This window comes from Amyelois transitella, chromosome 28, assembly GCF_032362555.1.
Source record: "Amyelois transitella isolate CPQ chromosome 28, ilAmyTran1.1, whole genome shotgun sequence".
NCBI classification, from domain to species: Eukaryota; Metazoa; Arthropoda; class Insecta; order Lepidoptera; family Pyralidae; genus Amyelois; species Amyelois transitella.
In genome coordinates this window covers 2,572,716-2,831,100 of record NC_083531.1, presented here as the reverse complement: position 1 = coordinate 2,831,100, position 258,385 = coordinate 2,572,716, and the positions used below count along the sequence as shown (strand labels likewise).

The following is a 258,385-nucleotide window of genomic DNA, read 5'->3' as shown; positions in this document are numbered from 1 at the left end:
CGCTTCTTCATGTCACCTTCAAGCTCCTAAGGCGAACATGAGTTCTGTTAAGGAGAGTTGTAAAATTTGTAGACCGCAAATACCGAGATTGAATTCAGGCTGCGGGATTGGAAGCCTTACTTGCGCATAAATCAAGCACAATTACAACTTACAAGCCAAAATAGGTCTCATGTGACTAACTTGGAAGATCATGGAAGCGTCAATACGAGCAAAGGCAGGTCTAACGTGATTAACAACTATGAAGCTGGTGCAGAAGAACATCATGAAAGCGCCAATATGAGCCAAGACAGCTCCAACGCGATCTATGGAACTGTTGTAGTGGAAGGTCATGAGAGTGCCAATATGAGCCAAGACAGCTCTAACGCGATCTATGAAACTGTTGTAGTGGAAGGTCATGGGAGTGCCAATATGAACCAAGACAGCTCTAACGCCATATATAGAACTGTTGTAATGGACAATTATTTAGATATAAAACAAACAAATCCGCCTATGCATTATACAGCCAAATCACATGCATACATGTGACTTGGTCTATATGTAAATAGAGAGAGAGAGATACAATACCTAACATTGATCAACACAGAAACTCGAACCGTAATGCGAATAAACTCCCATCCAAACTAATACAAGTTTCATTTGTATATTAAACACGTACTAAACAAATCGAGAAAATAAGAAGAAAACTTGCTTAAAACACTTTTATTTCGATAAACTAAAAAATATGTGTCGTACGAATCAATCACACGAGGGCCCTGAGAGTGTCACACCGTCATGGTGTCACATCGTCTGTGCAAGTTTGAACATGTTCGCGCATAGAAGGCTACAATAGAGCATCTGCCCCGCCTTATCCACCCCACGCCACCCCGACTGGTTCGCATCTCCCCATATTAACCCTAGAATCCTGGGGTACATTTAAAAAAAAATATATTGAAATCGTTTGCTTAGGAACGAACTTTTTCGCGCGTTCGTGTATTTACGCAGGGTGAGGGGACGAGGGGACCTGTAGGCTTACTCTCGACTCACAATGACAATATACAATGCCAATCTTAATGTAAGAAACGTCATTTGGCACTCTTGAATTTCACACTAGCGCCACGTTGGGGCGAAATCGGGCGGATATTGAGTGAAGTAATTAATATTGAGATTGTGTTCTGGAACTTGGAATTCGTTACTCTTGAAGCCATTTTGACAGCTCGACATTGCGTTGAACTTGTGTTAGTCTTGGATATTTATTGTGATAATCACAATAAGGAAATAGTAACTTAGTGAAAATTGCGTATAAATTTTACTTGTAAAAAAGTGCATACAATGGCTCATTTGGTGTTGCAAAGTGTAATTTTCAGTGATGCCTGTAGAAAGGATTTGCGAGAAACGAGTAATTTGCGTAGGATTGCTCGGTACGCCGATATTGCACTTGCTATGAGTGATGACGAATTTAAGCGAAATTATCGTGTCAAGGCATTGTTCCATTATTTATATCAAGAGCTAAAACCCTTGATGCAAGCACCTAAAAGAAGAAAGGTTTTGGTCTACAGATACTAGTAGCACTTTCATTCTATGCAACTGGCAGCTACCAACGCCTAGTATAATATTCACTAGGTACTCCCATGTCAGCATTCAATCACCCGACAATCCTGCATAAATACATAAAATTTTCTCATACCGTTCAAGAACGCAATGTTTTTAAAAGAAGGTGTGTAAATTGTGTTTAAGACATGACAATTTATTTTATTTGGCAGATAAACGTGTGTTAATATCTGTGTTTGTTGTAGGTTTAATGAAAAATTTCGCATTCCTTGAGTAATAGGATGCATAGATGGAACCCATGTGGCAATAGTACGTCCTGCTGAAAACACTTATTTATTTATTTTTAATTTATTTTTGTTACAGATCTGTGACGCGGACTTAAATATATTAAGTGTAGATGCAGCATTTGGAGGTGCATCACATATGTTTTATCTGGAACCAGCATCCAATAAAAGATCATCTCATACAATTGATTAATGCTAGTGAATCTGTGGCTTTACTTGGTAAATATTTTTTTTTATATTGACATAGGTAAATTTACCATACTTTATTATGTACATTTTGTAAATAACACTATTATTTGAGGGGATTATGGGTATGCACAAAGGGAATATATGATGACGCCGATCATGGATGCTACTGCAGGTTCTCCAGAGGAGCATTATACTAAAATGCATGTGACAGCACGCAACACAGTTGAGCGAACTATTGGAGTGCTCAAAAATCGTTGTAGATGTTTGTTGGGGCATAGAGTATTATTACATTACCACCCTGATGTTGCAGCAAAAATCATAAATGCTTGCTGCGTGCTCCACAATATGTGTAACCGGGCTCGTTTAATAATGGAAGATGAGAACCCTGACAACATCAGCATACCGAGATTTGTTTTAGAACCTGCACAGCAAGAGAGAGGTGCAGTACCGGATTAGCAACGTAGCAAGTGTAGCAAATGCTACGGGCCCCGCGGTTTAATACCTGTCTGACCGTAAAAAATATCAATTTATAATACACGTACCTAAAAAAATACACGTATCTACCACGAGAAACGTTGGTATCAAAATCTACAACAATAATTTAAAATTTTACCACGTTTCTACAACTGAGCGCTGGCTACACCAAAAGTTGTGTTGTACTGCTTGCACTGCGCTACACGCGAAGTTGGTAGCACTGCAAAACTAACAGGGGAATCCCCTGATATTGTCATCGAACGAGCTAGTCGTAACAACCCGATCAAATAAAATAGGGTTCTATCGACTATTAAACAATAAGAAAAAAGACAACAGTAAAAAAGTTACATTTAATGTACACATAAACAGTAAAAACGTTACATTTAATGTCCTTTAAAAAAAATATTATTCCATGCAAAATTTTTGAATATTTTATTATTTTTATGTCGTATTAAATTTGATTTCTTTTATAAAACTTTTGTAAGTCATTTAATACAAATAAATAGCATTTGTCAAGTTATTTTTTTTTTATTTATAACTTTGGATAAATAAATGTACAGAGATAAACAATTAATTAAAAAAATATTTGTCTAACCGTAGGTAACACGAGCAGCAGATCTAGAGATACCGGTCGGCGCTATGCTTAGAGCAAAAGACGAAAAGGAAAAAAGAACGAAGCTGTTTTATCAAAAACACGTAAGCTGTTCGACTTTTTTAATATTCAGAGTGATGTTGCTGAATCTACTGAAAATAAAGCAAAACATACAGAAGTTGTATCTTCACTATACATATAATAGTGGTTGTCACGGCTCCCCAACATATGGGAGCCATTCCTAAGAGGGAAACACAGCGGGGGACACTGCGGGATGCGCGGGCGGAGACGACCTCGTAACACGGGAGTTAAGGGTAGTAAACCCCCTCAATTCAGACTACTAAGCAGTAAGAAATAAAGTAGTCGGCGTTATTCGATAATGTTGCGAAACAATGAAGTAGGTGACTAATTCAGCAGAATTGTAATATATAAGTAGTATTAAGTTGAATATTGTATTTTGAATCAATAAACAGTGCAGTTACTCTGCCGGTCGAAATTAAAGTTGTTTTTTTTTAAACCAACCCACTGGCCGCTACTTGACTCGCGCGGCTCGCATCGTCCACTTCTCTTTCTTCCGCTACAACAATCGGACATCGCCACGAGGTATATCACGGCGGATTCACATACAAGAAAATATTAGATGTCTACCCCGCTCTACAACCACGAAGACTTCAAAAGGCGGGCGTCGACAGTGGTACTACTACTGTTTCTAATGAAACCTAATTTTCTACAACTGGTGCTGTAGTTGAAGAGACAGCAATTTCTTCTAATTAAGTTATATCATGCTCTAGCCAAAGAGAAGTTAAAAGCACAGCCAGTCCTCTTGATCCAGTCGTCATGTTCAAGCCAAACAGTAGTCGATGGTATATTATTGCATGAATTTAATTTCACTACAGTTTCAAGTCTAAAACAAAACGAAAGTAAAATATACTCCAACGATATTGGTGAATGGCCGAGCAACTTCGATAGAGATTATGGGGTTGCAAAAGGAAGCAGCGAACTGCAACATATGCATAGTGATTTTTTGTCATTAAAGAAAATTTACGAAAAAGAAAATAAGCCACGATTCTGCCAAAAGTCATTTTTCAGCTATAAACATAAAATAACCAATAAAACTCACGTCAGAGACTGGTTGTGTTATTCGGAAAACAAAGGACGACTTTTCTGTTTTGTTTGCAAAGTTACGAATTCAGATACATCGTCACCACGGTTTACGAAAGATGGATTAGATGACTGGAAGAATGCGCACAATTTGTTGACAAGACATGAAGAAAGCACTCCACATAGTATGTAGACAAGCCATAATTTCGCAGGTAAATCTCAAAAACAACAATACGCGTGTTGATTCTCAACTTGTGAGCCAAATTGAGACTGAGCAAAATTATTGGAGGCTTATTAGAATTAATAGCCCAATTTGACGCTTTTATGGCTCAACATATTCAAAGTTATGCTAATAAAGGAAAAGGACATACGTCATATTTATCAACAAAAACTTGTGAGGAATTTATTCATCTAATTGCATCAAGCATACTGGATCAAATAATTTGCGAAATTAAGAGATGCAAATACTTCTCAGTTTCATTGGATTCTACTCCAGATATATCGCATGTAGACCAACTGACTCTGATAGTGCGCTATGTTCTACCATCTGGACCAGTGGAATGATTCGTTAAGTTCTTAGACATGGAAGGTCATACTGCTGAACAATTCGCTCAAAGTTTATTAGATTTCTTAAGTGAGAGTGGCATTGATTTCAAAGATTGTCGTGGGCAAAGCTATGATAATGCCAGCAACATGAGTAGGAAATACAGCGGCTTACAAGCACGAATTAAGGAAATAAATAAGTACGCAGAATACATTCTTCTTATTCTAATTCCTTCAAAAATAAGCTCAATAAATTATTTCTCGAGTCTTGAATTGGCTATGAAGTTAATTTAGAATACACACATGTTTATATACATATTTATAATGTACTCCTTTATTGAACAATAAAGCATTTACTTATTTGCATTCCCTGTCTTGCACATTCCTTAAATTTGGTTCACTGGCTCTACTACACTCGACGACTTTGTTGAAAATCAAACACCTGGACAACGTTTTGAAATTCAGGTGTTTATTGTTATTATTGATAACGTACTGTCTGCTTTAACTACACGTATGGAAGCATATCATAAAATAACTGGTGTTTTTTGGAATATTTCGACAGCTAAAATCCCTTACAACAGAAGAGATTTTGGAAAACGCCTCACGTATGGTCAGTGCTTACGAAGATGATTTGGAGAATAGCTTAGGCGACGAATTAGTGCAGTTCGCTGAACTGCTGAAAACAGATGTGACTACTGTTATTGATAGCAAAAAACCAAAGTTTCTGGAACTGCAATTTTATAAACTTTTATTAAATAATTCCTTAGAATCGTGTGTCCCAAGCGTAGAAATTGCCTTGCGCATTTACTTGTCTCTCATGATAACTAACTGCAGTGGCGAGCGTTCTTTTTCAACGTTAAAACGTATTAAAACGAGTTAAACACGATGGGCCAAGAACGTCTTAATCACCTTACTTTGATGAATATAGAGTATAATTTGCTTAAAGAAGTCGATAGTGAAAGTGTTATCTCTAAATTTGCCCATATGAAATGCAGAAAAGTTTATTTGTAATAGTTTTGTTTTATTTAATACCCTTCAAATTGAGAAACTATAGCAAACCTCTTGACAGAATTTGCTACAGGCCCCGAGCTGGCTTAATCCGGCACTGGAGAGGTGGAGCTTCTATAGAGCTGCAAAGGGGTATAGAAGCTAGAGCAAACCTCGTGAGACAATTGTGGGCAGCCCGTGGTGGGCGGTAGATGATGTGTAGCAATATCATCTCAGGAGTAAAGGCTGTTGACACACACCGGCTGCGTATGCAGCACGACACGACGCATTTCATTTATATTTTATTAATATAATAGCCTTGTGTAGTTCGCGAACGACCTAGTTCGGAAGAGCGATATGATGGACGAACTGCGGGAACTAGTTCGCAGACTCGTCGCTCCTTAGTTACGGCGCTCGGTCGGAGCGGCACTACTGTATTGTTCACCACTGAGCGCGCGTGGCGGTTTGGTGACGATACTCGTATTATAATTTATTGTTAACAGGTAAATGTATTTTGTAAATGTTTCTTTGGCTTGTATATTTATTTAGATTTTGGATAAGTGCAATTCAATTAAATATTGGGTAATTGTGTTGTGTTTTAGATTATAACCTAACCTAGTCTTACCTACAAAGATGTCAACAAAATGAAAACATAGTTTTTTTGTGTACTGTTCGACGTTAATAAGTATTGCAGGAGGCTCAAATGGAAACTTAAATTGGCACATGAAAACAAAACACGCTTTGATTCCATTAAAAGTTGAACGACAACCACAAATCCGTCAATTATATCAGTTTTAAATTCAGTTCAATCTAACCAATCCACATCCAATTCGGGTAACAATATTTCGTTTTCTTCCAACGTAGCAGAATCCCAACAAACAATGAATGAATACATTCGTAGACCACCGCCTATCCGAAAGGTTGAACAAATAGACAAACAAGTTGTCAAGATGGTTACCAAAGGTCATCACGCTTTGCGAATAGTAGAAGAAACAGAGATGCGAAAACTCATCGAATTGGTTTCTCATTGCCCAGGCTACCAACTCCCATCAAGAAAAACTTTATCAGAAAATTTAATATCGAGGATACATGAAGAAATAAAAGCCGATGTATTAAATAAAGTGCAAGCTGTAACTTTGTTCTCTCTCAGTACCGATGGTTGGACGTCTAAGAATAATGGAGGTTTTATAGCCATTGTAGCTCATTTTATAGATGAAAATACGAAACTTCAATCGGCAGTACTTGGATGCATAAATTATGATGAGCGTCATACGAGTGCAAACATATCAAATATATTAAAAGAAGAAAACAAAGCTTATGCCAGCACGTCCACAGACATGACAGAGAAATTTTTTAAATTTTTTTTGCTGAAAAGAATGGATTAGAACATGGTTTCAATAAAGAAAAAAAAAATGGCTGGTACAGAGTGGTTCCGACCATTTTTGAAACGGCACCCAGATTTGTCGTTACGAGCACCTACTTCCACCAGCGTCGCTCTTGCAATAGGCTTTAATAAGCCCCAATGCGATCGCTCTTTCGAAAATCTGGCGAAATTGTTAGACACATACAAGTTCCCACCTCATGCAATTTATAATATAGACGAAACCGTAATTTCCACAGTGCCAAATAAAGCTCCGAAGGTGATATCTATAAAAGGGAAGCGTTGCGTCAACAAGATTTCTAGTGCTGAATGTAGCATCAATGTAACCCTCGTGAATGCCGTTAATGCAGCAGGGAGTTTTATACCACCAGCCTTCATATTTCCACGCAAACGTGTGAAGGCCGAGCTTTTGGATGGAGCCCCACCTTCCTCTATAGGAATGGTGTCAGATTCAGTTCTTTATTTGTCGATTGGTTTTCTCATTTTAAAGACCACGCAAAACCTTGGAAAGATAATCCAGTACTACCCTTAAATGCATAAAGTAGTAAAACTGCAACATACCATTCAAATGACCATAAAATTATTAGTATGAGTTCAATGCATGCTGTTGCAGGATTATTACTATCATGGTGATATATTTAATCGAGTGGCAACACACTTTTTTTCTTCACGACTGTCAAATTTAAATTGATTTTGACAAATCAAAGCCGATCGTAATTTTGGAGCGGATGAAAATTGTGTATTTGCTTTGCAGTGTAATTATTTGGTTTTCGAAGGTACGTTTGTTATTACACAGTTTTATAGAGGTCACAGGGTTATTTGTGATTTTGATATAGTGAGGGTGTTGAAACGAATATCAAAAATGAGTAGAGTAACGCCATCTACTGTTATATTTGTGTATCTGTACCCTCTGTCTAATGTCTTTCAAATAAATTAGTCGTTCGTTAACTGTCAACTTACGTGTTTCATTTATATGAAGCTACAGCAAATGATCAAGTGCCACAGGTTCCATTCCCCTCAACAAGTCAAGCAACTATGAGAGGACTCGTATGGAAGGTAAAAAAAATTGTTTTGAATTCTGACCAGACAGCTTTTCATGGAGACACTACATACCCACCTGAACTGAAGGATGAGGCTACTACTGGTACTCCCTATAGTATTTTTTCACATTTTATTACATCAGAAATAGTTCAAAGGATTGTGGAAGAGTCTAATTTGTATTCCGTTCAAAAAATGTGACTAAACCATTAAATTTATCTGAAACTGAGGTAAGAAATTTATGGCGATACTGATATACATGTCTGTTATAAAATATCCCAATGTACGGCTATACTGGTCAAATACTGTAGGTTTTCAACCAATCAAGGACATAATGACTGTCAACCGATTTGAGACTATTCGTAGATTTCTACATTTCAACAATAACGAGAAACATTTACCCAAGGAACACCCACAACATGATAGGCTCCATAAGATAAGGCCTATAATTAGCCATCTAAATGAGAAATTTGCTTTAGTTCCTATGGAACAAAAACTCTCAATTGATGAACAGATGTGTGCCACAAAAGTGGCACACTTCATGAAGCAGTATTTACCTAATAAGCCCCATAAGTGGGGGTTTAAATTATATGTGATGTGCAGCGTGAAAGGTTATGCTCATAAATTTGAAATATATACTGGCCAAGAGAATGAACGGCTTCCAGATGAACCAGATTTTGGGCCAGTGGGAAATGTTGTAGTCCGGCTTGCTAGAGGTGTCCCAATGCATATAAATCATATAATTTATTTTGATAATTTTTACACCTCTGTACCTTTAGTTACCTATCTTGCCAAACAAGGAATCTATAGCCTAGGTACTGTGCAATCTAACAGGCTAGTGAACTGTAAACTGCCGGACAAAAAAACAATGATGAAGAAATCTGTTCCTCGTGGAACTTATGAAGAGCAGATGACTGAATTTTACGGTATTGATTTGACAGCAGTTACTTGGAAGGACAATAAAGTTGTAACTTTTCTATCTTCATCACAACCTTCAAGCTCAGGGCAACGTAGCAATTTACCTGTAAAAGGCAATTTTTTACTAGTTAAAGTTCATGACACCAAAAGGAAATCGTACCATACCTATGCGTGCATTGCTCAAGACGATATAGAAGACGACGGTGAAATTAAGGTAACATTTCTCAAATGCGTGAAAGGAGGAAATCCGTTTGTAATTAATGAGAATGACATATCGTACGTAGCTTATGATGATATTGTAAGGTAGTTACCCATGCCGGAGCTACAGTGTAAAAGAGGTATAAATTACTATAAATTTTCATCTAACGTTAACATTTTTGAGAAATAATTTAATTTTTAAATTACGAATACATGACTGATACATGAGGCTTGGGTTCAAATATTTTTTCAATATTGCTAGATGCAGATATTATAACTTAATCGAAATGTTTTTTTAACGAATTAGTAGATGAAAAATGAAAATAAGATGAGAAAGATATGAAAATTATGATTGTGTTCAAAATATTTTTAAGTCTGACTTAATTAGTTGTAAGCAAATTGATTCAAATGGTTGTGTTAATTATTGTTTACTAGATTATAAAAAGGTTGATAATAACTATGACTGATTCATACTCGTATAATATCTTTAACTTGACTAGTAGGTATAATACAGTCCAAAGGTTTTACGGATAAGAAAGTGATTATTGTTGTTAAACTTTGATTAAAATTGTTGGAAGGTAAAATATAATTTTGTTTTGATGAATTTCAAGTGTTTTATTATACCTAATTTTGATTAATTTCCTAATTATCTCTTCCTTTGGACAACCAATAAATTCACTGGACAACTATAATGTCCGCAAGAAAAGGACACAAATATATTTATTTTTAATAAATAATACTGGGAAATTGTTTGTTTATTTTTTATTCATGTGTAGTTAATTACAAAATAAACCAACAGTGTTGTTGGTTTTGAATTATTTGAAGGATTTAAATATTTTAATAAAACTTTTCACAAAATGCAAGAATGGTGGTTGTCCCAGAGACACTATTTCCTAAAATATTTGTCAAGTTAAGCGTGCAATAAAGAATGTCATGCTTAAAACTTGTAAAATGTACACTCTTTTACTTATTCATAGTGTTTGCTCTAACATTAAGTACATTTTACTATGTAAAAAAAATACTGAACTAGTCGTCCAGGTGACTGATTTAATAAGACTTCAGTGCAATTACAAGCCAAAAATCAACAAATAATAAGCAAAAGTGCATTGCTCGATGCTATGCTAAGACTTTTAAATAAGCAAAATAGTTTTCTTTTTTAAAACATGAAAAATTTGTGACTTGGACACTTAAAAGTTGATTGACCCATGTACATAAATACATATTTTATATTATTAACAGCGGAATTTAAGCATAACACAATAATTAACATAATTATAATCATACAGTGCATTTGTTTATCACGCATTTTTATCTAGCATTGCCTACAGACCTACAATTTTCTTATCACGCCGCGTGTTATGAGTTACATGTGTCCATGTACCTATAGCTTCTGTGTGCATATTTCATAGCAATTGCACATCTCATCCTAATCTTAACGACACGCGTGCATCTAGTTTGTATGTACAAGCTTATTAATCAAAATTTAATTTCTGAGTATGAAGTAATTCAAAATGAGATTGATGAATTGTCTTCTGACTTAGACAAAGAAATTGAAGAAAAAGACACTATAGAATCGCAGATTTTGTCATTGCTCGCAACAGGGCAAGCAATCCTGGACACAACCAACAACAAATCTGGTGCGGTTTGTGATATAGACAATCAGCCATAGTCACTCGAGTCCACAAAATGCAATCAAACTGCCTACTATTAAATTGCCTACATTTGATGGCAACTATTTAACATGGTTGAAATTTAAAAATAGTTTTGTGTCAATGATACACAACAATAATAATATTCCTTTGATTAATAAATTCCATTATTCTCAGCATTAGAAGGCAGCGCATCTGTAACTTTAAAAACTATTGAATTCACTAGTAACAATTATGAAGCTGCTTGGGAGTTATTGTGCAAACGTTTTAATAATAACAACATATTAATTAACAATCATTTGAGAGCTTTGCTCAACATAGATAACTCGCCAAGAGAGTCAAACAAATCATTAAAGTTTATAATTGGTCACGTTTCTAAACATTTGAGAGCGCTGAACACTCTCGGTCAACCAACTGATAAGTGGGACACACTCATAATGTACATAGTCTCTGCTAAGTTAGACTCCACAACAGCACACTTACTTGCCGAGGAGCATGAGGACACTACTGAGCTGCCTACATTGGATAATTTTTATTAATTTTTACGGTGCCGGGCAGATGTTCCAGAAACAGCTCATATCAATCGGTCTGACAAAGCCGAAAAATCTAATTTTAATCAATCTAGACATACGAGATCTTTCATATTATCATGTAAAGATAAATCTTATAATGATAAATGTCCTTGTTGTAATGAAAGTAAATGTGAAAGGCTAAAGGGCTTGACAATTGATGATAGGATTTCTGAAATTGCACGGTTGAAACTTTGCAAAAATTGCTTGCGCAGTGGCCATATTACTGCTATGTGTCATTCTAAAAGTTCATGTCGCATATGTAAAAGAAAGCATAATTCATTAATGCATAACACGTTAGATGCCATAGAAGAAATAATTTTATTTTTAAAAAATCTTTTTAATGTAATTTGGCGCGGAATATTAAGATCCCAAGTAACAATTAGGCGCTAAAGTAAGATTTATAATAAGTCTATAAAAGCGCTAACTAGATTCTAAAGTGGTTTATGGGTGTAACAAATTAGTGTTAGAGCGCGCTCTAACCCTACTTTACCCCCGAATTGGGCACAATTTTTATATTACTTAAGGTTGTATAATGACGGTATACAAGAGTTATGGTAATTGGCTAAGAGGTACAATTAGTGCTATAAGAAAGTTATTATAGCGGTAACAGGATCTCTTAGCGATACAAGAGGGGTAAATAAGCGTCAACTGACTCCTTAAGCGGTACAGTAGAGATACAAAGGCGTTAATTATATTTTCAAGCGCTAAAAGGGAGGTAAATAGGTGTTTTGTAACGGTCTGAACGCTATTCAAGATAATTAAACTAATTTTGTGATCTAATAATAAATAATTTTATTTTCAATGGCTATAAGTTTACGACTAATGATTTTTATATTAAACAAAAAAAAGTGATATTGTATGGTGAGAAAGGAAGCATATTTTTGCTGCGAAGGGAAGTACACTGTGAATATGTTACATATTTATTGGCAAATAATTCGAGCGCCCGATGTATGTTGTCTATTTACTGAAAACTTTTCCACGTATTTACAACAATTTTTGTTTATTTTGGTTGCGACGCCATTGTCAAAAACAAGTAGTCAATATAAGAAATTCAGTAGTGACCTTAAGCGCTATTACTTTACCTTTAGTCACAAAAAAGTAACAATAGACGCTATAGGATCTGTTATAGCGAAAAATTATACTCCTATTTGACTTAAGGTAATGCAAGAGAGTTTTGTATAACTTCAAGCATTTGGTTCTATATAAGATTAAATAAACACTATTGTAAGGCTGGTAGCGCTTATTAACGCTATTGTGCAACTTTAGGTTCTTGTAAAGAGTTTATTATCACCTGCATAGCACTTTTGGAGGTAGTAGCTAATTCTTATTCTTATTTAGATCTTAGAGTTCTAAGATTCACTTAAAGCTATAACACAAAATGCTGTGCATGTACAACAGTGTTAAGATTTGCCATAATACATCCATAACCTTTAAGCTCGCCTAATTGTCGCGCTTGTAACTCTGTATTATAAGTAGAAGTGATATACGTTACTTGGTACGCCACTTTATCGCCAATAGTCATAAGTGCTGCTACTGTAATGCCTTTGTAGCCCACTAAGTAACAAAATAAGCTCTAATCGTCGCCTAAATGTTTGTTGGGATATGAATGTATATCTAATTTAATGTGAAATCGGTTCGATAGTTTTTAAAATATTTTCGAAAAACCTGACGAGGTCACCGGTGACCTGCTTGGCGCTATTAAGCGAAAATATTAAAAACCGTTACGAAGGCGCCGGAGTGTCCGCAACCCCGGTCACCCGCTCCCCGCAGTCGTTTGCCTACACTGGAGGTGCGCGCACGTCGCTTTAGATAAGGTTTATATTGTCAGTTTTCTTTCGTTATTTCGTTATACCCAATACTTGTGAAATATGGATATTGAAACTTCAGATTTGGAAGATTTTACCCAAGAAGATTTACGTGACATCGATTTACTTGAAGCTAGTATTTTTGAAAAGATAAGACGGGATTGGGATTTGAATGAAAGACAAGATACAGATAGCGAAGAGGTTATTCATGTTCCGAGAAAGCGCAGACGTATTTTTATTACAAGTGATTCTGAGTCAGAATGCGATCCCGTGGAAAAGTTCGTTACAGAAAACATACCTAGTTTGAGTGGAAGTACATCACAAAAATGGGTTGAGCCAAAGGGGCACCAACCATCTGTTATCGCCTTTACAGAGCCAACAGGTAATTGTTTTTTTTTTTAGTTTTAGATTGCAACATTTATTTTAAAACAAACTTGAAAACGGAAATATTATATTAATTTGTTACGAATATATTCGATATCATTAATAAATTAATATATCATTACAGTCAAATGAAATGTACATATAATTTTCTATTATTTTATAGGAATGAAGGAACCATATGCTAGTCAACTGCGAAATGCAGCCCAAGGCCAATATTTCAGCCTTATGGTATCAGATGATATCTTTGAAGAAATCGCAGTTCAAACGAATTTGTTTGCAGAACAACGACAAAGAAGTGTAAAACCTTCGTCACGCTCGCATAAGTGGAAACCAACTACAAAAGATGAAGTAAAAAGATTCTTTGGCTTAATATTGTACATGGGTCTTGTGAAGTTACCAAAAATCAGTCTTTATTGGAGTACAGACCGTGTTTACAGGCAACATTTTCCTCCAACTGTCATGAGCCGAAACAGATTTGAAATATTATTGCAGAATTTGCACTTTACAAATAACGAAACAGCTGATACTAAAGATAGAATTTGTAAAATACGACCTCTCATCGACAAATTAAACGAGAACTTTAAAAAACACTATGGGCCTAAGGAAGACGTATGTGTCGATGAAACGCAGGTCCCATTCAGAGGCCGTATAATCTTTAGGCAATATAATAAGAGCAAAAGACACAAGTATGGAATGAAACTTTTTAAACTATGTACAATACCAGGCTATACATGCAAATTGCAATTGTATGCAGGTAAAAATAATGAGATACTAAATACCTCACCGACAAAAGTTGTGATGTCTTTATGTGATCACATATTAAGTTTGGGACATACTGTTGCAACAGATAATTGGTATACTAGTTTAGAGCTAGCAAACCAACTTCTTGACAAGGATACTCATTTGGTCGGAACCCTGAGGAAAAATAGGAAAGGTTTGCCCAAAGCAGTGGTTGAGGCTAAATTAAAACCAGGTGAATCTATTGCAATGGAAAATGAACGTGGCATATGTGTACTTAAATGGAAAGACAAACGGGATGTGTTGATGCTATCGACAAACCACTCAAAAGGGTTCTCTAAGGTTATTAAAAAGGGCAGGACGATTCGAAAACCAAGAATGATAATAGCCTACAATAAAGCAAAAGGAGCAGTCGATATGAGTGACCAGATGACTGCATATTCGTCGCCATTAAGAAAAACAGTAAAATGGTACAAGAAATTAGGAATCGAAGTTATTTTAAATACAGCTGTTGTAAATGGATGGATCATGTACACTGAAAATAAAAAAGTGAAAGAAAGTATAGTAGAGTACAGAAGGCAGTTAGTGGAGTATCTGGTAGATTCAGGAATGGATAATGAAAAACTTGAACATACTGAAAGACCAAAACGACTGAAGCACCAATTGGAAAAGCGAGAGGGCAATGTTAGAAACACAAGACGTTTCTGTTCAGTATGCTACAAAAAAAACACTGCAATGCTTGGTTATAAACTTGCCAAAAATAAAACAAAGAAAGTTGCAACATACTGCAAAGAGTGTCCAAATGAACCATACTTTTGTTTGACCTGTTTTAATAAGTTCCATCGCTATGTTTAAGTTTTTAATTCATCATTTTAATTTTATTTTTTATTGATACTTTTAAATAAAATAGTTTGCGCTGCGATTTTCATATGCTAAAGTAGTTTTATTTTCCCTTCAACAAAATTTCCAACCCTTATAATTCTCATATGTATGTGTAGAATATTTGAAATTGAATTGGTATTTTCTATTATGATATTATATAATCTATTTGATAAGTGTAATACAAAAATTGAACTATTTGATAAGTGACAAAAGCACAAACAAGTTGGTTTTCACTTATCACAAACTATCATGTTCATAATTTCAGAAGTATTTTCGAAAAAAAAAATAGTTAGGCAGGAACCACGCCGAAGATGTATTCTACAGTGCCACTCCGGTCATTTCAGTCCAGAAATTGTATTAGAAACGCGTCCTACGGCGCACAAATTCGTTCCAAAAACAAGTTTACCTTGAGGTCACCGGTGACCGCTATGGCGCGTAAATCTAGGTAGGGGCCCGGTCACCGGTGACCGGGGTGGCAGCTAACGTTATAAGTCTCAAGTTTCAACCTCGAAGGAACCTTCAGCTCATTCAGTTCCTGTTTCTTTTTCTGTTTTGTCACCAACAAATAACCAAGTAAATCAAGTTTTGTTGTGTACCACATTAATTAATATTGAATACAACAATAAAATTTATACAACAAGCAAAGTCTATTAGATATGGGCAGTCAGTCATCATTCCTTTCAGATGAATTAAGACAGCGAATGGGCTTAACTAGTTGTAAGGCTAACATCACTATTGCAGGCATTAACAATACAATATGTCCCATATCAGGAATGTGCAAATTAACAATAAGATCTCGGGTTAATTCATTTAATGCCAATGTTAAATTTTTATTTGTTCCTAGCATAACGGGAACTTTACCTAATGTGGAAGTCAATACTAAAGAACTTCATTTACCTAGCAATATTCAACTTGCTGATCCCACCTTTTTTAAGCCATCTAAGGTATGTTACTGAGATTTGATTTTTACTGGGACATTGTAAGTTCCAAACAAATAAAATTAGGTAATAATTCAACTACATTATTAGATTCACAATTAGGATGGTTGGTGGCTGGCCCGAAAGCAGAGAGGTCGGTACACCGCGTCATTTATTTTGTAATTTTACTCAAGAAATAAGGGATTCTTGTGAGCGTTTTTGGCAGATTGACGAACTGCCAAAAGTCAGGTCTCTTTCCCAAGAAGAAAAACAATGTGAAACTCATTTTTTAGGACATGGGAAAGGAGCCGCAGACGGCATTGGCGCGGTGTTGAAACGGTCAGCTGACCAAATGGTCCGCTTTGGTGAAGATGTTGGTAGTTTCATTCTGTTTTGTAATGTTTTAAACGATCGCATAGGGAATATAGTTATAAAATCCGTTGAAGAATCAGACGTGATAGAAAGAAAGAAGAAAATACCAAAAAATATAAAACCATTTAAAGAAACCCTTTCGGTTATCGAACCAAGTTATTTGGGATAAATTTCAAAGATTTACAACAATGCGGTCTATCAGTTATTTCTTATGCGATGCTGGTGAGATTTACCACCACAACAAACATCTGGGATTTATATATAATCAAAAAAAATAGTTTAGGATCCAGGGCATTTTGATTATATGATGTTATTACTTTATCACAATCTAAGCCAATAGGCAACAAAAACAATACAGATACGAAAACAAACAAAGAAAACAAAAATGATGTAGAAAACAAACCTTTTAAATATAATAACACTGAAAAAAAGAATACTAAATACTGGGTAGATATAATAAACAAATTTAAAAGAAAATAAAGAATTTTTGATCATTTCCAGCAACACAATGTCATTACCAACGCAAAAAAAAATTGTAAACTTGTTTTTTTCAGTTGTTTCTGCAGGAATTTCAATGTCTTATTCACACATACTTATTGCATCTATTATAGATTGATGTCCCAATATGCTGGTTTAAATTGAGGCCAAATTTTTAAAGGACAGAAAAAAGTGCAAAAAAATTAAAAATCGAAGTTACGTTACGTTAGTTCTCGAAATACTATCGCGCACAAAAATTTTGATTACAAAATGGTTTTACTTCAAGAAGTCAGAAAAATGGTTTATGACGTATATTGTTTTATGAAGAGAGAAGCTGATAATAATGTAGTTGATAATTTAAAACAAACGTACTGCAGCGGCAACAAAATGTTCCGAGTCTACAGTGAGACGGATTGTCAAAGGAACAAAAAATTCAGAATTCCTTGCTGTTTTCCGAACTCAAAAACAAACGAATAAAGAAAAAGCCCATAACAGACATTGACAACTTCGACCAGGGCGTTATAAAAAGAATCATTCACAATTTTCACATCACAGAAAAATAATTGCCTACTATTAGGTAGGTTGCAAAGGAAGCTAAAGGATGACCTAGATTTCCAAGGTTCTATAGCGAGTTTTAGAAGAATAATAAAAATTGGTTTCAAGTGGAAAATAACAGAAACCAATAGACAACTTTAGATTGAGCAGTCGAAAATTCGCTTTCCAAGAATTGAATATCTCAGAAAGATAAAACAATATAGAGAGGAAGAAAAACCTATTATTTACACCGATGAATCATACAGCGATAGTTCCCATGTATCTCACCATTCTTGGACAGATGATCCCACCAAAGGCATTAAAAAACCTCTATCTAAGGGCAACCGCTTAGTCATAATACACGCGGGTGGTTAAGATGGTTTTGTGCCGAACGCTCCGCTGACATTCAAAGCTGGAACAAAAAGCGACACGCCAATATGAATTATGAGAATTACGAGCGGTAGCTCCGTACTAAACTTATGACAAATTTACCTCCTAATTCAGTCGTGGTTGAGAATGTATCGTACCACAACAAACAATTTTATAATTCTCGGAATATAATTGATAATTGTATATTGAATAACTTGAATACTATCCTATCGAATTAAGTATATCTGTAATGATAGGTTAAGTTTGTGAAAAAATAAATAAATAAAATTCGATGCTGCACCAACGTCTAGTACAAAGAAAGCAGAAATGCAAAGCTGGCTTCGTCAAAAAGGAATTGAATTTTAAAAATTAATGCTAAAGCCGGAGTAGTATAATATAGTAAAGAAAAACAAAGAACAATTAAAGAAATTTAATATCGACGCCATATTAAACGAAGCAAGCAATTCTGTACTTCATTTGCACCCGTATCACCCGGACCTCAATCCTATAAAAATAGCCTGGTCGCAAATAAAGGGATATGTCGCCAGCAAAAATGTAAGTTGGAACCTTACACAGATAACTGACCTGGTTAATGAAAAAGTAAATTTAATGGGAGCATAATTTTCCCCATACTGTTGTAAAGTATGGGGAAAATTATGCTCCCATATGGAAAGGAAATAGAGGCTGATTATTGTAAAAGCCATCATGTTGATGACATGATGACAGAAACATTTATTATTCGGGTAGGGGATGATGATACTGAATCTAGTGATGATAAAAACTCAACGACGATGAAATAGCCACCTCAAGCACCAACACAACCTCCTCGTCTGGTCTTCACGTCACCGAGGACGATTTAATGGAAGGGGTTTCAACATTATTATAATTTTTTATCTTCTAGCATCATCCTAGTTCCACTTTACATGCGGTCGATAAAGTACCTGCTTATGTTACTTTATTTTATTTTGATTAAGCATTTTATACTGAACCAATAATTCTATCTTCTTTTTTTATTTCAACTAATAATCAATGGAAAGGCCGAGAGCGAAAGGTAAATATAAAAAAAACAATAGGCTACTACTTTCTTGCGCAAGTGTACCGATGCGCAAACATACCACCTTCCACTTTCTTCGAGCGTTCTTTTTAGATGACGCGACCTGTAAGTCCCGCCATTTTTGATTTATGGAGGTATGTTACGCCTGCGAGACGTCTGACTAGCCTGTGTGTAACTTTCAAAGTTTCAAACTAACTAAACACACTAAACTCCCCTTTTTTGTTTTTTAAAGATTTTATATATATGTATGGCTTTGTTTTAGATACAAGTTTGTCGCGATCTCAGAGACTAAATGATGACGATATATTAGCCATATTAGAGGCTCTTCTAATATGACTAATATAATCTAAGAAGAAAGTATTTTTTATGGCAGAATCAGCTTCGGAAGATGAAGACCACGAGGTTGTAGACGACGTTCAAAGCAATGATGAAAACAACTACGTGAATGAAGAGGTACCATTACACGAACCAACTCCAACTAATAATAAGGCTCAATTATCTCAACGAACTTCAACTATAAATGTAGTTCGAACCTCTCGAGGACCTACACGACCTGCAAAAATATCTTAAAACCTGCGCAGATCTTCCAGGTATTTATTACTGATGAAATCATATCCGAAATTTTTAAATGGACCAATATCGAAATGATCTCTAAACGCCAGGAAATAGGAAAAATTACAGCGACTCACAGAGACACCATAGATGTAGAACTCGAAAGAGTTGCTATTATGGGTGCAACCAAGTGTACGCTTAGGAGCAACAGATGAACTTTTTTTCAAACATGCAATATGATTCTACTATTGCTTTTGCAACAACAACCCAGGGAATTTTCAGTTAGAGCCAATGAAAACAACATTAACCTTCATACGGTCTTCGGGTCATTTTTGACCCATTTCAGGACTGAAACAAAGTTTTCTTTTTAAGTATTTTGTTTTGACATTTGATATTGCGTGACATTTTTCTTAATATAAATATATGAATATTTTATAAAAATATTTCAATACATTTATTTTTTTACTCTAATGGCCTTCGGGTCACATTTGACCATTAAGTATAGAATGATTGTAGTTTGTTTACTTTTGGTATCCTGTTACCCACTATTTATTGTATAATGCTTACATTGTTCTACCCACACCCCACATTAGTTTTACAACAAACATTGAACGAATGGAACCGAATGGAACCGTCAGTGTTACACAATCAAGTAATTGTTTCGTATTTGAAAATGAGGGAGTGATATTGAAAACTTTTGAACGAGGTGTCTGATGAGGAAGAATCGTGTTCTGAATTCGAAGATCATGTGGAGAATGCTGATTCATCTAACAGTAGTTCTAGTGAGAGTGAAAATTCATTTGTTCCTTCTGAAAGAATGTTGTCAAAGAATGGTCAAATAACTTACAGTAAAAACCATTTGGGAGCAGTTACGGAAGAGCTTCAAGGGAAACTATTATCAATATGATGCCAGGATTGACGCGACTTCATCAAGAATCACAGAAGTAGAAATGTCAAGTTTTGAATTATATTTTCCACCTCCACTGAATTATATACGAATATTGAGGGTAGACGTGTTTTTGATAAAGAAAGGACTGATATTGATAGTACTGAATTGTTCATGTTTATTGGTTTACTTTTGTTAGCTGGTGTGTTTCGTTCAAATAATGAAAGTACTGAAAGTTTATGGGATTCTAAAAAAGGCAGACCCATATTTGCAGCGACACATGTCACACAAGATCAGAGAAACTCGAAGCGAACGGCGATTATTAGCAGTAAAAAGTTTACTTCAAGAGCCATACAAATTGACTTTAGTTGGCTTAGTTCTAATAGGCGGGAAATCCCCAAAACAAACAAAAACTCCCCATCGCGGCCGGTGGGCACTTCCATGTTCTTGTAGCGGGAGCGATGATTCGGCTCGACCGCCACCAAAGGGAAGATCTTCCGCCAGGCTAGGTGTTATGCCTGGGGAAGATCTTCCCTTTGGTGGCGGTCGAGCCGAATCATCGCTCCCGCTACATTGGTGACCCCGACGTGATTGGAAGCAACCTTCTCCATCATCATCAACTCTCCAATCCTCAGTATCACTCCTCACTCTGCAAGCAGTCTCACAGCAAGCCAGCAACTGGGTATCGCAGCAGGTCCATCGCAGCCGACTCACCGAGCTTCCTGGTCCTGTTTCCACCCGCACTCACTCTCATCGACTTCAGCGACCGACGCATCTACCGCAGCCCACGCCTGGATCTCTTCGACGGCCGCTCTTCTCTCCAGCGTGGCAGCTCTGCACGATATCTACCGGCGCCAACAAGTCGACTTCGCTCTCTACTGTCTCGACTCACCGCAGACTACGAGCAACGCAACGGCTCACTCCTGACTCACTAGGACTTCGAGCAACTTCCGGCTCACTGGAAGACAACTGGCACTTGCAAGCTACTGAAGCACAGATTGCACAGAAAGATCTCAAGACTTCAGACCTCCGGTCTTGGGGGGGGGTACTGTGGCGACATCTCTACGCCATTCGTCACAACATCCAATCTCACAACAACTGTCAATCATCTCGAAGAAATTGACGCGCTTAACCAATAGCAGCGAAGAATCTAAATCGCGATTTCAGAGATTTCACGGATTGGAGCTATATATACAACCTCCGACACAACATCGTTGGAGCCGCGGTTCCCCCAATTTGGAGAGAGAGAGATTCTCCAGGGTTTGTAGTTAGAAAATAATACTCCGTTTCAGAAGGTGAGAATGGAAACTTGCTCCTTGTGTTCTCATATCCGAATCTGCAATAACCTTTAGAGTGCCCAGACAATACATTGGCCCACCTGATGCCCACCTGCATGGGAGAGTGCTTTGCAGTGTAAAAGCCATAGATTGGTGGATAAATGAGTCTCCAATACCTGAAGAGAAGGTACAGGACATAATCAAAGTGGTGTGTAGAAAGCATGACAAGAGTGTGGAAGAATACTACAAGATCAACTGGGATGGAGTGCAATTTCAATTCGGGAGGATCGAAATAGAGAGGATACATGTCAGGACCCAAACACCTATTTTGGAGATACCTGCATCCTTGAGAAATGAGGCAATAATTCAGGCCTTTTTACCAGACTCCACAATATGCCGCGAATACATAGATCCATCTGTTTTGTCAGAGCTCAAAATGAAAATGGGAGAGCTAACAACACCACACATGAGTTGGGCATCGCAATTGAGGATAATAAAATCACAACTAGATCCGAAGGTTCGATGCATGCCCAGCTTTAGTGGACTACCAGATAACTTGGTCGAGCTCAAACATGCTTTAGTGCATTACAACTTCAAAGCAACACGAATGCCCACCAATCAGTCGCCTATAAGTCACGGAGGACTCAGATTGGTGGCACAACACATTTGCAAAAGAATACGTTTCTCAAAATGTAAGAGAGAAGAGTTACTTGACTGCCTTGAATCCACAACAATAAATGGAAGGTCATTGAAAATGCTGCTGACTGACTCATCAACTCCCAAATGTGATCCTTTCATCAACTACTTGAAATGCATGATAGGAGTCCCTGTGTCAATGACAGCAATCATCGGTGGTGTAACCTTCTCCCCCTTTCCTTCGAGAATCGAGATAACAGAGAGATCCAACGCAAACAATGAAAAATATAAGATGTACATGGGAATAGAGAAGGTGTCTTTCAAATCAGAACATTGCAAGGGAAGCTTTGTACATGATGGGGCACTGCTTGTATCAATGACATCAAATGCACCCAATAAGTTGCATCTGCGAGACATGTTGGCTAGTGTTGCAGTTTATTGCAGATTCGGATATGAGAACACAAGGAGCAAGTTTCCATTCTCACCTTCTGAAACGGAGTATTATTTTCTAACTACAAACCCTGGAGAATCTCTCTCTCTCCAAATTCTGCTTTGATGGGCCGCTGACACTTGTACCCTACAAGCCTAAACCCGCAAAGATGGTTTACCTCTTATCATCCTGTGATGAAAATCTAGTAATTCATGACTCTAGTGGCAAGCCAGACATGATCCATTTCTACAACCAAGCAAAAGGAGGTGTTGACTCGTTTGACCAAATGTCCGCAAAGTGAACCAATTGGCTAATGGCTGTATTCTACAGCATTTTGAACGTGGCTTTTGTCAATTCTACTGTTATCTATTGTCTCAACATGATCAACCATAATAAAAAACCAATGAACAGAAAATAATTTATGAAACAACTCAGCAAAGTTTGATCCCACCTTGGATGGAAAAAAGACTAGAAGCACCAACTTTGAAAAGATCTGTACATGGGATAACATGAGCCAAATACTAGAAAAACCTTATAACCTAATTGTGACAAAAATATAATTTCGGCCTACAGATTGAAATTTATAATGTACGCCTCCGAAGCGTATGATTAGGCTTCATGTACCTCTAAAACAGATTAGGCTTCTAGGGCTAAATAGAGATAATATGGTTAGGTTAATTATTATTAAGTATTCAAAATTACTTACATTATTTTTATGGGTGACATTGACATGACAAACAAAATATGATGTTGGTCCGAGGGATGGCGCTTAATTACGCGTCCAGGTTTTGGGCTCTGGTTTTTATGTACAAGTACATAGAATCTTTAGCCCAAAATACTTGGAACAAGGTAAATAGTATTTTACTATGATGCACGCGCCTCGTACTTGAACTGCCAATCAGGGCTCAGCCCAAAATACTTGTATTTCCCTTAAAAGTATTTACTCTGAAGCCCTCAAACGTGCCTTGAATAAAAATTGATATTAACAATATTGGTTATGGTATTTTTACCAAGTATGATTAACGTGATGATTTATGAATAAGAAATTGAATTGACAGTACGTACTTTAGAATAAAAGTTTAAAAGACTATTAAAATAATTAATTAATATAGGTACAGGTTACTGTTTATTCTGCCAATGTGATTATGAAATACTTACCTATTTACGTACTAAAAAACAAAGCTATTAATGACCTGAAAAAAACCCACAATCAAAATCAAGTTGCGTCAACAGCTTGGTGGTTCTGTTTCAATCCAACGTCAAAGTTCACGATAATTAAACTCAACGTCAGTGTCAGTCTGGGGTTGGGACGGGAGTTTTGGTTTTGTTTGTTTGTTTATTTTGCTGGTTTTTTGTTGGTGTATTGCTCGTTTTGGTATTTTATTTTTTAAGAAATGGATGAAATCGAGATTAAGGATGAGTATAACACAAATAATCAATGCCAGACGTGTCTCAGTGTTGGTCGCAAATTGAAACCGATAGGGAAATACATTGCTATTTATAAGAAAATTGTTTCCGACTATCCACCAGATCATATGTTTCCAAACCAAGTAAGATATATAATATAATTTTTCGTCACTTCAGTTAGAAAAGTCCCATATTCTAGTATGTTATTTAAATCCTGTTACGAGGGGATCGTGACACGATTTAAATAACATACTAGATTTAAACTACACAGACTAAAATATGAGAAGAAAAAACTTTATCTAAAGAAGATATAACAAATCTACAAAATTAACATAGACTACGGAGTGGGAAGACCTAGACGAACGTATCTTGATCAAATTAAGGACGTCCTGGTAAAGGGTCAGGTCAAAAGTACCCGAAACTGCCGAGCTTGCATGAAGAGAGTTATGAATGTGGATGAAGCAAAGGAAGTATGCAGAGATCGTGGCAAGTGGAAAGAGGTTGTCAATGCCTACCCCTCCGAGAAAGAGGCGTGATTCTATGTATGTATGTAACACAGACTACTAATACTCTTGGATCAATATCTTCTGGATCTGGATCTATCTGGATAGGCATGTTACATCTTCGTCTTAATCGTCAGTCAGCGTCGTCGGCGAAAAATTCTAATTCCTGAGAACCATTGACGAAAAATTGAGTATAACTCCGAAAATATCGCATGCAGCGCATAAGTTCATATGACCTTAAGGGATGCTTTTGGTCATACCTAAGCCCTGGCTTCATAAAAAATAGGGCTTAATAGGACACAAAAAAATTGGCGAAATTTTCGAAGTTTTTGGCGAAGTCCCAAAAGTGCGCACCCTTCTGTATACCCTAACCTAATCGTCACTTACCATCATCCAATATTGGAAAAAATATGTATAATATTCCTGGATATATACACAGTAGCAAAAAGTGAAAATCCCTGGGCAAAAGTATTGTATGAAATTAATTGAAAGAGATGAGGCGTTTTTCACATTGATATCTTTTGCAGGATATTTTACAAGTCCTACTTTGTTGGGAGTGTGAGGCATTGCTAAGAAGAGCTCAACAGTTCCAGGAGCATGTGCGGAAGGTCAATGAACTGTTACAATTCGGACAGGTTATTTTTTTAATTGTACTGTTCTTGCATTACTGTTCTTGGTAAAGGTGTTATCTTTTTGCTTCTTTAAAGCTCTCTCATTCTCTCATTTTGGTGTGGATACCGGCACCAATAAAAAAAGAATAGGACTACTCCATCTCTTCCCCACGGATGTCATCAAAGGCGACTAAGGGATTGGTTTATAAACTTGGGATTATTTTTTTAGCCGATGGGCTAGCAACCTGTCACTATTTGAATCTTAATTCTATCAAGAAGCCAAACAGCTGAATGTGGCCTTTCAGTCTTTTCAAGACTGTTGGCTCTGTCTACCCTGTAAGGGATATAAACGTGATGATATGTATGTATGTAGTATTCTACTGCGCATGCGCTTTGGAAGCGGTCATAGACATAATTAGATTTAAGTGATGTGACGTCAAATAGTGATTGATACCTTGTATCCAATTTTGAAAATAAATCTATTCATAATGTTACAAAGCAAATAAATGATTGATTAGCAATGCCAGGTGAATTATATCAAGTGTGATTTTTTTTCAGATTTACCTTCACAGCAGTCTGTCAAACCTGACAACAATTTTACTTAACGAAACGCACCGTAATATAATTTATATCAATGAAACACATAAAAGCACAGATGAAAAATATAAAAGCACAGATGAAAAACATAAAAGCACAGATGAAAAACATAAAAGCACAGATGAAAAACATAAAACCTCAGATGAAAAAAATAAAAGCTCTGATATATCAGATGATGATTTTGATACAGAACAACTTGCTGTAATAAAATCTGAATTAAAAGAAGAGAACATTGATAAGAGGATCAAAAAGAGAAATAAATGGGCTCTGAAACGCGCTGAAAAGAATAAAAAGCCAAAATTTAGAATTATTGAAAATGTTAGCGAATGTTTTAGAATATTTAAAATGGATGATTCTGAAATTGAACATTCTATGCAAAGGAAAGCAGCCAAAGATATTGGTTTATCAGAATTTAATTGTAATACATGTTTGGTTAGTTTTGATGGGCATAGTTTGTTGACGAAACACCTAAAGAGATGTAAAGAGGTAACCTTTGTATTTTGTTATGTCTGTCTGTCACTCTTTTACGCCTGAATCACTGAACCAATTTTGATGAAATTCGGTACAGAGATAGAGTTGACCCTGAGGAAGAATACAGGCTATTTAACCGTAACGCGGATTAAGTCGCGAAAAAAAACTAGTCGTATCCATCATTTACATATAACATTTTTTATTTCAGTCTTCAAATTACTATGTCTGTGACATATGTAAAAAAAGTTATACAAACAAGCGCCATCTGTCGGCACACGTTGAGAAGCATTACTACAAGTACTCGTGTTTGGTTTGTGCCCTCGAGTTTTTAAAAAAGAAGGACGTTTCTGTACATTTAAAAAAGGAACACAAAAGAATTTTTGAATGTATTAAATGTTTACAAAAATTTGGGTAAGTCACATTGTTACAAGTACTTAACATAACATACTATGTAATAACATCTATATTCCTTGCGAGGTAGACGGAGTCAACAGTCATCAAAAGACTGAAAGACCACGTTTAGCTGTTTGGCTTAAGTAATTATAGAACGTCTATATCTAAACGCAAATTTTCATTATTTTCCGATTTACGCGGACTCTACGTAGCCTTATTCATTACTAGCGAACCGCCTCAACTTCGCACGTATTTTCTTTATATTCATAATTTTCCTCAGTTAACCCTTTATGCAACATAAACAACGTTACGAGATAAGCGCAATACAGACATACAGACAGAGAAAATAGGGACACTTTATTAATATTATATGTTAACTGAACACGATGTTTAATATGAATTTGTTGCAGGCACCGCCGGGAATTCTTCAAGCATTATAAAGACCGCCATGAGAAGTTTATTTGTGACTACTGTGGAGTTTCTTTCAAGATGCGGTACTGCATCAAAGATCACATAAGGTTAGTCAGGCATCATCCCGCATAAAAAAGGTCTTGGAAACAAATTCGCCCGCCCTTTCTAAAATGGATCTTTATATATCTATAACAACTAGCTGTCCCGGCAAACGTTGTTGTGCCATATAAAGAATTTTTAAGTAATTACTAGTTTAAAAAAAAAATTAAGGGGTATGAAAAATAGTAATATTAAATTATTCTGGATTATAACAATTCTGGTCAACGCATTTTATCACAGCAATACTGTCTCATCAGCGAATAAAACCATATTTTGCTTCATGTTCAAAGGCAAATCATTCATATAAATGGGGACAGGAATGGTCCTAGGACACTTCCTTGAGGAACGCCAAATCTGTTTACTTTATATTTTGACACATTATTTGTTTCTTGTTTTTTTTTATGACATAGACTAGTTAATTTTACACATTGGATTATATGGTGTATGTATATTTTTACAGGAAACAGCACTCTCCGTTTGAATGTAAGCCGTGCAACAAACGCTTCGCACGCTATGGCGGCCTATGGCTTCACAATAAAGTCAGGTGAATCCTACTAATATTATAAATGCGAACGTTTGTGAGTATGTCAGTATGGATGTTTGTTACTCTTTCACGCAAAAACTACTGGACCGATTACGATGGAATTTGGTATGTAGGTAGCTAAAGACCCAGAATAACACTAGGTATTACTTTTAATCCCGGAGGTCCCGCGGGATTGATTCCACGCGTACGAAGTCGCAGGCGGCCTCTAGTAATATATGTATATAAATATATAGAACAAGAGTACTACGACTTTTACAAGTCGTTTTGAAAATTCGACGGTTCAGAATAGCGCAACCCATCGCCGAATCAAACCGAATGAAATTTCAATAAACTAACGACCTTATTACAAGAACATTAAACTGAAAATACAATAACAAAAATGTCTCCTGCTATCTCGCTCGTAATAGTAGACAGTTGGATCGCGGGTTTAAATGGCGCGCTCTGATTGCTCCAACCGATCAAATAATTTCGTTCAAAGTAAATGATTATTGATCATTATTATTAAAATAAAATAATTAAAACATTTAAAAGCATTTCATAAGTAACAATTAAATCTCCTCCTAGTTACTGTATTAAATGCTCCTGTAGGTATATAATTTTGTGTAAATAAATAAATAATGTTGGTAGATAAATGTCATAACTTATAACGACATAATACACTTAGTTGATTTACACGAAACATCATACATTTACGTAGAAGGTAACTGCAGCGGCAGCTGTCAAAAACAAGATAATCGAATTGACAACGTGTAATAATCTGACAGTGATGTTTTTTTTTTCTCTAGGCACAGCACGCCCACCGCCGGGGCTTACTGCGTGGAATGCGACAAGAAATATGTGGACGTGTATAGATACAGGTGGCATTTGAACAACAGCGCGCGTCACAGACGCACCCAGGCGAAGAAGAGGTGAGCACTAAATACGTACATATATATGTAATAAAATTGTAACTTAGTAGTATTTGTACTTGATAGATATTGACAAATAATCAATTTGGGTTATCTAATTTAGACTAGCAGAAGTCAAAAATTTGATTTACAGAATTTCTGTATATTTCTACGTGAGTTTTAAATTAATGCCGTGTGATTCCCGGCATCAATACAAAAAAGAATAGGACCACTCCATCTCTTTCCCATGGATGTCGTAAAAGGCGACTAAGGGATAGGCTTACAAACTTGGGATTCTTTTTTAGGCGATGGGTTAGCAACCTGTCACTATTTGAATGTCAATTTTATCATTAAGCTAAATAGCTGAACGTGGCCATTCAGTCTTTTCAAGACTGTTCCCTGTTCCTGTTCCTATGTTACTGGCTCTGTCTACCCCGCAAGGGATATAAACGTGACATATGTATCTATGTATAAGTGTTAAATGCGGTGTTATGTGATTTAAAAAATATAAAAAAAATCTACCCCTCTATGGAGACAATACAGGGGTCGGCTTTTATGTATTGAGATTGTCAGCTATTGCAGCAGTTGATTGCTAACGAAGTCGCGGGCAACAGCTAGTACAAAATGCAGCGGGAGCTATGATTCGGCTCGACCGCCACAAAAGGAAGATCTTCCTGTAGGCTGGTGTGATGCCTGGGGAACCGCGCGACAGACGATGTTGAGTCGGAGGTTGTGTATATGCTCCAATTCGTCAAATCTTAGCTTGCGTGATTTAGCGTACGCCCTGTGATAGGCTTGGTGACGTTTGAGACGCCATCAACCAATAGCAGCGATATGTCTATCATTTCGCTGCTATTGGTTGAGCGCGTCGTATCAGCACTGTGATTGGTTGATGGCATGTGACGTTAGTGAATTAGCCACAATAACGTGAAAGTTTTAAATAAATAAATCTTTTCACTTGGCACATAACCGTCGATTCTTCTCGAGAATATGAGCTCTGTCTACGCTGTTAGACGTGATAAATGTATGTAAAATACCTCACCATACTTTCACAGAATTCCCTGTCCGAACTGCGAGAAAGTTTTCACTAAGAACATTTACATGAAAGACCATTATAATTTGGTTCATTTGAAGAATTTCAAATACAGATGCGAGGAGTGTGATAAGGTAAGCTTTTCATTTTGGTCGAACTGCGCCTCAAGCGGATTACTCTAACCTACTCGAATTAATTAGTGACACCCAAAATGGCGGCGAATGATGCTCTAGGCGCCATTAGAATAGAATAGAATTAATTTCAAAATTGGATACTAGGTATCACTGTATTGACGTCACATCACTTAAATCTAATTATAACTGCTACCGATTCCAATGCGCATGTGTAGAAGAAGCGGCGGAACAAACTGCACTGCAGCATTTTCATCGGACGTCAATTTACAATTAATCCAGTAGAGTTACTATATATAAAACAAGTCTGGGCAAACGTTGTTTTTCTATATAAATAATGTTTCAGGAAATTTCTAGTAAAAAAAATATGTTAAGGGTGGACAGCCCTTATCACTATAAAGGGTATGAAATAGATGTTGGCCGATTCTCAGACCAACTCAATATGCTCACAAAATTTAATGAGAATCGGTCAAGTCGTTTCGGAGGAGTGCGGGAACGAACATTGTGACACGAGAACTTTATATATGTATAAGATTAACTTGAAGTTACAACTTAACTGCAAAGTTTTGTAATTTTGCAGAATTTCATACGCAACGCAGACTTAGTGAAGCATAAACGGAGAGTGCACGAAGGCATTCTGCCGCCGAAAAACAAGATCTGCTTCATGTGCGGCCGCGGCTTTACCGTGAGTCGTGTATTCTCTCTTGTTATAACTGTATTACCAATTTTGTAAGTCGCATTGCCAATATTCGACGGCATAGAATTGCGTAACCTACCGCCGAATAAAAACACTACAACATCCTTATAACATATACAACATCCTTATAACATATACAACATCCTTATAACATATACAATAATCCTTATAACATATATTACATACATACATACATAAAATCACGCCTCTTTCCCGGAGGGGTAGGCAGAGACTACCTCTTTCCACTTGCCACGATCTCTGCATACTTCTTTCGCTTCGTCCACATTCATAACTCTCTTCATACAAGCTCGGCGGTTTCGGGTACTTTTGACCTGACCCTTTACCAGGACGTCCTTAATTTGATCAAGATACGTTCGTCTAGGTCTTCCCACTCCGACCTTTCCCTCCACACTCTCCTTGTATATCTGCTTAGTCAACCTGCTTTCATTCATCCTCTCCACATGACCGAACCATCTTAACATACCCTTTTCTATTCCTGTAACTACATCTTCTTTCACATCACAACATTCCCTTATCACGCTGTTCCTTATCCTGTCACTCAATTTCACACCCATCATACTCCTTAACGCTCTCATTTCCACTGCATTTATTCTGCCTTCATGCTTCTTTTGCCATACCCAACTTTCACTCCCATACATTAATGTCGGGACCAACACGCCCCTGTGCACAGCCAGTCGAGCCTTTTTGGATAGTTTCTGACTGCTCATAAAGGCATGCAAAGCTCCATTCACCATGTTCCCCGCGTTCACTCTCCTTTCAATATCACTATCATACTTGCCATCTGATGTAAACTTTGATCCTAGATATACAAACTCTTTCACTTGCTCCACTTTTTCTCCTCCAATCAAAATATTACATGCTGTCATTTCTTTCTCCATTTCAAAAACCGGTGTTTTAGTTTTACTTACGTTCACTTTCATTCCTTTCTCTTTTAAAGCTTCATGCATACAGTTTACCATCTCCTGTAACTCCTCCGCTGATGACGCCAGTATAACCTGATCGTCGGCATAGAGCAGACATTTGACGAGTAACTCATTCATCCTTAATCCACTTTTAGACTCTTTCAAATCTGTCAAACAGCTATCCATAAATAGGTTGAACAGCCACGGTGACGCAACACATCCTTGCCTAACGCCTTTCTCAATCTTAAACCACTCAGTGTGCGCTCCGTTTATCCTGACACAAGCACTCGAATCCTCATATAAGGATTTCAGTGCTCGTATTAAGAGACTGCTCACCCCATGCATAGAAAGTGCTGACCACAATTCATTCCTCTCAACTCTGTCATAGGCCTTTTCCAGATCTACGAATGTGCAATAGACTTTTTGACTCTTGGCCAAAAACTTTTCGGCTATGCACCGCAAGGAAAAGACCTGATCAGTACATCCCATTCCCTTTCGAAATCCCGCTTGAGCATCCCATATTTTGTCATCAGTTTCATTCCTGACTCTATTAATCAATACCTTAGCATACAATTTGCCGACGACGCTAAGCAGGCTTATACCACGATAATTTTTGCAGTCCAGCTGTGACCCTTTTCCTTTGTAAAGTGGCACGATAACAGCCTTACACCAATCTTTTGGTACTCGGCCGCTTCTCCAACACAAATTGAAAAGGCAGTACAACTGACTAGCTACTACGCCTTTTCCTGCTTTAAGCATCTCGACCGACACTCTATCACACCCAGCAGCCTTTCCCGCTCTCATACTCTTAAGTGCTTCCACAATTTCGAACATTTCAATTTCGCCTTCCATCTCATTCTCTTTTTCTTCGCTATAGCAGAAATCTTTCTTATTTCCTTCCTTTTTTCAAATAAACTTTCAAAATAGTCCTTCCATATCTTTAGTACACATTCTTCTCCTTTCACAACGCTACCATCCTGGCATCTGATCCTAGTCAGCTCTCTGGTTATAGTATTTCCTCGGGCTGACCTTACGGATTTCCAGAATACTTTCAGATTTGACTGAAAGTCTTCTGATAGCCTTTTATCAAAATCCTCTTTATACTCTTCCTTCTTTCTAATCACAGCTTTCTTAACCAAATCTTTCATTTTCTTATATTCCTTACGTGCTTCATTCACATCTTCATCTATAACCTCTTGCATTCTTAAGTTAGCTTTTGCTGCTAACAAATCCAGCCATGCTTTCTTCTTTAATCGCACAAGTTCTTGCACATCTTTACTCATCCACGCATTTTTGTGATTTTTTCCTTTCCTTCTTCTACTTACACCACACACTTCAACAGCTACTTTCACAATTCTTTCTTTAAATTCCTTCCATCCATCTTCAATATCGCTCATTTCATCTAAATCTTCAAATTCATCCTTCAGTCTATTAATATACTTCTTACCTACATCCATATCTTGCAAATTTTCTACTTTTACTCTTTCCAAAGCGCTGGTTTGCTCCCTTACCCTGTGCCGCCAGCGATTGAAGATACCCCTTATCCGGGATATCACCAGTAAATGGTCCGAGTCAATGCCAGCACCGCGATATGCACGGGTATCCAGCACTTTGTTCTTCAATCTTTCATCTACAATCACAAAGTCTATCATACTTTTTAAAATACCTTCCACTCTTGTGTAGGTGTGGATCTCTTTATGTTGAAACATTGAGTTCGACACAAAAAGATCCCACTCTAGACAAATTTCTAATACACTTCTTCCATTATCATTCACCTTTTCGTCACCAAACGCACCAAGCACCTTTTCATATCCATCACGCTTTACACCCACCCATCCATTAAAATCACCTAACATAATAATCTTCTCATTTGGCTTGGTAACTTTCAATACTTCTCTTACACTATTCCAGAACTCCTCGTTTTCGCTTTTTGCTGATGTTGTACCCCTCGAACCCACATCCCAAGGTGCATAAACACCTAGAACGAAGATCCGAGTGATTCCAACTTTCAGCCTAATCCATAGAAGACGAGGGCTGACACACTCATACTCATTCACGCACTCAGCCATTCGTGCAGAAAGAATTAGACCGACCCCTTGACAGCCTCGGCTGGTACTGGAAATTCCAGACCAATACGCCGTGTAAGGGCCGTGCTGCGTCGCGTCGCATCCTTTCCGCTTCGTTTCATTCACGCACAACACATCCAAACGTCTTTCATCCATCATCTGGCATACTTCCTCAATCTTATCCTTCATTCCTCCTCTTACATTCATCGTCGCAAAGCGGCTTTCAGCAGACCGCATACCGCTCCCGCCGGGAACGAGACGTGATGGGGTGCGGACACCATCGCCGCCATCTAGGTGCTCTTTCAAAAAATTTGCATCCATGCGATTCCCACGAGACGCTAGGGAAAAATTTTGTCCGCCCCAGCAGAGCCCCGCATGCCAGGGTAAGGCTAGCCATTACCTGGGGGTCGCCCAACCCCATGGCGGAAGTGGCACGCTCGAGACTAGGCTCGCCCCTAGCCATGCATCCATCGGCGCGGCAGACCTTAGATTGGCAGGGATTTACATTAAAGAGGAATCCCAAGTCTATCCCTTAGTCGGCTCTTACGACATCCGTGGGAAAGAGATGGAGTGGTCCTATTCTTTTGTATAACATATATGTACATTAAATTTAAAATTCAAAAACAAAATTACTCTATTTTCCATTGATCCTGGATTGGGTGAGCCAGGTTTTACAAGAAGCGACTCCCATCTGATCTCCGTAACCCTTGTAGGACATCATCCATATTGGATTGGATCATGGTTAAATAATTTTTCCACAAATAATGTTACTCCTAAACGTCTTATCTGTCTCTGGCAAAATTTCATCAAAATAGGTCTATTGGACCTTTTTATTTGTTTATTCGTTACAAACAAAAAAAAAACAAATATATTATCTTTGTATTATTAATCCAGATTATGTTTTTTAATTCTAGACACGCAAAATCCTGACGAACCACCTGCGCACGCACACCGGCGAGCGTCCGTTCGCGTGCGCGTGCGGCGCTCGGTTCGCGCAGCACGCCGCGCTCAATGCGCATGCGCGCGCACGAGGACATTATAACCTTAACACAAGACCGCCTACATGAGGATATAGACTGAATCTGTGTGGCATCTTCTCTAGGGATTTTGATATGAAATATCAGAGAAAATTACGGGCTTGTCGTACCAATTGAAGTAATAGTTCTTTTTTTTTTTTACAAAAAAGACGCGCTGTTTCATCTATTTGGCGCCATCTACATTCTTAATGTCATCAATAACATCGTCGGAGATGCGGTTCCCCAGGCATCTCACCTAGCCTGGCGAAAGATCTTTCCTTTAGTGGCGGTAAAGCCGAATCATCGCTCCCGCTATAAAAGTATAATTCAATAAAATGCGCATCAAGTTAAGAATATTATATTCAATTTTATGTTTATTTAAATTGCAATAAATAAGGTAAGTAGGTAAATAAGAAACATTTTTTTATTTCATATAAATATTTATTAAAGACAACGCATAACTCAAACCTCTGACCATAGTGATTTGAAATTTGGCATGTAGGCATCATGCAACCTATGTGGTCCAGATCGACACTTAGAGATTTTCCGAAATTCCCGCGAGGACGGGATTCTAAATTTTCAGTTGTACGAGAGCGGACCACGGGTCCTCGTAAATATTAAACATTATCAAAATGAAAAAGATTATTCACCAATTTTATTCATGATCAATTATGGTCATCAAGCCGGGAAAGAGGCGTGAGTTTATGTATGTATGTATGTATGTAAGCCAATATCTGATGGAAAAAAACAAGGGAACAACTGATCTATTGAACGAATGAAATTGAAACACTCCGGCCCCCCCGTCAATGTTATCGACAAACAAAATGTGACATTGACATTTACAATCTCGTGTTGTGGGAATTGGATTCTTCGTAGAAATATAATTTTTTCGATGTTTTTAATTTAAATTAAATTAATTTCCACGACTATATGACAATTTATTTGAATTCAGTAATAATATCAAAATGTTCGCTTGAATATTTCTTCTTTTAAATCTTTCAGAATGATTATGTGACTAAACTTGATAATAAGTTAGTTAATATAGGTAATAAAAATAATTTGTGCAAAAATTGTGTAAAATTATGGTTTGTCATCATAAACCATAGATTGTGGTCAATTCTCTCTCAAGAACATTTCATCAAACAGATTTACTCAAGAAATATGTATTCACTTTATGTAGACACAGCCAAAAATAATGTTTGTCATGGCTGTTTGTCTGTTGATCGTAATGTTACGTTTTTAGAGGCAAATGTGGGTTTATTCTATAGTTTACTAGAACAAAAACATGTATTTGTAAGTATTTTTTAAAAACTCTTCTGATAAAGTTTTTTTTTTCGATTCATTATAGCTTCTGTTATTGTTTTTTTTTGTTTCATTAATAAATTCCATACAAATTTAGTAAAACTATTTCACATGCTTATCAATCAACGTCTTTAATAATTGCGGCCTAGACAGAGCCAACGTTTTAGAAAAGACGGGAAGGCAGTGTGCAGCAAGATATCTTAAGAGATATCTCAAGATTTAGATAGTAACAAGTTGTTTATCTCCTAAAAGAAGATGAACAAACATACATATAGTCACGTCTATATCCCTTACGGGGTAGGCAGAGCCGTCTAGTCGCCGAATAGTCCCGAAAAGACTGAATGGCCATGTTCAGCTGCTCGGCTTCATGATGGAATTGAGATCCAAATAGTGAGAGGTTGCTAGCCCATCGCCTAAAAAAAAAGGATCACAATTTTATAAGCCTATCCTGAAAAGAAGATGAATCCCATGTTTATAAGCCTTAATGGCATACTTTTACACACATAAAGTTGTATCAACAAAGTAAGCAGGTGTAATGCTTTCAGGACACCAAAATAATGTTATGCTGGGAATGTAAAGCATTTCTGAGGAACACAGAGAAGTTTCAAAAGCGGATCCAAGAGGCGCAGTGTCTTCTACAGGATGCCGTTACAACTCTGGTAGGTTATTGATAATAATTTAATGAGAAAAATTGGTTTGATCTGGTCAGGTCATAATAGAAAAGAACTCATTCTGAATGGCCTGAGTCTAGGATGTGTATCTTAAGTATGTATTAATATAATATGTAGTATTATTAGGTTATTTTCTAATAACACAAGTTTATGGCTAGCTCAATCTGTGTAATTTTGTTTTGTGTAAATTTACATTTATTATTTACGTAGGTATATAATATATTTTTATATATATATGCTTCTAGAATTAAGTACACCAATTGTGGTATTATATTCTTTTGTATTTTGTACAATAAAGTTGTAATAAATAAGTATTAATTTAATATAGTATATTTTTCAGAATGAATTATGTGTAAATCTATCAACTCTGTCTTACACAAAGAAAGATGTCTACGACCACCTTATACAGTACCATGATGATAAAATCCTACAATTTGAAAATGAACCTGACCATAAAGAAGAACCTGTAAATTCAGAGAGTTTCAACGGTGACAATGAACAAACAAACATACACATTAAACAAGAAGTTGATGATTTTAACGATACAACATATGATAATGATTATCATAGCACAGACGGGGAGGAAAGAATTGAAGTCAAAGAATCAAAAAAACATATTAATACATATTTGGATAAGGTCATAATAACAAGTACTGATATTGATTCTGAGGATTTAAAGACATATTGCTGTAGAGTTACGTTAAATGATAAAGAAATAGATGAAATGCTTGATAAAAGTTATAGAGAGACACAGAAGTCAGTTACGCAGCGGAGGCCCTTTAAGTGTAAAGAGTGTAAAAACGAATACAAGAAAGAGTTGGATTATCAGAGGCATTATACTTTTAATCATATGAAAGTGAGTATGTTACATTTAGACTGCGGCTCCACTGAGGCGGAGACGAGCGGAGCGAAGAGGAGACGTGTGAGTATCGACTAATCATATTAAATGAAATCCACATTTTGTCTCCGCTCCGCTTCAATAGAAACAGTCAAGCGGATACGAGTGGCGAAGTGACGTTGTAGAAATCGACAGCTCTGCTCCTCAGCTCCGCTCGTCTCCGCCTCAGTGGAATCAAGTACCTCCTTTCACAGCTCTGCTCTTCTCAGCTCGCTCGTCTCTGCCTCAGTGGAGCCGCAGCCTTAGAATTGGTTTTTTAAGCTTAAAGTTACAACAGGTTAATTTAATGAATATACATACGTCCTAATCGAATCGGTAAGGTGACCGTTTAAAATGCGTGTACGCAGTAAGGCACAGTTTAAAATCCCAACTCGGCCATGTGCCAATGACTATTTTCAAAGTACATGCTTAACATTAGTTTGAATTATCCATCCATAAATAATTAATAATAAAATTGTAGATAACTGACCATATATTATTACCTACTTGAAAGATATTATATTGCAAAAAAACGATATGGGTGAGTGAATTATATAAGACCAGTAGAAGCCAAAAATGTGAGTTTTATAATTGCTGTCTGTATGTTTGTATGTTATGCAATAACACTCCATCTCATTCCCATGGATGTCGTAAAAGACGACTAAGAGATAGGCAATTAAACTTGGGATTATTTAAGGCGATATCCCAGCAACCTGTCACTATTTGAATCTCAATTCTATCATTAAGCCAAACAGCTGAACGTATCCTTTCAGTCTTTTCAAGACTGTTGGCTGTGTCTACCCCGCAATGCATATAGACGTGATTATTTTTATGCAAGGAACATGGCCCATCAGCCTTTTCAAGACCGTTGGCTCTGTCTACCCCGCAATGCATAAGACGTGATTAATTTTATGCAAGGAACATGGCCAATCAGCCTTTTCAAGACCGTTGGCTCTGTCTACCCCGCAATGCATATAGACGTGATTATATGCATGTGTGTATTTATACACCTCATGTACCGAAATGAAATATTTTGTAGCGCTCAGGCCGGGTAACGTGCAAACATTGTTGGATCTGTCTACCCCGCAAGGGATATAGACGTGATTATATGTATATATGTATTTACACAGCTCGTGTACCCAAATGAAATATTTTGTAGCGGTCAGGCCGGGTAACCTGCAAACATTGTTGGCTCTGTCTACCCCGCAAGGGATATAGACGTGATTATATGCATGTATGTATTTACACAGCTCGTGTACCCAAATGAAATATTTTGTAGCGCGCAGGCCGGGTGACCTGCAAACATTGCAAGAAGAGTTTCGCTTCGTACGACCGTTTAATACAACATTGGAATCGTCACATGAGATACTACAGGTGCACTATATGCGGTTGGACTTCGAATCTGCAAGTGGTCGTAATACAACACATAAATGTGGCACACACGAAGATCTTCACTTGCGTTAAATGTGAGATGAAGACTAGGTGAGTCTGGTATCGTACTATGATAACATATGTATGTAGGAAGTGTAGTTATAAAAGTTATTTATTACCACAGAAGATAGAAGGAGAAAAGTGGAGAGAAATAATCGAGTTTTAAAATAACTATATTATTAACATAAAAATTAGGAACATCTAACAATAAAAATTTTTTTTGACATATCTAATAAACAACATCATGGCAACCGTTGCTATGGCGTAGTAGACCAAGAAGGTTGCTTACAACATACATATGTACATAAAATCACGCCTTTTTCCCGGAGGGGTAGGCAGAGACTTCCACTTGCCACGATCTCTGCATACTTCCTTCTATAATAAAGAATCGAATAAAGTCTCTTATATGAATGTATGTCATACAATGTGCCGTGTGGTTCCCGGCACCAATAGAAAAAAAGAGTAGGACCACTCCATCTCTTTCCCATGGATGTCGTAAAAGGTGACTAAGGGGTAGGCTTATAAACTATAGATTCTCCTTTTAGACGATGGGCTAGCAACCTGTCACTATTTGAATCACATATCTATCATTAAGCCAAACAGCTGATCGTGGCATATCAGTCTTTACATATGAGATATAGACGTGACTATATGTATGTTTTATTCTCTTTCAGCACTGTAAAAGATTTCAAGAAACATTATAAAGAGGCGCATTTGCGAATAGTGTGCGACCATTGTGGAAAGAGCTTTATAAAGAAACGCTCGCTGGAGACACACATAAAGTAAGTATTCTCTCGTTCACATTCTATTCTAAGTTCGGATATTTGTGAAGTTGACATTGTTGAAGAAAATGCTGCAGTGCAGTTTGTTACCGCTTCTTCTGCACTGACGCCTTGGAAGCGGCAGTGAACTTAGTTTTAAGTAATTTATTTGACGTCAACCAATGTTGTAAAACTAAATTATTTGACAATTAATAAGCGATATGATAGTATCCTATAATAATGAATAAAAATTTTGAATGAAATTCAAATTGTATTATTCATTTGTATGTTACTGACAAGATTTCGCCCGCGCGAATTATATTAAAGAAAACAGGTTTTCAAATCCCACAAATCCCGCGGGAACTAAAGTTTTTACCTGAATGAAAGGTATCCTAAGTCCTTCTCCGTACACCACACTATATGCCTACGAAATTTCATGCACATCGGTTCAGTGGTTTAACTGTGAAGAGGTAACAAACACACATACTCACTTTCAAACATACATATGTATGGATTATGTTATTTCCGACATAAATAAAGTAAATGAAGATGATCATTTTTTTAAGGCGATGGCTAGCAACCTGTCACTTTTTGGTTCTCAATTATATCATAAAGCCTAATAGCTGAACGAGGCCTATCTGTCTTTCAAGACTGTTGGCTCTGTCTACCCCGCAAGGGATATAGACGTGACCATATGTATGTATGTATGTTTTTTTTTTTTATTTTGAGAACTGTATGATTTAATTTTTTTGTGCAATAAAGAGTTTACAAATAAACAAAGAAACTGTAACTATGAAAAATAAATTTCTTTTGATGCGGTCTTCAGGAATGTCTTAATTACACTAAGAAGATTGTTTCTAGAAATTTATCCGACTTCAGAAAAGGAGGATACGATGCTCTTTCTAACCGCCTTCAAAAAAAAAGCTGGTTCTCAGTTTGACCTGTATGTATGTATATGTCCGCGATTATCTCTCGTATCGCTGAACCGATTCCGATGCGGTCTTCAGCAATGTGTTTGTTACACTTTTAAATTTAACCGACTTCAAAAAAAGAGGATACCTATTCGAGGCGGTTCCCTTTTTTTTTGTTTGTTTGTATTATTTAAAAAAGTTATCAAAATTGCCGTACCGGTGCCATGTGGTTCCCGGCACCAATACAAAAAATAATAGCACCACTCCATCTCTTTCCCATGGGTGTAGTAAAAGGCGACTAAAGGATAGGCTTACAAACTTGGGATTATTTTTTAAGCCAGTTTAGTTTTTAGTTTTAACTAGCTAAATAGCTGAACGTGGCCATTCAGTCTTTTCACAACTGTTGGCTCTGTCTACCCCGCAAGGGATATAGACGTGACCATATTTATTGCAGACGCCATCACCTGCCGCCAACTTGCGAATTGTGCAACAAGACATACTCGCAGTACCACAATCTGGACAACCACTACCGGCTCAACCACCCGGAGTTGCTCAAGCTGGAGAACAAGGAGTTGGCGTACTGCGTGGAATGCAACAAGCAGTTCCCCAGCGTATACAAGTACAAGAGGCATTTGGCGAGCGCAGCGGTCCACACGCCGCCGAAAATCGAGAGGTAATGTCTGCAGATGGCGCTAGTGTTCTCAGTTTCGTTTTTCGCTCGCTAGATGGCAGCACAGAAAATGGAAAGGTATGTATGTAAAAACGTACGAAATTAAGTACACTTTTAATCCGTGACACCGATAGAAGTGATTAAATTACATCTTAAGTTCTATTCAATAAAGCTTGGTCAAATAACATCATTAATCCATGTGTTTGATTGTCTGACTAAAAGCTCTGTCTACCCCGTAAGAGATGAATAAGTGTGTGTATATGCAAGTACAAGAGGCATTTGGCGAGCGCCGCGGTCCACACGCCGCCCAAAATCAAGAGGTAATGCGTGGTTCCCGTGTGGTTCCCGGCACCAATACAAAAAAGAATAGGACCACTCCGTCGCTTTACCATGGATATGGTAAAAGGCGACTAAGGGATAGGCTTACAAAGTTGGGATTCTTTTTTAGGCGACGGGCTAGCAACCTGTCACTAGTTGAATCTCAATTCTGTCGTTAAGCCAAATAGCTGAACGTGGCCATTCGGTCTTTTCAAGACTGTTGGCTCTGTCTACCCCGCAGGGGATATAGACGTGACCATATGTATGTAGGTATGTAATGTCTGCAGATGGCGCTAGTGTTCTCAGTTTCTCTTTTCTCTCGCTAGATGGCAGCACAGAAAATGGAAAGGTATGTAAAACGTACAAAATAAATACACTTTTAACGTTGACGTGATTAAATTGGATCTGTACTTCAATTCAATCTAGTTAGGTCAAATAACATCATTAATCCATGCGTTTGATTGTCTGATTTAAAGCTCTGTCTACCCCGTAAGACATGAATAAGTGTGTATATGCAAGTATAAGAGGCATTTGCCTAGCGCCGCGGTGCACACGCCGCCCAAAATCGAGAGGTAATGTCTGCAGATGGCGCTAGTGTTCTCAGTTTCGTTTTTTCTCTCGCTAGATGGCAGTACAACAATTAAAAGGTATATAGTAACGTATAGACGTCAATCTACAAATATAAGAGATCTATATTAATTTGTAAATTGACGTTCGGGGAAAATGCTGCAGTGTATTTTGTTCCACCGTTTCTTCTACACATGCGCTTTGGAAGCGGCAGTAGTTATAATTAGATTTAAGTGATGTTACGTCAATAACTGATACCTTGTATCCAATTTTGAAAATAAATCTATTCTATTCTATATAGTATTTCATCTTTGACACCGCTATCGATCAAATCCAATCATGCTAGATCAAATTCTATCATTAATGTATCATACCGCTTAGTGTCTTTTATTTATATATTTTATATATATATAATTTTAATTCCAGCGTGCCGTGCCCAGAGTGTGGAAAGGTGTTTTCAAGGAAAATCCGAATGACTAACCACGTGATGTCCGTGCATAAGAAGAATACGAAACATAGATGCGATATTTGTAATAAGGTAAGTGCCGTGTGGTTCCCGGCATCAGTGTAATGAGAAATAGGAACACTCCATCTCTTTCCTATGGATGTCGTAAAAGGCGACTAAGAGGTAGGCTTATAAACTTGCGATTCTTCTTTTAGGCGATGGGCTAGCAACCTGTCACTATTTGAATCTCAATTCTATCAATAAACCTAACAGCTGAACGTGGTCTGTTAGTCTTTCAAGACTGCTGACACTGTCTACCCCGCAAGGGATATAGCAGTTGGCGAAGAAGAACTTTGTACTACAAACGTTGCATTATTTGCATAAATAAATATTTGTAATGTACTCCTTTAGTGAACAATAAAACATTTACTTACCGTTCATTATTATCAGATGTCTAACTAGTCTACATGTGTAAAATAACCCAGTTTAGGTAATGTTCGATATCATTAACCTTCAAAATATTTTTACAGATTGATAATTTGTTTTTTTTTTTGTGTATGTTGGTATATTCAGACATTCTGCTCGGCGTATTCGGCGCGTACGCATAGACAATGCGTTCACGAAAAAATACCGCTGCCGAAGAACAAGTACTGTGATATATGCGGGAGAGGATTCAGTGTGAGTATATTTGCTGCGCGCGCGACGCCATTTTTTAATGCGCTAAAACTATCGCCGTTCCGTTTCACGTTGTAATAAAAAGCGAAACGGCGAATTTTCGCGCGAGAAAATGGCTGGTACGAGTCCTAATGGTAGTGGAAGAGGTTAATTACTCTAGGTTTTCACCGAAGATCTATCGAGTTGTTTGCCGTGTGGTTCCCGGCACGAATAGAAAAGAAGAATTGGACTACTCCATTTCTTTCCAATGGATGTCGTAAAAGGCGACTAAGGGATAGGCTTTTTAATTTTGGATTCTTCTTTAAGGCGATGGGCTAGCAATCTGCCATTTATTTGAATCTCAATTCTACCATTAAGCCAAACAGCTGAACGTGGCCTATCAGTGTTTTGCAAGACTGTCGGCTCTGTCTACCCCGCAAGGCATAAAGACGTGATTATATGTACGTATGTATGTTTATATAGTTTCATTGATATTCAGCCATATTTAACAGCAAAATCTAGTGTATAACTTGTAACAGATCTGTTTCTACTATTTCTTTTTTATCTTATTATTATGTACTTAGTTGTATTCTGTTATGTATATAATAAATTAAATAAAATAAAATAAAAAACTCTTTGTACTTTCAGACGAACCGCATCCTAACGAACCATAGACGGACTCACACCGGCGAGCGGCCGTACCAATGTCCGCATTGTCCAGCCACCTTCGCTCAGAGGATCGCGATGAAAACACACGCCAAAACACAACACAAAAACCTTAGTATGGACATCGGGGATCTTAAAGACCCGACGGGAATGTAATGTGTAAAACACGTATGTGTAAATGTTGCAGGCGTGTAAATGTCACAAGATTTTAAATTTGATATATCGACTGTCGAGCCACCTTAGCGCAGAGAATCGCGATTAAACTCACGCCAAAACCTTAATATGGATATAAAAGTCCCGACTAGTCCGGTAGTCTCTGCCTGCCCCTCCGGGAAAGAGGCGTGATTTTATGTATGTATGTATGTTAGTCCCGACTGGAATGTAAAGTGTAAAACACAGATGTGTAAAAGTTGCAGACGTGTAAATGTGACAAGTTTGTAAATCTTGCAAATTTGTTAATGTCACAAGTCATATTTAAGTCGTAAATATGTTAAGACAATAAGGTGGAATCTGTCATAATCTAATCTCTTGCCGTGTTTTTGTTTTGAAATAAGTGACAGGCGTGTAAATGAAGATGGGTTAGTGTCATAAGATATATAAAAGTTGCAACACTGTCCCGACGCGAATGTAGAGCGTACGTGTAAATTTTTTATAGTTGTGTAAAAATTACAAGTTACAAGTGAGTAAAAGTGAAGATAGGTTGTATTTATAACCTATTGTAGGTGTGTACAGTTAAATAAGAACGTGTAACTTCCACAAGTTACTTTTACAAAGGTATGTAAATATTGCAGATGATATACATTACATATGTATGTAAGACTTGACAGACTAAAGTTTGTAAAGTTGAAGACGTGAAACGACTAAGAGTGTAATTTACAATTGTGCAAAAGCCATAAATATGTTTTTTGACTCTCGTCCGTAAACTAAAAATCCGGATTTTTAATCAGAAGTTAATATGTGAACAATATTATACCATTTATTTTTTATTATACAAATGAAATTTTTATTATTTATTAAAGCAATTTTTTTTTTTATTTTTGAAGGGGAGGTATAGGTTCATATGTAAATATTATTAAGTAAATCACAAAATTTGCAATTAATTTGTATGCACATAACTTGCATAAAAACCATCCACAAGGTGTGTAAATAATAAACTGTTTACAACTTAAATTATCTTTTATTTCATTTAAAAATTAGTATAATACATAATTATGTTCAGCCTTACGTCTTATTTATCATTAATATAATGAACAAAAATATATACTGTGGATCATATTCATGCCAGAACATTATCTTTTATTAATGTACGAAAATTATCAAACTTTCGAAGTGGGTATATAAGATGGTATGAAATATAGTTCCAACTGGATGTGATGACTTATTTAGTCGAACTATTGGTAAATCTAAGCAAATATACAATGGGAGTGTGAATCAGATTGGTGGAGTGGGAAAGCCTTGAACATAGACATTTTGGCAGAATATCAGTTCAAGAGTACCTGAAACTGACTATGTTGCAACTAGTAACTATTTTTTGTCCGTGCCTTCTCCTCCGGGAAAGAGAAATTTTTTATGATGTATTTTTTTATAGCAGGCCAATATGAATAGCTTTTTGAGTACCAATACATATAATCACGTCTTTGGAATTGAAGTTTTTGAGTTGATATCAAAATTTGGATTTGACAGTTAATAAAAGGGAAATGGCTATGCCTACAGCAGGCTTTTAAATATAATAATAAAACAATTCAATGCAAGAGTTGGTATTACCATACAAAATTGTATTTTATGTTTCAGTGATAAAATTTAAAGCTATTTGTTTTTAAATTATTCAACTTGGTATTAATAATACAAAGTTGAATAATTTTTAAAAATTGACTGTTAACTTTATTCTTAAAAAACCTTGATTCGAGTGAAAAATTATGGCTGCATTATCTCTTATGAATACATTATATAATAAAATTCATATAAAATGTCTGGGCTCATGCCAATAACATGTTTCATACAGTAATGTATAGTTACAACAACAATATTTCCTGATAAAATACTAGCATTTCTATTAATCAATGAGATTTCTTGTATTTTGTTTGCAACTATCCTGATTCTACTCAGGCACCTTGGTTTAGTTTTTAAAAAAAAACAAAAAAAAGGTGGTTGTCAGTTTGACCTGTATGTATGCTTGTCCGCGATTATCTCACGTTTAGCTGAACCGATTTCGATGCGGTTTTCAGGAAAGTGTGTAACACTTAGGTTTTAGAGATTTAACTGACTTCAAAAAAGTAGGTTATCGATTGGAGGCAGTTCTTTTTTTACAAAAGTTTAAAATAGCAAACACTAATTCTTTAGTTTGCTTTAACTTCAAATGCATGTAAACTAATAATTGTGTGAATTGAAATCTTCTTCTTCAGCATAAATTCGCCCACTCCTGGGTATATTCCTCTCCTTTATCTTTCCACCTAGCTCTATCAAAGGCTTTTCTGGCCCAGATTATATGGTTATCGCAGCATGATTTTTTATGTTGTCAGACCAGCTGGTTATTGTTCTTCCAGTATTCCTCTTTCCAGCTCTTGGTTGCCATTCCAGGACGGATTTGCTCCGTCAAGCATCTCCACTCAGTACGCTAGCCCACGGCCACTTGAGTTTAGCAAAGTGGTGACCTACATACTCTACTCTGGTGCACTCCAATAAACGGTGGACGAACAGATTTTCGAGCGTAACTCATTTAATGGCTTGTTGAGTAACATTTAGTTGGTGTGCCAGTTTTGATGTTAGTGACGCAAGTTTCGCAGGCGTATGTCTCTAAGGAAATAAGGCCTGTTAATGTGGACATTACATTCATGTATTAGATGTGGATGAGAACTAAATGCTGTAGCCTACATCTAAATTTGAATGTTAAACCTTCAAGTTCAAATTGAATCTTTAACCCACATCTACAATGTCCAACTTAACATATCTTTTACATCTGTCATCTTTCTATAAATCTTATAAATATGAAAACAGCTATATACTAATATGATACAGGCGGTACTTGTGGCATAAGGTTCGTGTAAACACAATGATTTTCCATAGGTTTCATTTGCTGCATTGGTGGATGCTGCATTGTATTTGGCATAGGCATTTGCTGAGGAGCCGGCTCTACTGGCTTTTTATTCTTTTTCTCGCATTTTTTAAACTTAATACCAAGCTTATTCAACAGTATAAGCCTAAGGGATTCTTTCCCCCCTCTGTAATTCAGTTCATGTTTAGCAGCGGCTAATATTTTCCCTAATGTTGGCACCTCTTTCCTATTAGAATAACCATTTACAATACCTCTTAATGCACATAACTGGAAATAATCAAGCTGCACTTTAGTTTTTCTAATTCTTTTCTTCTTCGGACCTGTCATTTTTGTATGTGTCGCTTCGGCGCGCAAACCGTCTCTCTTGATCCTTTTGATCGTACTCTCCGACAGCCCAGTAGCGGCGCAAGCTCTTTTAACAACATTTTCAACAGGAAATGCATATCCCCTATTTTGTTTTTCACTTTCGAAAAATTTTATGACCTTAAATATGATTTCCCGCGCTTGTCCGTCTATGGCCTCTTTCTTTTTTTTGTCCAATTTAGGCTTTCTCTCTTCGTGAGTTTGCTGTTGGGGTTGAGGTGGGGGCTGTGACTGGGACTCGGGGATGTGTTGTTGTTCAGGCGGTTCAGGGATGTGCTGCTGTTGCTGTATTATCTGAGACTCGTGTATCACCTGCTGCGGCGGCTGATGATGCATTGGAACTAACAAATTTAAAACTGGAACTTCTATTTCATGATGCATTTGTTGGTGGTGTATAACTGGTACTTCGTGTGTCGTCATTTTTATGTCACCTTATCTATAATGCCTCTGTACGAAATTAGGTAATTCTTCTATTTATTTATATTTTTAAGTCATTGGATATTGATAAACTTTATGACAACATTACGATAATCCAGAAAATACAATACAAAACTATATATTTATTATTGACTTGACATAACGACGCCATGTCAAAATTTAATGAAAAGATAGATTTGACTGATTTTGTGGGGATAACTTGAGGTCAGTAGGACGCCTGAATAACTGAATCTTTTATTCAGAGGTAGGACTTATAGTCTGTATCCACAGCCGTCAATATACGACTTAAAGAAATTTTAATAAAAAACTTAAAAGATAGTGTTGCCAAACTATCGATAGTATGACTATCGATAGTTAGCTTAAGCTTAGATTAATAAGCAGTAACTGTAATGCAACAGGCTATTTGACAAAGTTCTAAAAACTATCTTAGGGTATTTATTTGTTTATAAGGAGTCCTACAAAAATACTTTTCTGCCTTTGCTACAGCTATTTTATTAAAAAATCGAAAAAGAAAATGAAATATTCAAATATGCCGCCAAAACGCGACTTTTAGCAATATGGCGGCCATGGCACGCAGTGACGTAAATTTCGTGTAAATATCATACAAAGCTTGTTGGTGTTTCGAAAAGTTTTGATTTTCTCTTGTTTTATTTAACTTGTGCCACGTCATATGTGTGAAAATTATTAAAATGAGTTCCTATAAATGTTGAGCAGTGCCTCAATGCACTAATACAACAATAAAATCTCCTACGAAACTGTTTTTTTCTATGCAAATCCGTCGTTTGAATATTCGCAAGAAGTGGTTTCAGATCATGATCTAAGATCAGTGGTTACCAAGATATACTTACATTGATATTTTCACATTCCTCAGTTCGGCAGCATAGAAATCTGGATTGTCTTTGAAGAAGACAATCCAGATTTCTTCTTCCAACCATTTTGCGTCCACTTTTGGTAGGTTTCGACTGTCAGCTTTCGCGGAATTGGTTTCCATTATTAAATACCTATGTTATCTGAGTAATCCTGAGCGATCAAACACTTATAAAATCTTGAAAAATAATAGCGAACGCTAAGGAACGGTACGATCCACAGTCTGTTTATGGATAATTGACGTCATAATAGAAATAGCCAATCACGTTCGTTTTAGTCACGTGACAGCTGCATATAAAAACCTAATTTTCTGAGACGGATTTTGTTTAAATAATGCAATATTTTTATCTCGTGTTATTACAAATCGCTCCAAAAAAATAATATTAAGATTGATGACATAAAAGAAATGTATATTTTTAATACAGTCAAATAGCCTACTGATGTATTTTATAATATGCTGTAAAGATTTTGAATTGAATTGACCTCAGATAATCAGTGATATTGAATGACCATTTGACTGTCGATGGTACCGATAGGTATTCTTTGAAATATTACATAAAAACAATATTGTAATTTTAATTAAAAAACATGTTATTCACTCATTTCAATCAATTGTCTGTCATTTTACTTCTTTTAGTTTTTATAAAAAGTATTCATATTATAGCAACTTGCTTCTTTACTTTATGTAAAGAAAAATACGATTTACAAAATAAATATATATTGGATGCTATTTATACAATACACTAACATAAAAAATAATCGATGGAAAAATGTGAATGAAACAAAAAACTATCGAACAAAAACGCAACGAAATTCATAGAAGACTCCGCGATTTCAAAATAGCCGGGCGCTAGGTATTCTATTAAGAGACAGGACCGTATACTAGGGGCCGGACTCAGCAGAAACTTAAAAACGATACAATCTACAAATAATAAAAAACTTTAAATATTAATTATAAAACAAATTTTAAACTTAACCTAATACCCGCTACGATATCATCACAGATATCTGTCAGTAGTTTCGTAATATCAATAGTTACATTTATTCAATGGTTATCCCCATATATAAAAAAATTACGAATGTACTTGACATTCAGAGCCAATACTATCTATTGTACTACTATAAACTATAAATTAAATAGGTTATTTGATTGCGCCAAATCGGCTATTGATATTATCGATAACTGTTTGTTTTTTTTCTTTCCAGCTGTTGGTTAACTATTGAAATGCTATCGATATCGATAGTTCTCTAATCAGTGTCAATGTCAACAAGTACACCTATATTATTTTAATATTACGGTGGATTGCAAAAATAGTTCTTTTTATTAAAATAAAATTAAAATGTACACCAAATCAGGAATAAATGATATGTGCAAAGTTTGTTTATCAACAGGCAGGACTCTTACTCCATTGGGAAAATATTTATATTTATTTACGAAAATCTGTCGGAAGTTAAAGCCAGTTTATAAGTCTGCGGTAAGTTTTTAACGTTCATCATCATTCTGGCGTCAATCCCAGTTGCTGAAGTCCCTGATGAGGAGCCCAGGGACTAAAGCGATTCCCGTTTGAGCAGAGAAAGAAAGAAAAAAAAAATCTTTACTTGGCGCAAGATGTAACATAAAATTTTCATTTTCCACATAGAAATAAAAAAAAATACATGATGCGACCATAGGGACCTAACCCATAATAAAATCAATTTATCCAGACCAGTTTCATACAGAAGTTTTCTCACTATTATTTCCCTCACTTTCCCTCGTAAGAGCATCAGCATCTAGCCTAAAGTTCAGTAGACTCTTTGGTAGCATAGAATAGATTTATTTTCAAAATTGGATACAAGGTATCACTTATTGACGTCACATCACTAAAATCCAATTATAACTACTATATTATTATAATTTCAGTATTAGTACTTACTGTACTTATGGAACTATATGGATTAATATTGATAAATAATTTATTTTCTTATTCCAGAATCTTCTAATATGTTGGGAATGCCACAATTTATTGCAAAAGGTGGAAAAATTCCAACAGAAAGTACTTACAGCTCAGAATATCTTGCAAAATTTGGAAAATTCACTGGATGGGAATACACAGGTAATAAATAAATTAATGTATACAGGACAAATCACACAGATGAGACAGAGAGTTAACCGAGGCTACCCGAGAACGTAAGTTTCACACTTCGAGAAGTAAGTGTGAAACTTACTTTATGAAATAATCAAAAGTTTATTTCCTGTTCTCCTTACCAATGGTTATAAAATTATTTAACTTTCTTAAATCTAAATTGACGACATTTGCACATTGTCTACAATAAAAAAAATTGTGAATAAGCATAAATATGCTCATGACTCAGATAAGAGTCATGGATTCATGTCAGTCTTTATAAATACTAACAGTAAATCATTTTACATTTCAGTACAATTTTAGACTGTCAACATTACAATCAGTTTTGAACCAAGATACTAATTTCTATTTCTGTGAAAAAAGCACAGAGTCTCCTGTCACTGCTACCGTTGAAAATATAGCTTTTGATGCAATCAAAGAGGAGACTTATGCCTTAAAATGTGAACAAAATAACGAATGCGAAATAGAACTGAAACTTAACAATGAAATTAAGGATGAGAAAGTTGATTTAGAACAAGAAATATTAAATAATTTATTCGATGCCAACATAACTAACATTGATAATATCAAAGATGAAATTGAGGAAAGTGATCATCATTACGATGACTTATTGAATTTGGATGATTTTAATGAAGAAAATAAAAAGAAAGAAGTTAAAAGAAGAGAGAAACGCAGGAGGAAAGACTTCCGGCGTCCGTATAAAGTTATATACAAGAATGGTGATAATATATACGGTTTGTATGATACAGTGCCAGTAGAGTCCTCGGAGTTAAATTTGCTTAGAGAGAAACAGAGGTTGTCCAAGGATTATGTGAAAATGACGTATAAGTGTGAGTTATGCATTGTTGGGTATCCAAATAAGAATACATATTTACAACATTTGAGAAGTCATGATAAGGTTGGTCACATAATTATTTCACTTTAAGTTTATTTTGGTAACTATGATAATAAAGAAACGCTCTACACAAATTTTACTTATAAGACTTCTCTTTTTTGCACTGGGTGTTAAACTAAGAACACTCGCATTTAAATCACCTTTGATCAAATCGTTTTATTCTTTTGTGAGCTATGACCACACAGACAGAGAGACAAGTCAAACTGACAAAACCCCTCTTTTTTACCCGGTGGTATAAAAAATTTTTTTTTTTAAATCATTCTGTATCTTATTATGTAAGTTATTGTCTAAACATAATTCACTGAAAAATACTTTGGGACACTTTGGTCTAGATGAATCTGTACATCTGTCTGATTCGCGAATTGTAAGTTGGTATTTTTACGTAGGCTTCATTTATCGGACACTCGTTGGAGAACAAGCATAAGATATTACTCCTGTTAACAAAATATGTATATGAAAATTTTAGCCAGTAATTAAATTTTTTATATGGCAACACTAACCGGCACTTGTTGGTTTTGCCATAGTCTTTGTTTATATTTAGTGTGAATAATCCTGGCTGGACGTCACAAAACATGATATTCGAACCAATGAAGGCTGAGGAAGCCATAAAACTGGTCCAAGTGGAGAGAGAAAAGTCATAGTACTTAAATAAAATACTTATATGACTCTTTCTCTGTCATATAATGAAAAAAATATTGTTAATTATAAAATTATTATTATTATAAATTATAATTGTGGTTCTCGGCACTTTAGTTAGAATAGAATCAGTCCATATCTTTCCCACGAATGTCGTAAAAGGCGACTTAGGGATAGGCTTATTTTGTAGGCGATGATTTAACAACCTATCACTTTGAATTTCTGTTCCATCATTAAGCCATACAGCTGAACCTTTCAGTCTTTTCGATACAGCTAGGCTCTGTCCACCCCGCGAGGGATATAGTGTAGTATATACGTGGCTATATGTATGTATTAGTTGCGCCAGCGACTTCGTCCGCGTTCGGAATAGTTATTTTGGGCATCATTGAAGCCCTCAAGGATGAATAATTTTCCCCTTTTTTTTTCACATTTTCCATTATTTCTCCGCTCCTAAAAGTTGCAGCGTGATGTTATATAGCCTAAAGCCTTCCTCGATAAATGGTCGACTCAACACAAAAATATTTTTTGCAATTCGAACCAGTAGTTCCTATGATTAGCGCGTTCAAACAAACAAACTCTTCAGCTTTGTTATATTAGTATAGGTAATTATTTAAAAAATTTATGTTTTATTATTTTTAGTTCAACAAAAAATATGAATGTGACACCTGTCACCAAAGATTTGACGCGAAGAACTATCTGGTGAAACACTGTAGTACGCACTTGTACAAATATGTGTGTAAAATATGCAACGAAGAGTTCTTAAGGAAGCAATATGTTCAGAGACACGTGAGACATGAACACGATAGAGCGTATGAATGCAGATATTGCGGCAGACATTTCCAGTGAGTATACTACAGTATTAGCATCAGGTGCCGTGTGGTTCCCGGCACCAGTACAAAAAAAAGAATAGGACCACTCCATCTCTTTCCCATGGATGTCGTAAAAGGCGACTAAGGGATAGGCTTATAAACTTGGGATTCTTCTTTTAGGCGATGAGCTAGCAACCTGTCACTATTTTGATCTCAATTCCATCATTAAGCCGAGCAGCTGAATGTGGCCATTCAGTCTTTTCGGGACTATTGGTTCTGTCTACCCCGCAAGGGATATAGACGTGACTATATGTATGTATGTATCATCAGAGATCGGATATTCGGATGCATATTTACCTTAAGTTGGGGTGTTGGGTTAGTATGGAACGTACTTTTGTACCTCAAAAATTCCGGGATTCGGCATTGATACACTTAATGTTCTAATTATGGTCTGAATAACCTCAAAAAGTTTTTGTACTGACTAAAACATCACGCGGTGTTATTCTGGAATCCCGGTAAGTAGTTTATGTTTATAAAGGTTTTTGTTTTTAGCCTAAGTTAGCCTTAGCCTAGTTTATCATACCTAATATACGATAAGTTTCAATTTCTTGTTTAATAAAAGTTCCGGGAGTCAAATTAATTAGAAAATGATGAATGAATGAAAATGCTGCAGTGTAGTTTGTTCTGCCGCTTCTTCTACACATGCGCTTTGGAAGCGGTAGTAGTTATAATTAGATTTAAGTTATGTGACGTCAATAAGTGATACCTACCTTGTATACTATTTTGAAAATAAATCTATTCTATTCTAATCCGCCGTGATATACCTACCGTGCCGAAAAGCTGAACGTGGCCTGTCAGTCTTTTCGCGACTGTTGGCTCTGTCTAGCCCGCAAGGGATAGAGACGTGACTATATGTATGTATGTAGCAGGAGACATTATTTTTTTTTTTTTTTGTTTTAGGTGCAAAGTCGAAATCCTCTCGCATTTCAAAACACACATAGAGTTTGTATGCGACATATGTGGAAAGGTGGCTTTAAAAAAGAGTGTATTGGAACGGCATATGAGGTAAGATCTTGCAATTTTGATGAAGGTTACTCTTTCCTTTTTAACGTGTATATAAAATTTCACCTTATTCGGTTGAAAATAGCTATTTCTAAATTGTGTTCCATTCCACCCTAACATACAGTCAGCGCAAGTTGAATAATAAAATCTTTAAAGAAAATAGTTCGCTTAGCTCGTACTTTATCTTACAGACATCACGTACACGAATTACTATACCCCTCTTTTGCAGAGTGAGACACCTGCCCCACATTTGCAAGATATGCAATATCACGTTCAAAACAAAAAGAAGTCATCGTAGTCATATACAAAAGAAACATATTAAAAGTCGAACGGAAGACGCATTCTGCGTAGAATGTAACGTTCAATTTGACAACGTGCCTACGTATAAAATGCATCTGAACACGAGTGTCAAGCATAAACCTAAAAGTAATGTGAAGTGAGTATACTACATACATACATATGGTCACGTCTATGTCCCTTGCGGGATAGACAGAGCCAACAAGTCTTGAATGGCCACGTTCAGCCATTTGGCTTAATGATAGAATTGAGACTCAAATAGTGACAGGTTGCTAGCCCATCGCCTAAAAAAGAATCCCAAGTGTGTAAGCCTATCCCTTAGTCGCCTTTTACGACATCCACGGGAAAGAGATGGAGTGGTCCTATTCTTTTTTGTATTGGTTCCGGGAACCACACGGCAGTATTCTATTCTATTTTTATCGGGAGCTGGGATTCGGACTCGACCGCCTTTAAGGGAAGATCTTCCTGCAGGCTGATATGATGCCCGGGGAACCGCACGACAGACGAGTCTTAAGTTGTATTTATGCTCCGATCCTTTGATATCGCGATTTAGCCTGAGCGCTGTGATTGGCTGTTGGCGTGTGACGTTTGTGATGTCGCCACAGAGTCTTCGCTGTTATTGATTAAGCGCGGCGTATTCTTTGCTGTGATTGGTTGATGTCGTGTGACGTTTGAGCTGTCCACCACACTATTGAACGTTCAATATTTGTGCATGTATATGTTCTTCCTCCTGGCTTTAGTCCTGGTACCACCTAACGTCTCTGGAGAGGAGACTACTACTTTTATGGGGTAGCGCGGCTGATATACAAACTATTTTTATAATTCAGAAAAGGGCCGTTCGCGCAATTTACGGCTTAGGACCAAGAGACTCGTTAAGACAACTCTTTAAGAAAATAAACATACGTCCCAGTACATTTTTGATCTTATAATGTATGTTAGGAAAAATACCTCTTTTTTTCAAAAAGTTAGTGCCACAACTGATAGAACTGAAGAAATTTACGTAATAAACATAAATTAGTCATGCCGTTTCATAGGCTTAGCAAAGTCAGTAAATCATTTATGGGGAACTGTATACGATTTTATAATAGGTTGCCGGAGTCTGTTCTTGATATGCCCTACCGAAAATTCAAAGAGTATGTAAAGAAAGTACTTTGTGGGAAGGCTTATTATAGGACTGATGATTACCTTAATGATAAAAACATCTGGCTCGAGCTTGGCACAGGAACCTCGTAATTAATTGTAGTTTAATTTGAACTTAAATCAAAATTTCAGTACACTCTGTACATAAATCTTTTTAAAATTGGCAATCCATAATATATATATATATATTTTTCTTTTTTCAATATTAAATCTCATAAATATATAAATCTCCCGTGAACAATGTATTCTCCCGTCCACATTCTATTCTAAGTATAATTTAATATTGTGAAGTTGACGTTGTTGATGAAAATGCTGCAGTGCAGTTTGTTACCGCTTCTTCTGCACTGACGCCTTGGAAGCGGCAGTAAACTTAGTTTTTAAGTAATTTATTTGACGTCAACCAAGTTGTTAAACCATACGACAATTATTAAGCGATATAATAATATCCTATAATAATGAATAAAAATTTTGAATTTGAATTTGAATTTGAACTAGGGTGCGCCTTGCAAACCATAATCTTGGATTGGGTGATTCAGTTCATTCTTATCTGAACTTCGCAACCTTTGCAGAAGAACCTAACTAATATTTGAATAGACATACAGGTTTCCCTCGCCGTAAAAGATTCTGTTAGCACTGAAACTAATGTATTCATTAATGAGTCGTTAGTACATGGCCGAGGTAGAATGTGAACCTGTGTCCACGCGCATTACTTACACATTTTAGCCGGGCACCTTTACCGTTTGGCCATCGACGCTCTTGCGAAATATAGAATAGCAGTTTTAAAGAAGAAAAATGTTTGTTTGTTCGTAATAATCTTTATTGCATAGAAATTTACACAGTAACAAGAAAATAGTACATAGTTATAAAATAAACAAATCACTTGCAATGGCGGACTTATCCCATGAAGGGATCTCTTCCAGTTCCAGATGTTTGTTATCAATCTCGTTTTCAGATACCCGTGCCCGGAATGCCACAAGTTGTTCAATAAGAAAATGAATATGAAGTATCATTACAACTACGCACATATAGGCCGTACTAAATTCTATTGCGAGGCGTGTGCTAAGGTACGTAGTAATCTATATAGGTATACATACATACATACATAAAATCACGCCTCTTTCCCGGAGGGGCAGGCAGAGACTACCTCTTTACACTTGCCACGATCTCTGCATACTTCCTTCGCTTCGTCCACATTCATAACTGTCTTCATACAAGCTCGGCGGTTTCGGGTACTTTTGACCTGACCCTTTACCAGGACGTCCTTAATTTGATCAAGATAGGTATATACTAGTATATACTAGCTGACCCGGCAAACGTTGTTTTGCCTTATAAATAATATTAAATGACGATTGATCAGTTATCGACCGGTGATGAACAATGATTGAATTACTAAAATGGTTATTAAAAATAAGGGTTGGTGATAAGAGGGTAAAAATTTAGGGTTGTATGTATTTTTAATGCGACATAACAAAAAAAATTTAATTTAAAAAATGTCTAAAAATTTAGAAAAATATATTAAGCGTGGACAACCCTTAGCACTAAGGGGTATGAAAAATAAATGTTAGCCGATTCTCAGACCTACTCAATATGCTCACAAAATTTCATGAGAATCGGTCAAGCCGTTTCGGAGGAGTACGGGAACGTACATTGTGACACGAGAACTTTATATTGTCGCTGGAAAATTACAAAAACCTTCTATATTTAATGAAAATTATAAACTTCCTAAGAAATTTATAAACTAATTCGTAGGATTCTAAACGAGAGAATTGTATTATCTTGTGTCCAAAATTTTCGCAAATTTATCAGTTTACACCCTCTCGTGGTAAATTTATAAACTAAAGGGTGTCCATTCGTAAGATTCTAAACGGCCATTTACAGAATTTCGGCCCATTACAGAACAGAAGATAACTTGAAATATCGTAAGTAATGAACCTGAAGAAGGCTAAATTCTAGACCTGTGTCTTTGATGTTTATCTACATAAGTATTTATTACTAAATATAGTATCGTTGATTTAGTGCCGTGTGGTTCCCGGCACCAGGACAAAAAAAAGAGTAGGACCACTCCATCTCTTTCTCATGGATGTCGTAAAAGGCGACTAAGGGATAGGCTTACAAACTTGGGATTCTTTTTTTAGGCGATGGGCTAGCAACCTGTCACTATTTGAATCTCAATTCTATCATTAAGCTAAATAGCTGAGCGTGGCCTATCAGTCTTTTCAAGACCGTTGGCTCTGTCTACCCCACAAGGGATATAGACGTGACCATATGTATGTATGATTTAGTGTCTCGTAACACAAGTCTCGAACTAACTTCGAGGCTAAGTCAATTTGTGGAAATTAACCTACAAAAAAAATAAAAATGACGTTATGATCGTTTTGTTGGCAGTATTTCCTGAACAATTACCAACTGCGGCGGCACAAGGCGGCGTTCCACGATAAAATCAAGCCGCTAAAGAACAAGTTCTGCCCGCATTGCGGGAGAGGATTTTCTGTAAGTAACACTCTTAATCCCTTACTGATATTATTAATAGAGTCCAGTCTGTATTTAACCGTTTTCAAAATTAAAAATCCGCGCTCAAACATAGAATATATTTTTAAATCAACCCTTATCTTTTTCTGTCACTTTAAAATTAGGTCTGTTAGAAAGAGATGAAGAGGTGTGGAAAATATCAAAGTTATTTATTGATAGAACAACAGGGCCGGTTAAAAAAAAACTGTATTTCAAGCTACTAAGTATGTCCAGCATTTCGCAGATTCGCTTCCAAGTTTAGGCATTTTCAGCCGATTGGCTTTATGATAGAGTTGAGATCCAAATAGTGACAGGTTGCTAGCCCATCGCCTAAAAAAGAATCCCAAGTTAGCCTATCCCTTAGTCGCCTTTTACGACATCCATGGGAAAGAGATGGAGTGGTCTTATTCTTTTTTGTACTGGTGCCGGGAACCACACGGCACAATTGTAATAATTAATTTGTCCCGTATATATTTATTTATTACATACATACATACATAAAATCACCCTTTCATCATCATCTTTCCCGGAGGGGTAGGCAGAGTCTACCTCTTTCCACTTGCCACGATCTCTGCATACCTACATTTATTTATTTATTAATTAATTAATTATTTGTTCATTGACAGGAACGCAGGATTCTAAACAACCACATAAGAACTCACACCGGCGAGCGGCCGTTCGTGTGTGCTGTGTGCGGGGCGGCGTTCACGCAGGCCTACCCGCTCACCACGCACATGAGGTCTGTGCACAAGATCGGGACTAAACCTGTGTGTTCTGTTAAATAAACGTTCTTATTTTGAAAATTGTTTTTTTTTTTAATTTATATACCTACATACATACATATATACATAAAATCACGCCTCTTTCCCGGAGGGGTAGCCAGAGACTACCTCTTTCCACTTGCCACGATCTCTGCATACTTCCTCCGCTTCATCCACATTCATAACTCTCTTCATGCAAGCTCGGCGGTTTCGGGTACATTTGACCTGACCCTTTACCAGGACGTCCTTAATTTAAATCCCAACTAATAATATATGTTTATAATGACGTCTTAATCCCCAGCGGGGTTAACTCGGCCAACAGTCTTGTAAAGACTAATTCAGCTGCTTGGCTAAATTTACTAATATCATAAATGCGAAAGTTTATTTGTTTGTTTGTTACTTCTTATATAATGAATTAATTTTGTTGAAATATCACGTATATAGAATTTAGAGCCTGGAGAAGGGCATAGGGTAAGTACTTTCATCCCGGTAAAAACTAAAGATCCCATGGCATTTTTGAAAAATAGAGCTAATACAAAGTTAGTAAAATTTTAGTAAGTAAGTAAAATGTTAGTTTTTCAAATTAAAAAAAAAAAAATTTCAAATGTTCTGCATTAAATTACTAGCAACATTAACATTACAAGCAATTTAATTGGCTTGTAAAACTGGGTTTATTATACATACATACATAAAATCAGGCCTTATTCCCGGAGGGGTAATAGGTTTATTATTTAGTTTTCAAAGTTAACAATCGTTTGTGAAGCGGCGTACTCGCTTTAAATAAACGAAAACGGGGTTGAGATTGAAAAAAAAAAACAAAATACTGTAACAATTTTAATTAACAATATTCCATTAAAACATAATTCTTAAATTAAACTCGTGTATTTGCTGTATAAAAACAGACTTAACAATAAAATAAAAATAAACTTTACTAACATTTATTGCGTACGATAACATTATCGCGGAATTGCGAGAAAGAGATGGCACGGTTTCATTTCAACCTATATCTATACCATAAATGCGAAAGTGTCATTGCGAAAACACTAGGCTTACACGCGAAAGAAGTCGCAGTCAAATGCTAATAAAAAATACTTGTGAATATTATATATAACAATATTAAATATATTCGAAAGTTGTGGTTGTTTCATTCCCGCATACAATAAATTACTTATTAACTTAAGTCATTATATTTAAAAAAATCAAGACCAAATGTATAGAGATAACGAATTGGGCTGAAATTGATTTTAGTATTAAGAACACTAAATATCTTATTTGATATGCACTATACGATCAAATCACACAATAGTTTCCCTTACCGTTAGTAACAAAACTAATGTGCGTAACTTAGAAAAGTCCCACGGGTGGCCGCATTTTGGTTCAACTTATGCTCCCACGCTTTGCGACATATACACAAAGACTTAGCCATGAGAAAGATAATTTTAATACGTGATTTCAAGAATTTCTCATAGTAGCTCGTAAAAAACTATGTCCCTCATTATGTTTCAACATATGACTTCTCAAATTGGACTTATCTGCGAAGGGGCGTTGACAAAACGTACACTCATACGGTTTCTCACCTGTATGAGTTCTTATATGTATTTTCAACCTACCATTATCGCTAAACCTAGCCGGACATATACTACACTCATAAGGTCTCTCACCAGTATGAGTGCGTAAATGTACAAGCAATTTATTTCTATCGGCGAAAGATTTCTCACACAGATTGCATTCGTGCGGTTTCTCACCCGTGTGAGTCCTTATATGCCTTTGTAACACGGAGTTTCTCGCGAAACTTTTTTGACACACGTCGCATTGAAACGGTTTCTCGCCTGTGTGCGTTTTCAAATGCCCCTGTAGGTTACTGTTGCTAGTGAACCTGCTTCGACATACATTACATTCGTAAGGCTTTTCCCCGGTATGAGTTTTTGAATGTCTCTGTAAATGAGATTTCACTGCGAACCTGTTATGACACACGTCGCATTCGTAAGGTTTCTCACCTGTATGAGTTCGTTTGTGAATTTGTAACATACTAGAGTTGCTGAAGCGGCTTCCGCACATTTTGCATTCATAAGGTCTTTCTCCAGTGTGTACGCGCATATGTAGTTTCAGGTTTTTGGAGCGGGTGATGTATTTTTTGCAAACACAACACACGATGCCCTGGTCTTTTGATTTTGGGTTGTAATTGGAGTCTTGTTTCTTGGTATTTTGGTTCCCTTCATCTGGTTCTCGTTTCTCGGCTTCCCAATCTTGTGAGGCGGCATCTGTGTGAAAATTTGTTATATGGAAGAAAATTTGTTTTGATTACTTTTAAGACTTCTAACATGTCTCCTGGCTCGGGTCTGCTGAAAGAAATTTCTTTAGAAACAAGCAGAACTGATGTACTATTGTTTCTTGGGTTTATTTTATCATTTCAATCTTTCATTTAGTAACAACCTAACCTAACCTACCATTTCTCGAAATGTTCCGTGTCGTTTTTGGAAGTTTTGTTTGGATGGTGATAAAGAGTTTAATTTTTTAAGATCAGAAGAATTGCATCAGTATAATCATTAAATATAAAAATGTTGTATATCATAGATATTAAAGTTAAATAGACCTTACCCTCCCCGTCTGTCCATTCCTTTTCCACCTCTGTCACTTTGTAGACATCCTCTGCTGTGTTCAAATCAGTATTCAACATGTTAACATCCAAACTCATATTTGAAGACTGCCGTGCATGTCGAGTACCTGCAAAAAAAATATTATAATTTTCAGTCACAAATCTTGAAGAAGACTAAGTAGACTGAAGTAGTAAGTTATCAGAGTGTCGATGATCGAATTGATAAGGATTAGAAAGCTACAGAACCAACTCAGTCAGTCAATCAAGGAAAAGGCAAACTTGAGATCCTTGTTTTTGCCGATGGGCTAGTAACCCGATACTGGCGAATCTCAATGCCAAAACACGGTTGTGTTTTCGTTACTGAAGGATAAGTTGATATGCTGTTAACTGTACAATACCTTCTACATCTGCCGTTTGCGTCGGCTCGAGCAGTTTACTCTGCCGTTCCAACAAAAAGCTGGTCAACGGATCACTAGTCTCCTGATATGGTTCTGTATCGTTCTGCGCCCGAGACGATGCTGGTTGAGAATCTGAAATTCAAGAAGAATATGGAATTTTTGTGGAGGTCAGGCGAGAGGCGCTTCGTGGTTATAAAATATAACATATAGTATCATTGAGTTAGTATCTCGTTACACAAGTTCTCATCTTACTTCGAGGCAAACTCAATCTGCGTAATTTGTCTTGTATATATAATTATATTAGAGAGTGGTTGAGGTATAATTGTCTCATAAAGCTTATCTGTTACAAGGTACCAAGATTCGAATCCCAACAAGGCTATTTGAATCCCTTATATTAACATTGACTATGTTGAGTATCACAAATTAGTTGATAGTAAACTAATGCTCTGATGGTGAAGTATCGTGAGGAAATCTGCACATTCCTACAATTGGATATTATGTAACTAATAATTCAACGTTGGATTAGATCTCGCAGGGTTAATTTCATTCATTCGTTTATACATGACTATTTTTTGTCAAAGGATTTTATTTGTCACATATACTTTTAAATTATTCTTAAAAATTTGGCTAGTCTTTGAAAAGAAAAATAATCAGGGCATAGCTTTTTCTTAACCCAAAGACTCTAAAACTGTAGTAAGAATATCCTGTGACAAAAGATTGTAATGTTGCTGTTCTTACCGTCTTGGAAATTTTCCACCAACGGCTCTATTTTCACATCCACAGACTTAGGTTCAAACTCTGCTTTGACCACCCCACACTGCCACTGTTGGCAACCTGTAAAAATAATTTTAAACTACATTTCATTCCAATTTCATCAACAATACAATAAATATACATACATACATAATCACGTCCACATCCTGATAGGTAATGTTCAGCTGTTAGGCCTTATGATAGAATTGAGATTCAAATAGTGACAGGTTGCTAGCCCATCACCTATAAAGAAAAATCCAAGTTAATAAGCCTATCCCTCAGTCGCCTTTTACGATGATTTTATTTTTATTATTGGTGCCGGGAAAAATCAATCAACTGAATGTGGCCTATCAGCCTTTTCAAGACTGTTGGCTATGTCTTATCTTCTGTCTACCCTGCAATGTATATATTATATTCACAAAAGTAAGAACTACTATCAATACCTGCCTGGTCTCCTTGTTCGGTCTTGGTAGATACATTTGATATATCTGCATTCATCTCGCATTTCACATTGTATGGAGGTATGTATGTAAATTTCTCTACTTCTATGGTACCTGCAAATTTATATGCACAACTGAATATTATACAGTTTTTTTTTGTTGTCAGTCAAACTGTGGAATGTGGGCAGAGTAATTTATTATGGGCATTAATTACATTAGTTTGTATTTAACAAACAAACAAATAAACTCACATTCGCATTTATATTAGTTGGGATAATAAGACAAAATCTAAAAGAATTGTAATCAAAATACCTTCATAAAATTGCCGCTCACTTTTCAACAAAATATTTTGTTTGGATTCCATGTCACATTCACACGGTCACAATGACATAATATCTGCTTTGAATTTTCTTATATTCTCTTCTACTTATCTATACCAAAAGCGGCCACTGCTGTTTGATCAGCATCATTGTTAAGATCTCCCTTTATTTATGCAGTTACATAGGTCTGAATTCTGTCGGGTGTAATTTGATCAGTGTCGTAAAGAGTGAGCACTTTTTTGGGAAGTACATACATACAGTCATAAAGCTGAGTAAGGTGTACATTGAGCAAAACTGATGAGATTAATCTTCTGAACTTACAAAGATCTTGTGATCATGGTAACTTATATCTTGTCACATTGATGGTTGGTAAAAGTAAACTTTTAAATGGTAGTCCGTGCAAATTAACTGAGTTAAATCCTTCTTCCGAATATACGATAATTTTTATGTTCTCCTCGCTAGTATATGTGTAATTTTTTTTTAAATAAAACTACTTAATTTAAAGAATTGTTTTGTTTTGTTTGGATACATATTAGTTAGGTACTGACACCACGTATGACACATGATATGATGACATCAGATTTCATTATTTTTTGAAGTTGATTGATGAACTATTATTTTTAAGGTTATGAAGGAATTACACACGGATCAACGATACCGTCACTTGTCGGATCATCGTGTATTTTTCAAACTTGTCATTGGTTAAATCGTTTTGTTGAACGATGGAGCCATAACATTAAAAAGTATAGTGAAGTTATGAAGGAAACCTCAGATATAATATACGTGTATACTTTCTCTTTTACTTTTCTTAGTTTTGGCTTTTAAATTTCTTCATATGCTTATTTTAGCTCTTAAAACTATACAGAGTAAAGTTTTCTTTACATTTTAGCCAATTTTGAGTATTAATCTTGCCAGTATATAATATTTTACTAAGTTTTCGGACTTCGATTGTCATAAATGTCAGTTACTAAACGTCAAATGAGCCTCTGTCAAGCCGAGTACCCATGTTCACAGTTTGTTTTCTTTTCTTGAACACTCTGAATGAAAATGATTAAAGTTTCCTAAAAGATCTTCGTAATGTTTTAAGTAATCAATTAATTAATCGATAAGGAAACCACTGTCATCTGGTGCTATTTTGTGACTTATCGATGTGAAAAGCGTACGTTTATCACAAAATTTTAACATAAAAATATTTATTCTGCTTACTGTAGTCCCGGTTACGTCCTCTGGGAAGGAGCTTTTAGATCTACATCGGACCACCATGCAGAAATAGAAAAGCTTTGTTTTCATACATAATTGGCCCCTGATTTCAGTGACCATTTACGGTTTAGAGCTTGATTATTAGTTTTATTCTCTTAGTCATATGTTCTAGTGCTTTTATTCTTTAAATGCCAGAAATCACAAGGTCAAATGTATTCAATACACACGTTTATATGTTAAGGTGTTGTTAAGACTGTTGGCTCTGTCTACCTTGCAAGGGATATAGACGTGACCATATAATGTACAAAAGACCGCCTTATTGCATTATTCAATTCTTCTAGGCAACCAAAAGCAAATTTCGTGACAGAGAATTTGCTGCAAAAGGCAATTTATTGTGACATCACATAATTCAGATAATACAGTACAATACAAATTATCTTTATTGCCCATAAAAAATTACATATTATGAAGTAGAAACATACATTAGGTATATGTTGAGCAAAATACACAAAAATAACTACAATATGCTAATGTCATAACAAGTTCTGGCTCAGTGATACCCTAATCACATTCTTCAAATAGGGACAGGTTAGCTTACAAGAATCCCAAGTTCATTAGCCACTGCCTTAGTTGCCTCTTAAGACATCCATAGGAAAGATATGGAATGACTGAAACCATACAGTACCACAGTAACATGATTGGATTTGCAATTTTAGGTCTTGTGTCAGTTTTCAACATGGCGTCTGCTAGTCATATCGAAATTAAATGCGAACCAGATTTACATACTCTCGTGAAGACCGAGACTGATATTTCTGAAGGTTAGTAATAAGTTACATCTGATGATTTTTGTTTATACAAATTTTTTGACTGTTTTTATTTCTGCTGGTGCTGCTGCTGAAAGGCTGCTGGGTGTGATAGAGTGTCGGTCGAGATGCTTAAAGCAGGAAAAGGCGTAGTAGCTAGTCAGTTGTACTGCCTTTTCAATTTGTGTTGGAGAAGCGGCCGAGTACCAAAAGATTGGTGTAAGGCTGTTATCGTGCCACTTTACAAAGGAAAAGGGTCACAGCTGGACTGCAAAAATTATCGTGGTATAAGCCTGCTTAGCGTCGTCGGCAAATTGTATGCTAAGGTATTGATTAATAGAGTCAGGAATGAAACTGATGACAAAATAAGGGATGCTCAAGCGGGATTTCGAAAGGGAATGGGATGTACTGATCAGGTCTTTTCCTTGCGGTGCATAGCCGAAAAGTTTTTGGCCAAGAGTCAAAAAGTCTATTGCACATTCGTAGATCTGGAAAAGGCCTATGACAGAGTTGAGAGGAATGAATTGTGGTCAGCACTTTCTATGCATGGGGTGAGCAGTCTCTTAATACGAGCACTGAAATCCTTATATGAGGATTCGAGTGCTTGTGTCAGGATAAACGGAGCGCACACTGAGTGGTTTAAGATTGAGAAAGGTGTTAGGCAAGGATGTGTTGCGTCACCGTGGCTGTTCAACCTATTTATGGATAGCTGTTTGACAGATTTGAAAGAGTCTAAAAGTGGATTAAGGATGAATGAGTTACTCGTCAAATGTCTGCTCTATGCCGACGATCAGGTTATACTGGCGTCATCAGCGGAGGAGTTACAGGAGATGGTAAACTGTATGCATGAAGCTTTAAAAGAGAAAGGAATGAAAGTGAACGTAAGTAAAACTAAAACACTGGTTTTTGAAATGGAGAAAGAAATGACAGCATGTAATATTTTGATTGGAGGAGAAAAGTGGAGCAAGTGAAAGAGTTTGTATATCTAGGATCAAAGTTTACATCAGATGGCAAGTATGATAGTGATATTGAAAGGAGAGTGAACGCGGGGAACATGGTGAATGGAGCTTTGCATGCCTTTATGAGCAGTCAGAAACTATCCAAAAAGGCTCGACTGGCTGTGCACAGGGGCGTGTTGGTCCCGACATTAATGTATGGGAGTGAAAGTTGGGTATGGCAAAAGAAGCATGAAAGCAGAATAAATGCAGTGGAAATGAGAGCGTTAAGGAGTATGATGGGTGTGAAATTGAGTGACAGGATAAGGAACAGCGTGATAAGGGAATGTTGTGATGTGAAAGAAGATGTAGTTACAGGAATAGAAAAGGGTATGTTAAGATGGTTCGGTCATGTGGAGAGGATGAATGAAAGCAGGTTGACTAAGCAGATATACAAGGAGAGTGTGGAGGGAAAGGTCGGAGTGGGAAGACCTAGACGAACGTATCTTGATCAAATTAAGGACGTCCTGGTAAAGGGTCAGGTCAAAAGTACCCGAAACCGCCGAGCTTGTATGAAGAGAGTTATGAATGTGGACGAAGCGAAAGAAGTATGCAGAGATCGTGGCAAGTGGAAAGAGGTAGTCTCTGCCTACCCCTCCGGGAAAGAGGCGTGATTTTATGTATGTATGTATGTTTGTATGTATGTTTTTATTTCTTTCGATGATAAGGTTCTCCCGCAAAGGTTGCGGAGGTGAGATGGGAGTCGCTTCATGTAAAAACCTGACACACCCATTCCAGGATCATGGTCATAAAGGCAAACTCCAGGCACCTTTCCTGGAAACTGGATGTAACTGTCACTTACACCAGGAGGTATAAGAAGACATACACATGTATGCATAAGACTACCCCTCTGGGAAAGAGGTGTGACTTATACATATAATAGTAGCTAGAGACTATCTGAATATTTTTTTCTCTTCATAAACATTAATACTCTTCATACATTCAATGTTTCTTCAGGCTATATAAATATGTTTTTCATAATATGAAATTATTTACAGAAAATCAACAAATGAAGACAGTAAATGAAATAAAAGTGGAATATGAAATTGAATCACAATGCAACATTCCATTGAAGAGTTACAGCGTTGAGCAGCAATGCAAGGTTAAGACGGAGGAGCAATGCAGTGTGAATGTGAAAATGGAACCAATCAATGATGATGATGATGAAGGTAATATGAGTACAGGTCTACATATTACTTTGTACATACATACATACATATGGTCACGTCTATATCCATTACGGGGTAGACAGAGCCAACAGTCTTGAAAAAACTGAAAGGCCACATTCAGCTGTTTGGCTTAATGATAGAATTGAGATTCAAATAGTGAATAGGTTGCTAGCCCATCGCCTAAAAAAGAATCCCAAGATTGTAAGCCTATCCCATAGTCGCCTTTTACGACATCAATGGGAAAGAGGTGGAGTGGTCCTATTCTTTTTTGTATTGGTACCGGGAACCACACGGCACAATTATTATTTTGTAAACAGAGCAAACAGTCTTTTCAAGACTTAGGGCACGTTCAACTGTATGGCTTTATGATGAAAGTGAGATTCAAATAGTGACAGATCGCTGGCCCATCGCCTACAAGAGGAATCCCAAGTTTTTTTACTCTTTTACATATAAACATATAATCGTCTATATCCCTTGCGGGGTAGACAGAGCCAACAGTCTCGAAAAGACCATCAGGCCACGGCTAGCTCTTTGGCTTGATTATAGAATTAACATTCAAATAGTGACAGGTTGCTAGCCCATTAGTCTTTAGTCTAACTCAAAGATTTTAAGTTCTGTCCTTAATTTTGATCAAGAAGTATAATTGTGGAGGTATGGTAACATCCTACTTATATTATAAATGCTAAAGTTTGTGAGTAAATAACGTACAGTCAACAGCATAATAATATCAACCAATCTAAATTCACTGCATATTGGCCTCTATTACCGTGTACAGACAGTTTTATATGCAGAGTAACTTGATATGTGGTTACATACATATAATTAAGTTTATATCCCTTGCCCTCCCTTTATAAATAAATAAATAAATACGGGACAAATTACACAGATTGAGTTAGCGTCGAAGTAAGTTCGAGAGTTCGTGTTGCGCGATACTAACTCAAAGATACTACTGTATTATAATAAATACTTATATAGATAAACATCTAAGACCGAGGCTAATCAGAAATAGTTCATTTCTCATAATGTCTTGGCCGGGATTGGAAACCGGTATCACGTCACAGACAAGCGCACTGCCGCTGCGCCACAGAGGCCGTCAAATGATGGAATTAAGATCTAATAGTGACAGGTTGCTACCATATCGCGTTGGGATTTTACTCCTAAACCAGTGATCAATATTGGTTCAGTTGTTAAGGCGCAAAACGTAACAGATAAACAGAGAGACTGAGTTACTTTCGCATTTATAATATTACTATATTTTACCCGCAGCTTCGCCTGTACGAATTTGTAAGCCTACCTACTAAAGATATACTAGGTTATTATAAATCCCATAAGAACTATGTTTTTACCTATGTCCGTCTCTTAGGACTTTTAATTATTTATACGCGAAATTTCAAGAAGTAGATAACGCGTAAAGAGGTTACAAACAAATAAACTTACTTTATATTAGTAATTTAACATTTTTGTCGATAGATGGTGCTGTTCAGAAACCGGATACGTCGAAACTGAAAGAAGCCAACAATATGAATATACCGCCTCCAAAAAATTCAAGCGGTAAGACAGTTCTTTATTATATTTTAAATGTGTAACGAGTAAATAACAATCTATAGGTATTTTAATTTCATATTTTTTCATAATTTTATTTAAAAGATATCGGACCGGTTTAATTAAAAAGTCAATGGTTAAAAAAATATTGAAGAAGCCATTTAAATACAGTTTATGTCAAGATAGCTTGTTAGCCGAAATGTCAGTTTAGCAATAGATTTTGATGGGACACGACGTTGACGTTAAGTCGATTGTTGTTTTTGTTTAGTTTTTTAACAAATATTTACAATTATTAATTCATTATAAATTAAAATACAAATAAAATTGTCGATAAAGAAAATTGTAAAACTTGTGGTTCATAAAAGTGATAATTTCTCTATGTGAAAGTGATAACTTATCTTTTTCTGAAGCGGTAAGTCAATAAATGAAATATGTAAGCATTGAACATTCTTTATACGTTAGTCAGCAAAGTTACACAAGATTAACTAAAGTAATAATGAAATTGCAGTAAGGAATAACTTAGACTTGTCACGACTTTGTCTGGATTTTATCAGTTTTCAGAGATAAACAAGCAGTTCCGTCGAGACTTGGCCAGTTTTTTTTTGCAGAATGTTTTTGGTAGGAGTTCAATTCTTTTCGTAGAAACGTGGGCTTATTGATTTATTTTATTAGATATTCTTATTTGACACCGCCATACATACGCCAATAGAAGGGGGTATTACCACATTCCTAATATACCTGAGAACAGCTGAGGGTTCTTTATCAGATACCTTAGGCCGTCGATTTTTGATATCAATTGAAGCGGCCCACCAAGTTCAATATTTTTTGTAAAAGCGGTATATCGGTATCTCTAATAGTTTGGTTGGACTCTTGTGTTCTCTAATGAGGGTCACCGGTTACTCCAGATCTTTGATTCTTGTTCTAGCAAATTTTTTTTGAAGTTTTCCATTGAAATAACGATTGTTTATTATCCATTATTCATACACTGATTGACGTGCAGGTGGCGTTACTAACGGGAAATCAAAACGAGAAAATCGCTGTAAAAGCAGCGAGAAACGACGAGAAACAGAAAGAAAGGAAAGCCTCAAATGTGAATATTGCGACAAAACATTCGGCAGACTTCCCAATTTAAAGGCACATTTAAGGACTCATACCGGCGAAAAACCTTACGAATGTAGTTTTTGTAAGAAAAGGTTTAGTGATAGGAGGAATTTGAGAACACACGCGAGGCGACATACGGGCGAGAGACCTTTTCATTGTGAAGTTTGCAAAAGTATGTTTTCAAGGAAAGATCATTTGCAGCAACATATGAGATCGCATTCCGGTGAGAAGCCGCACGAATGTTTTGTATGTCACAGTCGATTTAGAGAGAAAAGTTCGTTGAATAGACACGTCAAAGTGGTACATTATAGATAGAATATATCAAACAATATCATTAAATATAATAAAACAGTAAAAAAAATTATCTGTTCATGGAGTATTCCTTGGGGTGGGATACTATACATATTATAATCACTACTCTTTCCCAGTAAGATTTTTTATAGACCATCTCTTGAGGCACTGAAGTAAAAATCTAAGTAGGTCTTTAATTGAAAAATACATTTATAAATTATAATATACTTAATAATATAAGTAATTTGTTACTATCCATGTAAAAAATGATTAATTAATGTTTAAAATTATACATGTTTTATGTTGAATGATGTTAGTTAGAATTTATCAAATAAACCTATTTTTATATTACGAATGACAACCGGTTTTATTGTAAATAAATTGTTTGTAAAACTAATTCGAATTGTTTTTACTTTTCATCTTACTTGCGTCACCTTACAATTTCATCTTGCTTATAAACAGATTGAGGTGAAAGTCACTCAAATTTCCAATAATAACAAGGCTTTCAGCTTAGGAAATTGCATTTTCCGTCATGTCTCTATTTTTTAATTTATTAAAAACTTTATTGAGCCTCAATAGTACAATAGGTAGACTTAATGCTAATAGAATTCTCTGTCATTCAACCGTTAGAAAAAAGCAAACAGACAGACAATATCAAAAAGATGAAGGGCACGTTCAACTGTATAGCTTAATGATGGAATTAAGGTTCAAATAGTGACAGACTAACCCATCGCCTAAAAAAAGGATCCTAAGTTTATTAGCCCTAATTTAATGGAAGTTTACTATTTATAATTTAGTGGAAGTTAAATGCAAAATAATGGTGCAGGTGGCGTTCAAAATTCGCAACAAGAACGGAAACGCGTCGAAAGAAACCCGAGAAACAAGAAGCCCGAGACTCAACGCGTTTCACAAAATGGCGAGAAACCCCACGAGTGTAGCGTCTGCCAGAAACATTTTAGCGAATTGAGTAAATTATTAGCACATTATACCACACATACTAGTGAGAAACTTATCATATGTAATATTTGTCAAAGGCAATTTACTAGAAGGAGCAATTTAAAAACGCACTTACGCTTGCATACAGGTGAAAATTTATATGTATGTACAGTGTGCCAAAGTAGGTTTACTTCCAAGAGTAAATTAGATTTACACATGAAAAGACATACGGGTGAGAAACCTTATGAATGCGATCTATGTAGAAGCAGATTCGCTGATAAATGTACTTTGAAAAGACATTTGAGAACTCACACGGGTGAGAAACCTTTTGAATGTACCGTATGTAATGTACGATTTTCTGAGAGGACCAGTTTACATGCACACTTGACAACGCATACAGGTAAGAAACCTTTCAAATGTAATGTTTGTCGGAAACTGTTTTCTCGCAAAGGTAACATGCAGACGCATATGAGACGGCATACGGGCGAGAAACCGTTTGAATGTAATGTTTGTAAGATAAAATTTACTGAGAAAAGTACGTTGATGAGGCATTCAAGAACTCACACAGGCGAGAAACCCTACGAATGTAATGTTTGTTTGAGTCGGTTTACGTTGAAGACTAAATTGAAACGACACTTAAAAAAACATGTTATAGATTAAGAATATAATAGAGGTAGTTTTTTAATCATCAGCCAATTAGAACTGGCTGTTGCCGGCGACTTCATACGCCGTAAAAGTTCACTCACCATCTCGATTTAATGCTGACCAGGGGGGTTAGGTAATTAGAATCGTGGAGATAATTTTTCGTATACCAGTTTTATGCTTTTAAGCCACATCTGAGAAAACCATATTCCAATCGGAGCAATAGTTTTCGCGTGATGCGAGTACAAACATACAGACAGACAGGCAGAAATTCTAGAATTCATATTTTTGGCTCCTATTGATCTTGTATAGATCTCCCATATAGCTTTTTGACGGTTTGTTCCTATTCAGTCACACCTCGATCTGTAACACTGTTACTCAATGGGAAAAAAATTCCCGTTGTGTAGCAGTGGTACACATTGCAACTATCGTTTTCCCAATGAGTAACACTGTTACACAATGGCACTTTGTATTCCCGATCAGTAACACTGGTTAAGAATATTTTTTATTAAAGCATTTCTAATGTTTGTTTAATTAGTTACTAATTGAAAAAGAATAAGAAATGTAACGAATAATTGTAGAAAATGTTTTTGACAATTTAAAGTACAGACATCGGTAAGTTACAATTTTATTATATAAATGGAAGTCTATAAAATGCTTTTTATTCTCTTATTATGTTACTGAAATATCTAAGCTATAGGAATGTCAATTTTCACAAAAACATGCACTTCCTTTAAAAAACTATTGTTTTTATAAAATTACTAGCGACCCGCCCCGGCTTCGCACGGGTGCAAAATTATAAATGTTATTATACATAAAAACCTTCCTCTTGAATCACTCTACCTGTTACAAAAAACCGCATCAAAATCCGTTGCGTAATTTTAAAGATTTAAGCATACAGACAAACAGACTAAAATAGCGACTTTGTTTTATACTATGTAGTGACATACGCGTTAGTAAAATCATTATATATTGCATATACTCGTATGTATGATGATTTCACTAACGCGTATATAATTATTTCAGATGAAATTAGTTGTATTTAAATTAGTAAAATATTTTATGTAGCATTTCTACAAATAGGTCATTAGAGGAGCGATTTTTTTTATTATTATGTAAAAGTTTTCTTACTTAGTTACTTATTTAATATGTTATACGTTATTCGATAAGTCTTCAATCTAGTCAACTAGAGAATTTTGTAATGAACGCCGTTTTTATCGCGCGAAAAGCTACAGTTTTGCTTCTCTTTTTATTATGACCTGAAACGAGACAGCGATAGTTTTTCGCGCTGTAAAAAACTGCGTCGCGCATGGTATGCTGAGTGGGCTGGCCTGATAGCGACGATAAACATAGTGTCTGCCAACTGCTTCTCTATCTGTGTGTCTTCTTCTTATTTAGCTAGCTGTCATGGCAGACGTTGTTTTGTCATATAAATAATTATTTAAGTAATTTCTAGTTAAAAAAAATGTTAAGCGTGGACAACCTTTATCATTAAGGGGTATGAAAAATAGATATTTGCCGATTCTCAGACCTACTCAATGTGCTCACAAAATTTCATGAGAATCGGTCAAGCCATTACGGAGGAGTACGGGAAGGGACATTGTGACACGAGAATTTTATATATAAGATTAAGAGAAAGGCTAATAAACTTGGTATACTTCTTTAAGATGATGCGCTAACAACCTGTCACTATTTGAATCTCAATTCCATCATTAAGCCATACAGCTAAACATGGTCTTTAAGTCGTTGTCAGACTGTTCGCTTTGTCTACCCAGTAAGGGATATATGTATATGTTATCAATACCAGTAGGGCAATGTACGAGCGGTATACGTCTTCTCTCTCTAGCTTAAAAATAGTGAGTGAAGACGTATGCCAATTCAAAGTTCGTGAATCACTATTTTTTCTAGTAGTAGGTCATGAAATTATATGTATAACTTTACTGATTTCCGTTTTTTTCTTAAATCATGGTATTTTTTTTAAAAAGGTTATGATAATTATTATAAATGCTACAGGTATTAAACGCGCACCTTTATTATATCCGAGATAAACGTTTCGAGTCATGTTACAATGATCCGTGATCAGAAAGAAAGAAAAATCATTATTTGGCGCAAAATGAAGCATTACATTGTCCATATCATAGGAATAAAAAAAAAAATTGGGATTATTTTTTAGGCGATGGGCTAGCAACCTGTCTATTTGAATCTCAATTCTATCATTAAGCCAAATAGCTGAATGTGGCCATTCAGTCTTTTCAAGACTGTTGGCTCTGTCTACCCCGCAAGGGATATAGACGTGACCATATGTATGTATGTGTAAAAAAATTACATGATGCAACCAAAAGGGTTTCCACTCAGCATATGCATGCGTTGTATGATATACTTATAATAGTTACATGATTTTCAGTGAAACCTAGTACGGAGGAGGCTTTGCCATTCAATATACAGTATAAATATTTAAAATAACAAGTAGACAGCGGTGCTAGGGAGTTTGTATAATCTGTCACTCAGTGGTGGGCGCGTTCAATATCTATACAATTTATAAAAGTTATAGGTTATGTTATTTATCCAAAACCTGTTTATTTTTTTCTTAAATTATGTAAAGGTGACGTAGAAAAAAAAAGAAGATTGATTTTGAAAAAGATGTGGTATTTAAGAAAATGTGATTAAATTTTTTATATGAATGGGTTTGTTTTCATAGGTGAAGTTTACTAGTCCAAAATAAACGAGAAAATTTCATATTGTAGTACTCTGTTCAAACTTGTTTTTTAGAGTTCAGCCTTTCAATCCCTGTCTCATGGATGAATTAAAAGAGGGCGAAGGGAATAGGTGCACATTCATCTAATGCAAGTTTCCATGCTAATCTGTTGGTAAAAACATAGTGTATGCTAGTGTAAAAGTCAATTAAACTTTCTCATTCTTAATTCTTTCCTTTTCATACAATTATTCACACTTAAGTTTAGACGAGCTTACCTTATTAGTAACTGTGCTTGTTAGAATCTTCTGGGCTTTTCGCCTGAATAATTTGGCTTTCCTCACAAAGGCGTTGCATTCCCAACATAATGTGAATTCACTACCACCTGGTAGCTGTGACATCAAAATCAAATACATTTTAGTACCTAGTTACAGGGGATTGCCGTGTGGTTCCCGGCACCAGTACAAAAAAGAACTCTAGGACCACTCCATCTCTTTCCCACGGATGTCGTAAAAGGCGACTATATATTTTAACACTTAACCAAATAAAGAAATAAATGACATTGGCAGAATCACCGAAAGTCTGGTGGAAGCCATAATATAGAAAAGAAAGAAAGAAACAAATATGTTTTAAAATAATTCATTCAATTATCATTTCACAAGTCAGTAACCAAAACAAACAAACCACAAAAATATAAACATTATCATGACATTATTATTTACCACTTAAGTGTTGCCAACTCTATATGACGGGATGGCGCTAAATTGTTACCAAAAAGCGATATCCGAGTGTTTCTTTTTCTTTTTGATTTAAGCATTGAGCGTTTTACAAATTCTGCTTTGGATATCACGTCATAGTCTCGACAGATTCACTTTTTGGTACTGATTTAGTGCCTTCTCGTCGTACAGAGTTGGCACCACTGTCGGTGTTTCTCGGTTTTGTTTTTGTCTTGTCACTTGTCATAGAGATTGTTTGGTTTATGTTTCAAATACATTAAGTATTTTATTCTAAAAAATAAGTCAAATTATAAGCAACGTATACTATGCATGATTCAGAAAATGTGTTAAGAACGATATGTTGTACTTGTTTGAGTCGTAAAAGGAAGTTATTTCAACTTTGTCGGCTTGCTGATGGAGTAAATAATTTATATTCACTGTTATCATACGATGAAGAGGCTTATAAGGTAAGGGAATATAGTAAATTTTAGTAATTTTGATAACTTGAGACATTCGCATACACCTATAAATCATGGCTATTTACTCTCAATTGGACTGTTGACAGATTATTAAAGTTTAATTAACTGTCTAACGACCAAGACCCAAAGTTTAAAAAAAAAAATTATGCACCTAACATTCACATTTTTATGACTCCACAAGAGGTCCACAGGATTGAAGTGAAAATGTCTTGTGAAAAATTAAATATGTAGTATTTTTTTTTTTACAGGAAGTATTCTACAAGGACACAGCCAGCCTGCACGTTTGCTGGGAGTGCAAGGCTGTGTTGTCTAAAATCAGCCTGTTCCGACACCAAGCCTGCTCCATACAGAAACAGCTGACAGATATTGCTGATGGACGGACAAATGTAATACATACATACATATGGTCACGTCTATATCCCTTGCGGGGTAGACAGAGCCAACAGTCTTGAAAAGACCGAATGGCCACGTTCAGCTATTTGGCTTAATGCTAGAATTGAGATTCAACTAGTGACAGGTTGCTAGCCCATCACCTAAAAAGAATCCCAAGTTTGTAAGCCTATCCCTTGGAATGTAATAGTTGAATAATATTTGTAACTGACTTAAATAATGCAAAATTTCTATATATTATGATATTTAGCAGAATGTGACCTTTCAGTCTTTTCAAGAACCTGTAAGAGATAAAGATCACTCCACCCATACATATAAAATTCTAAAACATTTATACAAAAAAATTGTATGCAATCATGAATTATACATACATATGGTCACGTCTATATCCCTTGCGGGGTAGACAGAGCCAACAGTCTTGAAAAGACTGAATGGCCACGTTCAGCTATTTCATGAATTATATACTTTGTTATTCTGCTTCTTTCAGATAGAAAATCTTAAACATGGTCTCTCAAATTTAATAACAACAACCAAGGACACATACGATGTAATTATCTCAAATCTGACTGATGAAACAGACAATTTTATCGATTGCGGTCCAGCCAGCAGTGATGATGATATACCTCTGTCAGAGTTGAATCCTAATTGTGTTTCAGATGATGATAGCTTTAATGAGGTAAACATATGTCACATTCATCATGTCTTTATCCCATTAAGGGTAGACAGAACCAACAGTCACAGACAGCAACAGACTATTTTGAACCTTGACCTCAACCTTTTACCAACAGTATTTGTAATAGATACTGTTGGTCAAAGTCTTTGTAACAGACATTTTACTTTCAAAAAGGCTAAGCTAGGGCAGGGCTTAATGATGGAATTGAGATTTAAATAATGACAGTTTGCTAGTCCATTGTCTAAAAGAAGAATCCTAAGTTTATTAAAGGCATCGGCATGAGGTAAATGTGCTATATTTTAATCCAGTTTAAATTTTACCATTTGTAGATAAAGAGTATCTTTAAGGTTGAAAGAAGGAATGGGATCCTCAATTGCACATTCAGGCAATAAAGGGATAGGTTCCCCTGAAATAATTATAGAAGTTAAACGGGTGACGCTTTGTAATCAACATGTATGACACAATACATTGTTAAGAAAATAGAGTTTGCAGGGTTAGTGCAGAATAGAAAGATGTAGTCTCTGCCTACCCCTCTGGCAGTAAAGCAGATGATCAATATGTATTTTGTTGTATGATTTACGATATAAAATTATTTCAGAAAATAAAATCCCGAGCAAAAGTGAAGTTAAAAAAGAAAACTAATGTCAAAATTAATGATAATGAATCTTCTTTGTTGAGACACAAGAAATATTTTACAGAGACAAAAATGTCCAATGAAGATATGCTGAAAATGAGAGAAGAAATTAAATTAGGCACTTTTAAAGATGCGCTGTGCAAATGCGAATCTTGTTTAATAGAGTTTAAGACTGATATTGCTTTAAAGAAACATGATGAGGATTTTCATACTATGGTAAGTACCAATCGTAAAAACGGTGATAATAAATAAATAATGATATTTATTTAGAGAGTGTTTATTTATGGATATATTTATATTTTCTTAACTCTGTTATTAGTGTAAGCTTTTAGATATAAGATTGTTAGTTTTCCAAAGACTTTTTTTTTATTATAACTTGCGTGGGCTCGCTTTTAAATACCGCTTTCGTTCTGTAGAAAGCTTCAGAGATGGTTTGATTTAAAACAATTGTTTCAGAAAGAGAAGCACTCCCAGTGCTCTACCTGCCTCTCTTTCACACCCGACGATGAAATTGAATCGCACTTAGAAAGTCATCTTATGAAGTACACTTGTAAATTATGTGGACTTGTTGTCACTCCGAGAGATATGGCGAAACATGTGTACGGCCATAGAGAAATGAAAGTAAGTTTAACAGCCAAGGTGGCGAAATAAATTATGCTTGTCTGTCACACCGGAGGTCCCGGGTTCGAATCCCGGCCGGGGCATGATGAGAAAACAACTTTTTCTGATTGGCTTGGGTTTTGGAAGCTTAAGTATATATGTATATATATATATATATATATATATATATAGATAAGTATATATCGTTGAGTTAGTATCTCGTAAAAAAAGTTTCTAACTAACTTCATGGCTAACTCAATCTGTATTAATTTAATTTGTCCCATATATGTATTTATTTATTTATTTTTTATATGAAAAGTTAATTTTTCATTATCACCTAACTGTAGGTAGAATCCGGGACTCCATTGAATCCAAAGACACGTAACTACTACTTTGCATATGGCAAAATATCTTAATAATGATCTAACTTCGCAGGATCTTCGTATGGCAGTCTCTCCCAATACGAAAATGAAGAATGCATGCAAAGATAAAATCTCGTCACATGGTGATACCTTTAAATGCCCGGAGTGCAATAAATATTTCGAGTGAGTATCATTTTAACCCACTGTACAGCAATAGGGAGGTTGTTGGTTAAAAAACATATACATATATATGGTCCCGACTTTATCCCTTGCGGGGTAGACAGAGCCAACAGTCGTGAAAAGACTGAATGGCCACGTTCAGCTATTTGGCTTAATGATAGAATTGAGATTCAAATAGTGACAGGTTGCTAGCCCATTGCCTAAAACAGAATCCCAAGTTTGTAAGCCAATCCCTTAGTTGGGGATGGGAAAGAGATGGAGTGGTTCTATTCTTTTTTGTATTGGTGCCGTGTGGTTCCCGGCACCTATACAAAAAAAAAAAAAACAAAAATACAAAAGAGAAAGAAAAAAGAATAGAAAAAAAAATTGGTTAAAAATCATTTTAAATATTTAGACAGAAAATATATTTTTTACATACATATGTAGATATATGACATCAATATTGTTGACGCGGTAGACCGCCAACATTGTCGGAAAATTATTTGGTTACCTCCTAAAAAAAGAGTACGCTCAGCTGGATGGCTTAACATTAGAGTGGAGGTCAAATAGTTACAGGCCGCTGACCCATTGCCTGCAAAGAAGACTATCAAGATTTAACTTTTTCAACAATGATTTTGAAATCATGTGTGATATTATAAAAAGCTAATAACACGTTACGATAATTCAAATTCTAAAATTTAAATTAATTTTTTTTTTCATTCATTATTATAGAAGATAAGACATACATACATACATATAATCACGTCTATATCCCTTGCGGGGTAGACAGAGCCTACAGTCATGTAAAGATTTATAGGCCACGTTCAGCTGTTTGTCTTTAAGATAGGATTGAGATTCAAATAGTGACAGGTTGCTAGCCCATCGCCTAAAAGAAGAATCCCAAGTTTATAAGCCTACCCCTTAGTCGCCTTTTACGACATCCATGGGAAAGAGATGGAGTTGGATGGACATTCTTTTTTGTATTGGTGCCGGGAACCACACGGCACACATGTCATATAGAAGATTAGATTTATCTATATATATATCGTTATCGTATTCATATCGTTTAATAATTGTCATATCTCTTAGTTTCACAACATTGGTTGACGTCAAATTAATTATACTTAAAACTAAGTTCACTGCCGCTACCAAGGCGTCAGTGCAGAAGAAGCGGTAACAAACTGCAATACTAATACTTCCCCCTGACTTTAGTCCCGGTTGCATCCTCACCTCTCTGGAGAGGAGCCCGGGTCTTATATTATTCGTACTAGCGACCCGCCCCGGCTTCGAACGGGTGCAAAATTCGGAAAAAATTATACATAAAAACCTTCCTCTTAAATCACTGTACCTGTTACAAAAGACCGCATCAAAATCCGTTGCGTAATTTTAAAGATTTAAGCATACAGACAAACAGACTAAAATAGCGACTTTGTTTTATACTATGGTGCCGTGTGGTTCCCGGCACCAATACAAAAAAGAATAGGACCACTCCATCTCTTTCCCATGGATGTCGTAAAAGGCGACTAAGGGATAGGCTGCCAAAGTTGGGATTCTTCTTTTAGGCGATGGGCTAGCAACCTGTCACTAGTTGAATCTCAATTCTATCATTAAGCCAAATAGCTGAACGTGGCCATTCAGTCTTTTCAAGACTGTTGGCTCTGTCTACCCCGCAAGGGATATAGACGTGACCATGTGTATTTTATACTATGTAGTGATGTTTTTCCAGCACAAAAAACAAGCGTTGGAAACACATTCAGCGTTGCCACCGCGAGGGCTACGCTTGCGACAAATGCGGAAAGCGGTTTCCGTTCGCTAACAACTTGAATAGGCATGTGCGGTGAGTTGTGTTATCTATCTATACTAATATTGTAAAGCTGAAGAGTTTGTTTGTTTGTTTGTTTGTTTGAACGCGCTAATCTCAGGAACTAATGGTTCGAATTGAAAAATTCTTTTTGTGTTGAATAGATATGTACTAATATTGTAAAGCTGAAGAGTTTGTTTGTTTGTTTGTTTGAACGCGCTAATCTCAGGAACTAGTGGTTCGAATTGAAAAATTCTTTTTGTGTTGAATAAACCATTTATCGGGAAAAGCTTTAGGCTATATAATATCACGCTGCAACTTTTAGGAGCGAAGAAATAATGGAAAATGTGAAAAAAAAAACGGTGAAAATTATTCATCCATGAGGACTTCAATGATGCCCAAAATAACTATTCCACGCGGACGAAGTCGCGGGCACAGCTAGTATTATAATACTAGCTGTGCCCGCGACTTCGTCCGCGTGTATATATTACGAGCAATCTCCACTTCCGACTCACTGGAAGTCAATCTGGCACTCTTGAGTTCAACACGCACAGATTCCACAGCAAGACCAAGAGTTCAGAGCTCCGGTATTGGCGGGGGAGTACTCTATCAGTCAAAAACAACGGAAAGTCTAAATCGCGCAAGCAAAGATTTCACGGATTGGAACTGATATACAATCTCCGACACAACAACGTCTGTCGCGCGGTTCCCCAGGCATCACACCTAGCCCGGCGGAAGATCTTCCCTTTGGTGGCGGTCGAACCGAATCATCGCTTTCGCTACATTATAATTCAATGATTCTAGCTATTAACACAGCCAGTAACGGTTACGGCAAGTGGTTTTAGTTCGCAAACAACTTGTATAGACATGTAGACGGTGGATCGTGTTATATTATGAACTGTGTTATGTTATATTATGAACAAAAAGCAGAACGTGGCCTTTTCAAGATTATTGGCTCTATCTGCCCCGCGAGGGATACAGACGTGACTATATTAATGTATGTATGTACAAAATAAATTAATTGTTCGCAGTCTCCACCTATCCCCACCACCTCGGGAACAATGCCCAATATGTCGCAAGTCGGTCCGATGCGATCTGATGAAATCGCACGCGCTGACGCACGCAGCTCGCGAGCGTCACTCGTGCCGAGCGTGCGACAAGTCGTTCGTGAGTCGCGCGTCGTACCAACACCATTTGAAGTATACGAGGGCGCACGCGCATGGCGATATTCTCAAGTGAGTTTTTTAAGTTTAGTGCCGTGTGCCTTGATAAATAAGTAAAAAAATACTACAATAAAACTAGATACTAAATTAATAACTACATGTGTGCCTTGATAAATAAGTAAAAAAATACTACAATAAAACTAGATACTAAATTAATTACTACATATTAGCAAAGTGGCTTCCGGCGTCTGTCCCTAATATGTCTGTATGTATGTATGCTCAGATCTTTAGAACTATTTACACAACGAATTTTGATGCATTTTATTTATGATGGAATTGAGAGAGATTCAAATAGTGACAGGCTGCTAGCCCGTCAGGGTAGTGTGTGAAAGAGACAGAATAAAATATATATTTCATTATAAGGGATCATGACCAGGTCTTAAAACAACATAATTAATAATGTAATGTAATAAACCTTATTATCTAAATAGTCTTGTCGCGCACGCGCATTTTGATGTTCTTAAAGTGAGTTTTATTTATTTGTTTTGCGGCTATACTTATATGACGGCCTCTGTGGCGCAGCGGTAGTGCGCTTGTCTGTGTCACCGGAGGTCCCGGGTTCGAATCCCGGCCAGGGCATGATGAGAAATGAACTTTCTCTGATTGGCCTGTGTCTTGGATGTTTATCTATATAAGTATTTATTATAAAAAATATAGTATCGTTGAGTTAGTATCTCGTAACACAAGTTTCGAACTTACTTCGAGGCTAACTCAATCTGTATAATTTGTCCCGTATATATTTACTTATTTATTTATTTATATTTATCACGTGTAGCATTTATACAATATACATAAACCTTCATGTGGAATCACTAGAACTATCTATAATAATATTATAAAGCTGCAGAGTTTGTTTGTTTGTTTGAACGCGTTAATCTCAGGAACTTCTGGTTCGAATTGAAAAAATCTTTTTGTGTTGAATAGACCATTTATCGAGGAAGGTTTTAGGCTATATAACATCACGCTGCAACTATTAGGAGCGGAGAAATAATGGAAAATGTGAAAAAGAAACGGGGAAAATTATTTATCCTTGAGGGCTTCAATGATGCCCAAAATAACTATTCCACGCAGACGAAATCGCGGGCAAAGGTAGTTTTAATTATAATGCATCAAAATTCGTTTGGTAAATAGTTCTAAAGATCTAAGCATAAATACAGACATATTAGGGACAAACGCTGGAAGTTACTTTGCTAATATGTAGTGATTAATTTAGTATTTTTATTGTAGTATTTTTTACCTATTTATCAAGATTTTGGATTATTATTTTCGAAGTCGAACCAGCAACCTGTCACTATCTAAATCTCCATTTCTTGAGAGTTTGTTTTGTCTACACAGTAAGAAATAAAGATATGATAAAAGTACCTATTTACATATATATGTTTTTAACTTATATTATTGTTTCTTAAAGCATCTAATACACGACCCATTACAAGCAAACGATTGAATGATTCTAAATCCTCTTCACAATAGATACAAATGCGAGACATGCGACAAAGGATACCGCTCCCGGGCGGAACTCCGGGACCACGTCAGCTATCAGCACGAGAACAGGACTCGGCATAAATGTCCCGAGTGCGGGAAGGTAGGTAACGGAATATATATATATATATATAATTGTATCTTGATCAAATTAAAGACGTCCTGGTAAAGGGTCAGGTCAAAAGTACCCGAAACCGCCGAGCTTGCATGAAGAGAGTTATGAATGTGGATGAAGCGAAGGAAGTGTGCAGAGGTCGTGGCTAGTTGAAAGATGTAGTCTCTGCCTACCTCTCCGGGAAAGAGGCGTGATTTTATGTATGTATGTATGTTTATAAGTTTAATAATACCCTATAGAATCAGTGATTTGACAATAGTCCTTAAGACTGTTGATTTGTTTTACTAAATTTATCTTTATAGTTATCTAATAGTACCCGGGACCTACTGCGCCACAGACAATTTTCATTTATTTTTATTTGGAAAACATATAGGTAGTCATCTATCTTGTACAAAATCTCATTTAGTTACTTTTGACCAATTACATGTTTTCACATAAGTGTAGAAAAATTCTTAAAAGTTAGTTGTATATATATATATACACTAGAGGCCGCCCGCGACTTCGTCCGCATGGAAACCGTATCAATCCCGCGGGAACTCCGGGATAAAATAATAGTATTTATTTTATATTAGCTTAGTAAGTAGTATATTAGCGTAGTAATGGTAATTATATTAGCTTAATTTCCCGTTCCCGGAGTTAAATAGCTATATGTATGTTATTCTGGGTCTTCAGCTACCCACATACAAAATTTCATTGTAATCGCTTCAGTGGTTTTTGCGTGAACGAGTAACAAACATCCATACTGACATCCTGACATACAAACTATCGCATTTATAATATTAGTAGGATATATTTTGTTCAGGCACTCGCAACGCGGCGATGTATAGCGCGTCACGTGCGGCGCGCCCACCGCGGCGTTAAAGAGAACGCCAGAGACAAAATATGCCAGCTTTGCGGCAAAGCGTTCAGGGTGAGTTGGGACAATTAAATATTTTAGATATATTCAATTTCAAAAATGTTATTCTTTATTATTTTACACTTCTTATCACTCAATAATTGTATTTTTATTCACTGATGGTAGGTATAGTTATTTTTAAATAATTTTGAATGATTAAAATAAATAAATAATAATAAATAAATAAATAACCTGTCACTATTTGAATCTCAATTCTATCATTAAGCCAAACAGCTGAACGCGGCCTATAACTCTTTTAAAGACTGTTGGTGCTGTCTACCCCGCATGGGATATAGACGTGATGATATGTATGTACCTATGTAAATTAAAGCACAAAAACACAAAGTCATCGTACCTGTTATAGACCTAGACGAACGTATCTTGATCAAATTAAGGATGTCCTGGTAAAGAGTCAGGTCAAGAGTACCCGAAACCGCCGAGCTTGCATGAAGACAGTTATGAATGTGGATGAAGCGAAGGAAGTGTGCAGAGATCGTGGCAAGTGGAAAGATGTAGTCTCTGCCTACCCCTCCGGGATAGAGGCGTGATTTTATGTATGTATGTACCTATGTTTATAAGTTTAATAATACCCTATACAAACAGTGGTTTACTACATTTAATTTATCTTTATAGTTTTTGTATGTACCTATGTAAATAAAAGCACGAAAACATTAAATAGTCATCGTGCCTGTTATTTACAGGACAAAAAAGGTCTTCGTGAACACCAGTTTATACACAGCGGTGAGCGGCCGCTGTCGTGTGAAATTTGCGGCCGCACGTTCCGGCAGAGCGCGTCACTTTACACGCATAGGAAGCGAGTGCATAAGATTTGTCCGCGGAAGAAGAATGTGGAATTGTTAGATATTGATGTCAAATAAACAATATTATGCAGATATCCGCGGAAGAATGTGGAATTGTTAGACATTGATGTCATATAAACAGTATTATGCAGATATCCGCGGAAGAAGAATGCTGAATTGTTAGACATTGATGTCAAATAAACAATATTATGCAGATATCCGCGGAAGAAGAATGTTGAATTGTTAGATATTGATGTCACATAAACAGTATTATGCGGATATCCGCGGAAGAAGAATGTGGAATTGTTGGATATTGATGTCAAATAAACAATATTATGCAGATATCCGCGGAAGAAGAATGTTGAATTGTTAGATATTGATGTCAAATAAACAGTATTATGCAGATATCCGCGGAAGAAGAATGTTGAATTGTTAGATATTGATGTCAAATAAACAGTATTATGCAGATATCCGCGGAAGAAGAATGTTGAATTGTTAGATATTGTTGTCAAATAAACAGTATTATGCAGATATCCGCAGAAGAAGAATGTGTAATTGTTAGATATTGATGTCAAATAAACAGTATTATGCAGATATCCGCGGAAGAAGAATGTGGAATTGTTAGACATTGATGTCAAATAAACAATATTATGCAGATATCCGCGGAAGAAGAATGTTGAATTATTAGATATTGATGTCAAATAAACAATATTATGCAGATACCCGCGGAAGAAGAATGTGGAATTGTTAGATATTGATTTCAAATAAACGATATTATGCAGATATCCGCGGAAGAAGAATGTGGAATTGTTAGACATTGATGTCAAATAAACAGTATTATGCAGATATCCGCAGAAGAAGAATGTGGAATTGTTAGATATTGATGTCAAATAAACAATATCATGCAGATATCCGCGGAAGAAGAATGCTGAATTGTTAGATATTGATGTCAAATAAACAATATTATGTAGATATCCGCGGAAGAAGAATGTTGAATTGTTAGACATTGATGTCAAATAAACAATATTATGCAGATATCCGCGGAAGAAGAATGTTGAATTGTTAGACATTGATGTCAAATAAACAGTATTATGCAGATATCCGCGGAAGAAGAATGTGGAATTGTTAGATATTGATGTCATATAAACAGTATTATGCAGATATCCGCGGAAGAAGAATGTTGAATTGTTAGAAATTGATGTCAAATAAACAATATTATGTGGATGAAGCGAAGGAAGTATGCAGAGATCGTGGCAAGTGGACAGATGTAGTCTCTACCTACCCCTTTGGGAAAGAGGCGTGATTTTATGTATGTATGTATGTAAACAATATTAAGCAGTTTTGCCGTGTGGTTCTTGAGAATAGGATAGACCTCCGGGCTTGGAAGGAAAAATGTGGCGCCATATCTACGCCACAAGTCACAACGAGCAACCACGCGACGCTATCAGTTAAAAGTCTAAATCGCGCAAGCAAAGTTTCACGGATTGGATCATGGAGTCGCCGGATAATTTTAATCTTAAGTGGTCAGACGTTATAAATGTAGTAACTTTTAAAGACTTGACCATAATCAATCCTGGATCGTAGTCATAGGTCTGGGCTCTCCCATTATGGTTTATTTTCTTCAAAAAGTAAAAATCTTTGTGCAATACACGTGTAATAAAGTGTAAGTTAATTTATTATTAATGTGTGTTAAAGTAAATTGCTTAGTTTAGAGTTAATATTTGTAAATTTGTAGGTATGGAGCGGTAAACCTACGCGACGTATTTCTTAAAAAATATAACTTAATACATACCTACTTGGTACCATAAGATTGAGTTTTATTTTTTATTATTTACTTTTTAATGGGAACCTACCAATCCAGGGTAATCAGGTTTTGTCCATTATTATGTAATGTAAAAGTACCTGTGCATGCTCTACATTACAGAGAGACTGCCTTTGTGGCGCAGCGGTAATGCGCGTGTCTGTGACTGGAGGTCCCAGGTTCGAATCCCGGCCAGGGTAACGAACTTTCTCTGATTGGCCTGGGTCTTGGATGTTTTTATTACCTACTTAAATTATTTATAAATACTTATATAATAAGTAGTATCGTTGAGTTAGTATCTCGTTACCCAAGTTTCAAACTTACTTCGACGCTAACTCAATCTGTATAATTTGTCCCGTATATATATTTAAAATTTATTTAAATGAGATAAAAATATTGGAAAAATGAGTCATTTTTATAACAGACTATTTATATGTATGTAGATTGTAGGTACATATAGTAAATGTATTTTTATGACTTCTATTTTTATTTTATTGTCAAGTTTTATTTGTACAAGTGAAATTAATTGTATACGACAATACAGTCGTGGTTTAGTGTCACGATGTCAGTCTTCACATAAGACAGTTTAATTTAGTAGTGTCAACTTTGTGTATTCCTATTCGAAAAATCATTTCGTTTCGTTGTACGAGACCCACCTTCCTACTTTGACTGGTTCGCATAGTATGATCCAAGGCGGCATCAAGTAAGGCTCTTCTCAACCCGGCCCTTTTATTCAAGCCCAGCAAAGACTAAATTAACATCTACTTACCTGTTTTTACCACAGATATTTTGCAGACTTTCAAAAGACGCAACCTCACTAGCAAAGGTCCTTTTTTCCATTTTTGATTTAAAAATCTATCTAGATTCCTAAGAAACAGCTTATTATTAATTACTAGCTGTGCTCGCGACTTCGTCCGCATGGAATAGTTATTTTGGGCATAATTGAAGCCCTCATTGATGAATAATTTTCCCCGTTTTTTTAACATTTTCCATTATTTCTTCGCTCCTAAAAGTTGCAGCGTGATGTTGTATAGCCTTAAGCCTTCCTCGATAAATGGCGTAATCAAAACAATACGAATTTAACCAGTAGTATCCAGTATTCTATTCGAACCAGTAGTTCCTGAGATTAGCGCCTTCAAACAAACAAACAAACTCTTCAGCTTTGTAATATTTGTATAGATATAGTTTGCTTACGACACAATATAGGTAATTCGCAGTGCTTAAATGTGTGGGCACTGGGCGCATGCTACAAGAAGAATAATTTAAAAATATTCAACCTCCGTCTTATTAAAATCGGTTGAAAATATTATACGCTTTTGAAGTTTGTACTGGCGAGGAGCCTGGGACACACGCATCTCATAATTTTGTGTTTAACATGGAAACCTGCAAGTATAAAGAAGTGTTTACACAAGAAACCTGTGAAGAACACTTTTCATGGAAAATATTTTTAAGACAGGTTAGTTGTGGAATAAATTTATTTCTTTGCATGGCTATAAGTATATGGTTATTTCTTTGCATGGCTATATTAGTTGAAAATTGCAAAGATTTAGCGACTAATTCATTATCCAATCTCAGTTTGCTATTAAAAAGTCATGAAGGACAAAAGATACTTCGCTCATTATATAAACTTGACATAGATAGATAGATATATAAAACTCTTTATTGCACTATACGAGTAAAACATACAAGCACCATAAGAGTAAAACATACAAAACAGCACAAAACAGATAGAGATCGAGCTCTCCACTCTTGGTTAATCGTAGATGATGATGCAGCCGGGACTTAAAAAATCACAATACCTATAAATACATACATATGATCACGTCTTTATCCCTTACGGGGTAGACAGAGCCAACAGTGTTGAAAAGACTGATAGGCCACGTTCAGCTGTTTGGCTTAATGATAGAATTGAGATTCAAAAACCTATACTGTCGCCATATGTCTTGAGGGGCAGTCAGTATGTACTTCTTGATATTGTTTGTATAAGACTGGCACTCCCTATAAAGCCCACTATACCTAAGGGGCTTCTTCCTCCTGGCCTTAGCCTTAGTCTTTAACTCTCTGGAAAAGAGCCTGAGGCGCATTTTTGACCATGATTGTATTGGACGATTCAGGTTTTTGCACGAATAGACTGGTGTGACCGCTACCTTGGCAGGAGAATCTCGCCTGTATAGATGTTGGTATGGTGTACATTGCCCAAATATGCGGGTTTCCTCACGATGTTTCACCGTAAAGAAATCGACTCTCAAACTACTGTAGAAAATTTAGAAAATAGTCTTTGATTTTGCTTTAAAGATAGGGTTAGCTAAGGAACAAAAATGATTTTATTTTCTCATTCCTAACTTTACTATGACCGGGTTAGGATTTCGGGTTGGGCTTGTAATTAATAATCCCTCTGCGCTATTCCGCGTTTCATCCAGTTATTCATCTCTACGGTTTTCAATTCGAGATTCAAATAGTGAAAGGTTGCTTTTGAAGAATTACAAGTGACCTACCCATATTTTGCACAAATGAACAATGTTTTCAAGATGAGTATTCCTCGTTTGCTCCAGCTTTTCGTGTCGTCCGCGGTGTGAACTCGGCTCTCCTACACGCCAAATCTCATGATTCCTTATTGTGCCATGTTATATACAGTAAAGAATATTTTAAGCTTTATTTTATTTTATTTTATACGGGACAAATTACACAGATTGAGTTAGCCTAGAAGTAAGTTCGAGACTTGTGTCACGAGATACTAACTCAACGATACTATATTTTGTAATAAATACTCAGATAGATAAACATCCAAGACCCAGACCAATCGGAGAAAGTTCGTTTCTCATCATGCCCTGACCGGGATTCGAACCCGAGACCTCCGGTGTCACAGACAAGCGTATTACCGCTGCGCCACAGAGGCCGTTTTAAGCTTATTATTACTGTTTTGGATTAGCTATTCCTGTCGTCCGCGGTATGGACTCTCTTCTTCACGGTGGGCATGTACCTCGGCGCTCCAACAGTCATCATTCCCGCGCTGAGGAGAAACGACTCAGACGCCGTCAGCGATGCTATGGCTTCTTTGATTTGTAAGTTACTTATTTTATACACAAATATACATAGATACTGCTATACATTCACATTATACCTATGTAAGGGATACACACATACATATAATCACGTCTATATCCCTTGCGAGGTACACAGAGCCATCAATCTTGAAAATAATGTTATGCCATGTTCAACTGTTTGGCTTAATAACATATAGGCTAACTTTTTATCCCGGAGTTCCCTCAGGATTGATTCCACGCGTACGAAGTCGCGGGCGGCTTCTAGTCAATCTTGTAAAGAAAACTGTAAACGTGGCTATTACTTTACTAGTTACTACTTTTTATGTTAACTCCCAACAAGCGAAAGGAAAAACGAAAAATATAATAATTAGGTTAGGTATTATACGCATCATTTAAAAACAAATTTATTTCAACAAACAATTGATTTCAGCTTCCGGCTGCAGCTACGGCACGATTCCTTGGAACTTCATCTTGCCCGTCTTACTGTCGACCTTCGGCCGGAGGAGAACCTTTCTCTTCGTAAACTGCGCCTTGATCATCACCAGCGTTATATTCTACATTAGCGACAGTCCTAACCAACTCCTCATCTTTGAAATCATCACTGGATTACCTCACTCCGGGACTGTCACTGTTGCCGTCATAATACTAGCCGAATACACGTCACCTAAGTATCGTGGCATGTTCTTGATGACCAAATCAGCGTCCATACATTGGGGTATTTGGGTGTCAAATGTTATTGGGACATTTTTCTCTTGGAGATACATAGCTGTGGTTGGGTTCTTGTGTTCGCTGTACACTTTAACAGCATTTTTCTGGCCGGAATCTCCATTTTGGCTAGCCAACAAGGGTAGGTTTAACGAGTGTAAACGATCCCATAGATGGTTGAAAGGCAATGGAGAATTCTCTAAAAAGGAACTTGATAATTTACTAAACTACCAAAATTATGAGAATCTTACGATCAGAAATGGTAATATTTTTAGATTTTTCAGAACTATATCTTCTAGAGAATTCTACAAACCTATCTTCGTTATAACTCTGTGTGTTTGTCTGTATATATTTTCGGGGAAACTCGTTTGTAGCATCTATGCAATAGATATATTCAAGCGAATTACTAAGAATGATTCTGCGGCGTACACCGGCATGCTAATTTTAGATGGTGCAACAGTTTTCAGCATGTACGTGGGCTGCTTATTGTGTAGATTTCTTAAACGTAGAACATTATTGTTATGTTCTGCTACTGTGTCTATTTTATTTCTATTTACTATATCGTTGTATTTGTTTTTAGTCAAATTGTCTTTATTAGTTGAAAATGCGTTCTTATCTATAGCTTTGTTAGGTTGTTATTCATTCTCTGTGGGCTGTGGACCCACGATTATGGCGACGTCATTGTACGCTGAATTAGTACCGTTAAGACATAAGAGTTTAAGTGTTGTTTTAGTATCAATAATTTTTATGTCACTATTAGCAACATCTTTAAATATTGCGCCGTTTATATTCAAAAGTTTTGGAATGCATGGCACCTTCTTGTTTTATGGTATATGCATGAGCATTTTTACTATTTTAGTGTTCTGGTTTTTGCCTGAAACGAAAGATAAAACGTTGATTGAAATCGATCAGTATTTTAAAGGAGAAGAAAAATTACAGAATAAGAGAACGGATAGTTGAAGTTGTATGTTCATTATCATTTTTCTCTTGGTAGCAGGAGTTTATTGGAGAACCAATTTGGTTAGTTTTCAAGCCCATTCCATTATCTGTAAGAATATATGGCTATATAACATTTAGTAGTTTAATTACGCTAAAAAAATTATATTTTTAAAATTTTATTGACAAATATTTTTTTATCGTTATTATATAAATAAACCAAAGTTAATCCGATGTTGTTTTATTTTGATTAATTAGACTAAAGTATTAATTTCATCGCGATCCTTCTTAAAATATTCTTGAACTTCTTGCAAAGTCTTGTCTTTAGTTTCTGGTAAATATTTAATCAATAGTATAATAAAGGCAGATGATGTTAACCCGTAAAATAAACATGCCCCGTGAATTCCAACTGATCTAAACATATAAGGAGCCACTTTTAAATTAGTCGCTTGCATGAAAGACATTACCGCTGCTGTTACTATAACGGCTAAACTTTTATGCCTCAAGGGAACAAGTTCTCCGTATAACGCCAAACATAAAGACGCCGGTCCCATACTAACAAATAAAGAAAATCCTGTCAGCAAACATATAGACACATACACATTTTCTGTTAATATACATAATTTAACTAAATACAAATATAAAGACAATACTAACAAGAATACAATTGATGATATTGACGTAGATATAAGTAAAAACTTTCTAGTGGTATATTTTGAAATGATACTAGAAACGTACATGCTGAAAACAGTCACGCCATCCATGATTAACATACCAGTGTACGCAGCTGACTCGTTATCTGAAATCTTTTTCATGACCTCTATAGCATAGATGTTAAATACAATTTTGCCTGAGAACTGATACATGATGATAGGCAAACACCCTACTATGACCGGTAAATAAAACTCTTTAGACCGTAAAGTTTTGAACGTATACGCTAAAACGTTTTCAGTATCAACGTTTTTAACATCAGTTTGCGAGATGATCATATTTCTTAGTTCTCTCTCGGATTTCTCCCCAACACCTTTTAACCATCTGTGTGATTTCTTGCAATCCTCATATCGCCCTTTAGTCGCTAACCAAAAAGGTGACTCAGGCCAGAAGAATACAGTCAATGAATAAGCAGAACACACAAAACCTACTAAGGCTATATTCCTCCAATGAAAAAATGTGCCTACTGCGTTAGATACCCAAATACCCCAAAACACGGACGCAGATTTTACTATTAAAAAAATTCCTCTGTTCGATGGTGACGAATACTCCGCTATGATTAATACTGAAGTTGTCAAAATACCAGCATACGGGATGCCATGCAAAAACTCTGAGATGAGTAAATGAGTAGTTGTCGAGCTGAAGTAGAACGCTATTGTGACCATAAGCGTAGATGTATGAATGATGATAGATGTTATCTTCCTGCCGTAAAAAGACAGAATGAATGGCAGAACGCATTCCCAGAGGAGAGACGAATAGCTGGACATGGAAGCTGGAATAAAGAAGTTTCAATTTAGTGAACTTTCTCTTGCATTTGACTAACTTTTAAACTGAGACGCGTAATAAACGTACGTACGCGTAAAATTCATGTAAATTATGACTAATTACAGCTAGTCTTCAATCACATGGGAACTTAGCATATCGTCCATTTGTAAAAAGTTTCGTACTGGAGTAGCACAAGGGTCACTATTTGGTTCACAATTTTTTTGAGGAGAACATATATTGTAAGTAAGTCTTTCTCAACACAATGACGTCAAAATTTTACCTAAAAGTTCAGTTATCTAGGACCTATAGTGTTAAAAATATTATCAATTTCGGTCGGAAATTGTAGTCTAAGCTAGTTTTTAAATAATATCAATTTCGGTCGGAAATTGTAGTCTAAGCGAGTTTTTGAATAATAAACAAACAATGGCTACTAAGTACTATACTATTTTTCTTTTTTTTATATAGTTTTAATATTGCTGTGTGTTTTCTTTTTCTTTTGCCGTGACTTTTCTCAAAAAAAGCATAGGACTACTCCTTCTCTTTCCTATGGATGTCATAAAAGGCGTCTAAGAGATAGTTTTATAAACTTGGGATTCTCCTTATAGGCGATGGGTTAGCAACCTGTCACTATTTGAATCTCAATTCTGTCATCAAGCCAAAAAGCTGAACTTGACCTATCAGTCTTTTCACGACTGTTGGCTCTGTCTATCTCGCAAGGGATATAGACGTGACTACATGTATATGTATGTATGTAGTTTTAATCAGTTACTCACATAACCACGAAGCCATTTGTAAGCTGACCGCGTCAGTAGAGTTGGCTTCCCGTCGTAACTGAGGGATGATCACAGTGGGTGCTCCGACGTACAAGCCGACCAAGAAATATATAGTCCATGCTCCACTCGTAACGAACAACTGCAATGGGTTGTGCACATTATATGCCTGACAATGGTTTTAGAACTGTTTAATATAATTGGTATTGTGCAACCTATTTTCTGTTTTATTCAGAATGTGTCATAACTGGCCAGTTACAAAAAAGAAAAAGAAAATTTAAGTGTGTTATTAATTCTTTTTTACAATGTAATATCTAGTACGAATCAATTTATTTAAACATTATTTTATCAATAAGTTCAGCGGTTTATTACAGTGCATATTTAAAGTTAAACCAAAGTGCAGTTTTACTTCATCCCAAGAGCATCCCCAGTTTATTTCCATATCTAGGTTTTACTTTTTAAAGAGTGCTTTACCGTGTCTAACAAGAACTTTAAAAAAAATTGATCTAGAAATCAAGCTTTTACATACGTAGGTACTATACCTGTCTAAAGAAGAATTTTCTTGGAGTTTTACAACTTTGCCTGCCTTCATTTGGCTCATTTTTCTGTGTAGTTATTTGTGTGTAGTCGCTGTCCATTTTATATCATTTATTTTTCTGCATTACGAAGCTGAAATTACATTGGCAAATAACAATATAACAAATATTATTATTAAATAAAAAGATATATGTAATGTTCATTTATTTATCTGATCACCTGATCACATGTTAACTTATGTTAGCATAGGTCGTGCGTAAAAATAGAACAAAAATATTTTATATACGGTATTCTTCGAATTATGAAGATCCAGTATTTCATTCAGATATTTAACAATTGTTCTGCCGTTTGTTCTACACATGCGCTTTGGAAGCGGTAGTAGATACAATTAGATTAACGTCAATAAGTGATAGCTTGTATCCAATTTTGAAAATAAATCTATTCTTTTCTATGCAATTATGTAAATCGTTTTAAATTTTACTGACTTTAACACTACATTGATGGAGTCAAGGTGTGAAACTTTACGACAACCACGATAAAGATCGCAAAAGATCAGACGGGTGTCGTTCCTTCGTCGACAATACATCTGTAGCGGGAGCGATGATTCGGCTCGACCGCCACCAAAGGGAAGATCTTCCGCCAGGCTAGATGTTATGCCTGGGGAACTGCGCGACAGACGATGTTGTGTCGGAGGTTGTATATATGCGCTCCAATCCGTGAAATATTTGCTTGCGCGATTTAGGTTTTTCGCTGTTTTTGACTGATAGCGTCGCGTGATTTTATTTTTTATTTTTGTGACTGGTGGCGTATAGATTTCGCCACACATCTCTAGAGATAATCTAATAATAATATAATAGATCTTTCTAGAAAGTTATTTTTATTTGATAATAGATCTTTCTAGAAAGTAGTTTAAGGCGGGCTCTGGGTTCATGCACAGGTGTCAATAAAAATAGCGTTTACGTGAAAATCACTTTCTTCCTCCTGGCTTTTCAATTCCGGTTGCATCCTCACCTCTTTGGAGAGGAGCCCGAGGTATGTCGTTGACCATGGATCCTGGATTGGGTGAGTCACGTTTTTACCCGAAGCGACTCCCATCGTTTGTACAAATACACTCGTCATTTTATTTCTAATAGTTTCCGCTAGAGGCGCTGTTCAAGTTTACATACAAAATTGGAACTTAACGCAAACGCACTAGTTGCGTTTTTCACAAATGAAAACTTACACTCGGGGTTCTGACCTCCGCAACCGTATTGAATCCATAGTAACACATCCAGTTGCCTGAATGTGCAAGGTTTCCTCACGATGTTTTCCCTCACCATAAGAGCATCGGTTAGTATTCAAACTAATGTACATAACTTTGAAAATAGTCATTGGTACATGGCCGAGGTGGGATTCGAACCGGTGCCTTTCGGCGCATCACGCATTTTAACGATTCAACCACCAACAAAACACCGTACAGCATAAACTAGTGGTAAGTAGTACGAATTTTAAATATTACCATTACTTGGGAAGTTTGGGGAAAATCAGAGAGGATTTCCCGCAATTCCCACGGGAACGGGAGAAATTTGAGTTTTACCACAATAGCTCAAAACAAACAAAGCTATTAAAAGATATACCCGTACTTACATTGAATTAAAATTAAATAGGTAGATATAATTTATAAACCAAAAACACTTGTGTCCTTGTCTTAACACTGTTGTGAAGAAACTGAAACTATGTAGGTACAGTTCACCTCAGTGAATTGTTATATACAGGGTGACATTTAAAACAACTGTATCCTTTCAAACATAGACTATACCCATGCTTCTGAGCCGTTTGAGCCTATTTTTATTTAAATTAAACGTCATCATTTTCACATTTAAAAAACCCTCAAAAACTACGTCACACGCTTTATTAAAGACCAATACTTACTACAAAAAGACATTAAAACTAAACATGTAAATAAATGTCTGAAAAATAAATTATTTTTCTAGTATCAAGATCAAGTAAAGTACAGAGTTGTCGAGATCGCTCAGCTGAATGAATTGTGTCGTTGACCTCTGAATCTTCGCTTCGTCGCTTTTCCGCCGGCCGGGGTGATATTACGTATTTAGGTTCGTGGATTTTCATACTTTTTTTTTCGTACTTTCTGAAATATGAACCGATATTTTTCTTTTAACGTTTTTAAATATCCTTTAGATGAGTACACATAACAGTAAAATTTATGCTGTTGAATTAAAAGTCACCTGTAGTTTTGTAAATATTCTTGCGCTTAGGCACGCCTGTTTTAGGATTGTAATCTGGATCACTTCTATTTGTGTACAACATTTTTATTGTTTGTAATCTGTTTGGTGTGCTAAATAAATAAATATCATGTCAACGTGAATCTAAATTCAAATTCAAAATTTTTATTCAGTATTATAGGATACGATCATATCGCTTAATAATTGCCAAATCTTTTGGTTTCACAACATTGGTTGACGTCAAATAAAGTACTTTTAACTAAGTTAACTGCCACTTCCAAGGCAGAAGCAGTAACAAACTGCAATGCAGCATTTTCTTCTTAAACTAAAGCCTCGTTCACACGATGTTCCAGTACTAGTTACCTACTCACCTATAACACATTTACTATTTTATTTCTATACAACCTACCATAGAAATGCCACATTATATTTGAAATTATGTGATGATTACATCACGTGCCGTGTGGTTCCTGGCACTTCAGAATAGGACCACTCCATATTTTCCCCATGGATGTCGTAAAAGAATATAGAGTAGGAAAGGTTAATAAACTTGGTATTAGAATAATTATTTATTTACATTTTTCTTGGGAGGCGATGGGCTAGCAACCTGTCACCATTTGAATCTCAATAAGCCAAGCACTGTCACTCTTTTTAAGACTGCTGGCTCTGCCTACGCCGCAAGGGATATAGACGTGATAATGTGTATGAAATACTAGCTTTAGCCCCAGCTCCGTTCCACGTTAATTTATATTTCCTGTCTTTATCGGTCTGAGATATGATATCACTTGGAATAAGTTTCCAAGTGATTTATATTCCACAATAAAAGTAACCTAACTTTGACTCTGTATAAATGTTCATACAAATATTTAAAAAAAATTGTCTTACGATTACGCCCTCTTTGGCTCAGCGGCAGTACGCTTGTCTGTGACACCGGAGGTCCCGGTTCGAATCCCGGTCAGGGCATGATGAAAAAAGAACTTTTTATGATTGGCCTGGGTCTTGGATGTTTATCTAAATAAGTATTTATTATAAAATATAGTATCGTTGAGTTAGTATCTCGTAACACAAATTTCGAACTTACTTCGAGGCTAACTCAATCAGTGTAATTTGTCCCGAATATATTTATATATGTATTATATATTTATATTACGCCCGTGAGATATTGGGGGCTCCGTTTCTTTTGTATGTTTTTTTTGTCTGTCTCAAAACCCATCAATATAAGTACAGTATTTATTAACTTTGTTCGTAAGAAACAAAAGTTATATTTCCTTATATGATCTTAGGAATCTTCTATAAGCTGGGATGAGCTAGCAACCTGTCACTATCTTAATCTCAATACAGTTTAACGTGGCCTTCCAGTCTTTTCGAGATTGTGGGCTCTGTCTACCCCGAAGGGAAAGATGTGACTTTATGTTTCGTCTTTTAAAATATAAGTATGAGGTATGACATGTAATAAAATGCAAAAACTTATATCAGACTTTTTTTTATTACACTTATCAATTATTTTATTTCCTTACAAAGACACAACACACATTTTAGGACGATCACACAATAAATTAGCGTCATTTTAGGAAAAACCACATCATTAGAATCATTCAAACTCGTTATTTTTTCCTCTGGGAATGAGGCAGGAGTGCCAACTGTACTGCTCCGAACACAACATACATCAGAAGTGTGACGTTCTATTTTATTTTTAATAATTAAAATATACGAATTCTCTCACACTCATCACTCTTCCTTTTTCCTCCAGGGATGCGCTCTTCTCATATATCATCATCATCATATAGAGAGGCAAGAGTGCCAACTGTACTGCCCCGAACACAAAATACAACAGAAGTGGAACGTTCCATTTTATTTTTTATTTTTAGTAATAAAAATTTACAAAACCTCTCATACAAATCACTCCTCCTTCTTCCTCTTGGGGTGAGCTCTTCTCACATGTCTGGAGAGACAGGAGTGCCAACTGTACTGCCCCGTACACAACATATATCAGAAGTAAGACGTACCATTTTGCCATCTAGAGTCTTCTAAGTGTTATTAAAAATTTACAAAACCTCTCACACAAATCACTCCTCCTTCTTCCTCTTGGGATGAGCTCTTCTTACATGTCTGGAGAGACAGGAGTGCCAACTGTACTGCCCCGTACACAACATATATCAGAAGTTAGACGTACCATTTTGCCATCTAGAGTCTTCTAAGTGTTATTAAAAATTTACAAAATCTCTCACACACATCACTCCTCCTTCTTCCTCTTGGGATGAGCTCTTCTCACATGTCTGGAGAGGCAGGAGTGCCAACTGTACTGCCCCGTACACAACATATATCAGAAGTTAGACGTACCATTTTGCCATCTAGAGTCTTCTAAGTGTTATTAAAAATTTACAAAATCTCTCACACACATCACTCCTCCTTCTTCCTCTTGGGATGAGCTCTTCTCACATGTCTGGAGAGGCAGGAGTGCCAGCTGAACCGAGCTGGACATATGCTACAGTGGTAAGGCGAAGTGCCGCTGTGAAGAGCTGTGATATGACAGCGCAGCTTGCTTTTGTTCTGAAACAATGTTTTTAATTATTTTATACTATTTTAAACACACACACACACACATGGTCACGTCCACATCCCTTGCGGGGTAGACAGAGGCAACAGAGGCTGAATGGCCACGCTCAGCTATTTGGCTTAATGATACATACATACATATGGTCACGTCTATATCCCTTGCGGGGTAGACAGAGCCAACAGTCTTGAAAAGACCGAATGGCCACGTTCAGCTATTTGGCTTAACGATAGAATTGAGATTCAACTAGACACAGGTTGCTAGCCCATCGCCTAAAAAAGAATCCTAAGTTTGTAAGCCTATCCCTCAAACGCCTTTTACGACATCCATTAGAAAGAGATGCGAGTGTTCCTATTCTTTTTTGTATCGGTGCCGGGAACCACACGGCACTTAATGATAGTATAACATTGCATGAAGAGAGTTATGAATGTGGATGAAGCAAAGGAAATATGCAGAGATCGTGGCAAGTGGAAAGAGGTAGTCTCTGGCTACCCCTCCGGGAAAGAGGCGTGATTTTATGTATGTATGTATGTATGTATAACATTAAAAAATTAGAAACATACCGGGTAAGATTTCCCGCAGTGGTCGCAAAGGTGGCCCGCGCCATCTTTCCTGTGAACCACCTCTTTATGTAGATATAGTGAGGTGTAGCTCTTGAATACCTGCAAAATTGTTCAATAAGATTTCCACTTCAATATGACCTTCCGATTATAGACATTAGGAGGAAGATGCATACATACATACATATAATCATCACATCACAAATCTCGAACTTACTTCGAGGCTAACCCAATATGTGTAATTTGTCCCGTATATATTTATTTACTAGCTGTGCCCGCGACATTGTTCGCGTGGAATAGTTATTTTCAGCATCATTGAAGCCCTCAAGGATGAATAATTTTCCCCGTTCTTTTTACATTATCCATTATTTCTCCGCTCCTAATAGTTGCAGCGTGATGTTATATAGCCTTAAGTCTTCCTCGATAAATGGTCTATTCAACGCAAAAAGAATTTTTAATTCGAACCAGTGGTTCCTGAGATTAGCGCGTTCAAACAAACAAACAAACTCTTCACCTTTATAATATTAGTATAGATTTTCATTTATTTATATTATTATATACCTTGTGGCAGTCTTTGCAAGTGTGCGTGTAGTTCTTGAGGTGTTCCCAGTCCACGTGGTCTTTGAGCTGAGTCTTGTTTGCGAAACGCTTTCCACAATCGCTGCACATGTGTCTGAAATGTATATTTTTATGTTATGTTTTATCTTTATAAGTGAGCTAGCTATATAATAAGTTTGCATGCTGAAGTTTGAAGAAACGAATTCAAATTCAAATTAAATTTTTTTATTCATTATTATAGGATAATTCATATCGATTAATAATTGTCAAATCTTTTGGTTTCACAACATTGGTTGATGTCAAATAAATTACTTAAAACTATGTTTACTGCCGCTTCCATGGCGTCAGTGCAGATGATGTGATAAAAAACTGCACTGCAGCATTTTCTTCTATGTTGTATAAATGAAAGCTAAATAAAACGAAGTTAGGAAAAAAAAGCATTTAATTTGATTATACAGGGTGTCTTTTTATTAACAGGAAACTTTTTATGGAGCCATCATATCTAGGAGGTAGGTTAATAAGCATGATAACCAATTTAAGAAAAAATTGATTTTTTATTATGATCAATTCTATCATTAAGCCAAACAGCTGAGCGTGGCCTATTGGTCTTATCGATGCTGTTCGCTCTCTCTACCCCGCAAAGGATATAGATGTGATTATATGTATGAATGTATGTCTGATGATGATGAATGAGGGGATCCATTTAAGGCTAACATAAGCAAAAAATTACATTTTTAGAAAATTCCGTCTGTCTACATGTTTATACTTGCATCACGCGCAAACTATTGCTCCAATTTTGATGCAGTTTCTATGACGTTACGGCTTTAATCTAATTCAAAAACTGGTAAATAAAAATGTATCCGCCCACCCCTCTAAGGTTATACAGGGTGTATGTGATTTTTTTTTTGTATTAATGTTTTTAGTGAACGTTTACGGCGAAGTCGAGGGCAACAGCTAGTATAACATACAAAACTTACTTGTAATCGCTCTCGCTGACGTGTTTCTTGCTAATCGCCATATGCTGTTTGTAAGTCGCAATAGACGAGAATGTTCTGTTGCACGGCTCGCAGACCAGATCGCCATTCGCCCTGGAAACAAATTTAATTATTATAATATAAAGGGTGACATTTAAAACAACTGCATTCTTTTAAACATAGACTATACCCATGCTTCTGAGCCGTTTGAGCCTATTTTATTTAAATTAAACGTCATCATTTTCACATTTAAAAAACCCTTAAAAACTACGTCACACGCTTTATTAAAGACCAATACTACAAAAAGAAATTCAAACTAAACATGTAAATAAATGTCTGAAAAATAAATTATTTTTCTAGTATCAAGATCAAGTAAAGAACAGAGTTGTCGAGATCGCTCAGCTGAATGAATTGTGTCGTTGACCTCTGAATCTTACGCGTCGCTTTTCCGCCGGCCGGGGTGATATGACGTATTTAGGATCGTGGATTTTGATACTTTTATTTTTTTTCGTACTTTCTGAAATATGAACCGATATTTTTCTTTTAACGTTTTTAAATATCCTTATGCAGTTGAATTGAAAGTCACCCTGTATATATATATATGTACATATGATCTCACCTGTCCTTGTGGCTATTGATATGCCTGGAAAGGTTCCCGCGCCACTGGAACTTCTTGTCGCAATGCGGACACGCGTATTGCTGTAGAGAGCGACGCACCGACGAGGAGATCAGAGACGGAGTCGCTTCGTCTAACGGCTCGAGTTCTTGTAGTTTCCTGTTTGATAAACATACATACATACATATAATCACGTCTATATCCCTTGCGGGGTAGACAGAGCCAACAGTCTTGAAAAGACTGATAGGCCACGTTCAGCTGTTTGGCTTTATGATGAGATTCAAATAGTGACAGGTTGCTAGCCCATCGTCTAAAAGAGGAATCCCATGTTTATAAGCCTATCCCTTAGTCGCCTTTTACGACATCCATGGGAACGAGATGGAGTGGTTCTATTCTTCTTTTTTTCTTTTTTTTATTGGTGCCGGGAACCACACGGCTCTGTTTGATAAATATTGTTATAATACATATACACATACATACATACATGTAATCACGTCTATATCACTTGCGTATGTATGTATGTAGGTTATATTTATTTATTTACACACCTCAATTTGAGCTTGATCTGATGAGTGGAACTTGTCTTGACATGTTTCTGCAGATTGGCTGACGTTGAGAACGAGAGGCGGCAAGGCTCGCAATAAGGCCTGCGTTTCTGACCCATCTCAATCCTGTGAGTTTCCAAATGCTTCCGTAGAGAAGTCTTCCATTTGAAGATCTTGTGGCACAATTCGCAAGGGAACGCCTCTTGTTTGGAGCTGAAAGAGTTATTGTTAAGGCCCCTGTGGCTCAGCGGTAGTACGCTTGTCTGTGACACCGGAGGTCCCGGGTTCGAATCCCGGTCAGGGCATGATGAGAAAAGAACTTTTTCTGATTGGCCTGGGTCTTGGATGTTTATCTATATAAGTATTTATTATAAAATATAGTATCGTTGAGTTAGTATCTCGTAACACAAGTTTCGAACTTACTTCGAGGCTAACTCAATCAGTGTAATTTGTCCCGTATATATTTATTTTATTTATTGTGGTTATCATATGAAGTGGGTGGAAACTAGGTATACCTTTAATAGATTCTACCTACATCTAATACTGGTCCTTATCACCATGTTCATAAATGCATGTCAATAAAATTTAATTATTTGAAACGTGGCAAATCACTATTGAGGTCAATACCCCCAATTCAAAACATCACACACACTAAGTCACTATCGATGTACACCAAAACACTAACTCCTTACTCGTCATTTTCTCCTGGTACCGTCGGCGACCTAAGTCGTAGGTAGGTAATGAGTAAAATAAATATTTATTTCCACTTTGTGCCGTGTGGTTCACGGCACCGATAAGAAAAAATAGGAACCACTCCATCTTTTTGATCACATGGATGTCGTAAAAGTCGACTAAGGGCGTGTCCCTAGTAAACTTTGGATTCTTTTTTAAGGCGATGTGCTTCAGCAACCTGTCATTATTTTAATATCAATTCTATCATAAAGCCAAACAGCTTAACGTGGCATTTCAGTCTTTTCAAGACTGTTGGCTATGTCTACCTTACAAGGGATACAGACGTGACTATATACATATATGTATGTTTTATATATGTTAACAAATGTAGAATTGAATCAAACTCACCTATCATTCGTATCGCTATTTTTGTCCACTTTCAATATTGTATGTGGAATTTCAGGCCTGAAAAGAAATACGTAGACTATTTTACCAGAAATAAGATTTATCTATCAGATAAAATATATAACTTAATCTAAATACATAAAAGCTGACTGACTGACATCAACGTACGGCCACAAGTGTAAGAGTAGCGGGAGCGATGATTCGGCTCGACCGGTACACTACTGGCTCTGTCCACCCCGCAAAAAATAAAGACGTTATACTATCATAACAGACTTACCAATAGTATTGGCTCTGTCCACCTCGTAAGGGACAAAGACGTTTTACTATCATAACAGACTTACCAACAACGGTACAGTATTAGCTCTGTCCACCTCGTAAGGGACAAAGACGTTTACTATTATATATTTAAATACATTTATATATTATGTACAGTACACATGTTTCGGCAAACAAATCTTATTTTTAACTGACTTTGAAGTCAGTTAAAAGGAAGTTTCTCATATCTTAGATGTTCCTCATATCTAAGAAGTTTCTCACGTCTTATAGGTTTCTCATATCTTAGAAGTTTCTCATATCTTATCTTATCATAACAAACTCACCCACAACAATGCGCATGCTCATAATGCTTGACCACAGCTCGCTCGCTACTAAACTTGCCACTGCACGCGGTACACTATTCAAATAATCTAAATAAATCTTATTTTTAACTCACTTTGAAAGGTTCCTCATATCTTAGAGGTTTCTCATATCTTATATTATCATAACAAACTCACCCACAACAATGCGCGTGCTCATAATGCTTGACCACAGCTCGCTTGCTACTAAACTTGCCACTGCACGCGGTACACTATTCAAATAATCTAAATAAATCTTATTTTTAACTCACTTTGAAAGGTTCCTCATATCTTAGAGGTTTCTCATATCTTATCATAAAAGACTCACCCACAACAATGCGCGTGCTCATAATGCTTGACCACAGCTCGCTTGCTACTAAACTTGTCATTGCACGCGGTACACTATTGGCTCTGTCAACTCCGCAAGGGATAAAGACATATAACAGACTCACCCGCAACGGAATACTGTTGTCTCTGTCCACCCCGCAAGGGACAAAGACGTTATACTATCATAACAGACTTACCAACAACGGTACTGTATGGCTCTGTCCACCCCGCAAGGGACAAATATACTATTACAACAGACTCTTAAATATACTATTAATACAGTGTGTCTCCCGGCACTAATACCAAAAAGAATAGGACCACTCCATCTCTTTCCCATGGATGTCGTAAAAGGCGACTAAGGGATAGGCTTACAAACTTGGGATTCTTTTTTAGGCGATGGGCTAGCAACCTGTCACTATTTGAATCTCAATTCTATTATAAAGCCAAATAGCTGAACGTGGCCATTCAGTCTTTTCAAGACTGTTGGCTCTGTCCCACCCCGCAAGGGATATAGACGTGACCATATGTATGTATGTATGTACAACAGACTCACCCACAACAATGCGCGTGCTCATAATGCTTGACCACAGCTCGCTTGCTACTAAACTTGTCACTGCAAGATGTACACTCGTAACGGCGCGTGTGTTTGTTCGCGTGGTAATTGTACGAGACCTCTGATGAGTAAGTTCGGCTACATATGTTGCATTTGTGTGTGGCGTGCTGGAATTTGTAAAATATAAGTTACGACTTCGTTCGCATGGAAACCCTATCAATTCCGCGGGAACTCCGGGATAAGAAGTAGCCTATATGTTATTTGGGGTCTTCAGTCTCAGTCTACATACCAAATTTTATCGTTATCGGTTCAGTAGCTTTTGCGTGAAAGAGTAAGTAAACTTTTGCATTTATAATATTAGTAGGACTAGCTGTCCCGGCAAACGTTGCTTTGCTATACAAATATTTTTTTAAATAATTTCTAGATGAAAAAAAATTTTGAGGGTGAACAACCCTTATCACACATGTCAAGAGCTAAGAAGTGCAGCGGAAGTGCGCCTTAACTGTGACCCAGTAGGTTCGAATACCGGCTACTACTTAAATACTAGTAATTTTTAGATTTTTAAAATACTAGATTGTTTTAAAAAAAGATATGTTTCTCACCAGTTCGTGTTTTAACTTGACGTGATCACTTAGGTCATCAGCGTTAGGGAACGATACTATACAAGATTCGCATCTAAACATCGCATTCACATAATCATCCTTCATTGCTAGCTGTCGTCTCTCCTCTTCTAACTCCTCCAAATTCAACTCCACTTCTCTATACAACTCTATTTCTCTCTTTTTCTTTTTGTTTTTAGTTTTTTTCTTATTTTTCAACTCTGTCAGCGGCCTGTCGTCATCATAATGGTCAGAATTTATCGACACATTATCCTCTATTTTAACTTTCACTTCGAACTCTTGTTTTATCTCGTGAACTGTTTCTTCCCCTATAGGAGAATCAGGGTGAAAACTTATATTGTGTATATTATGGCTTAATGTTAGTTTTGGCGGTACGGGTTGTATTTCGATGTTCTGAAAAATAAAATACATAAAGTCAAGGTTATATCCCTTGTGGGGTAAACAGAGCAAACAGCTTCGAGGAGACTGGAAGGCCACGTTCAGCTGTATGGCTGTATGATGGAATAGTGACAGGTTGCTAGCCCATCCCCAAAATTCTCATGGTAACGGAAGAACGGAATCTGTCGCGGGCGCTCTATAGAAGTAAAATTTATGAGTGTAAGCTTTATTAAAATTCATTCAACTCTTATGAGAAACAAATACATATACTATTCAGTATTTTTTGCATAAAAGAAAACCAATTATTGTGAAATAAACTAAATAAAATTATAAATACCTTCTGTGAATATTCACACAACACACTAAAAGAATGTGTCACTTGTTGCTTGAATTTCACAAACTTCATGAGCAGCGCATCACACTCGTAACACAGCTGTAACGGCTCACTCGGCTGACTTGGCATCTGAAACAAAAACATATCAGGCTGATTTTTCAAACTACTGGCTGTTCGTACCTTTATCTTGTTAATTGTCTCAAATAATAAGCATGATGACAACATTTTTTGGTTAAGTGTTAATTAAGTTTCACAACTACTAAAACATTGGTCAAATAATGGCATCAATAAACAATAAACTACCCGAGATATACAAGGTAACATAACACATTATTTGGATGAGTCCAAAACGTACAAAATGCTACTCAAGTGTGACGTCATAACTGAGTATATTATTCGTGTATATATATGTTATATGTATGGCAGCTACCTTAATTATTGCGTTAATGGATATGATGACTTAATAAAAGTTATTTCCTATTTTTGTTTATTCACTCCTGTCATAATTATATTAAAATAATTTAGATTTTTTCAAATGGACTTTCCCATCATACTTTGAAAGAATATAAAACATATAGGTCATCAAAATTAAAACTAAAAATTCAAGTAACATATTTAATTATGTGTATTCCATCATGTTATTAACTAATTAATATTGTTTAAAGACCTTGTCATCATCCCTATTTAAACAGATAATTATTTATGTTGTAGATGCATATAATTTTATATGAAAGTTGAAAAAATATCTATATTTGAAAGGACACATTACAGCATAAGAAAGTTATTTACAAAATGAAACGAAAAAAAATACAAGTTATGAGCAACATGCTTTGTCAATTGCTACAAAATGTTCTGCATCATGAATTTGGGTAATAAAGACAGAGCCAACAATCTTGAAAATACTGATAGGCCATGTTCAGCTGTTTGGAGTGGTCCTATTCTTTTTTCTATTGGTGCCGGCAACCACAAAGCACCAATAGAAAAAAGCGAGTAGACAGAGCCAATAATCATAAGACTCGAGGCCAAGTTTAGATAAATAAAACTATACAACAATGTTTACATTACCTTCACTTCGTTGATTATTTCGCCTAAATATTGTGTCTTCCAAAACTCTTCAATGCTTGTCATTTTTCTATCGTTGTTCAGGCAACCACAACAGAAAGATACAAGCGACATATTGTGTAACTTTAACTCACTAACATAATAATAATAAATGTAAATAAAACTTAAATAAATCAAAGCTTCGATACAGAGTTTTTCATTTCACCATGAAGGGAGAAATGTCAAATGCGTTTTAATTTGTTTACAGTGATTTTAGGACACATTTATTCATCAACGTCTTCGTCTGTATTAAACGTTACAATATCTTTGTCGTATTTTATTAATCATTGTTTAAATAGAAAGAAAACACAGATAAATTATAAATAAAACGATTGTATTTCGAAATATATTATTAAGACAACACAATGTCGAAACAATTTGGTTCATTTAAAGATACCCAGACAAAACAAAACGTTTTACATTCCAATAAACGCTATTTACTTTTCATACCGTTTGAAACACTTTTACTTTTTATTGACCTTTCGACCGTATTTATAAATATTCTTTTAAAATGGTCATAATCTTTTTAATAAAAAAAATATATTAAAGTAATATTTCATTTATAAAGTGTACAAATGATAAGAAAACTGCTGCTGACATACCTTTCCATGTTAAATGTATATGAATACATTTAACATGGAAAGGTACGTATTTACTGCTATGGTGCATTGGCTAGTTTATTAGATTATTATTGTTCAAATAACAATTAAAATAAAATGTCTCAGTATCAAACAAAATATAACACTGACGGCGAAAGAGATGAAGATTTGGTTAATAAATTATATTCAAGAAAAGCTTGCATTTCGTGTTTGAATCAGAATGTCTCATTGGTTCATTTGTCGAACTGTGAACATGCAAGATTTCTGGAGTATTTCCTTAAAATTAAGGTAAGCAATAACTGAAATCTCTATTTGATTAATCCGGCACAAATTCCTACATATTATGTTATAATATTTTGTACGTGAATACGCAGAAAAACCATTTATAGTGATGCTACAACACATTGGCATCTGAAACCAAGATGGCTGACTTCATACCAATGTTTGTTTTTCTTTTCAAGTTTTTTTTATCGTAGTTTTATACATCCATAGAATCAAAAATAGTGTAAAATGACTTTAAAATATTGTGGCGACATCTCTACGCCACTCGCCACAACATCAAATCACACAACAACTGTCAATCGTCGCGAAGAAATTGACGCGCTCAACCAATAGCAGCGAAGAATCTAAATCGCGATTTCAGAAATCTCACGGATTGGAGCTATATATACAACCTCCGACACAACATGGTCGGAGCCGCGGTTCCCCAGGCATAACACCTAGCCTGGCGGAAGATCTTCCCTTTGGTGGCGGTCGAGCCGAATCATCGCTCCCGCTACATTGGTGACCCCGACGTGATTGGAAGCAACCTTCTTCAACATCAACTCCAATCCTCAGCATCACTCCTCACTCTGCAAGCAGTCTCACAGCAAGCCAGCAACTGGGTATCGCAGCAGGTCCATCGCAGCCGACTCACCGAGCTTCCTGGTCCTGTCTCCACCCGCACTCACTCTCATCGACTTCAGCGACCGACGCATCTACCGCAGCCCACGCCTGGATCTCTTCGACTGCCGCTCTTCTCTCCAGCGTGGCAGCTCTGCACGATTTCTCCCGGCGCCAACAAGTCGACTTCGCTCTACTGTCTCGACTCACCGCAGACTACGAGCAACGCAACGGCTCACTCCTGACTCACTAGGACTTCGAGCAACTTCCGACTCACTGGAAGACAACTGGCACTTGCAAGCTACTGAAAGCACAGATTGCACAGCAAGATCAAGACTTCAGACCTCCGGTCTTGGGGGGGAGTACTGTGGCGACATCTCTACGCCACTCGCCACAACATCAAATCACACAACAACTGTCAATCGTCGCGAAGAAATTGACGCGCTCAACCAATAGCAGCGAAGAATCTAAATCGCGATTTCAGAAATCTCACGGATTGGAGCTATATATACAACCTCCGACACAACATGGTCGGAGCCGCGGTTCCCCAGGCATAACACCTAGCCTGGCGGAAGATCTTCCCTTTGGTGGCGGTCGAGCCGAATCATCGCTCCCGCTACAATATAGTATACATTTGTGCGTGTGATTTCCAGCACCTTAGAATAAAACAACATTAAGCCAAACTGCTGAACCTGGCCTATCAGTCATTTCTAGACTGTTGACTCTGTCTACCCCGCAAGGGATATAGACGTGATTATATTTATGTTAATTAAACTATGGTTTCCGCACTAGTCAAGCCTGTATCGAGGAAGCCAAAAACGCTATGTGAAGAGTACATTTTTTAAGGATGGGTTTATAAATCTGTTTTTTTCTTTCAGATTGAATTTTCAGAACTAATGGTTTGCAATTACTGCCACTATACGCTCAAGAAGTTTGAATTATTTCGACGACAGACTGAAGAGAATTTCGCTTTCCTCAATAACCAGGTAAATTCAGATGGGTTCATGAATGGCAATAATAGAATTAAGATTTGCCGTGGGTAACGACACGGCTAATCTTTACTTTACTTACACGGCACTATAGAAAAAAAAAACATTGTGTTTCCAACTGCAGTGCTGTGCAGATTAAAGACAAATATAAATCAAAATGGCTAATTTAAACTAGGGATACCTCTTGTAGGCGATTGGATAGCAACCTTTCACTATTTGAATTTAAATTCCATCATTAACTTACTTTGTCTTTTTGTGCATGTTGGCTCTGTCTACCCCGAAGAGAAAAAGATGTCTATATTCATTGCTGGCTAGACAGAGCCAATGGTCTTGAAAAGACTGAAAGCTGTAAGCTTAAAGATGGAATTCATAATAAAATTATGTTTTTTTTTCAGACCAATAACCAACCACAACCAACCAAACTGCTGCAAATTTCTACCATAGACATAACTGACAGTTCAGAGCCAATAAAGGAAGTTCAAGAAGACTTTGTTTACGAAGATTTCGTCACAGAAATAAAAGTAGAACATGACTCCGATGTGGATTTATCGTTATCACAGATCAAGAAGGAGATTTTGGGTATGGAATGAGTACATGTTATTAATATCTACGTCCTTAGTCTGAGCCGACAAAACTTGAAAAGACTGACGGCCATTTTAAGCTGTATGGCTTAATGATGAAAATGAGATTTAAATAGTAGCATTTCAACCTCTTCCTCCTATTCTTGCTACTAAAATGTTTAAAATTGCTACAAAATGATAAAATTGGACTACTTTTTTTTTAATTAAGTAAATAAATGTTATTGTTTTTTTTTTTAATATTTATACAAACGGGAACAAAGTCTTGGGTAAAAGCTAGCATATACACAAATACCTACAGATCACATTATTTAAAACAGCTCGTCCCAAGAATAACAAAAATAATAATAAAAAGAAGAGTAAAATGGAAGAGAAATACAATGGTAAAATTCGCGTCGTCCACCTGAGCGAAGAGGAGATGCTTAGTGAGAGGGAGCGAGACAGGAACAGAGGCTCGTTCCTCAAACTACCGTTCCGTTGTGAAGACTGCATTTGTGGGTTTGACCATGAGATGAATCTTAAGAATCATATTGAGAAGAGACATAATAAGGTATATTTTTTTTACAGAAGTATATGGAAGCGGTAGTAGTTATAATTAGTATTTAATAATGATTAATTTAAGCGATGTGACGTCAATAAGTGATACCTTGTATCCAATTTTGAAAAAAAAATCTATTCTATTCTATAAATACATATAATCACGTCTATATCCCTTGCGGGGTAGACAGAGCCAACAGTATTGAAAAGACTGATAGGCCACATTGCTAGCTATTTAGCGTAATGATAGAATTGAGATTCAAATAGTGACAGGTTGCTAGCCCGTCGCCTGAAAGAAGAATCCCAAGTTGATAAGCCTTACCCTTAGTCGCCTTTTACGACATCCATGAGAACGAGATGGTGTGGTAATATTCTTTTTTTAATTGGCGCCGGGAATCACACGGCTTATTTTTTTTTATTGAATATTACATAGTGATGGCATTTGATGATGAAGACGTTGTTTCATGACTGTCCTGACACAACAGATACATACATACCGTCACGTCTGTTTCCCATTGGGGTAGGCAGAGACTATGGTATTCCACTTGCTACGATCCTCACAGACCTCTCCCGCTTCCTCCACACTCATTTTTTTTTCAAATTCTCTATTGCATCAGTTTAGTCAGTCATTAGGTACCTACTCTTTTCAAGCACATTCTACGATTACGGGTACTCCTAACTCCCTTTTTTAAGACTTTCGAAATTTGACCCTTGAGAGTTCGACAAGGTCGGCCCTATCCCACTTTTACAGTCAGCTCTGCATTATAAATTCCTTTCGTTAGTCTTTCCTCGTCCATTCTCTCGACATGACCAAACCATCTCAACGTACTCTTTTCAACAGATAACCGTTTATTTCACTTGGGAATGTTCGTGGATTGTACTTGTAGGTATGGGCATATAGACGCAGGCGGTTCATTCCACATATATACCTACTTGAACCAAAAATTTGTTATTTTTAAAAATAAATACTTATATTATAGATCTACTATTGCAATACCTACAGCATTGTAGTCTATACTTATATTATAAAGCTGAAGAGTTTGTTTGTTTGTTTGTTTGAACGCGCTAATCTCAGAAACTACTGGTTCGAAGTAAAAAAATATTTTTGCGTCGAATAGACCATTTATCGTGGAAGGCTTTAGGTTATTTAACATCACGCTGCAACTATAAGAAGCAAAGAAATAATGGAAAATGTGAAAAAAACGGGGAAAATTATTCATCCTTGAGGGCTTTCTTCTTCTTCTTTTTCCGATATGTTTAAATTTATAACATATCATTAATCATGTCTACATAAATCCGGGGTAGACAGAGCCAACTGTCATCGAAAGATCGAAAGGCCACGTTCAGCTGTTTGGCTTAATGATAGAATTGTGATTAAAATCAATCCAGGTTAGCAACCTGTCATGCCGCATCGCCTTAAAGAGGAATCCCAAGTATATAAGCCTATCCGTTAGTCGCCTTTTACGATGTCCATGGGAAAAAGATGGAGTTGTCCTATTCTTTTTTCTATTGGTGCCGGGGACCCCAAGCTGCCGTGGTATAACTAAAATGCCGTTATCTGACATCAGGGCGATTTTCTACTTTTTACTAGTAGAATAAGAAAAAAAATTTCTTTCGATCTGTATATACGACTTTTTGGTACCTTTAAAGTCATAAATAGGCGTTCTCATTGATGAATGGCATCGGTTTAAATTTTTACCGCATTTTTTTGACGTTTTACTTAAAACAAGGATTTGGCAGATAACGGCATTTTAGTTATACCAGGGCAGCAAGGCACTGCCTGGAACCACACGACACAAAGCACATGTAAATTAATCAACATAAAAAATAACAAAATTGCATAAGTATAAAAACTTACTTCTTAAAATATTACTTTTTTAATTCTTTCAGAAAAAGAACAGTTTCACCTGCAAAATATGCAAATCCGTTTTGGGATCCGATAACTCATATAAGGAGCACGTCAAAAGACATTACAAAAGGTAAACACTATTTAAAACTGTAAGTTCCTTAGTCCATACCTTCAAACAGTCACGTCTTTATTCCTTACGGGGTGGACAGAGCAAACAGTCTCGCAAAAACTGAAAGGCCACGTTCAGCTTAATGGCTTGTTGATAGAATTAAGATTCGGATAATGACAGGTTGCCAACTAGCCCATATCCTAAAGGAATAACACTAAGTTTATTTATTTTTTTATTCTTTATGGTAACAATTACAATTTGTGAAGTACAATAGGCGGACTTAATGATAATAGCATTATCTAACAGTCTGCCATTGGGTTGAGCGGACTAGGTACCTTTGTGTAAGTGATAATAATTATATACCTATAGTAAACATATTTATTATCTATACTAATATTATAAAGCTGAAGAGTTTGTTTGTTTGATTGAACGCGCTGATCTCACGAACTACTGTTTCCTGTTGAAAAATTATTTTTGTGTTAAATAGACCATTTATCGAGGAAGGAGGACAGATAATCTATAAGGAGCAAAGAAATAATGGAAAATGTGAAAAAAAAACGGGTAAAATTATACATCCTTGAGGGCCAACATAACTAAGTATTCCTTGTAACTGGGTAAAATTCCGTGCAATAAAGATATTACAAACAAACAAACAAACATATTAAATGATGTAATAAGAAAAATAATGAAATTAATAGGTAGCTTATTTTTTTTTTTACTGACGTCATAAGAAAAATAATGAAATTAATAGATAACTTTATTTTTTTTTAAGATACGAATGCTGCGCTTGCGGCAAACGCAACAACAACGTGTACTCCGTGTTGACGCACTACAGCGCGCAACACGGCGCCATTGACGCGGCGTACACGTGCCGCGACTGCGGGTTCACTACCGCGTGAGTTTACACTTTCTTTTTTTTTTTGTCATTGTTCTCTTTGCCTCATATTTTTTTTTTTTTTTATTTAAAAAATGGTCTTTATAAGCAGAGACTACATCTTTCCACTTGCCACGATGTCTGCATACTTCTTTCGCTTCATCCACATTCATAACTCTCTTCATGCAAGATAAGCGGTTTCAAGTACTCTCGACCTGACCCTTTACCAGGACGTCCTTAATTTGATTAAGATATGTTCGTCTAGGTCTTCCCACTCCGACCTTAATAGCAATATGATGAGATGAATTTATGATGATATTGCTCTTGCAGGCACATACATAAAATATTGTTAGATTAAATTAGATAATGTTAAAATTATGAATTCGTTGCAGATCGCACCGCAGCTACCGCTACCACAGAGACAAGCACAAGCCGAAACAGCAATGTACCTTATGCAGCAGCACTTTTTTCAACGGCGCGGGGCTTAGAGTTCACATGTAGTAAGTTTCGACTGTTTACTTTGCACTTAAGGTTAGTTCACATCGAGGCAAAACTGTATCTTTTGGTGTAGCAGTAAGAATTACACTCAGTGTTGAACTTGACTTGGACTTCTATTTAAGTTTAGTTTATAAAAGTTACCTACCTACTTGCATTGTAGTTCCTCATGTTACAAGGAACCTTAATTTGAGCCTAGTTCAATCTGTGTAATTCGTTCCTTAAGTACTTTATGTAAAACTTGTTCCAGCACTACTAAGAGATAGGCTTATAAACTTGAGATTCTTCTTTTAGGCGATGTGCTAGCAACCTGTCACTATTTGAATCTCAATTCCATCATAAAGCCAAACAGCTGAACGTGGTCTATCAGTCTTTTCAAGACTGTTGGCTCTGTCTACCCCGCAAGGGAAATAGACGTGATTATATGTATGTTGCCGTGTAGTTCCCGGCACCAATAGAAAAAAGAATAGGACCACTCCATCTCTTTCCCATGGATGTCGTAAAAGGCGACTAAGGGGTAGGCTTATAAATTTGGGATTCTTCTTTTAGGCGATGGGCTAGCAACCTGTCACTATTTGAATCTCAATTCCATCTTTAAGCCAAACAGCTAAACGTGGCCTGTTAGTCTTACAAGACTGTTGGCTCTGTCTACCCCGCAAGGGATATAGACGTGATTATATGTATGTATGTATATGTATGTTGTTCCAGCACAGTTCACAAGCAATCCAGTCGCGTGTTCTCCTGCACGACGTGCAACAAAGTGTACAACTCGAGCTCCGGACTTTTAGCGCACATCGCGTCCGCACACACCAACAGTAATGCATATTGTGCGCGTTGCAACAAACACTTCAACACTGAAAGCAATCTGACACATCATTTGAATACGCATTCCGCTCACCAAGGAGATGCTAAAAAGTGAGTACCTAACTATTCTGTATATTAGTCAATCGGTGCGTATCTGAAAAAAAAAAAGAATGACTGTGACAGATGTCAGACAATGGTTAGTGAAAAAATGTTGAATAATGGCGGGAACTGATTGCGGGACAATCTCGGGAAAATTAAAATTAAGATAGAATCCCAATGAATATAATGAGTTGTGCGTAGGTATTAATGTAAAACAACAACATAATATAAATAACTTCAGCGATCTGACACATCATCTAGGACCAAGAGTGCTTCTAAACTATAGATGTGCCGTACTAACTGCACGGGTCCTCCTTTCCCAAGGGCGCGCCGTAATATTGAACTTTGTTTCATAAAACACATTCGAGCTTCGGTCACATGATGATCATCACAAACTGATTTATTGTATGTCCGTTACAAACTGTTAGTCTATCTCTCTTGACAATGACATTGACACTCATAGATAATTAATCATATGACACAAAGTTTACTGCTAGCATACAAGATATATTTGAGGCGGAATTTCGCGCGTAGTTATTGTTCGTCCCGAAAAGCGTAGGTACATGAAAATATATTCGTATGATTCTGTTATTTACTAAACGTATCAATTTATTTTTATACTTACCTAGTTACAATAATCAAATCAGACAAACAATCAAATATTTTTCTCAAAAAAAATTTCTTGAAGACCTATGTGGCGAAATCTACATATAGGTACGCCACAAGTCACAAAAATAAAATCACGCGACGCTATCAGTCAAAAACAGCGTAAAACCTAAATCGCGCAAGCAAAGATTTCATGGATTGAAGCTATATAATATATAGCTTCAATCCGTGAAATCTTTTGGATGTTGTGTCCAAGGTTGTATATTATACAACCTCCGACACAACATCGTGTGTCGCGCGGTTCCCCAGGCGTCACACCTAGCCTGGCGGAAGATCTTCCCTTTGGTGGCGGTCGAGCCCGAATCATCGCTACCGCTACAGGTATATAGCCACAAAATAGTATAGGTATAAGAACTATTTCTCAGAGCAATAGGTACCTATATAGTCACAGTATAGTTGATCTATATAATAATATCTTTAATCATTGAAAGTTTATCACATCATAGGTCACAGTATTAATTACCACTTTTGTATGATACACCGACGTAGGTGCTCCCGCTACACACCTATTTCAAAAGAATTAATATAAGTTAGTAAATTTAAAGTGCCGTGTGGTTCCCGGCACTAATACAAAAAAGAATAGGACACCACTCCATGGGAAAGTTTCCCATGGATATCGTAAAAGGCGACTAAGGGATAGGCTTATAAACTTGCGATTCTTTTTTAGGCGATGGGCTAGCAACCTGTCACTGTTTGAATCTCAATTCCATAATAAAGCCAAACAGCTGAACGTGGCCTATCAGTCTTTTCAAGACTGTTGGCTCTGTCTACCCCGCAAGGGATATAGACGTGACCATATGTATGTAGGTATGTAAATGTAAAGTTGTAAGTATTCATAGTTGTGGGAACTCTATAATTTAATTTTAAGGGTAACATGCGACGAGTGCGGCGCGCGATTCCGCACCAAACCAACTTTGCTAGAGCACATAGACTTCGTTCATCTGAAGAAGAATAATTACCAATGCGGAAGATGTTCCAAGGTTTGTTTTAACTTTAAATACCTACTTTTTTTGCCCCGCAAATTATGAAAGTCATTAAATAAGTCATGTTTCTCCTTTCCTTGTGGACTAAACAGAGCCTACAATCTCAAAAAAGTGGACAGCTCATTGATGGAAATGAGATTCAGAGTGACAGGTTAGTTGGTGGCTTAAATTGAGAGGGATTGTGACAAGTTGCCACTCTGAACTGTCACTATCTCTCAATTCTATCACTAAACCAATTATCTATATGTAAACGTGCCTTTATGCATTTGAGTCTCATGAGAATTGAGCCATAAAATTAAGATAAAGGCGTAGGTAATGTGCTTGTGTGAATGGTGATGCCGTGAAAAACCTCTGGCTCCAATTTACATACATAATACATCTTTATCCCTTGCGGGGTAGACAGGGCCAACAATCTTGCAAAAACCTGAAAAAGGCCACGTTCAGCTGTTAAGCTTAATATTAGAATTGGGATCCAAATAGTGACAGGTTGCTCACCTTAAACAAGAATCGCAAGTTTATAAGCGTATCCCTTAGTCGCCTTATACGACATCCATGGGAAAGAAATCGAGTGGTCCTGTTCTTTTCTGTGCCGGAGACCTTACGGTTCCTATCAAATCTGTCCTCGAAATCCAGGTGTTCATGAACAAAGCGGCACTGAAGAAACACACCAACTTCGTTCACGAGAAGATACGACCGCCGCGCAACAAGATATGCGACCATTGCGGCAGGGGGTTCACGGTAAATAGCCTTTTGTATTAAACTAGCCTTTTATATTAAACTATCTGTGCCCGCTACTTCGTCCGCGTGGAATAGTTATTTTGGGCATCATTTAATTAGCCTCTTAAGGAGGAATAATTTGCCCCGATTTTTTCCATTATTTCTTCGCTCTTAATAGTTGTAGCGTGATGTTATATAGCCTAAAGCCTTCCTCGGTAAATGGTCTATTAAACACAAAAATATTTTTTTAATTCGAACCAGTAGTACCTGAGATTAGCGCGTTCAAACAAACACTCTTCAGCTTTATAATATTAGTATAGATTAAAAAAGAACATACTATGTTCATAAAATCTTTCCCAGAAGAGAAAGCAGACTACTTCTCCCATTTGCGATGAAAAAAAGATGCAGTCCTGGCCCTGTGGAAAAAAAGGCTTGAATGTTTGTATCCGAAATAACACGTAACAAACACATAAGTACATATTATCACATCCTTAACCCTTACGAGGTTGATAGAGTGTAAAGTTTCAAAAAGACTGAAAAGCCACGATCAGCTGGGTGGCTTGATGAAGGAATTGAGATTCAGATAGTGACAGGGCGCTAGACCATTGGCAAAAATAGCATTTTAAACTTTCGCGTTGTATTTATACTATTTAAACGCGCACCTTTATTCTGTCACCGAGTGACTCTGTCATTGTAACATGATTAAAACGTCCGAGGTAAAATTAAGCTATGATACGTGTTATTACCTGTAGTATTTATAAATAGGATAGGCTTATTAACATGGGATTCTTCTTTTAGGCGACAGGCTAGCAACCTGTCACTATTTGAATCTCAATTCTATCAAACAGCTGAACGTGGCTTATCAGTCTTTAAGACTGTTGGCAGTACCTAGAGTAGAGTTAGGGTAGACAGTACCCCGCGAGGGATATCGACGTGATTGACGTGACGTATTTATAAATAGTAAATTTAATTTAAAAAATTACATTACTTTTCCCTTGCTTGGTAACGTTGACTTGGTAACAATTATACTAATACCAAGTATTTCCATGGCAGACCCTCTCGATCCTCCGCTCGCACGTGCGCACGCACACGGGCGAGCGGCCGCTGCAGTGCTCTGTGTGCCCCGCCACGTTCGCGCACAGTGCCGCCCTCTACACGCACAACAAGTTGCTACACCAAGCGCATGCAACTCAGTAATGTTACGAATTAATAAACGAAATTTGTTGATGATTGATCGTTTTATTTTTATTGAAAACTGTACTTTTTATTATATGTAAATGCGAGTCTGTTTATCTGTTTGGATGTAGATGTAATGGACGGTAATCTAAAGTAAAGCGTAATAGGTAGATACTACAGAAAAAAAAAAAATTTGTCGGCCTCTGTGGCGCAGCGGTAGTACGCTTGTCTGTGACACCAGAGGTCCCGGGTTCGAATCGAGATCGAGGACCGGGATCGAGAAAAGAACTTTTTCTGATTGCCCTGGGTCTTGGATGTTTATTTATATAAGTATTTATTATAAAATATAGTATCGTTGAGTTAGTATCTCGTAACACAAATTTCGAACTTACATCGAGGCTAACTCAATCAGTGTAATTTGTCCCATATATAAAAAAAAAGATATGTATTTTTGTAGTATATATATAAGAACTATGTACTACAAAAATATATATACATATCAGAATATAGTATACATAGGAACAAATTAAGGTTCAAAAATATCAGTTTCCTTTAGGCTTTAGATATGTTAATAAATATATAGAGATTTGTAATAGGTATTGTAATTAAAAAAACATAATTAAAACACTTATACCTATTTTATTCTTACACAAATCAGGCAGAAAAAATAATAAGTTTTCACCTGGATACAAATTATTCCTAAAGAATTGTTGATTGTAAATTTTATACATATTTCCTATAATATTTTTTGTAGTTTGGTAGAAAGTTTCACGTAAATAAATACAAAGTAGTTTTATTTCAAGGCAATAAAATTATACTAACTTGTGTGTATTGCGTTACACAATTTATAGTATGATTTCGCAAGCGGAAAGACATGTTTCTATGGATATTAGTTCTACAAATCTTTGGTAAATATATTTTAACACTAACCTATGACTATATTGAGTGTCGGTGGCCGAATCGGTAAGGTACCCGGTTTAAATGCGTGTGTCTCAAAAGGGCACAGGTTCAAATCCCAAATCGGCCATGTACACTAGTCTTCCTCCACCTGGCTTTAGTACCGGTTGCATCCCCACCACTCTTAGAGAGGAGCCCGTGGTATGCCTTTGACCAAAGATCCTGGATTGAGTGAATCAGATTTTAACACGAAGCGACTCCTATCTGACCTCCGCACCTTTGCAGGGCAACCTAACCCGTATTGGATCGATCATGGTCACACATCCAGTTGTCTGAATGTGCAGGTTTCCTCACGATGTTTTCCCTCACTGTAAGAGCATGGGTTATTATTCAAACTTATGTATCTACATAACTTCGAAAATAGTGTTTAGTACATAGCCGAACACGTGACTTTCTGCGCATGACACATTTTAAACCGGGCACTTTACCAACTCGACCACTGACGCTGAGATTTAAGAAATAATCATAATAAGTAAGTTTATACTATTCAGAAACATCTGCGGTGGACCCCCGATCTGTACATATAAACGTTGAAACATCGTTTCTGTTTCGTCCAAGCGACTTGTACCGCGAAAACTCAGTACTGAACAATCTTAAATCTGTATTGCTCGGCTTGGACAGACATTTCAGGGCCGTAGCACCAGAGTACAGAGCCAAACGACCTGGAGAACTCACAAAATTCTTGGAGAATGTGGGGAGTGCACTGCTAAATATGAATGACGATTATGTTAGAAACGTAACAGCATCGTTAAAATCTGTAATTAACGATTTTATCAATCGTTCAAAGTTCAAATCATTGTTCAGGGATAAAAAAATTGAAATAGGTTTCCTGAAAAGCCTCCGTGATTGGGATACCATGTCGGTTAACGATATAAAATCAAGAATAAAGTCTGCTATGAACGATCATGATACAATTTTGCGAAAAGTCGTCAGTTTTGCTGATCAGTTTTATAACAGAACCGACAGAAAACCTTTTCAGGCCATAATTACGGATATTACAGGCGGCAATGAAAATCATACAGACATAAAGAAAATAATTAAAGGAGCGCTTAATTTCATTATTTTCAAAAGATTAAAAAGTCTTAGCGATGACGCTAGAAATAAATTAATAACAGAATTAAATGAACTGATTGTTGTAAGTAATATTTTTGGTCATTTTAATACTGAAAGTGAAATTAAAGTTGAAAATGAAGCAAAGTTAAAAAAGGAAATGAAGGTGGGAAACATAAAAACTAAAAAAGATACATTATCTATTGATATTATAAAACCAAACAAAAAAGGTGATCGCGAACTACAGGTAGAAATAAAAGAGAAAAGTACAACATCAGCAAATGATCCTAATAATGAAGACAACAATATGGAAATTCAAAGTACACATACGTTAGAACCAAATATAATAGCTCAAACGGGACCTAAAAAGATAACTAGAAAACTCAAACATAAAAAGAAACAAACAAATAAATATAAGAAACGTAAAGAATCAGATGAAAGTACAGTGACAACAGATAATGGAAAGGAAGTAATATTAAGAAGGTTCGCTTCATTGAAACCTGAACTGAAAAGTGAAGAAGCAATAAAAAGGGAAGGAGAGTTACTGTTGAGACAAATTGAAAATGAGGTTAAAAGACTTAAGTTTGATTAAAATTACTTATTAAGGGCCATTTGTGAATAAAAGCATACTTAATAAACATCATAGAATTTGATGATGACAACCAGACAATATTGATAATAAATAGTGCCTAATCTTCGTAATAATAAAGACCTAGATTCACAACTAATAATAAATAAACCTCTTCTTCCTACAAGCATTGGTTCCGGTTACATCTTGGCGCTTTTTTGTCCATGATCCTGGATAAGGTAAGTCAGGTTTGTACACGAAGCGACTCCCATCTGCCTGCCTGGGCTGGCTCACCGGTTAGCATATAAACTAATGTACATAGCTCAAGAAGAGTCATTAATACCTGTGCCTCTTCCACACGCATTAGTCGGGCACCTTATCAATTACAGGTAATATTATGGACTACTAGCAGCCTTCCTTGTGTTTGTTTTGAAGAAAACTTGGCGTATGAATCAATGTAAACCACCACTTAAGAAACAACTGAATTTTGGTAGGTTTATTTGTTCTTTTTAGAGTACATGGCAAGTATAAATTTTTAGGCAAAAATTGAGGTTAAATAAGTAGGTTATGACTGACACACGCCTCAATTTAGTAAAATTTAACGGGTATTTTAAAGTTCAACTCTAGGCTATTATAGTAGATTAGTTTTAAATATACCGTTCCAAGGTCATAAATTCTAGTAATCCCATCTACATGTGAACTACTATTTTCTGGGTTACGTACATTAGTTCGACTGCTAACTTAATGGTGAAGGAAAATATTGTAAGGAAATATGTGCATTCAAGAAAGTGATCAAGATTCAATTCGGGTTAGTAATTCCATCGCGTTAAAACCACACCAACCTAAGGATTTTCGACCACAAACTACTCTTTTGAAAAGAGGTTGCGACCAAACCTAACCCCATAATAGTAAATAACAAGATTATTTTATCACTACCAGATGTGACTACAAGAATGGACACAATAATGAAGTATGTCGCTCCAAAGAGTAAAAAGTCAAAAAATAAAGGCATTTCGTCAAAAAAATACAGCAGAATAAAAGGCAGAAATGATATTTTGCAAAATATTAATGAAATTTTTGATATATCTAGGAGTAAATCAGCATCTCGATTATTTTTATAAATGGAATTATTGTTTTTTTTTTAAATCTAAATTGTATGTATAAAAGCGATCACTGATCAGGATATCTCAAAATTACTGAGCCAATAAATATTGTACCAGGCAGATTTGAGGTGAAAAACACTCATTTATAAAAAAAAATATGAAATATTGACAGTAATGCATCTGCTATTGGGTGCCGTGGACGCCCCCAAAATATATTTTTAGCACAGATTGCCGTGTGGTTCCTGGCACCAAAAAAAGATAGATAACACTCTTTATTGCACCATAAGAGTAAAACATACAAAACAACACAAAAGAATAGGATCACTCCATCTCTTTCCCATGATGTCGTAAAAGGCGACTAAGGCTTATAAACTTGGGATTCATCTTTTAGGCGATGGGCTGGCAACTTGTCACTTTTTTAATCTAGGTATTCTTTCATTTAGCCAAAAAGCTCCAGGAGGCCTATAGGTCTTTATAGGGCTGTTGACTTGTCTGCCAGTCACTCAGTAAGCATTTACATGGTGAATATATGGTAAATTAAGGATTTTAACAGCATTTCGACGAGAAAACCCAGAAGGTTTTCTTATAAGCATTGGAGCAAATCCAAAAAATATATTTCACTCTCCCATGTAAAGGTTGATCAGACAATTGGTAGATGTTGGTCCCAGCAGAAAAGAAATTTTATTTTTGTTTTTAACCACCTTCTAAAAAATGGAGATTCTCAGCTTGACCTGTACCTTCATACGTAGGTGTTTGTCCGCGATTATCTCGCGTTTCGCTAAACCGAATTTGATGCGGTTTTCAGAAAAGTGTTCGTACTTACACCTTTCAACACTTAGGAAAAAGTTTTAGAAATTTGGAAAGTTTAAAAAAGGAGAGTATCGATATATAGGTTAGGTATTCCAAAAAAATTCCACGAAAAAATACTCCGAGCAAAAAGTTAACTATTGAATGATGTTCTTTTAATGAAACAACTCGAATTACTTGGAATATTTCATAATTTATTGCACATTACAAAAATCAGTCGCTATGATTATTACGCTACGATATACACTTACATTTTTTTACAATATCGTCATAAATAAAACTAAGCTAAGTCTTTTTCGATTTAAGTTTTAAATCTGATTCTAAATCTCATTTTAGCAAAAGAAAAATCTCATTTCTTATACATTCCACGAAAATTAACATTTCAAGAGAATCAATATCCATCCATACTTAACATTATAAATGCTGACGGTCTTACGGTCACATCCGGTTGCTGTTCCTCCTTCCGTGTTCTCATTACACGGGTTACCACTAGCTCTCTAAATATTTTTATTACAGATACATTATACAACTGATGAACTTTTGAAGAAAAACTAAAATTTTACATCATTAGAAGAGACTCAAATTTCAATATAGTTTTTTTAAATTTAGGTTTATAAATAAAGCCAGTTTGCTAAACCACATAGTAGCGAAGAATTGGAGACAAAACAATCATGGTAAATACGCTAATTTAAGTAAACATGAAACAATAAAAAAAAATGCCTTCAAATATTTTCGTATCGCTCCATCACAAAAAGAAATAAAGGCAATATCTGTCACTTTCGTGTTGAATTAATTCAAGAAATAAGTCAACTTGAAATCATGAAAAAAACCTTTCACATTCATGTTGAATTAATTCAAGAAATAAGTCCACTTGAAATCATTGTTTCATTCTGACTTTCGATAAGCGGCGTGTACTTTTTAGTGATGGGTTAAAAATTAATAGTTTTCACCGTCTCCGTGTGGAGTGCAACCCATTTTTCCATTCTCCATAGTGAAATTCAAATTATTTTTTTTTATTATTATAGGATATGTAGTTATCCTATAATAATGAATATATACTACATATCGCTTAATAATTGTCAAACGTTTGGTTGACGTCAAATAAATTACTCAAAACTAAGTTAACTGCCGCTTCCAAGGCGTCAGTGCAGAAGAAGCGGTAACAAACTGCACTGCAGCATTTTCTCCTTCTTGAACACGCAGATATGAGTAAGTCGTTCAGTCATTCAAACCGGACAGTACCTCTCATCGACATAATGCCCGAACACACTCATTCCCGGTCTATACTCGTTGGTCACATCCGGTGGTTGTTCCTCCTTCCGTTTCCTCAACACGTGGCGGTACGTTTCCGGCGCCGCCTCCGGGGTTTGCTCGTCTTTACGCTTCTTGCACATCGGGTAGCGTTTTGATTTCATGTTCAGGTGGACCTGTTGATGTATATTTTATATATGTATATATATATATATATATATATAATACTCGAACCGTACAAAGAGAAATACCGTTCCCGCGGGAATTTCGAGAAATTCCCCTAGACCACATTAAAAATATACAAGCCAATTTTCAAATCCCTAATTCCAGTGGTACGGTTGTCGTATTATAAATATGACAACCGTCAACCAATATAGAATAGGATTACTCCATCTTTTTCCTACGGATGTCGTAAAAGGCGACTAATGGATTGGCTTATAAACTTGGGATTCTTTAAGGCGATGGGCTAGCAACCTGTCACTTTTTGAATCTCAATTCTATCATTAGGCCAAACATCTGAACCTTTCAGTCTTTTCGAGACTGCTGGCTCTGTCAACTCTGCAAGTCATATAGACGTGATAATATGTATGTATGTATGAATACAAAAATCACTTTCCCCACCCCTTTAAGGGTCAATACGAGGGGCCAGCTATTTGTCAGCTTTTTTTTCCGATAAACTATAACGGCGAACGAAGTCGCGGACAGCAGCTAGAATATAATATCTAATAATAATACCTGTCTGTTGTGCTTGTACAAGTTGGATTGTTGCGAGAACATGGTCGGGCAGAACTCGCAGATGAACGGGCGCTCGCCGGTGTGAGTACGTATGTGAGACTCCAACTGCACTTTTGTCTGTAACAGTGTGAATGAATTAAACAATCGAAAATAATTTAATGAGTGAAAGAATAGGCTATTTGACAAAGTTCTAAAAACTATCTTAGGGTATTTATTTGTTTATAAGGAGCCCTACAAAAATACTTTTCTGCCTTTATTACAGCTATTTTATTAAAAAATCGAAAAAGAAAATGAAATATTCAAATATGCCGCCAAAACGCGACTTTTAGCAATATGGCGGCCATGGCATGCAGTGACGTAAATTTCGTGTAAATATCATACAAAGCTTGTTGGTGTTTCGAAAAGTTTTGATTTTCTCTTGTTTTATTTAACTTGTGCCACGTCATATGTGTGAAAATTATTAAAAGAGTTCCTATAAATGTTGTGCAGTGCCTCAATGCACTAATACAACAATAAAATCTCCTACGAAACTGTTTTTTTCTATGCCGATGGAATTGAATATTCGCAAGAAGTGGTTTCAGATCATGATCTAAGATCAGTGGTTACCAAGATATACTTACATTGATGTTTTCACATTCCTCAGTTCGTATCTCAGCATAGAAATCTGGATTGTCTTTGAAGAAGACAATCCAGATTTCTTCTTCCAACCATTATTGCGTCCAATTTTGGTAGGTTTCGACTGTCAGCTTTCGCGGAATTGGTTTCCATTATTAAATACCTATGTTATCTGAGTAATCCTGAGAGATCAAACACTTATAAAATCTTGAAAAATAATAGCGAACACTAAGGAACGGTACGATCCACAGTCTGTTTATGGATAATTGACGTCATAATAGAAATAGCCAATCACGTTCGTTTTTAGTCACGTGACAGCTGCATATAAAAACCTAATTTTCTGAGACGGATTTTGTTTAAATAATGCAATATTTTTATCTCGCGTTATTACAAATCGCTCCAAAAAAATAATATTAAGACTGATGACATAAAAGAAATGTATATTTTTAATACAGTCAAATAGCCTATTGAAAGAATGAGATGATTGATTGAAAGAATTAAACAAATGAGATGAATGAAAGAAAGAATTGAAAAATGAGGTGAATGAATGAAACAATTGAAAAATGAGATGAATGAATGAAACAATTGAAAAAATGAGATGAATGAATGAAACAATTGAATAAATGAGATGAAAGAATTTAAAAATAGAGATGAATGAATGAATTGAAAGAAAAAGATGAGTGAAAGAATTGAAAAAATGAGATGAATGAGTGAAAGAATTGAAAAAATGAGATGAATGAGTGAAAAAATTGAAAAAATGAGATGAAAGAATTGAATTGAAAGGTCGCTTCGTGTAAAAACCTGACACAGCGTCTTTACACACATGAGATTATACACCTTGACCTTATACACTTGGGGCGATGGGCCAGCAACCTGTCAATATTTGAATCTCAATTCTAACATATTCAAGACTGTTGCCTCTGTCTACCCCGCAATGTACATAGACGTGGTTACGTGTTATGTCACGCTCACCGGGAATCCTTTGCCGCAATGGTGGCACATTTTGTCGTTCGGCCTCCCTTTGTGCACATTCCGAATGTGCTGGTCCAATCCCACGCGGTTTTTCGAAGGCTGCGAATTTTATAAATTTTAATATATCGTTTGTCTATGCATACATACATACATAAAATCACGCCTCTTTCCCGGAGGGGTAGGCAGAGACTACCTCTTTCCACATTGCCACGATCTCTGCACGCTGAATCTATTGTTTGTCTATTGTAGTTTTTATGTATGTATATTATATTATAATTATTTTATTTCATACTTTGTGTAGGTATAAATATACTTATTTAGTTTGACCCCACATAAAGTTCTCTGTCAGACCCAATGGTTGACTGGTAGATAATGCTTCTAGCATTAAGTCCGCCAATTGTGCTGTACATTTGTATTTTGTGCAATGAAGTTTAAATAAATAAATGCCACAAACAAAGGTACTCCGCTCAACCCAATGGTAGACTGTTAGATAATGCTATTAGCATTAAGTCCGCCTATTGTACTTTGCGAATTGTTACACTAAAGAATAAATAAATAAATGGCCATGTGCAATAGTTAAAACTTTGATGCCGTGTGGTTCCTGGCACCAATAGAAAAAAAAATAGAACCACTCCATCTTTTTCCCTGATGGATGTCGTAAAAGGCGACTAAGGAATATGATTATAAACCTGGAATTCTTCTTTTAGGCGATGGGTTAGCAACCTGTCCGTATTCTGTCTACCCCGTAACGTATAAAGACACACATACATACATATAGTCACGTCTACATCCCTTGCGGGGTAGACAGAGCCAACAGTCTTGTAAAAACGTCTCGTTCAGCTGTGTTGGCTTGATGACAGGAACGACTGGTTGCTAGCCAATCGCCTTAAAAAGAATCCCAAGTTTATGAGCCCTAAACCTTACTCGTATCTACATATAAAGACGTGATTATATTATATTATGCCGTGTGGTTCCCGGCACCAATACAAAAAAGAATAGGACCACTCCATCTCTTTCCCATGGATGTCGTAAAAGGCGACTAAGGAATAGGATTATTAACCTGGGATTCTTCTTTTAAGCGATAGGTTAGCAACCTGTCTCTAGACTGTAGGCTCTGTCTACCCCGCAAGGGATATAGACGTGACCATATGTATGTTTGTATTATATTATAATATTACCTTGAGACATATATGACACTGGTATGTTCTATGCAAATGTTTCTCCTCAATGTGATCTCTCAGCTTCGTTTTGTCAGCGAATCTCCTGTCGCAATGGTCGCATACATATCTGTTGACATGATATATTATATTTATACCTATGTTAAAACTAGATGTCCCGGCAAATAATCATAATAATCATAATCTGTATGTATTTGTAAATTGACGTCCGATGAAAACGCTGCAGTGTAGTTTGTTCCGCCGCTTCTTCTACTCACGCGCTTTGGGTGCGGCAGTAGTTATAATTAGATTTAAGTGATGTGATGTCAATAAGTGATACCTTGTATACAATTTTGAAAATAAATCTATTCTATTCTATTTGTTGTTTTGCCATATAAATATTTATTTAATTCCTAGTTTAAAAAGAAATTTAAATGTGAACAACCCTTATCACTAAGGTGTATGAAAAACAGATGTTGGCCGATTCTCAGACCCACTCAATATGCTCACAAAATTTCATGAGAATCGGTCGAGCCGTTCCGGAGGAGTACGGGAACAAGCATTGTGACACTAGAATTTTATAATATTATAAAACTAAAGAGTTTGTTTGTTTGTTTTAACGCGCTAATCTCAGAAACTACTGGTTCGAATTGAAAAATTATTTTCGCGTTGAATAGACCATTTATCAAGAAAGGCTTTAGGCTATATAACATCACGCTGCAACTGTAAGAAGCGAAGAAATAAGGGAAAAAGTGAAAAAAAACGGGGAAAACTATTCATCCTTGAGGGCTTCAATGATGCCCAATATAACTATTCCACGCGGACGAAGTCGCGGACACATCTATAATAAAATATAACCTAACCGTAGCGGTTCGCCAGCACGCTGTATGTATGTATGTATGTTTGTTTGTTCGCCGTTCTCACCTCAACTGGTCCTGCGTGACATGTTTAAGGCTGTTCTTCATGTGCCGCTTGTACGAACATTCCGATGCGAAGTTAATTTTGCACGTCTCGCAGCGTGCCACGTTCGATGCGGTTTTGTCCTGGGAATAGATAAAATTTGATGTAAATTTATGGTTGTTGTTGTGTGGTTCCCGGCGCCAATACAAAAAAGAATAGGACCACTCCATCTCTTTCCCATGGTTGTCGTAAAAGCCGACTAAGGGGTAGGCTTATAAACTTGGGATTCTTCTTTTAGGCGATGGGCTAGCAACCTGTCACTATTGGAATCTCAATCATATCTTAAAGCCAAATAGCTGAACGTGGCCTATCAGTCTTTGCAAGGCTGTAGGCTCTGTCTACCCCGCAAGGGATATAGACGTGATTATATGTAAATTTATGGTATACACATACATACATATATTTATTTATTCAATAGGTACATCTTACAAGCTAACAGACATTACATCCAAAATGCTTACAAGATAAATTTAAAATAGAATTATATAAATACATATAATCACGTCTATATCCCTTGCGGGGTAGACAGAGCCAACGGTCTTGGAAAAATTGATAGGCCACGTTCAGCTATTTGGCACAATGATAGAATTGAGATTCAAATAGTGACAGGTTGCTAGCCCATCGCCTAAAATAAGAATCCCAAGTTTGTAAGCATATCCCTTAGTCGCCTTTAACGACATCCATGGGAAAGAGATGGAGTGGTCCTATTCTTTTTTCTATTGGTTCTGGGAACCACACGGCAACACGGACTATTGAATGAATGAATGATTGACATCACTACATAGTATAAAACAAAGTCGCTATTTTAGTCTGTTTGTCTGTATGCTTAAATCTTTAAAATTACGCAACGGATTTTGATGCAGTTTTCTGTAACAGGTAGAGTGATTCGAGAGGAAGGTTTTATTTATAATAACATTTATAATTTTGCACCCGTGCGAAGCCGGGGCGGGTCGCTAGTATAAAACACCTAGGTACATAAAAATAGATTACAGAATCCGTCAAAAACTTACCAGAGCCCGTGTATCGTGCTTCTCCAAATGTCTCTTTAGACTCGTCTTCCATCTGAAAACTTTATCGCATATCGTGCACGGGAACTTATTGTTCAGCTCGTGAACAGCACTGAAAATTAAAAATACCATATTACATTCTAATTTAAAAATTCAAATTACATACATACATATGGTCACGTCTACAGGGTGACTTTTAATTCAACTGCATAAATTTAACTGTTAAGTGTACTCATCTAAAGGATATTTAAAAACGTTAAAAGAAAAATATCGGTTCATATTTCAGAAAGATTTATTATAAAGATATTTATAAAGGTTCATTGTTCAGACATTTATTTAGATGTTTAATTTTAATTTCTTTTGTAGTATTGGTGTTTAATAAAGCGTGTGACGTAGTTTTTGTGGATTTTTAAATGTGAAAATGATGATGTTTAATTTAAATAAAAATAGGCTCAAACGGGTCAGAAGCATGGGTATATAGTCTATGTTTAAAAGGATGCAGTTGTTTTAAATGTCACCCTGTATGACAATTATTAAGTGATATTAAAGTATCCCAAAAAAAAAATACTCACAGTCTATGATTCATGAGACCCGCTCTGTGAATGAAGGATTTGTCGCAATCCGGGCACTGGACGCGGGCCTTATGAGTGTCTTTATGATAGCGGTGGAGATCTATGGAGCTGTTATAAAAAAAAAAACATTAATAAAAAAAAAACCTCGCTCTATTAAGAACAGTCTTAGTATTTGTAGCCAGAGAAGGTTTCACAAATAACTGATTACAATGACACCTTGAACATCTCTAAGTTATAGAAATTGGAAATCAGATAAATAATCAATACATATAAATATATACGGGACAAATTACAGAAATTGAGTTAGCCTCGAAGTAAGTTCGAGACTTGTGTTACGAGATACTAACTTAACGATACTATATTTTATAATAAATACTTATATAGATAAACATCCAAGACCCAGGCCAATCAGAAAAAGTTGTTTTCTCATCATGCCCTGGCCGAGATTCGAACCCGGGACCTCCGGTGTCACAGACAAGCGTACTACCGCTGCGCCACAGAGGCCGTCAATATATTCAAATTCAAAATTTTTATTCATTATTATAGGATACTATATATCGCTTAATAATTGTCGTATGATTTAACAACATTGGTTGACGTCAAATAAATTACTTAAAAACTAAGTTTACTGCCGCTTCCAAGGCGTCAGTGCAGAAGAAGCGGTAACAAACTGCACTGCAGCATTTTCTTCAACAACGTCAACTTCACAATATTAAATTATACTTAGAGTAGAATAGTAAATTATACTTAATATATGGAGAGGGAGATGATGGGGGGAGTGAGGGTTCAGGTTCCCCTGCAAAGGTTGCGGAGGTCAGACGGGAGTCGCTTCGTGTAAACACCTGACTCACCCAATCCAGGGTCCATGGTCAAAGGCGTACTCCGGGCTCCTCTCCAGAGTGGTGAGGATGCAACCGGAACTTACCGATAACCAGAAAAATTTAGATCTATTTTTGAGTGGTATATATATATATGACAATCAAACGGCCTCTGTGGCGCAGCGGTAGTGCGCTTGTCTATGACACCGGAGGTCGCGGGTTCGAATCTCGGCCAGGGCATGATAAGAAACGAACTTTCTCCGATTGGCGATCTTGGATGTTTATCTATCTAAGTATTTATTATAAAATATAGTATCGTTGAGTTAGTATTTGGTAACACAAGTTTCGAACTTACTTCGAAGCTAAGTGCCGTGTGGTTCCCGGCACTATTACAAAAAAGAATAGGACCACTCCATCTCTTTCCCATGGATGTCGTAAAAGGCGACTAAGGGATAGGCTTATAAACTTAGGATTCCTCTTTTAGGCGATGGGCTAGCAACCTGTCACTATTTGAATCTCGGTTCTATCATTAAGCCAAATAGCTGAACGTGGCCATTCAGTCTTTTCAAGACTACCAAGACTACTGTCTACCCCGCAAGGGATATAGACGTGACCATATGTATGTATGTATGTTCGAAGCTAACATAATCTGTGTAATCTGTCCTGTATATATTTATTTTTTTATGCCGTACCTATATAAAGAAAAAACAAGCTATTTTGATTAATTGACTGTCTGACTCACTTGGACACGTGGGCGCATTCCGAACACGGGTACTGCTTGAGGGAGATCCGGTGTGTGGAGTAGTAGTGCTGCTCCATAACCTTGAGGTCCAGGGTTCGTCGCTGGCACATACTGCATTCGTATCTGTTTGGTGTTAAGAAAATAACTATTTAACTTCTTTTAATTTGGTTACAGATTTTATGAAACTATGTAGATAACAGTTTTAAATTCTTAATTTATGTTTAATTTGTTACGAATTAACAAATTAAAATTCTATAAGTATAAAGTTTCCTAAAATCTGACTTATAATTAACTAGATTTTTAATTTTACGTAATTAAATTTTGATTATTTCCCCTTGTCAATAACCAGAAAAAAAAAAGATGAAATCCGGCTCGAAGGACCAAGTTAGTACTAAACAGCAATCTCTTCCAGATAGGTTTTGAAGCATGTATAGACCGACTTGTGATAAAAGGTACGAAGAGGGAAAAGGGAAAAAGAACCTTTAGGCAACCTTCTTTATTTACAAATTAAGGTACCCAGAAAACATCAAGAATGAGAAATACAAGAAACAAAATTACATAGGTTCTGCTTATTTAAAAAAAAAAATCTTTTCCAGTAAACCCAAGATAAGAGACATGATGATTTATATTTAATTAAAATAATTAAATATAAAAAAAGATGGTTGAAGAAAGAAAGAGATATTAAATCTCACCTTCTCATATGTCTTCTGTAGTGGGTTTGAAACGACTCCAAAGTAGGTAAAACTGTGTTACATATTGGACAGCTGTAGTTACCGATTGACTGAAATCAGACATAAAAATCAATTAATTACATACATACATATATATAGTGCCGTGTGGTTCCCGGCACCAGTAGAAAAAAAAGAATAGGAACACTCGATGGAGTGTTCCTATTCTTTTTTTTCTACTGGTGCCTTTACGACATCCATGGGAAAGAGATGTCTTTCCCATGGATGTCGACTAAGGGTAAGGCTTATAAACTTGAGATTCCTCTTTTAGGCGATGGGCTAGCAACCTGTCACTATTTGAATCTCAATTCTTTCTTTAAGCCGAATAGATGAACGTGGCCATTCAGTCTTTTCAAGACTGTTGGCTCTGTCTACCCCGCAAGGGATATAGACGTGATTATATGTATGTATGTACTATAGTTATGAATGTGGATGAAGCAAAGGAAGATGCAGAGATTGTGGCAAGTGGAAAGAGGTATTCTGCCTACCCCTCCAGGAAAGAGGCGTGATTTAATGTATGTATATATGTACTCACCGGAGAATGTTTTGCGGCCATGTGGGAATTATAACTGGCCTTATAGTTGAATCCCACTAGACATGTCATGCACTTAAACTCTGCCTTCAAATAACTCTCTTTTGCTGAATCTCTCGCTCTTTCCGCCAACATCTCTTCGTAAGTCAGCTCAATTGTATGGATTTTAGATGTCGCTACGGTGCTATCTTTTGATGTCTGAAACATAAGTTTTTAAAAATTTACATACATATATATAGCGAATGTCTATATCTCTACGCCACACGTCACAACAGCCAATCAGACAACAGCTGTCAATCATCGCGAAGAAATTGACGCGCTCAGCCAATAGCGGCGAAGAATCTAAATCGCGCAAGCAAAGATTTCACTGATTGGAGCGTATATATATACAACCTCCGACACAACATCGTCTGTCGCACTGTTCCCCACGCGTCATATAGAAAGATCTTCCTTTTGTCAAGCCGAATCGTCGCTCCCGCTACACATATGTACTTTTACCACATCCATGGAAAAGAGATGGAGTGGTCCCATTCTTTTTCTTTTGGTGCCGGCAACAATTCCATCAACAACTTACCTTAACATTCTCCTTTTTTCTTTTCACCTTTCTCTTTTTAACTTTGCCTTTTTCTTTCTTAATATCCGTGAGAAATGCCTCCATTTGTTCGTCTATGTTACACTCTTTAAAATCAGCTTCTTGGTCTGATATAGAGCCGTCTGATTGAGGGTAGTCTTGGCCTATTTCTTGATGGAATTCTTCTAAAACATGTTAATTAAGAAACATTAGTAAGCTTGCCAATAGATTTTTTTGACAAACAATCAACACATAAAAATGCGTAAATACATACACGAATCACGTCTTCACCCATTGCGGGGTAGACCGAGGCAACAGTCTTAAAAAGAGTGAAAGGCCAAGGTCAGCTGTATGGCTTAATGGTGAAACTGAGATTCATACAGTGACAGATTGCTAGCCCATCGCCTAAAATCCCAAATTTATTAGCCTCTTCCTTTGTCGCCTTTTACAATATCAAGTAGTCCTATTCTAAAGTGCAGAAACATTGTTATTTCAAAAAATTTGTTGACTGGTAGAAATCCTTAATGGAATAAGTCCACATTGACTTTTTATGTGCAATTGAATACAATAAAAAAAAATACGCGATATTTCCTCACAATGTTTTCCTACAGCGTAGAAGCAAAGCAAGGATGAATGGTAAATGTATGAATAACTCACCTTTATTCTCATCCTTCAACTCGTCTTTCACACACACAACATAGTAATCACCGCCGGCTGCGCTCGCGCATACTTTTGTCGCTTCATTCGATTTTCTGTCCCTTTCTATCGCACTTGATTCTCTGGATTTTGATTTGTCTATTTCAATTTCTGGATCTGAAAGAAGTACAAATTAGCTTTAGTTTTGCAATATGGGATATACTAGCTGTTACATACATATAACCTTGCGGGGTAGACAGAGACAGAACAGCCTTTAAAGACTGAAAAACCACTTTCAGCTGCATGGCCAATTCCATTCAATCCCTAGAATTGAAATTCAAATAGTGACAGGTTGCTAGCCCATCGCCTCGCGTTGTGGACCACTACATCTCTTATCCATGTGCGTCGTAAAAGGCGACTAAGGCAAAGGCTAATAAATTCGGAATCCTTTTTATAGGCGATGTGCTAGCAACCTGTCACTATTTGAATCTCAATTCCATCATCAAGCCATACAGCCGAATGTAGCGTTTCAGTCTTCAAAGACTGTTTGTTTTGTCTACCCTGTGACGGATATAGACTTGATTATATGTATGTATGAATGAAAGAATGAACAGGAAAGGAAATTCTCACCGTGAAACTCATTCTTCAGCTCACTCTTCATACTTGCCTCCTTGTGTACTGCAATATCTGTGACATGATTCATAGGCATTATATCTATGGATTCCAAGATGTGTGTGCGCAGTTTGGGAGGCCGCGTCACGTCGGTTAGGAGACATTCCGTTAGAGTCTGAAAAAAAAGTTGTGTACAAGACATATAAATGTTTAATTAAATTGTCAATGTAAAAAAATATATACATACATACATATGATCACGTCTTTATCCCTTACGGGGTAGACAGAGCCAACAGTCTTGAAAAGACTGATAGGCCAAATTTGTTAGTTTGGCCCAATGATAGAATTGAGATTCAAATAGTGACGGGTTGCTAGCCCATCGCCTAAAAGTAAAAAAATAATAATAATAAAATGAACTAACACTATTTCAGTCTCAGTTTCATCGTATTCCTTGCAGGGTAGACAGAACCAACAGTTTCGAAAAGACTGAACGGCCACATTCAGCTGTATGGCTTCACAATGTAATTGAGATTCAAATAGTGATAGGTTGCTAGACCTACGCTTACAAGAGGAATCGCAAGTTTATAAGCATATCCCTTAGTCGCACTTATTTATATTTTATACTTGCTGTGCCCGTGTATTCGTGCGCTTGGAATAGTTATTTTGGGCATCATTGACAAATGAATTATTTCCCCCTGTTTTTTTCACATTTTCCATTATTTCTTCGCTCCTAATATTTACAGAGTGATGTTATATAGCCTAAAGCCTTCCTCGATAAATGATCCATTCAACATAAAAAGAATTTTTCAATTCGAACCAGTAGTTCCTGAGAATAGAGTGTTCAAACAAACAAACAAACTCTTCAGCTTTATAATATTATTAATTAATATAGATAAAAATGCAACAAGGAAATCACCTCACTAGTATAAGCCTGCAATATCCTGTATGAATCCTGGACCTGCTCCCGGAATGACACCACCTTCCGGAGCAGAGCAGAACACTCCAGACAGACACTTGGACATTGTATTGGGGTGTTGTACAGCTGTAATTAAATGATAATTCTGTAGTACATAAATTTTTCTTGAATACCATTTATAAATACGTATCATTAAACTGTGCGGTTCCTGGCACCAATACAAAATAGAATAGGACCACTCCATCTCTTTCCCATGGATGTCGTAAAAGGCGACTAAGGGATAGGCTTAGAAACTTGGGATTCTTTTGTAGGTGATGGGCTAGCAACCTGTCACTAGTTGAATCTCAATTCTATCGTTAAGCCAAATAGCTGAACGTGGCCATTCAGTCTTTTCAAGACTGTTGGCTCTGTCTACCCCGCAAGGGAGATAGATGTTACCATATGTATGCATGTATCATTAAAAATATATTAAATTTTAAAATTTTATCTTTATATATGTGTACGTATAGAAGGAGATCACGTCCGAGCCGTCAAGAGGCAAACATTAAAAATCTAACCGCCGCCGTCAGTAATTTTAATCTAAATATTATAAATAATGTTATATTTTTATTTGTGCAATGATTTTTATAAAACATAAACTGTGATGAATAAAAGTGTGAAATTTAATTTACAAAAAGTTTGAAATTCGTGAAGTTATAGACAAAAACATTTCAAGAAATTCAAAATTCAGTCGTTGTCCCTGACCTACCGCAACCCGCAGCGTCGTCGCTGTGTGAATCATCATATCACCGAGCGCATCGCGGAGGCCAGCTACATACGTACTCAAGTTATCAAAGGATCTGTTAAGCGATCTGTTGAGCGAGCTGTTTGCAGTCGATATCAACATCATATTGGGAAAAATGACCACTTTATGCGATGGATGTAAAATTATAATTGAGGATGAAATGTGCGTTAAATGTGGTGTTTGTAATCAGTTTTATGATCTTGTCTGTGCTAATATTTCTACACAAATTTTTAAAACAATGACCAAAAGTCAGAAGGATGCATGGAACTGTGTGATATGTAAGAGTAAACAGCCCAAAAAGGACAACACAAATACTCCGGTTCGAACTTCATTTGACGGTGGTGTTACTATGCATCGAGGCGCAGCTACAAAAAGTCCCGTTTACCTGGATTTGTCAATATATGAACAAACAAATGAAAATAGCACAATACCTTCTGATAGCGAACATGAAGACCAATTACAAGATCTCAAAAAAGAAATAGTAGAATTAAAAGAGAAATTAAAATTAGCAAATCAAAAAATTTCGGGATTATTAATGGAAAATGGCAACCTAAAACAAATGATAACAGATTTTAAAACTGTACATAAAACTTCAGAAAATCTTTCGTCTACGAAAAAAGGGAAACAGACATCGAATAATACTAAAAAAGCAAAAAATAATTTGGAAGGCCAAGAAAATACAGAAAAAAGGAGCAATATAAAGAATCAAAACCCTCTGACAATAAACCAAAAACCTGAAAATGTTACCAAAAAAATATGTATGATAAGTAGTAATAAGAATATTAAAATGGTCTCCATTGCCCAAAAACATTTTGGCGATTGTAATTTATGTCACTATCTTAAACCAAATTGTGGAATAAATAATCTGATTGATAATTTAGACACTAAATTGGAGGGATTTACACACAGAGATTGCTGTATAATTTTTATAGGAGAAGAGGATTTCAAGACCACTAATAATTATTTTGACTTGGTATTGAATCTAAGAGAGACGCTAAAAGTAATTACTCATACTAATATTGTTATATGTTTGCCGACTTTTGTATGTAATAATAGTTCAACAATATTCAACTGGAGATTGGAGTGTTTCAATAATTTATTATATCTGGACATACACACACATAACTATGCCTATTTGTTAGATTCTAATTTAAATCTCACCTACGACTGTGACATGTTCTCAGTCCGATATGGTACAATTAAAAACAAAGGTATGAAAAAAATATTTGATGACCTGAAAGAACTAGTATTTAGTATAGTGACCGAGGATGACGTTAAAAACACCGAATTTGAAGACACAATTGTTAATACGTGTACAAATTTTTTTCGCAAATCAATCCAAGGGAAATAAATTAACTATCTTACATCAAAATATTGCGGGATTGTTAAATAAATCAGATTTGTTAACTGTAAATATAGAAGTATTAGCTGACCAGAAGATTGACATTGACATTATTTGCATATCGGAGCATTTTATACGGTCTGGTGAAGAAGATGAAATAGAACTTTCAAATTATGTTCCTGCAGCCATATATGCGAGACCGGATATTAAACGTGGTGGAACTTGTATATTATTAAAAAAATATTTTCGATACAATGAGTTGCATTATATAGCTGAACTGTCTGTACCTGGTGTTGTGGAATGCTGTGCAACGGAATTAATCCAATATCAAATGGTAATATTGTGTATATACAGACCATCTACTTCAAAAGATTTTGACATTTTTTATGAAAAATTAGATTTAATTTTAAAGACATTATATAATAAAAATTCTTATAAAAATATAATAATGTGTGGGGATTTTAACATTAATGTACTGGTAAAAAATAATTTATCTCAAGACTTTGAATATTTTCTCATGAATTACAATCTTCAATTACAAATCAAAGAAGTTACAAGACCAACCTCTCAAACTTGTCTTGATAATTTTGCTCACAATTTACGGGATCAATGCAACAGTCAAGTAATTGATTTTGCTTTGTCGGATCACACAGCCCAAATTTTAGAGATCCCCATTAATAAAATTAATGAATTATATAACTGGCGTGTAAAAAGGAGAAATTTGTCAAATGAGCATATGAATTTATTTAAAAAATACATAAAATCTTTCCCTTTTGAGGGCATTTACAGTACAAACGATATCAATACAGCGTTTGATTATTTCTTTGATAATTTCAAAATGATCTATGATCTTTGCTTTCCCTTTAAAATTCAAACCGTTAACCGAAATAAAAAGAATTTGCGGTGGGTTTCAAAGGGGATTAAAATTTGTTCTAAAAAGAAAAGACTGCTGTTATGGAAACATAGAATAGCGCCATCCAGTCAGTCTAAAATAAACTTAGTTAATTATTCCAAAAAATTAAAAAAAATTATAAATATGACACAAAGGGTTCAAAATTCTTCATATATTAGTAATTCCCAAAATAAATCCAAGGCAACTTGGCAAATCATAAATAATAAAAATAACAAAAAAGACTTTATTTTAGAGATTGAAAATGAAGGAAACATAGTATCAGAACCAATTTTAATGGCAGACACTTTTAATACTTATTTTATTGACAAAATTGAAAATTCCTCTAATAACTTACAAGATAAGGTAGATCTAAAGGCTCAACCGCAGTCTATGTTCTTGTTGCCAATTATGGTCGAAGAAATTATTAAAATTATAAAAACATTAAAAAATACCAACAGTACTGGATATGATGATATCTCCACAAAAGCTGTAAAGTTTGTCTGCGAGGATATTGCAGATCATTTAGCTCACTTGATAAATATGTCTATATCGGCTGGTGTTTATCCTGATAATTTAAAGCCGACAATTATAATACCACTCCATAAAACAGGAGATAAAAAACGCATGTCCAACTATAGACAAATAGCGCTAGGGTCTATCTTTACAAAAATATTTGAAAAATACTTGTACAACGCTCTTTATAATTACTTGACGAAATATGATATTTTATGCGACGAACAAAAGGGATTCAGGAAAAACAAAACCATCAATATGGCAATATATGACTTAATTGAAATTGTTATGAAAAATGTAGATAATCGTAATCCTGTTTGTGTTATGTATACTGATATGACACAAGCTTTTGACTATGTCAATCGTAAAAGACTGATAAACAAATTAGATAAGTATGGAATAAGAGGAAATGTATTAAACTTAATAAAGTCTTACTTAAATAATAGAATGCAATGTGTAAAATTAACTAGTCTATGTCATAAAACAAAACAAGAAACAAATAATGTGTCAAACTATAAACTAAACAGATTTGGCGTTCCTCAAGGAAGTGTCCTAGGACCGTTACTGTTCCTCATTTATATAAATGATTTGCCTTTGAACATTAAGCAAAATATGGTTTTATTCGCTGATGACAGTACTGCTGTGATAAAATGCGTTGACCCGAATTGTTATGAATTGGACGTAAATAATACATTAAATGATATAATTAAATGGTTAGACATAAATAATTTGAAAATCAATTTGCAAAAAACAAAACTAATGCATTTTTACAACAAAAAACTACCTTTAAATATTTGTGTGAAAAACAATAATCTGAACATAGAAGAAGTGCAAGAAACTAGATTTTTAGGACTTAAAGTTGATAGCAAATTAACATGGGATTCTCACATTGAATCAATATGTAAAAAGTTACATAAATCAGCTTATGCATTATTCAGATTATCCAAAAAAGTCAAATTGGATGTTACACTTGTAGCTTACCACGGTATGGTAACGCCACATTTAAGTTATGGTGTAATATTTTGGGGTAACTCACGTGAAAATGACAAAGTATTTAAAGCTCAAAAAAGATGTCTCAGATCAATGTGTGGACTAAAGTCAATGGAAAGTTGTGTACCTATTTTTAAAACACTTAAACTTTTAACACTACCCTGTGTTTATATAATGGAAATATGTATTTTTGTTAAATCTAATCCGCACTTATTTCAAAAATTAATAGACACTAGAAAGAGACCAAATAATTTGAGATCCCAATATCAACTAAAACTGGCAACTGGAGGTCATAAGACTGCTATGCTTGGCAAGAGTGTGATTGGTATGGCTCCTATTATTTTTAACAAATTACCGGATTATCTAAAAAAATTGGACATAGTAACATTTAAAAAGGAAATAAAATTATTACTAACTGCTAAGTGCTATTATAGCGTCAATGACTTTTTAAAAGATATTGTGACATAATTATTATATTTTATTTTTATTAAATATTAATTGATGACATTATTGCTAAATATATATTATTTTTAATTAAGTATAAATTAAGGCGAAATTTTGATTTTTAATTGATTATTGAATAATTTAAATTAAAAAAAATTATCTGACTGAATTATTGTACGTCTTGTGAAGACAGATCACAGTGACACGAACTGTTTTGTATCATCTTTTCTACCTGTGTTTCCGCAATAAAGAGATTTGATTTTGATTTTGATTTGATTTTGGAAAACACCCATTCACCCACCACCCAAACAGCAAAAACTACTGAACCAATAATGATGAAATGACAAGGTGGATTGTAACTGGAAGAAGTCCATGAAGAAAGGATTTTTGGAAATTCCCGTAGGGACAGGATATGACTGGATTATTCGTTTTACGCGGGAGGTCTCTTACTTTTTGTACATAAATCAAATCTATATTAAAAGAGCCTTACCGGTATTTCTTTAATAATATCTAAATAGCACTGGTTGAGTTTTCCTGCTCTCAGGGGCTGCAGTGAACGTCCGAAGCAGAGGCAGGCCGTACATAATAATTTGTATGGGGTGTCTGCGTTGGTCTCCATGTTTATATACTAGGACAAATGACTCCCCCTATATAAAATAACTTCATTCATCAATCAATAGTTGACTTCTCTCAGAAAATCAATGTTTTTATAGAAGAATCTTTATGTTTTTATTTCAAGTTAAGTCATTTATTCTGCATATTTTTATACTAAGGTAAATGGCGTATATTTAGTCGTTTAACACATTTTTGTTTCATTGTTTCACAAAAATCCTTATGGAATCAGATAGAATTCTAAATATCTTTTGCCAACTACAAAGCAAAATAAAAACAAATCACCGCCATTTTCATTACAATAGTGTTGGGCTTTATTCAGTTTAGTCATAATTTTGAATTAAGTAGCTTGCGTGGTGCCTGCATACATGACTATATCGATTGGCCGATATAATAGGACTACTCCATCTCTTTCCCGTGGATGTCGTAAAAGGCGACTAAGGGATAGGCTTACAAACTTGGGATTCTTTTTTAAGGCGATGGGCTAGCAACCTGTTACGATTTGAATCTCAATTCTATCATTAAGCCAAATAGCTGAACGTGGCCATTCAGTCTTTTCAAGACTGTTGGCTCTGTCTACCCCGCAAGGGATATAGACGTGACCATATGTATGTATATATCGATTGAATAATTTATTTGATTTCGACGCGATAGCTCCAAAACGATTCATTCCAAATTTTATGTTTTTGTTGCCATAAGGTTCTGCCAAAAGTTACTAATTAGCAAAGTTATTGAAGAATTATTGGGACAAAAAGGTAATTTCCAAAAAACAAAATATTATTACGTATCAGCTTTAAATTTCGGGAAACCATAATTTCCTATATAAAACATTGCAAAACAAGCAATGACACTACATGACACTTAAAATCTACCAATATTTTTTATATAGAAACACCGGGTAAAGCAGCCATTTTGTGGTGTCGTAGTCTTCTTGATTATTCTGCATTAAATTTTGTCTATTTTACATGGAAGTATTACTTTTTGTTGTGGTTTTGATAAACCGACCAAAAACACACACATAATATTCGGTCAATTAGTTTTCAATTGTTTTTAAACTTTTCATAATGGAGCAAGACGTGGATGATGATTACAAAACTGTGTGCTGTGCTTGTCTTAGTAGCGATAGGGATTTGTATTCAATAAATAATTTCCAACAAGTTAATGAAATGTTTCGATTAATTATGTACGATTTCGCGGGTGGCCGGGTAAGTTTCAAAACTTTTACAAACTTTTATTTTTCGTAAAGGAACAGCCTATTACGTAAATAATTATTACTTACAGACCTCATAAAGGGTCATTGCACCTTACTCAAGATGTACTCAATTGAAACGATACTTATCTTTTTATTTATCATTTAGGTGTAAAGAAAAAATACAGAAAAATTTAAAAATTTCTATTTTTATGAGAGGAATACGTACTTAGCATTACTATTTAATTCATGTAAAAATACACATTTAGTATCAAGTCAGGAAATGTGATATTTGAATAAATGTCTTCATTCCGGGAGTCTAAGTTTCATTCAAGCTGCCTTGGTTTGATACACTCTTGTCTAGTATTTATAAGTCTGAAGTAAAGTGTGTTATTCCGTAGTTAGCTTTTACTTTTCAATCTTGCCCTGCTATAACATCATATTTTGTTTCCAGCTTGGCGAGCCACTTGATAGTGATCACTTGATCTGCTGGGAGTGCCTAGCGGTGATGAAGAGGCTGGCGCGGTTCAAGAGGCAGGTCCACAATGCTCAGGAGCACTTAAGAGTACTTGCTATGAGCCGCTCACAAGAGGTATTTACGTAATATATTTTTTTAATGAGAACTAACACATTAATCTTAGAGAGATGGTCATTTTATGTAGAATACATAAATACATTTGCCAGGTAGACAAAGCCAACAGTCCTGAAAAGACTGATAGCCCACATTCGGCTGTTTGGCTTGATGATAGAATTGAGATTCAATTTGTGACAAGTTGCTAGCTCATGGCCTGAGAGTAGAATACCAAGTTTATACGCCTATCCCTTAGTTTTCTTTTACCACATCCATGAGAAAGAGGTGGTGGTGGTATTCCTTTTTGTATTGGTGCCGCGAACAACACCATCTTTCTTACAAAATATAAGTATACTTAAAGCTGACTTAACGTACTTCTGCACTACATGTATATGCAATAACTATTGCCCGTGACTTAGTCCGCGTGGAATAGTTATTTTGGGCGTCATTGAAGCCCTCAAGGATGAATAATTTTCCCCTTTTTTTCACATTTTCCATTATTTCTTCGCTCTTAATAGTTGCAGCGTGATTTTATATACCCTAAAACCTACCTCGATAAATGGTCTATTCAACACAAAAATAATTTTTCAATTCGAACCTACTAGTTCCTGAGATTAGCGCGTTCTAACAAACAAACTTTTCAGCTTTATAATATTAGTATAGATTATTCACCATGGTATCTTATATAGTTGCCTGTACATACACATCGAATCACATCAAACGTAGATTGAACAATTTTTCTTTTCAGAGCATGGACCACACATACATGTCCCAATCGCTCTCCTCGCTGGAAATGACAACAAAATCAGACTACGATAAGATCTTCGTAGACTATTATTCTCAAGACTGGCCCGAGCAGTTCAGTCTGAGCATCGCGACTGCGGAGGAAGTGAAAGATGAACAGTACGATGTGGTTCAAGTAGTCAGGGATAACATACATTTGGACATTGACGAACATATGCTTGAAGGTGAGAAACTGGAGCTTTTAGAGTTAAGCATTGCCGAACTATGGATAGTGTACACTAATTTGAAATTGGTACTGTTTGCCTTTAAGAAAAAAAAAAGAACAAAAATAGAATATTGCACAAAATATTTAAAAAGGGAGAAGCGCGTATATGTTACTATGTTAAATGTATATAATTTAGTACACTATTTATAATGTTATGGATTAATACCTAATGTATAAACCAAATACTAAAAATATAAGTTGAGCGAGTTATTTCAGAAAGTGCAGTTTTAATTTCTATTAAAACAAGTTCCGACAAAGATCATCAAATAACTTTAAAAAACAGATAGTTTGACTGATTATAGAAAATTGATCTCAGAAATCATCAACAATAACTAAAGGCCGCCCCCTATAATTTCAGCCTGTATGTATGCCCTTATCTCGGAAATATGTGGACGGATTTTGTCCCTGCTGGAAAGAGGGTTTTCTGTGGATAGTTCATATCTATAAAGGGTACCGGTGCGAAGACGGGGCGAAGTCGTTGTTCATATCCATGCAAATAATAAAGAGAAAATCTCAATAACTACTGGACTGATTTTCATAAAATTTGCCACAGATTTAAATAGACCTTTGGCAGTAACATAAACTAATTTTATTCTGGAATTTCCCACGTTAGCGAAGCCCCGCGTGGAATGTTATGTGCTATAACATTGTTTTAATGTAGACAATGTGCATTAGTGCACGATTAGATTTAAGAGATTCAATATTTGTAAATTGATATCCGGTGTAAATGCTGCAGTGTAGTTTGTTCCGCCCCTTCTACACATACGCTTTGGGAGCGGTAGTAGATAGACAATTAGATTTAAATGACGTCAATAAGTGATACCTTGTATCCAATTTTGAAAATAAAACTATTCTATTCTGTCAGTCAATAAAATTGTCTTCCAACCATTTTCGAATAGTTTGTGGCGAAATATATACGCCACAAGTCACAAGAATAAAAAATAAAATCATGCGACGCTATCAGTCAAAAACAGCGGAAAACCTAAATCGCGCAAGCAAAGATTTCACGGATTGGAGCTATATATACAACCTCCGACACAACATCGTTGGAGCCGCGGTTCCTCAGGCATCACACCTAGCCCGGCGGAAGATTTTCCCTTTGGTGTCGGTCGAGTCGAATCATCGCTCCTTTGTCGCTATTTGTCTGTTATTTGTTTCAGTGCCTGAAATCGTCCTAGAGAATCCGGCTACAGGCGTGATGTCCCACATAGTGGTGGATACGGACGCCCTCGTCTCCAGGAGTAGCTGCGTTCAGGTCCAGTGTTCAAACACCATGCTCACTGCGCAGTAAGTATAACGTACATATTATATTTACATACATATAATCACGTCTATGCCGGTATATACGTTGCGGGGTAGACAGAGCGAACAGTCATTAAAAGACTGAAAGGCCACGCTGTTCAGCTATTTTATATAATCAAAGATTAAAATATTTTGATCAAATAAAAGATATAGTAATTAAAAAAATGAAAAGAACTGAATGGCGGACGCTCCACTTAACTCCACCGACAAGAGTTAGCTCTTTCTTATAGATATTAATAAGAAGAATATATACATCTTTCACCAAGAAATTATTTTAAATTGACACCTTTCAGACCTCTGACGACCCCGGAAATAGGCACCATGATCACTGTGCTCCCCAAAATGGCGGCCGCTGTGAAACAAGAGCCCAACAAAGGTGGTTACACTACCGAATATCTGACTCAGGAAGAGATGCTCGCTTCCAGGTAAGTCAAGTTTGTAGGCAACCTAATTGGTATACGCCATAGCAACGGTTGCCACGGTTTTGTTACATACATACATATGGTCACGTCTATATCCCTCGCGGGGTAGACAGAGCCAACAGTCTTGAAAAGACTGAATCGCCACGTTCAGCTATTTGGCTTAATGATAGAATTGAGATTCAAATAGTGACAGGTTGCTAGCACATCGCCTAAAAAAGAATCCAAAGTTTGTAAGCCTATCCCTTAGTCGCCTTTTACGACATCCATGGGAAAGAGATGGAGTGGTCCTATTCTTTTTTGTATTGGTGCCGGGAACCACACGGCAATTTGGTTGTTAAGAAAAATCTATAATAATATTATAGAGTTGAAGAGTTTGTTTGTTTGAACGCCCTAATCTCAGGAACTACTGGTTCTATTTAAAAAAATATTTTGGCGTTGAATAGACAATTTATCGAGAAATCCTTTAAGCTATCCAATGATGTTCCAGAGAGGAAGCGAGACAGAAAGTGACGTACGCAAGCGCAGTGTACAAGTGTGAGTTGTGCATCATCGGATTCTATACTCAGCAACAAGTTAAAGATCATTTCTTGTCTGCTCATAGGGAGGTAAGTATCTATATATATACTATTGGTAGGTACATACATACATATAATCACGTCTATATGCCTTGCGGGGTAGACAGGGCTAACAGTCTTGAACATACTGATGACCGCGATCAGCTGTTTGGCTTAATGATAGAATTGAGATTCATGTAAAGTGACAGGTTGCTAGCCCGCCGCCTATAAGTAAAATCTCAAGTTTACAAGCCTATCCCTTAGTCGCTTTTTACGACATCCATGGGAAAGAGATGGTGGTCCTATTTTTTTTCTATTGGTGCACACGACAATTGGAACTTATTCACTAATTTTAATATATAATGTCTAAGACAGATAGGACACTCATTGGTTCACCGTTTAGTTCTCTTGTATGCGCATAGCGCTAGTGTCGCATCTGTCAGTAGTGACGTGCAAGCTAAGCTAATGTCGACAAGCTAGTGATGTACGTACCCGATATCGAAAAATGCTGCTGGGGTGTTGTGTATAACCCCATAGTATATATCTTGAATTTTGGTTTACGGTAAGCACAGTTCCTATTACATTACGATTGTCCAGACTAAAAACACCACGGCCACTTCTTGTAGATACAGTTTTTTAAATAAACTAAAATTCCAAAGCGAGGATTATACAAAAAAAATCGACCATTAGCACTGTGTTGTTAGTCAAATCAATCTTTGCGAAAAATTTGTGAACTTTGAATCCGGTATTGTTGACATGGAGTCGCCATGTTTATTTTGAGCCGAAAACATGGCTGAAAATTTGGCGCCAAAAGCGGCGTGCGACACTAGCGCTGTGCGTATACATCGGAACTACAGTGTTTCGGACCTATACTTATATAACAAATGTGAATGTGTTTTGATTGTCTTTCATGTCAAAACCTCTTTTGTGACGTACCTACGAAAAATGACAAAGCTAGTTTTTATTTAAACATTATTCGACCCGTGTATGTCGTGTTGAGATTAAGTTCCTTTATCAACGCACGCGATTATAGCCATAGAGGGAAAGGTCAACTTTAACGCTTTGTAAAATGTTGGCTCTGTATATAAAGACGTGATTGCATGTATGTAATAGTGACAGGTTGCCAACACATTTGTTGCCGTTTTTCAATTGAATCTGAAGATTGTTTTTGTGGTAATTTTTGAAAACCACGGTTGCGTCCTTACCTCTGAACTCTGGAGGGGAGTATATCATAAGTCAGTAACACAATAGTTTCATATACAGAGTGACATTTAAAACAACTGCATCCTTTTAAACATAGACTATACCCATGCTTCTGAGCCGTTTGAGCCTATTTTTATTTAAATTAAACGTCATCATTTTCACATTTAAAAAACCCTCAAAATCTACGTCACACGCTTTATTAAAGACCAATACTACAAAAAGAAATTAAAACTAAACATTAAATAAATGTCTGAAAAATAAATTATTTTTCTAGTATCAAGATCAAGTAAAGTACAGAGTTGTCGAGATCGTTCAGCTGAAAGAATTGTGTCGTTGACCTCTGAATCTTACGCGTCGCTTTTCCGCCGGCCGGGGTGATATTACGTATTTAGGATCGTGGATTTTGATACTTTTATTTTTTTTCGTACTTTCTGAAATATGAACCGATATTTTTCTTTTAACGTTTTTAAATATGTATCCTTTAGATGAGAACACTTAACAGTTAAATTTATGCAGTTGAATTAAAAGTCACCCTGTATATTTACAGCCTGTCAGTAAAATAATAAATCTATAGCATATGTTTTTATTCTTCCACGAACAGAAACCAGGGAAATCATCGTGTAAGATATGCTACGTGTACATAGACGACGGCGAGCTGGCTGCGCACACGCAGTCCCACTACACGCGGCACACGTGCGGCGTCTGCGGGCACGCGCAGCACAGCGCGCGCCTCATGCAGCTCCACGTGGAGACTCACAGCCAGCACGCGGCGCAGGGGAAGGTGACCGGACATCTGATATGATAGTGTATATAGACGATGGCGAGCTACCAGTCTCACTACGGAGACACTCGCAGCACAGCGCGCGCCTCATGCAGCTCCACGTGGAGACTCACAGCCAGCACGCGGCGCAGGGGAAGGTGACCGGACATCTGATATGATAGTGTATATAGACGATGGCGAGCTACCAGTCTCACTACGGAGACACTCGCAGCACAGCGCGCGCCTCATGCAGCTCCACGTGGAGACTCACAGCCAGCACGCGGCGCAGGGGAAGGTGACCGGACATCTGATATGATAGTGTATATAGACGATGGCGAGCTACCAGTCTCACTACGGAGACACTCGCAGCACAGCGCGCGCCTCATGCAGCTCCACGTGGAGACTCACAGCCAGCACGCGGCGCAGGGGAAGGTGACCGGACATCTGATATGATAGTGTATATAGACGATGGCGAGCTACCAGTCTCACTACGGAGACACTCGCAGCACAGCGCGCGCCTCATGCAGCTCCACGTGGAGACTCACAGCCAGCACGCGGCGCAGGGGAAGGTGACCGGACATCTGATATGATAGTGTATATAGACGATGGCGAGCTACCAGTCTCACTACGGAGACACTCGCAGCACAGCGCGCGCCTCATGCAGCTCCACGTGGAGACTCACAGCCAGCACGCGGCGCAGGGGAAGGTGACCGGACATCTGATATGATAGTGTATATAGACGATGGCGAGCTACCAGTCTCACTACGGAGACACTCGCAGCACAGCGCGCGCCTCATGCAGCTCCACGTGGAGACTCACAGCCAGCACGCGGCGCAGGGGAAGGTGACCGGACATCTGATATGATAGTGTATATAGACGATGGCGAGCTACCAGTCTCACTACGGAGACACTCGCAGCACAGCGCGCGCCTCATGCAGCTCCACGTGGAGACTCACAGCCAGCACGCGGCGCAGGGGAAGGTGACCGGACATCTGATATGATAGTGTATATAGACGATGGCGAGCTACCAGTCTCACTACGGAGACACTCGCAGCACAGCGCGCGCCTCATGCAGCTCCACGTGGAGACTCACAGCCAGCACGCGGCGCAGGGGAAGGTGACCGGACATCTGATATGATAGTGTATATAGACGATGGCGAGCTACCAGTCTCACTACGGAGACACTCGCAGCACAGCGCGCGCCTCATGCAGCTCCACGTGGAGACTCACAGCCAGCACGCGGCGCAGGGGAAGGTGACCGGACATCTGATATGATAGTGTATATAGACGATGGCGAGCTACCAGTCTCACTACGGAGACACTCGCAGCACAGCGCGCGCCTCATGCAGCTCCACGTGGAGACTCACAGCCAGCACGCGGCGCAGGGGAAGGTGACCGGACATCTGATATGATAGTGTATATAGACGATGGCGAGCTACCAGTCTCACTACGGAGACACTCGCAGCACAGCGCGCGCCTCATGCAGCTCCACGTGGAGACTCACAGCCAGCACGCGGCGCAGGGGAAGGTGACCGGACATCTGATATGATAGTGTATATAGACGATGGCGAGCTACCAGTCTCACTACGGAGACACTCGCAGCACAGCGCGCGCCTCATGCAGCTCCACGTGGAGACTCACAGCCAGCACGCGGCGCAGGGGAAGGTGACCGGACATCTGATATGATAGTGTATATAGACGATGGCGAGCTACCAGTCTCACTACGGAGACACTCGCAGCACAGCGCGCGCCTCATGCAGCTCCACGTGGAGACTCACAGCCAGCACGCGGCGCAGGGGAAGGTGACCGGACATCTGATATGATAGTGTATATAGACGATGGCGAGCTACCAGTCTCACTACGGAGACACTCGCAGCACAGCGCGCGCCTCATGCAGCTCCACGTGGAGACTCACAGCCAGCACGCGGCGCAGGGGAAGGTGACCGGACATCTGATATGATAGTGTATATAGACGATGGCGAGCTACCAGTCTCACTACGGAGACACTCGCAGCACTCAACGAAATATAATTCAGAATAAGTTTATGAGAGAAACATTGTTATGCCGTTAAAACTTATTATATTCCCTCCCCGATGCCTACAAATTGAGGATGACGAAGGCGAGAGAGAATAGGCACTATTTGAGCTTGCGTACTCCATCTTAGGTTTCATCTTGCTTGCCACGAGGCAGATTGAGGTCAAACGCACTCAAATAATTACTTGTATTTTTTATTCTATCAGGGCCGCAAGAAAAAATCAGAAAAATCGAACAAACCGCCCCCCAAACCGGGCGATCTGAGGAAGCTGTTGTCCAAGACCACCATTGAGGGGTACCAATGTTTGGAGTGCGACATGTTCTTCAAGTAAGTTATCCGAACTCAACATTCAAAATTTTTATTCATTATTATAGGATACTTTATATCACTTAATAATTGTCAAAACGTATGGTTTAACAACATTGGTTGACGTCAAATAATGTTATTAGAAATGCTGCAGTGCAGTTTGTTACCGCATCCTCTGCACTGACGCTTTGGAAGCGGCAGTTAACTTAGTTTTAAGTAATTTATCTGATGTTGTGAAACTAAAAGATATGTGGCAATGATTAAGTGATATTGAAATATCACATAATAATGAATGAAATTTTTGAATTGATTTTTTTTTATTTGCAAATGTAACTTTGTTTGTTTATTACCTCTTCACGCGTTATCTATTGAGAATCAATCTTAAAATTTCGCTTGCATATAATAATAAACCTGTATTCATTTATTGCTGTCGTTAAATGCGCGCGGGCGAAGCTGCGGTTAAAAACTAGTATAAATATATACAAATAAGGTATATTCCCAACCAAAAAAAAAACACATTAAATGTGATCCGTCAAATTAATTCAAGAATTTTTTTTTCGGTCGGTTTTTTTAAGGTGTATACTACAGTCAACTAGAAAGTCCTTAATGATAAGATATATTATTATGTTGGTACATGTAAAATGTGCACGGGCCCATAGGGACCCGGTCATTTGGGAGGCGTTCATGGGGCCGAAGCCAACATGAAGAGGCCCTTTGGTACCTTTTGTTCTAGAGTGAGATGGCTGCAGCTGTGGAGGTCTGTCCCTTGATGAACCATTGTGATACACCAACGGACAGCCCTCCACAGCTGCCAAACTATTGCCAGGAAGGGATTTACTTAATTTGGGTCATGCGGATGGGATGCTAGTGGATTGGATTACTGGGCTATGGAGTGAGATACGGACATCTGCCTCGAAAATCTCTCACGTAATTTTGTTTAGGCAGATGGTGACGCGTTGCTCATTGGCTATACAGCAGCCTGTGGGCACCCTAAATAAGCCACCATGCGGCGGCCAGGGCGCAACACGTTAAAAGCAGCTATAGGATGCCGAGAGGTGCGGCCCCGGTTTCACGAGCACGAGGCATGACCCCGTGCTGGTTTCCCCGCTATTACGCCATTACGTGCAATACACTTCCATCCTGGAGCATAGGATCTGCTCTTGCGACTCCACTCTGGCCGGCCGACTAAGGCAAGCCAGAGGCGGGGAAAGTGTCACTGTGTGTATGTGTGTGTATGGCGCATGTCTGTATGTTCCCCAGGAGGTAGGGTCCGTGGTGTCGCCACTCACCAACGGCTTCGCCACAAGCCGCCCCGCGGAGACTGACTGCACTGGGAAGGAAACCCTTCCATAGAGGGCGATGGGGTCGTCACGTCCCTACGCCTATATTATTATTATTATTTTTTCAGGAATTCCCGAGCCCGCAAGAATCACGTGGCGCGCTATCACAGAGAAGGCCTACAGTGCGACCATTGCAAGAAGCGGTTCGTGAACAGAACCACCCTAGCCACGCATTTACGGTGAGTTATCACATACCCTTGCGGGGTAGATAGAGCCAACAGTCTTGAAAAGACTGATGGGCCACGCTCAGCTATTTGGCTTGATGATAGAATTGAGATTCGAATAGTGACAGGTTGCTAGTCCGTCGCCCCAAAAAAAAAAGAATCCCGAGTTTGTAAGCATATCCCTTAGTCGCCTTTTCGACATCCATGGGAAAGAGATGGAGTGGTCCTATTCTTTTTTTGTTTTGGTGCCGAGAACCACACGGCACAACCTAACCTAACAATATGTAAGTATGTATGTTTATTTATTTATTTAAACTTTATTGCACAAATACAAAAATGTACAAAAGGCGGACTTAATGCCGTTTGGCATTATCTACCAGTCAACCAGCTGACCAAACAAAATGATAAAAAACATACATTACAAAAAAAAATACATTAATACATACACATACATAAAATATCAAATACATATGTATGTTGTATACTTATATAATAAATTTCAGACTCCACGAAGGGCCGTTGCCAAGAGAGGAATGCCCCATCTGCCACAAGATGGTCCGCTCCATACAGATAAAGTACCACATACAGCGGCACCAGAGCAAGGCGAGATACGAGTGCGCAGAATGCAGGAAGCTTTTCTCACATCTAGCCACGTATCAGGTGTGTTATATCACTACATAGTATAAAACAAAGTCGCCATTTTAGTCTGTTTGTCTGTATGCTTAAATCTTTAAAATTACGCAACGGATTTTGATGCGGTTTTTTGTAACAGGTAGAGTGATTCAAGAGGAAGGTTTTTATGTATAATAACATCTATTAAATAATGGAGAAATACTGTTATTTTCAGGGTTTCTAATGTGGTGTCGTAAAATCCTATTTTGATAAATAAACATATTGATTTTTTCCGAATTTTGCACCCGTGCGAAGCCGGGGCGGGTCGCTAGTATACATATATAACTTAATAACTCTCTTTGTTCCAGGCTCATTTGAAATACAGCAGAGCACACGCGAGCGATCAAGTTTTCAAGTTAGTATTGATATTATTATTAAAGGAAATGTAATTCCTTAAATAGCCCGGAAATATGTGAAATCTATACTAATATTATAAAGCTGAAGAGTTTGTTTGTTTGAACGCGCTAATCTCAGGAACTACTGGTTCGAATTGAAAGATTCTTTTTGCGTTGAATAGACCATTTATCGAGGTAGGCTTTAGGCTATATAACATCACGCTGCAACTATTAGGAGCAAAGAAATAATGGAATATGTGAAAAAAAACGGGGAAAATTATTCATCTTTGAGAGTTTTAATGATGCCCAAAATAACTTTACCACGCGGATGAATTCGCGGGCACAGCTAGTAGATTATATTAGACATATTTCCTAGGAAATCTATACATTTCCTAAATAGCAATCGGAAATGTAAAACCCGTGGTGGTACGCGGGGATAGCGGGGCGAGGGGCATCATTTAGAATGTTAACAAATGCTAAGAACACCGCTTATATCGAAGATGAACGTTACAAAGAGTTACTAGAAGAAGTTTCCACGGCAAAAACAACAGCTAGAAATACGGCAGCATAAAAAAGGACATCGTTGTAAAGCCTATTATATCATTCGCTTCATCCACATTCATAACTCTCTTCATGCAAGCTCGACGGTTTCGGGCACTCTTGACCTGACCCTTTGCCAGGACAACAACAACAACACACCGAGAGAGCAGCCATGTAATTTTATTTTTTATTTTATTATTTTATTTTATTTTTTTATTTTATTTTCCACGTTGGTGCCCACGGAAGACCAGCGTTGCGGTATATACCACGACAAATCCTGAGGGGGGGCCATTTTGGTACAAATGTTGTTATAGATTAAGGTTTTATATTCTTGATATATTATTATGTACCAAATAAATATTTTTCTTTCTTTCTTTCATATTGAAGTCGCAATATTAACAGGCTAATAAAAATGTTTTTCTAAAATGCAGATTTCCGTGTCCAATGTGCAACAAGGGGTACCCGACCAAGGAGGCGATGCAGGACCACTTCAACTATCAGCATTTGGGGAAAACCTCGCACAAATGTCCCGTGTGTGATAAGGTATCTATGTATATCTTATATGTATATAAAATTTCGTGAGCATATTGAGTAGGTCTGAGAATCGGCCTATTTTTTAATAACCCTTAGTGATAAGGGTTGTACATCCTTAACATTTTCTTTTTTATCTAGAAATTACTGAAATATTATTTACTAGTGACCCGCCCCGGCTTCGCACGGGTGCAAAATTCGGAAAAAAATTATACATAAAAACCTTCCTCTTGAATCACTCTACCTGTTACAAAAAACCGCATCAAAATCCGTTGCGTAATTTTAAAGATTTAAGCATACAGACAAACAGACTAAAATAGCGACTTTGTTTTATAGTTTATACTATGTAGTGATATTGCGAAATAAAGTTTGCCGGGACAGCTAGTGTATAAATATATATTTTTTATTTTTATTTTTCTGCAGCCGATCGCGTCCCGAGCCAACGTGGAGAAGCACATTATGAGGGTGCACGGTGAGAAGAAGGATAAACCGAGGAATCACGTGTGCAATACCTGCGGGAAATCCTTCACTGTGAGTGTTTTGAATGCGTGTACGATGTTGAATTACGTGTGGCGTAACAAAGGCTCAGGTTTGAGTCCCGGACTAAAGCCAGGCGGAAGAATACTAAATATAGGTATGTTATAATATTGACGGCCACTGTGGCGCAGCGGTAGTACGCTTGTCTGTGACACCGGAGGTCCCGGGTTCGAATCCCGGCCAGGGCATGATGAGAAACGAACTTTTTCTGATTGGCCTGGGTCTTGGATGTTTATCTATTTAAGTATTTATTATAAAATATAGTATCGTTGAGTTAGTATCTCGTAACACAAGTCTCGAACTTACTTCGAGGCTAACTAACTTATTTATTATATATTATTATTTATGAATAGGTATAAGTTAGTTTCATATAGTGTGCCTGTTAAATAAATGTTTACATGTATAACCGAAAAGGTTATAAGGTTAAGAACTCGTTGTAATCATATTACGCAATTAAAAATTTTGTGCCGTGTGGTTCCCGGTACTAATTAAAAAATAAAATAGGACCACTCCATTTCGTTCCCATGGATGTCGTAAAAGGCGACTAAGGGATAGGCTTATAAACTAGGGATTCTTCTTTTAGACAACAGGCTAGCAACCTTTCACTATTTTAATCTAAATTCTATAATAAGCCCAACAGCTGAACGTGGCCTATCTCTCTAGTTTTTTCAAAACTGTTGGCTCTGTCTACCCCACTAGGGATATAGACGTGCTAATATGTATGTAGAATTTGAATTCTCTTGTAGGTGGCCCTAAATTTGCGCGCGGGTTAAAGCTAGTTTAAATATATACATCTCTTTATTTGGAAACTTCTTTTTTTTTACATTTTTCATTATTAATTCGCTCCTAATATTGCAGCGTGATGTTATAAATTAGCCTAAAGCCTTCCTCGATAAATGGTCTATTCAACACAAAAATAATTTTTCCATTCGAACCAGTAGTTTCTGAGATTAGCGCGTTCAAACAAAAAACTCTTCAGCTTTATAATACTCGTATCTATTAGTATAGATTAATTTAATTTAATTTCACAGGACAAGAAGGCGCTCACTCAACACGAGGTGATCCACTCGGGCGATCGGCCGCTTGTGTGCGACCTATGCAATCAAACATTCAAACAGAAAGCGTCGCTTTACACACACAGAAAGAGAGTGCACAAAGTGTTCCCCGCTAAGAAGGTGGTGGAGTTTATGGAGACCAAGGAGGGCGCCACGTAGTGATGACACGGGTGTATGAATGTGGATGAAGCGAAGGAAGTATGCAGAGATCGTGGGTAGTAGTAAGATGTAGTGTCTGCCTACCCCTCCGGGAAAAGGCGTGATTTTATGTATGTATGTGTGTGGAGATATATCCACGCCACATGTCGTAATAACAAAATGAAACAAATGCAGTCTGTGGCGACGTCACTAATGTCATTTAATTGTCAATCAAAAAATGTCAAATGTCAAAAACTGTCAGCGAAAAAATTGACACGCTTGGCCAATATAGTATGCGAGGCAGGTGGTATAATAGGTATTTTTTATACCCGCAAATAAATAAATTTTTTAACGGTATAAGAGTTTTCATAATCTTTTTAGAATTTCCGAAGATATATAGCCTTTCAGGTAGAGTTTCGAAATTTTTTTTTATAATAACGCAAAATCAATGTATATAATGTGGAACCTGACGTGTCAAATGAAGGACTATCAGTCTAGTCCGAATAACCTGTTCTATACCGTTCAAAAAGAGATCACCAATTATTAAGGGATTTTTCAAGGGGGGCAGAATGACATATTATCTTTGACTAGCGACACGCCTCAGCTTTGTGCATCACACTTTTTTGTATATTTTTCCACTTGTCGCGATCTCTGCGTACTTCTTTCGCTTCATCCACATTCATAACTCACTTCATGATTCGGCGGTTTCGGGTTCTTTTGACCGTAGATAATATGTTTTTTTTTTATTTGGTAGTGATGCGAAGTGAAAGAAAAGGACTTGAGTGTGCCAAATAGTTTGAAACTCGATTGTGTAATATAATTTGGAAGTAAATTATTACTAACCATTTAATAAAAAAAAGTAACCAAAAAGTGCTACGTATGATTAATACCTCATGAAGGATAAATAAATAATTAAAAATACACAGATTGAGTTAACCTCGAAGTTAGTTTGAGACTCGCCTTACGAGATACTCACTCATCAGTGTCCGACCGAAGGTCTATTTTTGGCCGAAGCCGAAGCCGAAGCCGATTAATCGGCTATCGCCACAACCTTCGGCCGAAGCCGAAGCCGAAGGTTTATATTCTCTCAGCACTCAGTAATTAACAGTGTCCGACCGAAGGTCTATTTTTGGCCGAAGCCGAAGCCGAAGCCGATTAATCGGCTATCGCCACAACCTTCGGCCGAAGCCGAAGCCGAAGCCGAAGGTTTATATTCTCTCAGCACTCAGTAATTAATTTTGTTCAATATTGTCTACAAGCTACAATTAATATTAAAATCATTTCAAAACCTCAATATTGAAGGTTTATATATTGACTGTCTCATATAGAAGTTGATGATATATCATAAAGGTGGTTGGTTAAGAGATAAACTAGCTGTTGCCCGCGACTTCGTCCGCGTAAATTTCGAGTTGAATTTTAATCATACAGTCAGACACAGACCGACAAAAAATGTAAAAAAAAAATTCTCTATCCGTTTCAGTCAAAATATTAAATGTACAGAAAAAATATTTTTACCGTTTTATAATATGTAGTATTTTGATTTTCAGTTTTTTTACATAAAATACTCTGTTTGAGTATTTTATGTAAAAAAACTGAATACAAAAAAAAATACAAAAAAAATATATTTTTAAAAATAAAAAATATCTTGTAATTGTTGGGATTCGAACTTGGACCGCCAACTTCACAGTCTCACGGGCTAACCACTGGACCATCGAAGCCGTTGCGTCGGTGTCGAAATTAAAGTAGACTACATACATATGGTCACGTCTTTATCCCTTGCGGGGTAGACAGAGCCAACAGACTTGAAAAGACTGAATGGCCACGTTCAGCTATTTGACTTAATGATAGAATTGAGATTCAAAAAGTGATAGGTTGCTCGCCCATCGCCTAAAAAAGAATCCCAAGTTTGTAAGCCCATCCCTTAGTCGCCTTTCACTTATATTTATATGTTATAGGTATAATGCCGTCGTATAATGATAAATTACTTTGAATTTTTAATTTCGTAACTTATTTGCCGGCATATTGATGCCTTGAGTTCATTCAAATGTCGATAACTTTTTTTTTTGTGAACCGATTTTGATGAAACAAACTTTAAATGTTATTCTGAGTTAAAACAAAGCAATTGGTGAAAGTAAATCGGTTTAGTACTTTCGGAGATAATCGTGATCATACATACAGACAGACAGACAAGAAATTAAAAAAAAATATTTTTGCTTTCTATTATTCATTCTAAGTGTTTTAATTAATCCATTTCAGTCGAAAATACTAAATGTACAGACAAAATATTTTTACTGTTTTATTATATGTATAGATAAAAGTTTGTGATTTACCTACTGGTAAAAATAATGATTTGATTTCTTACAAAAACACTCGTTTAAATACACGTACGGACTTGTTTTGATGCATGCAATCAGCAATGTGATATTTTGACAGTGACTCCCCGCCGCCTCATGACTTTCGTAACAGTTCGTTCAATCTCGACGGTCGCTCGGACCTTCGGCGAAACCTTCGGCTTCGGCCGGATTTTGGGCCGAAGCCGAATGTTTCGCCGAAGGTGGATTTTTTGGCCGAAGGTGGCCGAAGCCGAAGCTTCGGTCGGACACTACTCATCAGTTAGAATGACTTTTCTGTGTAATATGGGGTGACCTACTTACCCTTAAAACTTAAGTGTATTTTAATCTTTATTTATTTATTAAGTTTTTATTTAATCCCTGATAACGCAATAATTTTTAAATAAACTAGCTTTTGCGCAGGACTCCCGTGGGAATTTCTAAAAATAAATAGTAATATGTTTGTGCTTACTTTAAACACTTTTTTTATTGTAATAATTAATACTGGCACTAATTTATAAGCATACCGAATAGTGTCTTTTGATGTATTGTAAATATTCTTTATATTATTTAGTATGTAAAGGACCTTGTTATCGGTAACTAGTATAAACTGTTATATTTGTATAGAAATAAGCCAAATTTAATGTATGTACACATTTGAAGTATTATTTTGTATTAAGTAAGATATTATTTTATTTACGAATAAAATATAAAGCTGTCGAATAATAAGTAGTTTTTTTTATTACCTACCAGAGTACACCATATGAACGTGTGAGGTGAGGGAAAAGATTTTAAGGAAACCACGTCAACCATCAGCTGAACGAGGACTTTCAGTTTTTTTAAGATTGCTGGCTCTGTCTACCCCGCAAGGGATATACATTTTTATATGTAATGTACCTATAACGTTGAGCTGAATCTGAATCCTAATCCTAAAGTTCTTAAGTGTTCTTTAACAATCTGCCGAATTTTCTCTCATAAAGCTATGCAGCTAATACCTTATGTTCATTTTTGCTACCAGCCAGCATGAAAGCTACCTCTTCCAGTTTATAACAGTGTATTTTTTATTCAATTACCGCCGCTTCTACGTTGGCGCTCTGGAAACGATAACTGAGTAATTTTTGACGTCAGTGATGATACCTAATTGTAATAAAATTAGATATGTTGAAAAAAATTCAATAATAATAAAGATCATCTCTCATTCCCTGATACATATAACTTAGAGATTTTCAAGGCGAGTAAATAGGCACTATTTGAGCTTACGTGCACCACCTTAGGCCTCTTCTTGATTACCACCAGGCAGACTAAGGTCAAACGCACTCAAATCTACTAAAAAAAACAGTATTTTTCAGTATTTAATTGCAAAATTTGATAACGATTACATATCAGAAAAATGTCGTTTAATTAAAATACATACACACATTTAAATGCAAAATCTTATAAATAACCATTGGTTTACATTTTATAACATTTATTTGCCATTTCGGTCTAATACTATTACCCTTTTGAATATTTACTTACAAACTTATAAAAAGGATCTAATTTGAACTTAGTTCTTTATACAAATAGTTTTTTTTTTGTATACCGCAAATATAATCAACTTCTCAAATTTAATGAACACTTATCCACCTTTAGAATGAAAAATTAAGTCTTGTCCGTCCACGCGACCAATACATTGATGAAATAACAGTTGTACACAAGGTTAAGGCACATATTAGTAATATTGCTTGTACTGTAGGTATATAAAAATAACGCCTTCACGAAACGCCACGGTAAGCAGATTTAACACCCGATTTCACTGGAAATGCTGCTCTATTACGTGCAGAGTTCCACGCGGATATGTTGATAATGCGGGTTAAGATACGTTATATACGTTAAGATACGTATTAAGTATTGAATCAGAACGGTTGCCTATTATCCCATTCAAAATAATATTAATCTACTTATAAATGCGAAAATGAGTTACCATTATAAAGGAAATCACAGTAAGACTTACACCCATGTGTAAATGTTACTGTGATTTCTACCAACCTTTCGGTTATCGTCGCCGAATCATGTGCAGAGTATATATAGCACATACATACATATAGTCACGTCTATATCCCTTACGGGGTAGACAGGGCCAACAGTCTGGAAAAGACTGATAGGCCACGTTCATCTTGTGGGCTTGATGATAGAATTGAGATTCAAATAGTGACAGGTTGCTGGCCCATCGCCTAAAAGAATATCTTTTGCCTTGCCTCTCTTCCTATCTTCCTGATTAACCTTATAGGGGGAAAGATAAGTCATATGCCTTATCAAAGATGGTAAATCAGCTTTCTAAAATTTGGATTACACGACAGCTTTGGTAATAGTAAACATCAAATTTGATTGAATCATTTAAGTGGTGCAACTCAGGTTAAGCTTAACCGGGAGATTTGACAGCTCGTTACAATTTCTTCTAGCGCAACCAACATTTAATTTAACAATTTTGTTAGTTTATATTATAGAACACACATCTTATACGGTAAAATATTGAGATACATAGCACCTTACAATTATAATTAAACAACCGACAACAGCACAATAGGCTAAACATAGCGTATTAAATGATTTTGGTTATCATAATATTATAACTAATTAATCCAACAACACATTCATTTATGTTTATTTTCATTCAAAAAGCTCTTTCAAAGTGATTGAAATTACAAAATTGGTGCAATATTAATTAAACTAATACAATATTGTTTTTTTTTTTTAAATATTAGTTAAACTAACAATTACTAGTTGCTTGTACATTGTACCTAATCAAATGCAATATTTACATAAAAAATTACATCAATTCCTTCAAATATAGAATTAATATCCGAACATATATCACAAAACTTTGTACATTTTCTCAGACCAATGAAGTCTATTTTACTTTAAAAAAGAACTGGCTCTCAGCTTGACTTGTATGTATACATGTTTGTCCGCGATTATCTTGCGTTTCGCTGAACCGATTTTGATGCGGTTTTTTTAGGAAATTGTAGGTTTAAGAAATTTAACTGATTTCAAAAAAGGAGGATATCGAGTTCGAGGATATGAGTCAGTTCTTTTTGTACAAAAAGTCAACAGTCAAACTGATGCTAACGTCTGGTAAAAATGGCCCCAAATATTTATAGTTTTAACATCAATTTTGTCAAAAAAACAAATCCTCACAAAATCTAATAAAGAATTAATAATTTGTACTTTGACTGCAATTTGGACAATTCTTAGCTTGCAGTTCCAACTGAGCGATGCGCTTCTGTAGATGCGTTATCGTAGCATCCTTCTGCTTGATCTTCATTTTCAACGTAGTTATTGAATCTTCCAGGGCTCCGTACACTGCTTGTACCTCAGGCTGATACGTAAATACCTGCGGAGGCTCGTCCAAACAGAAGAATTCCCTTATAACCGGATGATTTGGTAACTTGTTCAAAAGCGCGTTCACGAAAATTTGTAAACCACGTACCCTCTCTTCTAAAAATGCGGGCTCAAAATTATCTCTAAACCATCTCTTGCCTGGCAGAGGAAGTATAATGTTCGGTAGTTCAGCTTTTAATCTAGAATATAACCGAACAAAATCCGTATACCTTCTGAAAACTAACCAAGATTGGTCCCTTTTGTCATCCTCAACTTTGAGCTTGTAAATCGTGAACTTAGCTCTTTCCTCCATCACTTCATAACCGACTATTGGTATTTGTAACGACTCAAACTTTTTAATCTCTGTGCTGTGAAGGCTGAGGTCTATATTGCTTATGCTATTTTGTACTTTAGTGATTTTCTTATTCATATTCCTGTATGCTTCGTTGATGTTGCCCATGCTTTTGTGGTGGCTTCGTGATTGTATTGGTCTTCGAGGCTCGTTAGCTTCGTTATCTGATACTGCTGTCTCAGCGTACCTTGTCTTGTAGAAGTTGTTGAACTTTGTGACCGGATCGTTGTGTTGCTGCTCATCGCTGGACGAAGACACTTCATTGTTCATCTCATCACGCGTATAACTCATCCCATTTTTAGGCCGTACTTCTGGTTTTTGGACTATTTCCATTGTAATAGTGTTGAAAACTGTAATAAGATAAGAAATTGTATAATAATCAAATGTCTTTAATATAATGTATAATAAATGATCACATAATTAATTTTTTTAATACAGTTAAATTTGATTTTTGTAATTTAACAGCTCTCTCTGTCCCTTAAGTGATAAAGATGTGATGTGTCTCATATTACACTATTGTACAATATCATTTTTTACTATCACGGACGGATGTTACTGATCGGCCACATGCTGGCAATGGTTATGTGCAATTGGCCTTATGTGTGCTTTGACTGCTCATATACTATCTAAGTAGTCATCAAAACTAGTTTGTAATACTGCCTGCACAAAAGTTGGGCACTGTCCAAGTTTACTATGATTGAATTTGCACACGATTTACTTATACAAAACATGCAAGTAGTCACCAAACTTGTATGGTGTCAGTTATGAAATGTTCACTAGAATTTAATTGACTAGGTAACAATTCAGAATAAATTTAACACTTCTAGACTAGTATTAGTTTAGTCTACTGTACTATGGACTACGGCATAATATTGATAGATTGTTTGTAATACTGCCTGCACAAAAGTTGGGCACTGTCCAAGTTTACTATGATTGAATTTGCACACGATTTACTTATACAAAACATGCAAGTAGTCACCAAACTTGTATGGTGTCAGTTATGAAATGTTCACTAGAATTTAATTGACTAGGTAAAAATTCAGAATAAATTTAACACTACTAGACTAGTATTAGTTTAGTCTTCTGTACTACGGCATAATATTGATAGGTTGGTTAACAGGATCAACCTTCATGAGGAATTAGTGTCAAGAGTACTTACTTCGCGATTGTAATCCAACACCTTACACAATATAGGTACTCTTCGTTCCTAATTTAAGGTAAATTAAAGCGTATATAATACAATAGACATTTTGATACTTTTGTTAAGACACATCACAAACACTTTGAAGGGTTTCAGTTTTAGCACCGTATCGCAGTGATATTTTGAGCACAAAATATTTGACTTTAGACCTATTATTATGGCTTTTGAGCTTTTCTAAGTTACAATACAAAATAATCAACAGTAAAAAATGAACAAGACAACAATGAAAATGAATGACGAAAACAGGAACAACTGACAGACAGATTTAAGTATCGCCAAATCGCCATGACACTGACAAGACAATTTGGATTGACAACACTTTGTTTTGGTTTGTTTTGTAACAATTTATTTGGTTTGTTTACTTTGCTCTGGGCGAACTCTGTTTAGTTTTTGGCCAATTTTTGGCTCAGGGAGCCAGCCCGTGGGAGCTCTGTCCTGTCTTGTATTTATTTTCCTCTTTCAGAGAGTATTTATCCACAGAAGAACATTTGGAAATTGCATACAGTGAATTAGTATAATGGCACTGTGATAACTACATATAATTTAGCCAGGAATTTGGAGGTCCTTATAAAATATACAGCGGAATGAGTGAATTAACATCAATAGCAACTTTAAAATGCAAACAGCAAGTTGTGCGTGCGGTGCGATTTAATATTGACGGCACATACTGCCTCACATGTGGCGCAGACAAGAAAATAAAGTTGTGGAATCCACACAGGCAACTCCTTCTAAAAACCTATGGAGGACACGCCAATGAAGTGCTTGACGCAGCTGGGTCGTGTGACAGCAGTCACATCATATCAGGAAGTGCTGATAAATCTGTCATTTTGTGGGATGTGACTACAGGCCAGCCAGTAAGGAGATATCGCGGGCAAGCAGGATCAGTAACCTGTGTGAAATTCAATGAGGAATCAACAATGGCGATTTCTGGTTCCATAGATAATACAGTCGCTTTTTGGGATGTTGTCAGCCGAAGACAAGAGCCCGTGCAAGTCCTCAAGGATGCCAAAGACACAATAACTTCCATTCAAGTTACCAATTATGAAATTTTAACATCTTCAGTAGATTGTCATGTCCGTTTGTATGATATACGAGTGGGGAAGATGATATCTGATTACATAGGGCAAGTTGTTACTTATGGAAATATGACCCACGATGGACAATGCTATGTGCTAAGTTGTTCAGATGGAACTGTAAGGTTATTTGACAAAGAATCTGGAGAGTTACTGAACACTTTCAAAGGACACGAGAGCAAGGATTACTTGTTACAAAATGCTGTAAATGAGAAAGACAGTCATATAATATCAGGGTCGGCTACTGGCGAAATATTTTACTGGGATTTAGTATCGAGTTCCTGTACTCAGAAATTGGTGCACACAAAAAATAAGCCAGTAGTAACATTGAGCCACCATCCAACAGAAAATTGTTTGTTAACAGCTTGTGAAGATGAGATTAAACTTTGGGGTGTCAAAACTATGGAGGAGTGACAATAAATACATCTTGTAAGAAATCTTTATCCCGTAAAGGTCCAAATGCCCAAAAGCCACATTAACTCAATGGTCATTCATATTAGTTGGTTCACGAGGTACACATGAAGTTGAATTGCCTTAAGTTGGATTTAAGAAATAATATATATAAGTTAAAGAAATTCTCTGATGTTGACTGTACATACATAAGATAAACTTAAACTATTTAATAAAACCTTTTTTTATAATCCTCTGGTCTTTCTTCATATATAAACATAACCCTTGTATTGAAGCCTAAAGGTTGATTGGTTTACCTTGGTTTAATTGATTGGTAACCGACTTGTCTGTACTTTAAAGATATTGCCGAAAAATACATAAGGCGGATTTATATATAATAAATAAATATAATGATTGGCAGAAGCCAAAAGTGCTTTGACAAATATGTAAACTGTATATTGGTACTTGGTTCACGCGAAATCTTTTACTCCAATTTGAATGCGGTTTTCTCAGATATGTTTGGCTTGTTTCAACTTAAAAATTGGTATGGCCAATGTTTTTGATGAAGCACCTCGCCCTTTTTTTAAGATGGTTAAAAATATTTGCATTTTATTTTAAATGGTGGCAGCCAGCTAACAATTAAAAAATTATGTATATGTCAAAGTCAAGTTAAAAATTAAAGTATAAAAAAAAGTTAACTGTCAGAAAGCGTCATTCTTTCGCTGTTGTGTATTTTTTTGATTCTCTAATTTTAATACATGTTTCATTTCATTCCTACAATCCGATGTTGCTCACGAAATGGGTGCAAAATCGCCTGTGAAGCCAAGGCTCCGGCGTGGTACTTTTAAGTGCAATATTTGTCAGCGTAAATTGTTGAGCGCGCAGGCACTAAAAACTCACCAATATTCCATTCACAACTTTCAAGCCTGTGCCTCTTCATCGAAAGCGCCAGACGTAGCCGTGGAGAAATCTAAAACTGTCAGTGATAAGGTTTCAGCAGCAATTACAAAAGTAGCAAAACCAATGAATAAGTTGAAGCAATCAAATAATGTCTCTGTGGAGGGAATTGAGGCTTTTCCTCATGATAAAGTATCAGATTTGCGGAAAATTCAGTTTGAATGTCCAATATGCAATGAAATGTCCTCCACTTACTATATAGCATACAAACATATACAAAATTGTCATTGTATCAACAGCAAGGGGCAGAAGGTGTAAGTATAACCATTTTTTTTAATACATACATATACATATCATCACGTCTATATCCCTTGCGGGGTAGGCAGAGGTAGCAGGCTCGACCACCACCAAAGGGAAGATCTTCTGCCAGGCTAGGAGTTATGCCTGGGGAACTTCCCCAGGCCCCAGGTTGTATATTTACTCCAATCTGTGAAATCTTTGCTTAAGCAATTTAGGTTTTTCGCTGTTTATGACTGATAGCGTTGCGTGATTTTATTTTGTATTTTTGTGATCGTGTATCGATCGTATCGATATGTGGCGATTTCGCCACAGCCAGGTTCAGCTGTTTGGCTTTACGATAGAATTGAGATTCAAAAAGTGACAGGTTGCTAGCCCAGCACCCAGCGCCCAGCTAAAAGAAGAATCTCAAGATTATAAACCAATCTCTTAGTAACCTTTTACAACATCCATTAACGCATGGGTTTTATTATTAACAAAGTTTAATAAAGTTCCAGGAACAATGCAAACCCCAACATCGTGAAGCCGGTGCGAGTGGAGACATGTATCAAATGCGATAAGCGTGTACGTGCAAACGACATGCACATATGTCACGATACCCCAGCAGTACCTGGGGAATCTGGGTTCGGTGTGGAATACCTCTGCATGGGTTGCAAACAGAAGTTTGGGAGCGTACAATTGTTTGATATGCACGTTTCTGGACTGCATTCGGACGGTGTGGAGAGCCTGTTCTTTCCCGATATGAATGGTGAGTTGTGATTGGATAGTCAGCATCTGTATCTTCTTCCTCCTGGTTGCATTCTCGCTGCTCTGGGAGAGCACGGGATATGCCTTTGACCATGGATCCTGGATTGGGTGAGACAGGGAGCGGCAGTAGATATAAATAGACTTAAGTTATGTGACGTCAATAAGTGATATGTTGTATCCGATTTTTTTAATGCTAAGTTGTTACTGATGACGGTCAAAGGCACCCTCACATTCAAGGTAACTGTATACAATATGGGTGAGATTTAGGTGGTAGGATCTGAAGTGTCTTCAGGATTGTGGTCACAGGCATACTCCGAACTTCTCTCCAGAGAAGAGCGGACTTAGCCAAGACTGTCAGTAGAACATTTATTGTTCTTCATTGTCCAGTGTAACAAATTTTCTTTTTCTTTTTTACAAAGCATGTGTTCACATCGAGAAGATCTTAAAATTTCGTTTGAGACTGTAATGTGTGTTAATATATATTTTCTTTGTGTCATGTCAGTATTGCGAACCCAATAAAAAAGACATCATTAGTGTTATGATATGACATACTCTTGTTTCCATTCCACTGTATGGTGGCATTTCATGTTGCAATTTAAGGCACTTGCAGAGAAGATAAAATTGCTAACAGAATTTAGTTGTAAAACAATATTATGCCTAAAGTTAAAGTAAACAAAAATCTCTTTTCAGAATTTCTATCGTGGAAAACACATGTTCAGACAAGGACAAAATGTTCATACCTCATCCTCGGTAAGTGTAACTTGAAACAGACATACCGCTGTACATACATGCCGCCCTCGGAGACGGTCAACCACAGCAACATCTCCCATATTTGCCCGGCCAGCATAGTGGTCCAGGAGTTCACGAAAGGTATACAGGTTCACTTCTACAAGAAACACCACGGACACATGTGCCCACCGTACTCTTGCCCGGAGAAGTTCAAGAAATATTTAATTACAACACTAATGCAGAAGAAGGACTCATTCGATGTGTTTTACGATGAGAAAGACCTGTATTGCCAGTTTAAAGTTCTGCTGGAGAGTATTATAGTTGAGGCTGCTAAAGTTAAAATCGACGATTTGAAGCTCATGTTGGAGAAGGCTCTAGAAATGACCGCCATTCTTAATAATTACGACGAAGACGATGATGAATATACTTATTCCAATAAGAAAACATTGTGCGAAGAACAAGTAACTAAAGCGTTAAATATTTTGAAAGGTAAAAGAAAAGCCGATGACAATGAAAGTGAGAGTGTTGATCATAAAAAGAAGAAACAACCAAGCGAAGAAGTGAACCTCAAGATTGTTAATGTTGTGTCCATGGCTAAACCAATTGGGGATGATATAAAAGAAGAACCGGGCAACGTGCACGATGTAGACAAATCGTGTATGGTAAAAAAGTCTGACGCTAAGAAAACAGTGGATGCGGAAAGTAAAACTGACGTCAGAAAAGATGATGATGTCAAAATAGAAATTGTGTCATCGCCGAGAATACTGAGGAACGCACAGATACAATCACCGTCCTTCAATGATTCGTACAAAGACTTTGTCGATAAAAATTTCATTTCTGTACAAAATACGTCGAAAACATGCCCTAAAACTGGTAAGTATCAAGCTCCAATGAAAATGAGTCCGTTGGCGGCACCGTCCTCTGGTCCAGGACTGAGATTGCGTCCGTTAAGCAAATTAGTTGATCCGAAGCAAATTGAAGAGGAGCTAGCTAAAGACGATGACAATACCGCGCCTAAACCTATTAAAAATATCACATTTGACATGAAAAATACCAAAGATCTGACTGTAAAAAAGATTGATCCTAACAAAGACCACACTATAAGAACAGTTGACCCTAAAGAAAACAAAGGCCCCAATGTGGAATCTAAATTTGGTGCGAGTAAAACAACGAAGGATGTTATGAAAAATAAAGGTCCAATAGTTCATAAAGAGTTTATACCGAAAATGAAACCTAAAAAGCAAGTGATGAAAACACGAATAGGACAGTTCAAGCCCAGTTTCTCACCGAAGAAGAGTCTCTCTCCAAAGAAGTCTGAACATAACACAAGCATCGGAAAGGTTAAGGACATAGAGTATGAAGTTAAGGAACAAGAAAATGACTGTAATATATTGATTTTGAAGATTTAATTAAGCAATGAATTCAACTTGTAAAAAGTATTTACTGTATTTAGGGTGTACATATTAAAATTAACAGTATTTTGAATGAAATATCAATTTGTAACAGCAAGCAAGTAAGCAACAGAAGGAATTAATGTCTGAAAGTTTTTTTTTTGTTTGTTGTAATACAACTTTAAACTTGCTTCTTAAAAAATTCATTGACCACAATCCTTATCTGTTTGATATTTTTTAAAGGATAAGAAAAAGGCACAATTTGGTTTGTATATTTCAAATGAAGTTAATTTCGAAAAGAAGTCAATTCACCATCACCATTTTTTCACATAAACTCCTGGATGTTGCTAGGTCTATATCTGTGGTTTTATAATTATTGTGTAATAAGTTGAAATTATGTTTTAATTTATGATATGTTTAAATTTAAGATATCAATCATGCCAGATTTTCAGACAAACGTTATTATAATAACAGTATCCAATTTTTATAAGATAAGATTCATAAAAATAAGTAATCAAATACAGTTATAAGCTTGTTAATACTCGACAGCGCATAATAACGCAATGCTGGATCAAACCTAATGAAGATTCAATAAAATAACGACCTTATTACAAGCACGTTTTACTTTAAAATCCAAAACAAAATGACTCGCACTATCTCACTCTCAATGGAAATACAATAGCGAGCAGTCCAGTTTGCGGGTTCAAATGGCGCGCTCTCATTGGTTCAAACGCTCAAATACTTTCGCGCCAAACAAAAAAAATTTACTTCTACGCTGGTACATCGGTGTTATTCATAAAAGTGGTTATACTGTTTTATAAATAAATAGACCCGCCGTTCAAAAATGAACCTTAAATTATTGGAACAAAACACACAATTCTTTTCTGAGTGGTATATCTGTAAAATGACGTATAAAAGCGAGGACGTATGATTTTCATCATCTCATCTGTGATTACATGCCTACATAATATAATCTCTTATCTCTTACGGGGAAGACAAAGTCAACAGTCTCGCAAACACCAAATGACCACATTCAGCTGTAGGCTCTATGATGATATAAAGATTGAAATAGTGAATCTGTTAATTTAGTAAATAATTGATACAAGTTAAATACTTAGTAAAGATAAACAATCTTGATAAGTCTTTTTTTATATTTATTTTTACCCACGAAAAGAAAAAAACATTATGAAATAACATTAACAATTCAACCTTTATTTAAGTACCTAAATAAATGGGGGTCGTCCAACCTTTTATTTTATTGTTTCTTCGTATTATCAGTCCAGGTTATTTGTAAAGAGCATAATTTATGTTTTCTTCTTTTTGTATATTACTGTTTGAAATTTGTTAAGATTTCATTAAAACCCATATAATAGTTATTTAGGCACATGTATTATCAAAGTTCGTAGTTGGGTCCCATGTACAGTCAGACGCATATAAATAACTGCATGGAACTATGGCATGATGACTTAGTTTTGTTTTGGAGTTTTATTATTAAATTTGTTTTACAACAAGTAAAATATTCGTGAAATTACTGCATCAATCAACAAAAAACTGCCTGAGATATAATGAAGTTCATAACACATAATTTGGGCGAGTCCAAAACACCTCTCATTAAACCTTACTAAATTGTGACGTCACAGCTGAGTATTTTGAACGCAACATAAACTTATTAATTATTGCGTTTATGGATATGATGTCTTAACAAATGTTGTGCTAATTTAAATTGTCTAAAAATACCTTGTCATCATCCCAAAATAGGCAATAGGGGTTTGGTTTTAAGTGATTTGTATATGTTGATATGCTGTTGACTGTGCCAATTGATTTTCCAAAAAAGTCTTTATACAATGCTGATGAATTTCATGGAAAGTAGATTTGTTTAAATGTTCATGTTATAGCCTTAATGTCAGTGGTATTTCCTTTGTCACAATTTCGGACATCAATGGGAAAGAGATAGGGATTTTTTATTCTTAAGTGCCGTTAGCCACTCGACGAATTCTGAAATACTTGGGTTGTATACATTATTTTTTGTTGTAATTCTTTAGGATAATGATAAATACATCGTTGTTTTATTAAATTTTGAAATCTGATAATGCCTCCACTCACTTGAAAGTTGTTCCTGCGACTTATGCCGTCAGAATATTTCCAACTCCGTGTCTCCAAATCTAGGGAATACCAATTTAATTTTCACATACACTGGATTTTTCAAAATCTCACCTAACATATACTGAGCATATTTAAACGGTCATTGAACTCGAAACTATATTTATTTCTAACTAGCGTTTAGCCGCTGCTTCGCCCGCGCTTTTTTAGCGCCACCTACAAAAGAGTGCAGGTTTTTCGCAAATCTCACGGGAACTTAAGTTTCATCGCTATGAAAGTAACCCTAAACCTATACCTTTCTCTACGCGAAATTTCAAGAAGATTGGTCCGGTAGATAACGCGTGTAGAAGCAACAAACAAACTCACTTTCGCATTCATAATATTTAGTATGGATTTCACTATTCTTGGCTTTTAAATACACCCTTTAACATTCGCACTAAAATACGCCCTTAATGCTTTCTGTGAGATATAGTATGGAGTCGCTGAAGTGAAAAAGGGTAATTCGAATCTTTGGCTATAATTTTAATAGACAAATGAAGTGTTACGTTGTATTTTATAATAATCAAAAGAAAATTTAATTGCATACTGTGTAAATATTATTTTAGGTAGATATTGTGACTGTTTATTTTTAGTGACTAATGTAAAGTTAGATGTATTTGTATTTTTTACCTGTGTAAAAATAGTTTTAAATAAAATTCTTTTCATTATTGAATTCCTTTTTTTCCCTCCGCTTTGGGTCGTGCCTAAATAGCTATCCCGGGCAAACAAACACGGGACAAAGGATTAAACCGCTGTAAGTCTTGTCTTTTTTCATAGCTCCTGTTGTTATTCGGAGTTTGATCGGTGTGCCTTTTTGACCATGATGCAAGATAAGGTAAAACAGGTTCTACCTGTAATCTACAAAGAGAGTCATTGGTATATGTCCGAAGTGGGGTTTGCACCTGTTCCTCCATATGCGTTTCAAGTATTTTGTTGTCAGTCGATTCGACTTCCGACGCTGCCGCCATCCCAATTGTCATTAAAATTCTAAAAGCCATTAGCGTAGAAAGAGTATGTAGGTATGAGATAACAGTAAATAATAGTCACAACCTTTGGATTTTAGGACAAAACAAACTCTAGGCAGGAGTACCTATATAGTGTGCCTGCCAAATAGAAGAAAATCAAAACCAGCATTTGATGCTTATGCCACTGTGAAATGTGTGAACTACCAATGTAAATTTTGTTGTTAATAAAAAAAAATTTGCTATAGTGAATGAATATTTATAAGCCCACATAAATAACTAAATGTAATTACGGCGGTATATTTTGCTTTGGTTTTATGCTTTATTCTTTGCGCGATCTTAAAAATAAACTGACTTACTTGACAGTGATACCTGTTATCAACTGTCAAAACAAAGTTTCGAAATTCTCAACGGAAAATGTTGTTTATTTTGTTTTTATTTCTAGATTTCCATTTTTCTATCTAAAAATACTTTAAATCAAAAAAAGTAACATAGTACTTGAATACCGTGTGTGAATATAACATTTAACAAAATGCAGATGTCGTCTAGATCAAGTAAGTAAATTACTCAATTCTTTGCTGTTTATTAGTATCTTCTAAAGCCTCAATATCCTTAAAATAGAGCATGCTATCGATATTTTACATAGATAGGTACATCATGTTTTTATCCCTTACAGGGTAGACGTTGACGGGATTGTTTTCCTCTGTGTAATAACATAATACGGGGTTTAATTTATTTTGTCTCAATTTTCCCAACAGAAATCTCCGAACTTCAAGTAATAATTAGTAGGATGCCACTGGAAGTGTGTTGTGTGACCGCTCTGCCAGAATTCGGCATCCGCTGGCGGGATGTGTCCAAAGCTGTGCGTAACGCCCGGCTACCGATGACGGCGGCGAGCGTCGCTCGAGTCCTGTGCAGACATGTGGCCAAGTCTCTGCCTGCCGAGGAGTTGGAAGATATTGTTGCTAGACTGCGGTTAAAATGTAAGTTACACCAGTTTTTTGATATAAGATATTGTATAAGTATGCAAGAATTGAGGAAAATACAAAGATAAAGCTAGTTTCTGTTTGCTCTCCAGGAAAAAGGCATCATTACTCTTTACTTTAGTAATACTAAATGCTAAAAGCTTTACTATAATTTGTATAGTTAATGAAATCCTATTTGTAAAATTAATTTGTCTAAATAATTATTGTGAATAATTTTAATAAATTTAGCCTTTCAGTCTTTTCAAGACTATTGGCTCTTTCTACCCCGCAAGGTATATAGAAGTGACCATATGTAAGTATGTAATTTAAATCCCTAAAGTCAGTTGAAGACATCTTCCACTTTGGAAAAAGTAACTAATATTGCTATGAGTAAAAAATATTATTCTTGTATTTTTTTCTCCTTCACTATTGCAATATTTGTTTCATTAGCGGCTTTTTGTTCTATTATTATATGTAGGATATTGTACACTTACTGACAGATTTAATTATAAGTTTACTTCAAAAATATACATAATGTCTATATCCCTTGTAGGGTAGACAGAGCCAACAGTCTTGAAAATACTGTTAGGCTACATTCAGTTGTTTGGCTTAATAATAGAATTGAGATTCAGATATAGTGACAGGTTGATAGCCCATCGCCTAAAAAAGAACCCCAAGTTTGTAAGCCTATCCCTTAGTCGCCTATTACGACATCCATGGGTAAGAGATGGGAGAGGTCCTATTCTTTTTTACACGGCACATTATAATCATATCACGTTTTAATTACAGTGGCAGCCAGCCAGAGCCGAACATGGCATGTAATAGAGCTATCGGAGAAGACAAATGAGGATTCTGTCACGATGCAGATCCACACACTTGCAGCACGGGTGACGCAGGCTCTGAGAGGCCGCAGCCGGAACATGAGACCGGAGGTTGGTGTTCTGAGGATAATTAAAGTATTTACTTACTTAGTAGCTGAACGTAGCTTTCAGTTAGCTCTGCCTACCCCGCAAGGGTAAAGACGTTATTACATGTATGTATGTATGGAAAAGGTTGGAAGTTCATGGCTTAAAAAAGTATTATGTTAAAACTTCATCTGTCCTCAGAAGGGGCAGGAGGGACAATAGGGATATAGACGTGACTATATGTATGTATGGTAATAATATACATATTACCAACTGCGGATTACGTACATGGTATATGTAATCAGCATTGGATTTGGAAACAGATCAGTATCAGACTCTGCCACATTCTTCGGCCAATAGGGAGGGATAGTGGGAGATCGTGAGGTAAGCTATTTGTGCGTTATTTTCATCACAACCGCTCTGCTATGAGCGAAGCGACGACAAACATTGTTTTTTTTATTGTATACTAGCTGTGCCCGCGACTTCGCGTGGAATAGTTGTTTTCTGCATCATTGAAGCGCGCATAAGGATAAATAATAATCCTCGATGTTTTTCACATTTTCCATTATTTCTTCGCTCCTAATAGTTGCAGCGTGATGTTATATGTATAGCCAAAGCCTTCCTCGATAAATGGTATATTCAATACAAAAATATTTTTTCAATTCGAACCAACCATTAGTTCCTAAGATTAGCGCGTTCAAACAAACAAACAAACTCTTCAGCTTTATAATGTGAGTATCAATGACCGCCGAGCAAATGTCTCAACTATTGATTTATGTGTTATCATTAAAATGATTATGTTATTCTTAATAATTCCAGGTGCATGCCGCGTGGTTCCCGGCACCAATACAAAAAAGAATAGGGCCACTCCATCTTTTTCTCATGGATGTCGTAAAAGGCGACTTAGGGATAGGCTTACAAACTTGGGATTCTTTTTTAGGCGATGGGCTAGCAACCTGTCACTATTTGAATCTCAATTCTATCATTAAGCCAAATAGCTGAACGTGGCCATTCTGTCTTTTCAAGATTGTTGGCTCTGTCTACCCCGCAAGGGATATAGACGTGACGATATGTATGTATGTTTGTTTGTAAACTCTTTATTGCACATAAAAATAAATATAACAAAATCAGAACAGTCATTGAATATGTGTATGTATGTATTCCAGGTGCAATCTGTGCTGATAGATGACCTGATGTACATCAGCATACAACTGGTGTCCGAGACCAAGTCAAGCTCGGTGTTGTTCGCGGCGACCCCGCCCGGGGAGCCTGTGGCTTTGGTCAGCTCACTTGGTGCTAGCTCCATGCTGAAGGGCCTCGTTGAAGGTACAAACTATGTACATCTACATGTCTACACAGTTATTCAATATATATTTTGAGTTTGAGTTTCTAACTCATTTAAGGGCACATAATTTTTGACGGCCTCTGCGGCGCAGCGGTAGTACGCTTGTCTGTGACACCGGAGGTCACGGGTTCGAATCCCGGCCAGGCACCAATAAATAAAACGAATAAGACAACTCCGTCTCTTTCCCATGGATGTCGTTAAAAGTGACTAAGGGATAGGCTTATAAACTTGGGATTCCTCATTTAGGCGATAGGCTAGCAACCTGTCACTATTTGAATCTCAATTCTATTATCGAGCCAAGCAACTGAGCGTGGCCTATCAGTCTTTTCCAGACGGTTGGCTCTGTCTTCCCCGCAAGGGATATAGACGTGATTATATGTATGTATTATTTTATATTTCCACAGTAAAGGGAAGCCCAGATAAACAAAAATTTAGTAAAGTATATCTCATTCAAAATTTTTATTACAGGCCTCGGCTACTCTAAATATGAGGATGCGAATCTGTACGGACGAGACATACGCTCCCTACTGCGCATCCACGACAGGGGTTGGAACGAGAACGCGGACCATCTCACGCAAATACCCGATTATCAACCTGCACCGGTTATCACCAACTCGGGCATAGACTACACGAACAAAACATATGACAGCGAATACGTTGACAACTTAATAGGACCCGACCCACCTTTATTGACCGATCTGAACATAAGAACGACAAAATCGTTCTTCGATCCGTCTAGGCTGAACAAACAGATCAATTTGACGGTGCAACTGAAGAGCGATGACGTGGCTAAGACGTTGAAGAATTGGGTTATGAAGAGTGCTTTGGCACCGACGTCGGATTTCTTTCAGATTTTCCATCAGATCAAGTCGAATAAAGTCACGTATTGTAGGGAAGATTCGGATTGAAGTTTTTTTTTTTTAAATGTTTATAATTAATGAATTGTGTGTGTTTTTAAATCGGTAATGAGGAACAAAATTCCCTGTATGAACATACATAGATAAAGGCATGTCTATATTCCTTGCAGATAGACTGACCCAACTCTTGAAAGGACTGATATGCCATGTTCAGCTTTTTGGCTTGATGATGGAATTGAGATTCAAATATAGTGACAGACTGCAAGCCCATCGCCTAAAAGAAACTCAAGTTTATAAGCTTATCCCTTAGTCGCCTTTTACATCCATGCGAAAGAGAAGGAGCCGACCTATTCTTTGTTTTTATTGGTGCCGGGAACCACACGGCACTAGTAGGGAAGCGTGTATAAAAAAAATTTGTACAGATTATAAATAAAACAATCAAATCCATAAAACGCATTTTATTTTAAATCTGCATTTAAAACCGGCTTCCAACCGTGCACACTTAATTTAGGGGCTTGGCCAAAATTTTCTTAACTATGATTATCGGTGTGTATTTGGTATTTTGTTTCGCATTTGTAAAATAGTTACAAATGAATTTTTAAATTTAAGGTTATATGAATATAATAATAACTCTTAGGGCCTTTACACATTGAGGCTTTTTACAGCGAATTGAAACTAAAACGAAAATAAAAGAAAAAAAAATTTGAACACCGCGAACGAGCGAACTGAGAATGATATTCAGAAATATGAAAAGGTTTAACCCTTTCATGTTTCTTTCATTTTATGTCAGCTCTATAACATTCTCAGGAATTCGCTTTCCGAGACCATCAGGACATCCCCAAATCGTTCTAGTTTCAAATCGCAGGTTTCTCTTGAGTCGTTTGGGTATTTAATTCTGCCAATTTAATAAGTAAATAAAATGAACCTTTTACGAAGTGCCAATACCAAATACACCACACAAATATTATTTCTATTACATTTAAAATACGGCAAGAGAACTAACTATCATTTACCTATCTATAGATTTTTAGCGCTAAAATTGTAAATAATTTGAGCGTTTAATTAAGCATGTTTCACCAGCAAAATTAATTTTTGAAAACAGCAAAAGAAGCTTTTACTAACAGTTTTAGGACCAATGAAAAAATATCTGACATTTCTTTAATAAATGTTTGATTTCAGAATTCACAGCAAATCATATTAATTACTGCTGGAAATATAGCTAAAATCACAATTTTTTTTACAATACGTTTTTTTATTCTTCATTTGCTGGAGTAACATGCTTTTTTTTAATTCAAAGGTATGGAAAGATGGAACTAGATTTTTTTGGAAAAGAAAACATTACATGACACATCGAAAATAAATTAAAACTAAACAATTTAGACTAGAATACAAACTTCTCATTACACAATACTTTCAAGAAAAAAAAAAAAGGATCTGAAAATATGTCTATCAAATTGCGTCTTCGTGCGGTTGATTTCATTGGGTTAGTTCTATTTTACCCAAACTGCAAAGGATGTGGTTATGCTTTTCTCTATTTTTCTTTGGAGATACTAGAACCTCAGGTCCAAAAACAAAACTCAATAAATCAGGATAAAGTTAATTATTTTGATTTTTTCACCTTTAAAATCCTAATTTTTTAAACGTCACGCACCCATACCATCGACTAGCATGTCCGTCTCTTTCGCACATTAATTAAATAAAAATTAACTACATACATATGTAACAGATCTCTTAACTTTAACGAATCATATTAATTAGCTACTACAAACTTAAAAATTACTTCAATTCCATAACAAAAACATAATATATGTTTAAACGACTTGGCTTACAGACATTTTTCTGTTTTAATGTAAGATTTAATGAAAATTAAATTATTGCAATAAAAAAAAAACATACAAATCGGTAATATCTAAAAAATATCTAGGAACTTCCGATTATAATAAATATATTTGGAAAATTATCAATCAATGAATTTATTGCAAAAAGAAAAAAAAGAAGTATTTCTTCCACTAGCTTCGACCTAAACCTTTGTATTTTATTCTTTGCCCTTGTCAGAACTTTCTTTAAAATTTAGTACCTATGTTTTACAGTTTTTTTTATTGGAATTTAGTGTTATGCAGAGAAAGAGAACATTTTAAAAACGATAGAAAATAGCAGAGGGAAAATGATGGGGTTTTTAATCCGAAATGACAATTTTTAAAACAATAGTAGAAGGAAAAATAAATGGAAAGAGAGGCAGAGGAAGACCAAGAATATTTGACCAAATTAAGCAAAAAGTACACAACATACCACAAATAAAAAATCTACAGAGAAAAGACACAAATGGAGGAAGCTCCACTTAATTCCACTGACAAGGGTTAGCTCTTAAATTTAAGAAGATTCGAATTTAGAACTTTTGTAAATCACAAAAAGGTTTGCCAGTTTTCCCATGACAGGACAAGATCTAAGAGCTTGCCGCCTAAATTTTTATGAGAAAAAAAAACTGGTGAACCTTTAATTTTTTTTTAATCTCGCCCGTTTTTTTCGCAAGGGCTGTGTCTTGTACAACCAAGTCGTACTTTATTTGAAACTTATGTCAATACAAAGTATTTATTTATTACATAAATGAACAATGATTATATTAATAAGGAACAATTACTATAAATATAAAATATGATCAATCGTATGTTGATACAGCTAAACGTAGATTAAAAATAATTATTACATATGGCAACACGCATTGCACCACGATCAATGACACCAGAAAGAGATCAATAGGTAGATTTTTTCAAAGTATTACACCCGGAACATAAAACCAATATGGCGGTGGTCCGCGCACATACACAAGGACTAAAAGCATACAACTTCAGTAAATTTGGATCTGTTTACATACTGTTAGTAGCATTCACCGCCGAATGATAAAATAAAACGAAACGAAAATAGTTAATAAAATAACAACCTCTTTACAAGTACGCAAAACTTAAAATACAAAAACAAAATGTGTCCTGCTATTTCTATTAGTTGAGTTCGCGGGTTCAAATGGCGGGCTCTGATTGGCTCAACCGCTCAAATATTTTCGCGCCAAACAAAAATTGTCTGCTGTCACGGGCAAGAGATATTAAATGCTTTGTATGCGTTTAGTTCTTGGTCTGAGGTACGCAGCACAGGTGCTATAATCGCGTCTCCTCTGTCCATATATCTGATAACGTGTCATAGGTCAACAAAAACGCCGGGTACTTTATTGTATATGGTTTACACGAGTTTTACACGGGTAATAAGGGATTTTACAAATCCTCACAATAGATGTCAGCACTTAGGAAAATGAAAATATAAAGGTGTGTCCAGACATGTTCTTTTGTCCGTACGGTATGGTACTCGGTACCTCCGTAACGTAACAGGGTCGCTTTTATAGAACTCTTGTATGGACGTATGTTCGTATAAGGTACTGTGATACAGAAACAGGTAGGTAAAATTTGTTTGTCAATATTCCCTAGCCGGGATTCGAATCCGGGACCTACTTTGAATCGCGACGGATCGGATCGCACCTGTCTCGGTATCACAATACCGTACCTAACGTGCTTACAACTAGCGTTTCATGATCGCGACGCTGATACGATACAGAGGTACGGTACGGATAAAAAACATGTCCGGGCCCAGCTTAAGACTTTTAATTTGTTAAAATCATTATCAATTACAGCGAATACTTTTTGGAAGATAAAGAACGATGTTCCAATATGACTAGCTCATTTTCAATGGCAATGCACCTTTGCAAATGGAAATTTAACATAAAGTTTCAAGTGAAAAAAAAATACGAAAATCATTTAACAGGATTTTATCCAATTTTCAAATATTTTTTAAAACGAAAAAATAAACATCGTGTAGTAAGTTACCTATTTTTAAACACAAATATACCATACATGTTTATATAACAATGGAAATATGTATAGCTAAACAAATAAAATTAGTATTCTCGCCTTTTTGCACAACACGAAATGTCAAGTTTACAGGATGCGTGTAAAAAAAGTAGCATGTAACGGATGTTCTTAGGAATCACAATTATTTTAAGCAACATTTTTCAACACATCCTGTATAAAAAAAAATTCCAAACCGTACAAGAGCAACATTAAATTATAATTATAACTTAATAATAAATTATAGATAAAATATGATATATATCTATACTCACTACATTAACACAACTAGAAGCACCACATTTAAAACAACAAAACGAAAAAAGACTCGCTTGGTATTCAAAAGTTTTTGTTATTGCAACACCCAAACCAGAGATTATAATAAAAAAAAATCTTCAACATACCTACCGTAGACGGCTCTTGAAAAATTCTTAACCTAAATAATATGTAAGAGGAGTAAAACTTTATATTTAAACATTTTTAAATAGAATTTTGTACTCAAAAACGACCGAAACTCTCCGCTTGTCTACTCCCGCCATAGACGACGATGAATGTGACATATCTTGTCTATGGCGGGTCTTCCTTTCTAACCTACAATCACATAATGCCTTCGATCACAGATAGTTGACCCTGCCACATAAAAATTGCTATTACCTTGGTATAAAAATTGTATTATTTTTAGATTTTTTTTAATTTTCACTTTAAGATCTTACTAACACAATATTAGGTTTAGATAGCTCTTAAAAAAAATAATGAAAAAGTTGAAATTTTGAAATTTTTCTATGCGTAGAAAAATAATGTACTCCAAAAAATTGGAAATGTCGATATCAAGCGTCTATTGGTGATGAACGTTTGTAGAATTAAAATGCCACAGAAAATGTGTTTCAAATCTTAAACACGACTAAAACTGTGTCTATCAAATTTTATACCAAGACAATAGCACATAACACGCAATTCCTAATTGAATCCATCCACGCTTATACAAATTTGGTACCGAAATCTTCATCTTACCACCAATTATTCTACACAATATAGGAACCAGCTGTCCCCCTGAATATACTGACAATAAATTTTATATAAAAAAAACTGCTGCCCATAGATACCTGGAAAAATATACATTTTTATGCAAGTTTCGAACGTACAAAATAAAAAAGAAATAAATCCATTTATTTTTTAAATTGTTCTAATTTTAAACATACGGAAATTTGTTGTTTTCTTTTCGAATTTGTTAATGGGTTACTTATATGTTCCACGCAACTAAGACTTCTCGGAGCTCATAATACTTCTTAAAAAGATTTACTTGCAGCCAGTTTTAAGCAGAAAATTAGCCACGTAATTTTCTTCAAATATACCACAAGCATTGTTAAAAAAATTAAATTTTTTTATTCATTATTATAAGATACTTCATATCGCTTAATAATTGTCAAAACTTTTAGTTTCACAACATTGGTTGACGTCAAATAAATTACTTAAAAACTAAGTTTACTGTTGGAAGTCTACTTCTTAAAAAAAAAAGACTTGCAGCCAGTATCGAATAGAAATGAAGTCACGAAACTTATTGCGAAATTGTCACAAATTCAACATATTCAGGGGGTTACCGGTTTGAACCAGTTAATACCAGTTAAAAGCGGTGCACGTGGAACGCGCGCCGCACATATGCGGTCTGCTCAGTACACCTTGTGGGTCATCGCCATGTGGCGTCTGAAAAGATACATTTATAGATGATGCAACCGGGAATAATCGATAGTCAGGAAAATAAAGATTATTTTTGAGTGCTATATATAACGTTGTTATGCCATATAAATATTTCTGAAGTAATTAAAAAAAATGTTAAGGGTGGACAACCCTTAACACTTAGGGGTATGAAAAATAGATGTTAGTCGATTCTCAGACCTACTGAATATGCATGCAAAATTTGGTTAAAATCGGTAAAGCCGTTTCGGAGGAGTACGGAGACAAACATTGTGACACGAGAATTTTATATATATATATATATGTGTGTATATATATATAATGTGTAACGGAAAGGGGGTTATCATATCGAGTACACCAAACGAGTCACCGGTAACAAACAGCCTGGTGCCACGCGAAACCGTGAAAGTTAATTTTTAATTTTAAAATTTTATTTTATTCAGTCCATTTTATTTTATTTTATTTTATTTTATTAAAACTTGCACAACACTACGGCAGTAAACAGCTGTGAGGTCAATGCCACCTTAACGATCACACCCATTGGCCCACTGGCCTAATGTCGACGCCTCCCCTCTGTAATCCTGGTACTTTAAAATAGTATTTTAGAGCAGGGTTCCGGATATTTTTTTGTTTTTCTTAACTAAGTGTTCCTGCTTTTTTCTTTACTTTTTACTATTTAGCTGACGAGTCCCACCTGCGAAACTTGATTTTTTACTTTATCTCATTAAAATTACAACTTTACACTGAAGGCTGTTTGAATATCAGTGTTTCATATGACTCTTCAATCTCATGGCAAAAAAGAAAACTGACTAACAGTTTCTCATCAATTATTTTAGCAGATTAATTGTAGCAACTAAAATACCGGACTGGCGTTTTTACAGTAATAAAGTAAAAGTAAAACAACGAACTAAGCGTACTGAATAATATCAATGTAGTAGTTACCAGAGAACGTGTTTGTAACATTATGAAAAACCTAAAAGAAATAATTTTTAAAGAAATAAAATTAAAAAGAGAAATAATCAAACTATTATTGAATCACAAAATCCGAGCAAACTATTGTTGTTGGTTTTAACTAAAATTTTCCAAATGAACCCTGAAATCGGCGTGACTTTTCTTTGCAAGGAGCAAAGAGCAAGGTCGATTAATAATGTATTAAAATGGGTTCCGGATATTTTAAGAATTTTTCTATTACGAACGAAATTCTTTTTCATATTTTACGAAGCCGATAAACGAATATCGTCATAAATTAATAAATTTACTATTACTAATAATCTACTACTTAAATGAAAGAAATAAATGTTCGTGAAGGGAAACATGTTGGTTCTTGTCTCTGAACTTTGCGGAGGTCAGACGGCAGTCTCTCTGCGTCATCTGCATCAACAACACTGCTCTTTTTTGCATCATGGGTAAAAACATCTCCGAATTAAATAAAGGAATTTATCATTTAGCTACCAGGATTTCATGGATACGCAAGAGGTTTAATTTATCTACTTAAAAATAAATTAAAACGGGCCCCTAATTTACCAAAACGAGATGGCAAGACTAGATAGAGTACTTGTCTCTCTTTCTTAAATTCGACTAATCCAAGGTCATTATTAAAATTTGAGAGTGTGTGTGTGCGCAGTCAATGGGTTTAATTGATTCTAGTACACTACGCGCCGCCCACAGGCGCTCACCGCGAGACAGGTGATGTACACGTATCCTTTCTTCCGCTTTAGGGTAAGTGAGGGTAAAATGATGATCCCACCTGATTGTTTACGTTTGTGATTAGTAAACTTTTACTTTGTTTAATTTAATCGCCGCATTCATAAAAAAGTTGTCAACATTTAGTCAACCTAGGAAACACGTTTTGTACATGCCATTTTTTCCAATTGGTAAGAGTGGTAGTAAGTATGGTAAAATTTTGAAATCAAATAATACTGTTTTTAACCCCTTTATTATGGTAAAATTAATAAGATATTGAATCAAAGGGACAAAACATATTTTTACTAAAATAATTTTATTTCACCTTTGTTTGCAAAAATATTTTAGGTTAAACTGGCCGTGGTCGACTTTGCCCGTGTCTCCCCTGTACTAGGATAGCAGAGTCGGGAAGCGGAAATGTACAATTATTAATTTTAGCACCAGTGTTGCCCACTTAGTGGAATTTCCACTAAATCTGGTGGTTTTGACTTGCCTTTTAGCGGACAAATATGAGTTTTAGTGGCTAGTGGATTTATCTAGTGGAATTTAAGAATTATGTATTTTTTTAAATTATTGGAATAACGCCTATAAAATCCACTCGTATCGTTGTTGGAGTTCAATTTCTTGACTCATCAATCAATAATTTGCGAACCATCAATTTAGTAGTGAGTAAACGTCCAAAAGGACCGGCATCCAGGCCAGAAACTGTTAAAAAAATTACAATACTTTATTATCGGGGATTCCCCGTGTAGGAGTCTTGGGAAATCCCCGAATTCTCTCAAATGTCAATCAATCACTTTTCGTTCGTGCTCGCTCAGTGCGTTGGTGTTCTTTGTTTTGTTCCGTGTTTCATAATTATCAATGACATGCCAAAACCACAGTATACCCAAAAATTTCGGGATTCTTGCCTTCAGGACCCAGATTTAAAAGATTGGCTTCAAGTAATTGAAAGATGGCTTTTCCCAAAAGTCTCAAGTGCCACAACATTTCATTTCAAACTTTGTCTCTGAGAATTCGACAACAAATGGGCTTGGTTACTTTTTATTGTTAACCACTTACTATAATTTATGATCGAAACGAATTGTTTTAAACATTTATTTTAAACATCATTTATTTTTATTTAATTGTAACTAAACTTATAACAATTTGTTTATTCTGATTAATTTGAATATCTAATATTTGCCGCTTAATCCGCCAACAGCGACATCAGGTGCTAATTTCAACACAACAGAAATAAAGTTAGTGCTTTTTTTGATGGTGCGATTTTTTTTAGTGCATTTCTTGTGATTAGAGGTCGATTCTAGTGGGGAGCTTGATACGTCGTTGGCAACACTGTTTAGCACTATCAATCAAATCAATCAGTCGTTCGCTATCTGTTTACGTGACGACATTTTTTGTGCTTGTGTTTCGACTTTTTCGTATCAGTGTTCTCTTTCGTGATGTCTTTGAGTAATTCAGAATATTACGAAATGATACTCTGTGTCGGTGCAGCAGACGGCAGTCTGAGGGCCGCCCGAGAATTATACCGTCGGCGATTCGTCGATGGCCGACCACCTGCTGAAGCTAGGCGTCTGCCTTCAGTACGTTGCTTCGCCCGTATGGTCAACCGTCTCCACTCAACTGGATCTTTCACGCACCAGTGCTGGCTGGTCGCGCTACCTCACAAGATCCAGAGTTCGAAGAAGCCGTGTTGCAACATTTCGAGGATAACCCGAGGAGCAGTACGCGTCGTGCTGCCCTGGAGCTGGGGGCTTCTAATCACATGCAGGTCTGGCGAGTGTTGCACGCAGACCATCAACACCCCTATCATTTTAGCCGCACGCAGGAATTAACTCCAGCTGATTTTGGACCTCGCGTGACTTTTTGTGACTGGTATCGACGCCAGGTCGAGACCTCATCGGAGTTTGCCTCAAAAGTGTTGCGTCAGATTGCCCTTCGAGCGAAGAAATGGTTGCCCGCATCAAAACCGCATTTGATACTGTAAAGCCAGAAATGCTTCGCAATGTCCGGGGTTCCATTTACCGGAGAGCTGGCCTGTGCATCCAAGAAGGAGGTCGACATTTTGAACCCTTTCTTTGAAAGGTAGGTTTTCAATCCTTCTTTCACTTAATTACCAATTTATTTCGTAGTGTAGGTAATTATTTATTAGCTTGCATGAAGAGTTATGAATGTGGATGAAACGAAGTAAGTACCTATGGAGAGATCGTGGCAAGTGGAAAGATGTAGTCTCTGCCTACCCCTCCGGGAAAAAGGCGTGGTTTTATGTATGTATGTATGTAGATAATTATTATTTCTTTTGCATTTCGTGCGATATTTTTCAAATCGATTAAATGTCTTAAACGGCGTACCTCTGGCAAAGCAAAATGATTCTTATTTATTAAGCTAACGAGTCTTATTTGTTTGTTTTAGAATCTTCATCAAACGATCGCCGCTTTGTGCCGCGATCTCTTTGACGGCGCCGAGCCGCCGACAAAGCGGCTACCTACGACTTAGGTCGCCGACGGTACCAGGAGAAAATGACGACTGAGGAGTTAGTGTTTTAGTGTACATCGATAGTGTCTTAGTGTGTGTGATGTTTTGAATTGGGGATGTTGACCCAATAGTGATTTGCCACGTTTGTTTACATTCAAATAATTTAATTTTATTGCGAATTTTTTTTGACATGCATTTATGAACATGGTGATAAGGACCAGTAGTAGAAGTAAGAAGAATCTATTACAGGTATAGTATCCACCCACTTCATATGATAACCCCCTTTCCGTTACACCTTGTATATATACACATATATATGTATATATGTCAATCAAACGGCCGCTGTGGCGCAGCGGTAGTGCGCTTGTCTGAGACACCGGAGGTCCCGGGTTCGAATCTCGGCCAGGGCATGATGAGAAACAAACTTTCTCTGCTTGGCCTGCATCTTGGATGTTTATCTATATAAGTGTTTTTTATAAATATAGTATCGTTGAGTTGGTATCTCGTAACACAAGTTTCGAACTTACTTCGAGACTAACTCAATCTGTGTAATTTGTCCCGTATATATTACTAGAGGCCGCCCGCGACTTCGTCCGCATGGAAACCCTATCAATCCCGCGGGAACTCTGGGATAAAAAGTAGCCTATGTGTTATTCTGGGTCTTCAGCTACCTACATACCAAATTTCATGGTAATCGGTTCAGTAGTTTTTGCGTGAAAGAGTAACAAACATCCATACAAACTTTCGCCTTTATAATAGTAGTAGGATAGGATTATTTATTTATTTATTAAATATAAAATCATTGTGCCGTGTGGTTCCAGGCACATTAAAATAGGACTCCTATAATTTCCGATAGATATCGTAAAAGGCGACTAAGAGTGCAAGCTCCCATGCTGGTCAGGTAGCGAAGACAATCCTACAAATATTATAAATGCGAAAGTTTGTACGTCAGGATGTCAGTATGGATGTTTGTTACTCTTTCACGCAAAAACTACTGAATCGATTACGATGAAATTTGGTATATAGGTCGCTGAAGACCCATAATAACATATAGGCTTATACTTTTTAACCCGGAGTTCCCGCGGGATTGATTCCACGCGGACGAAGTCGCGGGCGGCCTCTTGTAAAACATTATGTGTGAAATCTGCTTCTATTCCCGCTTAGATTGTAAATGTTATTCAAGACTTAGTAACTTGGAATTGTTCTTTAAGGGCGATGGGCGAGCAACCTATCATTGAGCCATACTACAGCTGAATTTTATCTCTTCATTATTGGCTTTGCCTACCCCGCAAGGTATAATTTCAGTTCAATTTAAGGAAATTACGACAGGAGCGAAGCCCGGGCCGATATCCACTCTAATCACTCGAGATAAGAATACGTGATAGAGTCACTACATATAATAAAGTCATCCTATTTTCTCTGTCTGTATACATAAATACATAAAATCACGCCTCTCTCCCGGAGGGGTAGGCAGAGACTACCTCTTTCCACTTGCCACGATCTCTGCATACTTCCTTCGCTTCATCCACATTCATAACTCTCTTCATGCAAGCTCGGCGATCGCAATCTCTGTCTATCTCTGAAAGTTGTTGGCGGATTTTGTTCCTGTTTGAAATGTTGGAAAGAGGGTTATCTGAGGAAGGTAAAGATTTACAATTGCTACCCGTGCGAACCCGGGGCGGGTCGCTAGTGAACATATTAAAAAAAAGAGAAAAATAAACAAAAATATACATACTTTAAACCTCTTTCGCCACGGAAGGCAGTTCCACAAAGTGCACAATTCTTCCATTCCCAAGTCTGACCTATTTCTTTAGTCTGCTTGTCTATGATCGGCGATGGCTTGTCTATGGTACTCTCTGTTTTCTCAGATGGAACCTCTTCTTGTTTTACTGGTTTTGATTTGAGATCTGTTGAGAAAATATAGAACAATACATATAAGTAAGTATTTCACTACATAATATAAAGACGTGCCGTGTGGATTCCGGCGTTTTAATAGAACAGGACTCTGTCTACCCCGTAAGGGATATAGGCGTGACTAGATACATAAATATAGTGACGTAAATTATATATATAATCACGTTTGTATCCCTTGCGGGGTAGACAGAGCCAACAGACTTGGAAAGATTGAAATGCCATGTTCTGCTGTATGGCGGCCTAATGATGGAATCAAGATTAAAATGGTGACAGGTTGCTAGCCCATCGCCTATAAGAAGAATCCCAAGTTGGTTAGCCTATCCCTTATTCGCCTTTTACGAAATCCATGGAAAAGATATGGAGTGGTTGTATTCAAAAGTTCCAGAAACCACTCGGCCCTTTAGAATAGTAATATTTAATTTAATCATCATGCCATTAGTTTTTATGGGCCGTACAATCGTAGTTGCAGACCTTCAAAAATATGCGAAACGAAGTCGCGGGCTTAGCTAGTATATTAAATTTCTGTCTGTTTGTCTGTACAGAAGACTGAAGATGCAAGGACTACATAAGGCATGAAACCGAAACCATAGCGCGTTTTAGTTGTCTTCAATTTGTAACAGCGCCATCTGTGCTTGTCGAGTGTAAACTTCCGCATATGATGTTTCAGCCGCAGTTTTTGCTAATACTATGGGTAATAAGGTTTACAACTAAAACATGACACACTCACACACAGTGTTAGGCACAAGAAAATAGTATCCGTTGAAATGATTATGTTCAAACTATTATGTAATTATAATGTCATATAGATAAAGATATATAAGAAAAAGTGGAAAAATCTGGAGGAGGCCTTTGTGTCTAAAGGATATTCTGATGGAGACTGATGTGTTTTTATTATAACAATTATGTATGTGTAACTAGCTGTGCCCGCGACTTTGTCCGCGTGGAATAGTTATTTTGGGAAAAAAATAATTCATCCTTGAGATGAAGCCCTCAAGGATGAATAATTTTCCCTGTTTTTTTTCACATTTTCCATTATTTCTTCGCTCCTAAAAGTTGCAGCGTGATGTTATATAGTCTAAAGCCTTCCTCAATAAATGGTCTATGCAACACAAAAATAATTTCTTAATTCCAACCAGTAGTTCCTGATATTAGCACGTTCAAACAAACAAACTCTTCGGCTTTATAATATTAGTATAGATAGTAGATTGTAAATGTGTAAGTCAGCAATAAAGGCTTTTGAAATTGAACTATAACATGCAACTACCCACCTTTAGTGACAATAATGATGTTGGGCACCCCCATGATGTCCTCCTCGTCGTCAGCCTTCGTGTCCACATCCACCATGCGGCTGAGAGGCACCGCCTCGTCGCTGGAGCCATCCGAGTCCCTTACCGCACTTGGCTGCCGTTTCTTCACACGTTTTCGGAATCTGTACAATGATATGAATATAACAGTATTGCATACATATCTTATTCCTTTAGGCCTGCTTGCTTGTATTCCTTTGACCATGAATCCTGGACTGGGTGCATCAGATTTTTTAAATGAAGCAGCTCCCATCTGACCTCCGCAACCTTTGCAGGTAAACCTGACCCAAATTGGATCGATCATATTGACTGGACATGCAGGTTTCCTCACAATGTTTTCCCTCACCATAAAAAGAGCATCAGTTAGTATTCCAACTAATCTGCATCAACTTTGAAAACAATCGAGAGCCGAGTAAAGAGCCGAGCTGAAATGTGAACCTGTGCCTCTGCGAAACCCAGTGTTTTTTAAATTGTACAATTAGTCCTAATAAAGATTTGAGAAATTCTATTCATGTTTAAATTATCTTTTATCACTTACCTAAAGTCACATCATTTAGCCATACAGCTGAATGGGGCCATTCAGTCTTGAGGGGCTGTTGGCTCTGTTTACCCCGCTGGGGATATAGACGTGACTATATGTATGTATGATTTTGATAATACAAACCTTTTCTTAGGCCTCTTGTACACGACAATTGGTTTCTTGACCTTTGGCTCCTCATTGTTATTAATATTGATATATTTCTCAACCTTCTCCGCAGAGCGGTCCTGTTCAGCGTCAGTACTACTTGTTATGGAGCTCTTGTCGCACGCAAACAGGTCCGTCTCGTTGCTCAGTTCGTTACTATCTATTTGGTCACTGGATATAATAGAAATATTTTTATTAGCCAAATCCAATGAGAATCTAATAAGATTTTTGAGGTTTAATGATGTTATTAAATAACTGAAGAAAAGAATATACACTAAAATATAGTTCTGTCTTCTTTTCAACATGGAACATAAATCCTAGATTGTGTGAGTCAGGTTTTTACATGAAGCGATCCCTATTTGACTTCTAAAAATTTACAGGTAAACCTAACCCATATTGGATTGATCATGGTTACACATCTAGTTTCCTGAATGTGCCGGTTTCCTCACAATGTTTACCCTCATTGTAAGAGCATTAGTTGGTATTCAAACTACATAACTTTGAATACACGTCACATGGTCAAGATGGGATTTGAACCTGGGCCTTTAGGACATTACACATTTTAACTAAGCACCTACCATAGTTCTGTGTCTGAACTTAAGGATGGACATACATACCTCTGATCTGATATATCACTCTGCTCTGCTGTTTCAAGCTTTTTTATTTGAAAGGTAATATTAATCCTCTTGTAAATCTCCTCTGTTATGTTCCGACATTTCTCATACCTTGGGTTTGGGTTCACCCCTTCATTATTGATAGACCAAACACTATGTGTATTTTCTATTGCAGACATTTTATGGTTATTTTGTTTTAGTTCTCTTAATAATTTTTTTTAATTTTTATGGTCACTTTCCCGCTCTGCAGCGCCGCGCCTAATTGTCGACGACTGTTGAGCAATAAACCCATGTCCGCAGTGGCAATGAACGAAACAGTATGGTTGCGAAATACCAATAAGAATAAAAGCAGAAAACTGATTTAAAAACCCCAAATGGTTGCTTATTGTCTTGAGGTGCACAAATTATTAAAATTATTCACCGAAAACACCAGTCTCCAGCCTCGAAAGTCGACGGAAACTCACAGAAACAACTATTTTCAAACAAAGGATCGTCAATCAACAATTTTATGGCACAATAAAAGTCAAGGCTTTGGGTTGCGAGTGAATTGCTGTAGGTACAACTAGGACTAGACTAAATTGCGATTGTAGCACACTCCTTTGAGATATATTCAACAATAATAAAACAAATAACAATGAAAATAAATAAAAATATTGTGGCCTTTGCGGCTTTTTTTGGTTTTTTGACGTTTTCAATTAGTGTTGCTTCATTAATTGCTCATAAAATAAATAAATTAAAAATACGACAACCATAGACAAGTTTAACTTTATTTACTTACTGGAAATGATATACATAGATAAAAAAATAATTTGTTATATTAATATTACCTTTGAAATATATGCATAAAATAATTAATACCCACAGATAATACCTATGTTAATATTTCGTGATACCCAGGGAAAAAAATATTTTAAATCATAGACGGTAAAATATTTAATCAATTAACTTATTTATGTTGATGATGTATACGTTTTTTTTTTCAAAATAGCAACACTTTAAAACTTGTCAAACTTGTCATCGCAGTGCGCTCCCGCCATTTTTCGCAAACCATTTTTTGATTTGTTTATTAATTTAGGTTTGGTAAAGATTTATTCTGTGATTAAAACAAGATCATGTTATTTTAAATACATATCGCATGCGATGCTACTGAAAATGTTTTTATAACCAATGTCTTTGTGAGTTATTTACGCGAAAATGTCTGTGAAAAGAAATGTACCAAAAAGTAAATTTGTAGCAAAACTTGTGACCGAAGAAAAAGGACCGTGTGTGTTTTGCCAACGTGATGTGGATGACGAACTGACTTACGGCAAGCTGTATGCCATTGGTAGCATAAAATGCCATTACTTCTGTGTTGTAAGTAAATATAACCTCTTCTACTACTAAGTTAACTACAGGTGCTAGAAAACTGAACTTTAAAAATAAATAACTTTCTCTTTGGTATTTGGAATAATGTTTGGAAAGGCCATTCAGCTGCATGGCTTAATGATAGAATTGAGATTCAAATAGTGACAACTAACGGCATTTCCAAACATTATTCCAAACACCAAAGAGAAAGTTATTTATTCAAAATATAGTTAAAAATAGTATTTTATTCTTAGGTAGTAAGGTGGTATTTCTTATGTAATGGCTTTATATTTCAGCTGCTATCATGTTGTATGGTGCAAAAGGGGAGAGACAAGGATGGCTTGTTTGGGTTTCTCTACCCTGATATCTTGGCCGAGATTGAAAGAAGTAAAAAACATGTAAGTACTTACCTTGGCATTTGTCTTAGAGCCTCATGATTAATGACTTTTCTAAATTATGTCCATTAGTTTAAGTGCTAACCAGTACTCTTACAATGAAGGAAAACATGTTTGTTTGTTTGTTTGTAATATCTTTATTAAATATCTTTATTTATGCATAGAAATTTACACAGTAGCAAGAAAATAGTAAGTACATAATTATGAAAGAAACAAATCACTTGCAATGGCGGACTTATCCCATGAAGGAATCTCTTCCAGTCAACTAGCACACAATAAAGGAAATACATAATTTAGTAAAAAGCTAAAACTTTAAACATTGTAAGGAACCCTGCACATTTCGGTGACTGCATGTTTTAGCTTGATTCCAATACGGGTTAGGTTCCCTTCAATGATGGTAGAGGTCAGATATTAGTTACTTTGTGTAAAAACCTGATGTACCAGCCAATCCAGCCCCGTAGCGTGTGACACGCGTCGCCGTTTTTTTCTCGATATTAAATGGCTTCACGTTGCCATGTTATAGGGAAGGTGTGCCTTGTTAATGTCAAAAAGAATCTCAATTCCATTAAGAGCATACAGCTGAACTTTCAGTCTTTTCAAGTCTGTTTCATCCCCTGTCTACTCCACCAGGGATATAGACGTAACTATTTATATATATTTCAGAAATGTTCCTACTGCAACAAAGAGGGTGCTACACTCGGTTGCTGTATCAACCAGTGTCGGAAGCAGTTCCACCTGCCGTGCGGGAGGGAGAAGAATGCTGTTTCTCTATTCTACGGCTCTTACAAGTATGTCATTATCATCTCAGTTATGTTATGTTCACCTCTCAATGTATAATATGCCATACAAATTGCATATCTTCATCACAAATTTCATGAAATAAAATCCAACTGTTTAGCTAGTTAGCTTACATCTTCGGCCCGAAAATTTCAGAAGAAAAGTAGTCAATGTCAATCCTGAAGGTCTTTTCTAAATCTGTGCCAAATTACGTGAAAATCAGTCCAGTACTTTTTGAGTTTATGCCTTACAAACATACAAAACATTTTCCTGTCGTTGTTGTGTTAAATTCCCGCGCTGTATTGCAATAGCAATACGCTGCGCAAGAGAGCTGCCCGCATGTCCTACTACTATTATAAAGGCGAAAGTTTGTATGGATGTTTGTTACTCTTTCACGCAAAAACTACTGAACCGATTACCATGAAATTTGGTATGTAGGTAGCTGAAGACCCAGAATAACACATAGGCTACTTTTTATCCCAGAGTTCCCGCGCGATTGATAGGGTTTCCATGCGGACGAAGTCGCGGGCGGCCTCTAGTACTTATATAAATCTTTTCTCTATTTTAATAGTATGGATGTATAGGTATTAAAAAAATATCTCTTCCACCACCAGATCGTTCTGCCAGCAACACACGCCGAAACAGAAGATAGCTGATGATGTGATGGCCAAGGCGAGAGTCCGGATGCAGGCGGACAGGAGGAAGATGAGGTTGATGAAGGAAGGACAATTATTACCGGAGAATATGGGCGGTGAGATTTTTTATTTCAAAATTTAAATTCAAAACTTATATTCATTATGAATGAATGAAAAATTATTTATTCAAGTAACCAGACTCATTATGTTAGTATACTTATAACTATGTTAGTAGGCATAAATAAAAATTAAAATTAAAATAAAATTAAAATTCTACAATTAATTAATTACGCTATTATATATACATACATATAATCACGTCTATATCCTTTGCGGGGTAGACAGAGTCAAAAGTCTTGAAACGACTGATAGGCCACGTTCCACTCTTCCACGCTTGTCATCGCCTAAAAGAAGAATCCCAAGTTTATAAGCCTATCCCTTAGTCACCTTTTACGACATCCATGGGAACGAGATGGATTGGTCCTATTCTTTTTTTTCTATTAATGCCGGAAACAGCTGAACGTGGCCTATCAGTGTTTTCAAGACTGTTGGCTCTGTTTACACCTCAAAGGATAAAGACTTCAGTATATGTATTGGTCAAAAGTACCCGAAACCGCCGAGCTTGCATGATGAGAGTTATGAATGTGGATGAAGCGAAGGGAGTGTGCAGAGATCGTGGCAAGTGGAAAGATGTAGTCTCTGCCTACCCCTCCGGGAAAGAGGCGTGATTTTATGTATGTATGTATATGTATGTGTGTATATGTATGTATGTATATGTATGTACGTATATGTATGTATGGATTTAATAAAGTTTAAATAAATATGTATGTTCTATTTCGTTGAACAGAGAGCTCGGAGCCAGAGTCTGTGTGTGTGATATGCTACGAGCCGGTGGATGGTTACCCGACAATACAGACGTTCTGGCCTCCCTGCTGCGCCCGGGACGCTTGGTTCCACAGGACTTGTCTTCAAGTGAGTATTTCAACTTTGTCTATACTAATATTATAAAGCTGAAGAGTTTGTTTGTTTGAACGCGCTAATCTCAGGAACTACGGGTTCTATTTGAAAAATTATTTTTGCTTTGAATAGTCATTTATCGAGGAAGGCTTTAGGCTTTAACCTCTCAGCTGCTGTGGCGCACATATGCGCCACTACCGTAATCTGCTGTGGCGCACATGTGCGCCAACTGTCCGAGACAACTTAAAACTCGATTTTAAGCTTAAAATACATATAGTTATGGTTTAAAATTGTTTAATTTACATCTCAAACATACTCAGCAACCACAGACAACAGAAATTAATCTGTTTCTTTAAAATAAAAATTGTTGAAAATCAGTTCAAAACAGACCCCTGTTTCAGAAGTGCGTGACCTTGAGAGATTTATTTTGAAAAATATTGGATTTTTTAAAGAAATAATATGATTTAATTGCAAAAACTGTGTTATTTATTAAAAATAAGATAAATATGAAGTTTATCTATTATGTTTATCTATTAATATTATATTATAATATATATTATAATATCTAAAATAAAGATATTATATTATAATATCTAAAAAATAATTTTATGTGGTTATAATGTGGAATTAAGACAACTACAGATCGCGCAAGTGTTTTTGTTGAATGTTGTAACTAAAGGTCAAATAAAGTAAAATGAAATTAATTGATTTGCTATAATATGGTGTTATAATATTCAATACATATCTAGCTTTGACTGTACAAAAGTATTTTATTAACTTCAAAGCAAATATTCCTATATTTTCATCAAATTCTGAAACAAGTCGCGCGCTTCATTTTTCGTTCAAATCCGCCGCAGTTCTAGCGTCTCGGTAGTACGGGCGCTTAGCATCTGAGAGGTTAAAGGAGCAAACAAATAATATAAAATGAAAAAAAAAATGGGGAAAATTATTCATCCTTGAGGGCTTTAATGATGCCCAAAACATCTATTGCACGCGGACGAAGTCGCGGGCACAGCTAGTAGTACATATAAGATTAGTGTTTGGTAATAACTTTCTGGAGTCGTTAAGAGACTTCATAGCTAGGCAAAACCAATTTATGTCAAACTTTAAATAATTTTGTATAAAAAAATAATTATTAGATATATATTAATATAGTGCCTTATGGTACCTGGCACCGATAGAAAAAAAAAAATAGGACCACTCCATCTCTTTCCCATGGATGTCGTAATGCGACTAAGGGTTACTGTAACTTGGGATTCTTCTTTTAGGCGATCTGTCACTATTTGAATCTCTTAATTACTTAAAACTAATTTGCATATCAATTCTATCATTACGCCAAACAACCAAACAGCTGAACGTGGCCTATTAGTGTTTTCAAGACTGAAGGCTCTGTCTACTCCGCAAGGGATAAAGACGTGATTATACATATATATGTATGTATTGTTGCAGCGTATGGCGTTAAGTGCGGGCATGCACTACTTGAAATGTCCTTTGTGCAATGATAAAGATAATTTCTACGATGCTGTTGTCAGCCAAGGGTACTATGTGCCAGACAGGTGTGTATTTAATATCTGATTCTAAAATATTCGATCAACTATGTAATAGATTTAAATCTATACAAATATTATAAAGCTGAAGAGTTTGTTTGTTTGAACGCGCTAATCTCAGAAATTACTGGTTCAATTTGAATAATTCTTTTTGCATTGAATAGACCATTTGTCGAGGATATATAACATCACGCTGCAACTATAAGTTGCAAAGAAACTTATAGTTGCAGCGTGATGTTATATAGCCTAAAGCCTTCCTCGATAAATGGTCTATTCAACGCAAAAATAATTATTCAATCCGAATAATGGAATATGTGAAAAAAAACGGGGAAAATTATTCATCCTTGAGGGCTTCAATGATGCCCATAATAACTATTCCACGCGTACGAAGTCGCGGGCACAGCTAGTTATAATAATATGAGAACAAAATAAAACATAAAAAATAACGTTCTAAATAAATAATAATAATATGAGAATACTAACCGATGCTCTTACGGTGAAGGAAAACATTGTGAGGAAACCTGCACATTTAGGCAACTGGATGTGTTAGCATAATAGATCCCATACGGGTTTTCTTTTTTATTTATTTTATTTTCTTATAGCTTTAAGTTTGTTTGTCACTAGTGTTTAAAAATTTTCTTTAGCTTCCTGGTTGGTTTGCTATTTGATTTGCTAGTGTTTTATTTTTTTAATTTGACGCAAATTCAATGGGGGTGAAGTTTAAGCCACGGATACACTAGGGGACAAATGGAGCAACATGTTGCGGAACATGTTGCTCAACAACTACGTGGAATGTGCCGAGATACATGTCGCGGAACATTTTGTCGACCACACTTCTCAGTGTTTATAGAAATGTCGCCCGAGGAGGTTGTGGCTATTAGTGCTGCGTACATAGTAATTATATCGAGTGTGTTGAAACGTAAGAGAAAGAGAAGGTGGTGGATGCGGAATTTCTTATTACAACGAGAAAGAAGAGTAAATATTCTAAGTGATCTCCGAATGTCTGACGGATCGTTTGTGAATTTTACTCGCATGTCATCATCTGATTTTGAAACTTTGTTGCAAATGATCGCATCTTCCATAGCCAAACAGGATACAATATTACGAAACGCTATTAGTCCTCATATCAGACTTGCCATTACATTGAGGTACTTGTCGACTGGAGATTCTTATGCTTCTTTGTCGTACACTTTTCGAGTGTCAAAACAACTGATACGTAAAATAGTACCAGAAGTTTGTAAAGAACTGATAAATAAATTGAAGATATGTGTAAAGGTAAGTTAAAGAAAACGCATATATTTTATTTATAATTGTATTTTAATCTTCAGTAAAATAAATTTTAAAGAGTACGAGATGGATATAGCGACCAACGTAAATTTATTAGTATTAGTGCCATCAATGCTATTAGTGTTCGAGGAATCCATAGTTTCAAGTATATCTTGTATAATATGCTCTTCAGAAGGCTCGGGGCTAATATCACTGGATGCAGTGCTATAGCCCTGTTGAACAACTGGCTGGCTTTGATTATTATAAATTGTACGGTATTTTCCTAAGCGTGCATCTAATAAAATATTATTAATATAATATTTAGCCATAATTACACTGTGTTCGTCATTTAATGCACGTAACTCAGTTCCTACGTACTGTCCATAAACATCGAATTCATCTCGGGACATCATTCTGTTTTTAGCAGCATGCAGAACTTCATAAGCCTCCTCTAATCTATCTTCATTGGGGTGGCTCCTCTTGCGAGTTGGTCGCGACGATGAAGGTGTTGGTGCAGGGGTTGTAGGTTGCTCTGCTTGATCAATGGTAGATTGCGATTCTAGTTGATGAGGAGATTGAAATTCTGGAACGGTAGATTGAGACTGTAGAACGACATCTTCATCCGGAGACGAAATCGTGTTTTGGCTTTGTGGACTCTGAAAAATTAATGATATAAATATTAAATCAATTATTATAATAAGGATAGACTATAAAACACGTATTGTATTATTTCAAACATCTGTTAGACATGAATCCTTAATTATTAGTACGTAAAAATAGTATTTAATGTTTAATAATTTCTTTACAGGTCCCAGCTACTGCAAATGAATGGAAAGCCAAGGCTAGAAGCTTTGAAAATATATGGAATTTTCCGCATTGCGTTGGATCTATAGACGGTAAACACGTTTTGATCCAAGCTCCTTCGAATTCTGGAAGTGACTATTTTAACTATAAAGAACAATTTAGTATTGTCCTATTGGGTATTGTCGATGCAAATTACAATTTTATCTATGCAAATTGTGGTGCTAAAGGAAAATCTTCTGACAGTGGAGTATTCCAAGAGACTGCTTTTTATAAAGCTTTGGCTGATAACCAACTCAACTGGCCGACTCCAGACCCAATACGACAAGATGGGCCGAATATGCCTTACGTACTTGTAGGAGACAGCGCCTTTGCACTGACAGAAAACATGATGAAGCCATATCCCGGTAATCATGACGTGGGTACAACAAGACGCATTTTCAACTATCGACTGTCAAGAGCTAGAAGAATTGTCGAAAATGTGTTCGGTATCTTAGGTGTTGTATTTCGTATATTCCGAACTCCCATAACCATCCTACCCTGTAATGCTGAACTTGTTGTAATGGCGTGCATATACCTCCATAATTTTTTAAGGCGAAATAGTCAATCGAGATCACTGTACAACCCACATGGAACTTTTGATTCTGAAAATGTGGATCACGATATTTTAGAAGGATCTTGGCGCAGAGAAGCTGGCTCTGTTAATATGTCGAATTTAAATGCTATGGGACGACGCTACCCTGAATCTGCTATGGAAATAAGAAACAAATTTGCTGAATATTTCATGAGTGAAGAAGGACGTGTTCCCTGGCAGAATAATTTTTAAATGAATAAACTAGTATTGTACTATATTTTTTCTTTTAATGTTATTGAACAACGTCAATCCTTTTAGAAGTGAAGTCTTGTGGGTGAGGTGTGTACAAATCTTAGTTAATGTAAATAATACATATTATATTAGTAGTGATAAGGTGAAATAATAATAAAATAAGTGATAAGATAAAAAAATACAGCATCATATGGGCAGAAAAAAGGAAATAGAAATAGAAGAAAGTTTAAATTAATAAATTAAGTATGTATAAATTTAGCTACCCGTGCGAAGCCGGGGCGGGCCGCTAGTAAATATAAATAAATTAGAAATAAAAAAGCATAACTTACGTTTGTGTCCAAAGTGTCCAAGCTTCCAGACGTTGTGGCTCCCTTTAGCAAAAATTTCATTGCATCATACGCAAACCATGCACTGGACTTCACGTCCTCTCGTCCACTGCCAGTAGTTTTTGACGATTTCACTTTCTTCCTTTCTCGGACAAATTGCGAACGCAGGGTATGTACTTTGGCTTCTATTTCTTTTCTAGGCAATTTAAGCGCCTTGGCAATATCCTCCCATGCATCATTTTTCTTTATTTTATTTCGATAGTCACGGTGTGAAGTATCCCATAACAAGTCACGACTTTCGTAAAGCTCAATAAGCAAAAGCACGGTATCATTTCCCCACACAACAGACATTTTAAAGGCACGTTGCGTACGCGACTATACTCGGTGACAAATGCCGCAACACTGACGCGGGACACATGCGCTCGCTCACGAGGCGGGAGCAAGCAACATGCCCCGCGTCACGTACAATGTTGTGGGTCATGTTGCGGGACACTATGCAACGTTGCAGCGTCACGTATATTTTGTGTTGCGCGTCATGTTGCGGGACAAAATGTTCCCTAGTGTATCCGGGGCTTTATCTGCAAAGGTTGCGGAGGTCGGACGGGAGTCGCTTCGTGTTAAAACCCGACTCACCCAATCCAGGGCCCATGGTCAAAGGCGCACCCCGGGTTCCTCTTCAGAGTGGTGACGAGGCAACCGGGACTAAAGCCAAGAGGAAGAAGATACTATTCTAAAATCTAATATATTTAAACGAGCAATTCTTGTATATATGTATATAATCAGGATCTCGGAAACGGCTCCAACGATTTTCATGAAAGTTACAGATTAGGGGCTTTTCGGCTCAAGGAATCTATTTATCAAGGTCCTAGGTTCGGGAAAAGTTCGGTTCCCAAGATATATAAGCGTTTTAAGAAACTATATCAGCGCCATCTCTGGTAGACTGAGCAAAGCTCGGTCAACCGGGTACTGGATTATAATGTTTTGCAATAAAGGACTATTTAAATAATAAATCTCTGCACACATTTCAGACGGCTCTAGTTGTTTATTGTATTATGTTTTCAATATTTATAAGTGGACACAGAATTTACATTTTACGTTCATTATGTGGTCTATGGGTCCATTATTACTGGCCATTTGCAAACGTGATATGTTTCTCTATTTAAAATTAAAAGAAAAAAATGTCTCCTGCTATCTCGCTCATATCAAATTGTATTATGTAATTTCAGAGACGCAGCGTGGGAATTGGAACAGAACGCGTTTGCGGAAATCTACGACAGGCCATTGCATTGTGACGTTGGAGACTGCCAGTGTCCCATGGGCCGGGGGCACGATTCTGACTCGGGGTGAAAATTAATCTTAATAAATTATATAAATTAATTTATTATGTGCCGTGTGGTTCCCGGCACCATAAGAAAAAGAAAAGGACCACTCCGTCTCTTCCCCATGGATGTCGTTAAAGGCGACTAAGGGATATGCTTATAAACTTGTGATTCTTCTTTTAGGCGACAGGCTAGCAACCTGTCACTATTTGAATCTCAATTCTATCATAAGGCCAAATAGCTGGACGTGGCCATTCAGTCTTTGCAAGACTGTTGGCTCTGTCTACCCCGCAAGGAATATAGACGTGACCATATGTATGTATGTAATTTATTATGTTATTAATTAATTAAGTCAGGAAGATTAAGATCTATTTGTGAGTGGTAAATATATATATGTCAATCAAACGGCCTCTGTGGCGTAGCGGTAGTGCGCTTGTCTGCGACACCGGGACCCCGGGTTCGAATCTCGACCTTATCGTACTTTCTCTGATTGGCCTGGGTCTTGGATGTTTATGCTGCAGTGAAGTTTGTTCCACCGTTTCATCTGCGCATGCGCTTTGGAAAAAAAAGTGTTAAGATCGGACAACCCTTAACACGAACGGGTATGAAAAATAGATTTTGGCCGATTCTCAGACCTACTCAATGTGCTCACAAAATTTCATGAGAATCGGTCAAGCCGCTTCGGAGGTGTACGGGAACGAACATTGTGACACGATAATTATATATAATAACTAGCTGTGCCCCCAACTTCGTCCGCGTGGAATAGTTATTAATGGCATCATTGAAGCCCCCAAGGATGAATAATTTTCCCCATTTTCTTTTCACATTTTCCAGTATATCTTTGCTTCTTATAGTTGCAGCGTGATGTTATATAGCCTAAAACCTTCCTCGATAAATGGTCTATTCGACGCAAAAAAAATTTGTCAATACGAACCAGTAGTTCCTGAGATTAGCACGATCAAACAAACAAAGTCTTCAGCTTTATAATATTTGTATAGATAATAAAATTTTATGATTTCCGGCCGCGCAGTGGCGGGGGCTGGCTAAAGGCTTTCTCCGGCTGAGGTTCGCCCTGGCCGGTAACATTGATGTTCTTCACATGTCTTTAAATAAAAATTAACACAAACTCACTTTTACAGGATGTGGGATATCAAGTTGTGCCTTCTTTGCGGTAGTAGCGGCGCCCACGCACACTGCCTATCCCTACTGGGGGAGAGCAGGATGGTGTGCGCTCTCTGCAAAGCGGCCAACACTGACGTGGAGCGCCTCGCCGATGAGATAGAAGCTGGTGAGTCAGTCAGTCAGTTTAATTGTGAAGGTGCTTGTTCGTCTTTCACGTTTGTTATAAAATTGTAGAACGTAGACATGTATGGCCTGAAATTTCAACTGATATTATGAATGCAAAAGTGAGTTTATATGTTTGTCTGTTACCTCTTCACGGGTCAATTGAATTAATTATCTTGAAATGTGACGTTTACATAATTAAGAAGAAGCCATAGGTACCCCTACCTTTCACCCGGTAAAAACTATAAGTTCAACAGCTTTTGTAAGCCAAACAGCTAAACGTGGCTTTTTAGTATTTTCAAGATGTTTGTCTCTGTCTACTCCGCGAAGGATATAAAGGCGACTATAGACGTAGGTATGAAAGTAATAATTTTCTAGATAATTGTCTCTGTCTACTCCGCGAAGGATAAAAAAGCGACTATAGACGTAGGTATGTATGTAATTTTCTTTTTTTTATATATTTTTTTTTTCAGTAATAGCAACAGAGCAGGCGCAGATATCGAGAACGGAACGTCGGCCCGTGATGCCCAGCCGCATGTCGCTGCGGCGCACCAAACAGAGGATAGCGAACAGGTGATTTTTGTCAGTTTTGTCGTGCCGTGTGGTTCCAGGCACCAGTGAAAAATAGGATAGGACCGCTCGTTCACCATCCGTTAGTTTATGGATGTCGTAAAAGGCTATGGGATAGGCTTATAAACTATGTGTAATTAACTTAAACTAACTTTTGCAAGGGGATTCGCTCCCGCGGGAAATTCCAGAAAAAAAGTAGCGTATGTTAGTCTCTCGAAGGTCTATTCTATATCTGTGCCAGATTTCGTGAAAATCGATCCAGTAGTTTTTGAGTTTACTTGTTACAAACATACAAAAATATACAAATATTTTCTTTTTATTATAAGTGCGGATAAAATCAAGTTAAGCGTAGTGCAACGTGGGACGTGGGGATTTTATAGATACGTACATACACAAAATCGGGCCCCTTACCTGGAGGGGTAGGTAGAGACTATATCTAGCCAATTTCATAGTTCCAACTGTTTATTTCTCGTGCCGTGTGGTTCCTAGAGCTTTTTAAATTGTACCACTCTATCTTATAATCTTTCCCAAGGATGTCGTAAAAGGCGACTAAGGAAAAGGCTTATAAATTTTGGGATTCTTCATTTAGGCGATGGACTAGCAACTTCTCACTATATGAATCTCAATTCTATCATTAAGCCATACAACTGAATGAGGCCTTTCAATGTTTCCAAGCCTGTTGGCTCTGTCTACTCCGCATGTGATATAGCTGTGATAATATGTAATTAAAAAAAAAATATTATTTTTGTAATGAATATTTTATTTTCAGCGCCTCTTGTTCAAGATATCAAGAAACGACGTCCACAAATGAAAATAAAGCTTTAGGTATGTTTTATATTATAACTTTAATTTAATTAAAAATGTTTTTTTTTTTCAAAAATACATAAGTATGTAATTTCAATAGCCTTCGTACTTTCAGACTTTTCAATGCTGTGTTGACTCAGTCTATATAGACGTGATTGTATGTATGTTTGTTTATTCATTTATTTCAGAAATCGCCTCAAGCCGCGATGACCTCAACTTGAAGCCACCAAAGCGTCCGCAAACCATTAGAATTCATAATTCAAAGGACAAACAATATATTGTGTCGCCGACCAAAATCGACAGAACTCGTGTATTGCAAGACATTAAGAACAAATTCGCGTCGCCGACGAAAATTATTGAGCATCTGTACGAGAAGGTATGTATGTCATTTAAAACTACGCTTGTATGCTAAAATTACGTCAAATCAGCGTCTGGTACTGTCCTGGGCCCAGAACCTCAAATGAAAACGATGCTTGTTAGAAGCAAAGTGACGTTTGAATTTGAATTCTTTTTTTTTTTTAAAGAAGACAGGCAAAGATTATTGTTTATGAAATTATAACCCGTTTACCGTCTCAGTGCCGTGTGGTTCTCGGCGCCAATATAAAAAAAGAATAAGACCACTTCTCATGGATATCGTTAAAGGCAACTAAGGGATAGGCTTATTACTTAGGACTTGGGATTCTTCTAGCTACCAACCTGTCACAACAGCTGAACGTGACCTGTTAGTATTTCAAGACGGTTGACTCTGTTTGCTCCGTAAGGCATGTATGCAATAACACCTCTTACTCTGTGGGGTGGGTGCAGACTTCATATTCATCCACATTCATCTATCTTTTATGCAAAAAAAATTTAAAAATACGTCTCTAATAATTTTAATTTTACTTACTTTAAAGGTATCCATTTACAACGTGGACACGAGACTGGTCGATGAAGCCAGAGAGATTTTTCGGAAACCCAAACCTCTGTGCGTGAAGAGGAAAATAGTAGAGTGAGTGTTCCTTTTTTTTTTTAAATTAATATACATTGTGGCGACATCTCTACGCGACAAGTCACAACAAACAATCACACGGCGCTGTCAGTCAAAAGCAGCAAATAGGTAGGTAGTGTAAATCGCGCAACATCTTTTTAATTTTGACGTATTTGTCGTAAAAGGCGACTACGGGATAGGCTTGTAAATTTGGGATTGTTCTTTTAGGCGATGGGCTAGCAACCTCTCAATATTTGAATCTCAATTCTATCTTAAAGTCAAATAGCTGAACGTGGCCTCTCAGTCTTTTAAAAACTGTTGGCTTGTTTGTTTACCCCGCAAGGGTATAGACGTGATTTTATGTATGTTGTTATAAAGTCGTTATTTAATTGAGTTTTTATTAGGTTAGAATCGGCGATAGGTTGCGCGCCGAGGTCTAAAATCACCATCTTCTAGAAAAGACAATACACTTTCATGTACGCGAGCCCTCTATCAATATGCATATAAATTTTAATAAAACGGCCCAGTAGTTTTGTTGTGAAAATGTATACGACAAACAGACTTACGCATTTATAAAATTAGTAGGTATGGTATGTAGGAGTAAAGGAACACTGTTTTCCTGGAAATTTCTTTAAGCCAAGGGGAATTTTTTTTATATTAATAACTTAAAACTCCTTTTGACCGATAAATGCTACTATACACTGGACGAGTTTTTTAAAGATTGAAGTATTGACATTTGAATTGATTTTTTATTATTATATGTATGTATATCATGTTATCAATTCAATGCATCTTGTAAATTATATTTATTTTGAATTGCTTATTAGTATTGACTCCAAATGTAATACGTAATTTTTTTATTATTGTTATATTCAACATAATAGCCGACATAAACCTGCCCGTAGTTCCATATTATTTTATAATTGCGATGTACAACAGGGTTCATATTGTACCTATTTATAAGCAGTAACTGTTATTCAACTGATATACTTTATGATATGCAATAAAGATTTTGAATTTGTATTTTTCTATACAATTGAGCTACAGGAAATGTCATAGAATTAAGTATGTATTATAATTATTTTTTTTTTGTTAACAGTAACGTATTGGGCAACATACTGAACAGCATAGCGAATGAGAAAACCAAAAACAAGGATCCAGTTAAAGAGTGGTGTTCGCCGAAGAAATTTCTAGAAAACGCTGACGTTACAGCTGAAGTAGGTATTAACCGCCGTTTATTATAGAATAGAATAGATTTATTTTCAAATTTCGATACAAGGTATCACTTATTGACGTCACATCACTTAAATCTAATTATAACTCCTATTTTAACTAGCGGTCCGCCACGTCTTCATCCGTGGTGCATAGCCAATAACAACCGCAAAAAATGAACCATTTTTGATGGTGAAATAATGTTTATTTCCGAAGATAAGGCCTTTTAATAACCATTAAAAATTACATTTACGGTTAAAAGAAACATTTGTTAGTCCTCGAATTATATATTTATTTATTCATGAATTAACAACATTACAATGTTGTTACTTATACAATAAGTAAAGCCAATTACAGAATTAATGCTAGAAAGATACAATAAGTAAATACTTACCTAATTTTATAGGCAAGCGAACTAAAAAAATATATATACTTATTACTTATAAATTTACAGAAAATTTCATTAATATCTACAACTAGTTTTTGTATGAAAATTTGCATTTAATTAGTTTTACTGGTGGGCCTATAATGGTCATAGATACAAAGACGACCTTATAAACTTTTAAATCTTAGAACTATGACCAATCAAACTATAAATAAACTGTCACATTCATTTCATTATATCACCCTTTCAGGAAACTGTCAAGATGATCTCAAGAAAAGGAAATAGTCCCCATAAGGCTCCGGGCTCCTCCGGAAAATTCGCGTCCCGTCCATCACCCTTGAAAATTGCTATGTCACCCAAGAAAACAGCGTGTTGTCCAGAAAAATCACCTAAAAAAAATATCCCCTTAAAAATTATAATAGCTGATAAAAGTGAAGATATATCGCATAATACAAATTTGAATAAGTCTCCAAATAAAGAAATGCTTGAAAATGAAATTAAAGAAGAGAATGCTTCTGATGATGAATCGTCTAACTCTACATTCCAATTGCCACCAGAATTCATAGCGGATGACAGTAATGACAGTCTGCCCATCTTCGAAACGCCCAAACTGAAAACTGTCGACATACAAAAAGATTCGAGCTTAGAAATTTCCGAAAACGACGAAGTCGTCAACGTAAGCGTCGTCAAAATGGAAGAAACAGCATCGAGTACGGATTTCGTGAAAAATTTAGACTTGAAAAGCCCAATGAAGTCTAAAAAGTGCGCTTTCAAATTCAGCCCTCTAGATAATGAAACTTTAGAAAAAGAAAATGTTGGTTTCGATTTGGAGTGCTTCAAAAATAGATATCTGAACGAGGTCGGTAGAGATTTTAAGTGTAAATTCAGACATGATCATACCGTCTCTGAAAAGTGTTCGAAATTGAGAACGGCTATAGACTTCGCAATGGAAGCGTCACGCGACAGAAAGAGGTCATTAGCGGAAGACAGGTCATTAGAAGAGATTCCTGAAAAGAAACGGAAAATTACTGACGGCACTGAAAAACAAAAGGAAATAAAACGCGGTAAATCTAAACGCAAATCAAAAAAGAAAAAAATTAAGGGTAATACTACTGATATTAAATTGAGTAATGGTAAAGATAATTTGAAGCTGTCTGTACAAGGTAAAAGGAAGAAGAAGACGAGAGTGTCGATAAAAGACAAAGAAATTAAAGTGAAAATACAATGGAAAAAGGAAAAAGTGCAAGTAAAAATTACAGAGTCTGAAGTTAAACAAGATTGTCCCAAGTTAAAACAGTATGTTTTGACATACAAAGATATGAATGAGCCCGTTTTAGAAAAACCTCAATTCGACGTCACTCCCATGAGAAGAAAGTATGTGAAACAAGAGAAATCGCCAGACAATTTTAAACAAACGTCGATTCAGAATTTTTTTAAAGTTTCACTGCCGATGAAAGAATAATTTGCAATACATAGGTACGACCGCATGAATGAACTGTATTGACAGTTTGGATTTTAACAGAACAAACTGCTTGTATTTTTACATAGATGTTTCTAGAAAAATAATGATATAATATTTTTAAATTTGTTTTCTAAGTTTTTATATTAGTTTTCGCGCTACTTTATTTTGACAACTGTGTTTGTCTCGTTATGAATAACTACTGATTTAGTAGTTTTTCATGGTGTTTGTTTCAACTGCAATTTTCAAAAAGCACTTGCAATTATTATTAAGTTCTTTGAGGTTACTTGCTATTGAAACATATTCGCCAATATAGTTTTTTATTCTTTATAGATTATATAATAATTTAGTGGTCAGTTTCCTAGGATTTACTTGTAAACTACTTAATTTCATATGAAAGTATTGAATTATTTTCAATCGTGAACGATTATGTTGTTGTCAACTTTTTAAGTTGTATTTATTTTTGGGACTACATAAATGCATTTAAATTAAATATTACTTTCGCCAAAACTTTGAACGAGAAAAGATAGTAACTGTTTATTTACTACTACTAATTACTGTATATTGTTTTTATATACTAAACTCTAGATAATTTCTAGGAATTTTATTTTTACATATATACCTTCTAAACTAGTACGGCCTGCAATATAATTTGTGCGTAATTGTATGCAAAATATTACAATATATATTAATATTAGCATGTAGTGTTATTTTTTTGATAAGCATTAAAAATATTTGAATTACACGTCATCACACATTTTCCTTTTTTATTTCCGTTTCATATTTCTACGCCTGGAAGTTAAATATACATACATCACGTCTTTATCTTTCACGGGGTAGACAGAGTCAACAGTATCGAAAAGACTGAAGGCCGAAGGCAGATCGTGGCAGTTTGCTGTTGCTAGCCCAACACCCAAAATAATTCCAAGTTTTTTTCTCTTTCCCTTGATTGGCTTTTACAATCTGCATGAGAAGAGCAGCAGCTGGCAAATACTACGTTTTTGATTAGATGTGCCTATTGCCTTAGTTTACTATACGACATCCATGAGAGGTTTAATTAACTGCCGGGCACCACTCAGATCATGATTTGTTCCATACAAATTGTAAATATCTAATTGTCTACCAATCAACTTGGGGCGATGTCGCCCAAAAAAATGTATTTTCGAACATTTTTTTGTATGTTTGTACCAATGCGACAACTTTCCAACCGATGGTCTGATTTTTATAAAATTTAATGTTAATAGAAATTTAAGTTTGTCAAATCAAAATCAGTTGTGGTTTTTTTTAATAATATACCATTTTGTTGAACAATTTAATATCTGAAGTGATATTTACTTGGTAGAAGTAACAGCAATGCTACACTAGCAACACTGTACCACCTACTACCCAATACTACCATTTGTTTACAACGCCAAAAAAACAACAGTCAGTAAATGTCAAATCTACAATTCAAATAGTTTAGTTCATCGATTTTAGTTGCAATTTTTTGGATTTCTTGTCTTGCATTTAGTTATTTTCTATAAATAAAGTAGATACCTAGATAATTTCAATTAAGATTAATGTGGATTAACATCGCGGTTCATAGAAAGTAAATAAGAAGTTTCTATCCTTTGTTCAGTTCAAGGCGTTGTTCGCCGTCCCTCGATATTTAGATTAAAATTTATCTCAACCGCTTTTAAATCCAGGGCTTTTGAAACGTTGATTATTAGAGTGATAATAACATAGTGTATATAAAAATCATCAAGTTATGCTAGAAATGTGTGAATTTGAACGTTATATTGTGTCTGACGCAATAGCAATTTGGCAACAGCGCACGGAGTCGGACTGAATTCAAAGTTACTGATGTATCAGTAAAAGAAATCAAATACCCTACAATTTCGTCACATTTTCCACATCTTATGAGGTATGTAAATTTAATTTTTGTAACGTTAGGAAATGGTGTTATTATGTAATTTTAAATAAAAAGTGTAATTGCCGTTTCGATTTTCCCGCGCGTGACGTAATTTTGGAGATTTTACGCAGCCATCTTTTTTTTTGCCAATCAGTCTTCTGTCAAGCGCTCTAGAATTTGTTCGTACTAGTGAAATAAAAATTAACAGCTCATAAGGAGGTTTTTACGGTAAAAACCGCCACGGAAGCATCCGGGTAAGTGAGAAACTGCAATTGCGCTTATTTAAGTCTCTTGCACTTACTTTTCAAAGAGAAATCGTCTTTGTATGATATTCTAACCTAGCATTTTATGATGTAGTTTTAGGTCAGCCAGTGTCATCTTACAGCCAAAAATTACAATTTTCTTGAATATATTTGCATGTTTTACTGTCGTGAATCGTTAACGATCGTCAAATCTTTGTTTAACCAACTTTGAATGATGTAGAAAGTAGGTCTGATGTTAGTCATTTCTAAGCCTTTGTCGCAAGGTACTTTTGTGCATGTAATAAAAATATTTGACGAAGAGGTAGCCCATTCAAACAAGAGAGCATCTTCAAAGCAGTGATCTTTCACTCTATGAGTTAATTGTAGTTCTGCTAGAAACTTCTTCAGCTTCAAATGAGTCAGAACCGTGAACCATACAAGTCTCAACTTGTTACTGAAGTTGCGTAACCGTTCATATTTTACTGTTACTAAGAGAGACGAAAAAAAAATATTTGGAAAATAAATTACCCAAAATGGCAAAGGCAGCCACTTGTCATTTCAGAAACTCTTGAACCTTCACTTTAGTTATTTGCTACCATGGTGTAGCACAGAAAAAAACTGCTAGCCGCTAAGCACATTGTAAAAGTCAGTCAAAGAAAAAGCTAAAATATTTGGGTTTTTTTTTAGGCGATAACTTGCAATTTGTCAATAATTTTTCATCCAATTCCAACATTAAGCCATCTATTTAAAATGAGACTTAGTGGGATAGCGGAAAACAATTATGTAGGTCGCTGGATTTTTGGTAGAGTGAATATTGTGAAAGGAAGAAGCGGGAAGCGGGAATGTAAACGCACAACACGTACCTTAATTTCTTGTATTTTGGCTTCTTGGGCCCTGGCCAGGGTTCTTCTTGTTTCTAAGATGCGCAATTTTATTATTTTTACTATATGAGCGGAGCGGTCAATTTGCGGCCATATTTTTTCTTCAATCACTAGTTTTCAAATTTGAATTGAAATGTTCTATGGCTCCATTCGTAAGCCGTCGAGTGTTGTCGAGCTCCGAAGAAACCACATATGCTGTCACTATCGTATTGTGCGGAATGAAAAGGGATAGGAACAGTAAAATAAAGCGGCGCGTTCATCCTCCGGCGCCTTGAGAAACATCGCTTTCTCAAAAGAAAAATAAAAGGAAATCACTCATAGAGTAGCGTAAATAGTAGTGGATTTTAATATTAACTAAAGCGAAAAAATAATATAATAACATTCATAAAATAAGAAATTATTAAGAAAATGCGGTATTGTTATTGCGACGGCAATGGACTTAATTTAACGATTGGTCTTTTAAGAAAACCATTTTGAGTTTTAACTAAAGCTACTCTCACAGTACCGTCTGCACCTGGATAAGTCTTTTCAATGATTCCCAATGGCCATCGTAATGGGGGAACATTATCTTCATGTATCAACACTACAGTACCAATTTTGACGTTCGTTACATCTTTCAACCATTTCTGACGAACCTGTAAATTATTCAAGTACTCTAAATGCCATCTTTTCCAATAAGAGCGAATCATTTGATCGAGAAGCGATTTACGTGTAACTAGCGGCGTAGAAGAAACAGGTGTAAGTGGCAAGTACTGTAGTGGAGAAGCCATAATAAAGTGCGCGGGAGTTAAAGACTCAAGATGCGGTTCTTCCTGTAATACGCAGAGTGGTCGTGAATTCATTATTGTTTCAATCTGTGTTAATACTGTTAAAAGCTCTTCATATGTAAGTAGTTGATTGCCAATAATGCGGTACAAATGAGTCTTCAGACTTTTTATATTTGACTCCCAAATTCCTCCAAAATGCGGAGCGCGGGGAGGAGACATATGCCATTCTATGCGGCGATTTACAAGCTCGCTTGAGAGTAAATCATTATAATCTGAAGAAAGTAAAAAATTATAAAGCTCATTCAAATGAGACTTAGCGCCAACGAAATTAGTTCCATTATCGGAATATAGATGAGAAACTGGACCCCTACGGGATATAAATCTCTTAAACGCAGAAAGAAATGTAATAGAAGATAAATCTGAGGCAAGTTCAATATGAACTGCTTTCGTCACTAAACAAATAAATAGGCAAATATATGCCTTTTGACTTCGCTGACCACGACGTCTACAAATAGTGATGTTAATAGGCCCAGCGTAATCCACGCCAGTATGAACGAATGCTTTTGTCTCTTGAACACGAAATGCGGGTAAATTCGCCATCTTAGGAGTTGGATGCGAAGGAGAATTTTTAAAACAAAAATTACAATTATGTACTCGTTGCCGTATAACAGATCGAGATGATATTATCCAATATTTTTGGCGAATCAAAGAGCTAAGAAGAGCGGCACCAGTATGACAATGTACGCGGTGAAAATAGTCTATAATCAAGTAAGTAACATTATCATGTTTAGGAAGTAAAATAGGATGTTTCGCTTCGAATGGTAAGTTTGAATTAGCTAATCGACCTCCTATTCTGATTAATTTATCTTCCGATATAAATAAGTCTAATTTATTAAGCGGGGCAGAAGAAATATTACCCTTTTTCAAATCATTTATGACATTTGTAAAATGAGCGATTTGGACTGATCGAAGCAAATAGTTTTCAGCGGTAATTATATGAGAGGTCTCTAACCTTTTAGAGCGGGGCAATAATCTTACAAAGCGTAAAATATATACAATTATTCTTAACAGTTTATTCCATGAAGAAACTTTGCACGATAGAGAACAAAGAGGAGACAGTTCTACACCACGAGAAGCGGTTGCTACAAGCGTTTTACTGTTAAATTCTGGCAAGTCTTCACATTTTTCAGGCTGAAAAGATTCTATCGGCCACTGAGGTACAGGCGTAATTAACCATTCAGGACCGTTCCACCATAATTTGTGCGTAAGTAATTGTTCAGGTAATAAACCTCTCGACAGACAGTCTGCGGGATTCTGAACTCCGGCGACGTGGTAGAAGTTTTTAGACTCTAGATTCTCGTGACATTTAGCTACACGATTGCTGACAAAAATATTCCACCGATGTGGAGATGAATGAATCCACGAAAGAGCTATTTTTGAGTCTGAAAAAGCATAAACATTATCTATAGGCGTGCGCGCTGAATAAGTATCGTAGACCAATTTGGTTAGTTTAGACATTATGACGGCAGCACAGAGCTCCAAGCGGGCAAGTGAAACTACTTTGACTGGCGCAACCTTTGACTTTGCACAAACCAAGCGGACACATATGTTACCAGTAGGATCGGTAACATGTAAGAAAACAACACAGCCATACGCTTTCATACTAGCGTCAGCGAAAGCAACTATATTAACCCTAGAATCCTGAGCTACAGCCAGATGGCGCGGAATTTTTAAATTAGCAAGAAGATTAGGTCCAGTGTGTAAAATATCATTGAGAGATACACCATTATGACATTGAGCACTCGCGTCCAAAACAACCCTGACTTTAGTAGTCTGTTTGTCCAATCTGACAACTGGGTGTTGAGGAATTATATAACCTCCATCAGACTCGTCCGATGGTAACACTGGATCTAAGTATTTGTTATTTATGTAATCCATGATAGCGGCGTTATAGCTCACACGTAAATCTGTGTCGCTAAGTCTGCGTTCCAGTGCCAACAAACGGCGATGAGCAATAGTGTACGAGTTCCCTAAGCTACTGGGATCCTTAGCAAATGGTAACACGGTGCAATAGCGACCAGACGAGTCGCGAGAGACTGTAGAAGCGTAAATTTGTTCACATTCTTCATCAGTACGACTAAGAAATTTATTCACAGGAACTTCCTCTAATTCCCAGAATTTAGAAAGAGAGGCATCTATACCTTTTTCAAAAGAAGTAAGAAATGAAGCGGAAGATGAAGATGGAATTGCGGTTATATCGCCAATGACTGACGAAGCGGTATTAGCAGCGGCGTCACCCATGAAAACAAATCCGAAAACAGTTTCAATAGCGGGCGGAGCTGGCGGTGCAATGACTTTTCCACTAAGAAGTAAGAATGGGAATAACTTTGCTCCTAGGACAATTTCGATTTCTCCAGGAATATGCCAGAATGGATCTGCAAGCGGTATGTTTACCAGATGCCTAACAATAGATGTGTCAATATAATCTATAGGAAGACGATCGGTAATACAATCTATGACTAATGCGGTTAAGTTAAAAGTATGTTTATTATTTTTTGCAGAAATCGTAAAATTAGCATACCCTATAACAGGCCGGGAAGTCAAACCAACACCCTTTAAAGTCGAATTTGACAGCGGAATAATTTTCAAATTAAGTTTTTTGCAACAGTTTAGAGTAATTAAATTATTCTGTGAAGCATTATCAATAAGACATCGAACAGTTTCTTTTATATTCTTTTCATTATTATACGCGTAAATACTGGCGGTAGAAAGAAGCACTTCAGTACGGTTATGACAAGTTAACGTGGTACAGGGAAGAACATTCGTTAGGTCAGGTGAGCGAGCGCAAAGCGATACGTGCTCGCGATCTTTGCTAATAACGGGCATTGATGCCGCGGAGGTGGAGGCGCAATTCTCTGTACCAGTTGTAGCCGAAACAGCGCTGTCTTGTATGGTTGTTCTAGTGAACGAATCTCGAAATGACGCAGAAGGTGAGTTTTTATTTGAGGATGAATCTAAATGCAACAAAGAATGATGACTTTTTCCACATTGTCTACATTTATACTTCGAATTACATTTTGACACGGAATGTGTCAAGCTAAGGCAGTTTACACACCCTACTTTCGATTTAATAAATTCAAGGCGATTTTTCGGTGACAAAGATTTAAATGCGGGGCAAGTATAAAGCTGAAAGTGTTCAGACGTATTACACATTGAACATACAGAGCGGTTGTCGATATTATTATTATTGCGGGTTACGAACGAATGGACTGTATGGCGGGAGCGGTTTGAATTATTAATAGTAGCATTGTTATTTTGATTAATGCGGTTAAATGAATTATTATTATTAGTAGTGCGATCTAATATTTTTACTTGACTTTTAATGAATTCAACTAAATCTGAATAACTCGGAATTATTTTATCTCTAGCAGTCATTTCAAACGCCTGAGCGGTACTTGAATCTAATTTGCGGAATGCTAAATTAAATAAAATAAAATCATAAGTATCTTCAATTTTTAATTGATTTAGTGCAGCGGCGGCAGCGTCAAATGTATCTATGAAATTATTTAATGCGACAGAGTTATTTGAAGCGGCTTTAATATTAAGCAACGTGGAAACATAATACGAACCTAGGGCTCTCTTATCCTGATATTTCTTTGTTAAACTGTCCCAAATGGACTTATAGTTTTCGCCAGAAGGAATCACGCCTGCTATAATTTTTAATGCATTTCCGGTGAGCCTTCCAACTAAATATTGAATTCTATGAGAATCTGTTAAATCTGGATTACAATGTATATTAGCTTTAAAAGATTCATAGAAAACGGGCCAATTTTCAATTTTTCCGTCAAAGCTAGGAATATTAAGCGGAGCTAGTTTGAAGGGAGCCTTATTCGTTGTTTGCGGAACTGCACTCGAAGAAACGGATTTACCTTTTAGATTTACACGGAACCTTACAACACGAGCATAAATATCTTCAAATGATGAAAGTGACTTATAATTTGGTTGGAATTTGGGATCTAATTCCATGTGTAATAGGTTAATTTCATCCAAAGTTTGCATGAAATCATTACGCAATATGTCTACAGTTTGACTATCGGACATAAAAGTCTCAATCGAGCGCAATTCGGTAGTAGATGGCGACAAATGTTTGCCTACCTCGTATAATTTAGTAAGACGTTCAAATTGAACCTTATTTTTCTCTTGTAACAACTTGAGTTTAGATTCCATGGTAAAAGATGGCGGATAGAGGTATTTTACGAAATAAAACACTTAATACCAAAATCTTATTCAAAATAAGCGGTGAGCGGTGTGAGAGTACTGTGAGCGGACGTTTTTATTTAATTGTGTAGGTAGATTCTACACAGAAGCCGGCCGAATGTCGGCGCAATGCGGTTATGATTTTCTACAGAAAATCGCGGTTTTAAACAAATCTCGTCAATAACAATATGCATGAAGCGGGTTTGAAGCGGGTTTTATCCGGCTCGAAGGACCACAAAATGGGATAGCGGAAAACAATTATGTAGGTCGCTGGATTTTTGGTAGAGTGAATATTGTGAAAGGAAGAAGCGGGAAGCGGGAATGTAAACGCACAACACGTACCTTAATTTCTTGTATTTTGGCTTCTTGGGCCCTGGCCAGGGTTCTTCTTGTTTCTAAGATGCGCAATTTTATTATTTTTACTATATGAGCGGAGCGGTCAATTTGCGGCCATATTTTTTCTTCAATCACTAGTTTTCAAATTTGAATTGAAATGTTCTATGGCTCCATTCGTAAGCCGTCGAGTGTTGTCGAGCTCCGAAGAAACCACATATGCTGTCACTATCGTATTGTGCGGAATGAAAAGGGATAGGAACAGTAAAATAAAGCGGCGCGTTCACTTAAGGTACAGTTACACATGCTCATTACTAGCATGCTAAAAAACGTGCTATTAAGTATGCTTAATATGAGTATGCTTATGAACTGTTTACATTTGCTAGCAATAAGCATGCTAGTTTTAAGTATGCTACTAAATAAGCATGCTCAAAGCAAACACTCCAACACAAATGCGATTTTAGCATGCTCTTTGTTAGTTCAAACAAAACCATGGACGATGAAACAACCATCCGTACGGAGCTTAATAAAGTTATTCTTTTGCTATCGTTGCAATGCATCCGAAGACTTCTCTCAGGTAGAAAGAGAAAAAACCAATGTAAAAGGAATAGGAAGATTTGGGTCCGTGATTGGCTAAGTAGAAGGGAACAACTTGGAGCAAGTACTCGATTGCTAGTAGAAATGCGAGAAGAAGATATTGATGGTTACAAAAATCATTTGCGCATGTTACCGCATCAGTTTGACGAGTTACTATCTAAAGTTGAAAGCGCTATAAAGAAACAAGATACACACATGCGAAATGCTATTCCACCAAAAGTGAAACTGGAAGTGACATTGAGGTATCTAGCAACTGGAGATTCGTTATACACATTAGAAGCACTTCACAGAGTTGCAAGGTCTACTATATCTCTATTTATACCTGAAGTGTGTGATGCAATATACAATGTTCTGAAGGATTATATGCGGGTAAGTAAAGTAAACCAGTGATTATTAGTTTAAATCAAGTATTTATTGTTTAAAATCTAGATTAAAAACTTACTAAACTAAATTTAACTTTAACACATTTTCCATGCTTTGTTCAACAAATCTTCTTCAGAGACAGTAGAATCTGATTGGGATAACGCGTAAGGAAGTGTGTAAGTGACTGTATTTGTGTTTGTACTGGGAGGTATGAAAGTCATTGTCTGTGTGTTTGTAGTAGGAGGAGTGTAAGTGACTGTATTTGTGTTTGTACTGGGAGGTATGAAAGTCATTGTCTGTGTGTTTGTAGTAGGAGGAGTGTAAGTGACTGTATTTGTGTTTGTACTGGGAGGTATGAAAGTCATTGTCTGTGTGTTTGTAGTAGGAGGTGTGTAAGTGACTGTATTTGTGTTTGTACTGGGAGGTATGAAAGTCATTGTTTGTGTAAAGGGAGACAAATTTGGGTACTGGCGTCGACGTCTTGCTGCAGTCAGAATTGTTTGGATCTCATGTTGTACATCTAATGCGTCGTACAATGGTAGAGTTCGCAATTGAGCTGCAACATTTTGAGCAAAATAATGGAATTCGTCGTAATTAGGCGGTGCATTTATAGCAGAACTAATATTTTGTAAACGATCGAGAGCATATGTAATGGGTTCTTCTTGTAAGCTTCTTTTTCTACGTCGTGTTGATGAGTTATTAGATGAACGCGATTGTGATCGATCTTCTGTAGTTGGACTAGGAGAGGGTGATAACACATTCATCGATTGCGGCGTCAACGAGTTTGAATATGAAACAGCGTCACTTGGTTGTGAATCTTGCGATGGCTCGTCTCTGTCTTGTATCTGTAAAAAAAATATATTAAGTTTATAAAATACTTATTTGTTTTTTTTACAGATTCCCGGTTCTGAAGATTGGAAACGCATTGAACATGGATTTAGAACTAAATGGAACTTTCCAGGTTGTGTCGGAGCGTTGGATGGCAAACATATAAATATATTCGCCCCTGATGATACTTCTGACTACTATAACTACAAGGGCGCTCATAGCATCATACTTCTGGCATTAGTTGATGATGACTATTGTTTTTCATACGTAAATGTTGGGACTAATGGTAGAGCTTCTGATGGAGGTGTTTATCAAAAATCTAATTTAGCACAAGCTTTGGAAAATAATTCTCTCAATTTTCCGGACCAATCAGTTATTGTGGCAGACGCTGCTTTTCCTCTAAAGTCATACCTTATGAAGCCCTATCGAACAACTCCAACGCGTAAAGAAAAAATATTTGTGACTGTGTCTAGTAAAAGGGACCACTTTGACGATTCTAGTTTCCGAGTTATATGCATTTTTACAAAATTTGCCGAAAATATGTAAAATGGATTTTTGTTACTAATCGGTTATTAATACCTTAAATATCATTTTGTGTAAAATAATACCTGTATAATTACAATATTTCAATATCCTAATAGGTCACGAAGTTTAGTACCAAGGGTACCACTTTAAGGTAATATTTTACAGGCGAAATATTTTGATTTATTTCGATCGCTGTTATGCAGGGAAGTGAAATAATAAGTTGAGGGTAGGATAAGGGGGGCGGGGGGCGAAGATTGGGCGGTAAGCGTGGCGCGGCGCGCGCGTCGCTCACTCAGTTAGCTGGCCGGCGCGTACTCGTACGCACATGTTAGTTGAGCATTGCCACGCGCCGTAAAACATCGTGATTTTTATCTATGCGAGCTGCGAATATACATTGTGTTTAAGTACCAAGTTTATAACGTCACATTTCATCATGGAAGACGATACTCAAATTTTGTTTACTGAATATGATGGCGATCAGCAGCAAACACTACAAACAACAGCTTCACATTCAGCACAGACATCGACGACGAAACCAAAAGGTAAGTTAAATCATTTCATTTCATAAAAATAGGTGATTATACCAAGGCAGGTATACCAAGAGACAGTAATAATAATACTCCATCTGTTTAGGTAGGTATTTAACATACTTTAAACAAAAAATTATCACAATCAATACATAGTAGGTATAAATTGGAGTCGCCCTCCACGTCTGTCTGTCTCTCTGTGTCATTATAGTAAAATATTAGCGTCGCAATGGTTTATGCGCGGTGAACTTAAATGCGCAGAGTAAAATACTTATTAGTTTTTTACGTTGCTGACAAACTGAACGGTAATAAGTTTATCTATTTATTATTTAATAGCCCGATATTTCGATGATATAATCGTTTATAGGTACTGTTTTAGGCATATTAAACACGTTGTTAAGTAGGTAGGGTATATAGATTTATTTTTGGTGCGCCTATTCAAAACCTACTCGAGCGGCTCGCGCGCTTTGAAGGTCACGTGGTGGCACTAGCGGCGTCGTTGTCAAAGCTTTTATGATTTGGCGCGGGAGTGCCAGTGTAGGAAAACTCCTTCCAGCGTGCTTAGCAATCCTATTTTAAGTAAAAAATAGTTTTTTTTTTGTTACAGCACAACATAAAGGCACTCAAACACGGGAAACTGAAATAAGGTTTTCCAGTACGTGCTCAAAAAATGAGATTGTTTATTCCACTCGGGACTTACCCCAAATAAATAACTATCCCGGTCAGTGCATTTCAGATCCTCGAAACGAAGATGTAGCCAGAATAATTTTATATGAGTTGGAGCGTTTGCCTGAAAAACACCGCATTAGTGCTTTTGCCATAATTTTCAATGATATAAAAAAAATTCACGATGAAGTGTCTTCTCAGCCTGTTGTTACTGATAGCAATACTCGTGTAAACGCTGAAGAGGCAAGGAAACGTGACTTACAACAAAGAGTTTTAAGAAACATGGCGAGAGTGTTTGGCGATGAGGAGTTAAAGTAACTTTTGTGTAGGTATGTCACGTCTCACGCTCAAGTAATAGTTACTTAATAAATTTTGTAGTCTCATATCAATAGTGTTTCACCAATTTTTTTTTTTGTTATAGATGGAGCTTCTCATGGAAAATTGGAGTGTGATTACGGTCAATGCACAGACATAGATTTAAGAAATTTTGAACAGGAGTATTTAAAATTCATAAAAAAAAATTCTGATGAAGAAAATCATGAGCCTCCTATCGATGATAGATGCGAAATAACTGGCGTTGAATTAGTTGTACCAGAAGACCCATCTCGTAATTTTTTTTCTGATACTGACGATTTTCTCAACCAATTGGAAAACCATGAAGAACAACGGATATTTATCGACGGTTGCGGCTGTGCTATGTCATGCCAAGAAAAATTTCCCCGTGAAGCTGTGCTACAGTCCAGATTAGAATCACAGGAAATGAATACCAAATGCGACCTAGGCCATAATCATTTAAATTTGTTTACTATGGGTGCTCTTAATGCTCTAACTCGTCAAGGGTCCAATACTCTTAAAACAAACAAAAACAAAACAAAGGTAAGGAAAGCAGCTCATACAACTTTTTTTTTTCAAGGCATAGCTGTTTGTAAGAACTTTTTTCAGTTTGTTTATGCATTAGGGGAAAAAAGATACAAAAATATTAAGAGCAAAGTACTTAAAGGAAATTTAGCAACAGTGTCCTCTCCTCATAATTTCACGTTGATAAGAACCAATAATGCCCAGCAAACAATTGATGCTGTATTATTCATAAAATCTTTCTCAGAACAAAATTCATTAGTCTTGCCAGGCCGCGTTCCAAGTTTTCATAATCCTGACTTACATATTTTACCCAGTTCAATGAATAAACGATACGTGTATGATAAGTACCAAGAAGCGAGCAAATTGTCCGAAAGAGATGCTGTGAGTTTAAGAACTTGGTACAGATTATGGCAAACCTATGCTCCAAATATTGTCATTCAAAAGCCTCGAACGGACCTGTGTACAAAATGCCAAGAAAATATTACAGCTTTAGGTAAAATGCAAGGCTTAGATGAAAATGAAAAGCGCGGATTGATTGAAAAATCGTCCCAACATTTAGATTTAGTTCAAACTGAACGTGCCTATTACAAACAATTGATTGACACGTCAGCAGATGTATTCGGAAACCGGAAACTAGGGCAAAACCAGCCATGCTCATCGCCAGGAAAAATGCATTACTCGTTTGATTTTGCGCAACAGGTACATTTGCCTCATAGCTCACAGCAAGTCAAAATAAAAATAACTTCATGATGCAGTACGCATTATGGCGTACACTAACGGGGAAACATAAATCATTTCAACTTTCTTTTTTGCCCGTTGGACATACCAAATTCGCGCCGGATTTATACTTCGGACTATTTAAAAAAAAGTTCCGTCTTTCCAATTCAAACACAGCCAGAGATGTGTTGGAGTGCGCCGTTTCAGCTTGCCATAATTCAGACACAGTTACGGCAGTTCTTGTCGGTAATGAAACTGGTGATATAATGAATGTGCATTCATACAATTGGGCCGATTTCTTTAAAAAGAAATCTCCGCAAAGCGTGACACAGCTGCTCTCTTACAACCATTTCAAAGCGTCTATTGATGATCCTGGAGTCCTGCATTGCACCAAAAAGTTTGATGATCAAGATGTTAAAAACGTCGCAGTTTTTAATTCCACTTGTGATTTCACACAAAATGCTAGTCCGACTGTAATACCTCCTACAAGGCTATCGTTTGAGCGACAACAGTATTTGTTCCAAAAAATTCGTGTCTATGTTTCCCCTGAGGCTCAAAATGTCTTGTGTCCAGAACCTATAAAAATCGTTGCAATAAGTGCTATAGAAGATCCGTTACTTGACGTCGAAATGCCGCTCATAGATACTGAATCAGCCACCCCGTCGACGTCGGCGCTCACAGTAGTGGAAAGCCAAAAACGAAAAACACCCAAATGCGGCTACTGTGGTGAAATGGGCCACAGAAATCAAAAAAGGAGTAATGTATATTTTTGTAAAAAAAGAGAACTTGATGAGCGCCTTGAATCCAGTTAACTGTATTTACCAAGTAAAAAAATGTGATTTATTTTGATTATTGTAAGTACTTTAATTTGACAAGTTGTTGTGTGTGATTTTTTTATTTTTGTAAACAAGTAAAGTTTAGTGACAAAGTGGAACCTGACTTAGTATATTAATTATTTTTTCCTTAGAAATGTATAAAATGTAGAAGAAACTTACTTTAATGTTGAAAAATATTTACTTTACTATTTAACATAGTGACAACACGTTATATTTTATTATAAAAACATGTTAAATAGTAGTTATTTTACTTGTGACACTAAACTTTACTAAGCCCCCCAAGTGGTACCCTAATTATTCTTCCATAGTAAAATGATCGTCAAACCACTAAACTTAAAACACGATAATTTCTCTAAATATTGCATTAAGTATCGTTAATTATGTTTGGATCTCTGTGCTAAAGTATATTTTGGCTAATTTTGTGATATAACTTAAAAAATATATATTATTTAGTTGATTTTTGTTTATGAGACTGATTAGAACTGATTTATAGAAATGTTAGTATTTTCGATTAAAAACATAGAAAATACTGGTCTTTTTTTATTTTTTCCCTTCTATTATTGCCTAAAATATATTACCATAATTAATAATTCATTGTTTAAAAGGTATTTTCTTAAGATTATGAGTAATTAAGATACTTGATTTTTTTCTTACTCCTGCAAGTTCTTCCTTGACTACCTTCCAAATCATTATAGTTATTGAGACCATTGATGCCTGAATTTAATCTTTGATAATACTAGATTAGCTTGATACCAATCATTCCATAACTTCCTAGTAGAAGTGTATTTTTCACGAGCATAAACTTTAAAATCAATTTTCTCGACTCGTACATTTTGCCTACTGCATGTTTAAAAATGTATAAAAAAATAATTATTGCACCTAGGAAAACGATTCTTTTTTTACTGAATAGCTAATTTTACCTAGTTTTAGGAGATATTAATAACTCCATACCGGTAAAGTGGTCCCTTTTCCCAGACACAGTCACATTTAACTACCGTTTATCGAGAGCCAGACGAATCGTTGAAAATGCGTTTGGTATTTTAGTGACACGATTTCGAGTTTTTATGGATGCCATAGATATGGCCCCCAAAAATGTCGATAGAATTACATTAGCTGCCTGCTCTTTACACAATTGGCTTCGGAAAACATCTGATATGTACATCACGCAAAGATGCGTCGACTTTGAAGATACACAACAACGTGTTGTGGTACCAGGATCATGGAGGGCACAACTACGGACTGCTTTGGAAGGCTTACCACCTACACGCTACGCTAACCACGCTTCTCGACAGGCAGGAGCGATAAGAGACACCTATGCGCAGCTCTTTGAAACTACAGAGGCGGTACCGTGGCAAGGTCATATGATTTAAATTAATAACTACATAGAAAATGCTGTACTACTTATTCTATGATATTAAATAATTGTGTGTTACTAACAGTTACGTGCATTTTTATTTAAGTATTGTAAACCAAAACTCACCAATTCCATAGAAATAGGGTCCCTGTAATCGCCAGTGTCTCCAAGGAAAGAATGCATTTCGTGAAACCAGGACATAGATGGGTTGTACACAGTAGCGGCACCAGAACCGGATCGCTTGGAATTCTCAATTTTTTTTAATTCGCTGTGGTAAACGGACCTCAAGTTCTTGATTTTTGATTTTATAATTTTCACAGTCAAAGTAGGATCGTCCATGTTGGTTAATAAATCTTGATATGCATTATTTCTTGCAATATTGTTTTTGTACTGTGGTATATGCGGATTCCATAGGCACTCGTTGTTCCGATATAAAATTACAAATTTCAACGTTTTTTCATCGCCCCAGCGAGACATTTTGGCGAGAAATTGTGCACGCGCATCTACTGTGAACGACTGATCGCTACTAGCATGCTCAATAAGCAAACCTGTTTACACGCGCTAAAAGCACGCCCCCTTCCACCCGCGCCGCAGGTAGCATGCCCAAAAATCGCACGGCCGTCGATTTTTGAGCATACTCGTAATTAGCATGCTAATTATTAGCAATGTTTCGACACACATACCACTAAGTAGCAATTGCTCAATAGTGGCATGCTTTCGTGCTAGTAATGAGCATGTGTAACTGTAGCTTTAGGTTTGACTTTATTTTTTTTTTGTTTCTGACTACCTTGAGCATAGAAAATGTACATTCAAACATTTGTATAGTCACACCAGACAGACAGAGAGAGACAGAGCGACTGTCTTGAAAAGAGTGAAAAATGTTTAATGAAAAATGGTCTTTGTAAATAATTTTTAAGACACATTTTCTTTGTTGCTGCTTCTCTTCCTCCAGGTGTTTCATTAGCTTTTCTTGCCTTAGGTTTTTAAGCACTGTTACCTACCTGGCACTATTTTAATCTCTATTTTATTGTTAAGCCATACACCTAATGTGGCTTTCCAAATTTTTGAAACTGTTGGCTCTCCAATAAGGGATGAAGACGTGATTATATTTTACTATGTTAAAGATTTCTAGCTTGAAACTTTTAGTATGTCTTTATTTGAAATGTTTTTTTTTATGTAACCTTATCATTAACCGTTAAAATTCAAAAACTTCATGATAAGAGAAGTTTTATTGTGAAACATTAACCGAAAACCTTCAGCATGATTTGTGCGGATTAAACGTCTGAACGGTTGTTTCGTCATTTCTGATAAACTCTTAATTTAGGACACTGATAACAAAAACCTTATTTTCTATGTTTAATAGTTTCCCATTTTGATAGTACCGTATTTCCATTACGTTATAATGTACTTATTGACCCTACTGGAATAGACCCATACAACAAGAGACAATAATGACAAGACTGAACATGGCCTTTCAGTCTTTTGATGACTGTTGGCTCTGTCTACCCCGCAAGGGATATAGACGTGATTATATGGTTTTATTATGTTGATGACGAAAACTAATAATTTTATAAAAGTGAATTTATCTGATCACGTCACGTCTCGGAGACCGTTAAATGTTATCATGCCAATATCACACTTTTATTTTACGCAAGCATTTGTTTTTTTTTTTAAATTAATTGCTAACAATTGTCATTGTTTGCATTGTAATACTTATGTCTCTATATGTATGTAGTTCATGTATAGGAGACTGTCGCTTTTGTATTTAACTGCAACAGGTATCTCCTGGGCAGTGTGTTCATATACATATATTATGTATATTATGTATAATGCAATTCAATCATAAAAAAAAACTTTTTTTTAAAGTAACTTTCAATGCAGTTGTAATTTGAGATTCTTCTTTTAGGCGATGGGCTAGCAACCTGTCACTATTTGAATCTCAATTCTATCATCGAGCCAAAAAGCTGATCGTGGCCTATCAGTTTTTTCAAGACGACAAGACAAGTCTGTTGGCTTTGGCTACCCCGCAAGGGATATAGACGTGACTATATGTATGTATGTATGTATTTATGCAGTTGTCATGCGAGAAATACTACTACGCAATTACTAGTATATTTACAAAGCTGTGCTACGCAGTTGCAGGTCTGCGAATATCTATCGAGGTCGACGGATAGAACAATTGAATCGTAACGATGCGAGGGCGATAACTGTCGCATAGGGAAGTTTAAAAAAAGTATATTTATTTTACGATTGAATTGCATTATTAATAATGTACCTACTTATAGTATAAACACACTGCCCAGGAGATAACTGTTGCAGATGATACATACATATGGTCACGTCTATATCCCTTAAGGGGTAGACAGAGCCAACAGTCTGGAAAAGACTGAATGGCCACGTTCAGCTAGGTATTTGGTATCTGAATATCTATTTACTATCTTCAGATGATACATGGGCCGGAATGACGTCTTATATATGCGTACGCGTTCATAGGGTTTATAATAAAATTAACTTTAATGAATGTAATCTTTCTCAATTCTATCATTAAGCCAAATAGCTGAACGTGGCCTATCAGTCTTCAATACTGTTGGCTTTGTCTACCCCACAAGGGATATAGATGTGACCATATGTATGTATGTTAACTTTAATTTAGTCTGTTATATTTAAACTTATTTTTGCGCCAATTATGAACAGAGTGATTTGGCCGAGTGCTCGGTTTTTTGAAGGCAAAAACGAGTAATGCTCGCTTTCTCCTCCGTTTGAAGCAAATTTAACCTAACATATTGAAATAAAATTTGTTTTATAACTCAAAATTGAACACCTGGCCCCTGGCCACCCGGCTTACACACGATACTATAGTGGTGACGTCATCACTTCAAGGTCTGTTACAAAAGCGCGCACGAAATAAAACACCATTCGAATTAAAACGAAGAGGCCTCACAAGTGTTGAAGAATGTATGCACCAATACCAGTTGCTTGCGATCACGGATAAATAAATCTATACTAATATTATAAAGCTAAAGAGTTTGTTGTTTGTTTGAACGCGCTAATCTCAGGAACTACTGGTTCAAATTGAAAAATTATTTTTGTGTTCAATAGACCACTTATCGAGGAAGGCTTTAGGCTCATCACTTGAGGAGCGAAGAAATAAGGGAATATGTGAAAAAATCGGGGAAAATTAGGTATTTATCCTTGAGGGCTTCAATGATGTCCAAAATGAGTATTTCACGCGGACTAAATCGCGGGCACAGCTAGTAAATATATAAGTACCGGGCAAATTACACAGATTGAGTTAGCCTCGGAGTTAGTTCGAGACTTGTGTTACGAGATGGTAACTCAACGATGCTCTATTTATAAATCAGAGAAAGTTCGTTTGTTATCGTGCTCTGGCAGGGATTCGAACCCGGGACCTAATGTGTCAATACCTTGCAGCTATATCTATGAACTGTATTGTAATAATTTGTGTTTTTCAAAAAAAAAAATAGGAGAACTCCTTAACCACGTGAATGAGGATTCAAATGATCTAGTTCAAAAGCTTAGCCAAGCATGATTGTTCTATAACAAAAGCGTATGATGGCAAAAAGTAAACCACCTTGATTTTTTGTCGGTGACCACCTGAGAGTGAGTACATGACTGGTTTAGCGGAAGATACTTGATCTACAGACATGTGCGAACTATGAATATGACCCTAACGAGATAGTCTTGATTACTTACTTTGTTATAGTCTAATTCGTGTCCTACTGTTCGGCTAGGGGCTCCCCTTTCTCCCTCTATAAGCCTCTGTGGCAATATCTCTACGCACAAGTTACAGAAACAAAATCACGCGACGCTTTCAGTCAAAAACAGCGAAAAGTCTAAATCGCGCAAGCAAAGTTTTCACGGATTGGAGCATAATTACAACCTCCAAGGCAACATCGTCTGTTGCGCGTCACACCTAGCCTGGCGGAAGATCTTCCCTTTGGTGGAGGTCGAGCCGAATCAACACTCCCGCTACACCTCTATCTGGAGCATAGTTTTGGCATCCACTGAGAAAATATTGTCAGTATTGTCCTCCCATTATATCCGTAGTCTTCCCATGTTTGGGCCTTATTGAGCTGCTAATAAGGTCCTATTTAATCCTTACAGTTACAAAAATACATTACCGCATGGATTAAATGACGCCGACGATAGTTTTCAATAGTTAGCTATTTATTTCTTGGAATATTAGATACATACTGACTTTAGCGCGCGTAAAAAGTAAGTAGCAGATCAGTATCAATCAAATAAAAAAAAAACTTCGCATTTATAATATTATTTGGGATTAAAACTTCGTCGCTTCGTGTAAAACGTTGACGGGAATAGATTACAGCAGATATCTTGATATTTTTAGCGCTAATTGTTTTTTTTTCATGGTCTAACCTTCATTAACTCACTGTCAAGTTCATTATCTTTGACTTTTAGTTAAACGATGTCTTTAAATAGCCAGTGTTGAGTAACTTTCTTAGATATTAGTAGACTTTGGTTTTCCTTGGACTGGGCAAAGCGAGTCTATCTAGCACAGCAACTTCTTATATTCATAGTTATTTTTATTTAATTTTTCCATGCTGGTCTAGTAGCGAAGAAAAACACATTAATTCAAACTGCTTCTCTTTACGTGTGGATTGGAAAAGGCAGTCAAGGGAAAGGATAATAAACTTTGGATTCTTTTTTAGGCAATGGGCTAGCAACCTGTCACTTTAAATCTCAGTGCTGTAGCGTGAGGGATGACTGAACTGCATTATGCTCCAATCCGTGAAATCTTTGCTTGCGCGATTTAGACCATTCGCTGTTTTTGACTGATAGCGTCGCGTGATCGATTGTTGTGACATGTGGCGTAAAGATATCGCCATAATGCCATACAGTTGAATGTGGATTTTCAGTTTTTTATAGACTATTGGCTTTTTTTACCCTTAAAGGGATGAAGACTTGATAATATTGTACGATATACGTATATGTAAATTTTTAGAAAATGACCCCTGATTTACCGAGTATTTTAAAGTGGCATTGGCATCTTTGACATTATACGATTTCATTTTTCCTATGGTAACTAACCAACCTTGTTTACGACTGATTTAATTTACATCGCACTGTGACTTATCGTTTTCAATATTTGTCGTAAATTTCCGTCCGCAATTGATTAGTTTAAGTCACCTTTGAAGTAGGTCGTAAACATTGCTCACATATACGTTTTCCTTTTACGTCGTGTGGTTTCCGGAGGTAGAATACGAGAGATAATATCCTACTAGCTGCGCCCCGGTCTTCGTTCCCGTGGGAATTTAGGGATAGAAAGTACTTATTATGTTATAACTGGTTATATGTATTCTTTCGACCCGTGTACCAAACTTTTCAAATATTTGTTTTGTCAAATGAAAATGCTCATCAGTCTGAATAACTTTCGCGATATTACTAAGATTTACAAAGTTGAGTTCAGATGGTCTTATGTGTTGCCCACGCGCATAGCGCAGTAGACTGACTCCGCTAAAGTCTGGAGTAGGTACAGTCTGTGCTGATTCCGCTATATTTCATGAACTCATATTCCCTTTTTTAATTAAGGCTAATAAATATATTTTTTTAAATTGGCCACACATTCAAAAGCGATATCGCTTGCAAAAGCGGGTCATGTTAATCAATTGTGTTGTCGTCCGACTGTTTGGGTAAGGCAGGTCAAGGGAAGGCCCCTAAATTGAAGACGCCAGTCGCCAAACGAATCTTAATTTATTACAAGGTGTTCGCAGGCCGGAGAAAATTATCATATAAAGTTTCCCCTTTTGCGAGCAGAGCCGCTAGCGTACTTACTATAGATTTTATCTCAATTATTTACTAAACCACGGCATCGCATTGTGGGTCTCTGTGGCGCAGCGGTAGTACGCTTGTCTGTGACACCGGAGGTCCCGGGTTCGAATCCTGATGAGAAAATAACTTTTTCTGATTGTTCTGGGTCTTGGATGTTTATCTATATATAAAATATAGTATCGTTGAGTTAGCATCTCGTAACACAAGTCTCGAATTTACTTCGAGGCTGACGCAATATGCGTAATTTGTCCTGTAAATATTTATTTAATTTATTAGCCTACATACATACATACATACATAAAATCACGCCTCTTTCCCGGAGGGGTAGGCAGAGACTACCTCTTTCCACTTGCCACGATCTCTGCATACTTCTTTCGCTTCGTCCACATTCATAACTCTCTTCATACAAGCTCGGCGGTTTCGGGTACTTTTGACCTGACCCTTTACCAGGACGTCCTTAATTTGATCAAGATACGTTCGTCTAGGTCTTCCCACTCCGACCTTTCCCTCCACACTCTCCTTGTATATCTGCTTAGTCAACCTGCTTTCATTCATCCTCTCCACATGACCGAACCATCTTAACATACCCTTTTCTATTCCTGTAACTACATCTTCTTTCACATCACAACATTCCCTTATCACGCTGTTCCTTATCCTGTCACTCAATTTCACACCCATCATACTCCTTAACGCTCTCATTTCCACTGCATTTATTCTGCTTTCATGCTTCTTTTGCCATACCCAACTTTCACTCCCATACATTAATGTCGGGACCAACACGCCCCTGTGCACAGCCAGTCGAGCCTTTTTGGATAGTTTCTGACTGCTCATAAAGGCATGCAAAGCTCCATTCACCATGTTCCCCGCGTTCACTCTCCTTTCAATATCACTATCATACTTGCCATCTGATGTAAACTTTGATCCTAGATATACAAACTCTTTCACTTGCTCCACTTTTTCTCCTCCAATCAAAATATTACATGCTGTCATTTCTTTCTCCATTTCAAAAACCAGTGTTTTAGTTTTACTTACGTTCACTTTCATTCCTTTCTCTTTTAAAGCTTCATGCATACAGTTTACCATCTCCTGTAACTCCTCCGCTGATGACGCCAGTATAACCTGATCGTCGGCATAGAGCAGACATTTGACGAGTAACTCATTCATCCTTAATCCACTTTTAGACTCTTTCAAATCTGTCAAACAGCTATCCATAAATAGGTTGAACAGCCACGGTGACGCAACACATCCTTGCCTAACGCCTTTCTCAATCTTAAACCACTCAGTGTGCGCTCCGTTTATCCTGACACAAGCACTCGAATCCTCATATAAGGATTTCAGTGCTCGTATTAAGAGACTGCTCACCCCATGCATAGAAAGTGCTGACCACAATTCATTCCTCTCAACTCTGTCATAGGCCTTTTCCAGATCTACGAATGTGCAATAGACTTTTTGACTCTTGGCCAAAAACTTTTCGGCTATGCACCGCAAGGAAAAGACCTGATCAGTACATCCCATTCCCTTTCGAAATCCCGCTTGAGCATCCCATATTTTGTCATCAGTTTCATTCCTGACTCTATTAATCAATACCTTAGCATACAATTTGCCGACGACGCTAAGCAGGCTTATACCACGATAATTTTTGCAGTCCAGCTGTGACCCTTTTCCTTTGTAAAGTGGCACGATAACAGCCTTACACCAATCTTTTGGTACTCGGCCGCTTCTCCAACACAAATTGAAAAGGCAGTACAACTGACTAGCTACTACGCCTTTTCCTGCTTTAAGCATCTCGACCGACACTCTATCACACCCAGCAGCCTTTCCCGCTTTCATACTCTTAAGTGCTTCCACAATTTCGAACATTTCAATTTCGCCTTCCATCTCATTCTCTTTTTCTTCGCTATAGCAGAAATCTTTCTTATTTCCTTCCTTTTTTTCAAATAAACTTTCAAAATAGTCCTTCCATATCTTTAGTACACATTCTTCTCCTTTCACAACGCTACCATCCTGGCATCTGATCCTAGTCAGCTCTCTGGTTATAGTATTTCCTCGGGCTGACCTTACGGATTTCCAGAATACTTTCAGATTTGACTGAAAGTCTTCTGATAGCCTTTTATCAAAATCCTCTTTATACTCTTCTTTCTTTCTAATCACAGCTTTCTTAACCAAATCTTTCATTTTCTTATATTCCTTACGTGCTTCATTCACATCTTCATCTATAACCTCTTGCATTCTTAAGTTAGCTTTTGCTGCTAACAAATCCAGCCATGCTTTCTTCTTTAATCGCACAAGTTCTTGCACATCTTTACTCATCCACGCATTTTTGTGATTTTTTCCTTTCCTTCTTCTACTTACACCACACACTTCAACAGCTACTTTCACAATTCTTTTTTTAAATTCCTTCCATCCATCTTCAATATCGCTCATTTCCTCTAAATCTTCAAATTCATCCTTCAGTCTATTAATATACTTCTTACCTACATCCATATCTTGCAAATTTTCTACTTTTACTCTTTCCAAAGCGCTGGTTTGCTCCCTTACCCTGTGCCGCCAGCGATTGAAGATACCCCTTATCCGGGATATCACCAGTAAATGGTCCGAGTCAATGCCAGCACCGCGATATGCACGGGTATCCAGCACTTTGTTCTTCAATCTTTCATCTACAATCACAAAGTCTATCATACTTTTTAAAATACCTTCCACTCTTGTGTAGGTGTGGATCTCTTTATGTTGAAACATTGAGTTCGACACAAAAAGATCCCACTCTAGACAAATTTCTAATACACTTCTTCCATTATCATTCACCTTTTCGTCACCAAACGCACCAAGCACCTTTTCATATCCGTCACGCTTTACACCCACCCATCCATTAAAATCACCTAACATAATAATCTTCTCATTTGGCTTGGTAACTTTCAATACTTCTCTTACACTATTCCAGAACTCCTCGTTTTCGCTTTTTGCTGATGTTGTACCCCTCGAACCCACATCCCAAGGTGCATAAACACCTAGAACGAAGATCCGAGTGATTCCAACTTTCAGCCTAATCCATAGAAGACGAGGGCTGACACACTCATACTCATTCACGCACTCAGCCATTCGTGCAGAAAGAATTAGACCGACCCCTTGACAGCCTCGGCTGGTACTGGAAATTCCAGACCAATACGCCGTGTAAGGGCCGTGCTGCGTCCCGTCGCATCCTTTCCGCTTCGTTTCATTCACGCACAACACATCCAAACGTCTTTCATCCATCATCTGGCATACTTCCTCAATCTTATCCTTCATTCCTCCTCTTACATTCATCGTCGCAAAGCGGCTTTCAGCAGACCGCATACCGCTCCCGCCGGGAACGAGACGTGATGGGGTGCGGACACCATACCAGCCTACATATTAAAATAATCCTAAAATAATACTGCCTTAGTATAAGTAATTACGCAGGTCTCTTTTATGATAGACTAGCAGCCTACCACAACTTCGCCTTTAGTACATACAATACATAGCCTGTAACTTTTTAATTCAATATTTTCTAGATTTACCCTTACAAACAAACAATCAAATTTACAGACTTTACTTGTTTTAGTTTATTTATTTTATCTTGAACTGTTTTTCCGGTTTTTGTAGAAATATTCAGAGATTCCACCGTCTCTCTCAATTGACTCTCAATGATGTAATATCGAAATTTCTAGATTTGTGTGGGTTAAAAAAATTCTGGGCAAGCGGCCATGGCTTTGACTGTCTCGTTTACGAGGCGAGGTTACTTTGTCGTGTAATAATTAAAGATTTACATTATCTTACCGACTCATAGTTTACTTTTTAATACTGATTTTTTTTCTTAAAAAGGCTGGCCACGTAACTTTTTATTTTAGGATCCGACAAAGACACAAATGTTTTCTGTGTTATTTTTATAAATGTCGTCATTTCCGTCGCTCTTAAGAAGCTCTTGAAGTTGATTTTATTTGCCGCATGAAGCTACAATAACTTTGAGTTTTTGCAAACAATATAATTTGTAATTAGTTAACAATAATTTCCAATCACTCCTGGTCCTCGATTATGCCAAATACGTGCGTGACCTAATTCCCCCATGTGTAAATGTGCGCGCGCGCACGTCTCCTGTGTGACCTTGTATGGAGGCTGCGACACGCGTGGGCGATGTGACTTGACGCTACGTAATTTTTAACCAAACCAGCATATAAAGCAAGTGTTTTTAAAAATGCACAAATATATTTGTAATGATTTTTATTAATATTCATAACAAAAACAACTATGTTCAATCTTACTTTTTAAAATTTCAGAAAACAAAAAGGTCGCGTTAAAAAAATATTTTTCAAAAATTTGTCGGGAATGTTTTTCTTACTTAATACTTTTTTATCTAATAATCGACTCCAGAACTTTTTACAGTCTTTTTTAGTTTCCTTTTGTATTTGGTATTCTGTGGGGTGTATGAGTTTTACTCGGTCAAATGAGTCAATTAAGTAACCGCGAATTTTTATGTGATTTAATCGGCACCAAAAGTTAGCGTTTACTAGCTCAACTCGCACTAACTGTTATTTTTTTTTATTTAATACTTTTGCACAAAATTTTTTTTACAAAAGGCAGACTTAAGTGTTTGTACCTCTCTGTATATTATTATGAAATACTTGAATTAGCCATTTTTGCATTTCGCATCTGGTGTAAAGCAGCAGGAGTGATAAGTGATTTCACGGGTAACCTGGCTGGTAATTAGTACATATATATTTTTCTATGGCCTATGTCTTATATCATTTTTTCGCCTTTTATTCTTTTTCTACGCGGCACTCTGTATATTGATATGAAATACACGTGAATTAGCCATATACTAATTTCGTATGTGGTGTAAACACGAGATGTAGAAAATCTGGGCTGACGTCACGCGACCTCAGTTAACCTGGCAATGACAAGGCTTCTCGCCTGACGCCGCGTCTGTTTTGACCTCGACGTGGGTTCTCTCAGAATAACGGAACGTAGCTTTGTTTGTCGAGTTTGTCCTCTATCATTGAGTCAGTCAGTTAAACGTGGCATTTTAGTCTAGATTTTATTAATTAACTTTATTACATGTACACGTAGTGGAAGGAGTTTGTCTACCAGTAAATTTTAGGTTCTGTCTACTATCTAATAGGATAAAAACGCCATTTATTTGGGGCGACACTCCCATAGGTATTTCAGAATTGAAACCTTTTATGAGAATCCAGGTTTCAGCCTACCCGTGTAGTCAATTTCAATTAATTCCCTTACAGTATCTTTGTTTATTCCCAATTTCATTCGAAAATTGTTTATGTTTGTCTAGTATAGATTGCACAAATATAAGTATCCACCTTCGCACGATATATTCCATTTTTATAAAAAATATTTGGCGACGATAAAGAAAACATCGTTATTCCGGTCAAGGCGGAGTGACAGGTTATTTTTGACTGGCCCAGAGTTAACTTGTTGTTGGTTGATACTGGCGTTGGAGGTTGTGTTAGTATATCTAAAAGAAAGAAAAAATAAAGCGCAATAAATAAATAAATAATAATACGGGACAGATTACACAGATTGAGTTAGCCTCGAAGTAAGTTCGAGACTTGTGTTACGAGATAGGTACTAACTCAACGATACCTACTATATTTTTTATTAGCTGAATATTTCCATAGCGGATTCCCTAAAATTTATCCCTAAAAAGTTCCTGATCAAAAACTTCTCTCACTTAGGTCGTCTAACAAATGAAAGACCTTTGAATACATACAAACAAGTTTGAGAATTACGATTAATACCTAAAAGCACATATAATGTACTAACAATGAACACTCTGAACAATAGACTCATTATTGACTCCTTTCCTTCATTGTTTTCAAGCAACGACTCTTTCATCTGCCATTAAACATGTTTTTTCTGTTGCGAACTTAGTATCTTCAATCTCCTCTATTTTTAACATTGCTCCATTAATCCGATCACCCTTATAAAAACTGTAGCGTGCAGAAATCTGATTCACTTTTTGTGACAGAATGTCAGTACCCAGCAACAGAATCAAATAAATAATGCGTCCCGAATAGCCTTATCCGCCGCTCCACTTTCCCGCCAATAATCGCCAGAAATAGACATTCGAAATTAGAACGCTTCAACCGCCATCTTTTGTAACGGAAATCGGGCGCGTATGGTAATTTACTTAGGCGTAAGGTTGACGATTTCACTGTTATAATGATACTCTGTGGTTGTTAAGAATTTTGAAATATTTTTTTGGCCGTGAACGTGTCGTGCAGACTATTTTGTACACATTAATGTAGTTTCACAGTTATATCTTTAGGTAGGTACTGAAATCTTGATATTTTATTTGGCTGTTAATTTATTTTAAAATATATTTTTTAACAAGATTGGTTTACGTTTATTTCAGTATTTACCCAAAAGAAATGTACTATAAGTTTAGTCATTTGAGTGTTATAATTTTATCCTTTTTATTCCTCAGCTGGTAGGCCATTGAGCCCTTCTACATCTGCTTCCACCTTTAGTGGTTCATTCAGCATTGACTTTAAAGAGACTTTGTATGATCCCATTTCTTTGAAATTTTTCTGAAAGATGCCGTCGCATTTTTTCACCGTTTCATTAAATGGCACAATTCGTCAAAGTATCATTTAATGGAAAATCATGGCGACAAATTACCAAGTAAAATTTATATATCTCGTTCTCTTTACTCTCTTTACAATTAATTTTCCATAAAAAGGCCCAACTCATAATAATTACTGGGATCTCTAAGTTTTGGCAAAGTGTACAGATATTTTTGATGTATGTGTATACATTCTTGTATTATTTGTCGAATATTTCCAAACGACTTAATGGGTTTGTATTAAATTAATCTCAACCTTTGTAATTAGGTATAGGAAGTGAAGTTTTTAAGTCTTGTTTAACATAATGTCCTTGCTTCAGTATTCAAACATACAGCAAGGTTGTGGTGTAAAGCACTACTAGTTATTGTTCTATTTAATGGGTCTTGCACATGGACGACAGATGAAGTTAAGATTGCCCCAACTGTAAGAGGTCAACGGCATTAAAATGTTTGTACAAAGAAAGTTGGCAATTGTTACAAATTATGTGTGAAAACGTTTCATAACGCCCCCCACGTAACTAGCAATTGTAAATACGCGTTTACGCAATTTACCTAAATAATAATTATACTAGGCGCGTGGAACTAATTGAAAATTGATGCCAACTATACAGTAGGTATCTTCATTATTAAAAGCGAGAGATATTAATTCTGTGCATACAGTATTATGAAATTAACACAAGTACTAATTAAAAGTACAAAAGTAAGAATCTCACAGAAGTGCCACTGACTTTACGGCATTATTTTATACCTATTTTCGTATTAGTTCAACGGAAAACCTTATGCCTACTCAAGTCCGTTGTAAAAATACATTCGAAATTTTAATATTGAACTTAAGTTTACTTACGCCTCCATGCAATGCATTGCTCACATAGTTCATTTGTCTTAACACTTAAGACATTGTAAGTCTTTTGCGTGACTATGTTGTCATGCCAAAGGCCACCAACAGCCAAGTAGTACCTACTTATATTATGCGGAATAAGATGTGTGTTTGTTAAACTTTCACGTGAAATCTCTTTTTGTATGGATTTTAATAAATTTTACCACTGGGAATATTAACTTGAAACACATAGGGTACTTTTTATCCCAAAATTCCCACAAGCGAAGTCCCGGGGCGTATAGATAGTCTTCTTTTACGTATACCTACGGGTTTGTTATGTAATGATCGCCTAATTGCATCTGTTTATCTGTAGTCAGTACGTTTGTGGCTCACGTTTTGTAAACTATCAGGGCAACGAACTCATGCGCCCTACGTAGTTATTGTTTGTGTCAGATTTTTCTTTTTTTTTCTTATGAACCTTATTTATTGTTATTCTTCAGAGCTTACCTTCGGAGGTGGTAGATAATACAGTGTCATTGACACAAAGGAAACAATCTTTATACCTACTTTGGTTACTGTAGAAAAATAATTTTCTAAAATAAAGTACATAATTATGTATAATACCGAAATAGTAAGACCAAAGGTTATTAATGTAATTTGTTATGATGCCTGTTATTTTATTTTGCCTTTTATTACAGTAGCTGTAAATTAATTTTTAAATGTATTTTTGAACTAAAAATCTTATCGTGGTTGACCTTTAGTTCAGTTCCTAAATAAATAAGTGTAGGTACTCGTACATAGTCCTCTAAATTTGAAAGATCAACCGATTTATTATAATTTACACCATCTCACCTCTGAATTACTTTTTTTGTCTGTATGTGTATGCGCTAATCTCTGAAAGTTGTAGACGGATTTTGTTCCTGGTTTGAAATGTTGAAAAGAGGGTTTTCCGAGGAAGGTTTATGTTTATAAATGCTACCCGTGTGAAGCCGAGGCGGGTCGCTAGCTGAATTTAACTTTCACTAGCAAGATCGCACGCATCGTGGATTATTCTCTAAATTCCATTATAAAAGATATGTAATATGTATATGCGTAATTTACGTGCGTTTGCGCATTAGTATTTTATGTTATTAAAGTTGTGAGTAGAAAAGATTATCGCAACCCCCAAAGCCTAAAGAAAGAGTATGCTCTTAACACATATAAGAGAGGTTATTTATACATACATACATATGTTCACGTCTATATCCCTTGCGGGGTAGACAGAGCCAACAGTCTTGAAAAGACTGAATGGCCACGTTCAGCTATTTGGCTTAATGATAGAATTGAGATTCAATAAGTGACAGTTTGCTAGCCCATCGCCTAAAAAAGAATCCCAAGTTTGTAAGCCTATCCCTTAGTCGCCTTTTACACGCCGACATCCGTGGGAAAGAGATGGAGTGGTCCTATTCTTTTTTGTATTGGTGCCGGGAACCACACGGCACTAAATTGTAGCATTCACTCTCTAGTTAGGTTGAGTTGAGTACTACATACATTAATTATACCGTGTGGGTTTACGACCACTCCATATCCCATGGATGTCGTAAAAGGTGACTTAATAAATCCGGGGTTCTTCTCTGGGCTGTATAGGCGATGGGCTAGCAACCTGTCACTATTCTATATTAGAATCTCAATTTAACCTTACAGCTGAACATTCTTCTATTGGCTCTGTCTATCCAGTAAGGAATAAAGAAGTGATTATACATATGCATGTAAACAAAACAACTACTCGTGCAAGGACTGCCCTGTCAAATAGATAAAGTGACCCAGACGACATTTTATATCAGCGACCACAATCCGATTATCGAACGACGTACTGGCTGGCTATATAATATGGTGTGATAATCACGACAATAATCACTTATTTACTCATTAAAAAAAAAAAACAAATAATAAACTTGGGATTATTTTTTTTCGCGATCTTTTCGGGCTGTCGGTCTATATTTGAAATTTAATTCAAACAATAAGCCAACCAGCTGAACGTGGCCTTTCAGTATTTTCAAGACTTTGGCTCTATCTCCTCCGTAAGAGATAAAGACGTCATTGGATGTAACTAAAAACAAAGGTCTCCTCGTGATTAAAGGGCAATGAACCATTTTTTAAACAATGTCACAAAATCATAATAATTATGTTAACTGATTCTACAATGCATAAAGAGTGGAGACAATTGTACTTTTAAATTTAACACGTTTTGATTGTATCATGTGGTGCCGTGTGGTCACTTTAAAATCGAACCATGTCTTTTCTATCGATATCGTAAAAGGCGACTAAAGAATAAACTTATAAACTTGAAGACCTTGACGGCTTGGGTGAGTCAGGTTTTTACACGAAGCGACTCTCTGACCTGATGTCCACAACCTTTGCAGGTAAACCCAATCCGTATTGGATCCATGGTTACACATCCAATTGCCATAATGTGCAGGTTTCCTCACGATGTTTTACCTCACCTCACTGTAAGAACATCGGTTAGTATTCACCGCAAGAAAGTTTAGTGTTTGCAAAAAATTCGCGATGTTTGTGATAAATTCTAAATTTAAAAGATGTGCATGTTGTTTTCATCGTACGATAGTGGATGTCATACTGGTAACGTAATAGTTGTTTTGTTGTAATTTAGTGATATTTTTAGAGAAACAATATTTACCTAATATTATCATACCTTTATCATTATAGATAATCCTCGATTGCAGTAGATTTCTTGCATAAAATGGGATAAAAGTTGGAACGGTTTTTTAAGTTATAAATCCAAAATTAGTTTAAAAAAAATTTATTATGAGATAATTACATATGAGACTTGCGACAGTTAGTCTTTATATAGCCTGTATTTCAGTTCGCCAATGCTGTCTGGACTATGTTTTACGTTTTAAGACATAAAAATAATTTATAGCAACTTAAAAATAGACAAAGGTTGTTGCGACCACATTCCTAAGCTTATATAAAAAAAAAAATTATTAAATGTTTTTTTCCTATTTACCACCATATCTATAGAAAATAAATATAATCGTAAAGATCAAACGCGTAATTGATATTTATTTGCACAAGTGCGTGATATATTGACGTTTCTCTTTATCTTAACTGATTACGTTAGTATGACATTCTGGGCTCTTCCTTTATAGATTTATGCGTACTTTGGACTGGATTTGGTCGAAATTTAATATTCATGAATGATCTAACATGTTTTCACATTTTTAATCACTGCAACATTAGCGTCGCACTTGAAGTGGAATATATTATATACTAGCGCACCGCCCCGGCTTCACACGGGTAGTATTTGTAGATATAAGCCTTCCTCAGAAAAATCTCTTACCAATATTTCAAACAGCGCTTACCGACATTCCCTAGAGAATCAACATGCAAAATTTCAGCTTCCTACGCCTAGTAGTTTAAGCTGCACGTTGCCAGTCAGTCACCCTAAAAATACTGATTGATGTGAACGTTTTACTTTTACGTTATTTCAATCAAAAGAAAATTGTCTTGATGCGTAGACTATATAAAAAGTGGGTTTTGGGTTTATCGCAATCTGATAATAACACGGCTAGGAACTTTGGTCTGTGTTTGTGTATAGTGATAAGTGATATGCGTCTTTACATGTTCTTCACATGAACAGTGTAGTATTCTTTTTCTTATTTTTTTTTTGTATTATTAGTTGATTTTGCTGCAAGGCCCGGTGTCCGCAACCCAAGGACTCTGTTTATAACTAGTTTAATTGCAATCCTCGATTTTCAGACCATTAACTATAATTCCTGATCATTCTTTCATATACAGCATTGAATCTACGTCTTTCTTCATCGACTATGATAATCTGTATTGACAGCAGCACTTGATAAAAGTGTGAACACAATAAACAATTACTTGTAAAAACTTAAGTTTGATTAAAACCAGCGTGATACACAATGTGATATAATTAAGGGGATTCAATCATGATGTACGACATGTACAAGGATATAGGATATCTAAACTTAATTTCGAAATAAAAAATGATTTTAAAAAATTGTGTCTGCAAAATTATTATGACTCCAATGCTCGGGGTTAGGAAAAGTATCTTAACACTAGTGATGTGCCCCTTAGATATATAGAAAATAATAAATATCGTACTCAACTTGGTGATTTGATCTTTGTCCTATCAGTATTTGTAATCTTTTTTGCTTTTTACTATATTTGAGTGCTTTTGATATTGTTGTTTGTATTTTATCGTAAATTTATTAAAGTAATATCCTTTTGACATTCAAATTCATAATCGTAACAAGTTGTAATGGTATAATTTTATGTAAGTAAACAAGATGACACTGGCTAAATCAATTTGGTGTTTTAAGTAGAGAATGCCTATCAAGTAAATTGTTTTAATGTGGTGTTTCATAAAATGCTATTTCATAATGATAATTTACAGGTATTTGTATACAACTGCTTAACATATTGTTTTAAATCCCTGTCAAGCGACCCGTCTCACTTGTTGTGAGGGACCTTCAGTGGTTCAATTAAAAATAGTATTAAGGGTGCTCCACCCAGTGTATACTAAGGGTCAAGGGATTGACCGTGGTAAATATCAAAGTATTTCTTAGACTTTAGTGTCGTTGTGACTTGTATCACGAGCGCAACGTACTTGGCCTACAGCTGTGCTCAACCACTGCTGTACGTGTATCTGACTCTTGCTGAGAGACGCAAAAGCGGCTGGGCAATTGCTTTTCAACAAAGCATTGTACTCGGTAGCTTAACGAGCTATTCCCAAAAATCCCAATCCTAGAAATATTGAAAGACTTTCATCAAATCCTCGATACTCAATCACTTTCTTAAAAAATTAAGAACATCAGTTCTTGTTCTTTGAGATATCCGAAGAGTATTTTATTCGGAATATTAATAAAATAACGAAGTGTCCTACTTCCTTATAATCCATTACAATTGCTCAAAACTTCTCCAATATCCTGAACATCGTCTATTTAGACGACGTTATTCCCGCTCGCCACCTCTTAACTGTCATAGCTCGGCGGCTTCGGCTGCTGTGTGTTGACCAAGCGTCCTCTTGTCAGGTACTAGGGCCTCCGCGCCCGGTCGCTCAAACCGTCGGGTCGACGAGCCGTAAGGGGATCGGTGCGAGCATACACAACGACATATAGCCGCTGCTTGCTCCTGCACACACGCTTAGGTAAGTTTAAATTCGTATATCACAATATCATAAAAATCCTTGTAAGATATTTGTCTAGCAGTGGGGCATTTATAATTGAACTGTAGTGACTGTAGGTTAAATATGTTCTATATTCAAAGCTCTTGCCAAAATAATGAGACTAAATTGAATCCGAAAATTGGTAGTAACCGGGTTATGAACAAATAAGAACATGGCTTGAAAAAAAGATAACATATAGTATTGACTTACAGAATTTACAGAATGATCGCACAAAGCATTTAGTTAAGCAATCCAGTACAGTTCCTTGAGTTATAAACAAAGTTTTTTTTTTTAAATAGACTACAAAAGACATTTATCTTCTTTATAGCTAAATGTTGACTAATGACCCAAGAAATGTGTGTCACAGCGAGTCGTTTGAAATTAACATAAAACATCAATCTATACAGGCCTAAGTTAAGCTCAATAGATTACAATTCCGTTAATTACAGTAATTTTGTGCCATATCTATTAGCATTCAGATTATTACCGAGATTTTATTTTAATGATGTCAATAATTTTAAAAGACTTAAATAATGCTGAATTCAAAAGCATTATTTCGATTGAAAATGAATTAAAATCTTGAAAACAATAATATCAATATTAGCTTTTTTAGAAACAGGATTTTTGGGCACAAAACATAAAATATGAATAAATAAATACAATATGTATATGAGGAGAATTCTTAACAAAGACTGAAATGTATCAATTGATCCAATGAAGTTTTTTGAGACTTGAAACCAGATACGCTGAACTTTTTGGCTCAAGATTTTGAGATTGAAGATTGGCCCTTGCCAGATTTAAAGGAGAATTTACGTTATTTTTTTTATAAAATTTTAATTTCTATTTTTTTCCACCAATTCCAAAGGTGCCGATTCACTCACCGCTCGCATAGCCCGATCATGTTGAGAACGGGCGCGAGGCACCCGGATGCTGACGACATCGCGGCGGCGTCCACGTCGCGCGACGACGACGCGCAGCTCTACTCTACGCTCAATGAGTACCTGCAGCTGGAGCATAAGTTCCAGCCGAGACTTTGCCTGCCCGAGAGTCTTGAGGTGAGATTAATTGGGTTTAAAGAACTTTATTCTCATAAAGAGATTATATTCCATTTAAAATGAGATGGGTAGGGTACATCAAAAAATAAAATTGGGTGATTGCCTTCCCGAGAGTCTTGAGGTGAGATTAATTAGGTTTAAAGAACTTTATTTCTCATAAATAGATTACATTCCACTTAAAATGAGTAGAGTAGGGTACATCAAAAATTAAAATTGGGTGATTGATGCTAGATTGATGAGATGAGACTGATGAAGTTTTGATGCAAGATTGGTAAGACTGATGTAAGATTTATGCTACAAAGATAAAAGATTGATGAGACTGCCTGCCTGCGAAATCGCGAAGCCTTGAATGAGATTGATGCTAGTTATATTATATGTTGTATTGATGAAAATTTGATGTCAGATATCAGCAACACTGATGCATGATGAATGGTGTAATATTGATGTAGGATTGATAAGACTGATGTAGGATTGATAATGACGATACATTGTTATGGTATGGGCTAGCAACCTGTCACTATTTGAATCTCTATTCCATAATTTAGTCATACAGCTAAACGTGGCCTTTCAGTGTTTTCAAGACTTTCGACTCTGTCTACCCCGCAAGGGATAAAGGTGTGACTACATGTATGTATGTATGTATGGTAAGACTATAAATAAAAGATAAATGATACTTTAAACTACTGATGAAAATTAAAGAAATAAGACTGATGCCAAAGTAAAAAAAATTGATACTGATGTAAAAACAACAATGAAAGATACAAGACTGAAGCGAGAATGTAGTAAGAATTAATTACGGAATATGCACGCTGTCTTTACCTCTATTGAATGGCGGTTTTGTTCCATATTGTGGCCTGTTCTGTGATGCACAACTTTCTATTCAGCGCAAACATAGATTTCTATTTAGATGGTACATATTGGCGTTAAATCCAGCAAATACTCGTTTGATTATTCAATCTATGGATGGTTAAATAAGCTTGGAATTCTTTAAGACGATGGGCTAGCAACCTCTACAGGCACTCCCGATTATAGGTGCGAGTGTTCTATTTGATCAAAATCGGTTGAGCCGTTATAAATTGTGGTGAACGAAGTTTGAATGTCGGCGAATATACTCAAGTGAAAGCGTACTGATAGAGAATATTGTTGATTTAATCGAGAGTTTGCTGGGCTTAACCCCCGGCACAAAAAAGAGATCGTGTTATAAGGAAATTTTTTGTCGGGGTTTTGTTAATTTAATCTTAATTCCTTCAGTAATCCAGTTGAACATGGTCTTTTCAAGACTGTTATATGTTTACGATTGTATGTTTCTTGTTTACCACCAGACAAAATGCGCATAAAGATACACCAGTTCAAATCCCACCGCGGCCACGTAGGGTAGGGCGGGGCTTAAAGGTCCAATTTGACTATTTCGAATTATACTGTGAAAACCGACCCAACTATATCAAAATATATAACAGTAATCAAACAAAAAGTTATCTGACTATGTTTAACTCAATTTTTAGTTGAATTATTGTAATAGAAATATGTGTTTTTACAACTTTTCTAGACATTGTCGTCTGTCTCTTTTTGCCCCATAGTAGGGGTAAAAAGGGACAGGCAGGAGGCAAAAAGGTCCAGTATTTCATTTTTATTTAAAAATTATTTTATGGAACTAAAACAATATTTGGTTCAATAAAATTCAGTCGTTTATTTTTATTCCAAAAACAAAAAGTCAAAAGTATTGTAATTTTTTAACAAAAAAAAATCTTTTTTATAATTTCAAGTTTCATATTATTTAAATAGTCTCTATTCTAAAAGAAATTTTTATTAACAAACCAAAGCCTATTTTTTTCTAATCATATTACAACAGTAACAGTCTTACTAATAATTTCTAACTTGGTTGATCTTATAATAGTTTAATCACTAATCAGTCTCTATGGAAAAACACAATTAAACAAGACAGCACTATTCATTATGAATGTTGACATAGCCTGACTTTAAAATCTTATAACTAATCTTACATAATCTTTTAAAGGCTTTACCCACCACCACGATCGGATTTTCTTTTATAGTTGCGCATACTGAAACAAAAAACTCTTTATTAACCAACATATTAATGAGTGGCTAAAGGACCGCATTGGACCTTTTTACCCCAACCACATGTAAATATTTTTAAGAGATTATAACGAAATTACCGTTACACGTAGCCTAAAACTAATAATAAATTGTGAAAAACAAATAAATCACGTATACTAATAAACTATGTTTAGGTGTTATAAACGAAAAACCACTGCTCGAAACTAAAAAGAATAATGATGAAAAAATTTACTTACGTTAAAATTTTTAGACATAGTCGTATATCTCCGGCTAGCGACGTTGCTTGACCGCCGGCGATGCCTCGTTACGCCTCCCGCGCCCCCTTCATTCCGCGTACGTAGTTAGAACGAACGATATACCACTAGATTTTTAGATACTTATGGTGGACCTTTATACCCGCGGACCTTTAAGCCCCGCCCTACCCTACCAATGACTATTTTCAAAGTTATGTATATACATTAGTTTGAATACTAACCGATGCTCTAACGGTGAGGGAAAGCATCGTGAGGAAACCTACACATTTAGGCAACTGGATGTGTAACCATGATCGATCCAATACGGGTCAGGTTCCCCTGCAAAGGTTCGAAGGTCAGACGGGAGTCGCTTCGTGTAAGAACCTGACTCACCCAATCCAGGATCCATGGTCAAAGGCCCCAGACTCCTCTCCAGGGTGGTGAGGATGCAACCGGGACTAAGGCTAGGAAGAAGATGAAAATGCATGCGTAGTGAATCTTGTTAGAAATGAAACGCAACCATTTGTAGTTCCATACTTTGCCGTATGTGGCAGCACTTTCTTTTACACTCTGTCTTCTTGCCTTAACTGTAATGTTGTATTGCACGAATAAAATTAAGTCCGGTAAATTTCTTTGTTTTAATGTCAAACTACAAAAATAATCTTACAAATCTTCGTGTCACAACTTTAACAAAAGTAGTATAAAGAAAATATATAAAGTAAAAGTAAAAGTAAAGTAAAGTAAAAAGAATTTATTCAAAGAACACCATAACAAAAAGACAAAAAAGGAAACAAAAATATGTACAAAAATAAACATGTAGTATGGTGCTCCCGAAAGGGTACCCCCTCAGCATAATGCTGGCTGTAAACAATATGCTACACGGCCAGCGCTGATCTTCCGGGGGTGCCCCGGAATACATACATATGGTCACGTCTATATCCCTTACGGGGTCGACAGAGCCAACAGTCTTGAAAACACTGCATGGCCACGTTCAGCTATTTGGCTTAATGATAGAATTGAGATTCAAATGGTGACAGCTTGCTAGCCTATCACCTAAAAAAGAATCCCAATATTGTAAGCGTATCCCTTAATCGCCTTTTACGACATCCGTGGGAAAGAGATGGAGTGGTCCTATTCTTTTTTGTACTGGTACCGGGAACCACACAAGAAAATAATTTAATAATAATCGACTCTATTATATTGGAGCAAGGTTAAAAATGAAATTGTAGGTATTATAATGTCCTTATATGGATGTATCCTATATACCTCTGTCCATATTTGCATATTGCGAAGGTCGATTGGCGATGGGGATTTTAAGCGAAACATGTTTGTGTTCATTATTTTGTTGTTTTTAAATACTAGCTTTTGTCACAGATTTTTTATTCGCCAAATACAATTTTTTATTATTCGTGTTATCTTGTAAATTTTTGTAGAGGTACTCGCAACTGATGGGTTTAGCTTTAACATACATACATATGATTACGTTTTAAGCCCTCACGGGATAGATAGAGAGCCTGAAAGGCCATGTTGAACTGTTTGGTTCAACGATAGAATTTAGATTCAAATAGTGACAGGATGCTAGCGCACATCGGCATCAAGAAGAATCCCAAGTTTATTAGCATTTCCTACATACATACATACATATAGTCACGTCTATATCCCTTACGGAGTAGACAGAGCCAATAGTCCCGAAAAGATTGAATGGCCACATTCAGCTGCTCGGCTTAATGATGGAATCGAGATCCAAATAGTGACAGGTTGCTAGCCCATCGCCTAAAAATAGAATCCCAAGTTTGTAAGCCTATCCCTTAGTCGCCTTTTACGACATCCGTGGGAAAGAGATGGAGTGGTCCTATTCTTTTTTGTAATGGTGCCGGGAACCACACGGCACTATATACAAATATAGATCTAAAAATACAATTATTTCAAAATTAAATGAGATGCAATTAATCTCGTTTCAGAATGGTGAAGTGACGACCCGTGCCCGCGACGGCGCCGCCCACGTGCTGCGCTGTCTCAAAGTGTGGTACGACCTGCCCTGCGACGTGCTCATCAACGCCATCAATCTGTTTGACAGGTCAGTCAGTCAGTCACCCAATCAGTAGTCGTTTTCCTAGGAGTATAAGTGGACACGCCAAGTGTATATACACGGCAGTGCTGTGTGGTTCCCGGAACTTTGTAAAAAAAGAATAGGACAGCTCCCGTCTCTTTCCCGTGGATGTCGTAAAAGGCGACTAAAGGATATGTTTATAAAATTTAGATTCTTTAGGCGATGGGCTAGCAACTTACGCTCAGCTATTTGGCTTAATGATAGAATTGAGATTCAAATAGTGACAGGTTGCTGGCCCTGGCTCGCCTTAAAGAAAAATTCCAAGTTTATAAGCCCTTAATCGCGTTTCACGACATCCATGGGAAAGAGACGGGAGCAGTCCTATTTTTTTTGTCTATAAGTGCCGGGAACCACACGGCAGTTTATTGACGGCCTCTGTGGCGCAGCGGTAATAGCGCTTGTCTGTGACTCCGGAGAACCCGGGTTCGAATCCCGGTCAGGGCATGATGAGAAACGAACTTTGGTCACACGAACTTTGGAACACTGGTCTGGGTCTTGGATATTTGTCTATAAGTATTTATTACAAAATATAGTATCGTTGAGTTAGCATCTCGTAACACAAGTTTCAAACTTACTTCGAGGCTAACTCAATCTGTGTAATTTGTCCCGTATATATTTATTTTTATTTATTATTTTCCTCTACGTGCAGTAAACAGTTTTGTCTTAATTTCTCTTCGCTAAATATGTTTATATTTTATTACAGATTTCTAACCAAAATGAAGGTGCGGCCGTGTCACGTGCCCTGCATCACGGTGTCGTGCATGAACATAGCCATCGAACAACGCGCCGTGGACACGGGCACCGCGCGCAACGTGTCCGTGGAGGAGCTGGGTGAGTTTATATCACGTTTATATCGATACATACATACATACATACGTATGGTCACCGTCAGCGTGGAGGAGCTGGGTGAGTTTATATCACGTTTATATCGATACATACATACATACATACGTATGGTCACCGTCAGCGTGGAGGAGCTGGGTGAGTTTATATCACGTCTATATCGATACATACATACGGTCACCGTCAGCGTGGAGGAGCTGGGTGAGTTTATATCACGTTTATATCGATTCATACATACATACATACATACGTATTATCATGTCTGTATGCCTTGCGGGGTAGATTGGCCAATAGTCTTGTCAAAAGACTGATGGACCACGTTCTGCTTTAAGATATATCGATACATATAATTATGTCTATATGCCTTGCGGGGTAGATTGGCCAACAGTCTTGAAAAGACTGATGGACCATGTTCAGCTTTAAGATATATCGATACATACATACATATAATTATGTCTATATGCCTTGCGGGTAGTAAGGGCCAACAGTCTTGAAAAGACTGATGGACCACGTTCAGCTTTAAGATATATCGATACATACATACATGTAATCATGTCTATATGCCTTGTGGGGTGGATAGGGCCATCAGTCTTGAAAAGACTGATGGACCACGTTCAGCTTTAAGATATATCGATACATACATACATGTAATCATGTCTATATGCCTTGTGGGGTGGATAGGGCCATCAGTCTTGAAAAGACTGATGGACCATGTTCAGCTTTAAGATATATCGATACATACATACATATAATTATGTCTATATGCCTTGTGGGGTGGATAGGGCCATCAGTCTTGAAAAGACTGATGGACCATGTTCAGCTTTAGGATATATCGATACATACATACATATAATCATGTCTTTTTATCCCGGAGTTCCCGCAGGATTGATTCCACGCGGACATAGTCGCGGGCGGCCTCTAGTATAATTAATTATAAATAAATATTCTCTTGTTCCAGTGTCAATCAGCCAATCGGCATGCACCGCCGGCGACGTCGTCCGTATGTCTCGCGTTATCTCCGACAAACTGTCGCTCGCCGCTAACATGAGGGCGGTGACCGCTTTGCATTGGCTCACGCTGTTCACCAAGATCGTGAATGTAGCCGCGAGACAGCTGGGGATCACTCTGCAGGCACAGGTGAGGGCTGTGTACTTGTTGTGACGCAGTGAAGTTAGCTACTATCTGCTGCGGCTAAGGTCAGAGCGGTGACCGCTTTGCATTGGCTCACGCTGTTCACCAAGATCGTGAATGTGGCCGCGAGACAGCTGGGGATCACTCTGCAGGCACAGGTGAGGGCTGTGAACTTGTTGTGACGCAGTGAAGTTAGCTACTATCTGCTGCGGCTAACGTCAGAGCGGTGACCGCTTTGCATTGGCTCACGCTGTTCACCAAGATCGTGAATGTGGCCGCGAGACAGCTGGGGATCACTCTGCAGGCACAGGTGAGGGCTGTGAACTTGTTGTGACGCTGTGAAGTTAGCTGCGATCTGCTGCGGCTAACGTCAGAGCGGTGACCGCTTTGCATTGGCTCACGCTGTTCACCAAGATCGTGAATGTAGCCGCGAGACAGCTGGGGATCACTCTGCAGGCACAGGTGAGGGCTGTGAACTTGTTGTGACGCTGTGAAGTTAGCTACGATCTGCTGCGGCTGACGTCAGAGCGGTGACCGCTTTGCATTGGCTCACGCTGTTCACCAAGATCGTGAATGTAGCCGCGAGACAGCTGGGGATCACTCTGCAGGCACAGGTGAGGGCTGTGAACTTGTTGTGACGCAGTGAAGTTAGCTACCATCTGTTGCGGCTAATATGAGATTAATTAGAAAGAAGTAGTTGTATCCTTAAGTTATTCTTTCATGTCATCTCCGTTCTTACATCTATGACGTAAAAATCACTCTCTTCAGATCTTTCTGTCAGTCCTTTTATACTTGTCAGCTGTGGACAAACTACATGCAAAATGACGGTTTAAGAGTAGCGTATAATAACATCTTTAGACACCTGATGGGCTTCAAACTTTGGTGTAGCGCTTCCGTGATGTTTGCCGAGGCCCGGGTGAATTCATTTAACGCATGTCATTGCTGGATTTATGGTCACCAGTAAGAACTGCATTTTGAGAGGACTGGCAGGAAGACTGGCATACACCGACACTTGCCGACATTGGTTGTCTATGGCTGCCAGTTAATATTAAAAATGCCAGAAATAGCCCAATCACGGTCGTTTTTAGTCACGTGACAGCTGTATAAAAAACCTAATTTTTTGAGACAGATTTTGTTAAAATAATGCAATATTTTTATCTCGCGTTATTACAAATCGCTCCAAAAAATTATATTAAGACTGATGATATAAAAGAAATGTATATTTTTATTACACTCAAATAGCCTTATATTATGTGGTGCTTTTATAAATTTAATATTTTTTATAATGTTGTTCCAGGAGAGCGAGCTGGCCAACCAGCTGGAGATCTGCGCGTGCGCCGCCAGCTGCGCCAACGCGCGCGTCTGCGAGCTGGCGCTCGTCATCCTGTGCCACAGGCTGGGTCAGTGCACACACACACACACGGCTGTATGCCTTGCGGGGCGGACAGTGCCAACAGTATTGAAACTACTGAATGGTCACGGTCAGCTGTTAGGCTTAATGATAGAATTGAGATTCAAATAGTGACAGGTTGCTGGCCCATCGCCTGTAAGTCGAATCCTAAGTTTATGAGCCTATCCCTTAGTCGCCATTTACAACATTCATGGCTACCATACAGAGTGGTCCTATTCTTTTTTTTTACTGATTTTTTTTACTGAAAACTGGTTTCCTAAGTTGTGTTTGTATTTTCAGACCAGCAAATCCAGGAGTGGTCCCGAGCTATAACATCGGAGGGCGGGGATCCCGAGCGAGTGTACTACCTCTACGATTTCGTGGCTCAGTTACAGGCGCATTGCAATGTGAGTCTTGTCTTCATTAATTTGTCATAATTGACTTTTGACTACTGGCTCTGTCTACACCGTAGCGGCTGAAGACGTGATTATATATATTAATCTTATAGGTATATTAAATTTTCGTGTCACAATGTTCTTTCCCGTACTCCTCCGAAACGGCTTGACATGTAATTTTGTGAGCATATTGAGTAGGTCTGAGAATCGGCCAACATCTACATATTTTTCATACCCCTAAGTAATAAGGTTTGTCGAACATTAACATTTTTTTTTGTAAACTAGAAATTACTTAAAAATAATTTTTAAGGCAAAACAACGTTTGCCTGGACATCTAGTATATGTATAATATATATTTTTTTTAATTATAGATGTCCGAGTCATCGCTGGTGTCCACCCGCGCCACAGTGCTGTCAGTGTGGGAAAGTTACGAGCGTAGAAGCGCGGCGCCGCAACGCCAGAGACTCGTGTGGAGGCTGTCCGAGAGGACTCTCAAGGTATTTATTGTTTGTTTGTTTGTAAACTCTTTATTGCACATAAAAATACATATAACAAAATCAGAACAGTCATTGAATATAAAAGAATTGTTAGTTTAATTATATGAAACCACTTTAAATGTAATATTATTAAATGATTTAAAATAAGAGCACACTTATGCAGCCACACAGTATAGCGTTTATTTTAGGAGGGAAGAAAAGATACAAATGACATTGACACATAGTCACCATAATGGAAGGCGCCAAAATTTAAATATTCAACAGTCCTGCCAAATTTAAGCCTTCCACACGAGCAAAAAATACAAATTACAAATTAAAAACTAAAGTTTACATTGAATCAACACCAATATCACTCAATTTTAACATTCCAAGTTTACATCTTAAATTTTGAAATTTTTCTTTGGTGAGAGCTTTAGTTAACAAATCAGCATACTGATTATTGCTAGGTACATAATGCAAATCAATAATATTTTCATTAAATTTATCCTTTATGAAATGATATTTTGTTTCTATGTGTTTACACCTTTTATGAAAATTTACATTTTTGATCACACTAATGGCACTTTGGTTATCTATATTAATACAAACTGATTGTTGATCATATTCACCAAGATCACACAGAAGCTGTTTGACCCACATTGCCTCTTTGGTGGCAGCACAGGCTGCCATGAACTCCGCCTCAGTTGTTGACAGTGCAACTGTATGCTGCCGCTGGCTGGACCATGTCACAGCGGCTCCATTTTTAATGAATACATATCCAGTGGTTGAACGTCTTGTTGTTAAGTCATTAGCATAATCAGCATCACTGTATGCAATCAATTTGGGAGATTCAGATGAACTATAGCATATGCCTAGGTCTCTACTGTTGCTAAGGTATTTAAAAATCTTCTTCACAGCATTCCAATGGGCGTCAGTATAGCAATTAAAGAATCGACTTACCAGGCTCACAGCAAACATTATATCTGGTCTACATATTATAGCAGCATACATCAAGGATCCCACGGCCTCTCTGTATGGTGTATTCCTGTCTGGTTCCTGGTCGCTTTGCTCAAGCTTTGAGTGCGGGTCAACTGGAACACTGTTGGAGTTAGCATTTTCCATGTTAAATCTTTTAAGAAGTTGTGTAATATATTTTGTTTGATGTATAAACACAAAGTCCTTCGATCTTTCTATTTCCATACCAACAAAATTCTTTGGTTTACATACTTTCACATCAAAAATCATTTTTAGATCTTTTACAACAGCTTCAATAACATCTCCTGATTTTGAAAACAGGAGTCCGTCGTCAACATACATACAGAAATAGCATTTTTGACCTTTAATATTAGCTATATACACACATTGATCTGCTGAGCTGTTACTAAAACCAAATTTATTTAGCACTGAATTGAATTTCCTGTTCCAGCACCGTGGTGCCTGTTTAAGGCCATACAGGGATTTTACTAATCTGCACACCATATTAGGTGCACAACTTAGGCCTTCAGGGGGTTTCATATATAATTCTTCTTCTAGTTCCCCATATAGAAATGCTGTTTTTATGTCAAGTTGAAGCATTTCATAATTATTTTTAGCAGCTAAAGACAATAATAAACGTATTGAGTCATACCTTACCGTTGGAGAGAATGTTTCCTTAAAATCTTTACCTTTTACTTGAGCAAACCCTTTTGCACATAATCTGGATTTGAAGCGTGGACCCGTTGGCTCATTCTTTACTCTGAACACCCACTTGCAGCCGATGACTTTGGCGTGTGGTGGTTTGTTAACCAATGTCCATGTTCCATTCTTTTCATGTGCCTCTAGTTCTTCTTTTATAGATATTTTCCAGTTTTCAGCATCTGTGGAGTTAATTGCTTCTTCATAGGTAACAGGTATTTCATCTGGCAGTAGGTATTCATCACAGCAGAGGTATGTTCTTTCAGTTGTTTTATCTTTATTTCTAGGTCTTAAACACATTTTCTCCTTAGGAGTTTTATCAACAGTTGTTTTCTCAGGTAAGTAATCACTGTCAGAATCTGATTTACTTTTTACAGTGTTATATGAATTATCAGAATCACTATTTTCTTCAATACTGTCATTTAATTCATTCTCTTTCTCTTTTTCAGATAGTTCCAGTGCAGCATAATCTCTTTTCACCGAGGATTCAAGAAACACAGCATCACGACTTTTTACAATCTTTTTACAGTTTAAGTTTGTGAACCTATATCCCTTCGTGTTTTCACAATAACCTATAAAAATCATTTTCTGTGCTTTAGGGTCCCACTTTTTTCGTTTTTCTTTTGGTAAGTGGACCATGGCTTCACATCCAAAAACTTTTAAATTAGACACATTTGGTTTCTGACCATTCCATACTTCCTCAGGTGTTCGGAAGGCTAATGACTTTATTGGAGAGCGATTTGACAGGTAAGCAGCTGTTTTTATGGCCTCAGCCCAATAGAGTTTAGGTAATTTGGCATTTAAAAGCATACACTTGGCTTTTTCTATTAATGTTCTGTTAAGCCTTTCCGCAGCACCATTCTGCTCAGGTGTGTATGGAGTCGTGGTTTGATGGATAATTCCATTTGCTTTCAAATAGTCAGAAAAAGGTTTGTTAACATATTCCAGCCCATTATCAGAACGCAGAACCTTAATCTTACATTCAGACTGTTTCTCAACTTCTAATTGGAATTCTTTAAACTTTTCATACACTTCACTCTTACTATGCAGAGTATAAACAAAAACTTTCTTTGAGTGGTCATCCAGAAATGTTAAAAAATATTTAGCTCCACCTAGTGATGCAGTTTCCATCGGGCCACAGAGATCGGTGTGCACCAGTTCTAAATGTTGTGTAGAATGTGACACTTGACTTTTAAATGGTAGTCTTGACTGCTTACCTTCTTGGCAAGTAATGCATGTTAAATTACTGTTTTTGTTTGATAATTTAATTCCTTCAGTGCACTCAGTCATTTTCTTTAGGCTTTGGAAATTTAAGTGGGCCATTCTTTGATGCCATAAAAAGTTATCATCTTGTTTGACATCAGACATGCATGCATAACTTGTTGTTATGTTAAGTCGGTACATGTTATTAATTTTTCTTGCTGTTGCTACAACATTGTTGTGTTTATTCATAATAATACATCCATCAGAATTAAAGCTTACTTTGCCACCATTTTCAGTAATCTGATATACAGAGATTAAGTTCACTGCCAATTCTGGTACATGCAGGACATTTTGAAACAGAATCCTATTAGACTGACCTTGACCATCTAAAGTTTCAATACTAATTTCACCAGTACTTTTCACAGCTAAAGTCTTGTTGTTAGCCACTTTTATGTTCTGAATTGATGGTGATTTAATATTTTTAAGTAAACGGTGATCTCCTGTCATGTGCATTGTAGCTCCGGAGTCTATGTACCATGCAGAACTATCATTATCAGAAGCAGCGAGGAATGCAGCAGCATATGAACTACTTGAATTTGATGTATTCTTTGATTTCGGATTAGATTTGCATTGCGGACTCTTGTGTCCATATTTATTGCACTGATAGCATCTTGGACCTTTAGTAAACTTCTTTTTCACATTCTGGTAATTTTGAACATTATTCCTTGTGACAAAAGCAGAGTTATTGTTATCAGTTTTCACTTCTTGAAGTAACTTTGACTTAATGGAGTCTGCACTAATCTTCATTCCTGAGCTCTCAATAGCTAGAATCATCGGCTTATAAGTCTCTGGTAGACCGGAGAGCAGCAGTGTCCCAAGCCATTCATCATCTACCTTGAAGCCGATATTTCTTAATTTATGTGCCGTAGACATAATTTTGGTCACATACTCTTCTATATTATGGCTGCCTGAAAGTGTGGTGGTGCAGAGATCACGCAGCAGACCTACTCTGCGTGTAAGCCCCGAATCGTCGAAAGCACGTGTCAGGTTATCCCATACTTCCTTTGCAGTTGTGGCTTCCTGGATATGCACATAATTTACTGGATCGACAAGTAAAATAATTTTCGTTTTCGCTTTTAAGTCTCTCTTTGGATCACCGCAGGTTGATTTCTCAACACAATCCCATAGTTCCTCATGTTGTAGGTACGTTTTTACTGCGAATTGCCATGTGGCATAATTGTCCCGACCAGTCAATTTCTCGATTAGTGCAAGCGGGCTATTTCCAGACATTTTATTTAAGAAAATAAAAACCGGCCACGTTTTCACTTTGTAGGTAGGTTAGGTTGGATTATTTTTACTGACACTACTTTTGCAACTTTGCACAATATTTTATTGTAAGGGCTTAACTGGGCTTATAACCTGTTAGTTTAATTATATGAAACCACTTTAAATGTAATATTATTAAATGATTTAAAATAAGAGCACACTTATGCAGCCACACAGTATAGCGTTTATTTTAGGAGGGAAGAAAAGATACAAATGACATTGACACATAGTCACCATAATGGAAGGCGCCAAAATTTAAATATTCAACAAGAATATGTACAATGGCGGACTTATCCCAATCGGGATTTCTTCCAGTCAACCAAAATAAAAAGGAAAATCAAAGTCAAAGAGGCAGCGCAGATTAAAAGCATTGAGGATGCGTTACAATAATCAATTAATTACAAACTAATTAATGATAAACATACATAAATAAAATATATATAAACTTACATAAATATAAGTACACTCAAATGTTAGATGCATCAGAATACAGTCTTTTGATTAGTGTTTTAAAAGAACTAAGGTTAAGGTTTATTGTCTTTTAAAAAATTAATATTGATCAAATTAAGGACGTCCTGGTAAAGCGTCAGGTCATGAGTACCTGAAACCGCCGAGCTTGCATGAGGTGAGTTATGAATGTGGATGTAGCGAAGGAAGTGTGCAGAGATCGTGGCAAGTGGAAAGATGTAGTCTCTGCCTACCCCTCCGGGAAAGAGGCGTGATTTTAGGTATGTATGTGAAAAATGTAAGGAAATGACGCGCTCGGCCAATAGCAGCGAAGAATCTGAATCGCGCAAACAAAGATTTGACGGATTGAAGCATAAATACAAACTCCGACTCAACATCGTCTGTCGTGTGGTTCCCCAGGCGTCACACTAACCTACAGGAAGATCTTCCCTTTGGTGGCGGTCGAGCGAGAATCATCGCTCCCGCTACAACTGCATTACTTTTATAAGTTACACCGATTTGCCTGAGCCTAAGTGTGATTTTTGTTTGGCGCGAAAATATTTGAGCGTTTGAGCCAATCGGAGCGCGTTATTCGAACCCGCGAACTGAACTGTCCGCTATTATTATGTGCGCCAGATATCGGGAGACATTTTATTTTTTGGTTTTTTTTTGGTTTTTAAAACAGATTTTATCTACATTTATTTGGCAGATATTATTATGGATTTTGGGTTTTAATACTTTAGAATAGAACTACTCTTATATATTTCCAATGGATGTCGTAACAGGCGACTAATGGATAAATATGCTTATAAACCTGTCACAATTGAAATCTTAATTACACCCATTCCATATAAGGCTGTATTGCCAGCTGAAAGTGGCCTATCGGTCTTTTCAAGATTGTTGGCTCTGTCCACTCCGTAAGGGATATACGTGACTATATGTATGTATATACACAGACAGACACTTACATCGGGGTTAGTTCAATTTTGATTAGCTCCGTATAAATTTATATTTTTTGTTTGAATAATGTTAGAAAATAAGGTAACTTAATCGTCTCGAACTTACCTCACATCGGGGCTAGTTCAATTACACCGGGGCTAGTTCAATTTTGATTCGCTCCGTATAAATTAATATTTTATATTTTTTGTTTGAATAATGTAAGAAAATAAGGGAACTCAATCGTCTCGAACTTACCTTACACCGGGGCTAGTTCAATTTTGATCCTTTGATCCGCTCCGTATAAATTCATATTTTTTGTTTGAATAATGTTAGAAAATAAGAGAACTTACAATACAATACAATACAAATTATCTTTATTGCCCATAAAAAAATACAAACGTAGTAGAAACATACATTATGAATATGTTGAGCAAAGGCGGACTTATCGCTAAGCAATCTCTTCCAACCAACCTTTGGGTAGTGAAAGGTAAAATCCTGGAACCGGGTGGGCAGCATACTTAACTTAATCGTCTCGAACTTACATCTTGGGAGGGCTAGTTCAATTTTGATCCGCTCCGTATAAATAAAAAAAAAATTAAATATTTTTCTTTTTGAACACCAGGTGCTGCGCCCCACCGACCGGCTGACGTCGCTGCTGCCCACCATCGAGGAGCAGCAGCACCTCGCCCACGACCAGACCCCGCCACGGAACAGGTGCGACGACTTGGTTTCATTGTTAAAGCGTGTCAACTTATACGCCAAAGTGGGGGGGGGCTACTTTGGCGTATAAGTTGACACCCTTTTCTTTATATGGATCAGGGGAATGTGTGTGACGTGCGGTTCACCGATAAGAATAAGACCAGTTGAATGTACAAAAAAGGACACGTAAAATGTGACTAAGGGATAGGCTTATAAATATGAGATTCTTGATGGTGATGGGCTACCAAACTGTCACTATTTGAATCGTAAGTCTATCATTGAGTCTAACAGGCAAACGTGGCTAGTCAGTGCTGCTGCTGGCTCTGTCTACCCCGCAAGGGATATAGACGTGGTTATATGGCCATCCATATAACCACGTCTATATTCCTTGCGGGGTAAACCCTCGAGTCTTCACTCTCCCGGATGCGGAACTCGTAGCTTGGAATTAAACCCCTCCAACGCTGCCTTCCTGCCATTTTGAACGCATCATAAGACCGACTATGATGCATCTAACCATGATGCTAGGCTACACATTTTGTTACCTTACAAGGAGACTTTATTTATTTTTCAAGTTCTATGTAAAATACTCATAATAATACTCATTGCAGATCAGGCAGCGAATGCCGTGAAAGCGAAGAGACATCCGATTGGCCGCGCAGTCCCGTGTTGCCAGTCTACTGCGACAACTAAAGCTGAACCTAAAGTCATCCTACGGTTATGGCTGTACGACGAAACTTCTCTTGCCTGCACATCTTGGCGGTATAATGAATTTACCATACCCAGTAGGATAACAAAAAAAAAACAAAAAAAAAAAATATTTAATCTGTACGAATTCGAACTTGTGTTCTTTTTTTTTTATCAACTTCAAATGACACTGGCCAGTAACAGCCGCATTTTTTTTTTCATTGTTCTTTATGTTGTTACTGTATATCAAGTATACAACTTATTTTGCTTTTATTTATTCTTGGAAAATTAGGGCAGCTACAATTTCGCAGTAGATGGTTATGTATGTGTGTATGTGATCCCAATTTTGAATCGTCAAAACGACGTGATCAGTGAAACAGCGTCTTTATTTC

General features: G+C 36.6%; 24 protein-coding genes, 1 long non-coding RNA gene and 1 pseudogene across 28 annotated transcripts; 17 read left to right on the top strand and 9 right to left on the bottom strand.

The window, feature by feature from the left end:
* The first annotated feature begins 1,607 nt into the window (after positions 1–1,607).
* LOC106141417 (putative nuclease HARBI1) lies at positions 1,608–2,514 on the top strand (annotated as a pseudogene).
* A 21,616-nt stretch (positions 2,515–24,130) lies between these two features.
* On the top strand, positions 24,131–34,891 carry LOC106139374 (zinc finger protein 436-like). 2 transcript variants are annotated; one of them, XM_060952527.1, is made up of 10 exons: positions 24,131–24,316; positions 25,204–25,284; positions 25,846–26,370; positions 26,564–26,766; positions 27,159–27,266; positions 27,719–27,802; positions 28,588–28,710; positions 29,745–29,856; positions 30,434–30,538; positions 34,454–34,891. In XM_060952527.1, exons 1-10 carry the CDS (start codon positions 24,161–24,163, stop codon positions 34,604–34,606), a joined length of 1,650 nt encoding a protein of 549 aa, XP_060808510.1. In that variant the 5' UTR covers positions 24,131–24,160; the 3' UTR covers positions 34,607–34,891. The 2 variants fall into 2 exon arrangements, with proteins under 2 accessions (XP_060808510.1, XP_060808509.1); XM_060952526.1 differs by having other exon boundaries at positions 25,204–25,311.
* Positions 34,892–35,407: 516 nt separating this feature from the next.
* On the top strand, positions 35,408–38,552 carry LOC132903552 (uncharacterized). Its single transcript, XM_060952134.1, has 5 exons — positions 35,408–35,848; positions 36,403–36,516; positions 36,869–37,384; positions 38,445–38,472; positions 38,536–38,552. The coding sequence occupies exons 1-5, from the start codon at positions 35,717–35,719 to the stop codon at positions 38,550–38,552; spliced, it is 807 nt and encodes a 268-aa protein (XP_060808117.1). The 5' UTR covers positions 35,408–35,716.
* A 138-nt stretch (positions 38,553–38,690) lies between these two features.
* LOC106141048 (zinc finger protein 184) lies at positions 38,691–70,617 on the top strand. The gene is made up of 19 exons (XM_060952133.1): positions 38,691–38,887; positions 39,511–39,618; positions 40,963–41,181; positions 42,490–42,601; positions 43,082–43,186; positions 43,811–43,980; positions 49,879–50,023; positions 50,519–50,641; positions 50,964–51,569; positions 52,842–53,044; positions 53,972–54,076; positions 54,303–54,509; positions 56,463–56,574; positions 57,896–58,000; positions 58,645–58,798; positions 65,203–65,304; positions 67,283–67,484; positions 68,901–69,004; positions 69,996–70,617. The coding sequence occupies exons 1-19, from the start codon at positions 38,766–38,768 to the stop codon at positions 70,409–70,411; spliced, it is 3,420 nt and encodes a 1,139-aa protein (XP_060808116.1). The 5' UTR covers positions 38,691–38,765; the 3' UTR covers positions 70,412–70,617.
* LOC106140381 (uncharacterized) lies at positions 45,018–47,835 on the bottom strand. The gene has a single exon (XM_013341966.2). It carries the CDS (start codon positions 47,661–47,663, stop codon positions 46,830–46,832), a length of 834 nt encoding a protein of 277 aa, XP_013197420.2. The 5' UTR covers positions 47,664–47,835; the 3' UTR covers positions 45,018–46,829.
* Positions 59,601–61,499, bottom strand: LOC106134377 (zinc finger protein 239-like). The gene is made up of 2 exons (XM_060952529.1): positions 61,378–61,499; positions 59,601–61,040 (listed from the first exon to the last, which is right to left on the bottom strand). The coding sequence occupies exons 1-2, from the start codon at positions 61,472–61,474 to the stop codon at positions 60,232–60,234; spliced, it is 906 nt and encodes a 301-aa protein (XP_060808512.1). The 5' UTR covers positions 61,475–61,499; the 3' UTR covers positions 59,601–60,231.
* Positions 64,285–67,449, top strand: LOC132903689 (uncharacterized). Its single transcript, XR_009657468.1, has 3 exons — positions 64,285–64,445; positions 65,203–65,304; positions 67,283–67,449. It is a non-coding gene; the product is annotated as an uncharacterized LOC132903689 (long non-coding RNA).
* Positions 70,618–75,565: 4,948 nt separating the features above from the next.
* LOC106141266 (zinc finger protein 62 homolog) lies at positions 75,566–87,488 on the top strand. The gene is made up of 11 exons (XM_060952132.1): positions 75,566–75,840; positions 76,101–76,238; positions 76,730–76,918; positions 77,514–77,765; positions 78,006–78,170; positions 78,585–78,694; positions 80,397–80,507; positions 81,503–81,706; positions 83,165–83,276; positions 84,091–84,198; positions 84,885–87,488. The coding sequence occupies exons 1-11, from the start codon at positions 75,700–75,702 to the stop codon at positions 85,059–85,061; spliced, it is 1,707 nt and encodes a 568-aa protein (XP_060808115.1). The 5' UTR covers positions 75,566–75,699; the 3' UTR covers positions 85,062–87,488.
* Positions 87,489–89,758: 2,270 nt separating this feature from the next.
* Positions 89,759–91,493, top strand: LOC132903551 (facilitated trehalose transporter Tret1-like). The gene is made up of 2 exons (XM_060952130.1): positions 89,759–89,846; positions 90,259–91,493. Exons 1-2 carry the CDS (start codon positions 89,759–89,761, stop codon positions 91,491–91,493), a joined length of 1,323 nt encoding a protein of 440 aa, XP_060808113.1.
* A 17-nt stretch (positions 91,494–91,510) lies between these two features.
* On the bottom strand, positions 91,511–94,389 carry LOC106134376 (facilitated trehalose transporter Tret1). The gene is made up of 3 exons (XM_060952129.1): positions 94,258–94,389; positions 93,719–93,857; positions 91,511–92,952 (listed from the first exon to the last, which is right to left on the bottom strand). The coding sequence occupies exons 1-3, from the start codon at positions 94,351–94,353 to the stop codon at positions 91,724–91,726; spliced, it is 1,464 nt and encodes a 487-aa protein (XP_060808112.1). The 5' UTR covers positions 94,354–94,389; the 3' UTR covers positions 91,511–91,723.
* Positions 94,390–98,422: 4,033 nt separating this feature from the next.
* LOC106140656 (zinc finger protein 28 homolog) lies at positions 98,423–107,451 on the bottom strand. The gene is made up of 11 exons (XM_060952525.1): positions 107,250–107,451; positions 106,188–106,313; positions 105,455–105,865; positions 104,853–105,019; positions 103,362–103,418; positions 102,285–102,494; positions 101,740–101,895; positions 101,124–101,234; positions 100,150–100,261; positions 99,592–99,690; positions 98,423–99,024 (listed from the first exon to the last, which is right to left on the bottom strand). Exons 1-11 carry the CDS (start codon positions 107,358–107,360, stop codon positions 98,875–98,877), a joined length of 1,710 nt encoding a protein of 569 aa, XP_060808508.1. The 5' UTR covers positions 107,361–107,451; the 3' UTR covers positions 98,423–98,874.
* A 469-nt stretch (positions 107,452–107,920) lies between these two features.
* LOC106134374 (zinc finger protein 62 homolog) lies at positions 107,921–118,676 on the top strand. The gene is made up of 11 exons (XM_060952530.1): positions 107,921–108,172; positions 109,645–109,752; positions 110,151–110,337; positions 110,651–110,883; positions 112,761–112,849; positions 113,601–113,723; positions 114,095–114,202; positions 114,906–115,112; positions 116,635–116,746; positions 117,383–117,487; positions 118,520–118,676. Exons 1-11 carry the CDS (start codon positions 108,002–108,004, stop codon positions 118,661–118,663), a joined length of 1,587 nt encoding a protein of 528 aa, XP_060808513.1. The 5' UTR covers positions 107,921–108,001; the 3' UTR covers positions 118,664–118,676.
* A 5,630-nt stretch (positions 118,677–124,306) lies between these two features.
* On the bottom strand, positions 124,307–141,818 carry LOC106134363 (zinc finger protein 287). Of its 2 annotated transcripts, none has more exons than XM_060952521.1 (15): positions 141,407–141,818; positions 135,952–136,077; positions 135,054–135,210; positions 134,445–134,600; positions 133,791–133,972; positions 133,220–133,414; positions 132,649–132,737; positions 131,957–132,079; positions 130,397–130,504; positions 129,828–129,936; positions 128,782–128,900; positions 127,879–127,987; positions 126,701–126,799; positions 125,114–125,230; positions 124,307–124,554 (listed from the first exon to the last, which is right to left on the bottom strand). In XM_060952521.1, the coding sequence occupies exons 1-15, from the start codon at positions 141,533–141,535 to the stop codon at positions 124,354–124,356; spliced, it is 2,019 nt and encodes a 672-aa protein (XP_060808504.1). In that variant the 5' UTR covers positions 141,536–141,818; the 3' UTR covers positions 124,307–124,353. The 2 variants fall into 2 exon arrangements, with proteins under 2 accessions (XP_060808504.1, XP_060808505.1); XM_060952522.1 differs by having other exon boundaries at positions 133,791–133,969.
* Positions 141,819–142,428: 610 nt separating this feature from the next.
* Positions 142,429–157,169, top strand: LOC106134379 (zinc finger and BTB domain-containing protein 41). Of its 2 annotated transcripts, XM_060952523.1 has the most exons (14): positions 142,429–142,733; positions 143,172–143,309; positions 144,037–144,256; positions 145,458–145,584; positions 145,893–146,024; positions 146,509–146,626; positions 148,380–148,559; positions 150,779–150,900; positions 152,288–152,398; positions 152,887–153,043; positions 153,364–153,410; positions 154,362–154,473; positions 154,885–154,992; positions 156,030–157,169. In XM_060952523.1, the coding sequence occupies exons 1-14, from the start codon at positions 142,593–142,595 to the stop codon at positions 156,210–156,212; spliced, it is 1,896 nt and encodes a 631-aa protein (XP_060808506.1). In that variant the 5' UTR covers positions 142,429–142,592; the 3' UTR covers positions 156,213–157,169. The 2 variants fall into 2 exon arrangements, with proteins under 2 accessions (XP_060808506.1, XP_060808507.1); XM_060952524.1 differs by lacking the exon at positions 154,885–154,992.
* Positions 157,170–160,102: 2,933 nt separating this feature from the next.
* LOC106134398 (sorting nexin-16) lies at positions 160,103–163,719 on the bottom strand. Its single transcript, XM_013334440.2, has 2 exons — positions 163,393–163,719; positions 160,103–162,583 (listed from the first exon to the last, which is right to left on the bottom strand). The coding sequence occupies exon 2, from the start codon at positions 162,564–162,566 to the stop codon at positions 161,715–161,717; it is 852 nt and encodes a 283-aa protein (XP_013189894.1). The 5' UTR covers positions 162,567–162,583; positions 163,393–163,719; the 3' UTR covers positions 160,103–161,714.
* A 119-nt stretch (positions 163,720–163,838) lies between these two features.
* On the top strand, positions 163,839–165,150 carry LOC106134396 (WD repeat domain-containing protein 83). Its single transcript, XM_060952301.1, has one exon. The coding sequence runs from the start codon at positions 164,019–164,021 to the stop codon at positions 164,919–164,921; it is 903 nt and encodes a 300-aa protein (XP_060808284.1). The 5' UTR covers positions 163,839–164,018; the 3' UTR covers positions 164,922–165,150.
* Positions 165,151–165,590: 440 nt separating this feature from the next.
* LOC106134402 (uncharacterized) lies at positions 165,591–171,726 on the top strand. The gene is made up of 3 exons (XM_013334465.2): positions 165,591–166,108; positions 166,583–166,839; positions 167,529–171,726. The coding sequence occupies exons 1-3, from the start codon at positions 165,696–165,698 to the stop codon at positions 168,974–168,976; spliced, it is 2,118 nt and encodes a 705-aa protein (XP_013189919.2). The 5' UTR covers positions 165,591–165,695; the 3' UTR covers positions 168,977–171,726.
* Positions 171,727–172,467: 741 nt separating this feature from the next.
* On the top strand, positions 172,468–176,468 carry LOC106134371 (uncharacterized). Its single transcript, XM_013334397.2, has 5 exons — positions 172,468–172,613; positions 172,818–173,042; positions 173,814–173,956; positions 175,096–175,255; positions 175,743–176,468. The coding sequence occupies exons 1-5, from the start codon at positions 172,592–172,594 to the stop codon at positions 176,180–176,182; spliced, it is 990 nt and encodes a 329-aa protein (XP_013189851.2). The 5' UTR covers positions 172,468–172,591; the 3' UTR covers positions 176,183–176,468.
* A 474-nt stretch (positions 176,469–176,942) lies between these two features.
* On the bottom strand, positions 176,943–191,080 carry LOC106134370 (uncharacterized). Its single transcript, XM_013334396.2, has 5 exons — positions 190,389–191,080; positions 189,751–189,942; positions 189,051–189,211; positions 187,604–187,775; positions 176,943–181,722 (listed from the first exon to the last, which is right to left on the bottom strand). The coding sequence occupies exons 1-5, from the start codon at positions 190,562–190,564 to the stop codon at positions 181,689–181,691; spliced, it is 735 nt and encodes a 244-aa protein (XP_013189850.2). The 5' UTR covers positions 190,565–191,080; the 3' UTR covers positions 176,943–181,688.
* Positions 191,081–191,421: 341 nt separating this feature from the next.
* Positions 191,422–207,999, top strand: LOC106134389 (uncharacterized). The gene is made up of 14 exons (XM_013334425.2): positions 191,422–191,738; positions 192,026–192,127; positions 192,788–192,912; positions 193,516–193,652; positions 194,384–194,508; positions 195,943–196,049; positions 200,486–200,602; positions 201,718–201,866; positions 202,336–202,435; positions 203,202–203,257; positions 203,425–203,612; positions 204,130–204,224; positions 205,303–205,420; positions 206,051–207,999. The coding sequence occupies exons 1-14, from the start codon at positions 191,580–191,582 to the stop codon at positions 207,260–207,262; spliced, it is 2,790 nt and encodes a 929-aa protein (XP_013189879.2). The 5' UTR covers positions 191,422–191,579; the 3' UTR covers positions 207,263–207,999.
* On the top strand, positions 196,788–198,958 carry LOC132903616 (uncharacterized). Its single transcript, XM_060952298.1, has 2 exons — positions 196,788–197,315; positions 198,115–198,958. The coding sequence occupies exons 1-2, from the start codon at positions 196,788–196,790 to the stop codon at positions 198,931–198,933; spliced, it is 1,347 nt and encodes a 448-aa protein (XP_060808281.1). The 3' UTR covers positions 198,934–198,958.
* LOC132903617 (transcription factor Adf-1-like) lies at positions 196,874–199,610 on the bottom strand. Its single transcript, XM_060952299.1, has 2 exons — positions 199,263–199,610; positions 196,874–197,962 (listed from the first exon to the last, which is right to left on the bottom strand). The coding sequence occupies exons 1-2, from the start codon at positions 199,608–199,610 to the stop codon at positions 197,345–197,347; spliced, it is 966 nt and encodes a 321-aa protein (XP_060808282.1). The 3' UTR covers positions 196,874–197,344.
* Positions 208,000–208,678: 679 nt separating the features above from the next.
* Positions 208,679–258,179, top strand: LOC106134390 (cyclin G). Its single transcript, XM_013334427.2, has 11 exons — positions 208,679–209,162; positions 241,179–241,294; positions 242,178–242,367; positions 246,638–246,753; positions 247,490–247,617; positions 248,588–248,766; positions 250,058–250,160; positions 250,451–250,557; positions 250,917–251,042; positions 257,233–257,324; positions 257,918–258,179. Exons 3-11 carry the CDS (start codon positions 242,212–242,214, stop codon positions 257,997–257,999), a joined length of 1,089 nt encoding a protein of 362 aa, XP_013189881.2. The 5' UTR covers positions 208,679–209,162; positions 241,179–241,294; positions 242,178–242,211; the 3' UTR covers positions 258,000–258,179.
* On the top strand, positions 215,917–217,964 carry LOC132903550 (uncharacterized). The gene is made up of 2 exons (XM_060952128.1): positions 215,917–216,596; positions 217,488–217,964. The coding sequence occupies exons 1-2, from the start codon at positions 216,096–216,098 to the stop codon at positions 217,962–217,964; spliced, it is 978 nt and encodes a 325-aa protein (XP_060808111.1). The 5' UTR covers positions 215,917–216,095.
* LOC106134503 (uncharacterized) lies at positions 217,872–219,526 on the top strand. The gene is made up of 2 exons (XM_013334570.2): positions 217,872–218,485; positions 219,078–219,526. Exons 1-2 carry the CDS (start codon positions 218,377–218,379, stop codon positions 219,452–219,454), a joined length of 486 nt encoding a protein of 161 aa, XP_013190024.1. The 5' UTR covers positions 217,872–218,376; the 3' UTR covers positions 219,455–219,526.
* Positions 222,088–223,378, bottom strand: LOC132903549 (uncharacterized). Its single transcript, XM_060952126.1, has 2 exons — positions 223,028–223,378; positions 222,088–222,111 (listed from the first exon to the last, which is right to left on the bottom strand). The coding sequence occupies exons 1-2, from the start codon at positions 223,376–223,378 to the stop codon at positions 222,088–222,090; spliced, it is 375 nt and encodes a 124-aa protein (XP_060808109.1).
* Positions 258,180–258,385: the final 206 nt, after the last annotated feature.

Bases quoted from the DNA above. Each gene is read 5' to 3' on its own strand.
- LOC106134377 (XM_060952529.1), bottom strand. From the start codon at position 61,474: ATGAGTTTGGATGTTAACATGTTGAATACTGATTTGAACACAGCAGAG. The intron at 61,041-61,377 runs GTAAGGTCTATT...ATTTTCACACAG, and splicing joins GGAATGGACAGACGGGGAGG to ATGCCGCCTCACAAGATTGG.
- LOC132903617 (XM_060952299.1), bottom strand. From the start codon at position 199,610: ATGTCTGTTGTGTGGGGAAATGATACCGTGCTTTTGCTTATTGAGCTT. The intron at 197,963-199,262 runs GTAAGTTATGCT...TTAATTTTTCAG, and splicing joins TGGACACTTTGGACACAAAC to AGTCCACAAAGCCAAAACAC.
- LOC132903616 (XM_060952298.1), top strand. From the start codon at position 196,788: ATGGAGCAACATGTTGCGGAACATGTTGCTCAACAACTACGTGGAATG. The intron at 197,316-198,114 runs GTAAGTTAAAGA...ATTTCTTTACAG, and splicing joins AATTGAAGATATGTGTAAAG to GTCCCAGCTACTGCAAATGA.
- LOC106134402 (XM_013334465.2), top strand. From the start codon at position 165,696: ATGGGTGCAAAATCGCCTGTGAAGCCAAGGCTCCGGCGTGGTACTTTT. The intron at 166,109-166,582 runs GTAAGTATAACC...AGTTTAATAAAG, and splicing joins AACAGCAAGGGGCAGAAGGT to TTCCAGGAACAATGCAAACC. The intron at 166,840-167,528 runs GTGAGTTGTGAT...ATCTCTTTTCAG, and splicing joins GTTCTTTCCCGATATGAATG to AATTTCTATCGTGGAAAACA.
- LOC132903550 (XM_060952128.1), top strand. From the start codon at position 216,096: ATGCTCTTTGTTAGTTCAAACAAAACCATGGACGATGAAACAACCATC. The intron at 216,597-217,487 runs GTAAGTAAAGTA...TTTTTTTTACAG, and splicing joins TTCTGAAGGATTATATGCGG to ATTCCCGGTTCTGAAGATTG.
- LOC106134396 (XM_060952301.1), top strand. From the start codon at position 164,019: ATGAGTGAATTAACATCAATAGCAACTTTAAAATGCAAACAGCAAGTT.
- LOC106134398 (XM_013334440.2), bottom strand. From the start codon at position 162,566: ATGGAAATAGTCCAAAAACCAGAAGTACGGCCTAAAAATGGGATGAGT.
- LOC106134376 (XM_060952129.1), bottom strand. From the start codon at position 94,353: ATGGACAGCGACTACACACAAATAACTACACAGAAAAATGAGCCAAAT. The intron at 93,858-94,257 runs GTATAGTACCTA...AACCCATTGCAG, and splicing joins GAAAATTCTTCTTTAGACAG to TTGTTCGTTACGAGTGGAGC. The intron at 92,953-93,718 runs GTGAGTAACTGA...TCTTTATTCCAG, and splicing joins ACAAATGGCTTCGTGGTTAT to CTTCCATGTCCAGCTATTCG.
- LOC106134379 (XM_060952523.1), top strand. From the start codon at position 142,593: ATGGAGCAAGACGTGGATGATGATTACAAAACTGTGTGCTGTGCTTGT. The intron at 144,257-145,457 runs GTGAGAAACTGG...TATTTGTTTCAG, and splicing joins TGACGAACATATGCTTGAAG to TGCCTGAAATCGTCCTAGAG. The intron at 146,627-148,379 runs GTAAGTATCTAT...TTCCACGAACAG, and splicing joins TCTTGTCTGCTCATAGGGAG to AAACCAGGGAAATCATCGTG.
- LOC106141266 (XM_060952132.1), top strand. From the start codon at position 75,700: ATGCATGATTCAGAAAATGTGTTAAGAACGATATGTTGTACTTGTTTG. The intron at 81,707-83,164 runs GTGAGTTTTTTA...TCTTCACAATAG, and splicing joins GCGCATGGCGATATTCTCAA to ATACAAATGCGAGACATGCG. The intron at 84,199-84,884 runs GTGAGTTGGGAC...TGTTATTTACAG, and splicing joins TTTGCGGCAAAGCGTTCAGG to GACAAAAAAGGTCTTCGTGA.
- LOC106141048 (XM_060952133.1), top strand. From the start codon at position 38,766: ATGAGATACTACAGGTGCACTATATGCGGTTGGACTTCGAATCTGCAA. The intron at 41,182-42,489 runs GTAATGTCTGCA...TTTTAATTCCAG, and splicing joins ACGCCGCCGAAAATCGAGAG to CGTGCCGTGCCCAGAGTGTG. The intron at 58,799-65,202 runs AATAAACGTTCT...TTGCAATTTTAG, and splicing joins TAAACCTGTGTGTTCTGTTA to GTCTTGTGTCAGTTTTCAAC.
- LOC132903552 (XM_060952134.1), top strand. From the start codon at position 35,717: ATGTATTCACTTTATGTAGACACAGCCAAAAATAATGTTTGTCATGGC. The intron at 35,849-36,402 runs GTAAGTATTTTT...TAATGCTTTCAG, and splicing joins TAGAACAAAAACATGTATTT to GACACCAAAATAATGTTATG. The intron at 36,517-36,868 runs GTAGGTTATTGA...TATATTTTTCAG, and splicing joins AGGATGCCGTTACAACTCTG to AATGAATTATGTGTAAATCT.
- LOC106134389 (XM_013334425.2), top strand. From the start codon at position 191,580: ATGTCTGTGAAAAGAAATGTACCAAAAAGTAAATTTGTAGCAAAACTT. The intron at 192,128-192,787 runs GTAAGTACTTAC...TATATATTTCAG, and splicing joins TTGAAAGAAGTAAAAAACAT to AAATGTTCCTACTGCAACAA. The intron at 201,867-202,335 runs GTGAGTCAGTCA...TTTTTTTTTCAG, and splicing joins CGCCGATGAGATAGAAGCTG to TAATAGCAACAGAGCAGGCG.
- LOC106140656 (XM_060952525.1), bottom strand. From the start codon at position 107,360: ATGTCGCTTGTATCTTTCTGTTGTGGTTGCCTGAACAACGATAGAAAA. The intron at 99,691-100,149 runs GTATATAATAAT...ACAATTTTGCAG, and splicing joins CTTGCAAAGACTGCCACAAG to GTATTCAAGAGCTACACCTC. The intron at 99,025-99,591 runs GTATGTTTCTAA...ACATTGTTTCAG, and splicing joins ACTGCGGGAAATCTTACCCG to AACAAAAGCAAGCTGCGCTG.
- LOC106134390 (XM_013334427.2), top strand. From the start codon at position 242,212: ATGTTGAGAACGGGCGCGAGGCACCCGGATGCTGACGACATCGCGGCG. The intron at 246,754-247,489 runs GTCAGTCAGTCA...ATTTTATTACAG, and splicing joins GCCATCAATCTGTTTGACAG to ATTTCTAACCAAAATGAAGG. The intron at 251,043-257,232 runs GTATTTATTGTT...TTTGAACACCAG, and splicing joins TGTCCGAGAGGACTCTCAAG to GTGCTGCGCCCCACCGACCG.
- LOC106134363 (XM_060952521.1), bottom strand. From the start codon at position 141,535: ATGGAGACCAACGCAGACACCCCATACAAATTATTATGTACGGCCTGC. The intron at 128,901-129,827 runs GTAAGTTTTTGA...ATCTATTCCCAG, and splicing joins AGCACGATACACGGGCTCTG to GACAAAACCGCATCGAACGT. The intron at 127,988-128,781 runs GTGAGAACGGCG...TCATGTCAACAG, and splicing joins GTCACGCAGGACCAGTTGAG to ATATGTATGCGACCATTGCG.
- LOC106134370 (XM_013334396.2), bottom strand. From the start codon at position 190,564: ATGTCTGCAATAGAAAATACACATAGTGTTTGGTCTATCAATAATGAA. The intron at 189,943-190,388 runs GTATGTATGTCC...TATTATATCCAG, and splicing joins AGTGATATATCAGATCAGAG to TGACCAAATAGATAGTAACG. The intron at 187,776-189,050 runs GTGGGTAGTTGC...TTTTCTCAACAG, and splicing joins CATCATTATTGTCACTAAAG to ATCTCAAATCAAAACCAGTA.
- LOC132903551 (XM_060952130.1), top strand. From the start codon at position 89,759: ATGTACCTCGGCGCTCCAACAGTCATCATTCCCGCGCTGAGGAGAAAC. The intron at 89,847-90,258 runs GTAAGTTACTTA...AATTGATTTCAG, and splicing joins TGCTATGGCTTCTTTGATTT to CTTCCGGCTGCAGCTACGGC.
- LOC106139374 (XM_060952526.1), top strand. From the start codon at position 24,161: ATGGATGAAATCGAGATTAAGGATGAGTATAACACAAATAATCAATGC. The intron at 25,312-25,845 runs GTTATTTTTTTA...ATTTTTTTTCAG, and splicing joins AACTGTTACAATTCGGACAG to ATTTACCTTCACAGCAGTCT. The intron at 27,267-27,718 runs GTTAGTCAGGCA...ATATTTTTACAG, and splicing joins TGCATCAAAGATCACATAAG to GAAACAGCACTCTCCGTTTG.
- LOC106140381 (XM_013341966.2), bottom strand. From the start codon at position 47,663: ATGACGACACACGAAGTACCAGTTATACACCACCAACAAATGCATCAT.
- LOC106134374 (XM_060952530.1), top strand. From the start codon at position 108,002: ATGTCTCAGTATCAAACAAAATATAACACTGACGGCGAAAGAGATGAA. The intron at 110,884-112,760 runs GTATATTTTTTT...TAATTCTTTCAG, and splicing joins TTGAGAAGAGACATAATAAG to AAAAAGAACAGTTTCACCTG. The intron at 116,747-117,382 runs GTTTGTTTTAAC...CTCGAAATCCAG, and splicing joins AATGCGGAAGATGTTCCAAG to GTGTTCATGAACAAAGCGGC.
- LOC106134503 (XM_013334570.2), top strand. From the start codon at position 218,377: ATGGAAGACGATACTCAAATTTTGTTTACTGAATATGATGGCGATCAG. The intron at 218,486-219,077 runs GTAAGTTAAATC...TTTTTGTTACAG, and splicing joins ATCGACGACGAAACCAAAAG to CACAACATAAAGGCACTCAA.
- LOC132903549 (XM_060952126.1), bottom strand. From the start codon at position 223,378: ATGTCTCGCTGGGGCGATGAAAAAACGTTGAAATTTGTAATTTTATAT. The intron at 222,112-223,027 runs GTGAGTTTTGGT...AATATATTTTAG, and splicing joins ACCCTATTTCTATGGAATTG to GCAATAATAGAAGGGAAAAA.
- LOC106134371 (XM_013334397.2), top strand. From the start codon at position 172,592: ATGCAGATGTCGTCTAGATCAA. The intron at 173,043-173,813 runs GTAAGTTACACC...TTTTAATTACAG, and splicing joins TGCTAGACTGCGGTTAAAAT to TGGCAGCCAGCCAGAGCCGA. The intron at 175,256-175,742 runs GTACAAACTATG...TTTTTATTACAG, and splicing joins GCTGAAGGGCCTCGTTGAAG to GCCTCGGCTACTCTAAATAT.